Source organism: Toxotes jaculatrix, chromosome 4 (genome assembly GCF_017976425.1).
Source record: "Toxotes jaculatrix isolate fToxJac2 chromosome 4, fToxJac2.pri, whole genome shotgun sequence".
Lineage (NCBI taxonomy): Eukaryota > Metazoa > Chordata > Actinopteri > Toxotidae > Toxotes > Toxotes jaculatrix.
This window is the reverse complement of record NC_054397.1, coordinates 24,053,332-24,284,059: the sequence shown is the minus strand read 5'-3', so window position 1 is coordinate 24,284,059 and position 230,728 is coordinate 24,053,332. Positions and strand designations below refer to the sequence as shown.

General features: G+C 43.1%; 12 protein-coding genes and 1 non-coding gene across 29 annotated transcripts; 9 read left to right on the top strand and 4 right to left on the bottom strand.

Moving 5' to 3' along the window:
* Positions 1-4,309: 4,309 nt before the first annotated feature.
* maml3 (mastermind-like transcriptional coactivator 3) lies at positions 4,310-101,621 on the top strand. Its single transcript, XM_041036101.1, has 6 exons — positions 4,310-5,536; positions 52,257-52,997; positions 54,230-55,174; positions 94,477-94,749; positions 96,385-96,460; positions 98,083-101,621. Exons 1-6 carry the CDS (start codon positions 5,159-5,161, stop codon positions 99,171-99,173), a joined length of 3,504 nt encoding a protein of 1,167 aa, XP_040892035.1. The 5' UTR covers positions 4,310-5,158; the 3' UTR covers positions 99,174-101,621.
* A 7,891-nt stretch (positions 101,622-109,512) lies between these two features.
* Positions 109,513-122,828, top strand: naa15b (N-alpha-acetyltransferase 15, NatA auxiliary subunit b). The gene is made up of 20 exons (XM_041037023.1): positions 109,513-109,681; positions 114,272-114,356; positions 114,451-114,555; positions 115,457-115,614; positions 116,373-116,507; positions 117,669-117,822; positions 118,504-118,623; positions 118,744-118,839; positions 119,106-119,212; positions 119,335-119,407; positions 119,590-119,759; positions 119,860-120,012; positions 120,462-120,590; positions 120,712-120,925; positions 121,084-121,277; positions 121,366-121,474; positions 121,561-121,659; positions 121,823-121,966; positions 122,053-122,150; positions 122,331-122,828. Exons 1-20 carry the CDS (start codon positions 109,628-109,630, stop codon positions 122,526-122,528), a joined length of 2,595 nt encoding a protein of 864 aa, XP_040892957.1. The 5' UTR covers positions 109,513-109,627; the 3' UTR covers positions 122,529-122,828.
* A 2,284-nt stretch (positions 122,829-125,112) lies between these two features.
* Positions 125,113-128,802, top strand: LOC121180757 (ras-related protein Rab-33B-like). Of its 2 annotated transcripts, XR_005893961.1 has the most exons (4): positions 125,113-125,523; positions 127,293-127,471; positions 127,620-128,017; positions 128,048-128,802. XR_005893961.1 is itself a non-coding variant. In XM_041036396.1 (3 exons), exons 1-3 carry the CDS (start codon positions 125,305-125,307, stop codon positions 127,948-127,950), a joined length of 729 nt encoding a protein of 242 aa, XP_040892330.1. In that variant the 5' UTR covers positions 125,113-125,304; the 3' UTR covers positions 127,951-128,802. The 2 variants fall into 2 exon arrangements, 1 of the variants encoding a protein (XP_040892330.1); XM_041036396.1 differs by having other exon boundaries at positions 127,620-128,802.
* A 1,222-nt stretch (positions 128,803-130,024) lies between these two features.
* LOC121180119 (protein MGARP-like) lies at positions 130,025-140,932 on the top strand. Of its 2 annotated transcripts, none has more exons than XM_041035271.1 (4): positions 130,025-130,190; positions 133,829-133,926; positions 135,054-135,126; positions 138,738-140,932. In XM_041035271.1, the coding sequence occupies exons 1-4, from the start codon at positions 130,118-130,120 to the stop codon at positions 139,175-139,177; spliced, it is 684 nt and encodes a 227-aa protein (XP_040891205.1). In that variant the 5' UTR covers positions 130,025-130,117; the 3' UTR covers positions 139,178-140,932. The 2 variants fall into 2 exon arrangements, with proteins under 2 accessions (XP_040891205.1, XP_040891204.1); XM_041035270.1 differs by having other exon boundaries at positions 133,826-133,926.
* On the bottom strand, positions 137,170-137,261 carry trnar-ucu. Its single transcript is given in 2 exon segments — positions 137,170-137,205; positions 137,225-137,261. It is a non-coding gene; the product is annotated as a tRNA-Arg (tRNA).
* Positions 140,933-141,428: 496 nt separating the features above from the next.
* LOC121180323 (fibrous sheath CABYR-binding protein-like) lies at positions 141,429-144,854 on the top strand. Its single transcript, XM_041035641.1, has 4 exons — positions 141,429-141,436; positions 141,634-142,595; positions 143,635-143,697; positions 144,061-144,854. Exons 1-3 carry the CDS (start codon positions 141,429-141,431, stop codon positions 143,679-143,681), a joined length of 1,017 nt encoding a protein of 338 aa, XP_040891575.1. The 3' UTR covers positions 143,682-143,697; positions 144,061-144,854.
* Positions 144,855-145,436: 582 nt separating this feature from the next.
* elf2b (E74-like factor 2b (ets domain transcription factor)) lies at positions 145,437-161,693 on the top strand. Of its 8 annotated transcripts, none has more exons than XM_041035729.1 (10): positions 145,437-145,700; positions 151,773-151,935; positions 152,045-152,300; positions 156,644-156,757; positions 157,271-157,459; positions 157,919-158,005; positions 158,091-158,286; positions 158,391-158,795; positions 158,936-159,113; positions 159,538-161,693. In XM_041035729.1, the coding sequence occupies exons 2-10, from the start codon at positions 151,861-151,863 to the stop codon at positions 160,156-160,158; spliced, it is 2,121 nt and encodes a 706-aa protein (XP_040891663.1). In that variant the 5' UTR covers positions 145,437-145,700; positions 151,773-151,860; the 3' UTR covers positions 160,159-161,693. The 8 variants fall into 8 exon arrangements, with proteins under 8 accessions (XP_040891663.1, XP_040891667.1, XP_040891665.1 ...); XM_041035733.1 differs by lacking the exon at positions 145,437-145,700 and adding an exon at positions 148,365-148,650 and having other exon boundaries at positions 152,048-152,300; positions 158,094-158,286; XM_041035731.1 differs by lacking the exon at positions 145,437-145,700 and adding an exon at positions 148,365-148,650 and having other exon boundaries at positions 158,094-158,286.
* A 1,300-nt stretch (positions 161,694-162,993) lies between these two features.
* On the bottom strand, positions 162,994-174,912 carry LOC121180374 (nocturnin-like). 2 transcript variants are annotated; one of them, XM_041035737.1, is made up of 6 exons: positions 174,786-174,912; positions 170,877-171,174; positions 165,228-165,370; positions 164,896-165,070; positions 164,053-164,384; positions 162,994-163,979 (listed from the first exon to the last, which is right to left on the bottom strand). In XM_041035737.1, exons 3-6 carry the CDS (start codon positions 165,360-165,362, stop codon positions 163,458-163,460), a joined length of 1,164 nt encoding a protein of 387 aa, XP_040891671.1. In that variant the 5' UTR covers positions 165,363-165,370; positions 170,877-171,174; positions 174,786-174,912; the 3' UTR covers positions 162,994-163,457. The 2 variants fall into 2 exon arrangements, with proteins under 2 accessions (XP_040891671.1, XP_040891670.1); XM_041035736.1 differs by lacking the exons at positions 170,877-171,174; positions 174,786-174,912 and adding an exon at positions 167,297-167,502.
* On the bottom strand, positions 171,650-174,367 carry ccdc175 (coiled-coil domain containing 175). The gene has a single exon (XM_041035727.1). It carries the CDS (start codon positions 174,365-174,367, stop codon positions 172,151-172,153), a length of 2,217 nt encoding a protein of 738 aa, XP_040891661.1. The 3' UTR covers positions 171,650-172,150.
* Positions 174,913-176,867: 1,955 nt separating the features above from the next.
* LOC121180630 lies at positions 176,868-186,902 on the top strand. Its single transcript, XM_041036214.1, has 7 exons — positions 176,868-177,115; positions 180,244-180,575; positions 180,771-180,835; positions 180,986-181,143; positions 181,321-181,836; positions 183,038-184,530; positions 185,147-186,902. The coding sequence occupies exons 1-7, from the start codon at positions 176,875-176,877 to the stop codon at positions 185,822-185,824; spliced, it is 3,483 nt and encodes a 1,160-aa protein (XP_040892148.1). The 5' UTR covers positions 176,868-176,874; the 3' UTR covers positions 185,825-186,902.
* Positions 177,844-179,670, top strand: LOC121180633. The gene is made up of 2 exons (XM_041036217.1): positions 177,844-179,297; positions 179,388-179,670. The coding sequence occupies exons 1-2, from the start codon at positions 178,201-178,203 to the stop codon at positions 179,584-179,586; spliced, it is 1,296 nt and encodes a 431-aa protein (XP_040892151.1). The 5' UTR covers positions 177,844-178,200; the 3' UTR covers positions 179,587-179,670.
* A 148-nt stretch (positions 186,903-187,050) lies between the features above and the next one.
* On the bottom strand, positions 187,051-193,946 carry slc43a3a (solute carrier family 43 member 3a). Of its 2 annotated transcripts, none has more exons than XM_041036215.1 (13): positions 193,820-193,946; positions 192,341-192,696; positions 191,571-191,730; positions 190,768-190,814; positions 190,188-190,264; positions 189,965-190,057; positions 189,659-189,798; positions 189,405-189,553; positions 189,100-189,243; positions 188,778-188,885; positions 188,499-188,685; positions 187,722-187,845; positions 187,051-187,458 (listed from the first exon to the last, which is right to left on the bottom strand). In XM_041036215.1, exons 2-13 carry the CDS (start codon positions 192,528-192,530, stop codon positions 187,309-187,311), a joined length of 1,569 nt encoding a protein of 522 aa, XP_040892149.1. In that variant the 5' UTR covers positions 192,531-192,696; positions 193,820-193,946; the 3' UTR covers positions 187,051-187,308. The 2 variants fall into 2 exon arrangements, with proteins under 2 accessions (XP_040892149.1, XP_040892150.1); XM_041036216.1 differs by having other exon boundaries at positions 191,571-191,700.
* Positions 193,947-200,079: 6,133 nt separating this feature from the next.
* On the top strand, positions 200,080-225,828 carry ctnnd1 (catenin (cadherin-associated protein), delta 1). Of its 6 annotated transcripts, XM_041035548.1 has the most exons (23): positions 200,183-200,430; positions 207,126-207,273; positions 209,696-209,770; positions 209,885-210,010; positions 210,256-210,545; positions 210,658-210,748; positions 210,961-211,151; positions 211,370-211,625; positions 211,980-212,051; positions 212,974-213,124; positions 213,653-213,854; positions 216,009-216,126; positions 216,295-216,451; positions 217,519-217,536; positions 217,837-217,902; positions 218,127-218,254; positions 220,449-220,599; positions 220,741-220,936; positions 221,079-221,272; positions 222,007-222,054; positions 222,200-222,282; positions 223,096-223,190; positions 223,628-225,828. In XM_041035548.1, exons 2-22 carry the CDS (start codon positions 207,133-207,135, stop codon positions 223,153-223,155), a joined length of 2,814 nt encoding a protein of 937 aa, XP_040891482.1. In that variant the 5' UTR covers positions 200,183-200,430; positions 207,126-207,132; the 3' UTR covers positions 223,156-223,190; positions 223,628-225,828. The 6 variants fall into 6 exon arrangements, with proteins under 6 accessions (XP_040891485.1, XP_040891482.1, XP_040891483.1 ...); XM_041035551.1 differs by lacking the exons at positions 200,183-200,430; positions 207,126-207,273 and adding an exon at positions 200,080-200,165; XM_041035549.1 differs by lacking the exon at positions 217,519-217,536 and having other exon boundaries at positions 200,184-200,430.
* Positions 225,829-230,728: the final 4,900 nt, after the last annotated feature.

The following is a 230,728-nucleotide window of genomic DNA, read 5'->3' as shown; positions in this document are numbered from 1 at the left end:
TGCATCAATATTAACAATCTCATCATGTAATGTATCATAAAATATCAGTCAGAGGGGCCATTTTTCAGTGGAACAAGTACTTTTACTTTTGAGGTGTGGTATATTGTTTGTGTCTGACATTGGTTCCCAACCAGGGGGTTGAAACACCTACGAAGGGTCATGAATTGAATTGATCTGATTTGAAAAAGTATTATTTTTCTCCACTTTTTGCTTCTTTCCTGTCTTGTTGGGTATTCCCCCCTGAAAAATCTTGACATGATGAACTTCTGGCTTGGAAACTACAGGAGGGATGTAAAGTGGTTTTGAAAGTAGACAGAGCATCTGTAGATCATCCAAACCATTAAATGTGACAAGCTGGCCATAGATGTTCTAAAACACATGAAAGAAAAGGTGAGCAAAGTAATCTTGATCGCTGCTGCTCATGCAAGAATCACCTCCCTACTAACCTTTTAACACTGAAACAGGAAACAGAAATGAATAACACCCAATGGAGTGGAAGCAGAGACACATGCTGGTCATGTTTTAATTGCCATGCAGACTACATGAGTGTGTGTATGTGTGCGAGTGTGCAGGTCCGTGTCTCTGTTGGTGTACAGTATGTGTGGGGGTGAATGACTGCATGTGTGAGTACATGTGTCTGTGTGTGTTGGTGGGATGGCTAGAAAGAGACAAGGGAGCACATATGGCCTGAACAGTCGGGGATGGAGCTCAGAACTCCCACATGACATGGCAGATAAAAATAAAAATGGGAGAGAGACACACACACACACGCACAGAGAGAGAGAGAGAGATAGAGAGAGAGGGAGAGAGAGGGAGAGAGAGAGAGAGAGAGAGAGAGAGAGAGAGAAGAGAGAGAGAGAGAGAGAGAGAGAGAGAGAGAGAGAGAGAGAGAGAGAGAGAGTCTCTGTTGCAATGCTAACATTGAAATCAACCACTTGTATTTGTGAGGGTATGTTCACAGGTTTTGTCCATTTGTGCATGTGACTGTGGACACGTCTGTGACCGTGCAATCACCAGCCACGTTGACTGCACTGAAGGTCGTACTTCATGTTGAAGTATTATTCAAATGTTAGATCCTGGAAGTTGATGGGAAGATGTGAATCACATGGTTGTCATAATAAAAAAAAACAAGAAAAAACCTTGCGTGTTCTTATTTGACGTAAAAACAATCTTCTTGTCTCTTGTTTTCTTTTCTCTTGCACCTCTCTTTGACAAGAACATTTTTAACAGCTATTATTAAAGCACAATGATTCCGTACTTCTTCTTGTTGGGGTCTTTAAATGGAACTGAAACTTATTTTACTGCTGAACTTTTTGTCAGTCTCGCTCAAAAGAAAAATCACCTGATTGCTATAAAATGTCTCTTCACAGCCCGTTGATGCTGCTGCTGCTACATCTTTTTTTCCCTGAGATTTAGCTGCCAGCATACATGTGATGTGTGTCAATCTTTTAAACAATCATTATCTGTTCACTGTTATATTTTAAGCTGTGATTAGTCAAAAGGTACACAAGCTGTGCCACTGGAGCATGATCATTTGAAACCATATCCTGCCAGTCCAAGGACTGAACTGGCGATCTTCTGGTCGCAGTCTCACTTCTCAGACGTTTAGGCCCCAAATGCCATCAACAAAAGCTAACTGGAGTCAGAAGTTGACAAACCTGGGCTCCAATCACTGATGAAAGACTGGAGGAGCATGTGTGCACAGAGGGGACCCCACAGGATAATGTCAGGGTGGATGGTCCACCGGTAGACATTGAGGACCCTAAACATCTTTCAGAGTGGCCCAAACCTCGGACTTTAACCCAGCAGAGATGCTGTGGACTGACATCAGAGAGCCGTTCACGCTGAAGCAGCTCTGTAGGAAGAACGGTCCAAAGTTCCTGCTAAATGCAGATCTGATCAGTTACCAGGTTATAGCTTGCTTGACGTTATAGCAGAGGAGGTTCAACCAGTTATTAAATCCAAGGATCAACTTTTTCCACCAGCACAGTGAACGTTAAATGGGTGTGTTCTACAAAGACACAAAACATTGTACTTGTTTGTGTGTTATCAACTTGGGCACATGATGTTTGTTTACACTTGTGACTTAGTTGATCAGACCACATTCACTGACCAATTAATGCAGAAAACCAGGCTACTGTGTATTATTCTGTACTCCATATGTACACACAGCAGATGAGTTATGACCATGAAACTGTGTAATACAGCTAAGCAGTGCATCACATGAACAGGCCGACCAATGGCTGACATCACAGGAAGGCTGATAGTAATGACATATCGATACTTCAGTTCTGTCAGTTCCTGATAAAACTGTTTCAGCAATGATTCATCAGTCACAGAAAAATATCTCATTGTACTTATTAAAGATTTTGACATCCTTCTTTTCTTGTAAGTTATTTCACAATTTTGACAATATTATGTAAATTTGGAGAAATGATCTCAATGAATGTGGTCTTGGACAATAATTTGTGATTGTTGTCCCTGTCAAGTGCACACTGGATTATGAAGAGTTAATGTGGTGCACTTAAATAACATTACTACAGCGTTAATAACACTTAGGTTGTAGGTACTGGCAGTGAAACTAATCTCGTAAATCTTGTAAAGCCACTGAAGCATTGTAATGTTGTGCAAATTGTTCCACTAACTTCTCAGAGGTTGTACACGAGCAAAAGAAATCCTGCAAAGTTTGTGTGTGAAGGGGGCATTTGTTTGTTTGCCCATTCACGTGTGACACAGCTCTGAAAATGCCATTTTCCCAAAATGTGTGTATGTATTAAAGTATCCTGTTAATTAAAGTAATATCATAGTAATGTCAGTGCTGTGATGAATTAATAATCTAATTTGTGTTTATGGTAAATATGGTGCGTTGCTTCCAACACATTTTAATTTTTTACTGTTCTAGCAAACAGTGAGCTTATGAAATGTTTATTCTGTGTTCAGTTCATGTGCACGTGCTGCTGTGCAGAACAAATTTTATCCTGTGGTTCTGTAATAGTACTGAAAAATGTTCATCCTTGTGCTCATCATGCCCTGTTTTCTGTCCTGACCTCGCTCGTCTTGATGTAAGATGCTAGCCATTGTTACCAGCCTAGACAGTGTGGCTGGTGTTGTTTTCACCTTGTGAGTCTGAGTGTGTGTGTGTCTTTGTTGTTGTGCAGACACTTGTTTTTTGGTTCAAAACCACCATTGTGAAGACCTTTTGGCTGGTCCTCACAACTTTAAAACACTGTTTGAAGGTTCAGACGTGGTTTTAGGGTTCAGGTTAGCATCAGGTTTAGGTTAGAGCTAGGGTTAGGGTTAGGCCTTTAGTTGTGATAGTTAATGTTAGGGTAAGGGGCTAGGGAATGCATTACATCAGCAGGTGTCCTCACAACTAATGCAATACAATAATGTGTGTGTCTCATCATGGCAAAATGCGGTCCTGGAGACACCTACTGTAGAGGGGACTACCACAGAGCTGGTTTTGAGAACTTTAGCAGGTGTTTATATGCCTGTCTCTGTCTGAGGTCAGGTTTTCCCAGCACAACAGTGTCACAACCGTGCAAGACGCAGTCAGAAAACTTTCACAGCTGGTGTGATCCCATCACAAGGTGGTCTACCTTGCATTATTATTAATTTCCTATCATTGTAGTTGTGCTTATTCCTGTTATTTTTTGTTGTCCCTGCTTTAGAAAACAAAAGAAAAATAAAAAAAACTAGAGTTTATCTTGCTATGGGATCACATGAACTTTCCGACCTCACCACATCATTGAACTCGGCCTTCATTTTGATCTCAACTTCACATCTGTGCAGTTTCGTGACTGCATCTTTATGATGCTATCATGGTGACAAAATCTGTCCACACACACAGACAGACACACAGACAGATAAGCACCTGCTAAAGTACTAAAAATCACCTATGTGGTGGTTCCCGCTACTGTAGGTGTCTCCAGGAACACATTTTGCTATGAACTCACACACACACACAAAAGGAAAACACGTTCATCCTTTAATACTGATGCTCCAGTGTCAGGCGCCTGCTGGTAATGAGGTAGGCTAATGAGCTCGGTCAAATAACCCATGCTGACCCATTTTACATCAATGACAAGAACACTTTGCTTCAGCCATGGTAGCTCACTTTGAGTAAAAAGGGGTGTCAACCTTGAATACAACACAGGCGAGGTTGTAGGTGGGACCAGCCCGGCCCTCTCCGGGATACAATCCGGATTCCACCCCGGGTTTTCCGGGTGTCCATCAGCGGGCTCCTCACAGCCTCGAGCTGGTTTTTACTCAACTCCTGTCCTGATATCACTCCGCTGGCATGGTGGAGAAGCAGACCTGATTATTGTGATGGTGGCAGGCGGCAGCCAGTGACTACAGACTTCCGCCACTGCTTCCCATATCCGCGTTTTGCGCCGTCTGGGCTACTCTAGTTGCCTCACAACCGGACTACCGAGGGCGCTTGTGCGCTTTCCCCCAACTCAACAACATCTTCACCGGGATTTCTTTCAAACCAAAACCATATGAGATGCAAGTTCACTGGGAAACTCCGGAGCCCGTTCGGTTCAGGCAGCAAAACTTTTTCTCAAAGGACAACACCGTAAAACGGCGAGTGTACTGTTACTGCTGCTGCCGCTGCTGTTCCTCTGCGGGACGGTTTGTGTGTATATGACCGTTGAGTGCCTGCTAACGTTCATACTTTCACGGTATTGTTTTTTTTTTTTTTTTTTTTTAGCCTTTTTTTTCACCGGAATTGTTGTTCGCGGCGTGGCAGCGGTTTCATTGTTGAATTCAGTTTGGGGCTTGCCCGGGTCTCACTCAGGCTGGGTGTTATTTGTGTTCTCGGGAGCGGTTTGTTTGGAAACAGTACCGAGGAGAGAAGAAGAAGAAACGGCCACTCGCGAGCCCTTTACCCATATGACCGCTAGGCTCGCAGCCCTTTAAACCTCCCCGGTTGTTGCTCGCTTCAGCGGCTGTTTGTCGGTCATATCTTCCGTCCACTGCCCGGCTGCCTGGCTGCTTGGGACCCTTCACCGGGGAGGACAGAGAGGGAGAGGACACTAGGTGGTGGAGGTGGAGGAGGTGGTGGTCGGAGGAGGAGGAGGAGGTGGCGGCGGTAGTGGCGGTGAGCTTGACGGGGAGAAAAGTTCTTCCAAAATAGCAGCCACTCGGCCCAGTGATGGGGGACTTCGCCTCCCCCGCTGCCGGACCCAACGGCAGTATCTGCATCAACAACAGCATGAACCCGGCCGCCGGGAGCGTGGTGCCCGCCGGGGCGGTGGGCATACCTAAGCACAGCACCGTGGTGGAGAGACTGAGGCAGCGGATAGAGGGCTGCCGGAGACACCACGTAAACTGCGAGAGCAGGTACCAGCAAGCCCACGCCGAGCAGCTGGAGATAGAGCGGAGGGAGACGGTCAGCTTGTACCAGCGGAGTCTGGAGCAGAGGGCCAAGAAGTCCGCCGGTGGCAGCGGCAGCAGCAAGCAGCCGCAGAGCAAGCAGCCGGACCCGGACTCTGCCTCCTCCACGGAGCAGAGGAATAACACGCTAATAGCGGTAAGATCGGGCTCTCTAACACGGCCGAGACTTTCCCGAGACACCCCTCTCACACTCACACATAAACACAGCACACACTTCAACCACACACTCCCTCTCTTTCATTTCCCCTCCATCTCCGTCCCCCAAATTCTTGGACCCCCATCATGCTGCAAGCTGCACTCCTACTACTACTACTTGTTCACCACTGTGAAAACTTGTTGAAAACACGTTCACTGAGCGCTGGCAATTTGCTTTGGAAACACACACTTCACTTTTTTTTTTTCAAACCAGTGCCAACTGGTGCTTTTGTTTACAAAGAAAATCAGCCCCTTGTTGAAGAAAACAGGCTGCTAGGGCTCCAATGCTGCAAGATTTTGGAAATGACAAGCCTGACAGCTGATATTTGATCTTTTGCAAGATCAGTGCTGCTTTGTGCTCAAAGGAAGGCTGAAAGTTTGGAAGGCACTGCTAATTGTCAAGCTATGATTTTCAGCTCAGAAACTTAAAACCAACTTTGGGGGTAGCTGCTTTTTTTTCTTTTTCTTTTTTTTTTTGCATGAAAGCAACTTCTTCTTTCTTCTTCTGTGTTTTTGGGTGCAAATCATTCTGCAAGGCAGGCACACATTAGCATTGCAACATTGCTTCCTTGGTCTCAGCAGCAGCAGCAGCAGCAGTTTACACTCCAGCCTGTTCTGTAACCTTTGTAACATACTCTCAAAATCAACAGCCAGTCCTCACAGTGTTGCAAACACCTAGTAACAGCCACCTCCTCACTGAAAGTACCCTGCCATCAGATTTGAAAATAACTTCAGATGGCTGCCACAGTAGTTACTGAACATTTAGTGTTGGGTAAGTTAGGTTTGTGGATTCATTCATAATTAACCTTCTTAAAATAATGCAGTCATCACATGATAAAATCTTACAAGAAGGCTCTTCTACTTCCACAAACAAACCTGCCTACTCTTGTAAAAACAATGCAGTGGTGCTTTAGGAAATGCAAATGCTATAAGTCAAACAGAGTCCATATAAACTCACAGTAGATTTTATATGAATGCTACAGTGGTTTCCTGTTGGTAGGGGGCAGTGGTAACATATGGAGGATTGCTGAGTTTCTTATGGCTGTGCTATGAGGATCTTGGCTTGTAGTCTTTTTTTTTTTTTTCACTGATGAGCAGGTCTGCAGAATGAATCTCTTTAAATGATCAGATTTGGTCATTTTCAAAGGACAAATCACGATGGCTTACTGCTGTTGCTTTCATAAAAGAGAGGGAGATGGACACCGGCAAAGTGGGTAGCGTCCCCTGTTCACACATCTCCGGTGAGCAAGCTCCGGTTTCCTTTAGAAAAGACCAAGGGATACATGTCGGGAATGTCAACATTGTTATCCCTTTTGTTGCTGCAATGAGCCAAGTTCCTCCCCTTTTGAAATGCAAAATCAGAGCGTCTTTAATTTCGGAGGTAGCCTCAGTCATTATTTAAGAGCCACGCAAGCCTGACCAGCTACAGCTCCAGAGAGCAGCATTGATTTTAATAGTGCAGGACCTCCCAGCTGCCCGTGTGGACATTAAACCGAACCGCCCATGGCCCATGGCCGGCAACAAATGCTCCGAGAATGGAGGGATTACTGCTTAAAGACACAGTGGTATCTCTCTGCTCCGTCCCTTTCTGCTCCTCTCCTAGTCACTGATGGTGACACATTGTTTGCAAACACAGCATTCAATAGCTAAATTACAGAGATCTGGGTGTTGGTAGCCTTTTATGCTACATCGTAAGTTCTTGGCGTTATTTAGGCATGAATTGTAAAGGAGATGAAAGGAAATGAGAGAAAAAATCTGCCAACCCTCTCCCATTTTCTTCAGAAGAGCTGCAGCTAGATGGCTGTATGTAGTCACTACAGAAGCAGGCATTCTAGGAAAGCCAAGTATGCTGCTGATGTGACTATGCACGCATGCATACACAAATACCCAGAGGGCCTTAATCTGTAGGGGTTTTGTTACAGACTGTTGTTGGATGTGTACTGTGTGGAGGAGGCGTGCTTCAGTACAGTTTCACCTGCACTTATAGGATGAGTACAGCTGCAAATGTGCTCATGTCATGATTTAGCTGGATATGAAAACTTCACAACATGAGGCTGAATGCCAGAAATGACTCTTTGGCTGTGAAATGTGTGTGCTGCAGGACTGGTTGGTTTGCAATGTTGGTATAGTAATTGTCAGTTTTGAGGAATGCCTGAAATGTACAAAAAGAAAATAGACGAAATGTGAAAAAACAGTGTGACAAATTCAGCAAGACTGTGTTTGACAAAGCGGCAAGAAATGGTTAAACCAGTCATGGCAGATTATAGCTATGAATTGGAAATAATAGACTAGCAGTTCCATGGTTCGAACTGTTTAAGTGTAATATTCTTGAGTGTTTTGTATTGTCATGTGTATCCCAGTACACTGTGCTTTGGTCTAATGGTTCTCAGACACACCCACGTCGGGGCAGGGGCAAGCCTATAATTATGGAAAGTGTGTGTTTGTGTTTATTGGCTAACTATTAGTGAGAAAGGAGAAGAAGACACTGGGAGCCCATTCTGTCTTTCCCACCATTTCTTTGACAATATTCTCATGAGAGTATGTTAGGGATCTGCAAAACGTCGAAGGCAGTGTGTACAGGTAAAGAGGACCAGGGATATGATATTCTCACTATAACCACATAAAGCTTAGTTATAAGACTTTGTTTCTTTTTTCTTCTGTTGCTTCTGTTTAACTATCACATATATGTGAACTTTCTCCAGGTCAGAAAATTAAGTTGGAAGCAGGCCTTAGCAAAATTTCTTGCTAATATGCACTTTCACAGGATTGACACCTGCAGACTTGTAATTGTCTGATAATGGGAGGGTTTCTAGCTAAACACTGAGCAGCCTCTCCGCCTTCTGCCATCAGCCAGGTATCCAGTTTGCACTAACACTGGGATAGTTAGGGGTTTATTCCTATATAAACAAATCTCTGCATGATCTGTAATCTGTATATAGCATGGTTAAATTGTCCATCAAATGCTGTATGTTGGGGTGAAGGTTAAGACACGTGACACAATGGCTTAGGTGCAAACAGACAGTGTCCAACTCACAGGTGCATTCTAAAAGCCAATAATTATAGTTCCTTGATGTATACTGGAGGTGTGTTGTTAGCTTCCTGTCCACTGCACACACTGACAAACACACACACACAGAAACATTATGCTTGTGAAGTGGTCCTCACATTTAGAGTCCGCATCAGCTCAAAATTTGCCCTGCATAGGCTTGTTTACACGTGTGCAGCAAAGGCTCATAAATTCTGTGTCGCACACGGACATATGCACACAGGTCCATGCAGACTCTTGCCGACCTGGGCAAATGATGAAATTTCCATCACACAGACCTTCATGGCGACATGGACGCAGAAAATTAAAAAAAAAAAATGAGATTGAGTGTAAAGCTGGATTTATAGTTGTGCGGTTACAGCTTAGCTACAAAGCTGATGGACGGAGCTACTGTAGGGCATGCTGGAGCTGATGTACACCTCCAAAAAACCTAAAGAGCTGGGATTCGTCCACTTAGGCTGCTTCTCTTGTCTTTTCTCCCACAAGTTTATAATGCCAGTGGAGATTGTTGATAGTGAAGACAAGATGAAGCGTGTTGAAGAAGGGCACTTCTCTTTCCAGTAATATGCAATTCAGCCACTGATAGTATCGCTGGTGTCGCAGCGATACTGTTGGTGAGTGAAATCCTACGCTGTGGGAATCTATCCCAGGACTGTCGATAACCGCCTGCATCAAGCATTCATTCATTTTAACCAGTTCACGATTTTTAGGCTGAGAACATTGGTCTCATCCCTTTGGATGAGTTTTAACTTTTACCTGGGGTCCTGTTTTTGGGACGTCTGTGACTGTTTCAGACGCTGTCTCCTTGTGTGTGACTGGCTGTGTTTTGTTGTCTGTCTTATCTCTGTATTTGTTTTTTTTTCTCTGCTGCGTTTCTTTTGCAGAAGAGATCTTGATCTCAATGAGAATACCTGATTAAATAAAGGCTATATAGTGATTAGTTGGGGGAAACACAGCACTGTGGTGTTCAGATGATGATGGGGACATTAGTATGAGATGGACATGGTGTTGGATTAAGGTTTGGACTGCTCTGCTCCTCCTTCCCTTAAAGTTTGACCAGTTGTTTTCCTGTTGTGCATCAGCTCAGTGTGAGCTTGATGACCCAGCCAGTGGAACAGTAATCCTGTGCCATTAGATATCATCAGTCTGATGTCTGTGCATTACAGAGGTGATTTGGTGTTGATGGTCTGTATTTACATTGTTGGTGCGTTCATCTTTCCAGAATGACATTTGACAACCCACAGGGAGCAGGTGTGAGCTTGTTCATTACATGTGTTGGTGAGGAAACAGTTAGTGAAGGCCGCAACAGTGTCGTGCCACAAAGCACAGCACGTCCTGTGGCTCTGTTGCATTCCAGCCTATTGAGGCCACTGTTGCTGGACAAAGTAGAATATATTTCTCTTGTTTTTTTTTCCTTTCTATGATTGTTGAATGTCAGCACCACGTTGTGAGTCTAAAAATGAAAATTGCATGTTGATCCTGTGTGAGAGACACCAAACGCTTTGCTGTAAACTCACACAACTTTTGGTTAGTTATCAAAGAACAGAGACAAACAACAGCACATGTTCACCCGTGGCTGCCATGTTTCACAGTGTTTGTGTAAGCAGGCAGATTTCTTTGTGGAGATATTGATGGAAACACATGGGCTATTGCGAGGATCAAACCTGTGACCTTTCCGTCACAGGCACGTGTCTCCCAACCAGTTGGCCACGATGTTGCTTAAAAGCAGAATCGTGACCCGTGCTTTTCTTTTTTTTTTTTTTTGACAAAACATCCAGTCAGATCTGATTACCTAATCGCTAACAAGTTTACAGCTGCGAGGCCGGGGTGCACAGTGAGGGGCTCGTTAGTTCCACTAAAACACAGTAGCTCAGGACAGTCTGTCTTCGGCTCTGCTCGCTCCTTGGCATCCACCTCACCGAGGAATGTCTCACACGCACACAAACGCACACACTTCAATACACACACACACACACACTTTTGTCCCGCTCGAGTCTTGGCAGCAGAGGCCGGAGTGTGGGCGGCTGAGTTTTCATGAATCCGAGGCCTTCCCTCTTCCCTCCCTTCCTCTCCGTCCCACTCCTCCCTCCCTCTGTTCACTACTTCTCTGGTTTCAGTGTTAGTACAGCGCTAATGTAGTGTAGATGGGTCTTAGTGGCTATAGCATTGTTAATGTCAGCTGGGACTGTTGCCCAAGTGCTATATTTAAACCAGTGAGCTGGCATGGAGCTGACACTCACCAGTACGTACAAGCACACACGCAGAGCGTGACGTCGACAAACACTCGTGACATCACAGGCATGCTGTTTTCAACTCATTACACGCTAATTTCGCTGACTCCCTCTGCTATTTATTGACTGTGTCGGCTAAACGTCTCCCCTTTATCTCTCCTGCTTGTCTGTGCACTGTATTCAGATTTTTGTCACTCTGTTTTTTTGCTTCTTCTCACTCTTGTCCCTCGGTCCCTACGCACGCACACACACACACACACATGCACACACTCTGGATGTTTTTGATTTGGGGCGGCTGTGACCACATTCCCTTCCACCCACGCTTGTTCACATGTTCTACAGGAACACACACACGTTCAGCGCAGACCCTTGAATAAGTGAAGGAACAGTTTTCCCTCCGTTTAGGCTGTTGGAGCAATAAACTGCTGTACAGTTCAGAACGTTTTAGTTATTTACTTGCAGTTAAAGTGAAGATTTTTTTTTTTTAAATAAAGCAAAAGTAAATAACAGTTAGTGATACTTGTGTCCTGCACACACATGCAAGCTTACTCTGCCTGTTGAGGAGCTTGTACTTACAGCAGGGTACGGCAGAAGGCCTTGTTCAGGTTTCAGTCCTCAAATATTTGCTCAACTTGTTTCATGGGTTTTTTTAGTTGCCTCACCACTCGACAACTTTGCATTGCATTTGCCTGCTAACACTTTATTGTTAAAACTTCAGTCTGGGATTTTAGGACAGCCTGCATCCAATAGTAGTTGGCTCTTATAATCAGTCTGTTCAATTCAAATCTGTGTTTCCCTGTGGTTCACGATTATACATTTACCCATACCGTATTCACACACTGCAGCTGCTCCGGGAAGTCAGTCCTCCACTCTGTACACAAAGCAGCTCCTCTTGTTTAACTTGTTTATAGATCATTCTTTTCTTTTTTTTTTAAAGAATTTTAAGGACATTGTTGCACCAGTTTACAGTAATGTGAGACAGGATGGACGGATGAGAAAGTGAGGAGACATGTGACAAAGGGTATTCAAACCCACACCGTCGTAGTAACTTGCGCTTTAGCTAAACCACCCTCTTGCTTGTAGTTCTTGAGGAAGAGAAGTCTGCTGCAGAGTCAGTTCCCCTGTTATGAATTTTGCAGTCGGACAATTTCACTTTATCTGAATGTGTATTAATCCAGTACATACAGTAGCTGCCAGTTTGTAAATGAGCAGTCATTCCCAGTCTCAGAGGATAGCATGTTTGGGACAGCCCATTCATGTAGATTAGAATAATTTAACTTCCTAGAATCAGTGATGATGGTGAATGGTTCTGCTGTAGTTTTTAAAAGGTTAAGACTTATGGAGGCCACCTGCTGATATTATATGAATAAGCCTGTAATTTACTGCATGTATTAGTACAGCTTAAATGATTTGTCGATTAAATGATTAGTTGACAGATAGAAAGAAAAAAAAAAACAATGAAAAAAATGCCACATGAAATGGCAGGATTTCCTGCTTCTCCTTATCATATACAATAGTAAACTAAATGCTTCTGAGTTTTGGATATTTGGTCCAACATAACAACAAAGTTGTGACAGGCAGTCTTCACAGTTTTTTGACATTTCTTAGACCAAATGGTTGATTGAATAATCACAAAAGTAGATTAATCAAAATAGAAATAGTCATTAGTTGCTGCCCTACGTATAATGAAGCAAACTGATGTGCCAGCACATTGAATGAATTGAATGAAAACTGTTAATAATGTCTCAGCCAATATTTGACTTTTACTTAAAGAACTCTTAAAAGAAAACAGTTTAATAAGGATGTGGATACTAGAGAGTTGTGACCAAGATATGTATTAGGTGGGAGATTTTACATAAAAAAAAAATTAACTTGTCACTGGTCTTTTGTGGACAAGCTGAGTGAGGGAGACACTGTTGCCTGAGCATGGTGCTATGAATGGTCGATAAGACTAGAAAAACTCTGTATAAATGCAGTCCATTTCACATTTAATGGGCACACTGTTTGGTGACAATGTTTGGTGGCATTTCTTTTATGTGATGTCTTGTAACTTACCTGACATACATGCAGATACCAGTATATCTGCAATAAGTTAATACTGGCCAGTATACTGGCCCAGCCAATTTATCAGTCTAGCTCGAGAAGAGACGGTTTGAAATGAAGCTAGAATACAAAGCCACTGGTATACTGAGATATTTAAGTGCCTGAAAAATGTTCTTAAGTAAACTAAGAACCAGTGGAAGGTCTTTTGTATGTTCAGTGTGATTGTATTATCTCTGTGGCTTGTGTGCTGGTGCTTCCTTATTGTTTGGATTTTGTTAGAAGGCTGCTGGCCTGCTCTTCTGCATACAATAGGTAGCATAGCCTTGAAGAAGCATCTGAACGACAGTTTAGATTTTACATTATTGATAGTAGAAAGGAGGGAACTCATCTTTGTTCCTTTCACCCCTCAAGTACTCGCACACACACAAACCGTAAAATATGGATGAGGTTGTTATCAGAGATGCCTAGGTCCACTGTGATACACCACGATGTGTGTGTGATTGTGAGTGTGTGAGTTAATGTGCATATGTGTGCTGCATTCCTCATAAATGTGAGAGCAGAGTGAATGTGTTGTCCATGTAGGTATGTGAACGTGTGATAGCAAAGAGTTTGGGTCCTGCAGTCATGACTGATTGTTGTGAACAGTTTTCTGGTTCATCATGTAACATGCAGCATCTGCCCACGGTAAATGAGTCCTGAAGCTGACCACCCACTGTCAAGAAACCTTAATCCCAACGTAACCATTGTCTGTATCACGAGCAGGATTAATGTAAGGACAGGGAGAGAATAGTATATGTCTTAATGGATGCATACATACATTTGTGTAACATAAGGAAGAGGATGCAGAAAGACGAACTTGCCTGTTTCTAAAGGAAACATGGTGACTACACAATGTCATGAACTTGGCATGAACGTGTGTGTCTACAGTATGTGTGGTTGTATGTAAGACTGTTTGCTCAAGGTTGCAGTCCAGTGGCAACAAGTAGTAGTTAGCCAGCACTGCCTCATATCACCATCCACTGTGAGACGTCAAAAGTTGCCATCAGCCAAATGCTGGTCAGTTTTGGCGGTTTTGCTGTTCAGTCTCTTCTGGTCAACAAGCAGCCACCATTTCAGAGACTCTTTCCTATTTGAAAACTCAGTTTTGGAGTTGATACAAAATTTAAGGAACTAGTGAATTTGGGAATTTAATGACAAATGTGGGCACTGGAAAAAAAAAGCTTAAGTGTCCTTGCTTCTAAGTATTTCCTCCAACATTATTTTCTCGTAAGTGTACTGTGATGGCCTTCTGAACAAGGTCATGTTCAGTTCTTTTTTGACCAAGTCTTGCCAATTTTGGTCTTTTATCTTTTATCCTCAGTATTTCTTTATCTGCTACTCGCTCTCCATCAACTCTATTATGAATTGAGCACTTCTACCACTGCTTTTCTCACTCTCATGTGATTTGTTGTTCACCAGATAATGCTAGAAGTCAAGGTGCCTCAACTACTGTATTTAAAATCTTAATCTTCAAAGTCACATGTAGCTATAGCTGTAAAATAAATGTAGTGGAGTAGAAGTATAAAGTTGCAGAAAATAAAACTACTCATGTACAGTAGTTGAGTGTGCTCAGTTACTTTCTACTGCTGCTCATAGTGATGGTTGTGTTGTTGTGACTAAAGGCCTTCAAGAAAATTAAGAAATTAACAAAACATTTCTTGCCAGCATGACTTCATGTCTCATATTTTTATGCAGCTACAGTAAAACAGTACAGTCAGCAGTGAATACTGATGAAGTATCACCTCCTCTTTGACGGCCAGCTTTCTACTTCCTGTTGGTGCTAAGCGACCCCCCCATGATCTCCGTGCTACTGGTTTATCTGTTTAAACTCGGGTCAATCAGGATCATTTAAAAACCCGCCCCCCTGTAAAATTATTTTCTAGTAATGAATTGTAGTCTGTCCCTCCTCCATCCTTCCTCCTTTCCCCCTTTATTCTACATCCAACCATCACACAGGCACTTCTGTTCTGTCCCAGCAAGGATCTTTTCTTTCCCTTTTCTCCTTCATCTTTTCTCTCCTCCTCACCCTTCCATTCCTACCTCCATCTGACCTTTCATTTTTCCTCCTTGTGATCTGCCCTCCCTTCTTTCCTTTCAATGATTCAGACCCACCCATGCTTTTCTTTCCCTCTCCCTCCCCATCCCTTCCTCCATCGCTTTGCTCCTTGTCTCCGGTGATCCCTGGTTCAGTCTCAGCTAGCAGGCTTAGCGCTCTAAAGCTCTCTTAGCACAGGTCGGTGGCAGGGAGAAATCCCGCACTAAGAGGGAATTACCTACCACACAGACTCCTGCAGCACACAGAGACACGTATACACTGGCTGTTACTGTATACCCACAGATCTGCAAGCACAAATACTGTATACAGACACAGATAACTGCTCAGTTGCAGGGTACAGGTCTATTTGAACTTCATACACAAATCTATGTGTTTTCATATGCTTCAGTGTTTTTCTGTATCATATTCCGTGATAATGTTGAGACTTGTATCACCTACCTCTTCCCTCCTTTGTTAAATGACATTTGTTGTTCTTCCTAGGGCTGGCCAGACCCCCCGCACCTTCCTATTGAGCCAGTGTCATGAATTTTTTATGAATGTTTGTGTGTGCAAGTGTGTGTGTGGGGCCCTCAGCTGCATCAATAGCCATTAGTGCAGCAGCCGGGGTAATTGTGCCACAGTGGCTGCAGTGCAGGAGGGAAAAAAAAAACACATTATCTGATAATACTGCAGAGGGCAATAGGGAGGAAAAGATGGAGCGAGGACTCAGTGGGGCAGAGCAGGACAGCATGAGGGAGGATATTAACTGTGTGGTCAGACAGTTAGCGACATTGTTGCTATGCTACTGTCTGATAACTGATTTATACCAGGTGATTGCAGGCAGGAAGTCCAACAGTAGTGCAGCAGTGGGACCGACAAATATGACAGCAATTGTCTGATGACTGTTGTGTTGCCTGGAAATACAAGAAGCCAACACATCTGGCTGAAACAAAGGCTGTGTTGTCAGTGTCAGTTGATTTATTTTGCCTCACACTGGGCCTAGATGAATTCATTTGTGGTGGTCATTAAACTATTGCTTTCAAACCCCGCCCCCTTTGGTGGCTTTGAGAGTGTTGCACTTGCATATTCGCTCTTGGCCTTGTAAACAGTAATTTGACAAAAGGTCGGGTTATCCACGTTTTCTGTAGCTTTCAACTGAGGTGTAGAAATGAGCAAACTCCAACCAAGAACCAGTGTAGACTACCGTGATTTACTGGCTCCAGACAAATTTCTTAAACCTAGGACAAAAACCGTTGTGGTGCCACTAAAAATTGCCGTATATTTCCAGCGGTTCCAAACCTAACCATGTTGTGAGCTGTGGCGCTATGTCATTTTTCACCGTAGCCAAAAACAAGATGCAGTATCTACTCAGAGCAGCCCAGTGACACAGAGTACATACAGAACAGGTGCAGCTGGCTTCTGTCCCTCGTCAGCTCCATCACTACTTGGACATAAAGAAACCAGACATCGGCTCTGGCGAGTCTCTTCTCACGTGTTTTTCAACAGCCGTTGTTATCATTCGCCCCTGTCACAGATCTCTCTAACAAGAGTAATCTTATAATCAATACATTCATCTGTCAGTCACTGTCAGTCATGTAGTTCGTGAATTGTCATTTCTACACAGCAACTATTGATAGAGACCTGAGTTGCTGTTGAAAGCTGTGGAAGTGCAACTTGAGCTAAGATTTTTTCACGTAGATTGTGGCTTGTTTTATTGTTGAACTTCATGCATTCCTTAGTTTCCTCCGAGGCTGAGAATGGACTATCAGCTAACATGGTATAATACTTGAGGGTTTCAGCAGGTGTGGAGAACAGGGGTGCTTTCAGTAATCAGTATCCATGGGCTAAAATGTGCTGCACAGTGCTGTGAGACTAATCAAATGCAATCTTAGAGAACTTGATTCTTACAGTTATTATAATAACAGTTTTATAGTAAGCAACTACTGCGGCACTGCTTAACCAACTGCTCCAAAGTAGACAAAGAAAGAAAGAAAAAGAGATATAAAATATCCACACAGATGTACCATGTCCTCACGGTTCTTCTGTCTTTATCTCTCTCTAGGTACTGTTTCCTTCATACATTCAGTTGTACTTTTTTGGTGTGTGATGAGTTGAGCTGTGTTTGGTTGAGCTGAGTACTCCTACCCTTTCTGTAGATCACTTCCTGAATGGTTCCTAAAATAGCAACAACGATCACAACCAAGGAAACATGCCAGCTGCTCTTTTCAAAACCACATTCACTTTCTGCCATCTCCCTATGACTGGATATTAATTGAATTTTATTAATACCTATGTCAGTATTATACTTTGTCGGTCAAACCTTATTGAATACTTTATTTTAGCATTTTTTTTGTTAAGTCAAATTATTTTCCAATTATTCTTAAAATTTGAACAGATCTTGAGCACTTTTCAGACAGTGTGCTGTGCACTATACAATAAAAAGGTACCATTGCACCAAAATAATAAAAAACAGCTCCAGTCAAGACCTATGCTTTGTTAAACATGACCCTTTCATGTTACACACAAACCAGCTGTGGTCTATAAAGCTACTTGGAAAATAAAGCACCCTTTTGTTTGCTGTCAGTGGCTCATTATCTTTAGACAGGCAATGGAAAAGCAATGCCTCCAATTAATAAAAGCAGTGGAAAATTATCGGCAGTGTTTCAAAACACCAAGAGAACGCAGGAAAGTTGAATCAGTATCAGAAAAGTATTAGAAATTACAGGCGTCTTGCTCTTTCTTTAGGGAGTTAGACGAGAAGGCTGATACCACTCTGATGTCTGTATGGTAAATATGAAGCTACAGTCACCAGCCTGTTAGCCTAGCTTAGCATAAAGACTGGAACATGGTAGCCAGGCCCTTTTCAAAGTGGAAAACACACCTGAATCTTTCTCAAATAATAGACTCTGTCTTGTGTGTGTGTAAAAAGCGAAATAGGTGCTGGTAGGTGGATTCTGTTACCTTTGGACAGAGCCAGGCTAGCTGTTTCCCCTTGTTTCCTGTGTTTATGCTAAGTTAAGAAAGCAAGTAAGCTTTCCAAAATGCTGAACTGTTGCACTCAGAGATCAGGTTTGGTAGAAAGTTCACACCGAAACATGAAGCTGCAGTTGTGTGTCTTGAGACTGAAGTCTTAGGCTGAAGTTAGACCAAATGAAATAAGTTTGATCAGACCATTAAATGCTTAAACTGCTTTGTCATGATTGTGATGCAGAGAATGTAAACAGACAGAGTTGACTGTTGCCTCGCTGCATTCCTGCTAGAAATAGCAACCATGCTGGACTGTAGTGGAGACGCTTAAGACCTTATTATGTGGTTTAATAACACTTAATATGATATGTATGTACCAGTGGAAGTATGGCAAGTATCCTGAAAAGTTTTATCTCAGCTCTGACACATTAAAAATCGGTATGTGCGTCTCTCTGAGAACCTATTTTTCTGTCTTTATGTTAGCCTGTCTGTTATCTCTTACACTTTCTGTTGCCCTGACTTTACACTTCGTCTTGTTCTTTCCTCTCGACACTGAGTGCCTCTTCATTTCCTGTTTTTTTACCTTTATGCCTCACTTTTCATCCACCCTCCTCAGCTCAGTCTCCCTGCCTGTCAGCCTTGGCTTATCCCACAATGTTCTCAACCCCTGCTCTCTGTACCCCTCTTTCTCCTTTTCTGCCTCTCTCCGCCTTGCAGTCTCCTCCAGCAGAGACTATAGACTCGACTGAGGAGACAAGATCGGCAGATGTTTACCCCGCTCTCTGCTGTCACAAACTGTTCACTTCAGTTTATCATGCAATGCACTGGAAGTCACAGGACGAGTGTGGAGTAAAAATAGCCAAGAAAAACTACATTTACCTGAAGATTTTGAGCAGATTTGGGTCAGACAGGGTATGACTTTTGTCAAGCAAGCTTTGTGGAGTTAGCGGCTTAAAGCTCAGCTGAAACTCTTTAGTGATAATGTCCTAAAAGTCTTTCATCTGTGAAAAGTTGTAACACTTTTCAAATTCGACACTTCCACTGCAGGCAGGGAAGAGCAGTGATTATGCTCTTTTCAAGTATTGTAATTGTCACTTTTCCCTGTTCATGAAAACAGCAAGTCTGGGATTCTTGTTTTATTTTTGGCTTGTTGACAGTTAAGGAGCCATTGAGTTTTTTAATGGATACTCAATGACTGCTGCACAAAACATAACAAAGAGAGCCCCTCGAGGAGCTTATCTGTCAGCCAACGGAGGTCCCTGGAGAGATGGAAAAGTCCTAATCTTTGTTTTGCACATACACTAAATATTGTGGAACATTAATGGTATATTTTCCACTTCACTGCTTTTCCAGTTCATTACACCTCTGTGCTAAGCAAATGGGTATGGAAAAAACAACAATATGATCTTTGGAAGTGTAAGCTCCTTTCCATGTGCAGACATACAGACAGAAAGAGTTATTCTCTTACTTTGTTATGCTGGAATCAGGCTCTGAAAATTGACAGGCGGTTCAGACCAGATACTTGCTACTTAATTCAGACATGGTAAATAGAACGTGCCACAATGTAAAGTAGTTTTCAGATATACACTTTGTATACTCTGGATAACACCTGATGAGGAGGAGCAGGAGCGTCTAAAAGTGACTAGTGGTAATATTGTGGTACTAAAATATATCAGCGTGTTAACTTGCCCAGTCCTAACTGTGGTCAGATTTCTTTGTGAATGGGAGATGAAAGTGACGCTTGTTCCTTTTGACTCTGGTCTGCATCATGATCAGGTTTCAGTTTGCACAATACCAGAATAATACATCACTGGTTGAGGTGTTATCACAGCGTACTTATAGTTCTATGAAGGTTTTACCTATTGTCTGTGATAGCATCACTGCAAAACTACTAGATTACCTGTGTGTAATGTAATACTGTTTACATACAGTTTATGACATGGATCAACAGTGATGGAAGCGGCTTTGCAAACCAAGTACTGGAAGGGAAATGATGCATGTTTAGATCCGTTTCTGCACATACAGTAAACCACACTGTCTCCCATTATACACCAGTGGTCCTTTACTGTGCTCTAACACTTAGATAAATCAACCTTATCTCTTAAGCCTAAAGGCCAGTGAAAAGAAGCACAGTGATGACATGCACATTTCAAAACGTGTGTCAGTGGGCTTTGACTGCTTTGGACCTGGGTGGTCAAGACAGTCACAGTCTCTAGTCTTTTTACTCTGCAGCATAATCTGTACTGATTATCAGATTTGAATACCCCAAGCACCAATATGATCCAGTTGAGGCTTTTACTGTAGAAAAATATCATAGACTGTGACCTAATCCCACAGCCTCTAGTTTGTGTGACAGTGTAGAATCAGTAGGAATTCATAGCAGAGGCACTGGCAGCATTTTGTTTTTGTGATTTTTTTCCCCCCTCTGACCACCTCTGACTCTCACTAAGACAAAGTCATGGAAAAGGAAATGTTCTGGTAAATGAAACGTGACTCTCCTGTTTGTGAGACTTGTTCTTTCCTGACAGATAACCAACAGAGTTGGTTATCCAGCAAAGAAATGGCATGGAGCCCGAGTTGGTACAGCTGCACGTACATATGAGCTTACCATTAGCCCTTTCTCTCTCTCTTTGTCTGTCTGTCTGTCTCTCTCTCCCTCTCTCTCTTCCTTTGCCCCCCCCCCACTGAGTGGCTGTTTTTGTGGATTGTTCTCCCACCGTTGTCATAGCGACTGTGATGCAGACAGCCCGAACAGGCTGCCTGTCTGCTTGGATATGTCAAGTGTGTGTGTGTGTGTGTGTGTGTGTGTGTGTGTGCGTCTGATAAAACGCTAGAGTGCTCTCAGCTTAGAGAGGAAGTGTTTGGAGAATTATGTAATGTCGTCTTTTTTAAAGTGGGGAAAAGTCAAGAAGAAGAAGAAGAAATCCTATCTGTCCATCTGCATGTTTCTCTGTCTGCATATTTCACATTATATCAAGGATGTGTAGTGTTTATGAATGCCATGCACTTAGAGGCCTGGATATGTTGGAGGCTCAGTGTAGAATATTTTGTCTTTACCGTCTCTTTTTGTAAGCTGGGTGCACTGTTTAAACACATTCACTGTCAGGCTGTGGGGGGTTGACATGAGGCTCTTTCCTGTGTGTAAAGTTTCCACTGAGGCTGTGGGCTCTATGCCAGTAGCCACCCTGTATAGATGGAGGGGGAAGATGAGGGAGGGGAAAGGGGGGGTTGGCAGAAAGGAGGAGGAGAACACATGGATGGGATGGGAGGAGAAAGCAAAAGTGAGTATAGGGACAGGGTGGGATGCACTCGATGGGGGAGAGAGAGAGAGGAGAGAGGGGGTGGGAGGATGGGAGGATGGGAGGATGGGCTCAGTGCCAAGTGGGAGGTGTGTGAATCCTTGTGACGCTGCCATTCTCCCGTAGAGAGCCCTCTTATTGGACAGCATAAGGGGGGTCTATAAATAGGCCCCTAATCTGCAAAAGAGAGAGCTAAAAATAGAGGGACGCAAACACACAGAGAGAGAGAGGGATCAAGAGAGGTATTGATGAGATGTTCGATGATACAGAGTTGTAAACAGAGAGAGAAATGTTTACAATACAATATACAAAAAAATGGGAGTTTCATATTCAAGGTCTTGGAATAAGAACTGAATAAGACTTTGGAAAATTAGTTTGAAAAACAAAAAAGTTGCTCTGTCCTGAGTCACACCTAAATTTTAATCCAGCTGTCGCTTTAAGGGACATTACCAGTGGTTTTAGAAGTTTTAATCCTTTTTACCTGACTAACTGCCATGTTTGAAAACATCCCATAGGCTTTCAAAGTAAGAGAGCCACCTTGGAGCAGTCACCAGTTTCACTACAAATTATATTTAATATATTTTAATTATATTTCAGTGAACAATAATTAAACCGCCATGTTTTTTTGTTGTTGTTTTTTTACTAAATGTTCTGATACATTTCTGACTTCTCTTCAAGGGGAACTCCACCAATTTTGTGCAGCCAGGTCTGTTTACAGGTCTTGGAGAGAGGAAAAAAGTTTTATCAAACCTTTTATGGCTCTGTTATCCGTCCTCTAGTGATGTCACTGGAGTCAGTGCTGGTCGGGGCTGAAGACTACAAATCTGAAACTAAAGAAACTCTGGCAGGTGTGGAGTTAGAAAGAAGACAGCTCATCAGGCGTCTGAAGCCCGCTCTCATCTCTGTTAAAGGCCAGCAGCTCGAGGCTGCAATAGCACCTAGCATAGCACACGCAAATCACTGACTGAACCGTTGGCGGTCAAGTTGCATTGTGGGTAATGAAGGTGCCATATTTTGACAAGGAAGAAGAATGCATGCAATATAAAAAGATGATATCTCTGGTTCTGCCGCATCAATTTTGATCCCAACCTTCCATAATGAGTTCAGCAGTGTAATAGAAATCCAATACTAAGCCCAGTGACTACTTTTTAAGCTCTTCAGCCAGTCAAATGCAATAGTGTAACGTTAACAATAGTAAATAGATAGTATTTAAATAAAATGACACACAGTTCACATCAGTTTTAAATCAGTGTTATATTGATTGAGTTAGTTCCCAAACATTGAATCAATGTGTCAGTATCAAACCCAGAGGGTGAATAGTTAACGATTAGACTCATTAAAGACCTCATGGTACAGTAGTCTGCCCTGATTGATACAAATGGGGTGGACAAAATAGTAGAAACACCTATGTGATGCAGTACAATTCAGCAGTACCACAGACCTCCAGTAGGACCATGCCTTTGAATCAACACCTGCATTGCTTTTTGCTAGGTGGTCCTAATAAACGGGCTGCTGAGTGTATAGTGGATAGTTGCTTGATGTGATATTTTACAAGTAAGATGTTAATTAAAGTGGTTATTTGTCTTCAAAGTTTTGTTAAGCCTCAGTTTTCTGAACAGACTTCACAGACGTGTTCTCAGTCTGTTGACAGGTGAAGCAGCTTTCTTCCTCCTCAACATTTATCTCCATATGGTGTTAGCAGTGCTGTTTGTGCGTTGTTTTTCTTTAACCTCCATATGCTCCTTTGCACAGCTGTAGTTTACAAACCTTGGTTCATTTTTATGAGTAAAATCCAAAACTGTATAACTTGACTTTAACTTTGGTGAAGCTGGAAGTTAAATCTCTGCAGGTGCATCTTAATCATCCTCCATGTTTGTTTTTACTTTCTTTCTGTGTGTGTGTGTGTGCGTGCATGTGTGTGCTCATAAATAAAGGAAGTGAATGTGTTGTTCGAGCTCTGCACTTAAAGCTTTGTTTTACCTGCTTTCAACACAGAAAAAACAGCAATTTCATGCCTCAAAAATGTTTTGCAGTGTTGGGAATAATGATTTTCCATCCTTGATAAACAAGCACGGATGTTGTAAAACAGATCATGTCTGTGTGAAGTGACTGCTGATGTTAAAAAGGTTTCTGTCACATAGAGTTTTTAAACGGTCACCACTTGATAACATATCTCTGCCAGCAGTAGAGATAATTCAGTATTTATTGTGATGATTAACTGTCTCGAGCAAGATTCATGTTTCTGTGAGTCACGTTACGCTGACATAAACGGAAAACAGCACAAGGTGGAGAGTGGTTGTTCATGTTGAAGGAAAGCTGCAAATCTAGTGAGGAAACGCTGGTCTAGAAGCGAAAACTGTGCAAGAACTCAGTGTGAAGTTCCCTCCTGATCTTCAACTTTTAAGATAAACTTTTTCATGTCTTCTAATCTCCTCTCCTCCACCCCCCTCTTCTCCCCACTCATTCATAGCTCTCTCAAGTCTCTAATTATGTTCACTTGCTGAGTGAGTTGGGAGGGTGGGAGTGCGTGTGTATACTCACACACATACATGCCTGCATGCTTAAGCCTGTAATTAGTGCTCTTTAAGATGACAAAAATTCTGAGAAAATGTTAAAAAGAGCAGGCCTGTGAGTGTGCATGAGCGCGCACAGGGAGCCAGCAGAGAAAAGTGAAAAAAAAACAAAACTGTACTACAGTCTTCTTTAAAAATAATCTTTTTCTTTCCTCTCAGAGTTTTGGGAGAAAGGTCACTGAAATGTTGAAAAAAAAAATAAAAGATAATAATTTGTCATGGATTAAAACATGTCTGTGTGTTGGTCAGGACTTAAAAGGGAACGGCTGGTTAGTTACAGAGAGAGCGGTGGACTTCCTGTGAATTTGAGTATAATGAGTGTATAATTAAAGTTGTGTGTATGCGTGCTTGTGCCTGTGTGTTTTAGAAAGTGACTCATCATTTGTATTTGTGCATGTACAGTAACCTAACACCCAACCCAACCCAGTGTAGGACCAGAGTAACGCTCATTATTCCCTCTACCTCTCACTAGGCCTGCTGTTTTCATTTCTTGCATATGAGTGTTTGTTTCTTAACTTTATCCTTTCTTCCTTGTTTTCTGGTCTTTTTTTCCGTCTCCTTCTTTGCTGCCTTTTTTGCTAGCTTTCTGCCCCATGTTGTTCTTTCATTTGTCGCATGCTCTCTTGATTTTTCTTGTTTCCTTTAGCCTCTCTGTGTGCAGCCTCCAATGCTTTTAGCACCAGGAGGATTTTGTCTCAGTTTCGTCACTGGCAGAGTGAAACCACTTTGTCACTTCCCCCTGAGCTCCAGGTCGTGTGAGGTCACCTCAGCCTCCATTGTGGCTCCAACGTTGTGTAGTTGCACTACAGAATCTGCAACTGGGTGCCCTCTTTATTTTCTGGCTTGTGTGTGAAGTATATTACCTTGTGGTTTTGGGGTTTTTTTTGTTTTTTTTTCGTGAATACACATCTCTTATGACAAAAATTAAGAGAAAGTGGTAAAACCAGTATATATTGTGTTTGTATTGGGGCCCAAGTTGTAGCATTATCAACAGATTCAGATAGTCACTAGGTCATTGCCTCTATGCATGTAGGCACGTTTGTGAGTAATTTAGTGATACATGTGTGGGTGTGTGCGTGCGTGCAGAGCTAACTAGGCTCACCGAGGCTGTGTGTTCAGTGATAAGTGAATTTTTCCAGCAGCCATTGTTCATCATAGATGAGGGAATTGTAAATAAGTACACAGCAGCCCTTATGTATTGATCATCACTAGAGACTAAAAAGTCCCAGGATGAGGAGTCTTTAGTAAAAAATGTAAGTTGTGAACCAGCTCTGGGCCTGCTCCATAACTCATGTCTCCTGTGTACTTATGTTTGCTACTTTAATTCAGCTTACTGTGGAGTAGTGATTTCAGAACCGTTTGCAAAAGAAAACAAATACAGTAATATTTTTCTTTCACCTTTTTAACTTGAGCTCCAGCTATGTTTTTGTTTCAGAGAATAAAAGTAGAGTGAGTGGATATTGAACTGCACCAAAGTTGCCTCAAGAGCACAAACTGCAGCACCAACTTCTGTGCCCAGTCTTTACTAAACCACTGTGTGTGTGTTGGTCTGATAAGCAATGAGACGTGAGATCATTGGGCTATCCAAGTCTTTATTTCTGTATAAGGAGAGAAGGCAGAGAGGGATAACCTAAGTGTCGTGATTGATCATTGACTAAATTTCTGTTGTTTCTCCAAAACAAGCGAAGAATCAGAAGAGCAATGTTGAAACAGGAATAGAAAAAATATTTAACTACACTAAGAAGGGTTTGTTGAGTCAAAGGTCTTTTAGTTTTTATTGGCAAGAGTTTTATGTTTGAGTGACTTTTTAGCCTTTAGGCCTTTTCATGATATTTGAACAAAGATTTTGGCAGTTAGAGGTATGGCTGGGTGTCAGACTTCAGGACGTCTAAGGTCCTGACCTAAATGTGTCCGCAGATGGTCAGATTTGTTGTCTTGTTTCTTTTGATCAGATAGTTCCTGATTTAGCCATTTTTAGACTGTATTTTATTTTGGCGAGGTTCTTGTATTTAGTAACAGATAAGATCTGCAAAGCTTCTTTTGAGAAATATATATATATATATATATATTTTTTTTTTTTTGAAAAACGTTTTACATGTCTCAGATTAAGGTGTTGAAGACATTGTTTGTAGATTAGGTTGATTAGTATTAAATGGGCAAATCAGAAAGGTGATAGATAGAAATAAGGCACCGCCAAGATGGCCAGTCCTGCTTTTCATTTCATCATTTAAACAGGAGAGACGATCTGTGAGCCATTGTGTCTTGGTCAGTGTCCTCCCCCTTCCCTCTCTCCTCTTCCTCTGACTCTATCCATCTCTTTCTCTGTCTCCCTCTCTCTGCTTTCCCTCTCTGACTGTCATTCCACATTTATGACCGGCCTGTGATGTGTACCCAAGACCGAAGGGGCACGGCAAGATGGCCGCTGTTGCCCTGGCAACAGAATGGAGAGCGAGAGGAGAGAGTGAGAGATTTTTTTTTTTCTTTTTGGTTGGATGTTCAGGTTATCAGATGCAGAGAATATGTGAAGAGGGCAGCAGGGACACACAAAGAGAAACTGTCCGCCCTTCAGTTTCTCTGCAGGCTCACTGGACATCAACAGTAAATGCCCAAACAAGTGTTGATAAACAATGTCATGTGGTGTGTACTTTTTTTTTTTTTTTTTTTTTTAAATTTTGTACAGTGGATACCTCACGTCCTAGTATTCATAGTGAGAAAAGCCTATTTGTTCGTACAGTGACATTAGCTGTGTCCCAATTCAGGGTCTGCATCCTTCGAAGTGCGCAGCCTACGTGGTCTCCGAAGGATGCGGCTTCGGAGGATCCTCCGAAGGCTACGTTAACCGTTGGTAATTGGGACAGTGCTTCGGGGCACTTCCTGGTTGCGGCATAACGTCATAACCCCCCCAAGCCGGACGAACGGCAGATAAACGGCAAAACAGACAACAAACGGCAAAACAGACAACAGACAAACAACAAAAAAAGACAGTATGGATTTAGAAGTTTGGATTTTGTTTTTTGTAATATATTTATTTATTGAAGAAGAGGAGAGGCGGTGTCGTCAGCTTAACAGAAGACGGCTGATTTTGTTTCGGCTGAGAGAGCGCAGTGGGCAGGTAACATTAACTTATTTTTAACCCATACCAATGATCATTTGAATGCGTATTCTCCGCTGCTGCTGGCGGTGCTGCTGCTGCTGCTGCTTGCCATTGCCGTTAGTACAGGCGCGCAAAGCATCTTGGGATATGTGAGGCCACGAAGGATGGTAGTGATGCATCCTCCGAATTCAGGGAAAAGTGGGACGCATTAGAAGGGCGCATTTTAAGGACCCTTCGATTTTTGGCGAATTGGGACAGCCTTCGCGCAGCGTTGTGACGTAAGCGGCCTTCAAATGCGCACTTCGAAGGATGCAGACCCTGAATTGGGACACAGCTATTGTGTGTCTTTGGGACTCTGGGAGTAAGTGTGTGTGCATGTGTGTGTGAGGGAGCACGGGTTGTGGTCTTTTGCTGTCTGTCTTGATGCGGTGCTGGATTAGAGGGGTTACATAATGCGCTCTGAGCTTCAAGCAGCATACGCTAAGAGGATTACCACAAGTCTACTAAAGACACTGGTCCACAGACACACTTGCACACACACACACACAGTGCTACGGTGCGTAATTCACACACTAAAATATAGTGTCCACCTGCATTCACACGGTGTGTGTGAGTATACAAATGCACACACAAAGAGGCCTGGTTTTGTACACCACCTGAGTCATTTGTCTGGGTGCACACAGTCCTAACTATACAGATACAAACAGAGACAGACACACACATGCAGAATACCTCTGACTGGTGTTATGTAACAGTGGGCTTCTCACCTCACTCATCTGTTCTTCAGAAGGCAGCAAACTTTGCTTTGTATCCACCAACCACCGCCGACGGTTTTCAGAAAACAAGAGGAACTAGGAACCACTTCCACATCTGAGATAGTAAAATCATGGTTGGTATCCCAAAAATGAGGTTCCACCATGTAATAGACAAAGTTACCTTGTGTGGTTTTCATTAGAAACACACTTTGTTTACATGTAGCTCTTCTCACCAGAGTGCTTTGTGTGTGACCTTCAAGGTGAAATAACATCTGAATTCTCCACAGTTTGTGTGAGGAAATACCAACTATAATCTTCCTGCAGCTGAAGTGCATCGTTTTCCATTTTTAAGAATGAAATCGTTTTTGGATATGTAAGTGAAAAAACACAGTCCAAACTTCAAGCCCCCTAAGTGGGCGTTTGTCTGGCAGTGTTCAATTGACATTTTAGGGTGAGCGTTGCTAAGAAATATGCTGTCAACTTCTGTGGTGAACTACTGACCAAAGAACGTCATAACCCTATAGCCAACAAATGCTGACGTAAGGTAGTGTTCTCCCTTTTAAACAAGAAGTCACTGGTTATTAACTGTCTGTGCCAGCAGAGTGTTGAAAATTTGGGAGGAGCACCGATTTCCTCTTAACACTCTTTGATTATGTTACTTCAGCACGCTCAGTGTTGGCTGCCTCTTTAATGGGTTCAGTTATAGTGATGACAAATAGCCAGACTGTCAAAACGCACAGCTACAGGTAGTCTTGTAACCTCAGGGCTCCGTACGTTACCCACTGCTTCGGATCACAACACTGTATGAAGGCACAGAGAAATGCCCCCACCCGGTTTGCTGCCTGTACGTTACGCTGGAATTAAAGTGATATTATGGACTGTTTTTAGAGCCTGCCCATACAAATAATGCACCATGCTCTACAGAAAAATAAACAAAAGGTTTCCTCTTTTTTGCAAGTATGCAAAAACATATATTCTAATTCCTTAAAATGAATTTTAATTTAATTCTAATTTAAATACCTTGGAGCTATTACATCACATTTCCTACCTCATAAAACAATACAAATGACATTACTGCTGTGGGGGGCCGCCCTCTGCAGTTAACACAAATATGTATCATGTTGTCCTCCTGGTGTGCACATGTGTTTTGGTATTGTAGACCTGCTCGTATACACTGTCATATACAGTGTATGTGTACGTACACATGCATGTTGGCAAGTGTAAATACTGTAGTTGTCACCATTGCTGCGGTTGTTGTCCTGATGGCTACCAGGCCTCAGAACTTGTTTTACCGGAATTGTCCTTCTCCCCCCTGTCCTCTGGTATTAGGGGGGCAGTTTGAGGCCTTGAAAGGAGACAGAAAGGGTGTGCTCTGCGTCTTTGTGTCTATAAGCTGTACTGGTAGCACCTTTGCCAACAAGTCAAGTATCTAATCTTGTTGTGATTGGATGTGTGTTTGTGTCGTTTGGCCTTCACTTGCCTTTTACTGAACCATCACTGTCAATAGAAATCTAGTCAAACATGAGCTCTCCTATTTCAGATTTTTATCAAGTTTTACAGCTCTTAGAGCTATTCTTATTTTTTATGTTTTCCCACTCCAGCAGTTCAGTTTTTAGGCTTTTGTGAGGGAGGAACTGAGAGTAAGGCTGTCACAGGCTTTGAGAGAGAGAGTGAGTGTGCATGGACTACACTAAGAGGAGCTCATACATATATGAGTGTGTGTTTGCATGGTTGGGGTGGTCAGAGAAGGTAGCTTGGGGGGTGGGACAGAGAGAATGACTGAGTGGGGAGGAAAGACAGAGAAGTAACAGGGAGGGGGGCGTCGGGGCAGCTCAGGCATTTTATAGATGCGTAAAAAGGGACCCTGAAGGAAGGAAGTAATGACAGACCAAACCCTCCCCCCACCTCTTTATGTACACACACACACACACACTTGCTATCCATTTCCTGCAGTAATTGACCCATCTCTCTCTTCTCTTCTTTATCCCCTCAATTAGATCAGTGTGCACACACACATACACACAGGCAGACACACACACACAGGTATACAATTGATGACCATTCTTTGACCTGTCACCAGTTGTGAGCAGGAGAGGGAGTGAGTGGGAGAAGAGAGAGGAAAAAGAGGGATGATGAGCCTGCAGGGGAATGAGTGGAGATGAGTGGGAGGAGGACGGACGTGAGGAGGAGACATATGTTTAGGGAAGGAGCAGTGACGTGAAATCTGAGGCCTGAGTCTGTTAGGACCCTCACATGATAGGAAACAGTGACACACATGAAGTTTAGCATTGAAACAAACACCTAAACAGCTGGAACTCTACAAAATGGTACATTGCTGCCACCATCTGCTAAGGAGCTTGGTTCAGTGCCGAAACAGGGCTAATGAAAACCGTGCTTTTTCTCCTATACTGACAGATTAGGTGTTTTAATGTAGCAAGTCACACACTATTGGCTATGTACGTTGTCACTGATGTGTTTGTCAGATCCCTCTTTTAAGTTTTATTTGTTTGTATAGATGTTAAATAGGAGTCATAAATGTTATGTGCTAAAAAAAAAACCAAAGGCTTAAAGATATTTCTGGCCCATTAGCATTCAGACTGTTAATGAACCCACTGCAGTATTTACTACTTGTGTGGAGTCAGTGACGACACCTGTTGTCCATGCTTCTGATAGATAGGTTCTGATAGGTTACCTGACTGTATGACTGCCTCATCTCTCCCATCTGAACTGTATACTGTAACTATGAATTTGTTCTTGGTGACCTGAAGGCCGCTCACCGAGACAGCTGCAGTGCTGTGTGGGCTCTGACACACCAGGCTGTGTGATCAAAGCCTACAGTCACCTCACCTCACTTCACCTCTTCAAAGCACAGTTTTCCTGTGCAGTGAGGGATCATTACCTAAATTTTAGGTGTGCTCACTTTTGGACTTATCTCCAAATAAGGTTTTTTTTTTTAGATCATTTGGCTAACCTGTTAGCTTGTTTACAAGCTGTCTTGTTACCTGACTGCTTGTGATCTTCTCCTTGTTGGACTTACTGAGAACAATATCATGAATTATGGCCAAAACTATGCAAATAAAAGTTGTAATAAACTGGAAGAATCCTTTGATGGGTCTCACAATTGAGTTTGATGCCAATTCAGCATACTAAATCAGCTGATTAGCCCCTTATAAAGGACAACTAGAGCCAAAGGTGTTGGACATACTGCAAAAGTTATGGGCACCAGTCAACCACAGACACTCTTATGACAAAAAGGTTTTAGTTTGTTCAGTGCAAAGAAAACAAAGCTGTGAGTAAAGCTGAAAGAGTCGGAAAAGTTTGGACAATCTTCTGGAAAAGGAATTTGAATATTTCCGGTTTGGGAAGTTTGGAAATACCTCATCCTTACTGATATAGAAACAAAATGCAATTTGGTTCACATACAAATCTAAGTGCACATTTTGTGATTTGAAATATGCCCCCTCTGTCACTTAAAATGTTGTAAAGAGTCTACAACAGTAGAATTACATGGTCTGTTTGGCATTCTTTTGGCCAAACCACTGTTGGCACAAACATGGACCAAAAATCCAACCAACACACATGGAAAAAACAGAATAGAATTTTAAAATGCGAAACAGTGAGTAGGTTTTTTTTTTTTTTTTTTGTTACATGCATGTTAATAGGGCTGACCTGAATACCATTTTTGGGGTTCCGAAGCGTCACTGAGAATTACCTGAGAATATAATAATTCATATTTTCTGTTGAGGTAGAAACACTGAAACTGCTATTTTACAGGGGTGAAGCAACATCTCTATGATGAGATGGCCTTGCAATTAGCAAATAAAATGAGTTTTCAACAAAGGAGCCAATTAGGAGAGCACTCAATTATTGCTCTCAACTTTTCTATGGTAGAAACACTTTCCACAGATGATACATGGAACTAGAAAAGAGGAAAACAGACCTCAAATTCTTCTTCTCCTGATTGGCCTTATTAAAAGAATTCATAAATCTTTCCTCCCTGTGTTTCCATTCCTTCTCATGGAGTCCCTTTTTCAGTCTTCACTCCGTGAGCCATGAGTCTGCACAACATTGAAGTATGTTTTTCTCTCACACGTACACGCTCACATCTGCTCTCGGTTGCTTGTTGCTTATATTAGGGACTTATTTAAGGGACTTTAAACGTGACAAAATGTTTGTCTGTGCCAATGTGTGCCTCTCCTCCTTGTCCAGGATTTTGTGTTTTCTTTTTATTTCTTGGCTCCCTGAGTGTAGGACTCAGGTTTCCGGCAGTGAGAAGACAAAAAACTAAAACTGAGAGAGGGTGGGTTGGAGGGTTGAACTTTACCAGCAGGTAATGTTATGGCACTTAAGGAACTTTTGCTGCAGCCACTCTGTCTTGGATGCATTTCCTCTCTTGGTGTCTCTCTTTTTATCGCTAGTTGATCCCTTGCTTTCCTTGTCTTTTAATTTCTTCTACTCTTCTCGCAAATTACCTTCCAGCTTCTCTCTCTCTCTCTCACTATCTCTCTCTGTCTCTCTCTCTCGCTCTGCGCCCAGCCAGCCACAGGAATGTATCTCGAGGAACGCCTGGCGAGACGAACTGGATCAAACGAGTTCAGAGCAGTGCTGGAGCCCGGCTGTCTCTTGCTCTCTCTCAGTCTCCATCTCTTCGCCTGCTCTCTCCTCGTCTTCCTCTGCACTCCCCCTCCCGTTCCTCTCTCTCCTGTTCCATGTTTTCTCTCTTTCCCCCCCGCCCCAGGTCTCCCTCTTTCCTCCTTGCTTTCCTCCTTTGCTTTCCTGCAAATCCTTTCCCTTTCACTGCTCTTTTTCTTCTCTCTGCTCTCTCTTTTTTACCCCCTCTCCAGTCTTCCTCACTTTCCTTCTCCTTTTCTCTCGTCCTTCTCCTCTATTTCTCTGGCACGATAGAGAGACAAAGAGATCTTTTGAATGCCTTCGCGTGTAGGAGGTGGACCTCAAGGGAGGGGATCGTGTGGATGTTTGCCCTGTGTGCATGTGTGTGTGTGTGTTAGGCTCTGTTTATGTGCACATTAGAGCCCTTTAGCCCAAAAAAGAGGGGAATGCAATCTGATACAAAGAGACACACACACACACACACACACACACACACCTTCTCCACATCAGACAGCGAGCCGTGTCGTGCTCTCCACCCTGTCTGTCAGTCACTCAGGCGGCACTCCTAATTGGCTTATAATGCCCTTGTTACCATAGAGGAACCCTTTTGCCCCACCCCCCACTTCTGTCTGCTAGCCTGTTTGTTACTCTTCAAAACAGGCCATCTAGCATGGGGGTGGGTTAATATCTGCATGCGTGTGTTTGTGTGTGTGCGCATTCATGTGGGGGTTAAGGGGTGGGTGCAGAATCAGGTCTCCCCCAGGGGCACTTGCGCAGGGATGCACTCCCATCTTTGTCTGGGGGACAATAGAAAGCTGTGTGTGTAATGTGTTGGTGGACGTGCGGGTTCATAGACATCATGTGTGCATGGTTTTGATCTCTGTTTTGTGCGTGCGTGTGTGTATGTGTACATACAAATGATGAGTATGTGCATGTGTGCATGCAGATAATTGGTGTCTCATTTGTGTATTAGACTGGTGACTCCTAACAGATTTCAAGGTCAAAGATCTTCCTGTCTTGACTTGAGTCTTGTTGACTGCTTATTAGAGAGTAGCTTATTTTTTAGCTAAATGCTAACAGACCTCATGTAATTCTATGGACTAAACAGGGTTGTTGCGTTAGTGTGAATAAAGGTGTTCAAGTGGAAACTTGTTTTTACACTGGAGATTGAGTCAGGCCCATGCACACTACTAATGCACCAGATGTGTATTAATCCACAGCTGACAATAGTCCCTAACAAATTCTGTTTACCCCTGTTTGAGCAATGTTTGCTAAAAACTACAGAGCCGCCCTGCAGTTATAGGAAGTCCCCGAGTCTTTTCTTAAGAAATGAAATGATAAAGTTGCAAGGCGTTATTAAAGATTTAGGTTTGCAGTAGGAACTAATGGGCTTGGGGATCAGACAGAGTAGAGAAGTTCCAAAGTACTGGGAAATGGACTAAAGCATCATTGGTTTTGGACTGTGAAATTAGCTACAACAACCAATGAGAGCTAACCAGATGGTCAACCAACCAGTTAATGTAGGGTTCAGACCCATAGCCCGGAATATTTAGCTTGTTACACTACTGATCCTGACAAACGGGTAAAACGTGAGCTAGAATGAGTTTTTTTCCTGGGCATGCTCAAAACTTAACATTGACATATTATCACTTTATTAAGTTGTTATGGTAAATGGTTGCCTATTTTTACATCTAGTAGGCACAGAGCAACATTCACATTCATTTGGGGTCTTGTTTCTGCCAATTTCCTGGTAAAATTAAGTCCAATATTCACTCTCCAGTTATCTCTGTTTTTCTCTCTGTCAGCTACTAAGGGAAATATCTGACTCTTTAGCGAGTTGCTAAATTTGCCCGTTAGCTATTTGGTCCCGGACAGGTAGCTTTTTAAGGCTTTGTGCTTATAACAGCTTCCTGCTGTGACTCAAAACAGGGTTGATGAGAGTTGTGGCCCATAAAACCAAAACAATGGGCTGAAAGATGCTAAAACACTTCACATAGCTGAGAGGGCCTGCAGAGCTGGGTGATAATTATCTGAGGGTTCATCACCAAGCATGACTTCACACTGTATATACTCACTTGAGTCACTTAATATACAAAAATATAGATTAGTGCAACTTTATCAACATAAATGTAGCACTTTGTCATAATTTGTTTTGTCACAACAACAAACGCACTGTGCGGTTGTTACTTTTATGATTGAGTAATTTGTGGTAGAATGCTAGACATTAATATGGTATAAAGGTATTTAAGTGTGTGGTTATAGAATAGTATAGGTTTCCTGTGGTAACCTGTATTCACTGTTTGGGATGCAGTCATAAGCAGGGCTGCAGAGCCAGGTTTTATTAACCCATGTTGACCCATTCATAGCATCAGCAGACATTATTTTCCTGGGAGCTGCTTTGTAGTGAAAGCTGTGTGCACAAACTGGGAATTCCTTTTTCTTTGTCTCTGTCTCTCTCTGTCTGTTTTCCTCTCTCTGTGCATAACTGTCCAGTGCCTCTTTAAACCACATAGCGTTCGAATTAAGGAAGTGGCCTGCCATCTTCTCATTGGCTGCTTTAGTGGGCTGTGGGCGGGTTATAGTCATTGCGAATGTGTCGGGGATAAAAACCACTGCGATTTCTTAGCTGAGGCAGGCTGTGAGTTTCCAGATGATCTCGCAACAGCGGACACACACACACACAAGAAAAACAGTGTGACAGTTCAACAGAGATGAGTGAGCTGCGCCTGTGTGGGTGAACGGGAGGAAAGTCAACAGAGATTAAGTGAATGTGGAATAGAAATGGAGGGAGGGGTAGGAAAGCTAGCTCCGATGAAGAGCTCAAGGTAGGACGGCGTCATATCATAGGAGAAAATGAGGAGGCAGAAATGATGAGAGATGAGAACAAGACAGGAGAGGGGGAAATTGGAGATGTGAAGGAGCGCAGCCGAGATGGGAAATGAGAGTGAAAAGGTTGAGACGGAGGAAATGTGGCGCTGGAGGAAATGCAAAGAAACACTGAGAAAATGAGGGAGGTAGGAGGAGAGATGTGCATGTCACAGCCGAAATGAACAAGAGGGAGGACGGAGGGAGGAGGGAGGAGAGGAAAGGTACATGTGACAGGGAGAGAAGGATAGACGAGGGGGGAGGAGGAAAAGAGCGGCGTATGTCAGCTAGAGAACAATAAGAGGCGTTCATGACACGTCTCCAGGGGTATCGACTCGATGTGTTCCTCCTAATAGGAGCTAAAATAATTAATAACTTCCTCTGTCGCTTTCTTTCTCTGCCTCTCTTTCTCTGTGCTCACACACACACACACACACATGTTGACTCTTTCTCTCTTCACATACAGAAACCCATTCAGACACTGCACAGAAGTGCACACACACACACACACACACACACACACACACACACACACACACACACACACACACACACACACACACAAGTTAGTGAGTAAAGAGCAGCCTGGTTGTCTGGCTGATTCTGTCGATTCTTCTCTTTGAATCTAAACTGCCTAAATTCACATCACACACACTACAACATAACCTATAGCTCCTGTGTAATCATGCGCTACTAACAGACCCCCCTCCTCTGAAAACACACACACACAAGTGAGATGGAAAGACAGATACAGAGAGGGAAAGTCCTGTTCTAATGTTCACTCACATGAATAAGTGATGGTGTTAAGAAGCGACAGTCTGGGTGGGAGGGTGCTCGGGTAGTGTGGGGTTAAGGGTGTGTGTATGTCCCTGCACACACACACACACACACACACACACACACACACACACACACACACACACACACACACACACACACACACACACTTATTTTTTGCTTGAACGGTTCCCCAGAACCAGTGATAGGGAACAAAGCCTACTGCTGGTGTTCTTCAGTGTTGGTGGTGTGGTTGTGTGTGCGCGTGTGTGTCCACAGTCATGTGTGTGTGTGTGTGTTCATTGTGTTTCGTGGCATGTGTGTGACATGCGGATGTTTATGGCCCGGGGGCATGAGGGGAGAGAGCGAGTAGGAGGAGAAAAAGGCAGAACTACAAATAGGGAGGGAGCGGAGGACCAGTGAGGAGAACAGGATGAAAAAGAGAGTGAGAGAGAGAGACGAGTGTATGTAGTCATTGAGATGTTGAAAGCGAGCCGCAGGCAGTCTGTGTGCTCTCTCTCTTTATCCCCCCCCCCCACACCCCTCTCTTTCTCTCTCACTCCTCTTTGTGAGCCTGGAGAGCAGATAAAAGCTGTCCTAGTCTTGAGGACAATAACGGCCATCACAGCTTTGCTGCAGTCAGTGTCGCCTACCTGCCTCCTCTTGTCTCCAGCTCCAGCTTTATTTTATCACCTGCAACACACAGCAAGCGACCGCCTGTATAGGTGCTGCGGTGCTTCCATCTGAGCTTAGTCTCACAAACCTTTCTGCCGCTTTGTACTCTGCACGTAACCTTCTCTCACACATGCAGCTGCAACATTGCAGGGTTCAGTATCTGAGTAAGGTAGCACTTTTCTTTGTTCTCACATAATGTAGCTCTCTTGCATGGAAAGAAATTCTGCTTTGAGTCTGTTCCCACATTCACAATGCTCTTATGGACAGAAGAGGCATTTTTTCTATTTACCATGGGGGGCAGCACAGCTAGAGAACAGGAGCAACCTGGAAAAACAAGGATACCATAGAAGAAGGTGGCCATGAATCCTCACATATGGTCTGCCATGACTATACAAATGCTTAACACTGTCTTAGGTCTAACACCAGAAGTGTCCATTACAGTAATTTTTTACAAATTAGAATAATATTTCTGTTGAGCTTCGACATTCCCTTTCAGCCAAAAACCTCCAGTAATAGATTCAGACCTGGAAAATGTCAAAGAATGATATGATCTGCAAATTATAAAATCTATTTAAATACATTTTTAAGACAAAAATAAACCTTACAGATGTGGAGTGCTGGCAGGTTTCACTTCAGGTTGCAGCTGTTAGGGACTGTAAGTGTGCTGTGTTTTATTGCACAGGGATGCTTCAGGTGATGAAGTTTGTGGTATTTCCCATTTTTGTTAGCAGGAGTAGTTTACAGACTTCACGATATACAACACCCATCTGTTTCGTGTCTGATTTTTAAGATGCCCTGTGGAGTTTTTGACCACTAATAGCTCTATAGAGCAATGTTTTTGCAAGTAGGTGCCCATTTTCTTTAAACTGTGCAACTGCATTCTCATAACAGACATTCTTGCTGCTGCTTTCTGACCTTTGATACCAAAACAATGTTTAGCTAACTCAATAAACCCTGCTGTATCTATTGTGCAACGTTGGTTGTCCATTCCTAAAGGACTGCCATATGACTGGTTAGACAGTGGATTACTCTTATGTGCTGACAACAGCAACATGTATAGCATAAAAAGAAGCAATAGCCAGCTCCCAAGTCATAAAACAAAACACAGGACAGAAAAACAGAGAGGACATTTCACTTGAAGTGGTCATTATTAAAAATGTTATTCTGAGCATCTCAAAGGAGTGAATGTGTTTATAGTAAATATATGGATGTGAAGCAGGGCGGCACTGTTAAAATATATCTTCACTCAACCTTCTCCACACAAGTGAAGGTTTCTCAGCATCAGTGAGCATTAGAACAAGCAACAGTAATTCTCTGAAGTGTAACTTGATTTGAGCTTTTGATTCACCTGTCAATTCACTGCCATTGTGCTGTTGTGTTGCATTTGCTATGTGGTGTTTGTAGGCGTTATTTTCAGAGCTCAAGGTTGGCCTTCCCATCCTGCTGCATTAAACCCCATCAGAGCCTACAGTGTGTGTCTATTTTTAAATTGTACGGTGTGTGTGATGTGTGAGGTTAAGGCAGAGTTTTTTGTGTTGAGTGTGCGCACTATGTGAAAGTCTGCTGCTCTAAAAGTATGTGTAACCCATATCATATTTGTTGGTGTGTGTGTGTGTGTAGCTACATTAGCAGATGTGTTTGGCTGGAAGTCATTTATATGGTAATGATGTCATTTACCTCTGAAATGCATCTTCCTCAACACTGCCAAATAGGGCTTATCCATACTGGCAAAACTGTGTATGTGTGTGTGTGTGAATATGGATTTGCTTTGGGAAGAATGGTGTGGGGGTGCAACACCTGTATCCTGTAATATATCAAGATGAATTGTATCTGCATTCGTGTGTGTGTGTGCGTACGTGTGTGTGTGCGTGCATGCGTGCGTGCACAGCGGTTAGGTTACCTTATGTTGATAGAAATGTGAAATTGCCATGTTTTCGGGAAATGCAGAAGTCGTTTGTCCAAAGTGAGTCAAAGCCTGCAGCTACACAGCCTCACTTCCCTTTTGCTGATGGACAGCAGTGTGCACACACTTGCATACCCACCACACATGTACACACACACACACACATTTATTTTTGTCTGTATCAATGCCAGAGAAAAAGATGATGTTAACAGGCGCGATTGCAATCCCGGACTCTGAAGCCAGTGTTTAATATCTTAATAACCACAGGACTCATTGGTGCAGATGATGTCACCTTTCTCAGATATGGCAGTCACCACATATACCTGTTTGGTGTACAAATTCGCAGGAATACAAACTTACCTACAGCGGTCCTGGGGAGATAATGAAGATGTGTTCGCTCTCATTTTTATGACGGACAGACAGCGAGAAGCATTCCGCACTGCAGATTTGACCCAACGAGCCCCAGAACAGCGCTCACCCTCATTAGAACAACAGCACACCACCATCCACCCTCGTGAAGCGTTCACATATATACGTGTTTGTTTGTATGTATGTGTGTGTGTGTGTGTGTGTGTGTGTGTCCAGGCTGCCAGCTTCTCCCTGGTATCCACAGGCCTGGAATAACCACACAGAGCTTGTCGCTTTGGCGATAACTATCATTAACACGCTGATTACAGGTCTGAGCATCTTAAAATAACACATACACACTGGGGCAGTGGATCAATACTTGCATGCTGGGGTAATGATGGGTCTGCCTGCTCTGCACAGATGAGAGAGATGATGCATAACGTGGGATGGGATAGATGGAGGAAGAGAAAGAGAGCAGGGGATGAATAGTAAAAGAGGGTTGGGTGGAGGGTAAAGAAAAATGAATGAGAAGCGATAAAGATGGAGCATTAGAGTGCGGGCAAAAGTCTGTTGGATTTGGTATAAAAAAAGTACCGTTTACATGAGGGGAGCAAGAGTGACCACACACATATAAACACAGCAAAGACACACACGGAAAGTAAAAACACAGCGCGTAGTTGTTTTTGCATTAAATGAAGATCACTCTGCCATGAGATGGGATCAGTGGGATGAAAGAGAGAGAGGCAGAGATAGACAGAGAGTTCTTGATAGATTAGCCTGCCTATCTGTTGGCTCCCTCATGATTTCTGCCCTGAGGCAGAGTGGTGTACCAACACACACTCACACACATGCCAGGCGTGAACACAGAGGTCCATTCACACTATACACTGTTAGAACAATTATCCTTCTTAAGTAAAAGCAGCAATACTATGTTGAAAAAAAAAAAAAGCTGAAAATTGTGCTTCAAGTTAAAGGTTCTGTTCTGCTAACAAAATCCAATGTGTTGCATTTTATTTCTTCTCACTGGAAACCAACCAAGTGTCCATTATATATGGAGAAGTAAATGATTGAACAAGTGATTTCGGACACATCTATAGTGACTAGTTGTGGGACTAGTTGTGGGACTAGTTAGCTGGCGAGCTAACAGCTGTAGCCTGCCAAGCTGGCTGGTTTGGTAACTGCTTGTTAGCGAGCTTGCATTCTCTGTTGCCAACCAGTTCTAGGTTAACGAGTACAACTGCTAATAAATGAACAACGTTTATCCTAGAAGGTGTATTTGAACCATTGACTCGTGGACCGTACCGCTCTCTGTTATGGAGCAGTTCATTCTGTGGCAGACAGGGGTTATATGAAATGGTGGGAGACAGCTTCCCATTTTGGACTCTGAGGTTTTCTATTCACTGAAAGGTCAGCACAGTCAAGCCCGTTTTGTTATACTGATGCATCAAAGTTGAACAAGAGTGGTTGCAAAAGCTCCCTGTGGATTTACCGTGTGTGTGAACTGATCCACTATTAGTCACATTTCCACTGAATTTAATTCTAAAATTTAGCTTGCAGTAATTCTGGTATACTGAGTGTGTATGGGTTTTTAAACATGGCTGCATAAAAAGTTTGAAGTTTTACATTGTCTTGAATACTCTCTAACTACTGCTGTTTCAAATCTTACCTGACAAAAGGAACGGTAGCCATTAGACGTACAATAAAAAAAAAGCACAATGTTCCAGCTGAAAAGTAATGCAAGATTAAAATACTTGTACTTGAAAGTTTTTTATCAAATACAGTTCTGTCACAAATGTACTTTGTTGCCGTCCTCTTCATGTGAGTAAAGTGACAAACAGACGCACACAAGTGCAGCGCAAACACACGCACACTTACAGATATACTACCTCCCCCACATGATAACTCGGTATAAGGGGCATCAATTATCTGTGTGTGTGTGTTTGTGTATGCATACTCAGATCTTGCATTTGTTTCGAGAATGCACGCATACTGAGTTGGACTTTGTTCTTTCCAGGTCTAGTTGAAATGTGTGTTTAGGCTATGTAAACACACACACGTACACACACATTCAAAGAATCACACAGAGGCAAGGCAACAGCAGTCTACTACTGCATGACCTAGTTATGCAGACAGAAAAATGAGAGAGAGTGAAGACAGCCGGGAAGAGTGGACTGGAACAGTATTATTTTATTCAGACAACATCTTGCCGGAGTCTCATCAGGTCATTTATCATGGCTGAAGTGATGAGGCTAGTTTATCAACTGATTGATCAATTTTGCAGGAAAGTGAATTGACTGGAAATACAAGAGACAGAGAGAGATGAATAAGAATAAGGAGACGGGTGTTGGGACTCAAGTTAGAGGGATGTGTTCTCGTGTGGTCATCGATCTGCACGACTAAGGACATCTGGAGCACAGAGCACACACACACACACACACACACACACACACCAGCTCAATGGGTTCATTCCTCCCAGAAAGGTTCACACATATACACACACACACGCACACATTCAGCATGTCTTCTGGTCAACACGCATACTTAACACACACTCATTCACACTGATGCGTGTGTGCAGCCGGTGAGATCCTGGCATTGCTGCCAAGTAGCCATCAGGGCCCCTCCACTGGCTGCCACAGCGATCTGTTACCATAGCAGCCGCCCTCCCTCACTGTAGCTCTTGCTCTCTCGCTCCCTCTCTTCCCCCCTCAGCTCAGAGGCAACAGTGTAGAGAAGGAAAACTGGTGAAAGAGGGGAAAAAAACTGCCATTCCTGCTACTAGAGCATCCATAAATCTGTGTGTGTGTGTGTGTGTGTGTGTGTGTGCACCAGTCTGCCCTCACGACAGGCTCTGGCAGAGGCAGAAGCCGACTGGATTTCCACGCAGCCAATCGTACGCTTGCCTTCTGTGGCACATTGCCCGACTGAGCCAATCAGAGGAGCCCCTATGAAAGACACACAGATATACACATAACTCCACACTCATACTACATACTAATAATAACATTACAAGCAAACATACTTTGTTTTTTGGCTGCAGATGCCATCCTCAGCATGTGATAATGGAAACGGCTCCATATGAGGAAACAGGTGAAAATCCTCCAGCAAATTTTCCACCTGTCTCTCATTTTTCTTCTGCATCTCGCTCTCTGTTGCTGTCTCGCTTTTATTCAGTCCTTCTCTCACCTTCTATCTGTTTCTCGCTCTGTTTGATGTTGCCCGTGTTGAGTTTTTCTCTTTTGTTGTTGTGTCCAGGGAGGACAGGTGTTGGACACAATCTGTCTCTATCTCTCTCTCTCTCTCTCTCTTGCACACACACACACACACAGCTGTCAGGCCCCTCCTGGTGACCATCTGGCCATGAAGCCAGGAGTCCCCCCCCTTCGCTCTTTCTTTCCCTCTGCTCTTTTCCTCTCTTGATGTGCTAATCTTTTTTTCATATCTGCAGTCAGGACTCAAAAGCAGTAGCTCATAAAGTACGTATTTGATTGCTTTCCCATGCAGAGTGATATGGACAGTATAATAGACCTTCCAGACACTGACTGGCCACCTTCCAAAGTGACCAACAGATCAGAAGACCAGCAGCCACTGGCAAAACGTACAGTAGAAATGTCCTGACGGAGATTTTTGTCCCCCATCCCACTCTGAGTCTTTTAATATTGAATACCTGCTGATATGGAGACCCAATCTGATGTTCATATTTTTCTACATAAAACAGCTGAACTGTACACACTTCGCCTGGAGTAGTTGTAGTTGTAGTTGACTAACTACAACTATATTATTGAACTTAAGTCAGTTTATACACTTCTGCCACTGGTTTAGTTTTGAATCAATAAAATTTTGCCTGCACAGTTTTCCTTTAATGGTTTATTGCAGTATTTTCCACCGTGTCCCATAGTGGTTAGAGTAATGTAAATGGAGAGAATGGAGTCCTTCTGTGTCTCTTGTGCCAAGAACATTTGGACAGGATTTGTACAACCTTTATTCGTCCTGAGTTTGAACGAAATAGTGGGGGTCAGTCACAACTAACTGTAGGCTGAAAGTAATACCTGGTAATGGGTTAACTTCATGCTAACAGCTAACTGCTATCTGCAGTCCGTTGAGCGGAAGCTTCAAGTTTAACTACATCAACACTTCTGGCCTGATGAGAGCCGAGTGTTTCAAAATAAAAGCACCAGTGGTTCCACTTTGATTCATTTCATTATAACAGTAATTTATTCAACTTGTAAGAGTACTTATTTTAACTTTAACCTCTTAAGTGATATTCTCCTGACACATTAAATGTCAGGAGACTAAGACCATTATAGTTTAGGAGTGTTTATTGAATTATTCCAAGATGGTTACCTCTACTGCTATATTTTAACAGGAGTGCAGTGAAAACATATCATAGCAAATTGTTTGTCCCTCAAGGTTTGTTTTACATTTCAAATTTATATTACATTGGCATTTGTTGTATGACAAACTCTGATCATATGGCACTGTCTTCCTTCATGGTCAGTATAGGATGGGAAAGTCTGTACAGATTGTAAAGGTTGCCTGTCTTACAGACTGGATTTATCTTTTGTCTGTTTGTCTTGTGATTATCAGAGATCCAAACTCTTGAATCCCAGTTTGTCCTGCTGGTATCAAATCAGGAAGCACAATAGAAGGGTTTCATTCACACAGATGATCACATGATTTAATAAAGCTCATAAGTCAACAGTTGTTGCTGTTAACTCTGTGATTTCATGTCTGTCAGTTTTTTTTTAAATAATCAGTGTCTCATCTTGCAAAAGAAGTCTGTAATTTCACCATCAGATTCAACATGATCCCACCAATCATCCCTTAGCACTGTTTAGTCTTGTCTGTTTTTTTTCTTCTGTTTCTCCCTCTGCTTTTCTGCTGTGGAGTTTTGTTCGAAGCTGCTGGCTGAGCCCATGTTGTTGAGTAAGAGAGGGAGGGGGAGGAAGAAGGGATGGGGTGGGAGAGAGAGAGAGAGAGGGGGGGGGGGTGGATCTGTTGATTTACTAAAGATTCAAACACGACCAGCCTCCCCACCCACACACCCACTCACACTTCCTCCCTCTCCTCATCTCTCCGTTTTCCTCTCTCTCTCTCTCTCTCTCTCTCTCCCCCTCTCTCTCCCTCTCTCTCTCTCTCTCCCTCTCTCTCTCTCTCTCTCTCTCTCTCTCTCTCTCTCTCTCTCTGTCCCCCACCCCCTCCTGGCGTGATGGTACAGCTCCAGAAACAGGAAGGAGCCGCAGCTCTATAAATAGAGAGGAGCTGCTCAGCCAGGAACCACACACACACACACACATACACACATACACACACAGTTTCCCCTCACTTGTCCCCTCATTTTCTCTCTCTCTCTCTTTGTTGCTGCACTGCTCTCTCTGCTCTGCCCTCTTTCTTACTTACACTTTATCTCTAAAATGTAAACACTCAGACACACTCAAAGACACACACATTAGAGATGTACACACAAAGTTGCACACACTCAAGCACACACATGCGTGCAGTCCTCGACTCAGATGATAATTAGTTGTGCGTTCAGTGCTAATGGTTTATAAATGTGTCTGTTGACACACACTGCTCCTTATCCCCCTCCTTTTTTCTTTTTTCCTTCTTTCACTCTTTCTCTCTCACTCTTTAAAACACACACACACACTAAGGCCTCTGTTATTAAGTTGTGGAGTTGGGGATGGAGAGAGTAGATGGGGAGGGGAAAGTGATGGTTTTTCTGTGGCTACTAGGTTTTTATGTCAGGTCAGCAGGTTTGAAAGTGCTGATGACACACGTACATGTGCGTGCTCACACTCTTACTGTTTCTTACTGCACATCCACACTCGTAACATATATGAGAAAGAAGTGCAATAAACCTCAGCACAATAGTGTTTATTGTAAGGTCATACAGCAACAGTTACTAACAACTGTTAAAACATAATATAATTAAAAATGTTTCTCATCTTTGTTTTTTTCATGTAAATGTAATCGACTCTTTTTAAATAGCATATTTAATGAGCAATATTCCCCAGAGTTTCCCATGTATTGTTGAATTTGATGAACATGACGTGCAGCCTTAAACAACTAAATTGCTAAGCAAATACTAAATGTCCCATCTCAGAGCAGCAGCATAAGAATATTCCATGCTTTGTTTACATGTTTCAGTATGTTTTTTTTTTTTAAATATAGTTTTTATTTTTGGCTGAAGGATAAACAAGCATTACTTACATCTGCCAGTTCTTTGACTGCAAAACAAAACTGGTTTCATTTGCAGAATTGGAAAAAATTTTAGGCGTTTATTGTTTAGAAGATTAGAAGTGCGTGTGTATTCAAATCAGGGCTGTATAGGCCCCCTGTGTACAGGAGGCAGACTGGCAGGCGCTTTCTCTCTCTCCCTCACACACACACACACACACACACACACACACACATATACACACACACACACACACACACACACACATACACCCCTCTCTGGGACGACGGCCAAATGGTTCTTTTGTTTGTACCTTCCTCTTGTCACTTGGAGTTTTCTGTCCTTCACTCCCACAGACTCTCTTTTCTTCTTGTGTTCTGTCCATCTTTTGCTCAGTGTTCAGGGATCTGGTCACAAAAACTAAACATTGTGTGTCTGAAAAGTTTGACATTCAGGAAGAAAATCTTACAATCTTACAAAAATAACAACAATGGGAAGGTGTGAGTAGAGTTCTAAACAGGCTAGAAAATGTGGGCCCAGTTTCCCACTCTTTTAAGTCTTTATGCTATGCTATGCTAAACTAACTGTCTGCTGGTCGCAGCTGCAAACAGTATTTGTAGACATGAGAGCGGTATTACTTATCCAACTATACATACTTTTCCTTTAAGATCTGAACCTTAGCCAGTACCCATTCACTAGTGTGGCCCAGAACCAGGTCCAGATCTTTCTCTACCAACAAGTGCTTTCAGTCTCGGGCCAAGTTGCGGACCCTTAATCATTTACAGAACAACACTCCTGTCTGGTTTCAGTGTCTTGCTCAAAGACGCTTCAGCAGGATGGATGCTTGCTGACCTGTGCTTGAACCTGTGTCCTTGAGATGAAAGACAGACTGTCTGACTCTCACAATGAGTCAATGAGTGAATCATTAAAACTAACTTAAATTTCAAACAGATAGGTATTTTAAAACTGATGTTAGACTCTGCAAGCCAAGAGTAAAACCCTATTTTCACTTCACTTCTGGTCACATGGAGAAAATGTATAAAGGAAGTGTGAGATATCATAGCCAACACAGGCTCCTGGTTTCTTTTAAAATCAGCCAGATAGTCATTCATTGAAACCATCATACTACACTGTCACTTTCTATAGAAGAAGTGAGATTCAGCGGACGTGAAATGTGAAGTGGCGAAATGATTTTTCATAACAAATTCTGATAAAATTCCCCAAAAACAAGTCTAGACTGCTGTTTTTTGTAGACACGACTTCACTAATGCGTCACTTTGTAGGGACAATGTTATTGTCATGTGTAGGAGTCCTCACATCTAAACAGCTGCGTTTGCAGGCAGGTTATGGTTCAAAACAGGTGGATACAACTATACCCCCATCACCACTACTCTCATGCACTAACAAATAGAAACACACACACACACACACACACACACAAACGTACACACGCAAACACATTTACTTAATATAAACCTGTTTGATTTAATTGACTCATTTCACAGTCTAGTGGGCTAGACCAGGAACAAGCGCACACACACACACAAGGTCCATACCGTCCTGCTCTAGGGAAACCAAATGAAATTTGCTACATATTTTTGTGTGTATTTGTGTTTGTGAGTGTGTGTAAAATTAGAGTGGTACATTTTTGGTTTCATCTGATGTAGATCCTTCATACAGTATATCTCACCACCTGACTGTAATCAGGTAGTCAGATGTACATGACATGTAGGGCTGCTCAATCCTCGTATGTCAAAATGTCCTTGCCCCCTTTATTGGTTAGTGAGTGTGTGTGTGAATTCATCTTTTTAACTTCACTAACCAGGATCCCAAACAAACAAATGTATGTTCACGTGTTTTGTCAGAGGGTTTTGGGGCCCCATCCCCAACTAGATTAGATGTTATTTAACTGAAAACTATGAATTTTCTCATGGTTTTGGACCATTACTGTTACCATATTTATAAAAAAAAAACCAGTTCTCTCAGACATTAGCAAGAAGTAAAGCAAGACAAATAGGCTCACTGATGACATAAGCCCTGTGTCCTTAAGTAATCCTTTACATTTTCACGTGTGATTGCTCTGTGCACCATACACAATGACAGTGGTAAAACAAGGCTTATAGTGAATGGATTTGAACTGTGATTTTCTCATCTTCCATAGCCATTTTAAGTTCACTTTCTCAGTGGGTGTAGCCACTAGCCGGCCCACTGAGTTACTGTAGCGATCCGATTCTCACTCCTCTCAGAATCCCTCAGAAACCCCAATTTTCTCTGACAGTTAGCATTTTCCAGGCTGTCTTTTTGAGCTCATCGCCTGTGACAGCTGTAATTCTGGGCTGTTTGACAGATTTTCTCCCTGGTTCATTTCTGCAGTAAAGACATCAGGAGATGTTATGAACTCGTTTTCAGACATCATGAATTTATTTCTTCTGTAGCAGCAAAACACATTACACCAGCCTTCAGAAACTCCTGCAGGTTAAACCGAGCTAACCAAACACTTTTAGGGCTGAGTCACTCTGAAACACTCGCTATAGACGGACCTGAACACACTCTCCAGCCTAGCAACATTAAGTTACACTGGTACACGCTCCATTCAAAAATGAATATCTGATGTAAAGAACACGTAATGACTGTCTTGTTCACAAATAGACTCCCACTCAAATCTCAATTCCAGAAAAAAAAAATCTTATATTTGGGTCATTATGTGATCCTTTCTCTCCAGAGCGGTAAAGAGCTCACAGGAATTGTTATGATGGTAGGGAAAACCCTAAATGTAGATAATGATTAACAGAACTTTTCCCCAACATTTTCCCTTTTGGCTGTGAGATCACAGAATCATTGAGGATGAAAACAGTCAATGCCCAGTATTAGTTCACTAAACTTAGTGGATGAGTCCTACAGTAGGTTTTATTGTTAACATTACAGTAAAGCTCTGTTTGCTTGTTTGTGATGCTGAGATCAGGATTTACTGTATCTGTAAAACATTTCTGCTGCTGAGTTCTCAGCAAGAGTTTCATGGATCAGACATGCTGATATGTAGCGATCCTACTTGATACTTAACACAGCAAAAACGTTTGTTTTTTTTAGTTTTTGACCAACCACCCTGCAGAAAGACAGATTGAAGACAGACAGAAAGACTTAAGAATAATGAAAAAAGTGTATGTAGGTGCCTGCCATGTTCGTGTGTCTGCTTAACTCTATCTGGTTAATTGCTTTCTCTTGTACAGTGGTCATCACCTGTGGTGTGTGTGCTTGTGTGTGTGTGGAATGGCTGTATCCTATGCAAATGGTTGTGTGGCTTCTGATCAGATTCACTTCATGTTAGCAGGAATACAGGAATGCATGTTCTTATATCTGGGCAAGTGTAAACCTATAGACAAAAGGTTTCCATTATTGACCATTATCCTTATATTGAGAGACATGTCTGCTAGATGCCTTCACATGTCTTCACTATGTCTGTAACATATTGTGCAACTGTCTCGGCATAGACATGTTCTTTTAATGTTGAGACTTTGGTTTGAATTCGGTGTGATTCTCAACCTTTTAAAGAGAAGAAGGAGAGGAGAGGAGGCAGGGTGGTGGAGAGTGAGTAAGTGAGCGAGAGGAGAGGAGGAGGAGGAAGAAGGAGGATGCAGCGCACAAAGCACCAGAGCAGCAGGTTGCTATAACAACAGCACCTTAGTGGTTCCATCTCTGTCTCTCTTCTCTCCCTCCCTCTCCCTCTCTGATCACCCTCTCATCGTTTGCTCCCCGCTGTCATTTGGCGCGCTATGCCTTTCCATCAAGCCACCTATCTCCTCCTCCCTCCCTTCCCCTGTCCAACCCCCCACCCCCCAACACACACACACACACCTTCACCCTCTCTCCTCCTCTTCATCTTCATGTTCTGGTAGCTCCTCCACTCAAAGGAAAAAAGACCATCTGCCTGACAAATAAATCCCTTCTTCCTCCCCGTGTGTGTGTGTCTCTCTCTTACCTTTGTCTCCCTATATCTTTGTCACTCTCTCCCTCTCTCTTTCTCTCTCCCTCGCTCTCTCTCTCTCTCTCTGTCTGTTGTGGGAGCAGACAGAGGAGCAGTCAGCAGGTGTTTATGTCAAAGAGTACAGAAAGAGACGCAGGAGGGGAAACAAGCAGCGCTCCCTTCCTTTTTCTCTCACTCCTGTCTTTGCTCTTTTACATCCTCTCGTCCTTTTTACTCCGATGCTCTTTTTCCCTCTGCTCTCGAGCACTCCAGCTTGATTAAACTACTTCAATTTTTTTTTTGTCTCTGACTCTCCATATCTTATCCTGGCTTGGATTCTTTCTCTCACAGATGCAAACACTCATTCCTCTCAATTCAGTTCACTTCAAAGGTATTTTATTGCCATGATTGTCAAACGAATAAAAATATTGTCGGGTTCTGTTTGCAGTGCCTGACAGGTATATTACTGTAATTCAGAGGTGTAATTACGTTGGTAATTGTGCTGAAAGAAACAAATGATTAATAGTTAATATAAAGTATTTTGTAGCGGCTCACAGTTTTGTCATTCATCCTGTCACGTTCCCTCAGGCTGTGGCGTGCTGACTCATACAGTACCGAGCAGACAGAACATCATCAGTCCATCTTTTTTTTTTTTTTTTCCATCTGAACATATTTTTCTGCTTCTTTGTTTCTGTCTCTATGTTCAGCATTTTATCAAAAAGGTTAAACTGGTAATGATTTTTTACGGGTGGGTGTGTATGTAAAAACCTCAGTGTGCGTGTGCACATGCGTGCGTCTGTGTGGGAGGGTGCTATAGTTCACACCACCTGGATAATTATGGGAGTTTTTATAGGTGGGCTTTGAAAGGCGAGTCTGTTATTATCAACATGAGTCACTGGCGGTTAGGGAAAGCCTGTAACACACACACATGCATACACATACACACACACACTCACACACATGCATGCATGCTCACACACACAAAGACCCAAACGCACACACACACCCAAGCCTGCATACAGGAGACCTGAATTATTTAAACCCATTGATTGCAGGACCACACACACAAACACACACACAGTTGATGAAGCCATGTCGTGACAGTGGAGATGTGTGTTTTCCTGTGTTTTTCTCAGTTGTTCCTGTAATGGCTACACCAGCATGAGAGCCATACACACACACACACACACTGTAGTTTTGGCTGTCAATACTAATAATGTTTATCATGCCATAAAGATAATTAGGCTGACTGTCAGTCATACTGGACAACAGAGGGGAAAGCCAACCAGACAGCCCCCCACCCCAACACACACACACACACACACACACACACACACACACACACACACACACACACACACAGACACACACACAGACACACACCAGGAAACCAAGAAAGTCAAAAAAGGATGATTTGTGTGCTCTATGTTTTTTTGATGTGGTGTGTGTGTGTGTGTGTGTGTGCGTGTGTGTGTGTTTGTGTGTGTGTGTGTGTGTGTGTGTGTGTGTGTGTGTGTGTGTGTGTGTGTGTGTGTGTGTGTGTGCGCCAGCTTGAGTGGGTCCACCTCAGGGTCAGAATACAATCTGAATATATTTTGTCTGTTGTTCCATCTGAATAACAAAGAGCTAAGCGTGCATTTGCACACATACATGTATCAGTGGTGCTGCCTCTGCATATGTGTGTGTGTGACTCTTTCACATGTGAAAGCTTAGAGCATAGATTTCACAAAATATTTAAATATTTTAGTTTTTTTTAATACACAGTGCTGTTTGAAAATGTCGATCTGTACTGTATATGTAACTTGCAAACTGCTCCTACCAAAGTGCATTTGTGTGTCTGTGCATTTGGATGAGTTGAATGCATTTGTGCAAATGTGTGTGTGTGTAAATTGACTGAGCGGATAAGATAGAAAGGAGGTTCCAGTGTAAGGAAGGTTCAGTCAAATAGTGGTAAGAATGATACTGTATCCATAGCATCTGATCCTTGTACAGTGAGTTTAATGTGAGCCTTTGCCTCTTATTTTGACACAAAGATCATCTTTTGGTGTGAATCTTAAACGTGGGCTCAGATTTGGGTCGGAGCACAAAATTTGTACCCTGGGAACCTTTCATAAATGAGGTCCCCGCTTCCCATCCTTCATTTTAATAGCATCTACTATTTCTCTGCCAACTTCATTAAGGTTTGAAATTAACAGGAGTTAGGAGTGAAATTGAGATTGAGAGTTTATTAAATTGCACAGAAACCTCAATTTTTTTTGCACTTTCCTGCTTTTTCCATCGCAGTTTAGTTGTTGTCAGTTCCCGTTGTTAACCTGAGTCTAGATAGATGCCAATTTCCCTACTAACGTACTAACTACTTACTAACTTACTTTCATACTTTATACATTTTAAAAAGTACCATTACTGCATTGAACCATAAGCAATGCATCATCAGTTGATGCATCCACTAACCACTTTTTGGAAAGCACATATTTGGTGATGGAAATGACTTGCTTAGTGTGATTTTAAAAAAAAAAAAATTTTAGATTTCTTATGTGAGCATGGTCTCGCTTTGTTCCTTTCCCTAGGTTCTGCCCTTAACTCCTTGCGTCTTTGGTGCTGTGGCTCAGTTTCTGCTTGCTGTCGCTCCGTACCTCCTCTCCTCTCCCACCCAGGTCTATGATAGTCATTACCTTAACTGCCAGCCAGCGTTTGTTAGTACCCTGTTGTTATCTCGTCTGTTCTGTGGCGGAGGCAGTTGGGTTTAGGCTAAGAAAGGGGAGTGGATTTAGATGGTGCAGCTCAGTTGTCCATTGGCTAATGCTAATGATGGAGAAAATACTATATGAGCTGTTCTTTTGAGCTTCCCTTCCCATCTCAGAAAAACTGGAGTCCAGCCTGCAGGGATTGCTCATTGAGTGGGCTGCTGGTCTTGCCTGTCTTTTACTTCATATTAAAGAAAAAGTGTGCTTCTGCACACATGCGTGTGTATATAGTGTCCAGGATATACTCCATGTGAAAACTCAATGGTGTGATCATTATTTCAGGCAGATTGAGTCTGTGCTGAAAGAACAATTGATTTGTCTTGGTGATATTTTGATTTTCAGCACACCTCTTGCCTTCTCACGACAGTTCTTGATGTGTGTAGAGAGGAAGCAGCCTGTTGCCTATTGATCTGGTATCTCAGAAAACAGAGAAGTTATACATCATAATGTTAACGTTTCCAATCTCTGATGCCCCTCCAGGCCTAATCTATCTTCCTTTCCTTCTTCGTTCTAGCTCCAGGAGACTGTAAAGAGAAAACTGGACAGCGCACGATCGCCCCTCAATGGAGACCAGAACGGCATCTGTGATGGAGGCAGCTACTCGCCAACCACCAAACGGGTACGGAAGGAGGGCTCTGGTGGTTTGGACTCACTAACAGGTCTCCCTAACAATAACAATAATAGTGTACCACCCATCTCTCCTCTGCATCATCAAATGGACATTAAGCCTTTACTCGGTGGGCCCAACACTTCCACCGGAAACAACACTACAAACAGTAATGGCAACCATGTAGGCCGGGCATCAGATGAGCTGGGGAAGAACGGTGGCAGCCATCTCCCTGACATGAAGCTGAATGGCTCGCTGGACCTGGAGGACAGCTTTGGCCTCCTCAAAGACCTGAAACAGGAGCCGCTGGATGACGGAGGTGGCATGGAGTCCTCTGATCCCCAGTCTCTGTCCAATCAGAACAAACTGTTCTCTGACATCAACCTCAATGACCAGGAGTGGCAGGAGCTAATCGATGAGCTGGCCAACACTGTGCCAGAGGACGATATGCACGACCTCTTCAATGAGGACTTTGAGGACAAGAAAGAGGCAGAGTTTGGCAGGCCGGCAAACAATCAGACACCGGGCCCACAGGAAGCAGCTGGGAATACGACGGCATCTGGAGGGGGGGCGGCTCCAGCAGCAGCCCTGCCTCCACCTCCTCAGCCTCCGCAGGGAGGTCCACAGGTTCCCATAGGCTCACCACAGGTCAGTGTTAACCCCTTGTCCCTGTCCTAAGTTATGATCACCTTTTGTCAGGTAATTTCTCTGAAGCTAGAATTACAGTACATTTGTCAGTTTGTTGCTCACTTGCAAGCACCAGTTTGAGTGTTTGTTGGCTTTTAGTTGTAACAGACACAATAGATCTGTCAACATGTCAGAATGACAGAACAGCGGTAATTCATAAACCGTGCATAAACCTCACACACAGTACAAGTTAGAGTTTATTGTTGATGAAAGGATTACAGGTAATGCTATGAATTCCTGTTGAAATGTTTGTTAAAATTCAGTTTTGTTTTCCTTATTGTTCCTACTTTTTGATCCACTTTCTTAAAAAAAAAACATAGATAATTTGAACTGATTTTAAATAGGAACTCATTCTCATTCAGTTCATAGTAATACATTTACACCAGTGTGTCCTTCAGTTTGCAGTTTCTAAATGACTAACACATGACTAAAACTGTAAATCAGATGTGCTGCACAAGAAATAAACAAACAAAATACTTGGTGTGTTGGGGTTGTAACATAATTAAGTGTTATAAGCAGGAGGTATTTTGGTCTGACACAACATGGTTTCCAGCAAGAAAAAAGAAAAAAAATCTCTCAAGTTATGAACAGATTTTTGTGGATATTGCAAAGGGGCAGGTATCATGAACTTTTTATTCTGAATGGAAGCCAAATTAGTATCTTTGGAACAAAAATATCTCTCAGCAATTCCTAAATAGTCCAGCAAGGTAACTAAACAGGAAAAATATCTATATTTTTTTTTATATAAATAGTTTCATTTAGTAAATGAGGACTGTTCTGCAATGAGTAATATACTGAGTAAGGCTGAATTCTTGGGAAATACCTTGATCAGAGATGATCAGTTTTCATGTCTGTGCTGTAAGTATGCAGCTGAAGCCCACAGGCAATTAGCTTACTTTAGCAGAAAGATGTAAACCAGGGGCAAACAGCAAGTCTGGGTCTCTCCAAAGTTTAATAATACACCAACCACCATATTCAAAGCTATCCAACCAGTAAGTCGTGTCTCATCTTTTTAATATGTACACAAACAGAAATGTAAAAACAGCAAGTTGTAAGTGTAGGGGGAGCCGTGTGTTGTAAGTACTTCTAGACAGAAAGATTTGTACAGAATGATCTAGAGGAGCGGATTCATCCTCTAGTTGATAGTTAACAGTAGTCATGAGATTTTTTTGTGTTTGGACTCCTCTCCTCAGGTCCGACCATCATCGTCAGGCCCTCAGTTTGCCACCACTGCCAATGGAACACCTCCGCAGCAACCTTTGCAGCAGTCTCCAGCCGTTGCCATGGCATCAGGTTCTCCATTGCACAACTGCGTGGCTCGTTCCCCTCAAACCCCAACCCAGGCTCAGACACAAGCAGTCTCTAGGCCTGGGAATGGATACATGATGAACCCGGGCCCAGGGGTCAGTCAGGCGGGAACGGGACCTGGAGCGGCAGGGGTTGCCCCTGGAGGTCAGCCTGTAGGGCCAGTGACGCCTGAACTGTCTCCAGCAGAGCAGCTAAAAGCAATGGCCCAGCAACGTGCTAAACTGCTGCAGCAGAAGCAGCAGCAGCAACAAGCAGCTAACTGGTCCCCCGCAGGCGCTCCAACCAGTCCATATAACTCTGGTCCCTTTAACCAGGACAAACCCAACAGCCCCATGATGTACCCACCGCAAGCCTTTAACACACCACAGGGCCCTTTAGTGGCTGGGATGGCCCCCAACAATGGGCCCAAAGCCCCCATGAGCAACTACCTCCCTCACAACCACATGAGCATGATGGGTCAGCAGCAGCCAAACAGCATCAACCAGAATACCCTGTCTAAACAACAGCAGCAACAGCAGCAGCAAACAGCAGCCATGTTGTCCTATAACAACACCAAACCGCTGAGTCACTTCAGCGGCAGCGGGGTTGATCACATAGGCCAGAGGATGACCCCGCCCATGGGAGGGAACAGTCAGGTCAAGAACCCCATGATGCCTCCCTATATGGGTGGTGGAGGAGGTGGGGGCCAGGGGGCGGGGCCAGGGCAGACCCAGGGGCCAATCCCGGGACAGACAGCTCACCTGAGTGAGGAGCAGAAGAGGATGTTGCTGATGAAGCAGAAAGTGTTGAACCAGAACATGCCCTTCAGTGCCATGCAGCCTCATGGACAGGTAAGGGAACTGTTTAATGTAATCAGACTGGCTTGGCAGAGTTGTTGCACTGAATTGGTGCGGTTCATGTGTAGCGAATGCACGGTTGCCTAGGAGAAAGGTTTCCTTCATCTGTAGTTTGTCTGTAGCTTGAGCTCTGAATCCAGGGTCATTCTTTGGATGAAAACAGAGAGCAGGTACTGTGGACTTGAGTGCCATGTTTAAGAGTGGTGGTGCTATAGAACACTTGACCTATGACCTTGGGAGGAGAATGAAACACCCTACAGTTTTTGCTTGTCAGTCCTTGGGGAGCTATATGAAAATCAGGCTGTCCGCTGGAGGCTTTCTGTAAAATTTACAGATAACTCAGTTTTTACTCACAGAATGCCCAGTGGCAGTGGTTCAGAAATAATAATAGTCATCAGTTTATTTAAACAGTTGACTGGGAGAGATTACAGAACATGGATTGCTGTTTTATAAAATCTTCCAGAGGTGCAGCCAGGGAAGGTAAAATGGCGGTAGTTGCCCCAGCAACAAACCAGGGCTGGGAATAGGCATAGGAAAATGGCCTGTCGAGAGTGTATTGATGCCTCTGCAACACTAGCAGCACTGATAGCCCCCACCCCCTACTCCTCCTCCCCCAGACACATGAGCACATACACTCACACACCACGCCAAACACCAAAGCTAAACGGCTCCTTTGCTCATATCCCCAATCTGTCACAGCTGACTGATGGCTGAGATTGGACTGCTAAGCCAAGCTAGCTGCTGTCATTACCGAAAGCCCACCCCGGGCAGTGTGTTTCCCGAGCCCAGCGACCAGCACAGCCCGCTCTAAACGCTCCAGTGGTTCAGCCAGGTGTCAGGTGTCCTTAATAATCCACTGGACGGAGGATGTTAAGGAGGTGTGGGTGGACTATACCTTAACAAATAAACACACAAGTGAAATTCACACTTGTATGCTTCCTCTCATGGTGTTGCTCATTATCTCGGGGCCATTGTATTATCGTCAATAGAAAGTGTGTGTGTGTGTGTGCTGGTGTGTGCATGTGTGTTGATGATGCACTTGTCAGTGTTGTCTCCTTCTCTCTTTATCTTTCTGTCTCTATCACTCTGCCTCTTCTGTGTTTATGATATGGCTACAGTCAGTCACCTCCTCTTCCTCCTCCCCTCTGGTGATCTCTGCGTCTCCTGTCCTGCTCCTCCTCCTTCCTCCCCCTCTCCTCCCTCTCTCTCTCTATTTCTCTCTCTCTCTCTCCCTCTGCCAGAGACACTCAGCACCAATAAAGGAGCAGATTTATTAATATGGGGCCTTTGTGGCTCCTGCCTGGAGGGCTGTGTGTTTGTGTGCGTGAGTGAGTGCTAGTCCGTGCACATGTATGTATGTTTGTGTGTGTTTCATAGATTTAGGGGGCGGTGGGTGGAAGGGAGGGTGGAGAGATTTATATGAGTGAGCAGAGGAGAATTGGAGACCGGGAAGAGAGAGGAGAGGGATGTGCAGAGAAGAAAAAGAACGACTTAAAGGAGAAAGGCAAATGCAGAAAGAGAGAGATTTATTGTAGAGTGAGGATGGAGCATATTAAAAAGAAAGTCAAGGGCCTGGTAAGGGAGAAATAAGAGAGCAATACAGAATGGAGTGTCTGAAATGCAAAATAGTCTCTATTCCACTTGCATTTAGCACAGTTCTCATGACTGTAATCATTAGGTAAGTTTCTTTTGGTTATATAGTCACACAGGTCTCAAATAACATAAATCAACTGTAAAACATTAAAACATAACAGAAATCACTGTGCATTTTATTTAAGTACGTTGTCATAGTGATGAACTTATTGGGGTGTAAGTGGGTGCTGATGATGTTTACATCAGTATTTATGAGACGTGGACGACTTCACACATAGCGTAAAGGGGAAGTCCACTGATTGTTCACATTAAGATGGGTTTACAGATCACGTGCAGTATTACTCAGTCTGTGAAAACAGTAGTACAGTGTCTCCTGTGGCTTTGACATGTCTGAGAAAATATGATACCATCAGGGTTATCTTGGCTTGGACACCACAATTTATTTTTACAACTTACAAAACAGAAAGTGTAAAGTTCAGCATTTACTAAAATATAAAACGCATCATCACGTGGTACCATGGGAAATGCAGTACCTTGTGTTTTGGGAGCACACTAGAGATTAGAAGTCAAGATATCTCAGCTCCTGCTGCTTTAATATTGTTATTTTTAAGTTTATACAGAATCTATTTTAATGGAAAAGGATATTAACACTGAAGTAACTTAACTGCAAGCACTGCTAAAGAGGTGGGTCATATTGAATTAAATGCCAACTGGCAATCCTTGTCAGCTGGAAAAGAGGTTTTGGCAATCAGCTTTGGACAAAAAGCTGCTAAATTCTTCAGTATGTGAAGGTGAGAAATCTTGAAAATAATGAAAACATATGCCAAATGTAACAGACAAGGAGGTGGTACAGTTACAAGCTGAACTGAACCCACAAAAAAAGGAGGGAGACTTCCCCCCCACTGGATCTCAAATCGACATGCCTTCATATTACTGCACCACTGCAGAACAAGCAAATTGCTGCAGTAACCAATGGCATTATTAGCATTAGCAACACCTTCATCGCTGCACACTGTTTATGTGTCCTGTCACAGGAGCTAATGCACAGAGATCTCATGGTTCAATAACATTTCCTTTCTGCCCTGGAAAACCTGTTAGTCTGCTGGTTTCTTTGTGTCATCAGAAGGTGCACTGTGTTTACAGAACACCTTTTATCATTTCACACTTTATGTTTTCTAACACTAATTATATTACAGTTGTTGAGTTCACAGGGACTGGTTTGGACTTCACGTAAACCACTGTCTGCTCCACCTATTGATGACTGTCAAAGCTCAGCTTGAAAAGTAAAGGTTTTTATGTATTTGTATGGGTGTGTAGTTGTAGTTGGGATGGAGTGATTTGCACTGATATGTTGATATCCCCCGAGACAAGCTTGGTAATGGTGTTTGTGTTTGGGTGAAGTGATAGGAGCTATATTTAGATTCTGTTTTGTGTGTCTGCATTAGTGTATGTGTACATTAGCCTTTGACTTTGTGTGTGCGTGTTGTAGTCTCACAGGTGGTGCTTGAACATCACTGTCTCTGTGCTCTATCCTCTCTCCCTCTCTGTTTCTCTCAGTGTGTGTGTGTGTGTGTAGGCTAATCCAGTTAGCAGCTGCTCGGGGAAACTTCAGCCTCCCTCCTCAAAAGCTCGTTAGTCAAGCTTTAATTGTTGCTCCCTTGCTTTGCATATCGCCATGACGCTAATTTATGCCCGTTGTCGCGGTTACTGTCGCCAACGTGGTGGATGTCTCAGTGGAAGCAGCAAGTGGGGGAGCAACGGCGTGTGTATGAGTCTGTGGAAGATGTTTGTGTGATTGTCTGCGTGTAACAGATGATGCGGTGGCCTCTGTGTGTTTGTGTGTGTGTGTGTGTGAGACACAGAAAGATTGTGAGATGGATGTGGCTTGTTGCACAAGCGTGCGTGCAGCTGTGTGCAGCTAGCAGCGTGGGGGCGGGTCCCTGGGATTACTGGAGTGATGATTGGATAAGAATGGATTGACAGGTGTTGGCCTCAGGAGGGCCTCCGGTGCCATCCAGATAAATTGGAGCAGGAGGCTTGACTGTGTGTATGTGTGAATGAGTATGTGAGTTTGGAGGTGAGCACGTGTGTGATTGTGCATGTACTGTAGGAGATCATGGTGTCGCACACCGACTGCAGTGCACAAAGGAGCCGACACTGGTGCTAATAGCCCTGTGAGTCACGACACCAGCCCCCTCACACACACACATACACACACAACAAATAAACAGGCTTTGAAAAACACCCACAGGCATGCACACTCTCTGCTAAAGCCTTTCCTGCTGTCTAACTTCCCCACCCCTCTCTTTCCAGAGGTAAAGTCTCTCTGGCCTCTTTTTCATCCCCTTCTCCATCCTGTTAGCTACTGAGAACCCTGAGCTCCAAAAGGTCTCAGACTTAGCACACAAACATTGGTCGCTCTGTAGTTGTTTCATTGACATAATGCATTCCTTAGCCCCTTACCCTAACGCTTAAACGTCACAAATAAATGCCCAACCCTAACCTTAACCAAAACCTAATTCTAAGCTGAACCTTAAAACCAAATATATTTATAAAATTCCCCACTCGCCCCTGCAGGCGGTCTTTTTCCTTCAAGCTTGGATCCCCTACCAGAGGCCTGGGAGTTTGAGGTTCTTGCGCAGTATCTTAGCTAACTGCACTCTTCTGGACAGAGATCTCAGATGTTGTTCCTGGGATCTGCTGGAGCCATTCTCCCAGTGTGTGTATATGTATGTATATATATGTACCAATAAGTATAAGAAATTGGAATACAGTAATGCCAAACACTCAGAACTCATAGGCAACAGACCGAGAGGGTTTGATGTCCCTACACAAGGCTCGGAATGTGAATATGAGGAAGTATTTTGAATTTGACACCGCAGATGGAAAAATCATGTATAGTGGATCATTTTAAAAATGCAGCTGCATGAGCAAGCTACAGCTATAGTAATGTTTACACAGCAGTAGTTGTTATTTATACCAATTTAATTTCTAGTAAAGTGAACTGCTGTTATCCTTATATTTTTGACACATTTATTAACTGTCAGAAGTCTAAAGATTTAATGAATTTGTTAGAAATTTAAGGGAAAGGTAAAGGATTTTATGTTACGCGTTTATGTTAAATATCGGACCATGCGCAGATATTTTATACTCTTAAATATCAATACCAGTATTGGCCACAAAAATCCTGTATCTGTCAAGCTCTATTACAAACCACGTGATGAAGGATGGAGGGAAGGGACAAAAAGGCGAGTGTGAGAGGAAGAGAAGGGGAGAAGGTCTGGGGACAGCACAGCCCCAGACCACGAAGTAATTTGTCTCTTTCTCTCTCTTCCCTTCATCTATCCCCACGAGCAGAAGATATTACCTTCCCTCCCTCCCTTCTTCCCTCACGTACACACATTTTATCTCCTGCTCACTCTGTCACCCCCACTCCCCACCCCCGACCCACACACACACACACTCTCTCACTCACTCACTCACTCACACAGACTCTCTCTCTTGCTCTCTCTGAGTCGCATACATGCACATACACAAGTGACTGCTGCTCGCTCACCCATCTCTCTCTCTCTCAGGCACACGTGTCAGGGCTTGAGCTGAGCTGCTCTCAGATCCTGTAGAGAGGCTCTGAAGATGGGGAGGGTGTGAGGGGAGGCAGGTTGTGAAGGGGTGTTTGGGTGGAGCGGGGAGGTGGAGGGGGCAGGGTGGAGACTGCTGTGTTCTGTTGTGTATTTGCTCTCCCTCTCTCTGACTCTTCTGAGATGCTTCCTGCTAAGACAAACACAAGACAAACAACTCTCTCTGTGCTCCTGCTGTCCATTTTCCCCTCATATCTGCTCTTTGCTCCCTCTTTCCTTTCCTCACCCTTTCTTTCTTTCTTTCCTCCTCCTCTCCCCTTCTTTTCTCTCTCCTCTCCTGTCTCATCCATTCTCCCTCCTTCCTCCTCCCTCCCTCTACCCCCTCCCTGCCTCCTTAACCACTCTGCCTCTCCTGTGCTTAGAGGGAGTTGTTAGTGCTGAGCTGCACTTCACTACTCCTGATCAATAATGTGTGTGTGTGCTGGCATGAGTGCGTGTGTGTGTCATGGCTTGCGTATGTTCTTAACATATATTTATAAATATATATGTGTGTGTGTGTCTAATGTAATACTGTGTGCATGAGTCTAATACCACAGTTTGTATATATATATATCTGTGTGTGTGTGTGTGTGTGTGAGATTTAAGACCATAATGTCAGTGTGTGAATGGAAGTCGCAAGATTATATGTGTGTGTGTAATACACGGTACGCATGCATGATAGTGAGTTTCTTATGCAAATGGTTTGAGATAAGAGTGGGCACATGTGTGTGTTTATGTATCTATATGTGTGTGTCTGAGTAGCATTGGCAGCAGCAGGAGGGAAAACGATTCCCAGGGACCCCTCGACTCCCCCCTCATCCCACAACATAACACACACACAGACCCCACTGAAGCTGTTGGGTTCACTCTGACAGCGCCAGAGAAAACACACTGAGACAGACCATCTCCACCCATTCGACACGCCCTGGGGGTGTGAATACAGAGTTGGGGAGGAAATATCAATACTCACCTCTACCAACAGGCTGCTTTTTCTGAAGAATGTCACTGTATGGTGGAACATTTCTTATAAGTGTATGTATATGTGTGTGTGTGCGTGTCTGCGTGTGTCTGGCTGTAATCAAGCCCTCTCTAATATTAACCTCATCTGTAATACTGACCTGCAGGCCTCACTGTGTCGGAAACCAGTCATGACACAATGTGTCTGCAGGCACATGGTGTCTGAGTGTATGTGTATGTGAGTGTAAGTATGTGCATATGTAGAAGAGCAGTCACAGCCAAGTGTGTGTGTGTGTGTGTTCGTGGGGGGGGGTAGATCATTCTTAGTCTCTGTCTGTGGGCCAAAGGGAGGGAGGAAGGGAGATGTAGTCAGAAGGCTGCATACTAAACAGACTGCTGTCACCCCGCCAGCACCTCATACACACACACACACACACACACACACACACACACACACACACACACACACACACACACACACACAAACATAAACGCATGCTTGGTTGCTCTGCCTCTTATAAACACACACACACACACTCACTCTCTCCTCATGCTAGCTTAAACTTTGGCTGCCTTGCTCGGCTGCCGGTTGCCATGACAACCATTGCCCACAGCACCTTGCAGCCCAAATCAATGGCAACTCCAAGACTAGGGTAGGCAGCTTGTGTGTGTGTGTGTGTGTGTGTGCGCGCGCGCATGTGTGTGTGCATACACGCGACAGCCTGTCTCTGTCCAAATGTTCCAGGCTATAAGCAGGTACTGTATTTGTGTATAGTTTAGAGATAAATATGGCATAAAGCTCAGCTGCAGATTGTATTAAAAGCGCATTATCAATGTTGTACAAATTGGATTTAAGCCCAGAATAAACAGAACACGATTTTTTGGACATGTTGAGAGAGATGGGAGGGAAAACAGTTGGCTATTAGAAAGAGTATGAGGTCAGTCCATTAATTTAGTGTAATACTGTGTTTGTCCCCACTCGCTAATCACCTTGTTTATGTTGTTGGCTCTAAATATGGCCACCATGCCGAGTGTCACACACACACAAAGACAAACGCAAGGGACGACACAGATGTGACCCCGCCCTTGTCCCCAAAATGCACCCCATCCTCCCCATCTGCTCAGTCAGATGCTCACACACACACATACACATTGCCACTTACCATTAACACCACTCACCACTGTTTAGTGACACACTCCAGCAGGTACACACACACACACACACACACACACACACACACACACACAAAAGCAGCCTTGTAAAGTCATACGGTTCACCCACATGTTTCTGTCGGAGTCTCTGCATTCGCATGCCAGTCCTTCCTCTCAACCCCCACCTCACGCCACCTCACCCCACCCTACCCATCCCACATGTCTGTCACTCTTACACTCCTCATCACTCCTCTGTGTGGGCTGAAAGAAGGAAGGAGGGAGAGAATAGAGGAGGAAAAACCAAAACAGGAAGGAGAAGGCAGATAGAGGGGGTGCAGGACAGGGGGAGGTGCGGTAAGGCTCTTTGAGGATTAGGTTGAGAATTTTGACTCTGTCTTACAGAGGAGGAAGGAGGTGGTGTCGGCAGTGGTAGAGGGGGTAGATCGACTCCTTGGAGCAATTTACCTCAAACGGCTCCGACACAGCTAATCCGCTCTTAAAGGAGCCTAATCCAACAGTCTTGTACCTCATACTGAGGAAAGAGAGAAAGGAGAGTGGCAGAAGGAAGACCGAAAAACTGAGAGAAGAAGAAGGGAGGGTGTGGAAGAAGCATAAGTACAGGAAGAGAGAGTTATGCATGTTAGACTCCCTGTATACTCCAAACAAAATCTAATTTGCTGAGTACAGACAGGCAGAATAGTTCATTTGCAACCAAAAAAGCAAAGCCAAATTCAGAATGATTTTCACCCAGAGGACCGGCGGGTTGGTCAGACTCACTCTCCTCCCCACAGCATATACACCTAGTAGTTTTTTAAAGTGCTTTGGGCTTTTTGATTCTGATTTACTTCTTGGTTCCTTGGTTTGAGGAGCTTGCAAGTCACATCAGCTACTGAAAGTCAGTGTCTGGCATGAACATCATTAAACAGACTTCAGGTTGCAGTGAGCGTGCTGGCATTTGCTCACTGCAGTGCAAGCACGAACACTGTCAACCTTTATGATCCTTTTTTTTCCCCTTTTTTTTTTTTTTTTTAAACTATACAGTTCTGTCCTTGTGTACTGTGAACTGTCTTTACTGGGGCAAAATTCAACAGACACAGTGTTTTACTTCTTTTTTTTTTCTGCAGGTCTTGCAAATTTAAAGCAGTGGTGGTTTTGATCCAACATAATTTAACAGTAGGGCAGGTATTAGTATTCCTGCCATCGACTGCTGTCTCTTAATTGTCTAAAAACCATGGCTCTTTTGTGGAGTAGCCCCAGCAGAAAAGGTTAAATAAAGTGGTTTGTGCCAAAGTGTCACCAAAGTTGACTTGAACAACTCTGCTTACAATGACAGAGTTTAAAAGTGAAAAGGTCGTATGAATCAGGGTCTCTTTGCCTGATATCATCAGTGTTTAGAGGGCTGCCTTAGTCTAGATGCTCTTCCACTGTTCCACTGCTCTGTTCAACAGCGAGATCAAACAGTTAATACAATCCTGTCACATGATACTATACCACACAGTGAAGGTAGGTTAGGTTTAAAAACCCAGAGTGATGGTGACAGGGAAAGAGAGGAATAGAGAGAGAGCTAGCTGGATGTTAAAATGGTAAAACAGAAGGAATGAATGAGCTGAGTGGCAGCGAGGAATTGTGAGTCATATGTTAGTAGGGCAATATGGCATGGAGAAGTGGGCTGTACTGGAAAAAGAGAGCTGTATGGTGAACATAGGGGGAAGACAGGCTCACGGACTGTGTGCTTTGAAAGGGCAGAGAAGGTACGAGGTAGACAAAGACTGGAAACTGATCACAGGATGGTCATAGGAGAGAGAGGAAATAAAGTGACAAAGAGACAGAGAAAGTGAGGGTAACCTACATACAGTTGTCCAAACTGATGCGAAGAGAGGCCTCAGCACAGGGGGAGAGCAAGAGGGACGGAGCAGTGATTGAGGAGATGGAGATGGAGCGAGCTCTGGTCTCTCATTAGAGCTATGAGACAGGCTGTGGACCCAGAGGCACACACACACACACACACACTTGGAGGAACCACACCTCTATATGTGCAATAGGCTTATATCTTTTTCTTTCCCTCCTCTCTTCTCTCTCTCTCTCTCTCTTTGATCTGTTTTCTGGTGTTAGGAATGAGTAGCTGTTTCTGTACCCTTATTTCTCCATTTTTTTTTGTTCGCTCCCTACACATAACTCCTCACGTCCCTCTCTCACTGCCTCCCTTCTCATCCTCTCACTTCAAGATAGTTTCTCCCGCCATATATTGCACTCTGCCCCCCCCCCCCCCCCCCCCCCCCATGCTGTTTTCTCCCTCGGCCTTCCTCCTTTTCCCTCCATCCCCCGGCTCCTCTCTCTCTCTCTCTCCCTCTCTCTGTTCTGTGTATTTCAAAGAAAAATGAAGCCAAATAAACTTGAACCCCAAGAAGGTGATTGATGGTTGCGCAAAGCTCCCTCTCTCCATCTCTTTCCTTTTTCCCCTGTCTTTATTCCCACACTCCCTACCTCCCTCTTCCTCTCTCCCACTGGCACTGTGGCTCCTTCTCATTCACACACACAACACACACAAAAGCACAGACACACACACGCACAGTTTGTACAGTTTGATTAATTATTTGGGTCTACAGGATGCAGCAATGCTCATGTAAGTCATTTTATGTACTGGATTTTTTGCTACAACCTGCACAATGACTTCAGATACTTCTGATAATAAAAACCATGCTTAGTTGGTTAAAGTAATGATCTGCATAAGTAAATAAATGTTGTTTTTGCAGTCCTCTGTTGAGTTAATGTAATTGTCACAGCCATTGAATCCATATCCAGTTCATTAAAATGGCAATAACCAATATGGATGAAGTGAACAGGCAAGAGCGCCACCAACAGAGAGTTTATCATGAGAAAATCCCAGAAACAAAAGGCCTGACAGCGCTGTCTGGACACATTGTTTCGTTACTAAATGACCTTTGAGGTGAAAAATACCATAAAATAAAAATAATTAACATTAAAGCTTTCAGTAATAACTGCTCAGGTGTGGTGTAGGGCAGAAAAAAAAACATATTAAAAGGTCAAATTAAAAGGTTTTTCTTGCGCTAGCTTCTGCAGCTTGATACCAAAGATGTAAAATTGACTGCAGCTTCCAGCTAAATATGGATACTTTTACACTGCAACTGGAGTATTTCTCTGCAAGCCACTTTATGAGGCATTCAGACTGTGCACAGGTCTGTAGGCTGATTCTCTTCTGAGGCTGCCTGGTGAAGTTTGGGATCTGTTACTGTGGCTGGAGCCTGCAGACAGAAAGTTAGCTTTCCACTCTGTTTGTAACCGCTCTTGCTCAAACACCATCATCAGACTTTAAGATCAGACGTGTTCCCAGCATGACCTCGCTTTTCTTATCTAAGTAGTTCATTTACGATAAGATGAATGTTATGTATCTATGAGGGGACATAGATTTAAAGAAACAGCTACAAGTAGTATTCACTTATATAGTGGAAATCAATAAATGTAAATGTGACTTATAGCAGGTATGTATTTGTGAGTCATGCAGTGCTTTCAGTTATACACTGTAGTTATTGGGCTGATATTTTTATTAGACGAAATTTAATTTAATTTTACAAAAAGTATAAAGAAAAGCATCCATTTTTGACAAGCTCCAACCAAGCAACTGCGTTTATTTGAACTGTATAACACTTAGGCCTCGGGAGCATTGTGGTGGCCTGGTGGCTAAGACACAGTCACCACTGAATTCTGGAAACCTTTGTTACGTTTCACACCCTCGTTTCTCTCCACGTTTCCTGTTTGCATCTATGCTGTCAGATAAAGACACAGAAATATAAGAATATTTTTTATATTTTATTAAAGTTAAGCCATTATCCATGACTACAACTACTTCCATGACATTAGTGGTGTTCTAAGCTTTTATCAATTATTATTCTAACCAAAAAAACTGTCACGACATTCAAAATGGTTGCCTAACCACAAAGTCACACATAATATATAATATTGAAACTTGAAATTTCCAGTTAAGGCAAGTTTAACATTACTAGGTAACAAGTTTTACATAGCAACCTGACAAATCTACAGAGATTCTGACTAAGCTAACAAGCTAACAGCACATGAAGCTGAAGAGACAGTTACCAGTGATTAACAATAAGTTACATCGCTATTAGCACCTGATCATCAGGATTACATTGGAATGTGACCAGACTAATGTGTTACCATGCTCTATCCAGTGTCTGTATACCTGTCATGGTCAGGAAACACGTCCTCTGTGTGTGTGTACCATACGTGTTTGTGGGTTTGTCCGTGTGTGACTGTACCGGGTCCATCTATCAGCCGGCGTGACAGTGTTATCAGGCATGGCACAGGACACCTATCACGGGTCCTATTGTGTCATCCGCCATGATAAGACACAGGAAGAGAGAGAGAGAAAGATGAACGATTGAAAGGTGGAAGAAGGGGAGGGGGTACTGTCATGGGCAAACTATGATGTTGACGACCGCTGTTTTGACTTTCTGACACAAATGCATAGTGGAACACACGCACACACGTCAAGGGCTCAGATCCAGAGAAGAAGAATAAACAGAAAGAATTTGTTAATGTACAAAGAAAAAATAATACCTGTAAAATATAATACAGTCCAATCTTCTTGACTTTTTTGCTGATATTTCATCAAACAAGTGTTTAGCAGTGTGACTGTTGTTGTTGGGACTGTTTGGTTGTACAGTACACATAGACCCCAGTGAGAAAAGCATTAAGACGAGTTACTCCACACCAGCCGTGTGTGTGCATGTGAGTTATTTGACTCCGTGTGTGTGTGTGTGTGTATTTGTTTTAGCTCCCCCCTCTGTCTGTTGTTTCTCAGTCTTATATCATTATTTCTCAAGCTTCCCAACATCACGTCCAATTGCACAAATAAACACACACACCCATACCAGGAAAGATGCGCTGTCACGCTAATTCCAGGACACATTCATACACACCCACACATTATAACTTTAGGGGGTGACACACACACAAACGCACACACAGAGCAGTGAAGCAGCTCCAGCGAGCCAAAGATAATTCACTTTAGACACAGAGTTTCAATTTGACGGCACTGAGCATCAGTCTCACATGCTTCATGTCACTCTGTGCTGCTCTTTGCAGCAGCAAAATCCAATTGCCTGGTATGTATGTGTGTGAGTGTGTTAAATGTGTTTGCAGTTGCTATATTTGTCTTGAGTGCTGCATATTTTGATGTGCTCATTTCATGTTTGTGACTGTGTGGTGTATCTGGCTGTATATACTCTGTATTTTTAAGTTTCTCCTATAGATTTTGGGTGCAGAGTGGTGAGGTAATGGGCGTAGCCTTATCAGCAGCTCTTCTTTATTTTCTCTGGTTTTCTGGTTAGTTTCATATGCACCAGTGCACAATTACACACGGTCAGCTCTCCACCAAAGCTCTGACATTTGTGAACAACAATTTCACAACATTTGGTTTTTAGTGGCCTATGAAACCACATATGACTAAAGAAAAAAACAGACATGTCTCATGTAGAAACAGCATCATGTCTTAAGTACAGTGTTGAACAGGACTGCCAGCTTCACAGTTTAACACTGAAGTCACTGAAGTCAAGTTCTCCTGGCTGCAACAATGTCCTTTTTTTTCTTATGTACGACCTGAAAGAGATGCTCCTCTGAAACTCTCTGAGCTCCTGGTTTATTTAATTTATCTTGTAAAATGATCATATTTCATATCCAGTTGTCTGTTTGGACTTCAAAGCTTTTATATTACAGACTTTGGCTGTTTTTGTGTTCAGATATGCAAAATCAATATCACAGCTCCACTTCTTAAAGGCTTCAGGGTGTTTGTAATTAATATTTTGGAAATACAGACATGTCAGTCTGTTGAACATTTGAAGTTGTCAGAATTATTGTCTGCATTTGAATTCTTGTACCTTCTTTGTAGAGATATTTCAGACATTCTCAACCTTTTAGAATCAATTTACAATCCCAAGTCTGAACTGTGTAGTTAAGGAGTACTGAATGATACGTGGACATGTTTCCCTCTTTACTTACACTACATTACTGTAAGTAGTATTTTCTTACTTTCCTTAGTTTGTGCATCAGCATGGAGCTGAGTAGAGGCTGTATTGAGATGTGTAAACAGCTGTGACTTGAGGCAGGTATGCTGTCACATGATTAAGCTCTACCTGTGAGTATTATAAAGCAGTGTGTGTTCTGTGCTGCTTCCATCCCCAAGACAGTGAGACAGGTTGAGGAAAGAGATCTCACCTTCCTCATGTATTTTCTGACCTTCTTCCCTCGTCTACCATCTTTTTCATTGAAGGTAAGCACTAAAACACATTGTCATTCTCCTTATCCCTCCCTTTCTCCTTTTGCCCTCCCTTTCCTCCTCCCTTCCTCCTTCCCTTCTTCCCTCCTCCTCCCCTCCCCCCCTCCATTCCACTCTCCCTTATTGTAGTTTTTGCGCAAGAAGGCAGAAAATCTGCTTACCCTACACACAGGGATGTTTGCCAGTCTCACACAAAGTTCAAACTGCTTGGGAAAGCACAGCTTTACCTGCAGCATCTACAGCAAACCTTTGTGTGTACGTGTGCGTGCGTGAGTGTGTATATACTAAATGTGCGTGGATAATTTCTCCCTTGGCTCTGTGTGTCTGTGTGTGTGTCTGTGTGTGTGTGTGTGTGTGCGTGCGTGCGTGCGTGCGTGTGTGTGTTTGTACAGTAAACATTACCTGCACATGTTTGTGTGTGTTCGTGGCTCTGCCTGTGCATTTAAAAGGACAGGTTTCCTCTGCCCTGAGGGCAGACATCTTCATGTCAGAACAAGACAAAAGGCTATTAACACCTTTTACTGAAGATCAGATTTGTTAATTGACAGTTCAGCGCAGTTAATTTCCTTTTGGAACACAGCACAGAGCATGCCGTTACATAAAGTGGTGCGAAGTCATCTTGAGTACAATCGAGAACAAGTCTAGATATCATGCTGGGCTGTAATGTTAAATAATAAAGCCTCAAATATAGTTTGAAATACATTAAACTAAAAGTAGATAAGGCTCACATGGTGAGTGTCTTTTATGGGGCTCTATATCGATGTGAAAAAAAAGTTTTGAAACACTTCTGAGGCTTATTTTTGTTCGTTACATATTCTGTCATTACTGACTTTTGGTTGAACTGATGCATCAGGCAGCAAATTAGTACAAGCTGGTGACAGCACCGCAGACTCATATGAGACGACCAAGAGGAATGGAAAGTAACAGAGTGCACTGCCCACCAAAGTCACAACAGACAAACAGCAGCAGAATTTACTGCCGCGCTTCCTAAAATAATATCACTGTGTAGAACAGCAAATCCCCTCAGCAGTGGAGATTGTATTTTGTCATTGTTAGCAGTGGGAATCCTGCTCGTCAGCATATCGACAATAGCGAGCACCCCGGACAGCTCCCGCATCCCTGGTGGTCCCGGGATCAGCACCTCGGACAGCGGCTCTGACACACACAGTGTTATAAATGATCCACCTGAGCTGAACACGATACAGACCATCGGCTGGTCTGTTGATACTCCTCAACCTTCCTGAGTCACAGCTGAACATCCTGTTATATTAGACCAGTCGAGTCACATTAACAGCGAGTCCCTACCCATGACCCCGCTGGAAAATAAAATCTTCGTCTCCATATTATCTTTAAAAAATACACCTGGCTCTCTAGCAGTTTAAAATCAACTCATTAGCAGCGTTTTGTTTCCATCTTTCTCCGCTGAACAGCGTTTACTTTTGTTGGAATGATGATAATTAACTCTGTAATTCCTTGCTGTTTGACTGTGTAGTGGTGGTGTGAAAGCGGCTGGCATGTTATGCGGCATAATCATGTGGTGGATTCCTGCTCAGGTAGCAAAACAGCAATTACGATCACACCGAACGCTGTCCTGCTGAATACAAATTCTGTGTTTGTGCGTGTGTGTGTGTGTGAGGGATGCTAAGGAGGATGAGGGGAAGAATTGCACTTAAGGCAAGCTGCTACCATGGTAAATGTATTGCCTTCATGATGGGAAATGTAGCAGGACATTGTGATATTGTGCAGTCCACTTCAGCAGCTAACCAGCCATCAGTTAGAAACTACTTTCCAGGTCAATATCCAGTTTTGCTGCTTAAATAGTGAGGATGTGTGGTGAATTTTAGAATCCTGAAAAAATGTGCTCCCCCTCTGGTTGACAGCAGGGAAGCAGAGGTAGCTCTAATTCCTGAAATACTTAATACCTGCATTACACCCTTTAAGACGTGTAGCGTTGTGTAGGCTAATCCACATCAGCACAGTCCACTGTCACGGAGCGTGGGTTCTGCCAGGCTGGACGTTAATAGACTACAGATCATGCTGACAGTATCATTCAGAAGACTGTTTCTTGGCATGAGAGATTACATGTTTCTGTTCTGAGAGTGACAACACACACGCACACAGACACACATCCATAGATAGAAACACGAGTGAGCTACCATCAGTCTTCAGTAACCATGTGACACCTGGGTTCTTGGTTGACTGCTATTTAGTGTCACACACAAGGGCATTTTGGTCTCTTTTGGCCTGTTTTGGACACTGTCGCGTCACAGAAATACACACACACACACACACACACACACACACACTCTACCATGCATGTATCACACTGTCATCCATAAAGACCTGAAATAGAAATGTTGCAGTAGCAGCAGCAGTGGACACCAGATATGATCTCACATCCGGCCTCATGTCTCTTGTACTATGCATGGACCAGTAACCACAAAATATTACCGAACCTAGGAACCTTATCCACGTCTTTTACCCCAGCCCTTTAGAATAAGCCATTCCACTGTGACCATTAATCACCTCTCTAGGAGCATTAGCCTGTTTCATGTGGAGGGTTTAACAGCAGCAGGTTAGGTGACTTACCTGCCGCAGTAATTTAAATAACCTCTTTTCCACCACAGGAAATTTTCCCAGAATGAATGAATAAACGTTTTCAAGAATAAGGGAACGTTTGTTGTCTTATTCCAAAATAGGTAAGAGTCTATCTTTTTGCACTTGCTTAGGTCAGATACAATCTGCAGGCCTGCGCTCCTCTATATCCTTATTGTCCCGCTGGATGTGGATTTAGAAAAAATAATAAATCTGAAATTTGAGTGTGTGTCTCAGACAGTTATTCCAGAGTCACTGCTCACCGGACCAGTGGTTTGCCACTAGCACATCTATTTGTTTTCCTACTCCATTTCACCTTGACATGGACGGCAGGCTTGGGTTTATGACATTGTGTGTGTGTGTGTGTGTGTTTCTCCCTCTCTTGTGGAAAGCAATCTCCCAGGTTGAGCTCATAAATCAAGGTGGGGGATGGAAATGGGGATGTGTGTGAATATGTGACTCTTTCACCGAGCTCATACCTGTCGTTAGTGGGGGGTGCATCTGCTCAGATGTTGCATTTGCTTTTCTTGACGTAAGCATCATGTCAGTCTGTTTGTCCGTGACATGACCGATCTCCCTCATACTCTCCTGTATGGCCTCCTATTTCCTCCTCATGGCAGGATTAGACCACAGGCCACCCCCATTCAAAATGAATAGCAATTTAGGAAACTAATAAACTGTAATGGACAGTGTGCCCTCAGAGGTAACGGTAATACAGTCACTCATAAGGCAAACTCCTCCCCATCCCCTCCTAAGTGTGAGATGAAAGAAACCTGTGGTGTGTGTGTGTGTGTGTGTCTGTCTGTCTGTCTGTCTGTGTGTCTGTGTGTCTGTGTGTGTTTGTGTGAAGGAGAGCGAATGATGTCTGGTTTTGTTGATAACATGCTCAGTGAGGTGACCTGCCTGCTTCATCTTTCTTCTCTTTGTCTCTGCCAATCCCCCTCTTGTCCTGTTGACTTTGTATTTCAGATATTAAAAACACACCATTTGACATTTGAGGTGAGCATAACTCTGTGTGACTAGATTGATAAATGGACAATAATACCTTAAACAAAAGGGGCAAGAATTGGCTCAGAGATTATCTGAGACCATTTATTATATGGGAATCATCTGTGCACAGCCTTCAAACTTTGGCATGAAGCTAGCATAGCACTGTCCCTCATTAGCCAATAAAATCTCACTGTGATATACCCTCTGATCCTGGACTTGGGCCATTTGAATGCAACTGTTTTAAGAGTTTTAAGGCTAATTTACAGTTTCCAAGACTGCAAAATAATTTCATTATCTGCCCATGAAGCACATTAGCAAACGTTTAAACATCCCTGTATGCAGACACTGGATGTGGTATTAACAGAACATCACACACGTCTACTGTCCATGTCTGTTTTTAGTCTGGTCTTTACCCACAGCCTCGTCACAGCAAATGAATTCTACACAATGTTGGCCTATCAAAAAATGAGCTGTTTGCTTTATGGCTTTCTTTTCCAAGCAGAACATTCCTTTAACAATCATTTTAGGCTCAGATGAGCAGAAACTGGAAGTCTGCTCAATGGTAACTCTGCTCCCACTTTTTGTGTTTGGCTACACTTCAGCCTGACATCTCTAGACAGCTGGTTAACTAGTTAGCTACAAGCCTATGTGGTAGAGGCTGATCGCACAAAGCAGAAATCACAAGCTTCGCTACACAGTACACCTCCATGACTTCAGCCCTAAATTGGTTTAGGTTAGCACGGTGCTGTAGGCCTGCTGGCTAGCAGTGAGCATGTTTCTGTGTAAGGCTGGGAACTACAGCCGAGGGAATACAACAGCAGTGGCAGAAAGCAGTAAAAACTAAAGAAGAACAGCAAAGTTCAAGGTGCAACATACCTACTCAAAAATGTTAGTGAATATCAAAACATGAACCTGATGAGCTGTGGGCAAGAAGAGCGGGACTATCTGCAAAATCGCATGGTGAAAAAACGTTTTGTTTCAGCTGCGACCTAACCTGGCTTGACTTAACGAAAAACCGAGCTTGTGTTTCGCTGGTTCGTACCCCTGTTGGGTTTTCTCTCTCTGTGTTGGTGTACTCTTCAGACAGCAGGTTAGCAGCAGTGCTGCTTAGCTTGAAGGATGCTTGTGTACGGTTTGTCTGGTTTAATACAATGTAAGCTCTCCTGTCTCACCATTGTCAGAGAGTCTTAGGAGTGCTTCTTATCCAAATGCTACACCACTGAGCTGATTAGGGAGGAAGTCTCTATGTGTATGTGTGAGTGTGTGTGAGAGAGAGACTATTTGTTTGTGTGCCTTTTGTGTGAATATGTGTTTGTCTATCTGTTTTTACATCATGTTAGTTTAGCATGTGTGTGTTTTTAGTATAAAAAAGCCTCGTTCCTGTAACAACTGCAAACCCTGTGCCTCAGTGTGTGTGTGTGTGTGTCTTTTGAGGCTCCTCAAAAGCTGCCTTTTTCTCTCTCATGTGGCTTCTCTGGTATGTATGGTATTTCACAAAGCCTCAGATCCTCCTCTCCTCAAAGGCTGGGGGAGGTGTGTGTGTGTGTGTGTGTGTGTCAGTGAGAGCAAGAAAAAGATGCTGGCTAACACACACACACACGCACAGACACTCATGGATCTTAAGTGTCATTTCTCTGCCTCGTATTCTTGTGTTGAGGGGGGTGGGGTTGTAAGGGAGTGTGCATGACACTGTGATTAACACACACACACACACACACACACACACACACACATGCTGTGGCTCTGTTGCTCCAAGTTCCTTTCCTTGTTAGCGTGCATGGTAGGGATTTCTTGGTTGGCTGGAGCGGCAGCGATTGTGTATTTATGTGCACAGATGCTGGGGGTGTGTGTGTGCGTGTGTGAGGGTGCGAGTGTGTGTCTAAGGAGACCAGGATGTAATTAGACACAATGGCAGTAGCTAATGGAACAGCTGCCTCTTTGTAAATGTTGCTTGCTGCTGCCATGTGGACGCACGAACAGAATATACATACATACACACACAGTTTCTGTGACCCACCAGCCGCCTGGGGCACCTCACCGTGTCTTGCCCCTCTTCTTTCTTTCTTTCTTGCTTTCTTTCTCTCTTTCTTTTTTCTGTCTTCTCTTGTCTTTTCACCTCTCTGTCACCTCCTTGTGCACAAAGAACTCTCACTTTTCAAGCCCCCTGCCCCCCCCCCCTTCTTTCACTTTCTGCTGCTCTCTCTTTCTCTTGCCCTCTTTTTCCTCTGCCTGTCTCTCTTTCTTTGTGTCTGCTCTGTTCCTTTGTGTGGCACTATGTCTCTATCTCTGCTCTCTATGCCTCACTTTTCCTTTTCCCTCCCTCCCTCCCTCCCTGCCTTTTTCTTGGCTATCAGACCATTTTTCCAGCAATGAGACTCGTCACCCCTCCCCCTTTCTGTCCTCTCCCTCCCTCCTCCTCTTCTTCCTCCTCTTGTGGCAGAGCTCGTATCAGAAATGATAACACTACGTCACTCTGTAATCTGGCAGAGGAGGGCTGCTGCAGCATACACACACACACACACACACACACACTGAGCTCTCTGCTCTCTCCATCGCTGTCGTAGCAAAGACCAAATCTGTCTCATTTTCCATCTATCAATCTCTCCCTTTTTTCCTGCAGTCTGTCTTTCACACTCTGGGCTGGAGACCTTGATGTGTACGTCCATGTCAGATAGTCACAACAGTCGCCTTCGACGTCATGCCGCTGTAAAATCTCCATAGTAACGTGACCTTGCCCATCGCAGCCCTCCATCTCATCCATGATTCCATCTGTCATCTCTCCGTCTTTCTGTCTTGCTTTCCTCTGACAGGCAGCTGTCTGGTCCAATTGATAAGGAAGTAAATCTCTCTTTGACCTCGCTGTGGGTGGGCCCTGTCTTTACCTCTGAGAGAAAGCAAGTGAGAGAGAGGGGAGATAGTTTGGGTGGGGTTGTGTGTCTACGTGTAATAAGAGGTCACTAATAAAGACACTCTCACACATTTCCCTGTCGTACCCTCAGCAAACCTTCAATCATCTCTTTCATCTGTGCCATTTGAGAGTCACCACCAGGAACGCTCCCCAAGCGTGCTGAGAAATGACTTTAATTGAGCCGCGGCCTGATCCTGATGTTCTGGAGCTGCTGATTGTTTTGTTAATGCCTGCCACTGTCATGTCACCCCGGTCTGGAACAGCACACACAGTTCCTGCTGAAATGGCACAAACTTGCCCTCCCCTTCCTCGGTTTCTGGCTCATTCTCTCCCCCCTCTCTCTGTCACTCTCTCTTTACTCCCTTTACCTTCTCGCACACTGGTACTCTGCTCAGTAGTTGAGTCAACATTACAGTAGGCTGATTTATCATTCTGTCACCCCACCGCTCCAGCTCAGTTAAGGAGTTTTAATAGAAGAAGGGCTCTGAATGAATAATTCCACTATATTTCAACATGGCACTAATTTTCGTTGGGTCGGCCATCTTTTCTTCATCAACAATTACAGCATTGTTCTCACCAAGTGAATTGAGATGTAGGACCCATGAAAGGAGGCTGACGATCATACAGGTTTTAAAGGAAGAATATGGTATTTCTAATCTAACTTTTCCCAAAAGTTAGATTAGAAGACTGATACCACTTTCATGTCTGTGTGCTAGGTCTGTAACCAGGAGATAATTAGCTTAGCTTAGCATAAAGACTGGAAACAGGGGGAAACTGCTAGCCTTAAAGGTTAAAAAGAAAGACTTCTAAAGCCCACTTGTTAATGTGTTACATCTAGTTTATTTAATCCATGCAAAAACAGCAATGGAAAGAGCTGTTTGTGAAGAAATTGTTCTCATAACAACCTCTAAAACCATAAATGTCATTTTTACATTACTGTTAGTGAACACATTAAACAAATGAGAAGCATCTCTAAAGTGAGCATGGAGGGTGTTGATGAATGTATGTTTTAGCTTTGGACAGAGCCAGGCTAATGGTTCACACCTGTTTCCAGTCTCTATGCTGAGCTAAGCTAACAGCCTGCTGGCTATTGATGTTCTCTCTGTTAGAAGGCAAATCAGCGTGTTTCCCAAAATGTCAAACTATTTATTTAAACAAACTCCAACATCAGCCAAACCTATTTAGAGGGGCAAATAAAGATGAACCAAACATTACTAACCATACAGTCAGTTGTAAACATCAATCACAGTTTACAGACCAACTACTACTTTGACCTTGCCATAGGTGTGTGAACACACAGTTGCCCCATTTGATTCAGTTGTGTCAGTTGTTGTCGATGCTGTTCCCAAATGTCAGTAATTACTTTGCTGGGTACAATGTTATTATAAGTGATAGAAAAGGTGCCCAAAGCTGTAATAAACTGGAATTATCATTAAAACAAGTGTGTATGTAGACATCTAATTTCAGTGCAGATGTTTCAGTCCTTGGAGAGCGGAGTGTTTCGAAGCTGTTTAAGTGGTTATGTGATGTGATGATACCACACACACACACACACACACACGTACAGGAACATGCAAACTTATTCACTGGAACAGTGACAGATAAGGTCATGTGCAACCCTCCTCACCACACCTACAGCAGCTGTGTTGATATGAGTATACAGTTACCTGGTAGGTCACACACCCTAAGCTGTGTTTGTGGTCATGTGACACATGAGTCTGAAGCACACAGCCACACACTCACAGAAACACAAACACACACACACGAAAGAACAAAACTTTGGGAGCCTCACCATCAACTAATTTCTTGTGTGTGTTTGCGCCCATGTGAGCGTTCAGCACGGGGTGGGGGTGTGTTTTCATTCCTGTTACCTTGTATTTTTTTCATCCTAGTCCTCCACTCCCTCCGTCTCATCTTTCCTTCCCTGTTCCCTGTTCTCCGTGCCTCTTTACTTCCTCTACTCCCTCTCAGCATTCCTCCTCCCCTCTCCTCCTTCCTCCCCTCACTAACCTCTCCTCTCTCTTGCTCTCTCTCGCTTTCTCTCCCTCCCTCCCTCCCTCCCTCTGCAGAAGGTCAGGGATATGAGGACGAGCAGAGAATCACATGATAGTTTCCCTGAGTACTCTGGCTCTAAAAACTTCCACATTCACCAGCAATGAGTGGAAACTTTTCACACCACAGCATTGTTTCCTTTTAACCACAGAGAAATTCTTAAACCCTCATTGGTGTCCCATTGTCTTCAGTTTAACACTTTTTAGTGTGTGTTTGAGGTCCTGTAAAACGTGTGAGATCATCGTCGTCTCTCTGCGTACACCCCACCTCTGATCCCTCTCTCTCTGTCTTCCTTCAGCAGCAGCACCAGGAGGAAGCAGTATTATTCTTCTCTGGAATGTCGCATTGGGCTAAATTTAGAGCCTTAGTTTCCGTTCTTCCTTCTCCTCCCCTCCCACTCCTCCACCCCTGCTCCTCCTCTTCTCCCTCTTTGCAGATGAGACTGAAATAGCCGGCGTTGTGTCTTCAGACTCACCTGGGAATACGGGCCCTAAACGCTCCCGTCGTTCTCCACCTCCCTTCAGCCTGCCAACTTCTCTATCAGAGAACTGGGCACAGACACTGACTTTGCGGTGTTGTCAGATTCACGTGACTGTGACTTCTCTCTACCTGAGAGCGTGTTTTCCATTTTTTGAAACTTTGGATGGGGCTAGGCTAGCTGTTTCCCCATGCTTCCAGTCTTTATGCTAAGCTAGGCCAAATAGTGGAGGTTTAATGTTCATTCTTCACCTTGAAAACAGCAATTGTCAAATCAGTCTCACCTCAAGGTCAATTTAGTAGTTAGTTTGGAGCCGTCAGCTGTACCCTGTGATCTTCAGTAGATGGAGTTTGCCATTTTGTTTTGCTGTTTGTTGTCACAGAATTGTGAAACTTATCCATTTCAGTAATGAAATAACAGGTAGACTACTTTGTAACATGAGCTCTGTATTTTTGCTGTATACCTCATGACCATCAAGGGGAAAGATAAAATAATTTCTGTGCTAACTTTCCACAGTCATAGAATCAAGCTTAATGTGCATCGTTTTGGCTGTAGTTTCAACCCACGATCTTTTATTCAGACCAGCTGCTGAGTTTGGGCTCAACATTTATAAAAAGTTATTAAGATAAAAAATGTAGTACCTGCACCCTGACTGGTGCTGATCATAAATGACTTGGTGGCAGAACGTGACATGTCTTTGTTTCTTCCTCTAATGTGTTAGGTATTTGTACAACCCTTGGACACGTTCTGGGTTTTGTAGATGTTTGGCTCTAATTGTATTTTGTGTGTGTACGTGCTTAAACGTGTGTTACAATCTATCAATACAGGCCCTTTCTTGTAGCCATTACCACTGATTCATGCCTCACTCCTAATGGTCAAATCATTAACATTATTTAGACCACAGGCTGTTTGCAGATGTGAGAGTGTGCATTTCTCTCTCTCCATGTTTGCCCATAGAGGAATGTTTGTGTGCTTGTGTTATATATATGTGTGTGTGTGTGTGTGTGTGTATATGTCATTGTGTGTGTGTTTCTGACTGTCCTCGGGCCGCTCTAAGTATTGATCTCCATATGGTCAATGAGCAAGGCTAACGACGCTACAATATGCCGCTCTCGCCCACCCCCAATCAATCTCAGCAGCCACAGCACAAATGGCCCTCTCTGGTCTCTGAGAGGACCTGGCGCATTAGCCCACCTCAGCCGCCATTAGCCAACACAAATGAACACCTCCAGCTTTGAAAGACATTGTCGCTAGTGAGGAATAGAGGCTAGGTAAGAATATTTTATCTCTGTAGCAGTGAATGGCCTTGTTATCCCTCTCTGTTGCAGGGGTAAAGTGAATGTGCAAATATCCACTAACAAGCTCCCATAAACATTCAGAAACTTACACACACACACAAATGCTAACCACCCAATCATCGGTTTTCTAAGGTGGAAGGGTTGTGTTTTCATTGATTTCTCTGCAGCAGAAACTGGAGGTATAACATTAGACTCCCCGGACACACACACACACACACACACACACAAACACACGCATGCATGCACACAAAGAAATGTGGAACATATCAATACAGTGGGTCAATAATCTGGGATATCTCATCTGTTTAAAGAAGCATCCGTTTGTGCCACAGGATGGGAGGAAGGATAGAAAGTGAGAGGCAGGGATATCCCTTCTTCCTTCCACAGCGTGTTCTTCTCTTCCTCCATCTCCTGAGGCGCAGAGAGAACCAGAAAAGCAGAAACGGAGTGAAATCATAAGAAAGAGAGACGTTACGGGCGCACTGGTAGCATTACCTTCACCGCTGGTCCCTGCAGATTTCTCTATCACTTACTAACACCAGTACGGCACAGTTAAACACTTACACGCTCAGTGAGTCATTTACAGCACTCTTTTACTCCCCCCGCCCCCCTCTTCCTCTCTCTCTCTCTCTCTCTCCCCTCTTTTCCTCTAACTGTTTGAGGTCTAAATCCCTCCATACTCAGCGACTTAACCCCTCTCTTTCATTTCGCCCCCTTCACTCGTGCTTGGATCTACCAGTAACCATTAGCTGCAGCGTGTCTGTGTGTGTGTGTGTGTGAATGTGTGTGTATGTGATCAGTAAACTAATGCTTTGTCGAGTGCCACGTTCCTGGCGCGTGGCGTACCTCACTGCCGGAGTAAAACACAGGAACTACAAATGAGGTTTCAGCATTAGGAACCTTGGATACTTACATGTGCTCACATACTGGAGACTATCATATGTACTGCAACGGAGACGCTCTGTTCAAACCTGTTTAACATTTCTGTGCCGCTGTCATACCTTAATACTGTCACTACAGTAATATGACAGGACCAGCCTCTCTGCTTCGGTGGTTTTGTCTCATGCTAAAAAGGCAGCTCACAGTCCACTGTGTCGGAAATGTTCATACAAGAAGTAAAAAATGAAGCGCAGTGCAATGTCTGTAAACACATCCCAGGTTATTCAGGACGACATGGCCACCATCAGAGTGCAGAGCAGCATTCACAGGAATTCACAAGAATAGCCCCAGCCTTAAAACTAAATGTCCTAGAACAACACTTCTGTGCCTCACACCGCCAAACGACAATAAAAATTTCAGCTGGCTAAATGTACGAACACCAGCAAAAAAAAACAAGGAGCGCTTCTTTTGTCAGCTGTTTTGTCACAGTCTGATGATTTTTATGTTAAATCTGCCATCATTATCACTGTAAAGTGTGTACTCGCTGTGCTAGCATGGGCAGCTTGGTAGGAGCAGCAGCAGTGGAGGAGGCTGGGGCTTAGAGAAGGGTCAGTTGTTGTACTATTAAAGAATTACCACATTACTGGACATATGAAGGGGAGTCAGAGAATAAATGGCATGTTGTGCTTTTTACCTGCAGCTTTGTTTTTAAATCAAACGTCCCTTATGGTGAGAAATCCCAGGAAAAGAGACATATTCCATTATGACATATTCCTGGGAAGTAGTCATTTCAAAAATGGTGGAACACCTGTCATGCTTACCACATACACACCCCCTGCTTCTGTCTAGTACTAATTATTACAATACAGCCTGGGTTTAGAGATGACTTCCGCTCATTGACATGTCAGTGTGTGCATTATCTTCAATGGTAAGAGCCTAAATGAGGCTTTTTAATTGTTAGTTTATATAAAAGCTGCTCGATGCATGGGTAAACAGACGTCACAAGTCGGTCCCCTGGGGTTTTGCTCTTCTCTCTCTCTTTCTCTCTCTCTCTCTGTCACTTGATGGAGTGGTTTCAGATAACTTCAGACCCACATCACTGACACCTCCTTACCCCTCCTCCTTTTCCCTTCTCCTCTTTCAACCGTCTCCGTTCATCCGTCTTTCATCCCCGCATCTACCTCCATTGCTCTCTCTCTCTGTCTCTCTCTCTCTCTCTCTCCCTTCCCACCTCAGCCTTCCCTCCATCTTTCCCTCCCTCCTTCCCGCTCTCCTCCGGTCCCTCCCACCCGGGCCATCAGTGTAGTGTGAATCCTTTGGTAAACGTCTGGTGCCTTGCAGAGCTTGTCAGTAAAGCCAGAGCTAATTAGCGGAATCACAGAATAATTAGTTTTTCTTCTTGTCGTTTAATTCCCACCACCCCCCATCACCCCATCCCTCTCCTCCCACCTCGCCTTAGTTTTTCTGCTGTCAACAGTCAACACTGTCACCGAGCCATAGCCACAGTTTGTGCATTCTTTTACCTTCTATCACTCTAAATATCTCTCTCTCTTGATTTCTTTCTCCACATCTCTCTCTGAATCTCTTGATACGTTTCTTCTTCTCCTCTCTGCCTCTTTCCACATCTCACAGTGCCTGTTTCCCCTCTACATCTGTCTCCTCTCTCCCCGTGGAGTGTTTCCCGCCCACACCTTTTTCTCTATTGAGGTTTCTCTTGCCGTTGTTGACTTAAACACATGGTCGAGCTTGTTTTCTCACTCCGTGGCTTCCTCCCACTCTGCTTCCATCTTCCCCTCCCTCTTTTCTCTTCTCTCTCTTCTCCTCCAGCTCACTCTTGTTTGTCCCTATAGCCGGTGTTTGTTTACACGTCTGTTTCTCCCTCTAGGTTGGTCGACAGTCTACTCCTTCAAAAACGATTTCCCCTATACATCCCTCCCTCCCTCCTCCGGCCATTTCTCTTCATCTCCTCAGGGTGACTGTTTACTCCCTTCCTTTATCTACAGCTTTCCTTCAATCCCTCCCCTTGTCATTCCTCCACCCACCCATCATTCTGCTCTCTCCCTCCCTCTTAACCACTCCTCGATTGCTCTTGTTTTGTAGAAATGATAAGGCGGCAGCAGGAAGGGTCTATGGTCACAGCCGAGGTAATTGGCTCTTTACAGCCCAGTTTTGTGTGGAGTGCTCTGGTTTAGTCTGGCTTAGCAGCCTCACTACTGTAGCCCCACGACATCATGTCAGCCGAAGCACACTGCAGGTCTGCCGTTATCTACATAGGCAGACTTTTAAAGAAGTAAAATGTGCCCTTAAATGAACAGATGATGAGCAGTTCTGGGGATGCAGTCTGCACAGACATACTTACTGTACACTGTATGTGTTATATTTACATTTTGTAAAACTATTTTATGGGACTAGATATTTTTCAAAGCTGAATCTCAGTCAGTTTTTTTTTATATCAACAATAGATCAAACGTCTAAGTGTAATATAAAGAGGTCTCTCACAGTGATCAGCTCAACCAAGCAAGCAAGGCTGCAACTTTACCGTTTTGGTTTACACTCACCACTACATCAGCTTCACCTCCAACAGCTCACAGCTGTTTGCAGCAAAATAGCTCTGATATACCAGCTATGTGCTACCTGTGCAGCACCTGTTGTGTATACAGATTGTTCTGCTGCCCTCAAGCGGCCCAAAACCCAACTGATGCAGCTTTAAAATACATTTACGATGGTATGATAGCTGGCATTGTATTTGTGTTTTTTTGTAGCTTATTTCAAACCAGGATTAGGATCTGCATAGTTATTGTATATTTAAGTAACAAGCTGTTCTGGAGGCCTTTTCACCACAGGTCCTTGAAGGTCCTCAGACAGAGTTTGACATGTTAAGTCAAAGGTAAAGGATGTTTGCTGCTGCTTTTTTGACCACCTGTCATTTGTTGATGGATAATGCTGATGCCTTTGTGGGTGTTCTGTTCGCTCTATTTCAGGTTGACAGTCAGGCCAATGTTATGGTATTGATGGAGATGTTGGAAGACATAATAGAAAAAAAATCAGAATGGAAATGTTTGTATGTTATATGGATATATATTATTTTATTTGTCAAATATTGATATCTGCCTCAAAAATCCAGTATCTAATGCTCTAGATTTAGGATGTGGCCTCATTACCCTCTAGTCTATGTTAAACAGTTTCTGGCTGTCCACAGGTCTCTTTTAGTTTCTGTTCTTCAGTTCATTCACATCAGGTTTGGGATTTGGTTTAATTAGGTTTGGTTCCATGGTGTCTTTCTCAGATTGGGTCCAAAACATCATGATCCACCCTGTCTCGAATAAAATCCGGCCTTAGATAAGGAATATTAAATCCATAGGTGATTTGAACTTTCCAGTGGTGGTACAGTAACTGAAATGATTTCTGAAACTGCAGCAAATAGTTTCATGCAGCTGGGTGTAAGCCTGCTATTTATCTGAAACGGCCTTTGCAGAACTTAAAAGGTTATAGCAGGAATCTGAGTGTGATACCATAAGGCTCATGCTGTTTCTTTCAGTGCACAGAACACAGAACCAGCACTCTGGCCTGTCGACCAGGACAGGTGTGACCCAACAAGCCCATCAGTACTTTTCAGTAGCAGGGCGTGAAGAACGAATTCAGCTTCAGTAAAGGTGCTAGCGTGGTGTATGAAGATACTCCACCACAGAGATAAATACAATGGATTATTGAAACAATATATTAGCTCTTGGCAAGTTCTGTCTACACACACCTAGCTGCGTTTGTGCGCACACACACCTTTTCATCCTACCACTGTACACCTCTCTCTCTCTCTGTCTTTCTCTCTGTCCATCTGTTCTGCTGAGTCGTGCGATCAGGAGAGGGTCTATACATCACCTCTCCACCTCCCTTGGGACTATGCCGTGGAGGAGGGGAGGAGGGGAGTGTGTCGCACGAACACACACACACACTCACCAGCAGCAGCAGCAGCTGTTAGCAATGGCTGCAAATTGTTTTTTCCTTTGCTTATCTGTGGTACATTACTGATTGGAAGATCCTTTCTCTCTTGTGTGTGTGTGCAAGCACAGTCACATCCAAGCAGGTCTGTGTGTGTGTGTGTGTGTGTGTGTGTGTGTGTGTGTGTGTGTGTGTGTGTGTGTGTGTGTGTGTGTGTGTGTGTGTGTGTGTGTGTTGGATTAGCGTTTTAGCTGCATTAGGAAGAGTCTGAGACCAACACTTAGTTTAATGGAATTTCCATTTTCTACTTTTTGAGAACATGGTGTTATCTGACGACGGATCGACACACACTCATCGAGAGTCACATAGACGGAGAGAGAGCGATAAAGAGACAGAGAGAGAAAGGGAAAGACGAGGGAAGCGATAGATAGGAACAGAGTGTGTGATTGATGGAGGGAGGGGTATCACCAAACAAGCAGAGAGAAAGAGACAAACAGAGAGAAAAAGAGAGAATTTAGAGAAAGACAGAGTAATGCACCAAATGTGGGAGGGAGGGGGGGAGGCAGACAGAGAGAGAGATGAGTAGAATGCAATAATGTGATAAAGCTGAGGAATGGAGGTTTTTCTACACTCTGACGCTTTTAGTCCCATTTCTACTTTTTACGGCAGATTTCATCATATTACCGAAGGCCATTTTGGCTCTATTGTGGATAATAGGCTGCTGTGGAATTATTGGAGATGCTGGCTTAGATAATGGTCATTCTCTCTCTCTCTTTCTCTGTGTCTCCATATCCCTCTCCCCCTCTCTCTCGGTCTCCCCTGTGTTAGAGAGGGAGAGGTAAGGCAGAGGAGGTAAAGGAGGAGGAGAGAGATTAATGGCATACAAAGATGGGCAGAGTTGGGGGCGATGGAGATAGCTGAAGGTGCAGTGCACAGAAAGGCAGCTAAATGTGTAAGACAAAAGGAAGTGAGGATAGGTTGTGCTCTGTAGATAGCGTTTGTGTGTGTGTGCACAGTCTGATTTGTGAATGTTTGCTTCTAATACAATAAGTGGATAAGAAAATTGGATTTATTCATCATTATATCCCTTCTCCAGAGCAAATAAACCAGCCAGAATTCGACAGCAGATATATTCCTGAAGGCTCACAGTATGTTTAAAAATCAACCACAGGTTTTTGTGGTTCTTGTGTTGATCTTGTCCACACATTTTATTTATTTTATTTTTTTTTGGCAGCAGCTGTTTTGTTAATGAATTAATGGTTTAAATCAGTTTTCATGAGAACAATCCAAGCATTTCATGGTTCCAGGTTTGCAAATATGAGAATTTGTGGCTTTTCTGTCTAACTTCATAAGGGAGTTGTGTAGTGCTGTTACAGACTGATAAAGTCCGGACAGAGAGGAGGTCACATAGGATGGTTTGAACAACAAAACATCAGACTTTCACAAGGGACACAGTTGTTCGCTTCCCATTTCCTACAGACAGTGAGTCATGGCTGTGATCATTCCCTAACCTTAACCAAGTGGTTATTATTGTAACCATGATGACGAAGGTACCCTAACCTTAACAAACATCATGATTAACCTAAACCATGATGTTTTCCCTTAACTTAACAAAGTACTTATTTTCACCCAAACCATGATCCTTCCCTAACCAAGCTGTTTTTGTTCCTGAACCTAATGAAACATATCACAGTTTGTCCTTCACTGTGGACGACTTCTTCAGATTTGACTAATTTCTGATTTTGTGTAGACCACTGTAGCCCTGATCTGTTGTAGCTTCTGTGTTTGCATAGCTGAGTAAATGTGGGAATATGTTAAGATATATTTGTTGTGTATAAGCAGCCCTTTACTTATGTATATATATGTAAAATTGAGTGTATAAGCCCACAGATACACTAGACTTTCTCACTGGAATATGCTAGGATGGAGGGGAAAGGTGGGGGTAGTTAGAGGGGTGGAGAAATCAAGATGGAGGGAGGGCGAAGAGGATGGAAGAGGAAGGGAGTCAGATGATGTGAAGACGTGAGGAGGGGGGGAGGGAGGAGAGAGAAAAGAGTGCCTGAAGAAACACAGGAAGAGAGAGATGGAGAGACGGAGGAGGGATGGCAGAGGGAAGAAAGGTAGGGGGAGCCTATTGCCCTGAGACTACGGCAGAGAGAGAAAAAGAGAGGGAAAGAGCAAAAGAGTGATAGCCTTACAGCAGCACCAAATGGCTTCTCTGGAGAGAACGAGAGGGCGGGAGTGCAGAGGAGGAGAAGGCATAATGAGGGGGCTACGACAGAGGCAGAGATAGATTTAGAGAGGTGGATGGAGGGAGAGACAAAGAGAGGTGGAGGTTGTACGGCCATTCAGTAAAGATGGTGTCAAAGAAAACAGGAGGAGAGAGTGAAATGGTAAATGGGGAGGGGGGAGGGCGGGGAGCGGAATGATAGCTGCCGAGGCAAGGACGGATCCAGACGTTAAATGAGCAACAGCGAGAATAAAGATGGATGAGTGTGGATGTAGAAAAACCAATGTGAGACAGATAGAAAAACAAATCAATGCAGGGTTGAAGTAAAGGGGGGGAGCTGTTGGGCTAAATGAGGCAGGCGAGAAGAGGAAGGATCAGCCCTCGAGGTGAACAAAGAAGGAAGGAATGAGGGGAAGATGGATGGAGTCAAAGGGTGGACGGAGAAGGAGGGAGGAAGGGCAGCAAGAGGCGAAGGGGTGGCTGGATGGAGGGATCTTAAAACAGGGAGAGAAATAGAGATGAATGAGAGGACTGTGAAAAAGGAAGGAGACTGAATGAGGCGAGGAAGGGAGGGATGGCGCACAAAGTGAAAGACTAGAGCACGGGGTGAGCAATGAGACAGTGAATGAGAAAACCGAAGAAGAGGTAGTTCAGAGAGAGAGGTGGAGGATGACTGGATGGATAAGAAGGCAGTTTACTGTCATAACGAGAGAGAGGGAGGGAGATAAACAGAGATGGGAGGATGGACGGATGTGTGGAACATATCTTTACCTCCGTTAACAGCCGTGTAATAGCACTGATCGCAGCTGTGAATAATTCAAAGCCTCTAGTTGGGAATTCTCTCTGGGAAGAACCCGAATGTGATAACCTCACACACACACACGCACACACACACACACACACACACACACCACAGGACACACTCACCACAGCGTCTGATTTCCTCACTCCCTCTGTTTATTGCTCCTTCTAGCTACAAGCTTTGTATATTGCCCTCAATACACATATACGTGTGCACGTGCACACAGTAGTAATAAAGGCGGTTATGATATAAAGCGCACAAGAGAGGAGCGATAGAGAGACTGAGCGAAAAAAAGAAGACAGAAGACAGAGCAGTCCACCTGCTGTGGCTCTAAGTTGTGACTCCGTCGCACCATTCTCAGCCGCCATGATTACATTGTATAGAAACACATCAATCTCTTTCCCTTTCCATCATACGCACACTCATTCGCTCCCGTTTTTAAAATACGCACGTTTACATCACACGCTCCCAGACACGGCCTCTCTCCCGCGTGCGGGTGTCTGCACGTGTGTCTTTAAGGTCTCCATGGCTACCGTTTCCAGGGTGATTTACTGTAGCACCTGGTCCCTCTCAGGGTGGTACACTCGTCTGCTCACCACAATCACTCCCCGGCCACCAGTGATCTCATCCCTTTGCTCCGCTCACGCTGCCTCCCCCTCTTCCTCCTCCTGGCTTGTTGTCATGAACATGATTTACTCCTGTCTTCTGTCCTCTCACTGCTCGTCATATTCTGCTGTCTGTGACCATTTATCCTCCTCACTAACGGTATTCACAAGAGGGAACGTCTCCGGAGCTAAGAGGGAAGCAACTCTTAAGAAGAACATGTAAACTGCTGTACAGGAACATTAGTGCATCATTTTCCTGAAGCAGTCATTTAATTGTGTCTTGACATCAAATGAATGGACGACAGTTTCGATAACTTTGATAACATTTATCACTGTTAATGAAATACTTCTGGTTTTTGACAAATTAAGTAATTTGAAGATGGCACTTTGAGCTTTTTTTACTTTTTTTCTGATCATTTATGAATGAAGAATTAGGAGAATAAAAATAGTTACAAGAAATGAAATACACAACACACACACACTGCGTTTTTGGTTCTCATCCCTGTGGATCACTGATGACATGATTTCACATTTTCATGTCTACATACTTTTAGGAGCTGCAGTAAATTATGACAGCAACTCATCCGACGGTTGTTGAGAAATTTCAGTCGGGACCAAGGTCCGACCACGGACTGACCCACACTGCCATTACACAATGTGAACATCGAGTATATGAAGTAACTAAGTAAATTTCTTGATGTGTTGAAGCCTGTTTTCCACAGCCTGTCACCATGTCTGCGGAAGAATCTAAACTTTAGTAGGTGTTGGAGCCTGGGTGCAACTGTGGTGAAGTCGGGATGAAGAAATCAACACAACTGAGTGTGTAGGCCGAGAAACCAGTCCGTCGAGGCAGTCACAAGCTATAATGTCCTATTAATGAACAGTCCTGTATGCATCAGTAAAGGGACAAGCAATGCAGATTGGCTTTAGCTGTAAATAGTACAACATCAGTCTATGGTATGACAATAAAAAATAAACCTAAATCTAATTTTTGTTGGGTAAACTGTAATGTAAAGAACTGCTACAGGTCCATCTCAGGCTCTATGTTGTCTGTGGGTATGCAGAGAAATCCCTTGGTTAAGCACAGCTCCTCCAAACAGCATTCATGCTGCAGGGATTCATTTACTTAAACTGATCCACTCCTGCATGCCTACATGCATTTCACAGCAGCTCTGCATGGCATCATGTTGGCTCAGTTATGGTTATGGTGATAAGGATGATCTCAAGAAACCCTGTTAACCCCGTCCATTGTTTCTGAGTCGGTGAGGGGAATTTTGCAGTGAGGGGTTGTGTATATTTCTCTTTGACATTGCCCCTTAAATTATGTGTGTGTGTGTGTGTGTGTGTGTGTGTGTGTAGATGGAGAAGATTCAGAAATAGGCCAGTTAGGGTTTAGAGCAGAGAGATGTTAGAGATTAAACAGACCTCTGTGGGGAGCAAGACTCTTCTCCAGCAGTTTAAATATAACTCTCTTCAGGGAGAAACTGTGTAAGTGTGTGTGTGTGTGTGTGTGTGTGTGTATGTGTGTGTGTGTCTGTGTTTTGGAGGGGGAGGGGTAAAGGTAGGTGGGTGGATATGTTCTTCTACAAATGAAAACCTGGTGGCTATGAATCAAACCACTGACTTCATACTTCCACCTCTCCTTGTTACTGTGTAAGTGTGTGTGTGTGTGTGTGTGTGTGTGTGTGTGTGTGTGTGTGTGTGTGTGTGTGTGTGTGTGTGTGTGTGTGTGTGTGTGTGTGTGTGAGTGTGTGTAAGTGTGTGTGAGTGTGTGTTTAGAGTTGGGGGGGTATCAAAGTGATGTCTTCTTTACCTTTGGCGCTGTGGGGATAGTTTAATACTGTGAGGTCTGGCTCCACCATCTGCTCGGGGTTAGTGTGTATGTGTGTTTTTGTTTGTGCATGTGTCGTTATGGATCAGTCAGCAGGTGCTGCATAATACTTATGTTTTACTCATGTGCTCTAATACACAGCATGCTTGTTTTTCTTTTTTTTTTTTCAGTCCAAATACTTTATTCCTTGACTTTACAACAGCCACGTTAAGCAGTGAGAAATTGAAGACATATGCTCCAACATATACAGCAGGTTGTCCTTTTCTCCTATATGGTGGGGAACTAGTGGGAAGACAGCCTTTTTCAGGTTGTAGCTGGAAAGTTAGTTACAAAACTAAGCTTGCTCTTGTGTCTTACATGTTAGTGTAGTGACACAAATTCATGCACACAATCCAATGACCTACCAATAACCCATATTTATTTAACTAAAAGGCAAAACGAGGGAAGCAAACAAAGAGGAGCTGGTTGAAGTTGTTGAAGTTGAAGTGTGTTGCTTTAGGATACTTGACTGTGGCTCTTGATGACACACACACACATACACACACACAGTGCAGTGGAGATTAAAGTGCTTTTTTGTTTTTTGGACTTAAGGGTCGGACAAAACAAGACATTTGAAAATGTCACCTTGTGTTCTGTCAAAATAGAATCAGCATTTTTTTTATTTTTTATTTTATAGATAAAATCATTAATTGATTTGTCAAAAATGAATCATAGTGAAACTGTAGCCCTGGTACATACATGTCTGAAACTGAGATTTAAGTTGAGCACAGAGAAATTTTCCCCTTCAGCAGATGAATGTGGCTGGTTGAGTCAAAAATATCAAGCAAGATCAAATATCCAGATAGAGCTTAGACAGGCTTTTCCCTGCTGTTTGCTATTTATTCTTCCTACATGCACCCATGCTTGCTATCTGCGTGTCCATTCATTCAGGCTGGTGCCCTTGAAAATGTAGACACACCACTCCAGCAGCGAGCCTCTTTTTGTGAAGCATCTAGTCATTTGCATACTTTTCCACTTCTCAGACACCACCAGAGGGGTCAGGGTGCAAGGTCAACCGGTGTGACGCTCAAGGACATTCAGACATCGATAAGCTCTGGCTGTGAAAGGGATCAAACCTGTGACCTTCAAACTGGTCGCACTAACCAGCGACAGGGCTTTAACACGCTCGTCCGTACCATTAACTGTCAAACTGCTGCAACATCCACCTTTGTCTCCAAAATCCAAAAATACTGTGGGCAGATGCACTTCCTGTACACTTTCTGAGTTAGATTGCAGCCGTAGTCTACGTAAGAGTCTAATGAAGCATCAAGTCATCCATCCCTCCCTCCCTCCCTCCCTGACTCTGCTTCCTCTTTCCCTGTTCCTGCTCTGCTCCTCTTCACACTCCCTTCCTCCCTTCTCTTACACAAGTGGGTGACAGATGTGAGCCACTGTGGAGAGCACACAGACACACAGCGCTTTGCTGCCAGGCGCCGCTGCTCTTATAGGCTCTGTGTGTGTGTGTGTGTGTGTGTGTGTGTGCGTGTGTGTGTAAATTTGTGTGTTTACGCATGATGTGCAGTTGTGCTTCACTTAATGCTTTCGTGCAGGAGCTGTAAGGCGTCAGGTCGCGCTGTAGTAGTCTGTGTTTGTCTTTGGTTTTTCAGTGTGTGTGTGAGGGTGCACGGCAGTGTGTGTGTGTGTGTGTGTGTGTGTGTGTGTTATTTCATAGCAGCATGTGCAGCCTTACCACGGTGTGGTCACCATGGGAGCAGGTGATTTCATCCCAGTTGCAGAGTGCATGCTCATACCAGTGTATGCAGATACACACTTAAACACTGAACACACGCACACATAGATATAAACACGCAGTTAACACAGTAGACACACATTTCTGCTCCGTGAGACATAGGAATGAAATGGACAATCTCTCTCTCTCTCTCTCTCTCTCTCTCTCTCTCTCTCTCTCTCTCTCTCTCTCTCTCTCTCTCTCTCTCTCTCTCACTTACACTCATGCACACACATTTCCGTTCACTTCACGTGTAATGTAATCACCTGGACTCTCCATGCCTCCTAACCCAATAAAGCTGACAGCCTCTGCTACGTACACACACACACACACACACACACACACACACACACACGCATACACACACATCCTTCGGAACAATCTGTAATACATTTACCTCTCCTTTCACTTCCATCCTCTGCTCCCTTTTCTCTGCCGTGGCTTCCCCTCTACAGACTCAGTGGCAGCCTACAGTAGCTGTTGCAGTTTCAAACTCCGGCTCCTGGAGTTTGTGGTTGTTAGTAGCTAACCACTGAGTCTCGTTAGCCTCTGACCCACTTCTGTTGAATAGCACAGGGTTTGGAGACTGACTCGAGTCGGACCAAGGTGTCAGAATGAAGCATCAGGGGAAGGACAAGGAAACAGAGGCAGAGACAGAGGGAGTTGGATCGACAGGGCTAAAAGGAGAGAGCAGAGAGACAGGCTGTGGATGCTCTTTGTTACATTATTCAGCAACATTCATGAATTAGGACAGAGAGGACAGAGAGAATGGAAGATGGACTGATATACAGAGAAGGAAAAGGTCGAAGAAGGTAGTAAAATGGTGGGATAACTGTGTTGTGTTGTGTGTATACTGTAAGTGTGACTTGTTCGGGTCTGCCCGGCGTTGCAGAGGGTGACCAGGAGCGGCGGCCATACCCGCTCATCCAGGCGCCATCTGCTCCTCACCACAGCAACTGTTGCCAGGGTACCTGCTCTCCCCTCCTCTTCTCTCTTCCGTCCCACCTTTTTTTTTTCCTTTTTTTTTTTTTACTCCTCCTCCTCCTCTTTTGGCTTGTCACCTCCTTGCTTCCTCTTGTTTTTTCTCCCAAAAGGAGGAATGCTCTGCCTTTCTCCTCCTCTTTTCCTCATTCCTCACATCTTCTATTAATTTAATTTGCTTTTACATTCTAAAGAGGATACCTGCTTTCCATTCAATAAGCTGTATTGGTGTGACATTCAGTTCACTGTACATTAGCAACGCTTCAGCGAAGTACTAATAACGCTGAAATAATCCTGATACTCCTGCTAATGCACCTGCACCTTTCTTTTTTTGCATGTCTTTGTTTAAAAACTCACACGGTATATACCCTGCAACACACACACACACACACGCCACCTTCACCAAAATCTTTAATTCTCTGAGACTTTTCCTCTCCTCTTTCCTTTGTAATCCATCTTGCTTTCGTTCCTTCGTTCCCTGGCAATTGTGTGGACATGACTCAGGGCCCCCTGTCTGAGGGAGAGAGAGAGAGAGAGAGAGAGAGAGAGAGAGAGAACCAGAGAAGGAGAAAGGAGTTTGTTGGTGAGGTGTTTAGAGAGAAGGGAAGAAAAGAGGTAGAGCGAGCAGGGGAGAGGGAGAGATCGTAGATCAGAACCGTCATGATTGAGCCATCTGCTGAGGAGGCCAGTGAGACACACACACACACACACACACGCACACATATCCTTAAAGATCACCACTGCCACCCGTTGGTCATTTCCTGACACTACGCCTCTCCTTCCCCTCTCCGCTCCTTGTCTTGCATCGTCTGACTGCTCTGCTGCCGTCCAGCAGGAACATGCCAACCAGAGATGAGACACGTAGCTCTGAACATCGATCAGTCTGGTCTGGCTGTCTGGTGAGCCAGTCTTAAGCAGCCGATTCTGTTTGCTCCACAGGGTTTTCTTGTGCTCTAATATATGAGGTTTATCTCCACCTAACTCCTTTCTAAGAAGAGCGGAGCCTCAATACGGATTATGAGGCTTTGGCTCTTTCAAAACATATTGAGTATAGTGGTGTGTTACAGACTCTAGCCAACATTACGATTCGCTACTGTAATCCTGCTTTTGCTGTTTCATTCTTTCCCTGCAGTTAAATGTGATTTGTTGTACACTGTCTGTTCCTCTGTGTGGCTGTGGGTGGTTGTATTTTTATATGTGCAAACACTCTGTGCAGCCCGAGTCGTTCATTCTTCTCCTCTCAGGCCTTTCCCCTCTCTCATCGCCGGCGGGCCCAAACAATGTCCACTCTCGCTCAGCTGTCTAACCTTTAATATTCATAAATGCTCCTCTCCCATTGGCCATTTCATCGTATTAGAGATTAGCTTACGGCTGAGTGGAGGAGGAAGTGCTCTTTATATGCTAATGAGGAGATAATGTAAGCAGCGAGGACCCACCAATGCCCTGTTGGGAGGACTGAGGGTGGCCCAGCGTGCTGAATCTTGAGGCAGTCCTGTCTTTATCTTGCTTTTCACTCTCACTCACAGACACCTGGACTCTGTCTTTGTGAGCTTTTATCCAACATAATGCTCGACTCCAGTGTTACGCCATCAACAGACTGTCTGAAGTTGTCACTGGGAGTGTATTGAATATGCATTCCTTCTGTACCTGATGTAATTGTGCTACACTCACTTGTGATACAGAGCTGTAACAATGAGAGTGAAGAGGAGGCTTGTGTAATTTGAAATGGCTTTGTTAGATGTGTAAGAGATCATTTGGCCCTTTTTTGCCGTTTTATGTACACAGACATGATTTAAATAGACTTCATAGTTCAACATTTTGTGACAAGCAGAGTCAGATGAGAAGGTCAGTGCCACTCTCATATCCATACAGTTATAATGAAGCTGCCACTAGCATCTTGTTAGTTTAGCTTAGCACAAACACTGGAAGCCTGGCTCTCTCTGAGTATAACAAAATCTGCCTTCCAGCACCTCTAAAGCTCACTAATTAACACATTATATCTTGTTTGTTTAATCCATACAAAGACCCAAGTGTAAAAACTGCAAGTTGCCATTTTAAAATATATAACGTGTTAATTGGTTAGCTTTAGAGGTGCTGGTAAGCAGCTTTTCTTACCTTTGAACAGATCTAAGATAGCTGTTTACAGTTTTATTCTTTTTATTAACTAAGCTAACCAGATCCTGGGCCTTATGTTCAACGGACTAACAAAATGTAGAATTATTCCCTTAACTTGCTTGATTGATAGGTGATTGACGAACTGGTTGCTCAACAGTCCCTCTGACCGACTGCCCCCTCCTCTCTGTCTGTGCAGGAGCAAGGTGTGGTGGGAATGTCACGACCACCGGGCGCCATCCCTCCTCCTCACCCCGGTGGGGGTGTGGCCTCAGGTGTGGGCCCCAACCAGGGGTCAGGACCACCTCCGGGCTACGTTGGCAATCAGCAGCAGGCGGCCATGATGAAACAGATGATTTTGCAGGAGCAGGAGAAGAGGGTGCAAATGCACATGTTGGAGCAACACAAACAGCAGCAGCTCTTCAGAGAACAGAGACAACAGCAGCAGCAGCAGCAGCTACTGGCTGAGCAGGTGAGGTTTTTAAAGTCAGCGTGCTCGTACCATAAGGCTGGTGTCTGTGTGGAGATTAAAAAAGCAGGGAGGCCTGTGTGGTTCATCTGTCGTGCATTAATTATAATGTGTGTGTGAGCATTGTTTGTTCATACATCCCTGTATATTTGTATGTGTCTGCAGCTCTAATAAGAGCAGCTCATCCTCTCTTCTTCTTTGCTGTTGTCTGGTTGCATGTATAATTACCCTCAACCAGCCCCCTCTTCACTACTTCCTTTTCATCTCTGCAGTGTGTGTGTGTGTGTGTGTGTGCATGTGTGTGTGTGCATGTGTATGTGTGTGTTTTTGCCACATGCTGCCTGCTGTGATAATGTGGTGTTTTCTTTTTATTTCTCTCTCTGTGAAGGAATCAAGTATTAAAGACTTCTGAACTCTGAAGTCACCACCCACTATGTTGGTTTTAATTGGATCTGCAAATACATACACAGACACACAAAATCTAGGTGTCTGAAAGGAAACACATCCTGCTGGGGTTTAGTGTATGTTGTTAACTGGATATCGTACCTCTATTTAAATGAGCGACACCTTCTCCTGTCCAGGTACACAATCAGTAGTTGCTTTTTATGCTGCAAAGAACCAAACTGCTTATTAATGATAAAACCTTTTAAATTTTAAGTTTAATGTTCCACATCGGCAGCACAACTATGACTACGAGAGTGTCAGGGCTGCCTTTGGTTTCCTGTTTGAACACTGATCCCTCACAGTACAGTTTGTGTAGGAGAGTCATATAAATACTGCACACCAATCTAATCCTGCCAGCGCACATCTGCCTCACTTCTGCTGGACCAAAGTCTGCTCTACAGGACCAGCTGTAATCAAAGACTGGTTACAGCTACTGTTTACATTGTTGATTGACTGTTGATTCTGTCATCAAAAGGACTCTGTAATCATTCTGATTCAGCTCATATGTCCATTTTGCCTTTATGAAGCTAAAACCAGCAAGTTCGTGTATTTGTATTAAAAGAAATAATGTAAATGATTAATCAGTTATTAAAATGTATTAATTTCTCTGTCAGTTCACCCACTGATAATTTTATCACTCTAATAAAATAACCCTGTGAGCCCGTACGTATCATATATGATACCCACATTTCTGGGACTCATTGCATCACCATCAAGCATAAACTTTGCATTTAACCCTTTTAGATGAACTCTTATGCTCGTATACTGACTCCTGGTGGACCCCCCTCACTTTTCCAAATGTTTTGACATGTGTGATACAAACAAAAAATATAATTAGAATTTATTTTTTTAATTATTTTTTTTTTACATTTTGTCAAAGGGACAAATAAAGAGTTCATATTTGAAAAATTAGAATTTTCTGACCATTCTTTCATAGTTCAGGTCTCACAGGGATAATTGTGGAACAAAACCCTCTTGATCTACATGATGCTGTAGTGTTGGAGGTATCAGTGGTGTGTGAGTCCCTGCATGCAGACCATGTGATGCATGGTTTTCAATTTTGTTGAACTGTTTTTACAACATGATCCCCTTGTTGTCGTATCCTGTGATGATACCAAACCCTGTATACATGAAATACGTATGAAGGAGTTACAATCTACACTCTGAACAACTTGTATGTCTCTGTGCGTGTAGCTCCAGCAGCAGCACCTCCCCAGACAGATGGGCCAGGGCCAGAGGAATCCATACCCCCAGGTCAATCAATACCAAGGTGAGACACACAAACATGTGCATTCATTTCATCTACACATAATGTATGCCAAAACACAAGAATGGCAGCACCCCAATAGATTTTCTAATAAAGAAGGCAGGATCCAACCTAAATTCTTCAGCATTTTATTGACGACCACATTAGTAAATGGATTTTTGGTAAAACCAGTTTCCAGTTCTTTGCAGAGCATCCCTTAAACACCCTTAAACAAGCAAACAAACAAACAAACAAACAAACAAACAAACAAACAAAAAAAAGCTTACAATCACATATGCGTATGTGGTCTGCAACAAGTATGGTATACATGGTAGAGTGCCAAGACATTTAGACATTTAACAGATTTTACGGTTCACTTTCTGCCATATTCACAGACAGACAGACACACAAACACATAAAAACATGTATGCAAACAGCAGCGCTGACTGAGCATCACCCTGAAACCAAACCTCGTCCTCCCTGTCTGTCTCTGTCAGATACATCAGTTGGCGCCCAGATGCTCTTCAGCCTCTTCCTCTCTCTCCTCTCTCTCTCTCTCTCACTGTCTCCAAAAAAAAAAAAAAAACATAGAATATTCCTGCTCTGCCTGTTACCACGGCAACTTGTCTGTCCTGGATCCCCCAGAGTTCCGGTGAAGTCAGAGAGATGGATGAGAGGAAGGAAGTGGGGGGGCGGGGGGGCGGAGGCTTGCAACAAGAGGAATAGGTAGATAGTCTGGTAGGTAGAAGGGAGAGGTTGGGAAGAAAGAGAGCGAGCAAGAGAGAGAGTGGGTGAGACGAGTGGGTGAGAGTATGATGGAGAGATGAAGAAAATGCAGAGAGGGAGGAGGAGAGTCAAGTCGAAAGCCGTTTATAGCCATCAGAGAGACTGTCTGCAAGTCTGGGAGATAATGTGGAGAAGAAGAGGGGGCTTCAGCAGGAAACTCTGGCCTAGTTCTATGTACCTGTTAGTTCAGCTTTCCTGCAGTGCACCACTGATTCAAAAGCATTGATTGTGGTGGTATCACCTCTAATCAGAACATACAGCGCTCACGCTCAGTGTGTTCATTTATATTTACATGAAGCTGAATATACATGGCTGCGTTGCTGTGTTACATTACCTCCAGCTCTTCTCACTCCCTACTTACTCACGGGTCTGGAGTGTGCGATCCTCTGCGTTCTCACTCCTCCTGTTCCAGTCCGAGCTGTGAGGTGAGAGATTAGTGGAATGATGTCAGTATTGGGTTTATTAGAGGATTTAGAGCCATTTCCACGCTAGCAAACCTCTTCGGCTCCGCTACTGCCGAGTCTCTTATAGGAAAAATCCGGGAAGTGAGGTGTTGGCGCTTTAATGTGTTTAGTTTTATTTTACTGTGGTGGGATTTGAACTAAATTTGGAGAGAGCCATTCGTTTCCATGGTAAACAGGTTGTCACAGAGCATAAATCCTCATTGCCTCAGCACTGACTTATTAGATTGGTCTTATGTGCCATTTGGTGATTTAAGAGGATCTAGTATACAGGCTCCAAAGCTCTTTTACAAAAGTCCAGTTCCTTGGTGATTTCTGTCTCCATATGCTGCTCTAATTTTTTCCCAACTCCATTGTGTCTGTTCTCTTGTTTTATCTCCTCTCATTCTCCTTTCCTAGGTCCTCCTCAGGATCTGGCATCCAGGAGCCAGGCTCTCCAGAACATTCGGGCCGCCCGACTCCTACAACAGCAACAGCAGAACCAGCAGCAGATGGTCCAGATGAGTTCTGTTCAGAGCCAGGGCGGCTCTGTGGGACCCCAGACTGACATGGGCCTACCCTATGGCAACCAGGGGTCTAACCAGGGTTCCCTGTACGGGCTCAACCCCTCCATGAGCCAAATGATCCACCAGCAGCAGCACCAGAGCCAAAGCGTCCAAGCCTCCATGGGTCTTCCACCGCAGCACAACCCCGCCGGAGGACCTCCCCGGCAGGCAGGTGCAGGTCCTGGGGTCGGAGGTATGCCTGGAGGCCCTGGAGGTGGTGGAGCTGGAGGGTACGGGGGACAGGGGATGTTACTGAACTCCATGACCCAGCAACCGCTCAAAGGCCCTCCCAATGCCAAAGCCCAGGCACAGAGACTGCAAAGCATGCTGGGAGCAGGAGGAGGCAGCGGGGCAATGGGGGCGGGTGGCTGGCCGCAGCAGCAAGGACAGAGTCTGCAGGCCATGGGAGGAGGTGTCGGAAGGACTACAGGAGGAGGGGGAGGAGACATGGTGGGGTTCAGCTCGGCCCAGGGTTATGGGATGCAGCCGGGTCAACCACCTCGCATGGCCAAGCAACACTTTCAGGGCCCGGGACAGGGGATGAGCCAGGGCATAGACCCTAGGGTTGGCAACCCAGCTGCGGGTATGGGCGGCGCAATGATGGGCCCTCACATGGGCGGTCAGCCCAGGACCAACCAGCCCCGGCCCATGGTCATGAACCAGGGTGTGATGGGCCAGGGCATGTCTGGGATGGGAGGGTTCGGGCCGGGCCCCGGGGGGCCAGGAATGGGGGCAGGTGGTGGAGGAGGCGGACCCTATGGACCTGGAGGAGTTGGGGTTGGAGGTCAGCCGCAGGGCTACCAGAGGACAGCCAATCAGGACATGTCATCCTATGGATATGGGGGCGGGCCCTCAGGTGGAGGAGCCTTCGGATTGGCCGATGGCTCAGGGGCAGAGCTGGACTCAAGCGATGGTTGGATGGAGGAGTTTTTCCCGGGCCAATAGCCAACGGGGAAACTGGTGACAAGTTTTTACTGGATGAACTAAACATTAAAGTTGGACAAATATTAAAACCTGAGAAAGTAAAACAAAAAGGATGACACGACGTGGACTGGCATGTTTTTGTTTTGTAAAACATGAGCAAGGTTATAAATGAGTTCTTGTGTTTTGTGTGTGAGCGTGTGTGTGTGTGCGTGAGTGCGAGTGTGTGTGATGGAGAGAGCGATCATTATGTCTCGTGCATATTAATGAAAAACCATTATAGAGATTAAGAGGTGTGTTTTATTAGTTTCCCTTTTTTCTCCACGGAATGAATTTTTCTCATGTTCCAGTGTTTGAAAGCGAGCCCTGTTTACACAGCAGCGCTTTGAGCCCGAGCTTCAGCAGGGGCTGATTGAACACCGCAGACTGATGAAGGGGAAGGAAGACTTGTTCTCAAGACAGCAATTTATTTGTGTTTGTGTGTTTGTGCCACCCAGCTCAGTGCTTCAGATCTCTCAACTATGTGAGGAGCTGAAGGGAGTAGAAAGCACTCTCAATGCTCCCATTTCCTCTCTTAGATTTGTGCCCCCCCCCCCCGTACACACACACACACACACACACACATACACACACACCCCAACACACACGCAAATCTGTCTCCCTCACACTCTCTCATTCTCTTCTCTTCACTTGATCTCTCTCTCTCTCTCTCTCTCTCTCTCTCTCTCTCTCTCTCTCTCTCTCTCTTACTCATCCTCCTTCCCTCTCTCCTCCTGTCTTTCCCACCCTCTCTCCGGAGACTCGTTCCTCGTTCTCAACACTCCTTTCTCTGTTTAAATTGTGAACATCACAACAGAACAAATGACGTTCCTCTATTGTGCCACACAAGCACACTCTGCCCTCTTGTGCTTTTGCTAGGCAACCGACCTGGGTGGCGTTTTTCGGGGGGTTTCATTTCCTGTGCGTGGCTGTGGAAGACGGGTATGCATGTAAGAGGAAGACAAAGAAAATAGGCAGCTAAAGCAAGCATTTGGACTCACACACACACACACACAGATATAAATATAAATATACCCACCAACAAACAGATAAACGAGCATCAGCCCGGGAGGATGAGCGGATGTGTGAGAGGCAGCTAACAGAGCTAATATTACATTAAACCCTCTGCCTGTGTGACACAAACCACACACATGCATCAGGCTGACACAAAGCAAAACGATTCGCTGGGCACTGAATGTATTCAAGCACCACAAGTGACTTCTTCTTCTTCTTCTTCTTTTTAAGGAAAAAAAAACATGCTCATTGAAAACCCACCCACATTGTTTTGTTTGTTGCTGTGATTTATCTCTAACAATGATGCTGGTTGTGTCTTTGTCGATTAAAAAGAGAAAAAAAAGTTTAAATTAGCCTTCTTTTAGTTTGTGTTGTCTTTTGAATATCTGTTTGTCCTCCCGTCACACCACAGCCTTCTCTTCTATTGTGACACAAGCTGGTTGTCAATCACCGTAGCCCTGCTTTACATCGTGGCTTCTTCTGTACCGCAGCTAGAAATCGCCCTCGCTCCGAACTAGAACGTTAACTGTGCTACACTGTAACACTACTGTGAAGAAATACCCTTCCAGCGCTTTACTAGGAAAATGAACCACTGCTAAGCCTTGAGTTTGTTTTAGAGACAGCAGAGAAACTTCAGACAGCTGATCGGGCTTAAAGGGTGGCGACAGTCAGCGCCAGTTAGCATCAAAACAACCAGTGCTTCCACTGAAGTCAGTGTCTCCCCTTCTCTGAGTAAACTGTGGGCTTTACACCACGCCTTATGGCTTTCATTCATCGTCAGCAAGCTGTCCACTCTTTTGCCCTAGTGGTTGAGTGATAAATATGTGTCAGATAGGTTTTAATACAGTAGTCATTGGTAAGATAACACCTTACTTCTCTAGCTGTTTTGTAATCTTGGTTAAAAGATGAATGGGAGCGAGTCTGTACGTGCATTACTTTGTATTTAGCTCATCGGAGTGAAAGTTTGGAGGATGACGCTGTAATCAACAAACCAAAAAGCCTTCTTCTCTGTAAACTAACTCCTTGCCATCAACACATTCGTTCTCATGGTTGTTGGTGTTGTATAATCCAACCCTTTAAATACAAAGTTTAACCACCACACCCATTGTCCTGTAAGTGTTGCTACGTTTGGTAGCACCCACAACATGAGGTTCTGTACTTTGGTTTTTGTCATGTTTGGGGAGTAGAAGTCCTCCGTCTCACTGTGGAGTTTGAGGGTCAAGGGAAGACAGATGTATGGGGTTGTAGCATTCCCCAGTCTTATCAGGGGAGAATGGTAAAAAATAAATGAAACCCTGTGTCAGTGTCTGGATGAACTCTTGGATTGTTTTGAGCCTTGTCTGAAAGAAAAAAAAAAAAAAAAGCAGTGGTCTTTACTGACTCCACTGCTCGTACTTCCAAAACTCAGATACCGCTCCAGTGCTCCAGGCAGGCTCAAATATAAATTCAGAGTGTCAGACCAGTGAAATGGAGGCGGTGTGTAGGAAAACACCTGAGTCTAACCACTCACAAACTGGAGGCAAGAAGGTAGAGAAACACTTCTGGGTCAGTGTTACCGTCACAGCCTTTGTGACCCTTCTTCAGAGTGATGGTTCATGATATGGTTTGAAATCCCTTCAGGAAGAGAGGAAGCTTCCTCCAAATATCATTATGTATCGGGACCAAGTCTGTAGACAACATTTTAACAAAAAATCGTTGTTGTTGATGTTCTTTGTTTTATTTGTTTTTTTTTTACTGGTGCTGACATATATGTGATTATGAGAAAAAGTATATAAAAGATAATGGCTATTTGTAAATATGTTTTTACAGGTTTAAATACATCAGATAATACAGTCTCTACTCTGTAAAGAATTTACTGTTTGTTGGAAAAATAGAGAAGTATTTTTATTTTGAAGTTTTTTGGTTTCACTTTTAACCCATCTGAGCTATGCCATTGCACTTCAGACAATGTCTTACTACTAATTTGTATTGTAAACCTGCTCTCTTTTTGGAATTTTTTTTTTCATTTGTTTTTTTTTTTCTAGTTTGAGATTTGACTCTGTTCTCAAGCAGTGTTTATTTCTTTTTATCCTGTACAGAATTCTGAAATGTTAACAAAAGAGAGTTACAAAGGACTTTTTGTTTGTTTGTTTTTCAAAAAGATACAATAAAGAGAGAATGTTCTCGCTGATCATATTAAATTAAAGTTTCTGTTGTTCGTTCGGTTCGTTTATTAGTACAGTCAGTGCACCAGCTGTGGAGGCCCAAAACAGACAAAATTTAATGAAAGATTTTCAGTGTGAACAGACAAAAATACATTTAATTCAAAATAGAATGGACTAAATCCAAAATGTAGCTCGATACATTAGGCAAGTAAATGCTAACAAAGTTACCTAACTAACACGAACGTGTTTAGCTTAGTTTGAGCTAGTAAAACATTAAATCACACACATTTGCAAAATGTGTGGATGACACAATAAAACTTATTTCCGCTGCTGACCTTGATGACAGGTGTAGCTTTATTATTAACGTTAGCTTTAGCTGGAGAGCTGGTGCTCTCTGTGTTTAGCTACCAGTGTTTTTAATTACACTGGCTGACCACACTGTCCTCTCTACTGATGCTCAACACACACACACACACACACACACACACAATCTGGACTGATGACACACTGGACTGATAAGTAACAGGAGCTAGCAAAATATAAATAGATTAAAATGATGTTTCTGTGTATGTTATCAGGTTGGTAGGTCATTGTCTGTTTCAGGGCTCCATGCAGCACAACACTATGTTTGTGCAGACACAACACTCACCCAGTTAGCTGACAAGCAGTAATTTCATTTCATTTCAGGGTCATAAGACTGACGGAGACAAATGCACACACATTCATGTAGCGCCTAAAACCATACTGACTAACTGCTCCAGTAATGTTTTGTCTTACAGACCTGATTTGCATAATTAGACTCGCATATGCTAAAGAGCAGAGCCTTAATTCTGTCTGGCAGTAATGGCGACGATGAATCATGGGCTCCCTGTTGGTGTCAGCAGGCAGACAGACAGACAGAACACACGCAGGGCCGGGACCTTTTGGCTGTAACTCATCTTCTTCACGATCCACCCCTTTCACACTCACTCCTCCTCATCCTCTGCAGGCCACACCCCTCCTCTTCCACCTCTCCTCTTCTTCATCGTGGCCACCTTCTTCCTCTACTTCTCCTCATATTCCTGCTACATCTTTCTTTTCCCCTCTCCTTAGAGGGGCCGTGGTTCTCCTCAACTCTCTACCTCCCACCCACCATCACCACACACACACACACACAAATATCCACCACTCTCTGCTCTCCCATCTGACATTGATAAATGGAGACTTACAGAGATGACAACATCATTACTCATGTTCAGTAGCGACACCACCTAGGACAGAGAAAAACGAGAGGAAGAGGGAGGATGAAGGACAGGACAGGAGGAAGATGGGGAGCGAAGGGGTGGAGGAGGGAGGCTGCAGTTGGAGGTGTTTGCTACAATCCACCCCCAAGCACACACCTTCACACAGAACATGATCTTGAGGTGTTCATTAGTGGTGTGAAGAAGAAAAACAACTTTTGATAGTACCGGCAGCTTGGAGGATTGAAACTCAGCGGTTTCCTACGCAAATCCAGTCGGATGAGAAGAGCTGCAGGGCTGCAAGAAACAAGAGTTTTCATTATCACTCAATCTGCTGCTGCCTTCAATTAATCATTTGCTGTGTGAAATGTCAAAAATAATGGCAAATGCCTATCACACATTACCAGACTTCAAGGACTTTCTTCCAACCGATGAAAAAAAAAACACACACACACACATAATATTACATTTATGATTGTGATTTTAATCTAGACCAAAGTGCTGCACCAACCAACCAACCAACAAATGGTTCTTAGTGCAGCTGAAAAGATAAATTTAAAATTAGCAGTGCAAAAGTGACATTTCTGAGTGATTTTTGCACCAAAACACATCAATAGTTTGATTCAGCTAATTTAATTACTGCACAGGAGCGATGACCTTATGAACACACACACACACACACACACACACACACACACACACACACACACACACACACACACACACACACAAACACAAACAACTGTCTTCCTTTCTCCTTAGAGCTCAGCAGATCATCAGCAGCTCAGACAACAACCCGGCTGCAAGTCCAAGTTAATGACAGCCAGTTTCCTCCTGCAGCCAAACGCTTACAGACACACACCATCAGCCTTGCACACACTCCAGAGGCACTGTTATGGGCTCTAATCAGAACGACAAATGATGTGTCACAAAGAGTGGGAGATGAGTTAAGAGAATCATTCACTCTCTCTCCTTCTCGGAGAGTAATAAGGTGAAGAAATGTAGCTGGAGAAATGTGGAGTGGAAAGACATATGGAGGGGAGAACAGGGGGTGGGATAGTGTGGAGTGAGAGCAAGGAAAGTGTGTGTGTGTGTGTGTGTGTGTGTGTGTGTGTGTGTGTGTGTGTGTGTGTGTGTGTGTGTGTGTGTGTGTGTGTGTGTGCGCGTACTTGTGTGTGCATGTGGTGTCAAGTTGATGAATGTGGTAGCAGGAGCCATTGTGGTGGTGGAAGAGTAGGAGGCCACCAGATAACAGCAGAGCAAGGCCTAAGCTGTCTCACACTATGAATAAAACACCATGAAAATATCTCTCTGTCTCTCTCTCTCTCACACACACACACACACACACACACACACACACACACACACACACACACACACACACAAACACAAACACGCAAACACAAACACACACACACACACACACACATTTCTAATTACCTATGGATGACTTTATCTTCCTTTATCAATCATGGAATTATTTAAATGGAAAGTATCAGACTGTGGGATAAGTGCTCTGCGTGCTGTCACAGCTTGTTTAAGATAACCTGCATGTGTGTGTGTGTGTGTGTGTGTGTGTGAACTGTCCACTCTCTCACTCTTTCAACTTAGAAGTAGAGCGTAGTTTGCTTGAAGACCAGCGATTACCAACAAATTGTGTGGCTGCGAGCAGTGATGTGGTTTCACCTCTTTTCTGTCAGTTCGGCGCCCTCTAGTGGCCACTGACTGAAACAAAAACAGTCCCTGTACAACTCATTTTTCCAACTTTACTTTAAATCAGCAGCTTCAGAGTGAGACAAGTAAAATGTTAATCAAAATGTTACACCACACTACACAATTTACTGAGCCTCTAGGATTTACTGTTTTTTTAATGGTTACATTATTTGTTTTGTTTATTATTAGTAGAATTATTATTGTAGTCTACATTATACCCACAGAGAGCTGAAAGGTGATTAAAAGGAAACGTGAAACATAAACATTAATGATAGACCGGTAGTTGTTAATAATAAGTAAAGGTGAAAAGACTTAGACAGTGATACAGACAATTAGCTTATTGGCCCAACTTCTTAATTTCCTGTTCTTGTATCATGTTGTCACATGATACAAGCATGTTGTCATATCTTAGAAACACAATGAAATGTTAACTTTAGCCTTTAGTAGATACAAAAGTCTCATGGGGAATTATCTAAAGTATCTAAGGGGGGCTTCTAACTGAAGAAGCTCTGCACCAGAGCACAGTGCCACTACATGCAGCTGTCCACTGTGTTTACCTTCATCATCTACATATGACGCCAGGCTGCTACAACATAACCTCCACACAATACTACACACACACCAGACTAGTTGATTATAGTGGGAGATGTGGGATTACAGCAGAATCCCCTACAACTTTATTTTTTATCAAACGTAACATTTCAGGTTTTATGTTTGAAAAATATGCAAGAAAAAGAACAGTGTGTGTGTGTGTGTGTGTGTGTGTGTGTGTGTGGGGTTAAAAAAAAAACATTTGATAATAATTCATATGTTCTAACAATCAGACCTCTCATGTTCTTTCGCACAGTTTCCTCCTTCCTCGGCCATCTTCTCTCAACAAAAATAAAAGTCTGTGTGCACAACAGCAGCCCCATCAGGCGGTAATAATAGATACACACCAGAAAACCTGGATGGGTGAAAAATGGAGGGACAACCACACCATACGTGATACTCATCAGAAACTTGTGAGGTTTCTGATGAGTATCACAGTCTTGAGACATTTGCAGAACAGTCTTGGTCTGGAAAGTTAACAGAGTGACAATGTTAGGTCCATCCCCAACTGCTTAAACTAGTTCACATAAAGACACTTGTTATATTTTGAGCTCTCTTATACAAATGCGATTGTCAGTCTTTGAGTGGAGCTACATGAAAGGGTAAGCTGTCAGCTGAATGAGGAGGATAAGTCTTCTGGGCATCGTGATTTTGCTCAGCAGATGTGGAAATCCTTCCTGCATATTCTGGGATATTTTGGGTACAGAGTTGTCAGCCTGGCCTGGGACTGGCTTAGATTAGTGCTTGATAAAAGGCAGGTTCACTGGGAAAGAGTTTTGCATGTGCAGATCATTCTGTGAGGATATTGTGGCAGACTGCTTTTATTTATTTTTATTTATTTTCTATCCTGTCCAGTTCTCCTCCACCTAAGTAGGAAAAAACACTTTCTTGTGCATGGGGTCATGCTGAAACAGGAAATACTGTCTATAATGCCACAAAGTTGGAAGCACACTACAATATGTTGTATGCTGTAGTTTCAAGATTTCCCTCAGTTTGAACCAAAGCGAACATAGCCCAAACCATGTATGTGGTCAGTGGTGGACGTTTTTCTAGAATAGTCACCGAGTTGATTCAGAGGCTGATGTAACCGGATCATCCAGATGATGTTTGTTTTTGACCCTGATGTCAGAGCAAACTGAGCCGACCCAGTGCACTTTCAGGGCATTAGGACTAATGTGATCATCAAAGTGAGTCACAAACAGACTTGAATGAAAGACTCCCAGAGAAAACTGTGACTCTGTGTCCAGGCCTCCTAGATTCACAGTGATATGTTAACTCCTGCTGTCTACTGTAAGTCTAACAGAGGTGACATTTTTTAAAGATGGAAGGAGAACATTATCATGTCTGATCTGTTCCTCCAAAACAGATATTGCATTATATATATATTATATACAGATATTTCAGGGGGAGTGATGTTCTGCTGTAGCTAACACTTGTTCCTGTTTTCCTCCCCCTCTTCTTCTTTGGTTTCTTCTTTTTCTCATTCATCTGTTTACCTCCACTCATCTTTGTCTCCTCCACCATCTAATTGTCTTTGTTCTCCATCTTTTCTTCCTCTTTAATCTTGTTCTCCTCCTGCTGGATTTTAGTCTTCTTCTCTTTCTGTTGCTCTGTATTGGTGACAAGCTTCTGAAAAGATAAAAAACAGTGTTTATTATTCATTCAACAACACCCAGAAACAAATTCTCAAGCCTTCTGACACAAGCTGGCCATTATTGTGAGGTAAAAGGATCGGCTGAGGCTTCGTTCCTGAAGCTCTTTGTTCTTGGAGGTTGGGAGACTGATCTGATCGTCTGTCTGAGCCATTTTTCACTGTGCAGGTTCCTCTGAGTTTCCACCTCCTGCACTTTCCTTCCAGCTGTCGTCTCTCTGAGCCAGCTCCTGTTGCAGGCTTGCCTCCAGTGCGTCACACCTGGTCTTTCACTCTTCTTCACTTGACTTCAGCTTGTTGTCTTTTTGAGGGAGCAGGGCCAGGCAGTCTATGTAAGCTCATCTTTTAGTCATACATTCATACATTTCCTATGGAAACATTTTTAAAACAATTGAGTAATAAAAGTGTTTATGGCTTATATTTTATTGTATCTTTATTATTTTTCCTCAGTGCTACTAAATTATATTTAATCCACTGATTAGAGACACTGACAGCAATAATGATGTTTTGGTATTTTGAGAGAGAAAAGATGCCACATTTTTGCCCAAGAAACCCTATACTGCAATCATAAAACCATCCTTTTCTATTTGTATTTTTATCATATGTGTATATATGTGTTAGAAGGGCTGTATTTCTCGATTACTCAGAGAAATAACTGTTTGAAGTGAGTAAGTTCTTACTCACAAACAGAAAAACTGTTACTGAATAGATATTCAAGCCAGGTTCAGTCTCTACAAATTGCTTTTCAAAACGACAATCAAGACACATGGTGTGTTTTATCCACATCATGTTTGTTATTAGGCTGTAACTGCTTTAATGCCCCCCTCCACTCCACAATATGTTTTGCCTATTATTATTCCTTGTTGTTACTTCAGTGTGCAGAATGACCATCATGATTCATCTGCTGATGGTGAAAACTTCTCTGTGCTCACTTCAAACCTCAGCGTGAGGTTTATTTGAGTCACTTCTCAAGGTCTTCGTGCACAGTCGTTAATACTAGAATTTTTTGTTGCTTTGTAGATTTCCAGAAGTCTTTTGATTGTGTAAATCATGAAGCTTCAAACCACTGAAATCTGCCATTGGTGGAAAATTTCTCTATAGAGTCTCAGTGGCACGTGTGCAAATTAATGACTAAAACAGGTTGTTTGAAATTCAGCAGTAAGCGTTGAGGTCAGACTGATGCAGAGTCTGTACAAGATTCTCTGAGTAAATGTTGTGCACTGCTGGTACACTTTTGGATTTGGATTGGTGATGTAGGATGGGAGTTGTGAACTTAGGCAAAAGGGTGACGTGCTGTGACTGTCATAGATTTATCAACTTGTCTGACAATAGACCTACTAAATAAATCATTTATTGGGTTTGCTCAAATAATTATACAAGTGTAACTGAACTTGCAGAGTTACTCTCTACATATGATTTATAACATACAGTATATTAAAAAATAAGTTGCCTTGTTGTGTTAGTTCATTTAAATATTTCCTATTTGAAAAATTGTACAAGAAAAACCATAAGAAGATATATTAAGCAAACCGAGCCAGAGGACATAACTGTGTTATTAAACACACTTGCCATCCCAAGAAATATGTCACCCTAAAACTGAGCAGAACTAAAAGTCTATTTGTACTCATTTAAGATGTGGCATTCTGCCTTTGGCTGTAGAAACTGGACACTTCGAGGACAAAGAGGCTCCTGAGTGATTTGGAAGAGGTTAAGGGTGCCTGCAGGCAAGGCAGCTGCAAGTGTATGACAGAAACAAATTAATTAATTTCTAAATATTTTAAGTAATTAAGAGAATGAGACGCAAATTATTATTACAAGTAATGTATTTTTTTTAATGTATCTTGTAACATGTATGGACGGGGGTCTGTAACTTTCGCACAATCTTCCCAGCTCGGTCCTGTATAAATCTGCCGCCGCCATTTTGAATAGAACTGGAGTTTCCTTGCCCACGTGAGGAGGAAGTGAGTGCGGAGAGAAAACGGAGCAATCGAGCGGAGCGGCTGAAACAGGCGAGCCAGGGCCATCACTCAGCTCTACTCGTCTGGACTATCCGGGCTAACTTTAGCTACATGTGCTGAGGTCGAGGGGGAAACTGCAACCGCAATAATGCCGACAGTTACTTTACCGCCGAAAGAGAACGCTCTGTTCAAGAGGATTCTGGTGAGTCGGTCGTTAGAGAGCTGCTTAACCACAGCTGCCGTTAATATACACACAAGTGACGGGTTGAAAGGTCCGTCGGCGGCTCGCCGAGTGTCAGTGTAGCTCTCCGGTGTTAGCGTTAGCCCTAGGTGGTTAGCAAAATAGCATCATTGAATGGGTCAGCTAGCCCGGCCCTGATGTGCGCTGTCACTGTCACATTAAGATAAAATGGTTGTCCGTGACTTTTGTGATTCTGCCGGACATTTTCATGGCGATTAAAACACGACACTGCTGTAAATACGCCGGTGCTGATTTAAATAGCCGGACTGTGCTAGTTAGTTGAGACGGGCCTCGCCGCTTGTCAAGCACAACAACCAATACCTCAGCGTTAACGCTAGGTCCCACGATGGCTAACCTAGCCAGTGCAACAGTCGTGTATGGTGTCAAGTCAGCTTCTCGCGCTGCTTTTATAAATGTTGAGGCATTTGTTCTGTTGTTAGCTGAATGCAAAGCATGGGTCTCTGACGATTTTTATCTGCACGTTTGTTTTGTACCAGACTTGGGCCATGTTAACCTGCTATCCGAGCTCAACTGGTCATTTGACGTTAGCTAATCGGCTAACGCTAGCCAACTAGATGTCTGAGGTTGGCAGACTGTAGGTAATTGTCAGTCTTAATCTGAGAGTGTGGGACCTCGGCCTGCACACATTGCCATCACCGGTCTGGGTTAGAAAAGGTCAAACCGGTAGAGCATGTGAGAACGAGGGGAAATTAGGGAAGGACCGGTGTGACTGTGTCAGCAAATCTGTATCTGCTTCAGGCCTGCTTTGCTCTGGCAGCTAGCAACCCACCCACCATACATCCATCCCTCTCTTCCATGTTTGAGTCCTTTTGTCGCCTCGCTGTTTGTTTGCTATCTGCACACAATTTTTTGTAGGTCAGAGGAAAGGTTGAACAGGCGTGGATTAAGTGTAATTCTAATTTTCGTGGTGTATGAACCCACGAAACCCAGCGTAGTTTTAACTGCATGTTACACAGGTCTCCCCACTGTGCTGCCATGCTTTTATGGTTGTCGATGTGTGTTGTTAAACATCCCTGCATGGACTTTCAGCTACATACTTTCCAGGAACTGTGTGGATTATGTGGGCAACGAGCAGCTGATTATCATTAACATGTTCAGATTGTTTTGAATGTTGTTTTGAGAGGCAGGGGCTCTGCAGGGGGTTAGTGGGTATTTATTAGCGCACTGGCAGAGGAGTGGCATTCAGTTTCTCTACCTCTGGCAGGGTAAACAGACCTGTGACGTGCACCTGATCTTGAAAAGTTAGAGCCTGTGTTTGCTGCATACCTCAGAGCTGGTGTTGATTTTCCTTGAGCTGTTGTTGAGACTCTAAGAAACAGCTCAAGGAACTGTTTTTCAGATCTCACAGTCAAGAATCATAGAATTTACCAATAAAAACGTACATTATAGTAAATGAGAAAGTTTGTGAATAATAGTTAATGTAGTGAGTAATAGTTGAGATTAAGATCTTTTGTGTCAGGCAGGAAATATCTAACAGTATAATTTTCATACTTACTGTACTTAATACCAAATAGTTTTCATGTAAGTGTTCCACTGCTTTGTTTTGTATGGTATTACAGGTTCAGCAATCTCAGGTTCAGCATGAGCACCTTTGTGATTTGGGGGAATTTATAGTGTGTTGCAGGTATTTATCAGAGTTTAATGCTGCGAACTGTTTCACATCCTTTTAAACACTTATATTTTGAAAAAGCGAGATAAACTTCAGGTCTTGTTTCCAGTTAAGAAGAAGTCTTAAATAATTCCATGTGGTGGAGACTGGTCTTGTGTGAATGAGCAAATCTAGAATAAAAATTCTGCCATAAACCTTTCTGCAGTGGGAATGTGATATGGGGCTGGAAACGGTTTTCTCCCTGGCTGTAGTTCGGAGTCGACCACACCCCCCTTTATTTTTGCTTTCCCAAACTGGGTGCCCAAATGCATTCTTAGAAGCTGGCAGCTTTCCAGCTTCTGCATGGCAGTGGACTTGGACAAGTTTCCATTTTGTTCTTGTAGGAAAAGGGGAGACACTTGTCCTTGCTGTTAACCTAACCTAAGGTTGGACCTTGCACCGTCAATGTCATTAAAAAACATCTCTGACATTCACTTCACAGTCATGTAGAGAAAACTATTTTCTTAACTTTTCAGAACTGTAAAGTCCTGACTCAGAGGAGTGTATGTGGCTGTGTGTAGTGTCTTGGCGTGTAATAGGCCTGGATAGAGGTAATTCTTACTGATACTTCACTGATACCTGTAGCAACACGCCCCCACCAAAGGAAGGAGGCTCTTCTGTTTTTTGCTCAGTGCTTAACATGCTGTGGAACAGGATTATCAAAGTGGAACTGAGTCTAACTATTGAAGTGGTTTGTCCAGGACTGGGTAGGGTTATGGTTTCTGATAGCTTAAGTACTTCTGACAAGGTGCTACACAATAAAAGTCCAAAAAGCTTGAATGTCTCAACTTAGCTGAAACCCAACCACAGCAGTCTTCCTTCTCACTAACTCCCTTCCAACACGTCGTGAACTTGGCAGCAGTGCTTTGGAGCAAGCTTTGAAATGTTTGCCCCTACGGCTCCTTGCAGTGAGCCCTGCAGCTCCGAGCCACCGCTCTGACACACTCTCTCTGTAAGTCTGGGGGCTGAGTTATTTTGGGTGAGGTAGAGAACATGCTGGATAAGCACAGCTGGTGGTGTTAATGTTGCTAAATTTACATTAAATGCACAGCGTATGTGTAGTAGCATTAGTATTCTTGCATAATGCATGTGTATTTCTTTGTGGTAGACATTGCTGACATCGCATTGTCTATTGTTGCCTGTGTCAGACTGCGTTCAAAGTAAAGCGTGTTACAGTGACGGCTACTGTTGTCTGAACAAATGTCTGAAATGTACTTCTTTGCCAAGATACTTTAAATATACATCTTTTTTCTACATAAACATAATAATCTTTTTAAACAAAAAAAGCAGCATAACTGAAATAACTAGACATTTTTGTAAGGGTTTTAAAACATGGGGAATGGTAATTATAGGTTATGTAACAGAGTCTTTCGAATGTTATCAACTTACACAGTTCTTGATCAGTAGTTTGACTGCTAATGCTATATTAGACATATTTTACTGGTGTATGCTGCTTGATTTTAATAGGCTGGCAGGGGAGGCCTTATGCATTCTTGGCATTATTAATGTTAATGACCCAGAAGCCACAGATCAGTCACTCTAAACATTGTGCAACTCACTGGCACATATTAAATACCATCTTTTCTCTGTAGGATCTCCAGTGAAGGAAAAGCATAGCTTGCAGTGTAGTTGGTTGGTTTTTTATTTCCATTGAGGGACAAGGATTCATTGTTCAAGACTCAATGCAAAGCAGAGACCTGGTGCATACATGTCAGTGTGATGACTATAGAATAAATCAGGGTAATGATGCACTGAGCTTTGTTATAGTTCCTTCTGGTGTTGATCTAGTTTTCCTGCATGTGGAGAGAAATTTCTGTCAACAAATCAGATGCTGGCAACAAGGTTGTGATGTGAATATTGTGGCTGTGTGTGTGTCCATTAGCCTCTTTCATCACTGAGCACTAAGATGGTCTTTTCACTAATATACAGCTGATTTTCACCAGCATGCCCAATTTTGTTTCATATTGTCCTTATATGTACAGTTCAGTTGGAGTGTCGTATGCAAATAAAGCTACTGGCAGGACATAGGACATGCTTCTTCTGTCCTCTAGCCCCATATCTCAGCTAATGGTGTAATCCTTCACTTAGCTCATCAGTGAATTACTTGTAATTTCATAACCGACCTTGGCACCCATATGTGAAGTTGGCGTCATCTTTTTTTTTTTTTTTCCACCATGAGTGAAGTCAGTGGTGGGACAACGAAATGCCATCTGCCAGCTTAACTCTCTCTCTCTCTCTCTCTCTCTCACACACACGCACACGCACACACACACACGCAGTATCTCCCCTGACAGTCATCAGCTTAGATAGAGAGGTGGTGTTCAGTTTGTGCAACTGCATACCTAAATCTAACTTGAGGGCTAAATGCTGGTAATCTTTTTAAGGAGGTTTTACGCTTTTTGTGTCTTCATCAAAATGAATGTTTCATCATTGAGCTCAGCTATGTGCAAAAGTCTATTAAATGTGTATATTGTTAGTTCCTTTTGGGGTCATCATTGAAGTACATTGATCATTTTCTGCTGTTGTAACATCAAAGCTGAATTTGGTAACTGAGTGCTGAGTCACTAGAACGTTGTTTCTCATTGTTTTTACATATAATTTCATTTCCATACACAACGTATAGTTTGTAGAAGGTGTTGGTTGTAGTTGACATACTGCTTTCAGGCACTGCCCTGCATTTCTCCAGCGTGGATCACAGAAAAGTGGAATAAAGACACAAATGTCATTTTCATCATTTTTGTTCACATCATGTGGAAGAATCAAGTGGATTCTTAGAAACGGAGTTTGTCGTTATGAGTCAGAACGGGGCTGTGAGTGTTACACTTCTTTTTCACTCTTTTTCTCTTGGCCTAATGCGATTTGTTTCTCCTTCCTTTTCACAGCGATGTTACGAACACAAACAGTACAGAAACGGGCTCAAGTTCTGCAAACAAATCCTGTCCAACCCCAAGTTTGCAGAGCATGGAGGTAAGCAGCAGCAGACGTGTACATGTATGGACTGTATATCCTTTTTCTTTGAATGTATCCCTCACTGTCTCCTGTGCTCCTGTCTCCCTTTCAGAGACCCTGGCGATGAAGGGCTTGACCCTGAACTGCCTGGGGAAGAAGGAGGAGGCCTACGAGCTGGTGAGAAGAGGCCTGCGCAACGACCTCAGGAGCCACGTCTGTATCCTCACATGGTTATATCAGAGACACATAAACTGGGTGTTGGTGAAGGAGATATGCTCTGAGTTAAGTCGTGTGTGTGTGTGATGCCACAGGACCTTGAGATGCCACACATTGTGTAAAGGAGCTCTTGTCTCTGTGGAGCACAGTCAGCAAATCCTCTCTCTGTTGCTCTCTTTCTGCCTCTCTGTCTCTCTGACTCCCAGGCCAGAGAGAAATCTGTGCACATTTCCAGCAGATAAGCGCTATCTCAGCCTAAGCCCTGTCTAAAGTCAACATATCTCTGAGCAGGCGCACGGTTATCCTTTCAGCCTCACCACTCATTTGTTATCTTGAGTCTTTGGCAAACAAGCTGTCTTGTTTATGTAGTGTGTATTTTGAGGAATGAACGCTGTTATATGAAGTGCATTGTTTTAAAGAGGACAGGCTTGAAAATGAATCACTTTAAATCATTGTAGGTTATTCAGGTTTTTTTTTTTTTTAATCCAGTTATCAGAACTGGGATAACCTCACCCAGCCCTCAATTTTCTGCGATGTTGGATAAACAGAATCTAAGTTAGCAGTGGCAGGTGCCTTCAACTTGTGTGTACACACTCATTCATACTGTAGCAGTGTAGTTTAGCAGTTTATTTTACTTTTTAAAATTAAAAATTTGAGAGAATTTGGAGTCGGTAGCAGGTCCATTGAAGAACAACCATCATTGTTGGTCCCACAAGGAAATTAAATTCAGTATTAACTTCTACGTGTTCAGTGCACAACAAAAACTTTTACAATGTTGACACAACTTTAGTGAAACCAAATCACACCCCCTACATTACTTCCCCTTTTAAGATCAGTTTGATAACTTCAGATTGTATGGAGCAACTATGTGTGTATGTTCCTTAACCTCCCGTGCGTCCCAGGCTGGCACGTTTACGGCCTACTGCAGCGCTCGGATAAGAAGTATGACGAGGCCATCAAGTGTTACCGCAACGCTCTGAAGTGGGACAAGGACAACCTGCAGATCCTCCGAGACCTGTCCCTGCTTCAGATCCAGATGAGAGACCTGGAGGGCTACAGGGTGAGGACCGACAGGGGGTCTCAGGGTGGACGGGCTGTATCTGGTTGGATAATAATTCTGCGGTATGCTTTGGATCGCCACAATGAAAGAAAAAAAAAATACAAGAACATCTCTGGAGCCCAAAACCCTGCAGTGAAATGAAGGTTTTAGAAAGATAGCAACTTTTCTTTTTAATACCAGAACAAAAATGGATTGAAACTGTCTGTGGGTAAAGAGCTTTCGTGAATACATGCGCTCTCATCCATCGCTCTGCCTGGTCCAGGGTGCAGTATGACAATGATTTGGAGAGGATGCGGGGTATCAGCAGGCAGATATCAGGTTGCAGTCAGTCTTCACAATGTAGAGCAGCTCTCGTGGGACACAGCCTGGGATTTAGATGCTTATTTAGTGCGAGGTACAAAATGGCAAGATGAAAGTCTGGTTGAAAGGATTAAAAATATGGATGGGAGAGGGAAAAGCGAGGGGCTCTGAGTCAGAGTGTATGAGATGAGTTGTTTTTTTTTTTTTTTAAGTTCTCTCTGAGCCAGCTAGCAACATCCTGGTGTCAATACAATGAATCAGCAAAATTGCTCTTCTCTCCCTTGTTCTGCCAACCGTTGCCTCACTTTTTCCCTGTTATGTCCCCAGCTACACATCTCATTTTTAATCCTTTAGGCTGCATATGGCAGAGTCGTAACACAGGACATCTGTTGAATCTTTTTTCACCGTGTTGATTCTGACTTTCTGCATGGCTAAATAAACCTTTTCTTTTCCTATAGGAGACACGGTACCAGCTGCTACAGCTGCGTCCAGCCCAGCGGGCTTCCTGGATTGGCTACGCCATTGCTTATCACCTCCTGGAAGACTATGAGATGGCTGCAAAGATCATTGAAGAGTTCAGGAAAACACAACAGGTTAGACCCAGTTAAGGCTTAGCACATCCTTCATAAAATAGTTTTAGGTATCTGACTTATTGATAGATGAATCAGAGTTACAGCTCGTGCTTTGTGGCCACTCGTTCTTTCTCTTAACAGAGTCTTAAGTATGGGTGTTGTTTCTTTCGCCCGTGCATCGGTCACAGTTACAATAGAGCTTTCTCTCTCTGTGTGTTCCTGATAAGACCAGTCTGCTTCCTGCCTTTGTGCTATCTATGTAATTCAACAAGCTGGTGTGAAAGGGCACATGCACATATACCCAAAGAATGATGCTGAGTTTCCTGAACAGCAAAGATATAGGAGTCCACTCAGCAGCTCCGGTAATTTCTCACTGCTGCTTGTGTTATACATAATGTTAATGGCACTGACGCTACTTTCAGACACACACAACTTTATGTTAATCTAATGACAGCTTAACATGTCGGTGCTCGATAAGCACCCTGGTCACTTTTATGGAAAAGTCACAGCAGCGGTCTGACAAGGTCGTACGTAATAACATTTCCATAACACTTTAAACACAGCACAAGTCTGGCAGCAGCAGCCCGACATGTAGAGGGAGAGAATAAATGCACATCTTGTCACTGAAATAAAATTATCACCTCAATATTCATCTCTAATGAAAAACAACCCTCACACATCCGCAGTAATAATCTGACCAACAGTCTCTCCCCATATCGTCAGTGTTCATTCATATTAGCTGTGTTGGTGAATTATTTAATACTGAACAAATCGCTTTACATACAGCATGAGAGCTTCATTCTGTAGGATGTTGTAAAACAAGCAGCGCTAATAGCGTTAAACAGTGAAACTGCTGTGGAAAATGTATTTGTGGATTCACTGTGAGAAGCAGGGGCGAGGGTCCCTCATGCTCACAGCGGTCATTAAGCCTTCAACGGCAAAATAAAAGAATAAAATAGGGCAGTATTTTTCTTCCATCATAACATTTTAAACTTAGTGCTTAGTCCTCTGTGTCTCTGTCTCACTCTCTCACTTCTGAAGGGACATTACAGTTAAAGTCACCTGTGTCAGTATGATGTATATTCATTACTTTACCAGATAAATGAAGCCAGCAATGTTACATAATTATTCCACGTCTGTAAAGGGCTCAACATTCCTCCCTCCCTTGTGTTGTCTGTCCAGACGTCCCCAGACAAAGTGGACTACGAGTACAGCGAGCTGCTGCTGTACCAGAACCAGGTGCTGAGGGAAGCAGGCCTGTACAAGGAGGCCCTCGAGCACCTGTCCAACTATGAGAAGCAGATCTGTGACAAACTGGCAGTAGAGGAGACACGAGGTGGGTCACTGTGCTTCACACACACAGACACACACAGACACACACACACACACACTTAATGTCACACTGAAGCCAGAGTCTGTTAAACTCCTTATTATGTACTAAAGTAACTACAGTTTCTCCTGCTCTTTGTGATCACAACAACCCTTGAAGATGATTAAGTGCAAGTTGAAGACTTAGCTTTAGCTTTTTGTACACGATGTGAGATATCTTTACCCCTTACTTCATTTTTAAACCATCAACCACAAACCTCATGTACATATCTGCAAATATTAAGATGTCTTATTTTTTTCTGTTTTTATACTATTTGTATATATTGTTCTGTTTGATACTGGAGTTATTGCAATATTTTTACTTGATTTTCGTTATACTATACTTTTATTTTGTTTTCACTTCACTTATTCTAGAATTTTTTTCTCTTACTACGCACTCTATGTGCAATTTTCCTCTTTTCTTCATTTTCAACTGGGAGTTGTGAGTAACAGTAAGAATTTCCCTACGGGGATTAATAAAGTTATTCTCATTCTGATTCTGCTCTCCAGTTGCTCTGCACAAGCTGCATTGTACCTAGAGAATGCTGTTGCTCAATTTTAGGTTTGTCGGTTGAATCTTAATGGTTTCTAACAGGTTATATATTGAAGTGTTCTCTGACAGTAGATCTCTTTCCTCATGTTTCTGTAGGAGAGTTGCTGTTGAAGTTGGAGCGTCTGGAAGAAGCAACAGAAGTCTACCGTCGTCTGCAGGAGAGGAACCCAGAGAACTGGTCCTATTACCACGGTTTGGAGAAGGCGCTAAAACCAAGTATGGCATCCCGCTCTTTCAAGCATCATCTTCTCATCACTGACCATTGAAATATCCACTTTGATTACACAAGCCACGCCTGTCAGCACTGTGCTGAACTGAATTTTCATGCTTTTTCAGGCAGTGTTGAGGAGAGACACAAGATCTATGAGGAAGCCTGGGAGAAATTTCCCAAAGGACTGGTTCCCCGTCGGCTGCCCCTCAACTTCCTCTCTGGTGTGACCAATGATACGTCTGCTCTCAGCTTAGCTTCAGTTAAAATTTCACTCCATGTGGTCAGAATATATGACCAAACAGTTAGCTGTATAAGTCTTTGTTTGGGTTTCCAGCTGTGTTCATAATATTTTGGCTCTCACTTGTTTTGGTTTATGTTTTTATTCCTCCTGTCTTTTTTTTTTTAAATCATCTATTGAACACACATGAAGCCATTTAATTGTGCAGAAGGTTTATGATCCTCTCCATCTCACCTTGTTTGTCTGCAGGTGAGAAGTTTAGAGAGTGTCTGGACAGGTATCTGAGGATGAACTTCAGCAAAGGCTGTCCGCCCGTCTTCACCACGCTCAAATCGCTGTACAACGACAAAGAAAAGGTGACAGCACCGCTGATCTAAAGCACAGGGACACTTTGTCCTCACTTCACTTGAAACTAGCTTACAGATGCATACTTCCTGCTGCAGGTGAGGTGATGCACTCTGTCTTTTTCTCTTGGCAGGTGGCAATAATAGAGGAGTTGGTGGTCGGCTATGAAACCTCCTTAAAAAGCTGTAGAATGTTCAGCCAAAACGGTGAGGAGAAGATAAATCTAAATCTCAATGATGAACCAATAATACTGAGTTACTGTGCACATGTAGTGTAACATTCATCTTTTAAAGTCCTGAACCAGTGTTATTACTAGTTAAACTGTTGCAGTCTGTGTGTTTACAAACCTGAAGTCATAAAGTCATAGAATCTGCTCGCTCTGTCACAGATGATGGAAAAGAGGAGCCACCGACCACGTTGCTCTGGGTGCAGTACTTCCTGGCACAGCACTACGACATGATTGGCCAGCAGACTCTGGCTTTAGAGTACATCAACGCAGCCATTGAGAGCACGCCTACGCTCATTGAACTCTTCCTTATCAAAGCCAAGATTTACAAGGTAACATACTCGGCACTGTTGTTCACCGTTGAACTGAGGAGCGCCGTCGGCTGCTGTCTTGTGCCGTAACTGTTGCATTGACCTTTTTTCCTCCCACCAGCACGCTGGGAACATCAGAGAGGCTGCTCAGTGGATGGATGAGGCCCAGGCTCTGGACACCGCTGACAGATTCATCAACTCCAAGTGTGCCAAGTACATGCTGAAGGCTGGCATGGTCAAAGAGGCTGAGGAAATGTGCTCCAAGTTCACACGGGTGAGAAAACACATGCACAAGCTTCTGAAAACAAGAGGCATGGACGTTGTTTCCTGCTCAGTCCACTCATATAGGACTAGTACAACCTAATGTCAAGAAGAGCCAGGTAAAATAAAACAGTGTTCAGGTCCATATACAAATCACATAAGTAACATAAATAGTGTATCTGTTTACTGCGTTGGTGTTTAGTAGAGTCAGACCTGGAGGCTGTGATGACTAAGCTGAAACACAAAACCAAGTGAACAATAATAAAATGTTGTATAGTAAAAGCTGTTTTAGGCTTAACACATATCCTACGTAAGACGTAAATGTCCCCAAAACACAATGTCCTCCAGCTCAAAGTACTTCACAAAAAGTGTTTTCCAGGTGACGTAATTGACCTTGTCTTTGTTTTGTAATTTACTTTGCTCATTGATGAGTCTTGTTTTGTTTGCGCTGTCTCTGTTTAGGAGGGAGCGTCAGCGGTGGAGAATCTGAATGAGATGCAGTGCATGTGGTTCCAGACGGAGTGTGCTCTCGCCTACAAGGCAATGAACAAATTTGGGGAGGCCCTGAAGAAGTGCCACGAGATCGAAAGGGTGAGTTACATGCCATGTTGGAACAAGACTCCTGAACCCCTCACATAAAGTCTTTTCTTGTTTTATGTGTTTTATCACATCCTTTACTTTTCCCCAACTCTTCTCCCTCCCCTCTCGCCAGCATTTTGTGGAGATCACAGACGACCAGTTTGATTTCCACACCTACTGCATGAGGAAGATGACGCTACGCTCCTACGTGGACCTGCTGAAGCTGGAGGACGTGCTCCGGATGCACCCCTTCTACTACAAGGCTGCCGTCACCGCCATCCAGATCTACCTGAGCCTCCATGACAATCCCCTGACTGACGACAGCAAGGAGCTGCAGGCCGACACTGGTGAGTGGGCAGGGAGTCACATGTGACATGTGTCTTTGTGCCAATAAACTGTCCAGTCATTTTCCAGAGTGTTCTAAAAGCTCTGCTGGAGTAAAAGAAAAGGAGGAGATTAAAAGATTAATCCATCATTAACACCACTCGTCACTGCTTTTCTCTAGCGAACCTCTCGGACAAAGAGCTGAAGAAGCTTAGGAACAAGCAGCGGAGAGCCCAGAAGAAGGCCCAGCTGGAGGAGGAGAAGAAGAATGCTGAGAAGGAGAAGCAGCTAAAGAACCAGAAGAAGAAGAAGGAGGATGATGACGAGGAGATCGGAGGGCCCAAAGAGGAGCTTGTTCCTGATAAACTGGTCAAGGTTCGTATTTGAAAGCTCGAGAGCTGAATCTGTTGAGGTCCTGTTGAAAGTTTCTTTATTTAAGTTATTTTCCTCGTGACTGTTACAGGTAGAAAATCCACTGGAGGAAGCCGTCAAGTTCCTGATGCCTCTCAAACACCTGGTCAAAGACAAGATTGACACACACCTACTGGCCTTTGAGATCTACTTCAGGAAAGGTTTGCATGCGCACACTCACTTTAACGCTACTTCACTGACTTTGTTGATAATTGGTCCCTAATATGTTCACTTTGTGTTCTTTCAGAAAAATACCTGTTGATGCTCCAATCAGTGAAGAGAGCGTTGGCCATTGACCCAGACCACCCATGGCTACACCAGTGTTTAGTACGCTTCTTTAAAGGAGGTAAGGCAGGGGCTGATGGTTAATACCACAATGCCACAGATGTTGAGTGTGCAACATATGTAGTAAATCTTTTTCACTTTCTACCACCTCCTCGTTGTCTTTGTTTCCCACACTCCTCCCATCATTCTTTTCATCTCTGCCTCACTCTCCTCCCTTCTTTCAGTCTCGGAGAGCAAGGAGCTGCCGGAGGTGGTCAGGACGGTGCTGAAGCAGGAGATCACCCGGCTGTTTGGAGACAGCAATGCTAAGAGCTTCAACCAGGCCTACCTCACCAAGCACTCCAACTCCATACCACACCGACTGGCTGGTAGGCCTCGCTTCGTCTCACACGCACGCACACACACACAAACACTTTAGCTCATACTCACAGGCAGTCTTCTCTCCCTCCTGCAGCTGCTAAGATGATGGTGTATCTGGACTCATCGACAGAGACGAAGGCAGCAGAGCTGGCCACTGCACTAGATGAGTCACTCAGCAACAGAACCATACAGGTGTGTGTTCTTGGATTTGTGCAATGTGACAACTTCTCTTCTCTGAGAGTGAGATGAGAAGATTGATGCCACCCTCATATCTGTGTGTTAGGTATGTAGCTGGAGCGAGCACACTGTAATGGGCGCATTATAGTTTGATTTGTGTTTTTGTATTTCTGTCCTTTTCCTCCCCCCTTTCAGATCTGCACAGAGGTCCTGGAGTGTCTTCGTAGCGGCGTCCTGGGCGACTGTAAAGACCGCGTGGAGGCGTACCGTGCCGAGTGTCACAAGCTTTACCCCTACACGTTAGCTTTCATGCCCCCCGGATACGAGGAGAACACCAAGATCGCCAACGGAGACGTTTCCACGGAAACGGAAGAGCTAGCCAATGAGATGTGAGCGCAACAGAACAACAGCGGATGAGAAAAGGAATTGGGCCAAGCACGGAGCCTTGTGGTACGCCTGGCAGCCATTTTGTAGAGCCAGACACGGGAAGCGAAAAATGGGTGTTTCGTTCTTTGGCTCATCTTAATCGGGTCTGACCTGGCATGGCTTGGCTCTCTCCCACATGGTGAAAATCAGGACTGTGTGTGTGTGTGTGTGTGTGTGTGTGTGTGTGTGTGTGTGTGTGTGTGTGTGTGTGTGTGTGTGTGTGTGTGTGTGTGTGTGTGTGTGTGTGTGTGTGTGTGTGTGTGTGTTGAGGGCATGTGTGTTTGCGTGTGTGAGTGCATGTGTGTGGTTATGTATATTTGTGGGGAAGGGGGGGAGGGGAAGAGGGAGATAACAGAACGGCCATTTTACTTTTTTAATCGAGCTGACAACCATGCTGAATATGAAAATAAACAACAGTTAATGGCAAACTGTCGGGAAAAACTGTGACACGGACTCTCGGTTTCCTCAGATGATCAATAACGGTGACAGCAACCACTCAAGCCTGGCTCAGTGCTGCTTCGGCACACGCCTGTCGCATACTGTGTTCCCCTTATTTTAAAAAGAAAAGCTAATTTAAATGAAAATAGGACACAACTGTCACTGGGGGACGGGAGACTGAGATGAGTGGATCTGATCCCTGACAGGCCTGTAGGAAGCTGAGCAGGAAGAGTTACTGAGGACCTGATGTAGACACCGGGGACATCCAGCGACCACAGGTGTGTCTGGATCTGCTGTAACGCTCCAGTAAACCGCAGGTCTACGTGTGGCAGTGCAGTGAAGTGAGTGAGGAGGGGCCCGATCTCTGCGGGGAGGGCCACAGCACGGAGAAAGCGGCCTCATGTGTGAACAGTTTTTTTTTTTTCTCGGTCAGACTGTGCTTCCCTCACTGTTCCTGGTTCAACATGGGAATATGTTATCCTCTGTCTGTTTATGGAGCGCCTTGTAGCACAGAATAAAAACTGTAAAGTTCATGTGTTGTGCTCCATTTCAAATACACTGCTACTCTTAACCTTTTTACATAGTTCTGAGAAAGTTGGATAGATCTAAGCAATACCATAGACACCTTCCTGTCCTTAAGGGATCAATGAAGCTCTTATTATTGATGATGGTCTTTTCTAGGTCTGGTTGAAGTGGTTGCACTGAGCCTCCTGGCAGAGTCACTTGTGTTGCTGCTGTTCTCACTGATAGAAATGGTTTTATCTGCACGAGCACAGTAACTCTGACAGTCGAAGTGGAAACGAGCCTCCAGTACATCTAGCTTCAGAGGGCTCCTCTCTGCTATGACGGCTCCTCTAAAGGTCAGAGTTCAGCATCGAAGCCCGCGGCCCGGCTGTGACAGAAGTGAAAATGTTACAAGGCGAGTAAAACGTGAGCATCTGGAATTTATTTTACTTTTTCTGTTCTCCCTTTTTTTCCCCCCAATAATATCTTCTCTTCCCCTTTTCCTCTAATTTGGGATCTAATGTGAAAGATAAAATCTGAGATGGTGATGTATGATATCTCTGGAATTTTGTATTAAAACCAAATGGAAAAAAAAAAGATCACTCCTTTGTGTATGTTTTGCCACTGTTACCGTCACTGAGCTGCTGGTGTGTTCAGTCCGTCACTGTTCCAGGGTCAGAAAGGCAGAGTTGGCATCAATCAGTTCAGACTTATTTAGGCTGAGGCTCCTCAGATGTAGCCACTGTGTTTACAATACATTGTTTATTAGATCAGAAAAAGGTTTTGTAGACCTGAGTCAACTAAGTGGAACTAAGCTAAGCTGATCAACCTAAGCTGATTTTTAGTATTTTATTCCAAGTATTATTATTATATATTTTTTTGTCACTTTTCCCAGTACATCCATGGCCTGAAAAAGAAAAAAAAATTCCTTTAATATTTTGCTCTTTTTTATCTCAAAGTCATCTTCTGCCTCTAACAGGCATCATAGGAGAGCAGGATCCACAGGTACTGTAGAGTAAAGCTACCAGCAGGGGGCAGCACCATGCTGGTCCTCTGGCAGCACAGAGAGGGTGAAGGAAGACCCCGAGTCCGTGACAGAGTTGATCCAAAGAGATGATGTGTTACCATCTTTGGAAACATTAACCCTTGTGTGGTGTTCGGGTCTGTGGGACCCATTTTCATTTTATATCAAAAGTAAAATGAAACGAACGGCTTGAAATTAGGGATGAAGTAAACATCTGTTGAGTATTTTAACATAGAAGTGTTTGTGTTAAATTTAAAACCCAAAAATGCAGCGGGTCCACCAGACACACGAACACCACACAAGGGTTAAATCAGCAGTAGGTGAGAAGCCCCTGGTCTCTGATGAAAAAGGTGTTTCTGTGTCTAACAACAGCCACTAACAGGAAGAACTACATAAAACAAAGATCAGATGTGCAGCTTACACAGGCTCCACATGCGAAACTAAAAGTGAAAACACGTTCATCAGAAATAATATTTTCAGATTAACGCATCGTGTATATCTGTGTAGAAGCTGCGGTCATGTGCCGATGCCTGCTCGTCATTTGATATCTCCACCCTCAGACTCCAGCCACCACCATGCTGCCATAACAAACGCAGAGGGAGAAAGGCCAGAGGCTCGTCTCTCCTCCTCTCATTCACACTAGTCAACGCTGTGGAGAGTTTGCAGGGAGGAGCTGCACTGCGCCTCCAACAGAAAGCGTGTTTTTTCCCAAAGTCCCGCAGTGACCGCGTTTCTGCACTTTGTCTTCAACAGGTTTTACTGTGAACAGCTTGTACAATGGAGTCATCTCTTGAGTTTTCCAGCTCCCTGGGCAGCGTGTCCTCACTGCGGACCCGCTGCAGGACCTTTAAAGTGCTGGTGATTGGAGACTCCGGGGTGGGGAAGACCTGCCTCACACACCGGCTCTGCGCCGGACAGTTCCCCAGCAGAGTGGAGGCCACCATTGGGGTGGACTTCCGTGAGAGGCTGCTGGATATTGATGGAGAAAAAATTAAGGTAATTGGTAAGACTAACTGCTGATAAAAACCAGCAGCTTTTAGGTTTTATGTTGGTACTTTTAACAATAATCTCGGTGAACCTCAGCAGGTTAATTTTAACTAAGGAACCAGTCTGCACAAACCAAATACAAACCTCTAAACCACCAGGAACAACGTGTGTGAAAGAGACCACAACATTCCCATTAGAGTCCTATAGGTTTTTAAAGAGTGGTTTCTTAAACAGTGACTTTATCTTGTTTTATTCTGCATTTCATCTCCTCTGTTAGCTCTTAACACTCTTAGATTCTCCTTTAATAATGTCCCACGCCGCAGCGAGTCTCCCCTGAAATAACACAGTCATGTGTCTCAAAGCGAATGACTGAGAATTCTCTGCATGGCAGAAAATCAGCCTGTAAATCACGGTGAGCTTTACACGCTTGAGTTTAGTGGCATGTTAGCTCTCACTCAACATCAGCACTCTCATAAATACATCTGATTCATCCCTGATTTTTAACTGACCTTGTAGCTGTGTGCTAAGTTTCATTTGAGCATCATTTAAACACAACAAAGGACAAAGGTCTGTTCTATGGTTTCGTGTTAAATCCGTGGGTGTAAGTTGGTTTGTGCTGTTTCCTGAGTGTTTTGAAATGATCACATGGCAGAGGAAGTGTCTGTCAGTTGTGACTACAGATTATAACTTCAGGGTCGACGAGGTTTCAAGCTTGGTTTCCAGAACATTAAATTAACAAGGGAATTAACAAGGACACCAGTCTTATGTGTCTTTGGTACAGAGTGAGTGTATCATGGAAGTAATCCTGTCATGTAAATGGATGTTGAAAACATGTTCAAAAATTTTGTTTACTTTTATTTGGACAGTGACAATGTTGCAGGGGGTTTTTGTAAGACTTCTAGACCAAGTCCAAATCAGGTCTCAAGTCAATCAGGACAAGTCTCGGGTCAATCAAGATACGTCTTGTGTCCAGGCTTGGGTCAGTCAAGAGAAGTGTCCGGTCCAGGTCCAAGCCAGTCAAGTCGAGGCTTGAGTCAGTTAAAACACGTCTCAGGACTCTGTGGGAAAGCACAAATCAAGTCACAAGTCCTCATAAGCAAATTCAAAGTCATTTGCAGATCTTCCAGGTCTGTTCTTTACAGCACGTGTACAGTGTTTTATACAAAGCTGAGAGCAAACACTCCTTGACCCAATGATCAGGATCAAATCTGTGAGCTATGTGGGCTACGCAGGACCCCTGTTCTGTGTGAACTGCTGTGTGAAAGCTTCTGTGTTTACCAGGTCAAAAACTGAGATTTGACCGCTTCTGATTTCAAGTCTAAAGTCAAAGCTTCTCTAGTCTAAAGAAGGTCGAGTCCAAACACGAGATTGGATGTGGAACATGGATTTGTCATCATAGATTTCGTTCTTATGTGCTCAGTGTTTCAGTTGTGTATCATTGTTTTGATCTGACGTTTAGTTATTGGTTTGTGTTACTCACAGAAACGACAAAGCCTCGCAGAGAGATCTGACTTTCTAACGATCACATCAACTTGTTTATCCCTTTTCTTTGTTCCCTCTCCGTGATGACTCATCGTATGTCTCTGTGCATGTTATTGTGTGTGTGTGTGTGTCTAGTTTGGGGTATTTCATCACATGACCTCTTTTCCCCTCTGTGCCTTCTCATTCATTTCCTCTTTCTTGTATTTGTGTCTCTACCACCTCCTCCTTGGTGCCGCTCAGTGAGAACAACCTTCATCTTAATGTCTTCTTCTTTCATTTCCCCTCCTCAACATCAGCTCCAGCTGTGGGACACGGCAGGACAGGAGCGCTTTCGTAAGTCCATGGTGCAGCACTACTACCGCAACGTCCACGCCGTGCTCTTCATTTACGACGTCACCTGCCCTGCCAGCTTCAGCGGCCTGAGTGCGTGGATAGAAGAGTGCAGGCAGAACGCCATTGGACAGGAAATCCCCAGGTGACTGCATCAGCTGTCTGTGTGATCTGCTAATCATTAAAGACAGGAGACACAATTTGATTTAATACTTTCAAATGTTTTATCTTGCTGTGATCATGTTATTTAGTTTATGAAACACTCTAATGTCGTCTTCCTATTCTCCTCACAGGTTCCTGGTGGGTAATAAGAGTGACCTCCGTGACCCCAGCAGGACTGAAGGCCAGGTGAGCCAGGAGCGGGCGACGAGCTTCGCCAAGGCCCACGGCATGATGTTTTTTGAGACGTCCGCCAAGAACCCGCCAGTCAAACGTGCGAACGCACAGCGAGGTGGCAGGGAGGTTTCATATCAGCAGGATAAGGTGGAGGACATCGTCATCGCCGTTGGTGCCAAACTGAAGCGACAGAAGAAACCTTCAGCCGCAAACGCTCTGACCTACAGCGGCTCCTTCAAAGTCCTGAGCAAGAAAAGACCAGAGAAAGAGCTGTGGACCTGCTGCTGAGAGAGAGACGGGGAGAGATGAGACTGTGGGCCTTTTCAGATGGAAGAATGTGACTTTTTACTTCTTGGTGTGTGTGTGTGTGTGTGTGTGTGTGTGTGTGTGTGTGTGTGTGTGTGTGTGTGTGTGTGTGTTCATTTTTGACCAAACGCAACAACTTTAACAGACCCCAACAGGCCTTTAATATTCATAAAAATGTGAGATGTTCTACTTGGAAATTTTTGTGTATATTTGTGATCTTATTGTTTACAATAGTTACGAAATAAAAAACTGTGAATGTAAACACTGTTTGGTGGAGGCTGTGATCCAGATGACCTCTCAGTTCAGTGACGGTGTTTACTCTCAGCGTGTGTGGTCTCACTGTGGCTGTGCTTGTATCTGGAGTCAGATCTCTCTCAAGCTTTAGTTGTTGTAGTGTAATGATGCTATTTGCTACAACAGGTATCAGTGCACCACGAACCACCTGACTGGGTTTCCTCACTGAACATGAGGCGTTCAGGTTTTGTTTGGTTTTTAGGCTCTTCATGTTGCTGTGTACACAAGGAACTTAAATGCAGCGTTTTTAAGGTTCAGCTGTACAGAACATCACAGCAGTCATGCACCGACCTTGTGCATGAGCGACGTGGGCGTTGGAAAGTGCATCACGTGTGTCGCAATTCTCTGTCTAAACGATGATTCAGAGGTCGTCACATGATGAGGGAGAACCTCTTCTGCTCAGCGGCCTGCACAACATGCCAGAGATATGTGCGGCTGAGCATGTGTGAGAGTGCACATGCGAGTGTCACATTGGTGCAACATTCACCGGCCCGGTGGCAGATGTCTTTCTCTGCGCTCGGAGAGACGACAAGTGGAGGAGGAGAGACTGTTTTTTTTTTTTGGTTTTTTTTTTGTATTTCTTCAATCTGCTGTAACAAAACTTTTAAATTAAATAAAATTTACTAAACAAATGAAAAACTTTGAATTAGCATCTCCAGAGTTATTGAAGTTTATGTTTGGATATTTGACAATAGTTTCATTGTGTAATGGACGAGATTTCCAGATCGAGTTGTGTGGTTTGTTGTTGTGCAGGAGCTTTATGTCTTTATGTTTGAGCAGAAAGCCTTTACAGAGTACCAAACTGGGAGTCCACAGTTTGAAAGACATGGGAATTTACCAGCCAGGAAAATGAAAAGACATATTTTAGTTGCATTGTGGGAAACGTAGGATTCAATTTTGCTTATAGCTTCACCGACAGTAGAGACTAAAAGTCAGAATAAGTCAACATCAGCTGTTTAGACTTTAGCCAGACATACTAAAACGAGGATGTTACTTCTGAAGGAAGAAATGACACATCCTTCCTCTTACAAACTGAAAGCTGAAATCATGGGCAGTAAATTAAATTTAGCTCAGTTCAGCTCCCTCCTGTAACCTATGGTGGCTAATGTTAGCAAATTTCATTGCTCTTCAACTGACATTGCTGAGTGAGACTGATGACTTCATGAATCCTTTCAACTTGTGCTGCTCTTACACTACATTTGAACATTTACCATCATCATGTTGCTGCATGTCTTGTTAGTGTCCCGATGCCTGTTTAACCACAGGAGGGCAACAGAGGCCCTCCATGGTAACTGGTCCTGGATTTGCTTTCCACCTAGTCTTGGTTTTAGCTCTGTCGGTCAGAGTCATACACAATGCAGGCCCACGACAGCACTCTGGGGACAGTGTGCATTATGCAATCACACCTCATTGTCTCTTTCCATGCATCCAAATGGGACGGTAATCCACTTGGAACCAGCATGAGGGATGTCTGATCCTCTTCACAGTCACAGCAGAGTCAACACAATTTCATCCCATTCTGCAGACTGAGTTCCATGAATGATTAGTGGATTATACAGCACATTATAAATACATGAATATACAGTCAGACAACTTCTGCTTAAATAACCCACAGTAAATAAAGTAGCCTGAGATTTCCATAGAACAGTATCTTAATTTAATCGGTGCTGTTATTGTGCCTTGTCGCCTGTAGGTGTCGTTTTGACCTGATCCTGTCTGGAGAGAGGGGGGTGTCCTCTTTGCAAAGAGCATTGGACAGTAGCTGAGAGAGCGTCTCCTCATTCATCTCCAAGACCTGCGGGAAACACACGGACGTACACACGCTCATTAACCTGCCGCAGATAACCGAGCAAGGATGTTCTGCAGACGGGCATGGCAGAGGGTCGGGCCGCTGGCACGGGGGGCTTTCAAACCCCCGTTCAGAAATGGTGAGTCCGGTTATTATCAGACACTTTTCTTCAGTTATGCCGTGATTGGGTGAGAAGTTAATTGGCGTAATTAAACCACTGCTGCCTCGTGCGTTTTAGGAGTTGGATTCAAACTAATGGACTTAATGAAACGCTTTCCTGTTGACTATATATTACTGAACAAAAGTCTTTAAAGTGTTTTTTTTTTTAAAGGAAAAAAGGGATGAGTTGTGCAGCAGTGATTCATCCCAGTCTTGTTGAATTTTATTTTTCATGTTGAAGTGTGTGAAATTCGCATAAACACACACATTTGTGTGGGTTTTTCCGTGGGGCTGCAGCAGAGCAGCAGTCAGTCAGACACAGGGAGGTGTGTCCCGCGGCTGGAACACACAGTTCTGCACACTGGTTATGAAAGAGCGCATCACAAACCACCCAAAGTCTGTTTGATTTTAAGCCTTTATAAACACGCTGCATGAAGGACACTTACATTTCAAGGCAAATAGTCAAGTATCAATCATGCGGTCCAGTATTTGTAAAGAAATAGTCATTTTCATAGCATTCCTTGTCAGAGTAACACGTTGTCCCAGCAGTTGTTTTATGAGCAGGACCACATGGAGAACACCTATTCTCTACACAAGATTCACTCTTCCTGAGTGTGAGAACCATATGAAAAGTGCCATTATGACATAATATCTGTAGTATACAACCAATAACTCTTTACACGGATTGCATGTGAATCAAAGCAAAAGTTGATTTGAACTTTAAATCTCACTTTGGGGAGTTTGGGATGCAGTTATCTGACTTTTTCAATCCCAATACTGATCTTTAATGATAGCTGGGCTATGAGTATCAGCAGATACCGAGTATCAACCTGATCATTAATAAGCTGTATGCCTCACTGTGTGGAAGAGACTCATTCTTTTATGTATAACATCAAGTGTGACTTAAACAATGGTTTCCTAACTCTGTAAAATGTACATAAATATGAATTTACTGAATTGTTTTTTTTTTTTATTGAAACAGTGAATGATTATTCACCAGCAACATGGTGAAAAATAAAATCTCTACCTTTGAATTCAGCAAGACTGGTCAGGAATTAAAATTCCAGGAACAATACAGCTGAGTCAAATGAGAAGAAACTATAAAAATTAAACACAATTAAGTCACAAACAAGTGCAAATAAACTTGATCAATTAAATCGCAGTTCACACAAGCATTGTAAACAAGTAACTTGGTAAAAACCAAACATTCCGAAATAATGACGTTGTATGTGCATGTTGATTTAAACATAGAACAACATACAGTTGAACTGAATAGACCGGCTATTGTTGTCAACAATATCTGATGCAGCTGTTAGACTCAGTATCTGATCAATAGTTTCCATGAAAGCAGAGAGAGATTTGAGACTCGAGCGCTTGTATTTTCAGGACTCTTTCTCTTTTCACGCGTTCCTGCCCTGATCATCCTTTACTTGGAATCTGAGCATGTGGAATTCAGCCTGAGGGCGAACTGCGGCTTTAATTTCCTGTTTTAAAAACTTGGGGCAAAGTCCTCACTGATGCTGCAAAACCTGAATATAAACTGCAAAACTACAGGGTCCATGACGGAAGCTTTAGTGCATTTCTGAATAAATAAATAAATAGATAAATAGATAGATAGATAGATAGATAGATAGATAGATAGGAAGGTAGGTAGGAAGGTAGGTAGGTAGGAAGGTAGGTAGGTAGGTAGGAAGGTAGGTAGGAAGGTAGGTAGGTAGGTAGGAAGGTAGGTAGGTAGACCAAAGAAACTGCACGTGTCTTTGCAGCCTGTGTAGTTGGTATAGGAAAGAAAGCAGAGGTGGATGCTGTAGACTGCCCTGTGACTGAACAACACACAGACACACAACACATTATAACCTGTAGGCAGCACCTATATGCAGCAAGGCCACACCAGTCCTCTGTCTCACTGAGCACATGGCAGCTGTCAAAAGTCACGTTCACCCAACATGCATGTCCACATGTGTCACTGCTACCACATTAGCCATCTTTGTTTGTTGTTGCCTGACATGCGTGTCTGTTTTGCAGGCTTGAACCTCACTGCAGGGATTAACTGATTACCTGTATAAATAACCTGTACTTGGCCTTGTCCCATGCATGGTGCTGCTGTGTCATGGGTATTAGAGGAGGAGGGGCAGAAGGCTTACTGCTACATTGGCTCAGCATCCGTGACAGGACAGTGTTTGTTGTTGTTTTGCTCACACACTTTTATGAGGATATCACTTGTAATTTAGTGGCGCCGCATTAAAAATGTGCCTTTAAAATACAGCCAGCAGCTGTGCAAACAGCAAAGACGTCAGTCACGGATCCAGACCAAGACAACGTTAGACTGTTAGGCCACTGCTAAACCACAAACTGTCGTCTTTAAACTATGGGTTTTGTGGAGATTAAACAAACAGTTATGACATTTTAAATAATTATTGTTAGAGATGCTGATAGGTTGTTTGACAGGCTAACTGTTTCCACCAGATTTCAGTCTTTACGCTAAGCTAAGCTAACCAGCTGCAGGGCTAATCGGGTGATCTTTGGTCCCTGATGCAAGACTAGCTTTTTTTTTTTTTATTATTACTTTTTGTTTTGTTTTGAATGAGATGAATACCATTAAATGCTGATTCAGGTCAGACTGGATTGCTCAGTCATTAAAAAAATTGAAATGATGAAACCTCTTTAAATTTTCTAAAAATCTGTGACTGATTAAAAATATTTTGAATTCATCAGGTGATTAATCATAAAGGTCACTGGGTGAGTTGTGATTTTCCTGAGTACACGTTTGAAACATGGGAATATTGAAAAGCTTTGGGTTGTGCTGTGCATTATGTTCTTTCACAGCTTCAGTCCACATGCATGTGCAGACACACAGGGTGTGCAGATCATGCTAAAGATATCATATGTTCTGTAACTGCTTATGTGCACACACACACTCTTTGGTGTGCGTGTGTGTAAGAGAAGTCCAGGTAGGAAGAGATTAGGCCGAGGCAGTGTTTGGGATGCAGGGTGGATTTATTTATGGCCTCTTCTGCATGCACCACTGGCAATCCTCTAAACACCAGCAAATCTTTTTACAGGAAGTACAAGCTGCAGCCCGCCACACTGCCCTGTCCACCACAGCAACAATAACCTATTAAGAAGCCTTTGACAGATCCCCTATCAGATCTGACACGTGTGTTGAGGGACTAGTTCGTATCAATTCACGTCCACTAAATAATTTTGAAGCTGTTTGTTTTGATGCAAATCTTGGATTTTCAAGCAGGAAGTGTTTCAGTGTTTGTGTGTGCTGCTGGGGGATTTAATTTAAGGGACATTTTGGTGTTTAGCTTGGCTGCTGCTAAATCTTTCCATCTCCTCTGCTACAAATGACCAGAGCTTCATTGTGTAACCGGATTAAGGGATGGAGACATGTTGACACTGACAGAATGCCCCTGTCTTTGTGCTAAGTTATGCTTCTGATGGAGTGAAACAAATTTATCATAGTTTTTCTTTATGGTTCTTTCTGAGTTTTGATTTCAAACAAAGCAAATGTTATGTTTTTAATCATGGATTATTTGAAGGTTCAAATAATTAAATTCTAGTGAAAGATTGTATTTTATATGTTAAAATCTCCCCTCCTGTGTCTCTCAGCAGCTCCAGTGCGACACATGGCCGTTGGGGTTCCTGGCGGCTCCACTAACATGACATACTTTCTCCTGTGTGGAGGAGGCCTCACTGCTGCCGTCGTCTACGTAAGCATCAAAAACTTCATTCCACTTTCACATTTGTAGCTGTGACCTGTGAGTGTAAGATATTTAACACTTGTGTCCTTCTGCTGTGGTTTCCCAAAGTGATATTCCACCCAAATATGACCCAGATATAAATATCAGGGCTGAGTGTTTACTTGTGCATGAAGTATTTTCCTGCAGAATATTTCATCACTTGCTCCTCTTCTTCTTCCAGGCAAGTAAATTAAAGCATTTACTGCCATTATTAAAATTAGATTAATTGAGAATGTTGATACATCATGCACCTAAAAATGGAAAATGAAAATTGTATTTTATTTATTTATTTAACAGTTATTAAAGTTATTTAACAGTTATTAGAGGATGGAAAACATCCGATCTCAAGCATTCATAAGAACGTCACCAGGCAAGACAGCTTCCTCTTTATTAACAGAGGTCTTCAAGTGCAACATCAAAAGTAAATTCATATGCAGATAAGGACAATTTGTGAGAGGCCCTCAGCTTTGTGTTAGCATGAAAGACAAACTGTGACAAATGAAAAAAAAAAAAAACACACACTTTACACAGGTCTATTTTGGATTTTACAAAAAAAAAAAAATACACAAAAAACAGTGCGTCTCTGTTGACTTTATTGCTACTACTTTCTTCATCTATATTTCTAACGCTCATTTGTCTGTAGGTTTACATTTGTAATTCAGGGCGAGAATCGACCGCAATAATTTAAAATTTGTGAATAAAAACACAAGTACAAGTCCCACTTCTGACAGACGAGTTTACCTGCCTGATTCCAAACTACAACCACACATTTCTGGTGCGGATTAAACCAGTTGCAGCCTCAGGACAGACTGCACAGTGTGGAGCAGATATCACCACAGCTCAGACACTGAAAGGCACATAGAAAGTTCTTTGTGCTTTCAGACTAACTCTGCCACATGCAGCCATTGTCTGGACGGACTCATTCCCTGTTTATTGTCAAGCTCTTGGCAAATCACAAGTGTATAAGCTGTGCTGGTTCATGATAGCAAAAAATATCTGTGTTACATGGCGTTTTGTAACACACTCACCACTTTACACTGTTATCATTTGGTGTGTGATGGAATGTAATAAGAGTGTGTCTGCCCCCCTCCTCTCAGGCTTACAAGACAGTCAATGGTGACAGCGAGCGCTATGAGGACAGAATGGCCAACATGGCGTCCCCAGCAAAAGGTCAGTTGTGTGCACACACACACACACACACACACACACGTACTTGATATAATGCGACCCTACCACTAACCCTAATCTAAACCTGATTCTAACCTGAACCCTGAAACCAAGTCCTAACCCTTAAACAGCCCTTTGGAGGTGTGTCAGAAAGTGAGGACCAGCAAAAATGTCCCAACTTTCCCAAAATATCATCACTCCATAAGGTCTGTATTCAAACTGGGCCTTATGAGTACAAGTACACACATTCAGACACACTCAAGCCCCTAAAAATAACTTTTTTGCAATCCATGCTGCCTGCATGAGCTTTCAGTCCAAGAAACCTCAAACTGTGTGGATGTGTTTCTGAATGATGCCATAGAAAGCCCAAAAATGAATAAAAACACAAAATGCCTAATTAGAATTTCAGACTGTTGAGGCACCAGACAAGGACGTCCAATGACCTCACTCCCTTCACATGCTGCTTAAACCAAATTTCACGGCTCTAATCAATCAGTGCAAGCAGGACATGCACATGGTGTTTACTTCCTCTATCGTAAATGATGATCAACCTGATTAAAATGAATGTTCTTCCTAGATTTCTCCATCAGCAAGCTAACATGCTAATGTTGTACTAAAAGTCAGCATAAACATAAACATTTTATTTATTTATTTATTTACTTTTAGATAAAGCTAGCTGACTTCTGTTTGTTGAGAAATTTCATGAAAGATTTATAGTACTATACAGAAAAAAATGGGACTCAGTTTTTTTTTCCCAGATCACATAATAACACAATTCTTTTTCTTAATATAATATTTTTGAATCTGATAACCTCAGAGTTCAGATAGCCAGGTTTTAATCAGCTATATTTGGCTTCAGGTATAATGTGACATGTGATCCGCAGCCATGTTTTTTTGCTTAATATAGTATGAACCTCTACGGCTGTTTCATCTGAGAAAGACAAAATAGAAAAAGAGAAAGCAGAAGATGTTGCTCTTTCTCTGAGCTGGTTCTGGCTTCACCACCCCAATATCAAACATGGTAGAATGATCACTCTCAATAGCTTTATCTTGCCTGTCTGTTTAGATTTCTGTCTGCAAATTATTTGTCTATTCAGCCAGTTTGAGCCTGGAGAGATCATGGCTCTGCGCCCAGAGCAGCTAACTAGCCTGTAAAAGGGATAGGGAGCCACAGTCACTAGTTCAGTTGTGGACATGTAGCCTGGAAGTGTTGTTTTTGCTCACAAATAGAGTTTAAAGCTCTTCTTCCTATGGCGATGGAGATTGTACTGACTTGGTCTTTAAACTTGCCAGTGATCATATTATGTAATCAAGCAAAAATGTCCAGGAAACAAAGTCACAGAGACATCTTGATGTGCACGGTGATGGTGATTAAAGCGATTGTGATCATGATCATACTTCCTGACACATTCATCTGAGTACGGATCTCTGTGTGAGTGTCATTACGGTGCAATTTAGTGTTCCTGAGCTGCACAGTGAGGTGGGTCGTTGGATTTGTTTGGCTGCTTGTCAAAACGGTCACTGTGATGTTCTGATGTGGGAACTGACAACTAACCTACCATTTCCACACGAGATTAAATAAAGCAATCATAATGTTTCTAAATGGATGCTAAGTGTAATAAAGACAGCATTAAAAGCTGGAGCACACACACAAGACGGAGGTCACAACTGTTGCTATCAGGGTGAAATGTTCGTCACATCTTTAGAGATGTGCTGCCCTGTAGTGTCTTATTTTAGCCTGGTATTACGTCACATATCTGTGTTTCATCAAATATATATGAGGAACTACAGACTGATATTATCAGAATCTTTTCCATTTCTGCTTAAGCAAGTAAAGTTTTCTTTTTCCTTTTCAATACGGACTTTGTCTGAGTATTTTTTATTTATTTACTTATTTTTTCTTAATATGATTATAATCACCATAAGGATGAGATAAAACTCAGTTGATCCTGCTGTGGAAACTGGAAAAATTCCTCTCATCGAACACATGGACTTAGTCAATGCATAAGTGTTCAACGGATGTTTTGTACCATCGTTTCAAAAGCACGACTCTGGTGGGACTCGAACCCACAACCTTTGAATCACTCCTCTTGTGCTTGACTAGAAGTCCAATGCGCTATCCATTGCGCCACAGAGCCATGTGTTCAACAGCTGTGCAAGAGGAAGACACTCAGAGGGACTGACGAGCTCATTTAACTGTCAACAGTGTTTTACTATTTCACTTTAATAATCTTATAATTTTTAAAATAATTGCTCTAAATCAGTTGCTTGAACTAGTTGGAAGATCATGTAAGAGCAAGTGAAAATGTTAGATATTAGTTCTATAGGTTGCCACACGGTGTGTGTTATGTGTGTTTTCTTCTCTATGAGAAAACATAACTAATGCAGAGTGTCACTTTTTTGATTCCACGGTTTTCTTCTGATCATGACTTTATGTCTTTCTATTTTCTGCCCATTCAAACTGACACTTATCAACATTTTCAGTCGCTCCTTCAAACTCCTATCCACACTTTTCAAAGCATCATACTTGTTTGATTTTCGAAGAAGATATTCAGTCATGATACATTTTAATATTGAATAAATAAATGTATTTTTTATAATCATTGATTATAGATTGATCGATGTGATGATGAGATATTATGATGAAAACCTGTGGAGCTAAACTGTGGCTCTGATTTCATCTCAGATTTGATGCCTCAGTCATTTAAACCTTAGCACCAAAGTGCTCCTTTTTGTGCACAGCGTAGTAACTCTGCAGTCATTTCATAGAGTGCTGTGTGACTGCACTTTTTTTATTATTAATGCAAATAAATAGTGAGTACAATTTTCCATCAGTTTTTTCTTTTGAAGATCTTGTCTATCTGTATAAACCAAAACTATTTTTTTTAGCTATTGAGATCAACCAGCCAGTCACCAACAGCTTTACCGAGGTGAGCAGTTATATTTTTGTCCCTCTGATGACATGTCAGGATTAAGGATTATCCTCCTCCTTACTCATATGATGTTGACAGTTTTAACAGCAGCTGCTTTACCTTTTAGACCTTTAAGACCTAAGCTCTTGACCTTTGACAGTACGTGATCTTTTGATGGGAGTTTGAGTTCAAATAGTTCACGTGTGCCCTTTTTCCTAAAGGTTTAAAAACATTTTTATCGCCCAGGTGGACTACAGGAGGCAGCTGGGAGCCTTCGTTTCAGATCTGGCCCTTTTCCTTGGATTTCCAGAACCATGAAGTTCCCTGGTTTATCTGAGGTCGTCAGAAGTAGTGGAGGGGATTGAAAGAACAGTTTGAACTCTTAGTCACATAGAGCTCATTACGTCCGCTCCTTTCTGTGGAAAGTTAATTTAGGCCCAAATACTGTTCTCCCCAGTGCCATTGAACTTTGTATGCATAAGGAATATTTACCCTCACATCTATAAGTGTAGCTGCAAATATGGTCAGACAGTTTTTTGTCGGTTATCCACAGGAATAATTGAAATACACCTCCAGATAGCCAAAACAGACATAGAAATCAAAGCTGTTTTTTTTTTTCATTTTTCACATAACACGTAATGGATAGGTCGGTCAAAGAAGGTTGCATTCAATCATAAATGTTCATGGCTCATTTATTCGCAGCTTCTTCAGCTGAGGCAGCACCAGAGGCAGCAGTTGTAGCAGCTGAACCCGCTCCAGTGGAGGATGAAGTGCAGACCACCGAGGTTGTTGCTGTTGAGTCTGCCCCCGCTTCTGTAGAGGCTGTGGCAGAGACCTCTGCCGAACCTGTTGTCGAGGCCGTGTCCGAAGAAGCCTCTGAGGTGGTCGTCACCGAGGCCTCGGCCGAGCCAACGGTCACAGAAGAAGCTGCTCCAGTTGCAGTGGTGGAGGCAGTTCTTGAAGCTGCTCCTGTCGCTGTGGAAGTCGCTGCCACAGTGGAGACGCCAGCGGAGGCCCCCGCAGCAGAGAGCGCTGGTACGGCTGCAGTAGATGAAATCCCTCCCACCCCCCCCGCTGAGGCAGAGACTGTGCCTGCAGCCCCTGAAGCTGAGGCTGCCCCTGCTGCAGAGGTGGCTGCATAAGGCTCCAAATAGTTCGGCCAGAAAAAAAGGGCAAGGCTAGTTAGTTTGTGCTGTGTCCCACCTCTCCGGGCCCGGGAAAAAAAGGACTCATGAACCCTTATTTTTCTAAAGGTAGTATTTAGTTTTCCCTTCCAGTTGGTGGGTGAACACCAGTCACGGGTTCATGAGTCCAGTTTTCAGGTGCCTTTCTTCCCTTTAACTCAACCTTCAGAGCCAAGCCATAACATTTGGCATTAGGTTGTCTGATTAGGCTTCAGTTTGGAAAATTCAGTTTCTACAGGAATTCTGTTCAGCAGAGCAGAGCTAATCCAAATGATGGTTTGGCTGTGGTACAGTTAATAGAGGAGCATTGAAGTAGGTGATATAAGGGATTGAACAGATTTAATAACTAATGTTCTCTCTAAAATCATTTTTGAAGTGCCCTTAAAAACAGGACACGGTCCTGCATCTTGTTCCTTTACTTATCAGAAAATGTCAACATGGTGAATGAAAACTGATCGGTCTTGTTTCTTTTATATCCTTTGCACTTGGTCTTCCTCAGCTCAGCAAAGGTTTATTTCCATGTCCTATGTCCCATGAATCTTTGCTTCGGTTAGGATTACTATGCAAACAGTAGGGAAATGTAACATGAAGTCGGTCTGCTTCATTAAGATTTAATTCTGTCTCACTGGGAAGTCTGACCAAAAACCAGTCTCCAGGCTGCAGCTCTTGTCTGGTGTTCTCCTTTAACATCTTTTTTTCTCAGAGTGAGACTGAGTTAAAATGGGATTTCCTTCATTTTTTGTGCTTTCCTTCAGAATTTTACTTTGTCATTTTGTCCCATGCATTCAGATACTTTTGACTTTCATTATTACCATTATTAGTTATCTGTCTACATCTACACCAGCCTGCCCCCACCAATAAAACTCACCCATGTGTCTACATCATGACAATATCTTCTCCAGCCTTTTCTCAGAAAGCCATTTTTCTTTAGTTTTTCCTCTTTTTTTTTTTAAGCGTTTAAAAACACTTCCGCTCCATCTTGTTTCTTTAATTGTGAAACTAATCTTTCAGGGAACACTACAGAAAAGAAAATTGATTCACCTCTTTGTCTGAGCATTGAAAGTTGTCATAATGATTAATCGGATTAAGTTTTCAAAGAATAATACATAACAGGATGGCAAGGAAGTTTGAAGTGTTTCAATAAAGACGGTTACTCTTTCTTTGGTTCGATGCTGCATTTTTATTCTTGTGTGGTGAATGTATTCGTAATTGAAGTTATGATTTGTGAGGTTTGGTCTTATCTAATGTGTCCAGGCCTAATTTGTGGCCGACATACATTCAGTGCTCTTAGATGCTTTTGCTTGTTGCTTTGAACAGAGCATGTGAATAATGTGACACAGTAAATACTGTAATAATTATACTGTAGACATAGAAACACCCTTCTCTATAGAAATGTTTCCTTTCCTGAAGGATCCCTGTGCCATGTTCATGCTCCTGTGCACAATTATGCTCATAATTTCTGATTGAGTCTCATTGAGCAGAGTTTACACGAGGTAAAATATCTAGGCTAAAGACACAAATCTACCAGCCCTCACTTAAGTGTCAGTCATATATTAATCTGTGTAAATATATTAATGTTGTACAACAGGCAGAGACAGGAAGAAAAGAGCTGCAGGCAGCACTCAGAAAAGACCTGTCAGATGGATGTGTCAGGTTCTGCTCAACAAGGAAACTCAGCTTCATTTTTAAAACCTCCTCGTGCTTACAAATGTGTGCAGCTTGAACATGTGTTTTTTCTTTATCTGGAACATTCATCTCAGATTTCAGCATTAAATCACACATGCAAATGTCTCTTTGTTGACATTGTGACCGGTGCAGTTTAAAGCTGCCTCACAGACAGGTTAAGACTAATCCAAGATTACAGTGCTCATTTTTAGGGTGTCCTGGTGATTTGCCAGGGTGGGGTGGCAGACAGGAAACATCATGGGACGCTGTGGGTGGCAAAGGACACCTTTAACTCCCATTACATTGTTTACTACCTAGTGAGCAAAATCTGCAAATCCTCTGTGGAGATCACCATTTTAAAAAAAAAGGGCCATCCAGGGTTATTCCATGTGTAAAGAGTGCTCACCAGATACACCATATCTAAGACAACTTTTGTTTCAAGACACTTTTTTTTAAAGTAGAAGGAGCATGAACTGTGCAGGTATTCTCCTGTAGAGCGTTTCCTGAACCTGTGGTGAGTGTAGACCGTCCTCTGATAGACATCATGTCAAGGTAAGTGGACTTTATACAAATCTGTACAGTGTATCACACAGAAAGTAATGTACTGTTCTTCTCTTTACCTCAAGCTCATTTAGAAATTAGAATTAGATTCATAGTGGAGCACAGCAAAGTCTCCATCATACACAAGTTGCAATTTTATTGCATACTGACCATTTGAATGTTGTTTCTGTATAAGATATCTTTCTCAGCCATTACTTTCTGTCCTCCCTCCCTACTTCAGAGTCTATCCCAGATCTGCTCACAGCTGTGAAGATCTTAGCTGGCTCTACAGTTGAGATCGCAGCAGCTTCTGTCGGTGAGACCAGTCTGGTGAAAGCTGCCCGACAAATAGAGGAAGACGGAAAAGGTTCGGACTCTACACTGGAGATCGTAGAACCAGAAGTCCTAGAAGCGACCCCAGAGGTGGTAGCTAAGGAAGCAGCTGAAGAGGCAGCTGTAGCAGTGAGCGAGGAGGAGCTGAAATCTGCAGAGGCTGGTGCTGCTGAGGAAGCGGCTGATGCAGAAGCTGCAGAGGCTCCATCTGCTGAGGAGGTAATTACAGAGGAGACATCTGCTCCTGCTGCAGCAGAAGAAGAGGAAGCAGCTGCATCTCCTCCTGAGGAAGCTGCAGCTTCAGCCCCCACAGTGGAGGAGGTGGGAGAAGTTGAAGATGAGGATCAGGCTCCGGTCCCTGAAGCTGCTCCTGAGGAAGCTGTCTCTTCTACAGAGGCCTCACCTGAAGAAGTAGCTGAGGATGCCACACCTGCTGAGGAGGCCACCATCACTGCTGAAGCTGCCGTGAATGACACATCACCAGATGAGATGGCACCTGCTGCTGAGACATCAGTGGTGGAGGGAGCGGATGAAGCTCCAGCAGAGGAGGCAGCTGAAATTGTGTCAGCACACAGTGAAGCCGCAGCAGCTGTGGACACGACCCAGCTGGCAGCAGCCTCCACTGGAGAAGGTCTGGAAGTTGTTTCAGCCGCCGAACCAGAACCTACATCAGTGGCTCCAGCACATGAGGCAAAGCAATGCCACTCCTGCCACTCCGCTCCTTCAGCTGGAGAGGAGCTGGTGCCAACTGCTGCTTTGGACGAGGAGCTGGTCAGTGAGGGAGCAGTGGATATAACACAAGAGGCCAAAGAGGCGGTGTTACTGGTGGAGGGACAAAGTAAGAACATATAAGTTGCAGTTTTTGAACACCCCATGCCTATTTTAGCATTACCTTTAATTCTACATAATATATATTACATGTCTTTTGTTAAAGCGAAAGCAGGGAAATCAGTATAGTACTTTACTAATTTTTTGTGACTTTATATATAAGTGGAAATAACTTGTAGCCAAACAGAAATGGCCACATTAGTTTGAAATGTTAACCGACATTCATCAGCCCACGTTTTTGCATTTGTCCAGTTTTGATGTTTCTTTGCTCAAACAAGCCTGCGAGACTGAAATGTGGGTCATTCAAATCTAACCACAGTACAGTAATGCCAAACAAGGAATACTTAATTATGAAATTAAAAATAATGCAGATGTAATTCCATATTATGGTCTCGATCTGCATTCCACATTTATATAATGTACCTTTAACCCTGTTTATGCTTGTGTACAAACAGAAAATGAATGACAATATAGATAAACACAGCTGTAATAATAGGTAGGTAAAGGTATAATTGTTGACAGCTACTATAGATTAATACACACTTAAAATGTCCTTTTATAGCAGTGTGTAATGACATGATCATTACACGCTTGTAAAGGGAAGCTTAAAGTAAATTTTCATTATTTTGCCAGGAAGATAGAAGAGTTTGACATTACAAATCCTTTGGTATTTCAGGCACTAGATGGCAGCACAGTAAACAGCAGACACACTGATTTATTGATCACAGATGTAACAAATAACAATAATTACTTAACTGAAGTAATGACAGACATGGATTAATGTATTTTAAAAAAGGATCTTTCAGTTGGAGCTCTGTCACATCCTAAAGATTTTAATCAGACTTTTATGAAAGGGAGGTGCAAAGAACAGATCACCTCATTAAACTTAACCAGCTTGTGGCAAATAAAATAAAAATATTGAGTACACAATGTGGCTAAACTGATAACCACTTTACTGCTGTTCACTTTATCCCTTAGAGAAAAAAAAAGAAAACAGAATCTACACTGTATTTGGCTCTGACCGGATGTATTTCTGTCTATATCCACAGAGCCAAAGGTGTCTGTCTGGACTGTAAAAAGCTGCTCAGTGATGTAATAGTACAGTTAAGAAGGTAATCAGTTAAAAGCAGCACAACTACACACACAGCTGTCTGTGTAGAGCTAGAGACAGTAGAATGGACATCTTCAAGATCAATATTATTCTCAGACAGCTACATTTAAATGAGTTGGTGAGGCCACTGTGACTCATATACACTCTTACACATTTCTTACAGCTCCCCTTAAATCTATCTGCCCCTGACTGAGCAACGTCTGACAGAAAGTGATTAATAATATTTATACGGCTGCACACATATGTAACAAATGTCCATTCTACTCATTCAAACTGTAGGACAAGATAAACATCATACAGTCATGTACATTAAACTAATGAAGTTATACTATACAAAAGTGGTGTTGTGCTTTGTGTGTTGCAGCCACAGAGGCGATGGTGGTGGTGACAGCCCAGTCGTGACCTGACAGACAGTGTGCCTTCCACCACACTCGCCTATCTGTCAATCAAGCCACGATGACACATGAAAACAACACGAACAAGAACTAGTCACAGGTTTAACTAACTAATGTGTCCTTTCTGAAACGTTATCACACAGTTTCTTGTATGTTCTCTTTCTGTTTCTGTTCAATCTGTTTTAGTGTTTGTGAAATGAGTCCCATTATGTCTCACGTCCTCTAGGTGCCACTGTTGCAAAGGTTTTCATGACCGGTTGAATGGAACATAAGTTTCTGCAAAGGTCTTATCAAATACAGTGGAAGCGGTTTGTTGTTATTGTAATGATGTGTTAGCCGACCAATATCTACTAATTCTACCGTGATTTTTAAGTGGCAGTGCACTGAAATGATCACATACAGATATGCATTTTTCTCACTTTTGTCATAGTACAAATGAAGGTGCAGGTATTTAAGCACTGTCAGACCATAAAACTCCCACTATACTTCAAAGTTTTATTAAGTGATGCATTCCTCACAGAAATACCAGTGAAAAATATTGCACCAATGCTGATATTTGCTTTTTGAGGCTGAGATCAGCTGATATCATTAGTATGGCCATATTTTGGTGCATATCTAATTTCTTTTTGTGTGTGTGTGTTATTTTTGTCTCTATTTCACCTTCTGCTACAAATGATTGATAAATAGATTATAAGTTGGTTCAAACTACAGTAACATGTCTCCAGTTCTCTCAGAGTTGCAGATGGATGCTTTGTTTTGATTATATTTGTAGGTACACTGCATAATTGTGCAATTTCCCCATTGTGGGACTATTAAAGGTTTATCTTATCTTAAACTATCATACATTAACTATATATTATATCAATATATTAAGAAGTTAACATAGCCTACCAGTGTTTTTAGTTTCATTCAGTTGTGTCCCTGTTGTCATGAAAATATGTTCACAGACACTTTAAATAAAGTCAATGAATGTATAGACACTAACTCAGTTTTTCTGTGCTTGAAAACATTCTCATGATAACCTGTCCTACTAATCAACAGCTGTGCCTTATTGAATGCTAGTTTACTGACCACTTGGTGGAGACAGATAATAATTATTGGATCATTTATCCAGACATTTCGCTTGTTAGGAGCTTTTCTGAATAACTTCTGACCATTTTCATTGTTTTTATTTATTCGCTGATTAGATTGTGTAAAAGTGTAGGTTTTGTTGTTGTGTTTATTGGTATCTGGTTGTTTATTGTAGTTTAAACTGAAAACATTGGAGAAGAGCAGCCACACGGCGGCTTCTTCAGTCGTTTACTGTCCCACATGAAACACCAGGTAGACCGAGGTCCTGACTCTCCTCTGTCCGCAGCCTGCGCGGCTCCTCATCATGAACACACACAGCTAACGTCGGGTTAGCTAGCGTTACCATTAGCAGCGGGAGTCGTCCGCCCGCAGAGCCGGAGAGCCGTCCGGAGAGGAGGAGAGAGGTTACTGGATGTCACACACACAGACAAACACACATATACACAGAGCAAACTCCCATTAGCCTGTCCGCTAACGTCAGGCTGCTCCGTGTAAACTAAGTTGGTTACCAGTGAGAAGCAAGGAGAAGGATTTCACGGTAAGTGAGCTGACCTGATTAGCCATCATTAGCCACATGGTTTGTTGTGTTTCTTTTCTGACAGCTTGTCTTTTTTTTTTTTTGGTCACAATGCTAACTCAGCAAGCTAACGTTAGCTAAGTTAATGTCAATATTCAGTTTCCCTTTCTGTTCAGCTGTCGCTGGTGTGCGCCGTGCTCTCAGAAATAAATATTCTTGGATTGTGTTTTCCAGCACAACATTTTGCAGTCAGCTAGTTGTACTGTTGTTAAATAACTGCGTGCAAATTTAATAAAAAAAAAAGAGAAAGCTAATGATTCATTGATAAGGTTAGCTGCACTGAAGAGCAAAGGTACCATCGCAGCAGTGAATTCCCCTGTGACAGGCTGTACATGCCTGACATACTCTTTCTGTTCTTTCATAGCTCTGCAGTTGTAAGCAGTGCAAACAGGCGGGCAGCCAGCTGTGTGGCTGTCAGCTGGGGGTTGTAGTCGAAACCAACTTTGATCTTGGACCTGTGTTTAATGTGTCACAGTTATTACCACAAGATCAGTAAGATCAGTAACCACGATCAGTGTCAGCAGCCTGAAATGCTTTGGATGGGTAGCAACTGAGTGCCTGGTATTGTTAGCCTGCAATATGATGTAGTAACAGGTGGTGATAAGTAGGCCATTGATGCTGGTGCCATACTGTCAGCTTGGTAGGACTTGGTTAGTAGTTTCTTCTGTTTTCTCACTGCTTGTTGAAAATTTTGAATTAGTTAACAGCTGGTGTAAAGATTTACTTCCCTCCCTGTGCTACTTTTTGGCATTTGTGTGATTTGGTTTATTGGCAAGTGAATAAACTATGGTATTTTTCTATGATGATGTTTTAAATGTTAATTATTTAGTATAAAAAATGTCAAGTAGCACAGAAAGAATGACAAATGTCCATCAAAATGAAGCTCATAGTGTCTCAAATTTTATTACTTAGCCAACTGGAAAGTGAAACATCATTCAGTGGGATTTGGGGCATTTTAACTGATAAATTACTGAAATAATTAATCATGTTTTAAAATCAGAAATAAGTAATGGTCAGGTATTCATTTAAAACTCAAAAGACTTTCAGGTTGTGATAGATGAAGAACATTGAATATTTCCTCTTGTAATTATCTATATAATGTCCACCTACAGATGGATACCATCTTTGAAAACACTATAAAAAATCACCATCTAATATCCTAGTTTAGCACAATATTCTTTGTTATGTTACAGCTCTGCAGGCTGCTTTGGTTGCTTCTGGAATTTAAAGTTTTGAGTAGTAGAGTGTGTTTTTTTTTTTTTTTTACAGAGGTCAGAGACTTGGATCTGGTGTCTCCAGTATGAGCTGCAGTGTAGTGTGTCTGCTTTGTACTGGTAAATGATTGACCAGACTACCTTTTGCTCAGCCGGCATATCCTGCAGTTGAACTGTGGTCTAAATCGTGAGAGGCCTGTTGAAAAAAGGCCAGACACAGACGCTGAGTGCATGATTGGTTACAGGAGAGGAGGGTGAGTGCTCATAGATGTAAACCACCAAGGTTTGACTTGGATGTTACAAATGGAAACTTGTGTATGTTGAAGAGGGCAGTGGTGCCCATCACATCTTAAAGCTGAAACAATTAGTCAGTCAATAGAGAATTAATCTGCCATTTTTGTGATCAATTAATTGTTGTTTTGCTTTTTTAAAAGCAGAATTCACTGGTTCCAGCTTCTGAGATGTAAATTTGTTCTGGTTTTTCTTTGTGTGCTTTGATATTACACAGAATGGTAGATTAATCACTGATTACAATAATTATTTACAGTCCTGTAATACATTTTATGTGTTTTTACCCTCAAATGCACCTACTTTAAGTAATGTTAGACTGGAATAAAGTGTTTTAACAATGATCACTGGTCACACTATACCAAGCCATATCATGCCATGTGTACAGTGTTCATGCTTCATCTTTGCATGAAGCCATTTGATGGAGGCTGGAAAACATTGTTCATGTTATTTAAAGTGTCAGGGGCAAAGAATAATTTACAGTAACATAATATAGAAGGCCCATTTTACCAAACTTTAGTTTTAGATCGCTGATGCATTTTTTTTTTGTATGTCTGATCATACAGTTTGCTGCCATTGTGGGCTGTTTCCATGATGGGTTCACCCACTCCTCTTTAACATATCACCACTGAGATACTAGACAACACTATACTTAATATTGTAGAAGAAACATTTCAGACATTTCTGGCTTATTTAGACTTATTTTGAAGCCAGACCATTTTTTAACTAATATTTTAAACCCTTCAAAACACTGAAAGTGAGTCACAAGAAACTAACATCAGGATTACTGTTATATTTATTGAGTCACAAGAGAAATAACACAGCTTGAGGACAATGTAATAGTAACTGAGTTACAGTGAAATGTGTGTGTATGGGTTGGGTGGATATCAAGTAAATCCTGCCATGCATTTGCTCATTGTATCATCAGTGTGTGTGTGAGTTGGAGGAGGGCAGGGCACAAGGCAGGGCGTTGTATCTTTACCAGCAGCCCCAGTTTCTTGGAATAAAAGCTCTGTTGTTGAAAGATCATGTGACTGTGACTGTGTGCGTGTGTGTGTGTGTTCCACATTTGTCATGTGATCTGAGCTCAGGGCAGGGTCTGAGAAGTGCTGAGTCGCTCTGAGAGGTTCCTTCAGCCCAGGGAACAGGCAGACAGCGAACATGCAGACAGGGAGAGGAGCTGGACAGCTGGCTGGATGGATGGATAGATGGATGTCAGACAGAGAAGAGGCGTGGGAGAGAGTCAGTCAGACAGACAGAGAGAGACAGAAAGCCCTGTCGCTTTCTCTTACCATGGCAAGACAGCATCTCTCGTTCTTTCATTCTCCTCCTTGTCTCTTTGTGGATTTTTAAACAGCAGACAAGATGTCAGCCTGCACTATGAGTCACGTCGACTTTTCTTTGACAAGGCAAGTTTGTACCTTTTTCCTTTTAGTTTTGATGTGTTTGTTGGGTGGTCGTCGTGGGAAAGTTGGCCTGCCAGGATGACTGTGCTGTATCTTGTGAAGTCTTGAGCCCGATACTGACTCACCATGAAAGAGAGCGTTTGTTATTAAAATCAAGCTGCTTGTCAATGTTAAAATTGAACTGAACAGGTTTTTAGCTAAGACGTGTAGCTGCATCTCTTATCCACAGCTACTTTCATAGCATCAGGAATACCTACAATGCCAAGAATACCAACATGACCAGTCACGTACTGTAAGGAGTGACAGGTCACATTGATGGATGCTTTTAAACTGCAATATTATTAATTCTTTTGCTTGTAGCATGATGAGTATCCGCTGCTAGTTTCCCAGCAGATTGTTGAAATGGTAATAAAACAAGCTCCTGACTCATTTATGTTTGAGCTGAGAAGCGACACGGCAGCCACGTGTTCGCAGGATCCAGCAGGTCTTGTAATACTTGTTTGGATCAACACAACCTGCAAGTCGTGTTTAAGACTCTCAGCTCTGAACACATCTCGTGAATGTGTTTGCTTTTTTGTGTGTGTGCATGCCATTAACCCATTTCAGAACTTTCCCCGTAGTATAAATGTTGTATACTCCATGTGACACTGCACTTTCTGTTATGCAGTTGTTGGAGGATCTGCTTAGGTCCACTTAGATCAGCGTTCTGAAAATAAAGTAGGTCAAAAGTGAGAAGTTTTATCCCAGGCTGATCCTGACTGATCTGTACTGTAATTTAAATTCCAGATCATTCTGTTGACCAACGGAAAACATACAGGACTCTGCACTTTGACACTCCCTTTCACTCAGTCTCTTTGCGTCAGGCTTTAGGAGTTAGATAGACTGGATGGATTACAGAAAGCCAGTGTGTCACAATCTCCAACTCATCCATGAACTTACATAATAACTTCTGTCAGTTTAACGGTAAAATAACGACACGTAGTGCAGCACAGATACACACCTTTCCTTTGTTCGCCTGTTGTTGTGCCAGAGAGCAAAAGGCATGAAACAACAGGTGAAGCTTGAAATATTGTACTCCTTAAAACTGTTAGAGCGGAAGATGAAAAGAAATAGAAACTGGAGAGAGTTGGTTTATTCCTCTGTGGTCTTCATAATTCAGAAAACAAACTTGGTAGCACGGTGTGTCAACCTGTCCTGTTCTGATTTTCTGTGTAGATGAGTGCATGCTGTGTGCGTTTAAATAATTGAACAGAGGGTTTCCATCTGAGCAGATAGCATGCTGGTCTCAGTAGCGGAGGGAACACTGGCACAGCATGGTTCATCCATTATATAGTAGTTAGAGTAACCGAGCATGTGCTCATACACACTCTGTGAAAGGACGTAGTATGGCCAGGCTGTTTCAGTAGGTTTGTACAAAAATTTAAAAAAAATGCCCTGGATCATCCAAGGATTTTATATTGTGTTCTTGGTATTTTTCAATATGCTGCTGCTTTTGCAATGAAAAATGTTGAGAACTTGGAGTGTCAGTGAGAACGAGTCATTCCTAATCCTTGTCTTTGAGCCTACAGAGGAATTTTAAGAATTTTTCTGTAGGATTATCTTTAAGCAGAAGGCGGCCACCCTGGGCTGTACGAGTGGGGAGATGTGCTGTGGCTGAGGAGAAGGAGAAGGGTGCAGTATGCTTCAGATGAAGTAGTTTGCTCAAGTGTTGTCTGAACACATCTAAAGGCAGAAGTTTGTATAGCTGTTCTGAACAGCCACACTTGAAGCCAGAGTGAAAAGTCACAGAGGGGTTAGAGATGTGAGGATTGGACTAACAGGAATAGTGATGCACACCTTTAGACGATCTCTCCTCATTAAAGATGTTGTATTTGCTTTTCCACGTGAAAAGTGGTGGCAGTAGTTGTGTGAAGACTTTAAAAAAAAAAAGAGAGAGCTTGCAGGGAGAAATTCAGGCCCTGTCACCTCCACACACTCGACCAGACGCTGCTTGAAGCGTTCTAAACCCCGTCCCCTTTAGGTAATAAATGTTCCCTGGCCTTGGAGGTAATGCTGGTTTAGGTTACTACTGTAGTAGGTTAATTATCTGTATATACTAATATGTGTATCTTAGTGAAAGTTTGAGCAGACAATCACACATTTGCTTTTGTGTTTCTGGTTCTGTAGAGGACGAGAAAAGACACCACCCCTCATATTCTTGACAAATGGAAAATTACAAACCCACATACAATGATGTTCTAAGGGATTTAGTGAATGGTTACTTCTAATGTTTACTGTCACCTTAAGTCATATTTTATTCTTCTTCATTCCATTTTGAAACGTGCATATTCACCACTGGAAAAAATGCATCAAATTCCAGTAGGTCAGTGGCCAAGAAAGCCCTGGTAACACTGAGCAAAGAGTGGGTGGAGCATCACTTTAAACGGTGTCATGCTGTGTGTGTGCGTGTGTGTGTGTGTGTGTGTGTGTGTGTGTGTGTGTGTGTGTGTGTGTGTGTGTGTGTGTGTGTGTGTATGTGTATCTGACTCTCTCTCCATGCTCCGGACTTTCCTTTGTCTTGTATCCTATTGTCGCCACACAGAGCAGCACTGAACAGGAACTGAAAGCCCCGTGGTTCTTAGCAACTGTTACCATGGCTTCAATCCACCCTGCCTCAATATTTCACTGGACACTGTGTGCGTGTTTTTGAGGGAATGACTTGGCTTCCTGTCAGGGCATTTCTTCCTGTAATAGCAGACAGGCACTTCCTGCACGCCAAAGCCAGAAGGGAAGAGATGAAGGAGATGCAAGAGATCTCAGGCCCTTGATGAGGCCTGGGATTACAGTCGGGACATATGGAGGAGGGTGTAGTTAGCTTTTCGTCGTATTACTTATATTTTGCAAAGAATTGTTCAGGTTGTTAAGTGTGAGAAATCAGGATTTGCCACTGCTTCAGTAACCCCTTCTTTCTTTGCAGTAAAGTATCTGGACTTCATGATACTTTGAAGGAACTCTGAAACTGTCAGGCATTCGCTGTTTTGATCACAGTGAACAGGGAATTAAATCTGATCATATGTTACTGCTGTGTTACAGAGTTTGTTGTTTTCAACAGAGTTTTATTTACCGAGTGCTTCTCATCTCTCCAGGGGCTGTTGTTCGCCACGCAGGTGGAGGCCACCAGACAGAGCAGCTGTGGCGAATCGTTGGCTGTGTGATCCCCCAGGAGCATGAGTCATGACCTCAGTGGTGCTGGTCGACACTGGCGGGACAGTGGTGGAGTATGTCGCAGCTGAAGAGGACCCCCAGCAGGTGGGTGGGACACAGACACAAGCAGAAATACACTGGCCTCTTATCTTATCTCTGAACCTCCTGTTTTTGACTGTCTCACTCTCTTCCATCCCCGACTCCCTTTCCACAGCAGGAGGGAGAGTGTGACGTGGATCTGGAGCTGGAAGGAGAGGTGGAAGGCGAGTGCGAAGCTGAGGAGGCTTATGAAGAGGTTCAAGACAGAGGGGAGGCCGAGGACTACCCAGCAGTCATAGTGGAGGAGGTACCTGGTGCCAGCCTGATCGAGGGGCAAGGTTACTCAGCCCAGGTTTTGGTGTGTGATGACGAGGCGTACCTGATGCAGGAAGTGGGCGATGAGCAGGAAGTGGAGACAGAAGGGGAGGCAGGTGAGGTATTAATACACGTGCATTTATCAGAAATTAGATTTAATGCATACCTCATAACCTCCTTTTTGCAGATGACTATCACACAGTCTCTGTTACAAGATCATTGCATTTACACCCTGCTGCACAGACTGCCCAGAATCTGATTTACCCTTTTACCTGACGACCTAAGAAATTTGGCTCATGTTTCTTTTCTATATCCTGTTTCCATTGTTGATGCACGGTTCCCATTTCCACTGGGCCCCTAAGGTTTCATAATGTCAGGAAAAAGAAACTTTACCTGCTGTTGTACATTAAGGGGCTGCGTGTTTTCTTTTTTATTAACCTGTCCGACATATTTTTGATATACTGTCTTTGTAGTGTGCCTGTGCCTTTTTCTTTCCACTGTTAACAGTTTTTTGCCGCCTCCTGCATTTCTTTAGTTCATCTCTGCTTTCTCTGTCTCCGCCCCCCTGTATTCAAAGCTTCTTGGGCTGATGCATTTTTAGGTGAATTTTTTCTTGTGTATTATAGAGTTTAGGGAATGTACTGAACATTTTGTGAGTTCACATGAATTTAAATCAAAGATCCACAGGTTTGGTTTATTAAGTCAAGCCTGGCAAGTATTGCTTTTGTTTGTTGTGGCTCAAATTGGGCATATTTGTGACATGATTCAGTGACACAATGCAGACCTCTGTGTCCGCACACTGCCACCTTGTGGATGTCACTACTTCATGAACAGCAAATGTATCCAGTGTTTTCTCAGAGATCATCCATTAATCCCTTTTTAATGGTTACTATTCTGTGATTCACTGGAGTGTTCATAAGTATGAAGCAGGCTGAAAGACAGAGGCAAAATAAATTTGAACCTGTGGACACTGTACTCGTTCACTCCGTCCCCAAATTACATCTCTAAGCCCCGTTTACACGGCATCTAAATGAGCAGGATCAAGAATTTATCATTTATCATACAAATGTTTTTCATCACTACAGAGCTTTGCACATCCTGTCTGCTTGGATGAATTTGGGGGGAAAAAAGGATTTACCTATAAAATGTATTTTTAAGCCTGGTGCTAAATGGACAGTGTGTTGTCTGCAGCTCAAGGATAAAGTGATTTTATTTGTTGGAGCAAGTAACTGAAGATGTATTGGTACGGGGTACCCACCACGGATTACCTGTCACAGTTGAGAAGTGTGTGTTCAAAGTGAACATAAACATAATTGTTGTCTTTTCTTAGAATTTATTACATTGTATTTCCCATAGAGACAAAAAGACAACAACATGACACTTAAACCTGAAGAATGGAAATAATAATGACAAACACTGAAATTGATAAATGTATTAATTTGTAGGAGAGCATTTGACTTACATTAAAAACCCATTAAAAGTAATTTAAATCAGTTAAAAGGCAACAAAACACATGCTGTGAGGAAGTAATCCTAGTCCATGGTGTAAACAGAGCAACAAGCACAAGTAATCAGTTGCAAAACATTTGTGTTGTTCATTGTTTTGGAAAGAGTTGGTTTAGATGCCACTGTCTTGTTTATAGCTCCTAACAGTCATTTCGTTGTGCAGACTGTAGCTTTGTTGTGTAATAATAAGATTTATTTGTCCAGTGCGTGTATAAAAAAACAAAAAAACAAAACAGTCATCATGGTACCGCTTTATTTGACGTACTCGCTACGCAGGAGAGGGGAGGGCGAAGGAAGGATTTCCTGTGTCGGCGGCGGAGGGATACATTTCAGCCGCCGTAACGTGTCTCGTTGAAATCGAGGAGATTTCCCATTAGCGGCGGAGTGATCTGAGCTAGTAGCTTCCCATACAATTCAGTGAGAAGTCAATGTGAATCTGCAGCAAGGGGAAAACATGGCGACTTCACAGCATGAGGGGCACGCAAACCAACTCGATCTGCTCATCAGAGCCGGTAACGTAACTTTATGTAGTCATAATCCCGGCAGCGGAGATAACGTTTACGCGCGGCTTGCGTTTTAAACGTCGCCCGCTGCGCCTCAGTCCGCAGAGGAGTGTGCTGAAGTAATGGAGGGCAATCAGGAAGTGATCACCTTGGTAGCAACCTGCATGGCGTTGCTACACGGTTTATCAGACCGGGTGTAAGAGGGGAAAAACTTTCGCAGAGGCTTCCAGGCTGCACGGTCAGATGGTTATCTGCACGAAGTGTGTTTTGCATGTAGGAGCAGACTTTTCTCACCGCGGCGGGCTGTAGAATAACGGTTAGCAGATCGGCTGTGCACAACCAGGAAGTGTAAAGATGTTGTCTTTCCTACGTCTTTGCCACGCTGTCTGAGTCGGAAGGACATGTGGGTTTATTTTTACTAGCATAAACCTGGTACACGCCGTCACATATCACCTTCCTTAGTGTTGTGATTTACGTGTATCTTAGTATTTGACCGCGTCTGGCTTTAGTTTGTTCCTTTTATTGAAATAAGCTGCAGTAATAGTCTTCTTTCTGAACAACAGTCCATTAGCCCGAAAAGATAATTTTGTAATTTAGTATTTTGTAATTTTCAGCTTTTGCGAGCTCAGAGTACACATTTTCTGTGTCAGAGGCTGTGATATGTTTTTTTGGATGGTTTCCGTTATCGTGTTGTGCTCTGTGTGACTGAAGCGTGGGACGGCCTGGCTCACTCGCTTTCTTCCCCTGTACTTGTTTCAAGTGCGGCTCCGGCCATCGACCATACCGGCCCGCAGATACACAGCTTATCTGATCTGATCCGTGTGTTAACCGTTTCTGTGAATGCACGGTGTGCTGTGAAAGCACTGCTTCGTTCCCACTTCAGTTTAATCGCAATATTCAAAGTATTTTTGTCTCATTTCGATGGCGGAAGCATTGTTTATGTGAGGAGGTGGGGCGGGCCTTTGATCGACTTGCCCGTTAGTCCAATAACATGCGGCGTACTTTAAAACATCAGCAGGCGTCCAATCGGATTTCACCGGGGGCGGGCTGTTAATCGGAGAATGAGCCAATAGAAGGTGAGGCGGGTGTTGAGTGACAAGAGGATTTGTGAGCTTCTTCGAAGAGAACTGGAGGGAAAGGATGAGAAGTGTAAACACGGAAGTCATCAGAGCCAGCACTACTTTTTGTCGGACTTGCTGCTATTCTTGGCGCCTATCCATAGTAGTAAAGGTTTATAATAGACATTTTCTTAACTTTTAAAATTGTTGCACTGCTTTGTCCCACTCACAGTTCTCATTTAGTCTTTGTATTTTTTTTTTTAATTCAATAATTGAGGATAAATCACAACCCCAACAATTTAGACGTACATGAAATGGCCATAGTTTCCATATATGCTTATGTAGGTCATGCCCAGCTGCAGCTTTCTGACCTCACACCTTTTGGTGGTCTTATTACAGCACAGCTGCCTGGTTTCAAGGGCAGCTCAGCCGGCTATAGGGTCTCTGCTGTGATGGCTACCAGCATGTCCTGTTGTTTGCGAGAGAGACTGAATGAGCAGGACAAGCTAAAGATAGCCCATTTCTCTGCCCTATGCAGTGCCCGTTGCCTCGGTCAGATAGCCAAACATGGACAGGGCAGGGTGGAACAGGAGCTCGTGTTTCCCACCACTGATTGACAACAACAGCAGGTGCCCTGAGTTTCTTCTCAGGGTCCCGGTGTCCCACGTACCATTTCTTTTACAACTGGCTGAATTCCATTTTGGAGTTAAACAGCATTGTGTCTTGCCATAAGTGACAGTAAACATGTACTACATTCAGAGTTCTAACTGTGCATGCATATGTTAAAGGGCAGCTGTAAGTGTAGTTTGTTTTTGTTTGTTTCTTTTCTCCCTCTCTAAATGTTTCCTCAAATCAGTGTCCAGTATTCTTAAACAATTTTAGCAAAGGTGTAGGATGAAAAAAAAGTTAAGATAGCTAGGTCAACAACTGCAAAGAGGCAGGAAAATAAAGACATTTCACTGTGAAGGCTGCACCTGTCATCAGGTCTTACTGTGTGTGGTTCATAGTGAATGTGTTGACTTCTGAAAATGAAAATAGTGATTGGGTTTTTCCACTAGGGGGCGCCATGTAGTTGCATGTTGTTTGCAGCATTTGCATCGTTGTTTTAATGATGTGAAAGTAGGCAAATAGTTGTTAAAACATTTATTCTTTTTTGTTTGGGATTTTATTGGAAAATTATTAAGATGACCATGTAAATACAGAATTTGTGCCTTTTAATACAACTAAATATGTGGCAGCAAGGTGGACTAGTCTGAAGGGTCTTTGAATAGACTGATTTTCCTTGTGGGAATTAATGAAGTTGTGTTCTGGTGAAACAAGCTCCACTGGGCCCAACCAGTAACTTTTATTTTCCCTGAACCATTTGCCAAATGATTATGTGTGTGTGTTACAGTGGAGGCTTCTGTCCATGGCACCAGTGTCCACTGCTCTGACAAGACCATTGAGGCTGCAGAGGCTCTGCTACATATGGATTCACCTTCCAGCCTGAGAGAGGACCGGAGCCCAGGTAACACACACAAGCTAATAAAACAGTAAAACACATATTTACACAATTTAGGAATAACTTACACTTGAAGTCCATGTTTGTAATGTTTCCTAAATAAGATGGTGTGGTACAGTATAGTTAAATAATGAAATGTGGTTGGACAGTGATATTTTTGCTGTGGTTTGAACAATTTTGTGTATTTCCTCTTAAATATTTCTTAAAGCTCCTAAATATAGTTCTGAGGAGGTTTCCCAACCCCTACAGAAAATCCCAGGAATTCTTTAGTCTGTTTTCTTTACTTTTATGAATGATCCCAAACCATAAGTATTAGTTAACCAAGCAGATCCTTGTTGGTACAGAGCACCTGGTTTTTCATCCCCACAGGAAGTTTTTACTTCTTTAAGAACTAACAAAGTGTCATAGTCGACCAAACTCTTATCAAAACTTTACAATACAGCCTCAAAGCAAATTCTACTTCTTCCCTCTTTCCCCTTTCCCCTTTCTCCCCCTTTCCCCTCTCTCTCCTCCATCTAGAAGCTTTTGTCCCGCCGTGCGTAGCTACGCCAGACTTCCTCCACGCTGCCATGCGTCCGGACATGATTACAGAGACAGAGGTGGAAATATCGACAGAGGACTGCTGCGAGGAGGAAGACGAGGAGATGGTCACTCTGCTGGAGGATCCAGAACCAGAACCTGACCATGAGCCTGTCAGGAAGAGGAGAGGTAGACAAAAACATCATGAAGTCTGTGGTTTGTGTTTTTTGCCAACACAAAATTAATCTGGAAAGCGAGTTCCCAGCTCTTCAAAGCTGCGGAAAAGCCTATAAAAATGTTTAAAACCTTCATTTCATGCCGTTGTAGACCCACTATCAGCACCATATTGTGAGAATGGGGGGTGTTAAGCTTTGGGAATAGGAAAAAACTATGTTTTGATTGTTTCAGACCAAGTTTGAAATGGGAAGCATCTGTGAGTTCTGTCATTAACCTCACAAGCCAGGCCACAGAGCTCAAACCAAAACCACAAGTTGCTGTTAATTACACTGAACCACACAATCCAAGAGCACCACCTAGTGGTGGACTTTTACTGTTGGGGTCTCAACTGAGCATCATAGGTCAGTGATATCAGGATCTACTAAACTGAAACGAATAATTAAGTCCTGTTTTTAAATGTTTCTTTTGTAGCTGGACGAAAACCAAAGACACATCAGTCCGCTATTTCCAACGGCTCCCCAGACCTCGGCATTAAGAAGAAACCCAGAGAGGGCAAAGGTATTTCATTGTAGTAATGTCCAGCTGTTGTTTTTACTGTGTTGTGCTCTGGTAAAGATGGATCAGCGTTTCCTTTGATCACCAGCAGGGAGCACCACCTACCTATGGGAGTTCCTGCTGGACCTCCTCCAGGACAAGAACACCTGTCCCAGGTACATCAAGTGGACTCAGAGGGAGAAGGGCATCTTCAAGCTGGTCGACTCAAAGGCCGTGTCCAAGCTGTGGGGCAAGCACAAGAACAAGCCAGACATGAACTATGAGACCATGGGACGGGCACTCAGGTGAGGAGTGGTGTGAGTCTGTGATTTTTGTGTGTGAAACTAAGGGAGACTTCAGATTGTTTTTCAGTCAACATCATAACCTTCAATGATCCTGTCTCCCTCAGATATTACTACCAGCGCGGCATCCTTGCCAAAGTAGAGGGCCAGCGGCTGGTTTACCAGTTCAAAGAGATGCCCAAAAACATTGTCATCATCGACGACGACAAGGCAGACATGGCCGCCCCTGACGACCTGATCGGCTCAGACGCGTCCTATGAGCGTGTGCCGCCACCCCCAGACATGCTGCTCCAGGCGACCGAGATATCGTCCTCCAAGAAACCCAACATCCTGCGGGGAGGGAACAGAGCCAACGTGGTCCAGGCTCCTCTCGCTACAGGGAGTAAGACGGTGGCAGGGGGTGGCGCGGTGGCGGCAGGAGTTCCACGAATAGTGGCGGTTTCTGCAGCACCAGATGGCAGTCAGACCCAGCAGTCCCACACAGCTATCATCCCTAACGCCACCGGGCCCAGGTTAGACTCCTGCTGTTTGATGAGGACCTTCAGTTTGGACCTTAAAGGGTCATCAGTGGAGCTGATGCAAATGTTGGCATTTCTCCCCAACAGTAAGTACTAACTCTTGACTCTTATGCTGTCTAATCTGTCGTCTGCAGGACGGTGAGGGTGGCTATGCAGGTACCCGTAGTCATGACAACATCACTGGGTCAGAAGATCTCTACGGTCGCTGTTCAGCAGCCGGCAGGAACAACGGGGGCAGCCGGGCACACCACCCTCCTCACCAACACTTCTGCTATCGGTGCTGCTGCTGGTAGCACCAACTCGCAACAGAAGGTTTGTACACGTGGAAACTCAGTCACTTACATGCATGTTTGCATATTACAGCAGGGTATCTGCACCGCTGCTAGCTGCAGCAGCTAGGACACTCATTGTCATCATTTTTGAGCTAATTAATCCATCTGTCCATTTAATGCTGCTTTTCTGGGTCCAGGTCACATTCATTTCATTGATTATGTTATTGGGAGTTACTGTTATAGACTGCGGTGCAGTATTGATAAAAAAATATTTAGGACTATATTAATCATTCTGTCCGGCATCTAAAAGATCTTAAAGTCTTAATTAGAAGGTCTTAAATGTATTTAGGTGAACCCTGGGGAAACCTTGTACAGGCTTATAGATCAATTAAGAGAGTTGTTTAAACACAGCGTCCGTGGTTTGTAGTTCTTCTTGTCAACATGCTAAAAAATGTTTTGTGTAGGTTGTGATCCAAACCATCCCCACCATGGTCCCAGCCACAGCGGAGAACGGAGACAAGATCACCGTCCAGCTGGCTAAGATCATCACAATCCCAGCCCACCAGTTAGCTCAGTGTCAGCTCCAGACCCCCAGCGGCACAAACAAGCCCAGTGTCGGAGCTTCCCCGGCGGGCATCAGCCTCCTCGGGAGCCCCCTTACAGTCCGGACCCTGGCTCCAGTCAGCGTCGCCCCGGGAACGCAAGTGATGCGACTCACCGTGCCGACGCAGGCGCAACAACAGACTCTGGTAGTTTCGCAGCCGGGAAACATCGGCAGCGGGGCAGGGGTGGTAACGGTATCAACAGCCAATCAGACGATGACGGCACAACCCCGCATCATTAGTGGTGTCATTAATGGCTCGGAGCTGGTTATAGGAGCGCCAGCCAGCGGAGGAGTCGCAGTGGACAAGCTGAAGGCTACGGGAGTTCAGGTCCAAGCCGTGCAGGTACCGGTGGCAGTCCAACAGAACCAGGCGAGCCCCAAAACTGTCCAAAACATCCAGTCGGAGGCCGTGGACGCTGAGGTGGTAATCAAACTGGAAACCCCCAATGTGACGATAAAAACAGAGGAGCCGGAGTGTTGAAAGGTCTCTCTGCAGGAGAGGGTTAGCTTGTACATGTCTGAAGTCATTTTTACTCTTGTAATAACCAGCAGCAGTCTGTGAGACTTTAAAGACTCCTGATGACCCGTTTTTAGTCCTCACCCTGTCTTCACGGTCTCCCTGTTGTTGCCTAGGACTTAAACCGAACTAAGCAGGTCTCCCTCACAAGCACACTGAAACCTCTCAGTGTTGTGTTCGGAGCTCAGACTGCACCCCCCCCCCCCCCAGCATAGGAATACTCGCAGACTTCAAAGGGAGTTGTTGGGAAAGGTGACGGGACCAACCTTCATCACTACAATTTATGCCTTCTAAATGGATCGCCATCACTGACGCAAATCGGGAAAACCTTGAAAATATATATACATATATATATACACAAAAAGCTGAAACACTACAAATTGAGGCAAATAATTACAACCAACCAAAATGTGAACTGTTGAATAAAACAAACAAACAAAGCGTTGAGGTGTAAAGAAACTTTTTTAGACAGCATTTTTCCAGTTTTGCCTCGATGGTAAACCCAGCAACTTATTATTATTATTTGTTTTTGGTTTTTTTTTTACTAATATCACTGTGCAGATCAAGTGTGGGTGGTGCTATGACAGAGAGAGAGAAAGAGAGAGAGAGAGAGAGAGAGAGAGAGAGAGAGGAGTTAAAAGAAGGAACGATATCGGACAGAAAATGGTTGTGTATGTACATATTTATATATATCTCTACTATACAGTTTATGGAGCTAAAGTAAACAGAACAGCCTTAGATTTTAATTTGAATTTTTTTTTTTCATGTATTGTCTGAACAGTAAGCTGATATTTGTTTTTGTGTTTTGATACCTTGTACCAAGCACAGTATTAATGAAACTAGGGGATCTAATATTTGTTTTATCATTAGTTCCTCTGTCTCCATCAGGCTGTTAATACTCACATAGAGAAACAGTAACTGCAGTGTGTCTTCCAGCATCTAGGAAAATCCCAGAGCTTGAATTTCACATTTATTTGATAGGAGGATCTTGGCTATTTTTTTTTTTTTTTGGTTTTGTTTTTGCTCTCCTCTTCACAACCCTGCACAGTGTGGCTGCATGGAAATGCAAAGAATGTGACCCAGAGTCGGTGCATGCTGCCATGTCTCGGAAAGAAAAGAATCCAAATAGTAAAAGCAATGTCTGTAAACCCAGAGATCCCAAACGAAATCAAGCAGTTTTTTTTTTAAAGAGAGGCATTGAAAATCAGATTTATGCAAAATGGCTGCAAAAAATATCAAACCACTGTGGATCCCAGGTCACTTTACTGAACCCCTAAAAACAGTTTGCCAGAATAGTCTGTGCCATTTTGGCCCTACATTTCATTACTTTATTTTATTTTTATCTAAAAAGAGGGATGATAGAGAGAAAGATGTTTGTGTTCAGACTGAACTGTTTGTATATTCAACATTTGAAGTATATTCTATTTTGTTGTACTCTTGTTTCAAAGTGTATTAAAGTAGATTTTACTGAAATATAAAAAGACATTTGTTAAGTTTCACACTGAAGCTGATGTGAATGTGTGCTCCAGATTCACTGCATGGGATTTAACTTAATTTGGCCCGCTTCTAAAAATGATTGTTACCTTTTCATAGATAGGCTTCGTTATTTTCTCCAAACCTGCACATAACAGCAAGATAAAACAGTGGTGGCCTAGATTTATTTATAAAACCAAATCAGAATGGCACTTACTTCATATTTAATCAGAGACAACATTTACTGTTTCAACATATCAGCAGAACATTGAGTGCAGACTGGATCTGTGGTTACTTCCCACGTTTTACCATCCGGTCTCTTAAGGCCACAGATCTTATTGTTTCACTGATGCCTCGACAAAGGTAAATCATTTCTTTGTGACTAGACGGTAGTTTGATAAGATTCAGCACTGAAACAAATGTTTGAGCTTCCAGGGTGATATTCAGTCACACTGAGGCTGAAAAGAAGTTCATGCTGGTGAGCACAGAGGACATATATACAAACAGTGCATGTTATGTTCCTTACATAAGGTATTTTTTGGCTTGTGGTGTCTAACCTTTCAGATGTCCATGGCACACTCTGACTCAAGTCTTAATAACACGGTGTGTTCAGAAACCATGGGTCAGGTCAAGGTCAGGAAGTCCCAGGAAGTGGAAGAGAGGTGCAACCATCCTGATGTCATCACAAGTAACAGGACGAGAGGTAAACGGGTGAGGTCACAAGGTAAAAACACAGTAAGTACAAATTTAAAGTGTGATAATGTAATATTGTGCCTCGGTTTCCTCGCTCTGTTCCTACATGAAGTCAGAGTAATGTACTGTTCGTTCCACAGCACATGCAACATGACAGCTCCCAGACTGTAAGTGAAAACAGGAACAGCACCCACGGTGGACTGTGGTGTCCTCTGACACTGTCTAGGGGACGTTAATACTTGAGCATGTGATTGTCCTCATTTCCCCTCATAATGGCAAAAGTTCTGCCATGTGATCTGATGTCCTTCTGTCTCTGTCTCCAGTTTTAACAGACCTGTTTCCATGGACACATTCACAGTTAATACTGTAAGACGTGATTGGGTAGTCTTTGTGCCCTCTGTAAGACTCAGGCTGTTACACGTTCATCACAGCAGATGGTTATTTCACTGTTTTACTGATACTAATGTTGAGACAGGAGCATGATGGTATCCACAGTCCTGACAGCTGTGTATAGGCGTGACACTCTTAGTAGGCATTTGGGTAGCCCTGTTATCTAGAATGAACAGAGTGAGTAATGTTTAAAGAGCCAGCTCCCCTAAATAAATAAATAAACCCTTTCTTCTTTTTTATTTATTCATTTTTTTTATTATTTTTTTAGGGCACTGCAAAGAGCAAGTAACAGTAATCAAAACCCATAAAAGTGAACAGCAGATACACTTTATTCTCAGTGACTGTGTGGTACACTGGCACTGTGGAGCACATTTACTACAGTTTCAATTAAACACAGTTTGATGGTAGGAATATTATAAAGTAGTAAAAACCAAAAAGTTCACATCCTATTCATTAGTTTCACTGTGCAAATGATGTGTGAGTACAGATGAAGGTTGTAGACAACACACAAGCGCAGTGTCAGAGTTTGGGGAGGTAGTTATCTGACCTCTCCACTTCCCACTCTTGTTTCTCGGCCTCTTCTCTTCATCCTCTTCGTTTCGCTCATACGTGACATCTCATCCTCACGCCCGCCTGTGGAGTGAACCCAGCCCGGAGCCCATCTCGACTCCTTGTCCCTTCTTATGAGCTGACTCATCACCACTTTCTCATTCTTTCTCCTTAAAGCTAAAGTCACAAACCAGTGAGAGATGGTCCGATGGATAGCTAAAGGATGGAAGCCTGTTGGGTCCAATCTGTTCCTCAGTGGGCATGTCCAACACAGCGTCCACTCTCAGCATGTCCTGGCTGTACCAGATATAGTCCAGAGTGGTACAACATTCCCCTGTAGGACGTATCTTCCATGTTGTGTACTCTGGCTCCGTTAAACCGTCTTGGCTGAGTTTCTTATAGGCTGAGTCCAAACTGAGAGGTGATGTGATGAAGCGTCGGTACACCTCCTCGGTTGGGACGGCGTTAAAATCGCCACATATGAGCAGAGGAATGTCAGAGGTGGGATCACCCGCGGGGCCGCCGGAGTGTTTCTGGACCAGATTCTGGAGGTGTCGCAAGAGGTCAGAGCCCTGAGCACTGCGGAGCCACTCCCAGCCAGAGCGGGCTTTAAGGTGGGTCACAGCCACGCACACGCATCTCGCTGTGCTCCGACAACGAAGGAGCGTCACCACGGCAACCTGTGGCGAGAGAGCAGTGTGTTAGAGGCGGCTTTGAGAAGCTTTTTATGAGAGGAAGTGGGACTTTACCCACCTGATTGGTTGGAATCCTCATGGCAGAGAGCCGTATGTTCATGCTGTCCAGGAGCTCGAATCGCGACTGATCGAAGAACAGAGCGCAGCCATCGGGGCCGTTGTTGCCCTCCACATCCAAGCAGGGCGACCAGGGTTTGGGGCAGAAGCTGCTGCTGTAACCCACGCCTTCCAGAACCGGCTGGAAGGTGTCATAGTAGTGGTCAACTTCCTGAAGACACAGGATATGAGGTCGGTAGGTGAGGATCTCCTCTAAGATGAGATACTTCCTGTGGGACCAGGTGAGGGCCTCCAGGGGACACTGGACAAAACTGTCAAGTCCCTCACCCAGAGCTGAAGGACAGGAGAAAAAGGGAGATCGGTAAGTATGAAGCTTCACGTTAACATGAGCAGCTGAATGATGATTCACAGTTACATCTGCAAGTGTTTTTATCAGCAGATCTCTGGTAATGATTTTGGACAGTTCTTCATAACTGATGATACTTCTCTGCTACACCCTTCTCTGACAAATGTAAGTCCAATATTCACTGTGCTTTTAGCTCTAGCTAATTTGGTCTAACGTTTGGTGTTAGGCTGCTGTTGAGTATGAAAGTGTGTATAGCTGCTAATCCTCTGCCATGTTTGATTAGCTCACTAACTTCGTCTGTTCCGCTGTTTGGAGCTGGGTAGATAGAGTACAGTTCTGAAACTGAAAACAGGAACACAGCTTGAAAGTCACTTGTAGCATCATAACTCACCGGATCTGTCATGTTCAAAACCACATCCTTTATTTATTAAGTTAAAATCTGTTACATGATATATCAGAACCCACAGACCAGTGAGACATGATGTGAAAGTTACGTACCTTGGGCCAGAATGTTCCACTGCATCACCCTCATGGGGCTGCTGGGGGCGCTGTCTCCATCATTAAGGTGAATGAACTTCCTGTTGAAGCGAGGTGGTCTGTCTCTGAGGGCCTCCTCACACTGTCGAAGCAGCTCCACCGGATCAGGGGGACATACAGGAGACCCCCTCTGCTCCTGCCAAGACAGACAGACAGACAGACAGACACAGACAGACAGACACAGACAGACAGAGGAGACACTTCACATTTATTTCAGCTCAGGGAGGAAGATTTTAATAAACATCTCCTGTGCCTCTTTTTAAAAACTGCACTGTGAACAGAGAAGGTGCTACCTGACAGAAATCTGGATCCAGGTTTGTGTCCGCAGGCTGGTGGGCGTCCAGATGGGACGGAGGGAGGGGGAGAGGAGAGCTGCTGCTGAGGGCCTGAGTCAGAGCGCTGTACAGTCTGGTGGCTCCTCCACCCATCGGACACACTGGTGAGGAGGAAGAACACGAGGATGGTGAGGTGTGTGATATCTGCTTAATCTGTTTAGAGTCTAATGTCACATCTGTGGTGCAGTAACTGAAGCTGAGGGATGTTTCTTTTAATTTCAAGCCCACATCTGTAAATTAATTTCAAGGAATACCTCTGAATAGCAGCGGGTGCTGTTTCACAAAGCCTTAAAAATCCTCACACACTGTCAGCTCAGATCATGAGACGAGGGAGCGAGCACCTCTCAGACCGTCTCGAGCAGTAACTGTGACAAATCCCTGTTTTTACAGTTCAAACGATGACTAAAGCATTTCAGCTGTGTCTCAGTGTGATTACATGGGTGCAGATCAGGTCCCCCTTTTGTCGTCCTTCAAGGACATCTGTCCACTCACATGTGAGCTGAATCCTTAATGTGACCTATCATAGAGTATTAGCTGTTTTAACCAGTGAGTTGAAACAGTTAATTCTTTGCCACCCACCCCGATCTTTAATCCACCGCTACCACTGTTGTGATACCACCGTGGTGACACAGTTTAAACCTGTAATAGCTGGTTTCTTTGGTAACATGGGAACAAGCTTTAAACACAACACTGACATATCATCACCTTATAAACATAAACATTAAAGGTCCAGGACCTGAAAATCAAAACAATTAGCTGAAAGGCGCTAAAACACTGTGTGAAGCTGAGGGGAACTGCAGAGGTGAGTTATAATTTTCTGTGTTTCATCACTACTAGTAACCACTTTCACATTACACATCTGACCCATGGTTAATATAAAAATATGGATTACAGCAGCTTTAAATGCCATGATAAACTCTTGTGTTGATGGATAACCAGGCAGTCTTTCCATTAGAACAGCACTAAAGGGAGGCAGTTCTCAATTTTAAATTATAGGCTTGCAGTGGTCACACCGTGTTGACAATATGCATAGTCACGTGCGCATGTGTGCACACGCACACGCACAGGCACCATCTGCTCCTCTAGTTTATGCCTCCATGCGTGTTTAGCATGGAGGCTGTTTGTGGGAACACTGAACTGCAGCAGGTCAAACCGAAGTGGGTCAAATCGACTGGTTGTTTTGCCAAGAGAGATCAGGCTTGTTCAATTCAAAATGCTGGACACAATAAAAATAATACCTAAGCTATTTAAATGAAATAAACAGGATTTGATCTCCAACTGTTTTCATTTGCAGAAAGAACATTACAAAGAAAAACAGAAAGATTTGTTTTATCTGGTTAAGTGAAGTTTGTATTTTATTAGTTTGTATTATAATCAGTTTGTAATTTAATTTCCTAAAAGCAGACATTTCTCAACCAATTCAATTCCAGCTGGGGCCCTGACTGCTCTCCATACAGGGTAGCCATTTTTCAAAAAGATAAATTATTGTAATGGGTTCTTCAAATCTTTAAAGAAATGTGTGCATATCCACATACACAAAACTGAGACTGGCCTTATCTGTCATTTAAATTCTGGTGACTAACTCCTCAGCTCCTCTAAACCAGAACTATATGACTATAAAAGGAGAGATCAAATACTGTGTGACCACTGATGTTTAGGATCCATCCAGTTCAGTGTGTGTGACGGAGAGATCACAGGATGTCTGTGACAAGTCATGAATAGCTACCACTCCTTTCCACATATCAAACAAACCCCGGTGCATTTAGATAAACATTAACAGACCTTTTTACTCGTTCAGACACTTATGTTAATAATTATGTAGGTTCATGTTTATCCATATACATGCCAGCACACTCTCTGCTCCACAGCACCGTCAGATATACAAAACCCTGCTGTTATCTCCACACCTGCCACCTTTGATTCGATTTTGTACACTTAAAATTACACCTGTCGTGTGTATACAGCACACAATGTAACATCCAGACATGAGCTCATCTACAGCAGAATGCAGAATAGCTGTCTCTTACCCATAGTCTCCATCACTGTCCACAGCTATGTCCAGTCTGCACTTCAGTACAATGTCCTTAACGCCTCTCTTCAATGCTACCGTCGCCCTACTCTCGATAGTCTGTGTCGCTGTCAGCTGATTAAAGCTTCCTGTCTGAGCTGAAAGTGTTTTCACTGTAACTAGAGACAGTGACACGTGTTGCCTCTGTGAGAATGCAGAAATCTGACTTCTCATGGCTCACTGCTGCCCATAAAACCTCAGGGAGGGGGCGAGAGAGAGAGAGAGAGAGAGAGAGATTAGGAGGTATAGACGTCATCAGGCCATATGGAGTATTACAGGTCATGTGCTGGTGAGAGAGAGAGTGAGAGAGATACACTACGCTATGGAAACCGCTGCTCTGCTCTCTCACAGCCACACACTCATGCGCACTGGGTGTGTGGCTTATACATTACTGATAGACTACTTATACTGACTGATCTGGAGACTGACACACCCCTGCTTCAACACAAATGTCGAGCAAAAACACAAAAACACGAGTAACACAATGGACTCGCACTATCATACATACAAAAATGTCATGTTATGTCAAAGGACATTTCCATTTGTACATACATATGCACAACAATTGCATGAATGTACAAATCTGCTGTGTGTGTGCGTGTGCGAGTATCTTGCAATGATAACTTCCTCAGTTTCATGTTGTAACAGCACCCAGGTCACTCTGATTACTGTTTATCGTTAGTAGTGTTGCGTCAGTGCCCAGTGTTATTTTCCACATACACATTGCACATTGTACTTTTCCAAACTTTACACATTAAGTTAATAATATCTTGGGTGTAGAACCAAAGCTGCTTATCGAGACCGTATACTTACAGCATGAGGCAGCAGTTCCCAACCTGTGGTTCAAAGCCCCCGAAAGGGGTCGTTGTGTCACTGTGAGGGGTCATGAGATTTAGGAAAAAAGTGAAGAAAATACATTTCTGCAACACAGAGCTATAGTTGTTTTCTTTTCCCCACTCTAATCTTTTTGTGAAACATGGGATAGTTTTTCCTCTTCAGGTCTGTAAAACGTATTTAAATGACACATTTCTCTTTAGCCTAACTTCACACCATCTATAGATTTGCAAACTGCAGTGGCGTCTGACTTTTTAGGAATTCTGCCAGCATGTTTCCAGGCATGGCAATGTTGGTCGAGTGGGAAAGGAACATTTTAGATTTAATAATCACTGTATTGATTTGGTGATGCTTATGTGATCCTCTGTGTTTAAGTTGGGAGGGAGTCAAGAGTGAGTCAGCTGACAGTTAAAGGGCCATTGTACTCAGGAATGGTATAAAAGGCAAGACACTGTGAAAGTCCTTTCAGAGAACACCCATACTTGGGTCTTCTCTCCATGAGGCCTGAAGTAAAGAGATCTGACTCATCACATCATGCCTTTAATTATTCAGAGAATTAGAAACTCTCAATATTCAAGAAAAATTTCTTCTACATCTGTAGGTTTGCCAGTTTGAGACTTGAGACTGAGTTGTTGTCTTAATAATTACTGAAACGACTGCAATGAAATTTTGAAAAGACACTCTTGATCCCCAGAGGATGTCTCGCAAGGCGTTTAGGTTGTGAACCACTGGTATGAAGGGTTATGTGAAGCACAGTCGACCCTAACAGATCTTTAACCTCTGTTTTTGTCTACTTTGTAACAAAAACACAAAGGACGCATGTATGAGTATTATGAAGCTCAGTGAAACATCCACCTGTTCCTCTATGAATATAAACCAGACAAATTCCTGGACTTGGGTGTGCTTTGTGATCCAAATAGTCCTGAAGTTTAATGAGCGGACCTGTATTATCCCTCTCTATCAGCATCCCATAATCCAACTCAGCAGAGTCAAGGAGCGAGCTTTCATTTTCCGCTGTGTTGTTTTGACGTCAGCACACAGACGAGCAGACAGAGTCTTGAAAAAGAACTAAAAGAACTGTTTGATTTGTGAGTGGTGACTCATGTGTGCTCAGGCTGTACACAGTCTCTACACATTTACCCCAAGACACGTCACAATCCTAAAATACATGATTTCTACAGAATGGATGTCATGTTTAAACAGGAGGTGGTAGATCAAAAAAAAAAATCATCCACAAGAACTACAAGCAACTGATGTCCAAACAGGCTGACTGACCAATCACTGACAGTGCACAGTATGTTTGTATGTCTGTATGTGTGTGTACATGCTGCTTTGAGGGCAGTGTGACTCATATCTTGTGGACAACCTCTTATGTCGCCAGGTAGAATAATTTACTGTAGTGGAGTGACAGAGTGCATGAGATGAGAGCGAGAGCAAGAGAGAGGTCCTATGTATCTGTATCTGTGTGTGCATATGAGAGAGAGAGAGAGAGAGAGTGCATGAGTTGTATCACCATATCCTTTAGTGGCATATTGACATTTCCACATTGAAGAGCAGCTGCCTCAATTACATTCCAATATGTGGGTGAGCTTTTATGAGGGTGTGTGGCGTCTTTCACAGCAGCTGAAACAGTTTCATCTCTGTGAACGTAGCACCACTGTGTGAGTGAATCTGTGTGATATCTTGCAGACCCACAAGTGAACATCATGTACCTTATATATCTAGTTTGTGGTGTTAAATTGCTCCTTACTCTCTGACCTTTAGACAGGCAGCCTCCTCCACTGCACAGACTACAGCCCAAAGGACACACTCAGTCCATAGGAGTTGTTTAAGTAAAGATGGCAGTTTGCTTTGTTTGATAACAGATGGACATGTGACCCACTTTTTTACATGGACATTACAGAGCTTCACAAAGCCCTTAGCTCAGATTATTATTACAACCAGTTCACTTGACTTTATCTGGCCCATATGAAATTTGTTTACAAGGAGAACTTGTCAGACAATATGTGAGAATACGAGAATCACTGTAGCTAAACACACTCTACTTTGACACATAATGCAGAGCAGATGCCAAGGCCATTCTGGAAACTAGAGTTCTTCATATCAGAGCTGTAGACCCTAAGACTCAGTCCAATCTGTGTTCTGTATGTTCTAAATGTCCTGAAGAAAAACACCGTGCCACCTCTAAAAATCACACAGGATAGGAAACTGCTATCTCTCCTTATCTGATATCTAAACAAATCCATTCGGTGCCCTATTTACAGCCACTTCAAACATCAATGTTTGAGTATAAGATACTTTAGTAGTTGTTTTAATTAAATATGAAGAGGACCTCTGCGAAATATAAAACATTACATAAGTCACAGAGGTTGATCTATTGTTTGTTTTTTCAACTAAACAGCAGAAAGTGTCCTTCAACTGAAAATAACTTGGCAAAATTCACATAAGTTTTCACATGAGAACAGCAAAAAAAACTTGCAGTTTGGCATCAACTACTCGCAGACATAAATACTGATATTTGAGTAGCTATAGGCTGAAATATAGTCTGAAATAGAGATCACTAAGGATAATCCAAGTTACATAAACACAAAAAAACTGTTCTACATATGTGCTATGATATAGTCTGACTAAACCATAAACAGATACTGTTCCTGTCAGATCACACAAAGGAGTTCAGAGCAAAGTTTGCTTTGTGTATATCTTACCTTCTTTACTGGATAAACTGATGATTTCGCTCTAGCTCCACTCGTGCAGCTGCTGCCTTGTTTTCCAGCTGTCTGTCTTTGTCTTTATGTGGTCCTAATACTGTGTGAGGCAGAAGCAGGGAATGTTCCTCTGTGTGCATGTGTCTGGATCTTTTTGTTCAGAGGAATTTGGGTGGTCGTTTGACCCTCTAACTGCAGGCCAAGGTCACAGCGGACAGAAACCTGGTCCCTTCTGCCATCTGCTGGTAGGAGCGACACAGGAACACTGTCTTTCATCACCAAACTTCCTGCAGCAAGACTGAAAAGAAACAGATAATTCACTGGGTTCAGTCTTACTGAATCCAACAAATATTTAACAAGGCCACTGGAAAAAAAAAACTGATGGACGTAACAGGCAGCAGTTTGAAGAGAGGTCTGACCTTTTTATGTTTACAGTATGTTATACTGTGTACAGTATGAAATGAATAAGGGTATATTTGCCTTTGACAGATGGAGCATCAGAGTAACAGCAGAAGAAAGTAAAGACACAACGGTGATGGTGAGTGACAACCTTTTTCTTATGCACACTCCAAAATATCCTTATTAAAAGCAGTTGGTCCAGAAGAGACAATTTTGTTGTTACTTTGTTTTTAATGACAGCAAAGAAATGATTTAACAGTTTGAGTTTATTTCTTTTTTTAGGAGCAGACAGAGAGAAATAGTTACCAAGAAGTAGTTTCAAAGATGGCACCACACAAACAGCGAGTTACATCTGTGCCTGCACTTCATGTGTTTTATGTTAAATAAGTCCTCTGTACTCACATGTTAAAGCTCCATATAGCTATAGTTATAGCTAACAACAAGTCATAGTGGCTACATGAACTTAAAATCTTTCTAATGTTTAGCCACTGCACAGAGAGTGAACATTTAACTCTGAACGTGATGAGCGATGCTAACAGCACATATATTCTATGTAAGGCCTCCATTCAGGATGTAACTATCTGGTATCTCTTCACCAAAGCTGATGCATGATAACTGATATACAACTCAGATACAGATAGTAATTAGTAAACAATCAAACCTTTTTCACAGACATCTTAACTTGTCATAGCAGGAAAAGCACCGGTGTTTTAAGAACATTAACAACAGCTCTATTCTATTAAATAAACTTAACAAACGTGTATTCATTTGATCTTCTTGTTGCTTTGAGATTTATTTTTGGAGTTTACAGATTGTCTGAATTCATGTAAACACGTGTGGTTCTTTGTGACATAGACTTAGTCACTTTTATCAACTCAGCGTTGCTGGTTTATAGCTGTTTTATCTCCCAGTCGTTTGCTAAAATCTAACATCTGTTGGTGCAGGAGTGTGTTGACATCTCCTAACTGCTGTCTCCTATTCTTCAGATGGTTCAACAGAGCACGCATGGACACCAGCAGAACTCCATCACTGCTCTGACAGTCCTGGGTTACCAATAAATCCTCTCTCCATGCCTCCTGTAAACTCTCGAATAAGGCATTGAGGTCCTGGTTGAACTGGTGAATCTCCTGACAGTATCTGTCTTTGTTCCTCCTGGCTCTGCTAACGTCCTCTGTCATCTGTCTGATACAGAGATGCAGCCTGCTGTTCTCCATCCTGACCTGGTCCAGTTTCACACTATTGTTATAGACGCTCACTTCTACAGCTCTCAGCTCTGAGGCCTGCTTGTCGAGCACATCCACGTAACCAGCTCGCATTTCCTCCAGCTCAGCCTTCATCTCCTCTTTGGGCTGAAGCAGAGAGCTGGTTTTCTCCTTCAACCCTTGAATTGACAGCTCCAGCTCAGTCCTCCGGCACCTCAGCTCAGAGGTGAGCGTTTGCAGTCTCTGGTGCCTGCTTTGCTCCTCATTCCACTTGGCCTCCGCCTCCTTCAGCATGTCCTCCTTCTCCTTCACCTCCCTCTGCTTCTCCTCGTTGCTCCTTGTGATGCTCTCAGTCTCAGCAGTGCATTGCTGTATTTCCTGATGGTGTTTGATCTCTATTTGTCTGTTCTCAGCTTCACACTGGGTCACGTAGCTCCTTAGCAAGTCGGCATCTGTGCTCTTCGGCTGACGCTGCAGGAGTGCAGCCTCCTCTTGTTGCAGCTCCTCATATCTCATTCTGGTGTTACTGATGTCAGCGGTCATTTTCGCCATGTATTCCTCCTGCATCCTCTTCGCCTCCTCCAGGAGTCTCTTTAGCCTGCTCTTCTCCTCCTCAAGATGGCTGATGTTCTTCCTCTCTGTGTCCACGTTACCACACAGCTCCTCCTGATTCCTCTCAAACACACGCTTGTTGATCGTGTCAGCTTCCAGGAGTTCTCTGATCTGCTTGTCCATCTCTTTAATGTCCTTGCTGTGTTTGACTATGGAGGCAATGCGTTCCTCCAGCTGCAGCCTGGACCGCTCCAGCTGCTGTGAGACATGGAAATGCTCCGCCCTTACTTCGTTCTCTTCATCATGCTGCCGCTTGAATATCTCATAGATCTGAGCCAGATTGTCTTGATAGTGCAACCGTGATGCTCGACCCGCCTCTATTTTAGCCTGCACTGTGGCAATTTCCTCTTTAAGGCGCTGAATGGCAAGGCTGAACGCCTCTCCTAACTCACACAACTCCTTCTTCAGTGTTTCTCTCTGTTGCCTCAGATCGTGATGCTTTTGGGTCTCCCCTTCCAGGTGTTTCTCCAACTGGCACCGAGATGCTGTCAGTCTTTGTAAATTGTTCTCTAGCTTGGCCACATCAGTCGTGAGCTCTCCCAGATGGCTGTGGGTTTCTTGTTTTTTGTTGTTAACTCTGTCCAGCTCTTTTCTGCGCCTCCTGATCACTTGCTTCTGCTGCTTTATTTTCTCATCTATCTGATCCACTTCTCTGGACAGGTTGTCTTTTTTCCCAGTGAAAGCCTCTCTCTCCAGCGCCATGTTTTGCTCCAGTGTTGTTCTGCCCTGTTCAACAGCAGCGATGCAGGACTTCAACTCCTCTATCTGCTCCTGTGTCTGATCCAGCTGCATTTGCAAGCCATACTTTAGGGTGATTTGCTCATTCAGAGCAGCAATGATCTCTTCGTGCTCAGCTTTCACCTGTTCTCGCTGAGGATACAGCACTTCGTTTAGGCTCAAGAGGGCTTCCTGCCTCTCTACAGTGGCTTCTTGTAGCTGAGAGACTGTGTTTAGGTCTTTGTGCAGCTGCTCTATCTCCTCGGCGTTAGATGCCCGGGCTGCTGCAACGTCAGCCATTATTTCCTGGCTCATTCGTTCACGTATGTTGCTAATTTGGTGTCTTAACTTACTGTTTTCTATGGTTTCCACTTCTAAATGTTCATGGGCAGCACGTCGCTCCGACTCCAGGTCAGTAATAGCAGCGGTCATCTCTGCCAGATGGAGGCTGGCTTCAGGTGCGAATGGTACTCCCTCGTCTTTCAGCTGTTTGTCCAGTTCCTTTAAATGCTCGAGAGCAACCATGACGGCCGGGAAGTCAGGGACCAAGCAAGAAGCCATTTTTTTTCTCCTTAATCAATGTTTTGGGTCTCTGTATGCCGTGTGCTTGTGTCTGCTGCTTTAAAGTTCTCTAACTTTCCACCACCGATAAACTTGTGAGTGCGGTCGCCATAGCAACATCTGCCCCATCACGAAAAAGGAGAAGACAGCATGCTACGGCGAGTCAGAGAGGCCACAATGTTGTTAGCAGGGGCTAACCGTGAAACCTAACTGTGAAAACAATCGACCGCTGCCACTGAGGTTGTAAATAACCACGAGAAACGAAGCTAAACCGAAGTTCAGCAAAACAGACACGGCAGGGTGACATCTGTGTTTGAAGCATGAACGAACATATAGTCCAAGGAGATAGTCTTTCGTGTCTAATGCCCGTGGTAAAAAAAAAAAATGCTGAGCGCTAAACAACAGGTTTAGTGCTTACCTGAAAGTTCTCCGTTCTCGAGCAGAGGTTTAGGACCACTCTCGGTTCCCCAGCGTGTGTGTGTGTGAGCTGTAAACACAGGTCAGACATTCCTGGTGTAACAGCCACTGCCAAACTGTGGGCGGCAGTGAGGGGAGTACTCCGAGCCCCGGTGTTGCCAGATTTTAAGATTTCACGTAAGTCGGTTGTAAAAACGGGGTTTGGGATTTTTGGTGGGGGTTGCCACCTAAAAAGTTGATTGGTTTTATATGTATTTTCCCCTTAATGAACTTAATGAAAAGCCTCAGTCAGTAACATGAAAGACGTGAGGAATGCATAATACACACAATACTACAAACAAACGGACTAGGACCGGTACAGGAACATTAAAACAAGCACAAACAGACTCAGGGACAGCTTCTTCCCCAGAGCTGAAAAAGCAATAGCCCCCCTGCAGTGAAGCACTCACATCCCATCCCCCTACAGGACCCTCACACATGCACCCTCCCCCCTCCAGCTACATACACTCACCTTCTAACATACACACACACACAGCATTCCATAGGCTGGGGCTGGCATTAAGCTGCACTTTATTTACTTGACTTTGTGTTTTATAATTTTCATATATTTTCAAGTGTTTTTTTTTAAGTGTTTGTGTTATTTATATGTGTGCCTTTAAGCCAGGAATCTCTGCAAAATTTTGTTATGTTCGCATAATGACAATAAAAACTCTTTATTCTTGATTTTTGACTGGGAAATGGATGACTGGTGTTCTGTTTGTTTGAACTTCTCTCTCTATGTGTAAAATTGTTTCTTGGGGTATCCTGTTCCCCCTCAGTTGCTTTTAAAGTACATTTGTACCTCTGATTTTCAGTTCTGAAAGACTGACACATGACTGGATTAAACCATTTCGGTGTCAAGCTTCTTAAATGTGAGGGTTTGCTTCTTTTTTTTTGTCATACATGAAAGTAAATTAAATATTGAGTAAATATAGAGTTGACCAAGACAAGTAATTTAAAGACTTTTAGCTCTGAGAAACTGTGATAAGCATTTTCCAATTTGTGTCATTTAAACACTGAACAATTAATCGAGAAAAGATACAACATGTAAAGACAATATCGACTAAAATATTTGAAACTAAATTTTGACACTCCTTGCCATTACGGTTTCTTTTTTGTGGTGCATATTCCTGAACAGATGTGAATCACACAGTGAATCCTGGGTCTTTGGGGTCCATGAGGTTCTGGGGTCCTGAGGCAGCTATCTGCTTTAACTGGCAGCTTGACACAACGAGCCATGTGTATCTGATTTATCTATCTGATGCCTGTTTATGTCACTTCATAGATTCCATAGATTGTATTTGCTGCTTGACAGAGCCGGTCAACAACATGGTGTGAAGAACCGCTGCTGGCAGGGATCTGTTCAGAAGTAAAACACTCAGAATGAACTGATAAAGTATTGGGTTTTTTTTTGTTTTGTTTTTTTTTTTTTGTTTGTTTTGTTTTTTTTTGTTTTGTTTTGTTTTGTTTTTTTTGGACCAGCGTGATTTAAAACTTTTAAGTAGTCACCACACTCATATTTAGGAGATAAAACTTTTTGAGTGGTACTTAAATGATATTTGAGCTGAAGTTTGTTTTGTGCAGGTCTATAATCAACAGGACATGGCAACCCTGATCCGTCGCGTTGTGTTGTCGTTGGTCCACAAATAAAGACGTAGAAACCACAGAAATAGAGCAGGTAGAAGCTGCATCAGTAATTCACTGACTCTCATCCTATCTGTTAATGACGGCTTCTAAACATGTTTGGGTGTTTTCTGGCAGTAATGGCACATTAAATACGAAACTGAAATATTTATATTGAAATAACATAATTCTAATTAAACATGTTCATAATTATCTGCTGGCCTTGATGAGTTTGAGTCTCGTGATTTTTCCACAAGGAAAGTCTCGTCATCATGTGGATGCATGTTAATGGAGCAGACATTTGAAACACTGCATCACAGTAATTGGTGCAATTTCCCTCTGGCCGTCCTTTCTATCCGTTCCAGTTCTTGCAGCAGTACTGCAGCCAGCAGACAGCCTGCAGAAACGCAGAGGAGGACCACAGAAACATGGATCTTATCAGCAAACCAAGGAGCAAGTCTATAGTGTGGCTGTATTTTGGCTTGAAAGCAGATGAAAAGGGACAGCCTTTGAACTCTGGCGAGGCCGTTTGTCGTTTATGCCGAAAAATAGTGCTTGCAAAAGGCGGAAATACCACGAATTTAAGAAGTCATCTGAGACGAAGACATCGTGCAGATTTTTTCGAGACCACTTCCTCCGCGACCTCTGGAGCTTTGTTTGAGGCACCAGGTGATTTTCCACTAAATTCAGTGATTTCGCTGTATTTATTGGTGCAAAGTTTGCATCACATTTCAGTCTTAGCTATTACAGACATTACAGCCATTACACTTACTACATCCATCCCCTTTAAACTGACACAATACAACTTAAGTGGGGCTTTGCTATGGGTTTTTATAAAGTTGCATGTCAGTGGGGAGCAGGTAAATGTGGAAAAAAAAAATCCCTAATCTCCCTAATGCTGTTCTTGCATATGCACACTCCTTGTTCACTTGTAGCACACTTTAGATCACAGACTACGTGATACGGTATGATGCTTTGCCTTGCACAATATTTAATATTGTAACATAGAATGATGTGGGTGTATTTGATGTGTCATATCAATGAATGGAAGATTTAATTCCGACCATGCACTGCGTCTGGCAGAGTGTGTACAATCAAGGTAGTTTGTTACTCTCAAACGTAACACCGGCCAGAACTGTTCTGCGTAAACCTGTACATTCCCTTAAACAGGGGTTTATCTAATATCAGGTTCTTCCATATACAGTGTATTTTTCTATGTCTCATTTAGGGACACAGAGAAACTAAACACTATTCAACGCAGAGTTTTCGTTTGCGCCATGAAACATGTGAACCGCCAAAAAACGTTGTACGCATGCGCAAAGAGAATACGACCCAAGCTCTCGAGTTCTGTTTTACGACAGTTTCATACCCTTGCCGTTGCCGTGGTACCAGTAAAACAGCCATTCACACTGTCCGTTGTACGGAGCTCACGCTAACATCTGAAAGCGTTTTGTCATTTGTTACGGCAGGTGTTGCTTTTGTCCCGCTGGTCTGATATATCGTAAATAACAGTTCTGCGGTTGGTGCAATGATTGGCCAGCGTGAGCCGCTAGCGTTTTAAAAACCCCTTTGCTAAACAGACTGACCCCTTTCTTCAATACAAGGTGATAATAACTGTGATGTAATCGCCGTATAGCACCCGAACCCGACTATGGGTCGGTATCCATCCGCTTTGTTTACATGGCCAAAAGCTAACACCTGCTGCGTTCGCTGCATTGAATATTTCTTACTAAGCATCTACTCTGACAGCTTTGATGGAGCTAACGGCTAACATTATGAGCACAGACCGGAGGGATTCTCGTGACAATCTGGATTTGTTTGGATCTGATATGACAACTAAAGAGGAGATAATACTGAAAGAAGAGGATGAGTCACAAGAAGAGGTGAATACCAGTGATATTTATAGACATGCAATGGTATCAGACCTGCAGCTGGATGAACTTGAAGACAGCAGGACTGAGATAAGTAAGGTTACAAAAAAGCAGACGACATGGGCTGTAAACTGCTTCACTGGCTGGTTGGAGTCTCAGGGGCTCCAGGTGGACCTGACTACAGTGGAGAAGACTGAGCTGAACAAGCTGCTGAGACACTTCTATGGGTCAGTACGAAACAGCAAAGGAGAGCTGTATGGGATCGCCAGTTACATTGCACTGAGAGCTGGGCTCAACCGTTACTTTAAAGAGCCTCCTGTGGTCCGCCTTGTGTGCTTAATGAGAGATGCTGAGTTCACCTCGGCCAACAAGGTGTTCTTGGGAGTGCTGAAGAGAATCAGGAAGTCGGGCCGAGACATAACATCACACCATCAGGCACTGTCACCTGCTGACATCCGTATCCTAAGACACTCGCATGCAATGGACACCAGCACTCCAAGGGGACTTCTGAACAAAGTCTGGTTTGATATACAGGTACATTTCGGCCGCAGAGGGAAGCAGGCCAACAGGAATCTGAAGCCGGATTCATTTGTAATCAGAAAAGACGAGAGAGGACTGAGATACTGCACCTTAAATTTTGCTGATGAGACAAAAATCTATACTGAGAAGGACCGATGCTCTATGTTTGAGAAGCCAGGCAGTAAACTCTGTCCCATCACTTCTCTTTTAAAGTACCTCAGCAAACTCCCATCCAACGCAGCTGCCCTTTACTTGCAGCCTAAGAAGGAGCAAACAGATGATATGTGGTACAGCCACATCCCACTAGGAGTCAATTATCTGGGCTCAATGTTGGCTCGCATGTGTAAAGAAGCAGGGACGTCGGTGATCTACACCAATCACTGCATCAGAAGCACGCCCTTTCACCAACTGTGTGACACGGGACTGGAGGGGAGAGAGATTATCACTGCCAGTGTGCACAGGTATGCTCGGGTTATTCACCTGTTGCCGTCTTAATATACATTTGTCCCATTTTGACTGGTCGAACTATGTAAATACTATATTTCCAACAGGTCTGAAAGCTCCCCCCAAAGTCACCAGACAACTACTGTCAGGGGCCAAAAGCAGTGGAGTGAGATTTTGGCAGAGAAAGATCCAGCTGGCCCAGCAGGTTTGCCACCAAACAAGTGGGCACCCCTAACAGAAGTTCACTCAACCACACGCATTTTGCACCACTGCTGCAGTGGATTCATTATTCTACTGTCCGGGTGAAATATTCAGATAAATGTCTACAGAAGTCAGAATGAATAAACTTGTTGGAGGATACAAGACGCTAAAAAAACATAAATTTTTCTTGGTGGGGGAACAAAATAAAATGAATCGAAACAAACTCACAGCTTCTGTCTTTGCTATAAATAAATGGTTTGAATTTACATAATTCAGTATCTCAGTGTTTCTGAAATTAAAGTAGCAGCCAAACACACTCATGACGTTCTTTCTACGATGGAAATCTGATATTGCTGTTGCAGAAGTTCACACAAATGCGTTGTACTGCAGGTTGCTTTGCTTTCACCTTCTGTCCAGTTCATCCCAAACCAACCAAGCTCACTTTATTTTACCATTTGCAGTTTACTGTTGATCTTTGTACCATTTAAGGTCATTCGCTGAACTTGAACTGCCGAAATTTTCATAAAAACTGGGAAAATGGGGTGAAAATGTTGTGAAATTTTATCCCGTACTGTATCTAAGGATGTATAGTAACAATCACTTTCTAATGCAGTGAGGTCTTGTCTGAATTTTCCTGTTGCTTAATTCTGTAGTCTGTTTTTTTTGTGTGTGTGTGTGCCTGAAACTACAAAAGAAACAGTAAACATGCTCCATAAAGCCGACTGTCAGTAACAATGTCCTAATTAACCTTTTATTTTTTAGGTTTGGATCTCAACCATGATGAATTCTTTGAGGATGTTCCGTTTCTCCAGAATGCTTCAAATCAGAACTATGTCCCAGATGCCGTGCTGCCGCCTGGGGAGCCGTGGCTCCATGGCGGCCCCTCCCGAGCAGTGCTGTCCCTGCCTTCCTGCCTGTGCCTGTGTGAGGACGCTGGGTCTGGGATGCCTGGTCCTGGATCTTCTAGCGAGGAGCCTATAAAAGAGATGAAGGTGTACGCCAAATGTCACCTTCAGCAAGGCGTCATGTTTGGACCCTTTGTCGGAGAAGTGTGCAAGGGACAAATGCCAGCCAGCTTCAAATATGCCTGGGCTGTAAGTAGACTGGTTTGAGTCCACAAAAAGAAGCAGTTTAACATAAAGTTAAACTGCTTCTTTTTGTGGAGATTCCTCAAAATAATGCTGTTTTATGCTACAATCACATGTAAAAGTCCATGATATAATTTGTGACATATTCCATATAGGATTGGTCATAAATATGGTTGACATACACATTGCTCCCATCTCCAGATTAGGGATGATGCTTCTTTCATCTACGTCGATGCTTCTGATGAAAACAAATCCAACTGGATGAGGTGGGTAGTTTTGTAGTGATTCAAGTAACGTTTCTCTCTGAACTAAGTTTCCTTTCTCCCTGTGTCTTCATGTTTCTTTGTAATGCTTTAGTCATTTGTATTTTATTTATTATGTATTAACATTATGTATGCATTTACTCTGTGTTTTAGGTATGTAACATATACGAGCAGCGAGGAGGAACACAATCTGGTTGTCTTCCAGTTTTACCGTCACATCTACTACAGAGTTTCCCAGCCTGTCACGGAGGGAGCAGAGCTCAGGGTCTGGATTGGCAAGGATTATGCCTCCCTGCTGGGTCTGGGGATGGGTGAGTTCTGTCCCGCTGGTTCCTCTCATGTGATAGATATAGACTAACTGAAGTTTTTTTTCAACTAAGAGTAGAATTTAAATATAACTGTTATTCTCAAGGTCTTAAAATGGACAAATTACTGCTGTAAATACCTTGCCAATATCCTGTGCATTTGTTTTTGGTGGGACGATACAGGCGACAATGTGAAATGTGAGGTTGGAGACAAGGAGACAGCTCTGCGCCTCCTGCAGGACATCCAATTAGTCACCCTTCCAGAGCCCAGCAGCACTTCCCTTTGGTCAGATCACAGTCAATCACAGAGCCCCATGCCTGTCATCAGTGATGTGACGACAGTGTCAAACCCGGACACAGCTAATGAGCCAGGCGGGAGTTCTGGCTCTGCCTTCCCCTCCACCTCCGTGGTCCCCTTCCCGTCACCTGGCTCTCATTTGATGGAAAAGTATGATTTCATGCCTGGAACTGAGAAACTGCTGAGTAATCCGAACGCCACGCAAAACAGCCCGTGGTACTTTTTTGGGTTCGAGCCAGACCCAACCGGCCGGCCTCTGGACCGGAGCTCTGCGGTTTGTAAGCTATGTGTGGAGCATGTGGGCTGTGCTGGGGGAGCAGCAGACCTCCAAAACCACCTGACCAACAAGCACCACATCAGACCACGTGACAGTAACAAGGATCGGAGTCTTCTGATAATAGGTAACAATTACTGTCTGCTGCCTGTTTGCATTTCACAGTAGATTCAGTTTATCAAGATTTAGATTAGATGAGATTTCCGATCCATGAACCATGTCTGTGCTTCAATGTTGCCTGTTGCATTGGCTCCACAAGTGATTCCCTGCCGGCTGCTGTGCTAACTGGCTGACGGAGGCGTGTCTCATTGAGACACTCCTCCGTTCAGGAAATCCATTCCGCAGTTTGCAGCCAGCTAGCAGGCGAGCACTCAGCAGCATCGTGGCTAACCAACTTTTCAGCACAACATGTCCGCTGTGTGGAACTATTTTTCAATAGAAATACCCAAAAGCAAGACGGCAACGTGCAATGTTTGCAAAGCCGTTGTAGCGAGGGGCGGAAACTCCGCGACCTACAATACAACCAACCTAATCAAACATTTGAAAACGCACCACCGTAGAGAGTACGAGGATTTTTTAGCCAGGGGGCGGACATACAAAAGCAGGCGGCAGGAATCACCTCTGGAGTCATTCCAAAATAATGGTAAACTTCCGCCAGACAATGTGAAAGCTAAAGGGATTGCCGAAGGTAAGGCTGCTTAACTTCATCGTGCCTCGATTACCAACCGTTATCAATAGTGTTGTTATTATTATCAACAATAATGATAATAATATTAAAGCAAACAGGGCTCTGGTATCGCAACACTATCAGTATTTGTCAGATATCCAAATTCAGGTAGTAGGTAGGAAAAAGGTGAATCGGTCCATCCCTAGTTGTAATTGTTTTCACCATCATTTATGAAAACATTTTACTCATCAGAGTAATCAGAATAATGCTGAGATCTTGGAACTCAGTACAGTAAGAGTTTATCATAATATCAACCACATTATTTGGATATAAAACTAAAAATGAGCACAAGCAAAATGTTACTAATAATCTCCCAGTACTCTGGAAGACGGTGCAAACAGCAAACATTTATGCTGAGGTGGCAAGGGATCTCCAAAGTGATTAGGATTCATCATCTTAGAGCCATGTTCTTACCAAATTTGGTGCTAATTAATCTTATCTTGTAGATGCCTGTTGATAGTGCTGGAGGAAAAATCTGGAGACCACCAAAATTCTTAAGAGTCACTGTCTGTCTCCTTTTGTAGAAATGTATCGTCAAACTGTGGAAGATTATTTTCTGATTGAAGATTTGTTCTTTTTTTTTTTTTTTTTTTAACAACAGGTCAACAGCGCTGTCAGCCAATGATGGGTAACAGCGGTCTGGTCAGCGCATTCCCCCTGGTTTTGGCTTCTCAGGTGACCGATGCCATCGCCAACTTTCTTGTCATGGATCTCCAGCCTCCAGCCTTGGTAGACGGGGAAGGTTTCAGACAGCTGATCCACACCCTCCTCCCCTCCTGCAAGGAGCTCCCGTCACCTTGTCAGCTGGAGAACCTCCTGAAAGAACACCACACCAAAAGCAAGGCGAGCCTGGCTCAGCTGCTCAGGAGGAAAACAGGAAGTGGAGAAAATGAGGAGATATCTGACTACACTGCTCCCATTGAGTTTGAGCCCCGGAGACGCGGGCGACCTCCCAGCCATGGAAGGGAAGTTCCTTACTTTGTCACTTTAAGTGTGGATGTTTGGTCCCACAGCTGGCAGGGCAACATCGAGAGGTACCTCACCCTCTGGGCACACTACATAGACTCTAATTTCAGTTTTCAAAACTTGGCCCTGGCAACCCAAAGACTGACAGAGAGTGGGGTGACAGACTACACGCTTCGAGCTATGGAGACTCAAGTGAAAGCGATGGCACAGGAGTGGGGAATCTTCCAGCCCAATCTGGTCCTGCTGGGAGGGGAGGGAAGGAATAAGATGATGTTGAGGCCAATAAAAAGTGAGAAAGGTAGAGAGGCTGCGGGAAGCATCCCTCACCCAAACTCAACAACATTTCTGGAGAGGGATGACTCTGTGTCACCCGAGGAACCACATGGCTCTGAGCACAGCCATTCACGTGAGGGACTACCCTCTGTCCCATGTTTTTTCAGTGCTGTACAGGACTGCATTGAGGAAGTGATGTCACATCCTGTTATCTCCAAGACCCTCTGCCAATTCCAGGGTATTTTCTCAACCCTGTTCCTGCCACCTGCTCAGAACATAAGCTCATATCAGCATCACGTCCAGAGTCTGCTGCAGACCCTTACGAAACAAGACCAGGCGGATCTGAAGTCATGGGCTCATAGTCGGCCAGCGTGGAATAAGCTGTACCCTCTACTGAGCTTGCTCATCAAACATAAAAGCCTCGTCTGTGATATAGTAAAAGAGGTCAAAGGGGAGGGCTTGTCTAAAGATGAAACTGCTCCAGAAACCAGTTCATCTGGCAGCTGCCACGCAAACTCGACTTCCAGCACGTCCTCAGCAAACGTCACGATGCGTTCTGAGTGGAAGGCCATTGAGGACCTGTGTCTGGTCCTCAAACCTCTGGACGTGGCATGTCGAACCCTCGCCAAGGAGGTCTTCCCCCGTCTGTCCCTCATCAAACCCATTCTCATCGGCCTGCTCTCCCGCCACCTCGTGTCCCGGCCGGCAGATTCGTCATCCATCGTAAAAGAGGTGAAGAGGATGATGAGGCGGAACTTGGCCAGCTGTTACAATAACCCTGTCGTCAACAGGGCTCTGTGTGTGGCATGTTCCCTCGACCCCCAGTTCCATGGGCTCGGGTTCATGGAGGAGAAGGTGAGTCTTAACGTTTAAATGAAGGGAAGTGATAAGTGAATGGCTGGTGTCTGATTTCACTCGAGATTTTCAACCACGTTGGCGGCATGGCACCTCGCAGACGTTCATGGTCTCCACAGGATGTGAATGTTGGTTCATTCTGTTCCCCTCAGGATTGAATTGTAATAACTTTGGTGAACCCTTAACTTTCTAAGTAGAAAGAGTAGAGCCATCATCAGGCTGAAATTGTAATTTCTCCATTACTTTGGTTTATGACCAAATACCCACAAAACTAACTTTCCCATCAGATTTAAAATCAGGAACTATCTGATAAGATGACAGCTGAGGCTACTTTACATTTTTCAATCCTCTGTGCTTTGGACACATTTCGGTTCCTATGAAGAACTCACTTTCAAGCATAGCCAGAACTGAGAGATTACTGTTTCCCTGATTATGTCAATTTCTTGTGCATCTGAATGTTGTTTGCTATATGACATTAACATTTGAGGCTATTTTGATCTGTTGTTAAAAAACCTAAGTTTGACTACTCCCCACAAACAGTTAGAATACAATGTAATTAAATGATCAATACTTTGGAATAAACATACTTTTTGTTTTTGTTGTGATTATTTTCTAGGAGCAGACGGCCACTTTTGATTGGCTAAAGAAAGAAGCCATCAGGATTGTGAAGGAGGACAGGAGAAGGAGCCAAGGTAAGAAGCAGAGCCAGATTAAGAGAAGCCCTTCCCCTGGGTCACCAGAGTCCGAGAGTGACTTCCTGCGGAGGAGCAAACGCCTCAGAGAATCCCGCCCTATAAACTTTAGAGAGGTCATAGATGAAGATGAAGAGAGTGACGTAGGAGAGACCGATGAGAACGAGCCAGCAGAACCAGGCTCTCAGGGCGGGCTCTCTGGTATGGAGTTCCTGCTGGGAGACCTGTTCTGCTCTGCTCCCCAGAGCAGGCAGAGCTCTGTGGAAGAGTCTATAGACATGGAGATGTCTGTCTTCAGAGCCGACAAGGGGGCCTCTCTGGGAGTGGAGCCTCTGCAGTGGTGGAGGACGAAGGCAGTACAGTTTCCGCTCTTGGCCACAGTGGCCCGGGCCTACCTGGCTGCACCTGCCGTAGCAGGTAACGCTGCACAGGCCTTTGTGCAGGAAGGAGCAGGAGCTACGTACAGGAAAAGAGCTAATATTCCACCAGAAAGTTTGGACACCATCTTGTTCCTTCACCACAACCACATGCTCACCACTGACTCTGGGCAAACAGCAGTTAGGAATGATGACAGGAACAGTGTGTTTGAAAAGGTCTCATAAACACAGACACACACAACATTCATTCCTTTTTTCACACACTCTGAGTTTAACACTGTCGGATACTTGTGTAACACTTACCCTTATCAAAATTTCAACTTGAGTTAACATGGTGGGGAAAAAAAACACAGCACAATGTCTTCATCCAGGATGAAAACAGGATGCTGAGGTTGGATGGTCATATAAAAGTGTTACATTAGTGAGATTGGAGTTTGGGCTTTATATTAGATTTGAACATCCTTCAAATATCTAAAGTTTTATTGATACAAAAATCTTTTTTCAGTCTTAATTGTTATTAGGATCATTATGTGCGAGTAAGACTGATTTGATGTGGTCATTTTGGTTTCCTGATTTTGAGAATGACAGAAAAATCTTAAAACAGTGTTACTACTACTGATTCTACTACTGATTTACATTTAACTATGTAGTGTTGTAGTTTGTAGCACCTCGTGCCTTACCTTGTTTTAATACTCTCATGCAGTAGATTGAAAGATATTCCTATTTTTTTTATCCTTAATGCCAAATTGTAAGAAACATAAAATTGATTATGAGTGTGTAGACAGTCCTTCATGATGGTGTTGTGTAAAACTTCTGTCATGTGACTTACAACCTGTATTTTGTGTTAGGAATCAGTAGTATGTAGTAGAGTATGAATGACAACTCCAAAGACTGAATATTAACTCATTAACCTCATGCTGCTTTTTCTTCATGTTACACAAGGAATTCAGAAATTGTCAGTGAATTGACAATGGAACTTAAATCATAAATCAACTGATCGCTGAAAACAGTTTGGAGATGGAACAAAAACTCACTTTAGAACAAAATATGCCTCAGTCTCGTTTCAGTAAACACTGTTTATGCCTTGTTACTGTAGTTTCACACAGTGAAACCTAAAATGTTTTTTTTTCACACTTTTATAATGTACCTTTCAGGATTACATAATATACTGTCAACACAATGGATGAGGCATATTAGCACAATGTCTGTAATGTTTCAGACTGTGATGTTCTTCAGTCTTTTGCCTTACTGTAATGTTAATCTACCTGTCATATACTTTTTACTATTAAAGTATTACATTTGAGCAGTTTGTTTACTAATGTAATCAGGAATAATGTACTGTTTATAAACATGGTACAAAGTACATTATTTGTATAATGCATACTTTGACTTATATCAACATAAATGCAGTATAGTACTGAAATTTCAGTAAAGCACTCAGATAAAATGTATCCCAGTCAATTAAACATTTAATAACACTTCTTTTTAAAAAAAACATTTAAAAACTGATGTATCTGTCCCCACAATCCTCAAAAACATTTGAAGTAAAATCAGTGCACTTGGATAAAAGGACAAAAGTTATACAAAACACTGTAATCTCAATTTTCTAGTATGAAAAAAAAAATGAGCAGGAACAGACAGAAAAGTGTTTTACTACGTGAAAAGTAAAACTTGTAGACAAAGGCTAAAACACTTGCATTGCTATCTTTCTATAACTTGTCTTCAGCCAGTTTGGAGCCATTAGCAGCCTCAGTCTGGGTGTTGTCCTGCCTGCTCTGGGCTAGTTTCCTACAGTGGATGAAGACGTAGACAGGATGTATGAACACCAGCAGAGTCAGGACAGTTAGAGCAATGTCCACCTGGAACACACCAAAACATCACTTTATTTATCTGATGTCAGTTACACTATCACACAGTCAATTAAATTTTACATGTGGACCTATGTTTCATTTTGTTAATTCACTGACTACTACAGTGGCACAAACTGTCCCCCGAAATGTGTTCTTGCCTTTGTATGTCCTCCACAAAGTCGAAATACGAGCTTAGTGTCGCTGCCTTTGATATTCAGCCATTGTTCTTTTTTTTTTGTAAAATTACTTCATTAAATTTTTTGAGCTCTTACAACAAAGGGGTCTCCACCCAGGGCTCCTTTGACGAGGGCGAAGCAGGGGTACTGCAGCAGAGAGATGACAGCAGACATGGACATCACCAGGCCGTACAGCTTCCCAAAGTGAGAGGCTGGAAAACTGAGAGAGAGAGAGACGTGTCATTTCCACAGGTATGTCTGTAAGATAGCAAAAGAGTATAGCATCTGAACTCTGAGTCATCACCACGTTTCTGTCCAGTGTCTGCTGTCCTTCACTTGTCCTCTGAAGCTCACCATGTTAGCTTTTTTTGATGTTGTCAGAGATGTTCAATTAATTGAGGCTGTAGCTGAAAGTGTTTTCTCTCTTATGTGTCTCTCAGTCAGTGCTGGTGACAGTTAATGTCTAACCACTGATACTCTTTGCCAACACATTTGTTATGTTTGTATGTCTGTAAGCGTTTTCTGATCCCTCCCTTCCAATAGCACCCCAGCAGATATGATCTCACAACAGTGAAACACAGAGAAGTTAGTGCATCTTTGAATTCGAGTCATGTAGCTCAGCTCTTCCATCTTCACAGAGGATAGAGATGCCAGGTTAGAAAGTTATGCAAAAATTGGGATTGTTTTGGAACTTGGAACAACGTGGTGACATACTGCACGCCAAACATAAGAAAACCGCGCTAGCAAAGAGGAACAGTGTTTTACAGGCAAACACAGTGGCCTTAACCAGGTTGGTGGTTCCTGCAGGACTACTGTGTTTTAAAGAGTTTATTTTATTTTGTCCGCCCCTTGTTTGTGTATGTAGCTGCTCACGCGATGCTAATGAAGGCTGCATTTCCGCCATAGAGGAAGGAGCGATTGAGGACTTGAAGAGCAAAGGTGAGATACTGCAGAGGGAGGAGAGGAACGGAGGCGCACACAGAGAAGAACAGGCACTGCAGGGAGGTCAGGAACAGAGACAGAGCGGAGGAGCGCAGGTCCGCCTCCTGCTCCGTTTCTCCTACAGGAGGGAAAATGGTTAAGGAGGAATAAGTAAAGTTGCCCTGTTGCACACACACATATGTTTAGTTATAACACCAGTCACTGATTTACCAGGAGCCAGAGGCTTTCCCTTGTGTCTGTCCATGATGAGTCCGTTCCAGGGAGCACACAGTACTCCACACAGCTGGGTAATGGCAAAAGCGTTGGTGTACTGACTTACTGAGGGAGACAGAGTGGGAAAGAAGGAAGCAGTCACAGAGGGAAACAGAAAAAAAGATGAGTGTTGGAGTTGGATGGTGATAAGGAGAAGATTAAGAATAAAAGAAGAAGAATAAAGAATAAAAAGGCCAGTAAGAGAACAAGGAGAAAGCTTTAAATCACAGTCAGTTCATACGAGTGATAAAGAGCTTCAGTGATTTTTATAATCAGTTACCCAGGTTGGGGTCATTGTTAGCCAGGCGGTTGAGCATGGGGTTGAGTGTGCCAATGAAGAGGTAATGTCTCAGCTGCATGATGGACAACCAGAGCAGGTGCCACAGGAAGAACCAAGACAACACACAGCTCCGGAAACTCGCCACTAAATACATGAGCACACATCAGAAAAGAAAAAAAAAACAGAAGAAGATTGGTGGAAAACAGTGGACATATGATTTGTAGGCAGTTTTATCATCCAGCCATGGTCTCCACACGTGACATTGTGGATGTTGAGGAGAGGATGATAACAAAGAAGATAAGTACCTTTTCCAGAGTCTTGGGGCTCCGTCCCATCCTCAGGTGCTGGTGGCGTGTTGTCCCTCCCACTGGACTCCTGTGACACTGTCATCGCGCCCTCCCTCATCCTCTCAAACCTCTCCACATTGTAAGTGTTGGCCTTTCCACATTTCAGTCTGAGCATCAGAAAAAGTGGATGTATATGTCACATCTCATCCAAGAAGCTGATGTACACAACCTCAGAGAAAATAGCTGCTCCAAAGTTTCTGAAGTATTCTCACCCGTAGGTGTAGTATTGTGGCAGAGGGTACGGGATGTGTGTTACGGGCATCAGCAGGAAAGTCCTCACCAGGTGTATGATGCTACAGACGGACAAAACAAGGAAGGAGGAGCGGAGACAGATTCCCTGTTCATACAGTACCTGGAAAGCAGATGAAAAAAAAATTTGGTTAAACCTCATAAAACAAATAATAGCAATCTACTTTTGCTACAGTTTTTCTTTTTTAGTTAATTTTGTGTTTTTGACCACCACCAGTCTAGAGGACAATTTCAAATACAGCTAGAACATAAATGTTTCTATGTTTTACCTTGATGATGAGGAACACAGCAGAGGAGGAGTCAAAGGCACCGTTGTAGAGCGTGATGATGGTGGAGCGGTGCGTCGCAAACAGGTTGCCCACCTTTCAGACACACAGCATGGCATCAGTTAAAAACATGTAGGCTGCTGAAGTTTTCAAGTGCCGGGTGTATAATTTGTTTTATTTAGGATAAAGGTATGTTTCTGTGCTAAGATATGTAGGGAGTATTCACCTGCATGTTAGTTAGAAGGAGCAGAATTCCTCCCACAGCGATGCAGGACAAGGCAGGAAAAAGCAGCTCTGAAAATGCTACAGGACAGTGGAAGACAAATTCATCACACTTTATAATCCTTTAAAATTAAAATGTATTCCATTTCTTTTCAGTTGGTTAGATCTATGTCCACTGTGGTTGGTAGGTATAGCCGTCATGGTTTTTACAGGACAAGGAGGCATTTGGACAAACTTTGGACAAACTGGACCAAGACAAACAAACTGTAACTGGACATCTCATTTCACATTTTGTGCACTAAAATTGCTTTAAAAGAAACAGGGGAAGAATTCAGAGAGACAGGTTGTCAGAATGGAGACTTGTGAGCTATACAGCTAATTAGCTAATTAGTAAGCCAACTGCCCCACTAACTTCATTTGGCCACATTCAGTTCAATTTCCTGGATCTGAACTACAGTATTTATGACATTAAAAAGAGGCGATGTTTAAAAAAGTGAACTGCTTGAAAAGGTTACATGATGGTATTATGTGATGTGATTATGTGCATTGTATATGCTTGTGTGTGTGCTCTTGGGTGCAAGTACCTGCACTGGAAAAGGCCACAAGAAGGGTCCCAGTCGTGTACAAACTTCTGCAGAGAGACATACGACTGTATTTAGAGCAGCCATGTCCGTATGTCTCTCATTTATCCTCCAAAGCGTACGCACACTCAGATAAACACACACACTATAAAGCTTTGTAAAATTTCTTCACATAAAAACCACAGTAAAAAATAAGAACTGAAGATTTTCTTTTACTGAATTTATTTCATTTGTTTCACATGAGTAGGTAAGTTATCCTTCAAAACTACCCTGTTTAAATAGTGTTTTTTAACCAGCACACTCTCTGTCTTTGTGTATGTCTTGGGTGGGCTCTTTAACCTGATAACCTCTATCATGTGACCTAAAGATATTCATTCACATGCACTGCGAGCAGTAAATAAGTAACCCCAATTGTCAATGTATAACACAAAAAGCTCCAGAAATCAATATTCCTTGCTGTACCTTTGTGCAGAAAAACCCCCCACAACATGATTGTATGAGCAATACCACTATAAAATAGAGGACACAGTTATTGGTTTCCAACACTCACATAGCTGCAGATGTGTGCAGGTGTGTGTTCTTAGTGAAATGTACCATAGGATTTTAAGGGTTTGAGTAATTACTTGTTTCAAATTGTTAGTCTCCTGTTTTCTCTGCTGCAATAGGAGTAATGCCAAAGTAAGGCCCTAAAACTATGCTGTCTGAGGAGGTCTGCCTAAAGTCTCTTAAATTACTACTAAAGAATATATGACTTCACAGCTATAGTTTTTTTTTAACCAGGAGAAATAAAAATGACATGAACTTACATTCCCAGCAGCCTGGTCACCATGGTACCAAATCGATCAAACACGTAGCCATTGACGATATTCAAGAAGTTGTTGAGAAACGAGGCGATGGTGAAGACCAGGGAGAACTTCTCATCCTGTCTACTACAGTCTGTGAGTGCAATTTTTTGAGAAGACACCACTGGTAAGATACAAAAGTATTGCTATTTTAAATATTAAATATCAGAGACTTAGCTTAACTCTGCTATTTGAAAAAAAAATGTATCCTGCAACACAAGTACTTTATGGTATAAATTCATTTAAAGGTGCATTATCCAAAATTAAATGATCTCAATAATGAATCAAATGGGTCTGTGTGTTGGGATGTTCGTAGTAACTATTGCAAAACTCAGGCTTACTGAGCTGTTTAGGCTCTTTCAGCTCATTGTTTTGAGTTTGGCAGATAGACAAAATTAGCAACTAGCTGGTGAAGATAGTGTTAGATCATCAGGTGGCTGAAGAAAATGCTGCTCTGTTTCTGCAGAGTGTGTACTTAGAAATTATTTGCCAATACTAGCAACAACAACAACAAAGGTTACAATATGGCAGGGGTGTGCTATTGTTACCGTGTTTTGGTGTTTTTTTGTGCCCTAGTGGTCAACAACCAATATTTAAATGAGTGCAGCTTGAATTGATACTTTTCTCTGTTTTGGTGTCGGGCACCAAAAAGACTGATGTCCATCTGAGCTTCTCTCAGCAGGGAAGCTGAGCATCATCATCACCTCTGAAACCTAAACACCAGAGATGCTCACCTGTACTTGTTTGTGTGTCGTTGGCACCTGCAACACTGTCGCACAGCTGACTGAAGTACCCATCCTCCTTCAGCACAAACACCAGAGAGGCATAGCCAAACACCACACCGGCGAAGCACAGACACTCCAGCATCCCCGAGGCCAGAGTCAGCCGGTAGCGCAGCCTGGTGCCACCCTCATAGCCCTGCATGCTTCACTCCCTCACTCTCCTCGGGCCTCCAAAAGGTAAAATTTTATCCTCCAGTATGCGTCTCTACCTCTGAGAAGGCTGTAGTCACTCCTCCCCTCCTCCTAGAATTCCTGCCAAGCAGATTCAGGTCCTGAACTTTCCCCTCAGATCTGCTGGATTAATGTTTCTACAATACAGAACACAAAACGAACAGCTGTGAGGGAGACATTAACTTCTTTTTCATCTTTCAGCCCAAACAACACAGTATTATACAGCTTATTGTTCCATACATACATAATAAGTAACACAAGACTGAGCAGCACCTGTGTGGTTTAAATGGATTCTGTACAATTAACTATGTCAATCAATACACACCCTGCAATTCTCATTTTGTACAAACATCTTATTGTGTTTCTAAAGAATTATTTACAGAATGATAAGGGATACATTTTATACCGGCTTAGTTTGGTGGTGTAAAAATCTTTTATGTTTTATTGCTTTCATAGTGTGAAGATGATACCTAACAAGTCCTTGACATTGCATAGACGATAAAGACACCTTGGAGGGAGATAACCACGAAGCTTGCAGCAGTATATGATAAGCAGAGGTTTGCCTTTTTTTTTTTTCAGCAGAAACTTCTTAAACATATTAATACATTATGAATGAAAATGATCTTATAATTTAAACAACAGCAGCAACAACAATAATAATAATAATAATAATAATAATATATCAATATTAAAACTCTTAAAGGGACCATTTTAAAATAATGATTTTTTTTGGGTTATACTTTATGTACATTTTACTTTAAATATTTTGGTACTTAATACTTTTACTTCACACCTGCAGGGTGGATTTCCCCTTTTAAACTTTAGATACACTTTACAGTCAGATGCCCCTGATCATTTTCTGTCTCATGCTGAACTCACTCTATAGCACGAGGACAGCAGACATGACAGACAGTGCGGCAGTTATGGCCAGTCTGTAATCCAGATTAGACCATTAGGTCTTAATCTACACATGACACATGGCACAGCGTGGACACAAAACTACCACAAACAAGACGCTCAGAACGTGACGCTTACAGCATTTATCGCCAAAAAACGAACAACAAACAAAAACAAAGCTAAATAAACAAACACAACATTAAAATGAATAAAAAAGAGTGGATGTTTGATATCATAAGTATTTGCACAGTAACCAAACTACAGTGTGTGGATACGCTGAATGAACTCACTTTTGTTTTTGTACCAAACACGCGTCAGTCTGCCGACACCTGCTGTACCATTTACATGTGAAATGATGTTTACCTTGTCATTTCCAGGTGATCCAAATATCGTAGTCTTCCTGTGCAGGGACTCTACAGGACAGATGCACCTTGCACCGAGCCGCAGTTTGTCATGCAGAGGTGCGCCTCTCTCTCACTCTCTCTCTCTCTCTCTCTCTCTCTCTCTCTCTCTCTCTCTCTCTCTCTCTCCGTCTGTCAGAGATCCAGTTATAAACGCAACAGGTGGACACAGGGCTGGAAAGCACATCAACATATGGGTCTCTGTTATACACGCAGTAATTCTCATTAACAGTTTAATTGTGAATTATAGGCTAATCTCACGGATTCCCTATTATTTAGCCTAAGTGATTATAATAGCGTTCGTAATTCATCCATTCAGCCCCTGATACTGGAGATAAAACACACTACAGAACAATTAAACAATAAATACAATAAAATGTCATTAATGAGGTCCAAACACATGGTATTGTATGATGACCTGCAGAAAAATTGCAATGATTTTGTTTTCATGCTTCAAACTCCATGTTTTTATAATGATGATGGTGTTAGGCTAAGGTCATCGTGGTGGGATTTTGCACACTTTTGTTACTCTATTGAGTAAGTCAATATTACAACATTAATATTATAATTAATTATACAAATTAATAATAATTAATATTATAATATTAATTTGTAATTGACTTACTGGTAAAAATAAGTTTGTGTGCAAAAAAAAGTCTGAATTAAAAATACATTTATCATCTAATTAGAGTATGTCCCACACGGCTCTAATGGCTCCATCATTTAGGTTTGTCAGTAAAAATGCTGGGTTAACTGTGTGTCTGCAGGTCATCATACATCTGAATCCAGTCAAACTCTGAACTGACCTAATGCAGGAAAGGTATGGTTATCATGTGATTAACAGTATGTTCATCTCTGCCTCTACTCAGGAGAACTGGCATCATGGCATAACTACAGTCTATGGATAAAGACGACATTAGTGGAAAAAAATAAGAGACAATATGTTTGAGGGGTTTCAACTTGTAGCTTTATTTAATGGAAAACATAAGATGTTTTCTGATACACTGGAGATAGTCAAATAAAAAATCACATCATATTTATTATAAAAAATAATTTATAACTATTATTTCCCATCCTTGTTTTATGTTCATTAGTGATTTGTTGTAAATCAACTGAAGTGGTTTACACAGTGCAAAAGCACATAGACCTGACTATAACTGTTCTCTTTCACACAAAGGCAAATACAAATGATAATCTAAAGCTATATATCATTTGTATTTTTATTTTTATGTTAATGTTGAATGAACTATGAGTGTTGTAAAAGGGTTTGCATGAGACCCACCTATACACAATAATCACCCAACACCAACCTAACTCTGAAGCTGGCTTTAACCTCTTTAAAGACACTGTTCTAGTTTTCTTGTATGTTTTAAGGTCAGCCCCTCTTATTATCTCCTTACCCAGCACCAGTAGGCAGCTATTCAGTGTAAAAAACTCTGATAAACCCACAGTACTCCACCTACCAAGTACCAAATACCAGATAAAGCGAGCAGCAGATGAAGCTAGCTGGTGGATGATTGAAATTGAAAGGGAGCGCTCCAGAGTCAGTGTACATCTGGACCTCAAAACCCTGATCTGTGTGCTCACCTGGGGTGTGGAGGCCTGGACTTTGTGCCTCTCTTTTAATATGACTCCCAAGTTCAGTTGGATGGCCTCCGATTGGGGAAATACTAAAGAGATAGTGTCTTTCCACAGATTTTTTGTAGTCTGTGTGTGGACCTTCACTGACTTCTGGAGGTTCACTGCAGAACTGTGAGCTCTGTTCAGCTGCATCCTGATGCTGAGGACACTCTCCCACATGAGGACAGGTAGGTGACTGTACCAGAGGTCATCAGAGTCATTATTAAGACATGCCAGTGTTATTTTAGCAATAGTATTGTATGTTAACCTTTCAGCTCTGCTTGTTCTTCAGGAGCTTCCTCATGTTTAATGTTAACTGGTTCAAACTTGCAGTCTGCCGTCCCCAAGGTTCCCTGTGACACACAACATTTCAAAAGGTCTGAACTGTGCCACAGCACACAATGACCATCTTAGATTTACATCTGTTAAATCTTATCATAATAAGGCTGTTGTTTAAAACAAGTCACCCCTTTATTATGTTTGTGGTTTTGCATAACCTCTATCACCTCTGTAATTTCTATACACAGTTAATCTCAGGGACAGAAGGACTCACTACACACCACCAACTCTTGAGTCAGATATTTTCAGTCGGGTGGATTAAACAAAGCATTTGCAAGAAAAGTAGAAGAAATGGTCTGATAAGTTTAAGCCTTTTCCAGTATACAAGTATACAAGTTAGCCTTGTTCACTGACCAGTTACCACTGAAAAACAATCATTCATGTAGTTTGTTTGGATGATACGTGATCTCTTCAGGACGTCTTATCTTGTATCTGTGCTGTTGACTTGACTAAATAGGTTTAAATAGTCTGAACGAGCCTCACCTCCTCATGCTGTTCTGCAGTTTTTTCTTCATTCCTCCATTGTGTTTTGTTCTCCACCTGATCAGACCGCAGTTGAGGATCTCCTCCATTGTTTCCTACAATTTGGCAAACGCTCAATGAATGAAACTCATTCCACAGCAAATACTGAGATGACTTATGCTGTCAAACCAAAATCAAATTAAAAAAAAAAAAAAAAAACATCCAGCCAAGTAGAAACGCCCCTGATCAGTAGAAATCTTCTGCCATCTAATGTTCACACCTGAGATGTGCAGTTAACAGTAGGAGAGTTTATCACCGTATGTTGTGCTATAGCTTCAGTGGTTCTCTGTGATTATAGTCAGGTTATATCTGCTTATCGGAGACTGACAGCACTGGAAAAAGCTCCCTTTACCTTTTTTTTTAAACTTAGAAGAAATATGTTTCTGGCCCAGACTGTTTCTTCACCAGGCACAGGTGTACCTGTTGGTACAGCTTTTGACACCTTCTTTTTCTAAATGTAATTAAGCAAAAAATAAAATAAAAACCAGTATCCCAAAACAACACACTTGAATAGTAATAAAATCACATAATGAGAGTATTGTGCTTACAGTCTCTCTCATTGTTTTGTTAGGAATGAAATAATGGCAGTGTCAGAGTTTACAGTGGGGCAGATTCATTTCCTTTGCCTGGGACTCAAATTTTTTACCCATGACCCTAAACACACCCAGTAGCAGTCACACCTTACTTACTTGAATTTTGTTCACAACTGTCTACTGACAAGACTAAAGGTACGGCCTATAGGGAAGGCTGCACCGCTGAAGTTCAATATCAGCTATGAAGGGGCCCTCCATCTTCTAACCTTGACTTGTCAAACAACTCTCAACTGTTTTAGGTTATATTGTATTTCATATAGTTTCATATATTGTAAATGATTTTAACAATTAATCAATGAGCCAACATTTTTTTCTTTTTTTTACCATGAGAGACGAGGCCATGCAGGACGGCAGCATCATTACTGCTGTAAAGAACCTGCTGGTTTCTCGGTGTTGGGGGACATCTCTGTTCAGTGGGTGGTCAATAGGGGCCAGTCTACAGCCATGTAGGAACAGAGAAACTGACTTCAGCCTGAGCTTGTCCAAAAGTTACCCATGAGCAGGAGGAGGTGGTGGTGGAGACAGAACAAAACAGAGGCACCTCAGAATAACTCCGTGCTGTTGACATTTCTTTGGGCTGGGCTGCGGTGGGACATGGTGGCTATTATTTATAGGACTGTGTCTGCATGCTTGATAGCCTGCACACATCTTACTGTCCTGGGGCCCTTGCATGAAGTCGCTCACAGGACGCTGCAGCTTCTGCTGCTCCCTGAGGATGCACTGTTTCTCGTGGCTCAGCTCCACGCGGAGGACAGCGTAGTAATCACACACGAGCTGGTTGATCTCTGTTGCTGCGGAAGCTACCCGTTTCTGTATTATAATAATTTTCATTTGTATGTCTTTGCCAACATAAAAAACATGCAACAAGTTCTTATACTGAAACTTTAGGCAGTCAGTAATATTTAAGGACTGATTAAAAGTCCAATATGAGAATAATTACCTTGAACCATTCAATCAAACTGAACTCCAACCTCTATGATGCCAGCCACAAAGAGAAAACACAACAGCCCCAGGCACAAAGTCACTGCCCTGAAAAAAATGTCCTGCCTGGGTGTAAGATATTTTATACTGTCAGCCTTTGTTCACCAGTATCATTGTTGTAAATATACTGAGCTCTTTCAGTCTACCTGCTGTCAGAATTTGCTTTCAGTTCGCCTCTTGTTTCTTCAAACCAACACCAAACTCCAAGTGCTTGTGTTTTGCTGCTTTGCCCAGTTTCACACTTCCTTGACACGGTTTCTTCTCACGTCTGTGTTACACATTCTTCTTTACTCACCCTGTGTACTGCAGCTGACAAGAACATCCAGCAGACAGGATGTTTCATCAGCTTTCACTAAGACATAACTGACATTTCCTGAATAAATGATGATGGAGAGGATGAAGCACTTGTGACCCTACCCATGAAAATAACCTGTATGTTTAATAGAAGATTGGTGTTGGCCAATAGCAATGAACTCGTAGTAAAGTTCATAGCATTATTCAGATCTGTAACTCGGGTAAAAGTACTAATACCACAGTATAAGAATACTCCAACCAGACTCCAGTTCTTGTGGACACATTATGTTAATACAGGGGACTTTATCTGACAATACAGGTGTAAAAACCACGTGTCTACTTGGGTTTTGAAAGTTCAGTTAAACTGAAGTCTTTTAAAAAATAAAGCATTAGTACGGTATTAGTTAGGTATTATCAGCTAAATGTATTTAAAATACCAAAAGTGCTCCTTATGCAATGCCCCCTTTCAGAATATTATATATTATCATATTGTTCTTTTATTTTTAGTTGTTACCATTGGTGAAGCATTAATGTGTGAGCAGTATCTAAATGTTGAATCTAGTTATAGTTGAACACATTTTTTAGAGCTGAAATTATTAATTTTAATTTATCAATAAGACATAGGCGATTGACTCTGCAAAACTGACTCTGCTGGAGTAAAGAGTACTGTATTTTCTCTACTACTACTACAAGTATAAAACAGCATATGATGGAAATACTCAAGTAAAGTACAAGTATCTCAAGATTTTACTTAGTACAGCAAGGGAGTACATGTGTTCTGTCCATTTACTGAAGTGTCCAGTTTCCATTTTATGCTACAATAGACTGTCACACTAATACTTCATACATTTCGGATTGAAATATTGTACTTTTCATTCGACTACACTTTTTAAACAGTTACACTTACTAGCTACTTTTCAAATTAAGATTTTATTAGAAAACATGATTAGTTTGTAAAATAGGTAGAATTAAAACAAACAGTATGTACACCAGTGAGAATTAGCTCCAGCTCTGCTGGACTACAACAGAAAGGCACCTCTGACATGTCAGTGCATCAGTAGTGATAATCCAATAATATAACACTGACAGGGGCCATTCTGCTCAATGAGCACTTCCACTTTTGACAAATAAAACACATTTTGTAGTTAATACTTATGTACTTTCACTTAAGTATAAATCTAAATGCATTACTTCTACTTGTAATGAAGTATTGCCTCATAGTAACCTCATAGTATTATACTATGAGGTTAATCTGAATATTTCTTGCAACACTGGTGATTGTCCCCCAAATTACAGTAAATTCGAGTAGGACCACTGATGTTACTCTGTTCTCTAATAGTACTTCCATTTTGTGACCACATGAGGGCAATATCAGAACTTTTAAAAACATTTTTTTAAATTGTGGAATCTTTAATTTTAGAGGACATTTATATGGTATTTCCAAACAATGTGATGAATAATGTAACAATAATGTGAGGTGTTTTGGCTGAGAAAAACAAAGGATATTAGTGAATTCATATGTGTGAATGTAAGAGTAATTCTATAAACCTTCAGATAAAAAGGAAAGCTTCTCTAAAAATTAACCTCTCTTTGCTTTACAATGGAGGAAGGTAAATTAAATTATCAAATTAATATTTTTAATTAATAAAGAATGATATAATAATATTCATATTAATCTAAATCTTCAAGATTATATTATTGCTGTCTCCAATATATTTTTTCTTTGAAGTGATTAAGTCTTTCAATAATAGCTATCAGATAAATTCTTTTATGAAAAGGTAATATTGCCTGTAAGCCAATCCATATCATAAATTGCCCCCCCCCCCCCATTCTGTTCTCCTCTGCTGTTTTACTCTGCTCTTTCTCTTCCTCTCGCCTCCACCTTTTCCCCCCAGCGGAGAGGAAGAGCAGAGACAAGTGAACAACAATCCAAAGCAAGGAAGATAGGAAATTGCAGAGGTGGGTGTTTTCTCCGTCTTCATTGTGGGTGTTCTCGTCCTGCGGTGGATAGACAGTTTATTTGTTCCGTATCACGCCGTTTGTTCGACCACGCCGAGCTGTTTTTGTTGTCTCATCCCAACTCACTTCTTCTCCGAGCCTGCGGGTCGAGGTTTGGATTGTGTCAGCAGCGCAGCAGCAGCAGCGGTCGGGCTAGGCTAGGCCTGAATCCGCCTCGCAAACACTTATGGACTTTGAAAAGCAAGCCTAACAGTCTCCAGAATCGGTAATGACCCGCCTCTTGGTGTTTTGTGCTCGGTACAGCTGGCTGGGAATTGTTGTAGGTGGAAAGAGGAGTGAGTTTTAATTTGGTCAACTTGATTGTTGTAGCGCAGCGTTAGCAGGCTAGCCACCATAGCACAAGCTATTTTAGCTAGCATCGGTGTATTCCAGTCGTTAGCTTGATGAATAACTTATCTAGAGTGGGACTTGGGAAAAGTTGGACATGGCTTATACGCGCAGTTAACGGTCGTTTTCAAGATGACGGTTAAAATAGTAATTTAGCATGCTAACTGAACATTAATTAGCTAACATATCAGTTTATTACATGAATGATATGGTTTGTGGGTGACTTGGAGGTGTGCAACGTTATAAAATGACAATGACTGTTTTTCTGTCTGCTGACTTGAACTAAACATTGAAGCAGCAAAGTTTAACTAGACTTTACCGCCAGTTTTCTCCCACCTGGGGGGTATTCAGGACAGGTGAGAGTACACGGAAGTGACCGGCCAGCCCGCCGCGTCACAGACCGTAAACTGGGAGTCAAAGTCCAGCCTCGGCTCACTTATCAGTTTCCTATTATGTGTTGTACCTGAAACGCCCACTCTTTCCGGACAGTGGTGCTGCACGGTGCTTCTCAGGTGACTATGCTCGCAAGGTGTGTCATTTTTCCTTTGGAGTTTGTTCATTTTGCTGTATTTGCTGTGAAAACGCTCTGTGGTCTGCCAGGTAGAGGACAGAGGCAAGATTTGTTGTGGTGCTGTTGGAGGAGCAGCGGCACAAAAGCAGGAACCTGTTGTGTAGGTCTGGAAGCTTAGGGTGTGGTAAGGTGGCGAGCCTGTTTGTTGCTTCATTATTCAGTCCCTTGTGTGAGGACTTGAAACACAGACACCATCTCAGCTTACAGTTCCTCAGTGTGAGCGAATGCTGGATTACTCACAGGGACTTGGCTGAATCTGCTCACAGGTCATGGTATTCTGTAGTTTCAGTGAGACACACCAGCCTGAGACATGTTTGACAGCCTGTCTAAAGTAACTGTGAGTTGTTGATTTGCATTGATGCAGACAGCTGATCTGTAAGTTTCAGTACAGCATAGACATGCCTGGCATATTCCTCTAAATACCCTGAGGGCATGTCTGCTTTGACCTGTTGGATCAGAGATGGAAGAGATTGTGGGCAAGTTTGGACAAGCTATTTTCTCAGAAATGTCCCTCTGTAAGATGTAAAAAGGAGGGGCCAAAAAAAAAATTCAAAAGTTAGACATTTGTTTTGCTGCCTAGAATTTGTTCCTAGCCATTTTGTCTGTGGGGGCTGAAGTCTTGCTGCTCAGCCAGTTGTTTTAACCAGAGCTATCATTTGAGAGCCTCTGTAATGACGGGCTTTCAGAGCACACCACGGGTGTGTCCCTCTGACACACAGAAGCTGGGGTTTTCTTATATTTGCTCCTCCTCCCTGTCTGTGCTCTCTCTCATTCTCCGTTTATCTCGCTTCATGTCTCTGCCTCCAACGGTTACACCTGCAGTCTTGTTTTCATTTGAACGGTGAGCACGTCAGTACACTGTCCATGCAGGGGAGCACATGTGAGATACTACACACAGAGTGAAATCAAAGGGCACAGATTTTTCTGTGAAGCTGTGAAGCTCAGCTGTCTTACAGTACCCTCCCTCAGTGCTGGTGGTTAACTTCTTGGAAAGGTTGAGTGCCAGTTTGCATTTTTATGGTCCTCACTGCAGCAATTTAACCAACTTCCTTCTAAAGTGGCGGTCATGCTCTGTTTGAAAATCACCATTTGTAAATCTTTACCGACTGCTTAACATTAGTTTTTAGCTTGTTTGCCCATTTTTTGATAATAGTGATCTAGTGATCAAAACACTTTTACAAGTGTTTTGAAGTGAAGACTACAGTGAAAGACTTGGCTAGATGTGTAGTCAAATACAACAATATTTTACAGCTGGGTGACAGTGCAATGTTCTCGGCTGTTGACTTTCAGTGGACTTGTGATAAAAACATAATGCGTTACTGATTTACAAAATTCTGGTGTCACAATTAAATATTATGAGCAAAATGTGTTAAGAGTTTGGCTGAAAGTAATGCTTAACATCAGAGCCCAGTTCATTGAAACAATCTGAATACTCATCGGTTTGATTACTTTATATGTTGATTTTTGATGAACTTTGGCTATATTTACCATACTGTGATAGCGGTGTAATAAAATCATTATATTGATTTCAACCATATTCTCCAGCCCTACACTTTACTCAGTACCATAATTGGCCATTGTGGTAAGTCACACAGATGCTAATGGATCTCATCCTGAGATGAGTTTAGTTAGTAGATTATTATTTAATCAGTAGCCATAGACATTAAACATATGGCATTTGTTGTGTGACATAGGCTTGTGCTCTTTTTGTAAAAGTTCTTTGCAGAGTATTTAGTGACTGAGGTCAAATTCATCTCTAATGGGGTGTGATGTTCAAACAGGTTGTGTCGCTCATTGTTCATCTCACCCGGTGAAATGAGTATTAGTTTGGTCAAATGACAGAAAACTATAAATGACAGTGATTTTGATGAATAAATAACTGAAACGATTCAGCAAGTTAAAAAGCCCACAATTTGCTGCATCAGGTTTTTAAGAAATGAGGGTTTGCTTCCTTTGTGTATGTCATTGTACATTTAATATCTTGGACTGTTAGTTGGACAAAACAAGCAATTTGAGGATGCCACCTTGGCTTCTGGGAATTTGTGATGGGCATTTTTCTCTAATTTCTGTGACGCTAAACAATTACTGAAGACAGACACAGATTAATTAATAACAGAATGCATTAGTTGAAGCACTTCTTATTTAGTTAGATGTGCACATACTTTAACTCACTGGTCCATTTTTTTACTCTTTTTTTTTTTGGCCTCTGAGTTACAGCTGCCTCCACGTTTCCTTCCTCACTAAGAATAGTAAGTTGGTGTCCTGTAGATTAGGCAGCTGGCCTTGCAGAGGTCTCTGAACAGTGTGTGTGGAGCGTGAGTGTGGGTGGGCGTGTGTGCATGTGCACTCTCTCTGGTAGCTACCACTTTGTGCCCATGCTGCAGGCCGCATGGGAGAGGGGGTGGTGGTGGGACTTAGTTTTCGTGGTTTCAAGTCAGGATGGTAAAGACGGCAGTGGTTGGATATGGGCCAAGGTTAACACACAGCACACACACACACACACACACACACACACACACACACACACACACACAAGCAGGCCAAATCTCTGTGTGACCATTCAAATGAGGCTGAGTCAGCACAGCCTTTTGCCAAGCCACAACAGCATTTTACCATAGCTTCACCTCAGCTGTGTGTGTGTGTGTGTGTGTGTGTGTGTGTGTGTGTGTGTGTGTGTGTGTGTGTGTGTGTGTGTGTGTGTGTGTGTGTGTGTGTGTGTGTGTATAGGGGTGTGTGTGGACTGGAACAGAATGCATGTCAGCCTGCCACAACCACCAGTGACAAAGTCGTTGAAATAGCGATGATAGCATATGATAATAAGGGGATACACTGCAGTCACAATACTCAGTACTCAGTGGGCACAGGGTGATAGACTAACAAACTGACTGTGAGTGTGTACTTCAAAGTTTATGTAGTAGTGGATGCTGACCGTGTGTGTACATCTGTTTTGTGTGTGGGCTCAGGATGGTAAGTGGCTTAGCAGTGTAATTCCAGGGCTATCCCATTAGCAGACACGATTTAGCGTTGCTGCTAATGGTCTTACAATAGATTAATGACTAATTCCCAGGCTTTAAGTGGCTAAAGCCATTTAAAATTCTCTCACAAGCAACTGCACCCTGCCACAAGAATGTTAGCGGTGAGACTCGCATTGCTATGGATGTTGTGTGGGTCTGTCTGCCTGTTGCGCTGAGGCACAAGAGACTGTCTTCTTCTGGACTCTCAAAGTTGACAGAGCCGCAAAGAAAAGCTCTGGCTGTGGTACGTTGACTTATCTGGTGTGTGCTGTCAGTGCCTCATCGTCGTTGAAATTCATGATCCCTGTTGTAAAATTTGATGGCTGCTATAGGCAACCTTCATAACGCAGGAAACATTGTTTGGGGTCTCTTTTTTTTTAATGTACTCAGAGGTTACATATACCCACATGAAATCTTTCAGTTTGTGAGCATTATCCACTATAGAAGCACTTTGTTGGTTTGTGGTCGGTCGTCCTGATTGGGCCAGAGAACAGCTCCCACTCTCCCTTTTCCAGGACTGAAGTGTTTGGCTGAGAAGAAAAAAGTTTGGTGTGAGAGACGGATGAGAGCAGCACAATGAAAGAGTGAGGTGCTCCCTTATTAGGACAGCTTCCAACAGCTGAGACAGGATATGACATGCTAAATCTCACTGTGGAATGTATGACAATGGCTGTGTGTGTGTGTGTGTGTGTTTTTGTCGCTCAAGTGTGCGTCTCTCCGCAAATGTGTTTTATTTTCCACACAAATGGAAAGAAAGAAGAAGCAGTGTTAACTTCACCAAAACTCGCTGCAGCTCTGAGTATTCAAGGATAAAATCAACGTCAGCCACGCACACTTGCCGCCTTTATTTAGTCTGTGACCCACACACACAATCACTCGTCCTCACAGGGATGTGAACACACACTCACACCGGTGTGTGTGTGTGTGTGTGTGTGCGCACTCAGACCTAATACAGGAGTCTTTGTTCACTCTGCCAGTCTTGTGTGCGCGGATGGAGAGCAGATTTGATCTACATGAGTCAGTGAACTTTGAAGTAGAAAATGGTTTTTTCCCTGGTTTGGAGATGAGCCATGCTCATGTCATCCCGTTATTAGACAGACACTGCTGAAGTAATCTTCCCCAGATTCCTCATTCTTCCCTCACCAGTGTCCCTGCTGAGGACGTCTGGCTAAAAGCACTTTTTCACTGTCTTAATTTGGACTGGAGTGACGTTCACTTATTACCATGCCTCTGTAATTGAGGCTTAGGTCATCTGTGGCATGTGCTTAGGCCACATTTCCCTCTAAAAGACCAGTTTTGATGATTAAAATCAAACTTTTCTTCTTCTTCTCTTCTTTGCTGTAATTGCTTATTTTTTTTTCTGTATGGCTGCACAATAAATCATTGGTGTTTGTCTACCATGATTTATTGCTTCCATAATTAAAGGTTATGCAATTCAGCTGATTATTTTGAAATACACTTTTCAGTATGTTGTGATTTCTTGAAATGTCTATGTGTAGTGTAACAAGCACTGTCTTTACATTTGAATTCTGATTAAACTCTCTATGTTAGTAAAGGAGGTTAGTACAGGTTAACCCTACAGGTTAGTAAAATTAGGAGGAGAAGAATGCATTGATAAGCAGAGTGGAAAAAATGGATCAACTTTGTGGTTCATGAGAAAATCTTTCTGAATTTCTCTTCTGGATTTGTCTGATATCACCATAGTTTGATGGTAAACCAGATGGAGGTAAAGTTTCCCTAGGAGTTAAAGTTGTGCTCTCAAATTATTAAGTACTGATCATTTGTTTTTTATTAGCAAAGGTCTCCTAAACCTACCTGTTTCATTATTGTGCAGCTTCTTGTCTTTTTAACACTGATGTCAAGATGTTGTACCTTTCGACTGCGCCATGTTTTGGTCGCTTGCAATGTGTTTTTCTTATCCAGGAAATCTAATTGATTCTGCTACAGCACTCATTTACTCTGGATCTCTGAAGATTAGCCAAATGCATAATTGACCAGCTCCAGTTTTCAGTTTTCCTGCGATTTTAAAGCTTGTTTGCAGAGGTAATAGCTGCCAAGCTATAAAGAAGTTGCCCTCATTTAATCACCTGCTACAGTAAATTGTCATGGGTGGCCTGCGGATGAAAAGCCCTCCATGTTCTAATTAGTAAACTACACAAGGACTTAAATCATTTCTAGATGAACTTCAGCATTATTCGGCATTAAATACACAGGTACAAAAAAGGCCTTCTTTTTCCTCCGTGCTGTGGAGAGCACACACCCTCAGTTCAAAACACCTCTGGATTTTCAAATGTGGTGTAACCTCATGGTGCGATACTGTCTATGAATAAACCCTCCAAACGCTCTCACGTTGCTTCCCGCTCCCTTCCTCACTTTCTTTGCATCCTTGGAATGAAGAAGCGTTAACAAGCTCCACACGCTGCAGCTGAAAACATGCTGTAATTGTCTCTCGTCATGTATCTCACTTTCTTTCTATATTTAACCCTGCATAGCAGAAGGTGAAGAGATGCTCTGAAAAAAGTTAAAAAAAAAAAAAAAAAAAGTTTTCTTCCATCCCTGCTCTGCTGGTGCTCGTCTCACCTGGAATTTGAACTGAATAATCACTTTTTTTTTTGTAGATGAATTCTCAAGTAGTGAGCTCTTTCCTCATGCCTGCTGTTCGTCCTCGCTGTGTGTCTTGCTCTTGTTCTGTCTGTAGTCACGTTTTCCCTGTACCTGCTACTTTATCTCCCCGGTTCATTCGCTCTTCCCTCATTTATCTTCCCTTGCTTTGCCTCTCTGCGTCAGCTCCTGCTGCTTTTTAACCTCTAAATATCAACTTCATTAGCACTCCTTCAGTGTGCTTCATCTGCACTGTGCCAGGGGCCCTCCTTTATATCTGTGTGTACTTGGGTTTTTCAGTCTTGTTGTATGTCTGTTCTTTGACCGGTGTTGGTTGATTCTCTTCTTGCTCTGTGGTGTTGACCCTGTCCTGTCCTCTGATCTCAGCGTGTGAATGGAGCAGTGTGCGAGTACAGCCTCCCTGCTGGCCTCGGTGCGGGAGCAGGAGAGGCAGTTTGAGATGCTGAGCCGAGCTCTGGAGGAGGAGCGGAGATCGTGCGCCGGCACCCTGCCCCGCCCCCTCCCCAACATGCAGGTAACACGGAGCAAACCCCTGCCCCTCCCCCACCCACGCACATTTTCCATTGAAAAGTCCCTCGGAATCACCCTCCCTTGATCCGAGTGAGTCCATCCATTGTCATCTCCATGATCACCCCCATCCCATCAGTGTGGACTGGCAGGATGGCAGCAGAACCTAGATGAAACCGGGGGCAAAAAATACCTCCTCTGTGGATTTTAATCAGGCTGGACTTTTGATGCTTGCTTGAAATTTAGCTTGAGTTGTGCAAGTAGAAAGTTGAGTTAAATAAAGTGACTGAAGCACCTTCCAATGAAGCCTTCCTGAGGAGGTAATTTACACCCTCTTTTGCTCCTCTCAGCTTTAATAATGCATTTTTTCCATACTCCGTCGGTTTCTCAGAAACCATCCATGTCTCCTTCAGAATAAGTCTTCCCATCATCATCATCATCATCATCATTTCCCACCACCTGTCAAATGTAACAACACGGTGCACCCCATCATGTTTGTCTTGACTTGTCTATGGGCGCTTGCATGCAGAGAGATGATGTGCTCGATATTTAGTTTGTTGTGATATCCACCATCATGATAGAATTTTCCTTTGTAGCCACAGTATGCCAACCAGCTGGTATATTTATACTTATTTATTTCTGGTCTAAGAAAACCATCCCTCAACTGATTTTTTTTCAGTTGAGCAAAATCCCTTAACTAGGACCAGGGTCCAGTCAGACCTGTTCCATCAGCTGTGATTCTCAGTAAAAACCTTCGATACCTGAGTAAGTTTCATAGCTGAAATGTGCTGAGGTCTGTTTGCTTACACACCCTCTTTATCACCTGTGAGTCAGTTACCTGCTTCACAGAGCGACGAGTGACTTCACACCCTGAGTTCACCTCACAGACAGACGCGCAGGCACACACACGCGTTGCTCATTCTTCTGCTTCCGTATCGTCACGCTCGGTCATTAGTCTGCATGAATAAACCGGCATACACTTGTACACACATACACACTTTTGGCCCTGAGGCGACATTGAAACACTGTAATAACCATCTGGGGCTCTCCCACACGCTTACTTTCTCCCCTTGTTGTTTGTCGCTCTTACATGTAGACTCGCATTCATGAGGACACATCCCAGTCCCAGGTCATTCTTGTGACTGATAGGGAGCAGATATATAGGTAGAGTGTGTGTGTGTTAAAGTGAGAGCAGGAGAGAAATGTAACTTGTGCTGGTTCTTATCTCCGTTTGTGTTTACATAGCCCAAAGGCTTTGGCATGCCTCTCCCAGGCACTGCAACCCAACCGCACTTGTTAGTGACAGGTTCCCACACGTTCACATCTGCCCGGCACTTTCTACTATTCCCTTTGACTGAGTCCTTATCTGCACCAGAGGGTATTTTCATTTTCTTAATCTATGGCTTGTATACTAGTTGCTCCTCCCGAAAGTATTAGCTCCACTTATCTTCAGGCAATTTCAATTTTTAAAAAAAATTTTTTATACTTGAAAATACAACGTTTTTGTCAGTCTGAGACATCTGCATGCCATCCTTGAATCATGGATGAGCAGTTCCCCTCTGGCTGTGCCTCTTCATCCCCTTATGTTGTGGAGATAAACTTCCAGAGATGGCTGTGGGGATACTTAGAGCTCCCCCCGTGGCTGGAATGGGAAGTGCACCACACCCGCTGGCACTCCCAGGCAGGCAGGCAGGCAATGCTGGTGGTGTTGACGCTAGAGAAGGAGGTTTTATTTCTCTGCTTGTCTCTCTCTCCGTGGGTCATTATTCATTTCATTACTGACTAATTGTGCTCATCTGTTCATTCCATCATCATAGTTCATTTATGTTTGCACAAGTTTGTTGAATGAGTGTGTTCCATTCAGCTGCCTCACTGTTTGTGTTTAGGGGTGAAGAGAGCATACATGAAAGCCTCTGTGTGTTTGTGTTCATGTTTACATACATGTGGAGTTCATGTAGTGTCATTCTTACAGTCCATGCAGACGTTTAAGTGTGAAACACACAGAAAACTGCAAAGTGTTAAACTTGATGTTTAAAAAAAACACCATGCTTGTTAGACTGTCATTAGCTAGCTGTGTCACTATAACTCAACACATTAGAAAAAGATAGAGCAGGGTTCTATTTATTTTTAAGCTTCAGTGCAACATGAAGTGCCTTAGCATCACAAGATAAAGCTGGAGGTCATTAAAATTCAAATGAAAGCTGACAACAGTTGCTGCTTTCACTTCTGGTGTTTTATTTGGTCATGTCTGCACATGAGGAGCTTGTCGCCCTGGAAAACAGTGATATGATGTGATGTGTGTGTGTGTTTTTATACATGCACATTTATTCTTTTATTCTAGGCTGCGTGCGTGCGTGTGTGTGTGTGTGTGTGTGTGTGTGTGTGTGTATGTGTGTTGAGTCCACTCATGTATTTCTTTCTTTCTGCAGAACGGACGCATTCCTTGTGATGCAGACATAGAGAGGCTGACACTGAACGAGGGTTACATCAACGGGACACATCACGTAAGCGCCCGTCAGAGCGCACTCAATTTCAGGTGTTCAATTTTTGACACGGTTAATCCCAAGGATACCCCAAGTGAAACCTATGTTTGCCGTTTCTCTCAAATGTGCGTGTAGTTCAGGATGGAGCCTGGTCAGGTGGTGCAGGAGACGTACATGGTGGAGGAGGAGCCCCAGGAGTCCACACCCGTTATCTCCGTTGAGACCAGTGAAGATGGAACCACTCGGCGCACAGAAACCACGGTAATATAAGATCCAAATAGAAATACTCTTTGCAAAATGTGCAGTATACAGCCCTGCTGAAGTGTAAGACTGACATGCTGGCAGAAATGGTTGCAAATGAGTTTTGTCTCGGATCATTTTGCAGGTGTTACGATTTAGTGGAAGATTTCCCTTTGGACTATATCTCTGAAACATACAAATTTCCATGCTTGTAAATTGTCAGCATTAACACCTTGTCTCCTGCCTCCTTTCTTTTGCTCTATAAGGTAAAGAAAGTAGTAAAGACCACCACTACTCGCACAGTCATCCCCTCCGTGTCAGACACACTTTCTCTGGATGGTGGGGGTTCAGTGACAGGTGTGGGGGGCTACACTGCACCCATGGACCGAGTCTACAGGCAGGGACCCGGCGGAGGCATGCCTATGGACTACCCCACTCACACTGTGCCCAGAAACTACCACTACGGACCTCCGGGCTATGACGACTACCGCACTGGACCTCCATCTGAGACCTACGCAAGCCTTAACAGGGGCGTTCGCATGGATGATCGCTACAGGTACCATGTTTGTTGAAATCATGGCAGAGTAGACACCAACTTCACAATTTCATTATATAATCTTTTAACCAATATTTCCCCTCTTTTCGGTCTGTTTCTCTCTCCTCTCTAGACCGGTCCATCCAGATGGTTACAGAACTCTGGATCCAAGCTACAGAGCTCCCAGCAGGAACCAGCTGGACCCGTATGCTGCTCAACCACAGGTATGTTCAACGATTATTGCATCACTTGCTTTGGAGCTTTGCTGTTAGGAGGATTTCAGATTATAACTTGGTGTGCCAACACTTCAGGATTATCTTGCTAAATTTGGTGCTTTGTGTTCATGCTGTATCAAATTGGATTTCAATAGGTAGGCACCATTTTCCTTTTGGCTTGTAGTTTGTATTAGTAGACACTAATTCCTGCCACTGTGTAGGTTGGACGTATGGGAAGTGCCCTGGAGCTGTCCTCCATCCCGAGGTTTGTTCCAGAGCCTTATGGTCTCGAGGATGATCAGCGCAGCGTGGGCTATGATGAGCCTGACTATGGGATGGGACACCCAATGCACTACAGCACAGTTCCCCGCAACCACCACGCATTCCCCCATGGGCCCCCACGCAGGACTGGGTAAGTACTGTGTGTTTTTGTGGTTACTCATCTGTGTAATACGGATGACTAACATGTAGATGTATGTTCTATATCTATGCACTGTGTGGTAGAGTCTGTGAGTCATCTCTGAGTACTCAAGGACCCAGGATAATTTATCAGAACAACTTAAATGCTAGATGTCTGTGTGTTGTCAAAAAGTGTGAACATTCACAAATGTTCCTCCCCTTCGTCCTCAGGAGTTATGAGGGCACCTTGGACGGTGACATGAGCGGCCCAGGGGACATGTACTATTGGGGTGCAGGAGCACCTCTAGCCCAGGGTGAAAGAGGAAGCATGGCCTCGTTGGACAGCACTCTGAGGAAAGGTCCAGGTCCCAGTGGCTGGCGTCAGCCAGAGCTGCCAGAGGTCATCGCCATGCTCAACTACAGGCTAGACCCCGTCAAGAGCAACGCAGCTGCATACCTGCAGCATCTCACCTATAAGAATGATAAAGTAAGAGATGCACTTTTTTTCTGATTTAGGCTTTAGCATCTAACGTGACGAGACTCGGCCACAGCTGACTGCACCATTTTTGATGTCTTTAACAGCTTTCATAGCAAGATTTTACTGGTGGAAAATATGATAGAGAATGTTTTTGTTTTTCTTAATTTTGCTCATTTAATCAAAAGAACTGCAAAAAAGAGTGTGGATGGGAAGTTTCTTTCTGAAATTGCCCACCCAGGTCTTTTTCTTTAAGATTTTTCCAAAACATAAGTTTGATTTGCCGAGCTGATTGAAAACAATAATCTGGACTTTACTTGAACCCCATCCACATCCACTGCTTACGTCTATCCTTTCGCTTTCCAGGTGAAGTCTGATGTGCGTCGTCTGAAAGGCATTCCAGCTTTGGTCTCTATGCTTGACAACCCAAATAAAGAGGTCAGTTCATTCCTTACTTTGTTACAGGAGTGTTATAATTAGACTAGGTGGGGTAAAAATGAGGCTTAGGGGATGTAGTGTATGTCTTATGTAATCCTCATAAAATTAATTGGCCTGAGACCAGCTGTAAGGACAAGGTGAAAGTGAAACTCAACCTTAATACTGAATGAAAGAGAAGTAGAAATAAGCATTACGTGCTTGGCTTCTCTTGGTTAAATCCTGGAGGTCAACGTTTGTGCTAAATATGGTTTCGGCCAAAACATTCTGTGGGTTTTTTTTTTTTTTTTTTTTTTTCGGTTCCCTTTCATTTAGGCCAAGCTGTGGCAAAGTTTTGCTGATGTTTGTATGGGCATTACCAGGCAAACCACATCATGCATTCCACTCTCGAAGCAAAGAAGCATCTTAATTTCACATTTCATGCTCTATGGCCAGTGACAAGTTTTGAAGTCTGGTGTGTGTCGGATGACTTGCCGACTGGAGAAATGGGTCAGACATCAACTGCATCCTCTTAACGTTTTTTTAAGTGGTCAGAAAGACTCCACGCAATTTGTTTGTGTGCGCGTGCATAACTGTATGCGTGTGAAAAGCTAAGATTCAAAATAGGACCAAGAGAGTGGTGTTATAAAAACTTTTTCAAAATGTATGTAAAAAGTGAATCAGAAAATTGGTTGTAGGATGCTGTGAACTTGTGCTTTACTTTAACATCGCTTTATAGTGAAAATATGTAAGAATTGTGGCCAACTAATTCACCATTAATTATTGTAAATGACTTGCATGAGTTGCCCTGCTAAGGCCTTTGTAGTATGCATATTGCAATTTATCCTGTTTTCTACTACGGTGCTAAATCCATGTGTGCGCTCTCTTAAGTGGTTCTCCATCATGACTAATTGCTCAATAAACTGTTACTGGGTTTCTGTAATAGGTTCACTACGCAGCCTGTGGAGCTCTAAAGAACATCTCGTATGGAAAAGATCCAGACAACAAGATCGCCATCAAGAACTGTGATGGAGTGCCTGCTCTGGTCAGGCTGCTGAGGAAGACCCACGACCAGGACCTCACTGACACTATCACAGGTTAGAGGCACATGCGAACACACAACCTATGTAAACACGACTGTCAAATGTTGGCTTGAATTTTTTTTCACCCTTAAATCTTTATCGGCAAAAATAATGAATGTTCATTCACATGAAACTGTAAACAAGTCCACAATAAATTGAAAGTACAGCTTCAAGTTACTATTATTTTAGTTATACATTAATCTGCCAATTATTTTCTCAACATCATGTTTGTTTAAAAAATGACTTAAGCAATTAATTGATCTTAAAATAATTGCAGATTAATTTTCAGCCAATAGACTGATCAGTTGATTATCAGCTAATTGTTGCAGCTTTAATCAGAAGTTCTGTGGCGGCCATCCACGAACTCCCCCTACGCTTCATTTAAATTCACAGAGATGGCATTTCACACACATCAGGAAATGTGACTATCCATCTACCAAGCTGTTATTTTCTAGAGGGCTATTTTTAAAGTGACAGTTGGCAAGAGAGCTGCATAACTAAATTGAGCAATTTTGAATATTTTTAATCCTGCGCTTTTCCCAGGGACCCTGTGGAACCTGTCGTCTCATGACTCTGTGAAAATGGAAATTGTGGACCATGCGCTGCACGCCCTCTCCGACGAGGTGATGGTGCCCCATTCAGGCTGGGAGCGAGGGAGCAATGGAGCAGGAGGCAGGGAGGAGAACTGCAAGCCCAGACACCTTGAGTGGGAGACGGCCCTCACCAACACAGCAGGCTGCCTGAGGTAGGGAGGGAAGGATGGAAGGATATAAGAAAGGAGGGGGCAGATGAAGAGTTAACAGCAGAGGAGCAGAAAACACAGCATGGAGTGGTTTTTAATGGAGAGGAAGGAAAGTAACTGTGTTCACGTGAAGCCTTTTATGCTACTAATCATCAGAATGATGGTGCAGTCAGATCAGTTTTATTTGTGCTTTATGTAACGTGTTGGTAATAGTAATCTCCATATTATAACTGCGCTAAAATATACTGTTCTAAAACTATATTTACAGCAGAGTGGAATAAGCCAATGAGCACCGTGCACTCAATGCAAGTGCATCAAAAGTCTGTAATGGAAAGCCTTTTCTATGATCACTAGCACATATAAACAGGATATCTCATTTTTAATTTAAATAGTTCTCATTAAAATACTTTGGGGTTAAATGTCAGTTATTTATTAAAGAAGAACTTCTGGCTGAATTGAGGCTTCACAGCGACTGGGATAGATCAGGAGAGGGGGGAGAGTTTACAGGGAGGGGGTGAACAGAGGACAGTGGGGCATTGACTTAACCAGTGTAAACAGTATGTTCCAGCCTCTCGGTCTGTTATCTATGCATTCCCCTTGGCCACATGGTCAATTACAGTGCTCACTTGTGGGTGTAGAAGAGTATGTGTGAATAACTTGGGAATCTTGAAGACTTAAAAAGTTTGGTATTTGCAGAAAAGGTCTGGACAGTATCATTCGGTGTACAGTATGATCAGGCCGTGGAGTTAAAGCTGATGAAATAATGCAAAGTCATACTGATAATGCACCGGCTGTGTTGATCTTGACTCAGCAACATGCAGATATTTCATTGTATCTTTTATTAATTTGTACATTACTTTGTCGGGTGCTCGTTGGTTCATGCTTTTTTTTTTAACCTGTATTTCTCATTTTTATGCAAACTCAGCATTAGCACTGATGTCTATTCTTCATTGCACCTTATCTACAAATAGGAGAGAAACATATCTTTCACTCCTCTCCACAGTGTCAGTTCAGTGGCAGGGCAGCTGCACCTTACTCCTGTATTATTCCAGTGCTGTACTTAAAAACTCATGTTTTAATGTCTTTGGCCAATATTTAACATCAGATTTCCACATAGTCAGAGAAGGGTACGAAAGACTCAAGGAAATCCTTGCTTGACAGGTTTTGTAATAAAAGATGATGGTGACGAGTTTTAGGTAAATCCAGTAAAATCTGAAGTCTAGTGGAGCTGTAGAGGTGACATGTGATAGCTAACTTTCTTATGTCTGCATCTGTTTGCACCTGTGTGCCTCAGCACAAGGCCGATCCATGTGGGTCGATCGAATACGTTATTTGCCAGCATTTTACAATGAGATCAGCAATGAATGTCATAAGTACACAAGATGTGCGTGAGCTTCATGCTTGACACAGTGGAAAACAGGTAGTAGCTGTTCAGATAGATATGGAAACAAATGAAATCTAAATTGTGTTGTTGATCAGGTTCATGGTCAAACAGTTCTTACTTTCTCTTTAGAAAGAAAAAAATGTAGAAAATTTGGGGAACTGTGGACCTCTTCTGTCCTGCAGTCCTGATTTGATTTGGTCTGTATTTTAATATTCTGAATGTCGGCCCACTGCAACATATAAATAAACTTCCTGAACTGTGCAGTGAAGTGAAATCAGTGCCCCCTGCTACGGAGGGGAGTGAGTCCTGTTATTGTGTGAGAGGGCGTGTCTGTCACTAGTGAAAACAGGCCCTTCACAAAAGGACCGAGGCTGAACATCATTCCACAGAGTTTTCTCCTTCGTGGTCTTTTCTTTACGCCCCTTCTACATCAGTGAATGAAGAACTAGCTGGGTGTCAATTTTCCATCCATCCGTTCTGTTAGATCTTAAAGTTTGACCCAATCACAGAGTGAGAGAAGAAACTGGTCCAGATCTGTAACTTAATCTGGTCGAACTGTGCTCTCTTTGTAAAGCAGAGGAGAGGAGTTTGATTCAGACAGCTCTTGTAGGTGTGTTAGAGGATTGTGTGCTGGAATCCTTTTGTAGCGACTCTTTCCTTTCTCCTTTAACCCCTTAACTGCCTTGTTTATTTCTCCAGCCGTTCACACTGCTAATCCTTCTTTTGTTTTACATTCTTGTTTCTCATCCTCTCAACTTTCAACTCGTCTAAAGAAATGTGAGTTCGGAGCGAAGCGAGGCGAGGAGGAAGCTGAGGGAGTGCACAGGATTGGTCGATTCCCTCATGTACATTGTCCAGTCCCAGATCGACTGTAAAGACGTCGACAATAAGGTATATCAGTAGCATTTTTAAAGAATAATTGAAACAAGATATGTAATCCTCTGCAAGTGATGATACACTTATAATGAGAAACTTTGCAGGTTGAGAGTTTGAATTTTATTAATTCTTCATTTTCACCTTTCTTTTTTCCACTCCATCTTTTTCTGTCCATCTTTACAGTTGATAGAGAACAGCGTGTGTTTGCTGAGGAACTTGTCTTATCAGGTTCATCGCGAAATTCCCGGCTGTGAGCGCTACCAGGAGGCCGCGCCCATCAACCAGGGCCCCGCCCCTTCTAGCCAGAAGGCAGGCTGCTTCAGCTCCCGCAGGGGCAAAGGTGAGGGAGGGAGAGGGATACTGTATTTGTTCAGGTCTGTAGGAGGAAGTGTTTAGAGGATTACAGTGATGTCACTGTTGTCAGCTGTGTCTTACTCTCGACTAAAACTGACGCACACACATACACACTTGCACAAACAAAACCACTGGCTTGCACAGGAATGTTTGCAATTTCCCCAACTGAGAGAAGGCTCATGCTCTGTTTGTGTTTCACTGAGAGTATTGATTTGTTTTTTTTTCCCAACTGAACTCCCCCTTTCTACTGTTTTGTCGATTTGCCAACGTTATTATAAAATTATTTTGCAGCTCCAAAGACCGTCTAATTCAGATACTGTATCCTGCTGCGAGCATCCTGCTAGCTTTCTTTTTTTGAGATTTTGTTTTTACTTGGATATAATGGAAATATTTTCACATTTGAGAAGCTGAGTAAGATAATGTTTTGCATTTTTGTCTTGTAAAATGACTGAATGAAATAATCAAAATAGTTGAAACAAAAACCACATACATGTTCACTGTCATTACAGTTTCACATTGTGCCAGATTAGATATTATGTGATATAAAACACAGAATTATACCACTACTGTATCAAGGAGAGGATTGCATCAGCGTGCCTGCTGTGCCTGATAAAGATGTGATACTCATTGGGGGGAAGAAATGTCTTAGTTCACTGGAAATCAGCTTATAGGTTAAGTAAATTGCTTCTCTGTGTTATTTATTGTGTGTTTATAATTTTCAGGTGTGTTGCACAGAACTTTATCACAGTAGCAACCTTTCAAACTGATATTGTCCAGAGCAGTCAGGATGTGTGAATATGAAAACCCATGGTGTGTGCTTTGATTGGCTTTATGTGGCCTTCGTACTTGGCATGTCACATTGCTGATTCTGTGTGGTGGCAGCAGTGCTGTTGGGATGTACTCAGGTGTTGACTGGGTGGCTCAGTTGTGGCTGCTTTCCTCTTACTTAAATGCTCTCTCTTCCTCCTGTTCTGCCATTTTCCTCCCTCTTCACCCCTTTTTCCTCTCGTCCCTCCTCTCCATTTTCCCGTCTTTTATTGCGCTGGGCTACAGATGAGTGGTTTTCCAAAGGTAAGCTTTTTACCTCTGTATGACTGCACTTTGCTTCCGCTGCCTGTTGTTGTCTTAGTGCTAGCAGCAGTAGAGTAACTGTAGCTGAGCTAACAGGTCGAAGTATTGTCTTCGTACTAACATGCACGCCTCCTTCTCACTGTGAAAGTTACAGTGAAGTATTCGGTTTCTGTTTTCCCCTGACAACATAAATCTAACCAGACTAAAAAATATACTGACAGTAGATTCAGTTCTCTAAAATAAATCTGTGATATTTAGATTTTATGTGTGTGTAAGACTGTAATGTTGGTGTTCTTCAAGGAAGGAGAGATGAGGATGCAGTTGCAGATGTAATTGACATTCCAAAGAGGACCACGCCTGCTAAAGGTAATGACCGACTCAGTCAACACTTTCACTGTATGCAAAAAGAACATTTAATTTGCTCACATTTAATCTTTATGTTCCTCCTTCCCCTCTGCCCCTCTTTGTGTTTCCACATCTGTTGCGTCTTCTCGTTTCCCATCAATCACTCCTGCTGTCCTCACTCTTTCTCTACAATTCCCCTCGTTCTCCTGCTGCTCTCCTCCCCGCTCTCTCCCTCCGTCCTGTAGGCTACGAGCTGTTGTACCAGCCGGAGGTGGTCCGCATTTACACCTCTCTGCTGAAGGAGTCCAAGAACCCCACAGTGCTGGAAGCCTCGGCCGGAGCAGTTCAGAACCTGTGTGCTGGCCGCTGGACTGTAAGAACATCTATTTATTATCATGCTTCTCCATTTTACAGCACCAGCACTCCCCGTGCTGAGTAACCGTTGATCCAGATTGTGGGAATCTGAGCAAACATGAACATAGATATTAGACATTAAGTCATTCAAATCAAGGCAGTTTTGGAAGTGGATTAAGGCGTTGGTACACCCCCGCTTTCCCAGGGCCCGGGTTAAATGATGACCATGTGACTTTCATATTTGTCTTTTCTTGGACCTTGCCCATGACCTTACTTACCACAGCTCTGACCTTGCCCTGACCTTTAAAATCCACACATTACTGGAGTGGAAAAAAAAATGAATGTTAATACCTGGGTTTTTGTTAAAGGAAGCAAGTCTAGTCGTGAAAACTCTGAGGCTAAAATCTGCTGTGCATAAGATAAGTGGGAGAATGGAGTAATCTGGGAAAATTGGAGTCAGAATACTTGCTGGTACACACCTTCAGTAAGTGTCCATGATGCCAAATGCTATACTTATAAATGCCTCCAACATGAATACAGCGTACACCATGTCCCAAAAGTTTGTGCACCCCAGTGGGCAGCATTTTTGTCCTTTCGTCTCCAAAATGGGTTGCACCAGGTCAGCCAGGTGTTGTGAGGTTGTTTAATTAGTTCATCTGTTTGTGATAGACCTATAAATTTCTTGGTTGACCATGAAGCATGTCACTGAGAGAACCTTTTTGGTAGTGTTGCCACAATGGCCAAACAAAAATCTGGAAAAGCTGCACTTTCAAAGCCTCAAGCCATTGCCTTGCGCAGGGCAGGGAAAACTTGCAGGGAGGTAGCTCAGGACCTTGACAGAAGCATACGATGGGTGAAGAAGTGGTGGCAGAGATACCAGAGTTGTGACTCCCTTGAAGACATGCCTCGTGCAGGTCGCCCCTCAGTTCTGAGTTTGAGGGCCAAGGACCTCATCTGCAAGGCCAAGGGAAAGAGATACCAATCCTGCCACAGACTCAGTCGAAGACTGAAGAATCTTGGCGAAGCAGTCTCTAAGAGTGCCATCCATCGTTTTCTGACTGAGAAACTGGGTCTGAGAGCATACAGAAGACAGCGGATTCCTCGCCTTACCAAACTGCAAAAGGAGAAGCGGCTTGCTTTTGCAAAGAAGTACACTAAAATGACCCCAAGAGACTGGGAAAACTGGGTTTTCTCTGATGAGTGCCCTCTCTACTTCTTTCCAACTCCCAACAGCCAAAACGACTGCATTTACACTGACAATCGAATGGAAGTACCACCTTCTGAACAGGTCAGGTTCAGCGCCCAGTGCATGGTTTGGGGGGCGATGTCATCTTCCAGGCTGTCTGAGCTGCATGTTGTACCCCAGTGCACCACCACCAACGCTGAGTATTATGTTAAGAACATTCTCCAGTCAGTGCTACTTCCCATACTCACCAGAAGATGTTCAGCTAGGAAGATGTTCAACAGGCGTGCGGAAATGGTCTTCATGCAAGATGGTGCCCCCGCACATACTGCTCGTACAACTCAGCAGTGGTGTTCTGAGCAGCTTCCTGGCTTTCTGCACAAAGAGGAATGGCCACCCAACTCCCCTGACCTCAACCCGATTGAAAACTGCTGGGATATCCTGAACAGTCGGATCTTCCACAGCCCACCCCCTACCACCATGAAGCAGCTCAGTGCGAGTGCTGTGCGGGAGTGGGGCAACATTGAGCTTTCTGTTCTAAAGAACTTAGTGCATTCTATGCCCGACAGGCTGAGGGCAGTAATTAAGATGCCAGGGGGATATAAATGCATTCTGTTGAATATTCACAATCTGAGTTGACTTTTTCTGTGGTGCACGAACTTTTGGGACACGGTGTAATAATTTAGGTTTAATTCTGTAGGATTATCTACAAAATGCTGTACGTGTACTGTGTAACCGTGTGGCTGTGTTCATGCAAATATAACTATAAATGGAAAATTCTCTGTCAGCATTTTGATTCTCTTGACAGCCTCTCATCCAACATCAACATCAAACTTGGCGGGTGTGTTGCTGAGGACAAAAAGGAAGTGCAGTGTGGACTCCTATCCTATGTAGGACAGTAGGGGCGTGGAGCCTGTCCCAGCATGCATTATACTGGAGGCTGTGTACACCCGGGACAGGTCATCAGTCTGTCACAGACATAAGATAGTCCCTTCATTTAAAAAAAATAAAAATCTGTGTCTTTGTTTAGTATGGGCGATACATCCGTGCCTTGCTGCGCCAGGAGAAGGGTCTTCCCATGATGACTGAGCTGCTGGCCCACGGAAATGACCGCGTGGTCCGAGCCATGTCCGGAGCCCTCCGCAACCTGGCCATTGATGCACGCAATAGAGATCTACTTGGTGAGTGCTTCGTGTGTGTCTCCGCTAGTCACACTATTTAGAAGTACAGTTTTAACCGTGGAGTATCAGATGTATGGTATCAAGAGCAGCGTGCCAGTATTTAGGTGTGCTTCAGTGTTTTAACCGCTCCTGTGCCGTTAGGTAAACATGCGGTGCCTCACCTGGTGGCTGACCTGCCCGGCGGTGGTCAGAGTCAGCCGGTGCGAGCGCTGTCAGAGGAGACGGTGGTGTCGGTACTGAGCACGCTTCATGAGGTGCTGGGTTCCAGCCTGGAAGCAGCCAAGACCCTCAGGGCCTCACAGGGCATTGAGAGACTGGTGCTCATCAATAAGGACGGGTAACTGCTGACAGAAGATTTTTTTTTTTTTTTTTAAGATGCATTTCTGTTTTGCAGTTTTGAATTACTTGATCTCATTGTGGATATTTTAGAATCTTTTTAATTCCCTCTCTCTGCCTCTCCCGTCCTCTGGTATCACCAGTAATCGTTCTGAGCGGGAGGTGCGAGGCGCCGGCCTGGTTCTGCAGACAGTGTGGGGCTACAAGGAGCTGCGGCGCACTTTGGAGAAGGATGGCTGGAAGAAGACGGACTTCATGGTCAACCTAAACCCTCCCAGCAACAACACCAGGGCCAACGGAGGATATGAGGACAGTACTCTTCCGCTCATAGACAAAGGTCAGGAAGTGAAAGGGAAACCTGTGTATGTATAATGCTGCGCAACACCACACAGCGCCAAGTTTAAATAGTGAAAGCAAATCTCAACTGGATCTTCTGTTTGATTAGAGTATTGTTTGTACAGCAGCATTGAGCAGTTGTATTTTCTGTTGCTGTGAAACTGAGCTTTGTCGTGATTTCTACCTGCAAAATACTCAAAGACAACTTTTGTCTTTTCTCAGAATCTCCACTGATTTAACTGTGGTAGTGTTTCAGAGAATCGTCTCTTCGGATATTATGTCTGTGCTTGTTTCTGTTGTTCTGTTGTTCAGATAATAGGCTGTTTGCAGACTTCAGAGTTAACAAAGAGTTGCAATTAATTGTTACATGTTTGTCTCAACCTGCTTGGCATGTAAGACATTTAAGGGTTTACCACACTGGGGCATTTCAGATAATCTCAGCTGAGCTTGTCCATCACCACAATGTATATTCAGATTTCTTTTCAATATGTTCAAAAGATCTTTTGAAGTCCTTGGCACTGACTGTAAAGTTTCCTAACTCCACCCATTGCATACCAAAGTATAATATACTGTGTATTAGCAAATACTAGTCGGTTAACATCTGACACTCACACACCGGCACACTTCTGTCTTTGGCAGGAGATCCTCTAGCTGACTGTGAGGGAACAGAAACATTTAACTTTACAGAGAAACAGTGATATTCATGCTCACTGTGTTTGTGTCTTTGAAACTCAGGTGGCAAAGGGGACCGGGAAATGATTCCAATGAATGATTTTGGACCAGGTGAGCGTGGGGGGAAAAAAAATTACACCTGGCTTAATGTGTTATAAGCTTGTGCAGCATATGATACTTAGAAATGAGGCAGATTTACACACACACACACACCGATTTACCTCTGATTTAACACATTTTTTTTTTCCCTCTTCAGATGCCTACTCCACACTGGACCAGAGAGGGAGAAGGAACACTCTGGATAACACACTCGAACCTGCTGACAAAGATGCAGTACAGGTAAACACTGGCCACATTCTCACGCCCACGTAAACCCCACCCCCTCTCATGCACATCACCCTGCATGACTGAAGAATTACCTAACTCCTTTACTAACATAAACTCCACTACATACTTCCTACATCTCTTCCCTAACCCCAACGTAAGTGCTTACAACAGACGATTGTGAGAATGAAAGCACAGATAAGACCATCGTTTTTTTTTTTTTATTTTTGTTTTAAACAGTAGAGCAGTCCTTCACAGGATGCACCACCTTTTCCAGTGACTTCAGGAGACATCAGAGTAGAGTCTGTGTCTCAGAGCACACACTCATCGTCAAGATACAGTTTAATCCTGAGGAGTGTACTCACCTCCTGAGCCTTCCAGATTTCCTGATGATATACAGACAAGTGTCCTCACTTACAGCTAAAAACGTAACCGTGTGAACGGACGTGCTCTCACACACACCCACAGACAGCATGTCGACGCATGTCTCGTTTAACCACTGTGGTTGATGCGTGTCTTGCACAAAATTTCTCACCGGTGTTGTTTTCCCCTGAAATATGACCTAACATTAAACTAATCTTTTGCAACCCTTTCTTTTCTTAATGCCTTATTTCCCTCCATGTTTGTCTCTTCCCATCTTGCTGTTATTGCTGTTTCTTTTTCATGTTTTTCACACTTGACCCCGTTTCTGTACTTACCCCCTCCTCGCTGTGTGCCTCTGTCTCTCCTTATGTCTCTTTTGGTCTCTCTCTCTCTCTTTCCTTCTCTTTCTGTCTCTTTATCTATCACACACTCCTCCTCTATATTTTTTGTCTCTCTCTCTCTCAGGGAGGGATGTATGGGGAGAGGCAGGCCTCTTTGCCTCTAATGGATTCTTACGATGGTTAGGCTACACCCACTGTCACACTGCATGTCAGCGCATGGTATGTGTGTCCCCCCGGCTGCTCCTCTCAGCTCACCGTATGGCCTAATATCTTAGTTGTGTATTAAGAACTGTGACTGTGACTATTTGTGTGACCAATGTTGTCAATGAGCTTCCATTATACTATATTTGGACTGTTTTTCACTCCCCCTGCTGGTGAAAAGTGTCAGTGATTTTTAGTTCTCCTGAGGTGTGATTTTTATTTTATTTTCTTTCTGCACAGTTTGTGTAATTTTTGTCTAATGTGTGGTGACTTGGTGTTGCCTGCAGCCACCATTGTGTGTTGTATTTTGTACTGTTTTTTTCTTTTTTTTTTTGAAAGCCTCTGCTGTGAATCTGAAGTTTAAAGGTGTGATTCTTCCCGCCTAGGCTCGAACGCCTCATATTAGCCGCTACACGTGATCGATTCCCACACTTGTGCCTCTTCTTCTGTTGCAGAAAAACTGATTGTGTGCATCACAAGACGACAGCCTCCTCCAACCTACTGCCCTTGCTGAACTGACAACGGGGGACCACTACACTACCAATGGGACTAAACTCCCATCATTTTACACTCTTCTGTCCCTCCTTACTCCTTTCACAGCTTCCCTTCTCTCTCTCTCTCTCTCTGTTACACTCCTCCATTGCAGCTGACTCACTAATGAAACCACATGGAAAGCTGACGTGGATCTGCGCCCCCTGTGGACAACCAGATGTGACACTATGACCACTTTAAGCTCTGCGAGGTCCTAAACTCCAAAAAACCCAAACAAACAAAACAAGCTAACCACTCAACCAGATACAGCAACACTACATCTCCACACTACGACACTACGACTTGCCTGGACAACACTAACGCTGTCTCTTTGACTGTGGCTTCATCTGAGGACTTTTGTAATTCTTGGAGGTCGGAGCGTAGACTTATTAAACTATTATTAAACTAATTAAAAGAACTGTTGGGATCAGACCAGGACACTTTCTGGTGAAATTTTACATGAATGGCCATTACAATCTTGTTTTGAAGAAACTGAGGAAATGTGTCATTTTCTCTGCCTCTCTCTCTCTCTCTCTCTCTCTCTCTCTGCGATGGTTAAATACTACAAAAAATAATTTCCTACCACTGAGAACCAATGTTTATGGATTAATCAGATATGTGTAAATCTTCTGCTTCTGTTTTGGTCGTGATTGTTCCTCTTCTTGCTTTGCTCTGTACACACAGTAATGTACATGTGCCAAATGACACTGCTACTGCTGCGACTGCCAATGCTGAATGCAAGAACTTCACACACTTTTCAACTGCAGCTATACTGAAAACTGTCATCTGATTTGTTTTGTACTCAGACTGTCCGTGGCCGACCGTCTCGCCAAGATGCATGGGGACGCTGCATTTTCTGTCTTTGATTGTGATCCATAGATATAAAGGGGACAGAAATAGAACAGTGAAATTCTCAACCTCATTGAAATAGTATAGTCTGTGCTATGTTTCTATCCTGTTAAATGTACGTCCCTTGACTTTGTAATTTCTTGGGAGATGTCACAGGTTGGTGCATTTCCTTTTCTCCACAGGTCTATAATCTTATGAATGTGTACATACAAGACGGTCTCTACGGTGGGCTAACTGGAGTGCCTCACTCATTCTGGATAAGTCTGATGAGTGTGTCCAACATGACATTAGTAACCAATCAAGGTGTGTTTTTCTCAGCAGGTTTCTAGTTGAGAGTACTGTATATGGAACTCAGCAGTTTTCTATTCTGCAAGTTAATGGAATATGTGAACTTGTATGTATGTAAGAGTTGATTCTTGTTATTGGGATTGATTTTTTTTTTTTTTTTTTTTATACGAGGTGTAAAACTCTTGAGTTCTGTATATTTTACTGCTTCACAAACCCATAGCCTTCGTTGGCTTTAAGACTACAGGACACTACATGGGAGAAGACACAGTATTGTCTGTTTTTGCCTGCATTTCTTTAGTACAGTGCTTGTTCTGTAGAAGAATGCATATTCTTAGTGCTGAGTGAGATGTAGATACTTACTGAGTGGACCATTAAAAGAAGCACTGGGGGGGTATAATGTGTGTGTGCTGCACCCCTAACCCCCCCACTCCTCTTTTTCCAGCTTTTCCTTTGTTTTCCATGCCAATTGAAACACGACAGGATGCCTCATTTTCTCAAAGCAACAAGTTGCCTTCAAGAGCGGACTGACTTAAAGAGGAGAGCAAGGGTTTGTGGTAGAAAATCTGTGGAAGGAGGCATAGACCAGAATTTGGTATTAGATAAAGTGGAGGAAAAAATAAAAGCACATTAAAAACTATATATACAAGAGAATATTTGTTAATTTTAATGATTTATGTATTTCTTTTTTTTTTATATTCTGATTTGGGTTTAATTGTTTTGGGTGCTCTGGGTGAACGCATATGCAATCAGTTTTTTTATGTTTTGATTGAAAACATTCAGTTTATGTCTTAATTAAATTTAAAACGAGTTAGCTAAACAAAATCCTCCAACACAGTCAGCAGATACTGGAATACTAATGGAAAAAATCTGATTCTGGACTACACCTTAATCTCTTTGCCTTGGCTCTTAAAGTTGCACATTCTCATTTATGAGTGAATTATGTAACTAGCAATACTGTTTTTAATAAAAAAGAAAATAATTTCTCAAAGCCTTTGTTTTCTTTGGCCTCTGGTTGACCCCAGTCATTCCTGATGAATCAGTGAGGAGCAGTTCATTATGGAAATGGGCTCAGTCTCAGGTGAACATGTGCTTGTCCTCTCAGTGCTGCTGTCCTCATTGGTGTGAGCGGCCGGTGGGTGTTTCTGTCTGTCAGGGACTCAGCGTTTCACGTTAGACCGTAGTGATGGAGACATGCTCAGCATTTAATACTAATGCCACTTTGATTCAGAGGTTTAACGCCAGTGCAACTGCTTGAATTAAAAATTAATTCTGCATGTGCAACAGAAAAATATCGGTAAGTGTAACTTTGAAGCTACGAGGCTTTAGCTGCGGAGTGAACTGTGCTGCAGTGTTGGCTAACATCCTTCACTACTTTGAGTTCAAACAGGATCTGTTGAACCTTTATTGTAATGAGCTATATTAACAAACTACTGTTTGCAAATGAGGTGGACATGGCTTATTTATTTAATTTGTAAAATACTTTTTCCCGTCATTGTGTTAATAATGTAGGTAGTTGTTAGCCGCATTGGCCTATGATGTTAAATTATGCAGCACTTAGCTTCTCAAAATCACATAAGTATTTTGGTCAAATTGTACCCTGTGGCTATAAGAAAAGCTTTAACAGGAAACAGAACAATTAAAAGTAAATATCTAACTTTACCATCAAAGGTCAAATGTCAGAGGGTTCATGCAAAATGTCACGTGACAACTCAGATGAGTATCCAGCGCTAAACTTTTATAAGAAGCATATTTTCCTTTACAGCTGCTGTGCAGAGTTTAGTTGGTGAAGACTGCTGAACTTGGATCGCAAAAAAAAAAAACCTCTAAATATGTCAGACATTTAAAATCAGGCTCTGCACCGTTAACGTTGCACGAGCACAGCTCTGCTCCCCGGAGTACAGCGTAGCTGCCACGTGCTGTCCGGAACAAAATAAAGGCTGATGTGTGAATCGAGCTGTGCCGTTTTATTCTGTGCTATGCTATGCTATGCTAGAGTGAGTTCACATTTAAATCAGTTATATTAATAAGTTTCAAAGTGCTTGACAGGTTGACCGATGATGTAGATAGGACAAGATAAAAAATATTAAACACATTAAAACGAGATGATTGATAAACAGTAAATAGTAAAACCAAATCTGGAACTAAAATTCAGTTATAGGCAACAGTGAACAGGTAGGCTTTAAGTGGATATACCTCTGGTGCCAATAATTAACTGTGACTTTTACTTTTTTTTTTTTTTAACCATAATTGTTCATCCATGCCTGTCCCCTCTTCTGTCCTCCCTTTCTCCAGGTGCTCATGTGGACATGCAGAGGTACTGGTGGCCAGGCTATGAAATGCAGCTTCTTGGAGGGCTGCAGAAACAACAAAACAGCACCCAATTCTGTGATACCCTGTTACAAACTGAGGGTGAGTGTGAGCTTTATAGCTGATAACCCGAAGGTTTCAATTCAAGGGAAATCAAAAATAAACATTTTTTGTTCATGGTTTGCTCCTTTTTGTGAAGGTATCTCGGTGCCAATCCACAGTTGCGTCCTTGCCGCTCTCAGCCCCTACCTGTCTCAGAGGCTGTCAGCCTCCCTGTCTCCTCCATCCGGCCAGAAGCATCAGCTCCAGCTCCAGGCTGTGAAGGCCCAGACCCTGCTGAAGCTGGTTGGTCTGTTGTATTCTGGGGAGCTGGAGGTAAAAGGAAGCGCAGAGCAGAATGACGTGCTCGCTGCAGCCCGCCAGTTTGGGATTGCAGACCTTGTCGAGGGACAGAAAAATGGGGGGATGAAGGAGCTGGAGCTCCAGGAGAAGAGGAAGAGTCGGAGGTGCTGCAGAGAGAATGGCTTTCAATCAGGAGAAAGCAGAACAATGCAGGACGCACAAGTTCAGGCTGAGATGGCAGGAGAGAGGGATACTGATTCTCTGTCTGAAAAGAGAAGTTGTGTATCTACAGGATCACAGACGGTTAATGCTGGTGAAAAGTCAGTGGACGGTTCTGTTATTCTTTCCAGTCAAGCCACACCTCAAACCCAAGAGTCTGCTCCCTCTGTAGCTCAGATTTTGGATTGTTCTGTCCTGCTGCAACCCCAAGGCATCACACTTGATAAAGAGTTTTGCTCCACCTCTTGCCCAGTCATTCCCAGCTTGTCTAATGGAGCACCAAGTGATGGAGAGTCTCAATTAAACCAATCCTATGGCAGTGTAAGAAACCCCACCTCAACTCCAGCTTGGTCCAGTGACATTTTGACATTCCCTATTTCTCTTAACAATGGCTCAAAGTCCTCAAGGCCTGAGGAGGACAGCACCTATCAGCAGCCAGTGGAGTTTGGGGACAGCACACAGGCTTTGGCTGAGGAAAGGACGGTGTTGGAGAATGGAAAAAGAAATGGCAAGACAGCTGACAACAGAAGAGATACAGAGGAGTCGAGGCACGCTAACAGAGATAAGATGCCAGGAGAGGAGAGAGGGAAGTCTTCAGAGGAGAGGGACGCACATGCCAATGTAGGGATGAAGAACCTGGCCAAGGTGCAGCAGATGATGGAGACCACACAGATTTCTATCAAAGTGAGAGGAAGCAGTGAATTTTTTCACATATAAAATAACCTGGAATGAATTCTCTTTCATAGTTTGGTATGTACATAAACCCTAATGCTATATTACATTATTCTGGTTATTTAAAAATACAGCTGTGTGTCAGGCAAAATGGTAAATTACACTGCAATAGACGAGAGAGTCCCAAGTCAGGTTATGTAATTTTTCATCCCAGCTCAGTGGGAATGACATTTACTGTAACCAGTGTGTGACATTGCCTCGTTTTTTTTCAGAACGTGAGGCCGTTTATCAATTAGAGATCATATAGTTTGTTTGAGACCACCTGTGGAAGTGATTTATTTTCCGACAAGCACATTTTTCAGGGTGTCTTAGTCACCCAGCTGCTGTTCCTAAAATTTTGTCATGTCTCCATTTTCCCTGGAGCGCAGTCTTGTTATTTTTTGCGTTTCATGAACAAAAGAAAAACAAGAAAATGAAAGTTTAGTTTCTCGCCCATGATGTGTTTGTGATGTCTTCAGACTCTCGTAGCAAATGTGTAGGCAGCCTCCTCTTTATCTCTGTGTTCTTATTATCACTGTATTTTCTGCCCTCCGTGCAGGTGAAGCTGAGGAGGAGGACTAAAGGAGAAGTGTGGGAGGTGGTGAACATGCAAGACACAGATGAGACCTCGTCGATTCTTTCCTCCCTGAAACAGGTAGATGAATGTGACAGTGAATTTAGACATGAAGAAACACTTGTTACCCAGGCCACTATTTGATTTGCTGAAGTAGTGTTTAAAAAATTAATATATTATTTTTAAAATCACTTCATTTGTCAAGTGCAGTAAATATGATGTGGAGAATTTGTCTTGTGTGGTGCATGACAGTGCAGGGACAGAATAACAAGAGGAGCTAATTGGAAATGATACATCAACAGGAAGATGACACACAGGTCACAATGGACAGCAGCCCTCTCATACCATACATGCATTGTGTATATAAGGAATTGGCCTTTTATGATAAACACAACCTTAAAAGTAAATCACGTTTCCAAATGCAGACAAATCATATTAGCTTCCATGCTAATTAGAAGTACAGGATTGTCTTCCCTAATGATTTTGGCAGGAACTGATACACCTGCAGTTTGGGTCCAATTAATGTGCTGTGGAGAGTTCTGTTAGTTTGTCTCATGTTGCTTTGAAAACTCGCACCTCAAAGTGCTGATTGCCGCAGATTGTAATAATAAATTCTGGAAGCACATCATCGCAGCATAAATACAAGCTGAAAAATATTGTAAGTGTCTTCATATGTAGCTGTCATGTAGCATGGAGAAAGAATGAGAGACAGGTAAAGTATACAATGTAAAAACATGTCATAGGCAGATTTATTATGCAACATACTCTGTGATCCAAAACCACCAGACGTTACTTTGAGGAAGTCCTGATGGAGATGATCAGAGGAGGGAGTGTTGTGGAGAGTGATTTGGATGGACACACAGAAGTTTTGGTGATTTGTTTTAATCTGGGGACAGGTGAAAGGAAGTGTGGTACATGTTTGTGTCATCATTTGCTCGCAGACTCCACCTGAGATCATTTTATTATTAAGTTTATGAAGTAGAACACAGTTCTACAGAAGTTTTGGTGATTTGTTCTAATCTGGGGACAGGTGAAAGGAAGTGTGGTACATGTTTGTGTCATCATTTGCTCGCAGACTCCACCTGAGATCATTTTATTATTAAGTTTATGAAGTAGAACACAGTGAGAAAGCTGAAAACATTGAACCTGGAGTGATTTCTTTTCATTTTTATGATTGTTCTGATCTGAAAGGAGCCTTATTTTCAGACTGAACTTAATTAAAGACATGCCTCTTGCTCACCTCTTGTTCATCTTTCTGTAGAACGGCTCCAACCACAAAAGGCCAGAGACAGACCTTTCAGATGTCCCACCTCCTCCCTCCACTATCCAGCCAATCACGGCACAAAAACCAGACTCCCGTATTCTCCAGCCTGCTACCGCTAACTCCCCCAAATTACCGCCACACCTCAACACTCCCTCTGACTCCCAACCACCTTATAGTGACTGCTTCACCCCAAACCAACATGATGGACTTGAGGCAGCTCCACTCCTCCAGCATCAGGGCTCTGCAGAGGAGTCTGATGAGCACATAGAGAAGCTGCTGGAGGACATCATGATGGGCCTCAACATCCTGCCCAACCTGGAGAGGGACTGCATGAAGTCGAAACACCTTCAACCGAGCCACGGCAGAGTACCGACCATTTGCCAGGTCCCTGTTACACAGAAGGACGTGGGGCAGAGTCAGGTGGACGCTCCTGTTAGTGCAGCAGGGTGTGTGTTTCACCAGGATTTGGGG

Excerpts from the sequence above, each read along its gene's own strand:
- maml3 (XM_041036101.1), top strand. The coding sequence starts at position 5,159 with ATGGGGGACTTCGCCTCCCCCGCTGCCGGACCCAACGGCAGTATCTGC. Across the intron at positions 5,537-52,256 it reads GGAATAACACGCTAATAGCG|CTCCAGGAGACTGTAAAGAG; the intron begins GTAAGATCGGGC and ends TCTTCGTTCTAG. Across the intron at positions 55,175-94,476 it reads CCATGCAGCCTCATGGACAG|GAGCAAGGTGTGGTGGGAAT; the intron begins GTAAGGGAACTG and ends CTGTCTGTGCAG.
- naa15b (XM_041037023.1), top strand. The coding sequence starts at position 109,628 with ATGCCGACAGTTACTTTACCGCCGAAAGAGAACGCTCTGTTCAAGAGG. Across the intron at positions 116,508-117,668 it reads AGTTCAGGAAAACACAACAG|ACGTCCCCAGACAAAGTGGA; the intron begins GTTAGACCCAGT and ends TTGTCTGTCCAG. Across the intron at positions 122,151-122,330 it reads TCAGCAACAGAACCATACAG|ATCTGCACAGAGGTCCTGGA; the intron begins GTGTGTGTTCTT and ends CCCCCCTTTCAG.
- LOC121180757 (XM_041036396.1), top strand. The coding sequence starts at position 125,305 with ATGGAGTCATCTCTTGAGTTTTCCAGCTCCCTGGGCAGCGTGTCCTCA. Across the intron at positions 125,524-127,292 it reads TTGATGGAGAAAAAATTAAG|CTCCAGCTGTGGGACACGGC; the intron begins GTAATTGGTAAG and ends CCTCAACATCAG. Across the intron at positions 127,472-127,619 it reads ATTGGACAGGAAATCCCCAG|GTTCCTGGTGGGTAATAAGA; the intron begins GTGACTGCATCA and ends TTCTCCTCACAG.
- LOC121180119 (XM_041035270.1), top strand. The coding sequence starts at position 130,118 with ATGTTCTGCAGACGGGCATGGCAGAGGGTCGGGCCGCTGGCACGGGGG. Across the intron at positions 130,191-133,825 it reads CAAACCCCCGTTCAGAAATG|CAGCTCCAGTGCGACACATG; the intron begins GTGAGTCCGGTT and ends TGTGTCTCTCAG. Across the intron at positions 135,127-138,737 it reads CATGGCGTCCCCAGCAAAAG|CTTCTTCAGCTGAGGCAGCA; the intron begins GTCAGTTGTGTG and ends ATTTATTCGCAG.
- LOC121180323 (XM_041035641.1), top strand. Across the intron at positions 142,596-143,634 it reads GTTACTGGTGGAGGGACAAA|AGCCAAAGGTGTCTGTCTGG; the intron begins GTAAGAACATAT and ends CTATATCCACAG.
- elf2b (XM_041035729.1), top strand. The coding sequence starts at position 151,861 with ATGACCTCAGTGGTGCTGGTCGACACTGGCGGGACAGTGGTGGAGTAT. Across the intron at positions 158,006-158,090 it reads GAAACCCAGAGAGGGCAAAG|CAGGGAGCACCACCTACCTA; the intron begins GTATTTCATTGT and ends TTTGATCACCAG. Across the intron at positions 159,114-159,537 it reads GCACCAACTCGCAACAGAAG|GTTGTGATCCAAACCATCCC; the intron begins GTTTGTACACGT and ends TGTTTTGTGTAG.
- LOC121180374 (XM_041035736.1), bottom strand. Across the intron at positions 165,071-165,227 it reads TGGATCCAGATTTCTGTCAG|GAGCAGAGGGGGTCTCCTGT; the intron begins GTAGCACCTTCT and ends CTGTCTTGGCAG. Across the intron at positions 164,385-164,895 it reads GTGGAACATTCTGGCCCAAG|CTCTGGGTGAGGGACTTGAC; the intron begins GTACGTAACTTT and ends CCTGTCCTTCAG.
- ccdc175 (XM_041035727.1), bottom strand. The coding sequence starts at position 174,367 with ATGGCTTCTTGCTTGGTCCCTGACTTCCCGGCCGTCATGGTTGCTCTC.
- LOC121180630 (XM_041036214.1), top strand. The coding sequence starts at position 176,875 with ATGGATCTTATCAGCAAACCAAGGAGCAAGTCTATAGTGTGGCTGTAT. Across the intron at positions 177,116-180,243 it reads AGCTTTGTTTGAGGCACCAG|GTTTGGATCTCAACCATGAT; the intron begins GTGATTTTCCAC and ends TTTATTTTTTAG. Across the intron at positions 181,837-183,037 it reads TCGGAGTCTTCTGATAATAG|GTCAACAGCGCTGTCAGCCA; the intron begins GTAACAATTACT and ends TTTTAACAACAG.
- LOC121180633 (XM_041036217.1), top strand. The coding sequence starts at position 178,201 with ATGGAGCTAACGGCTAACATTATGAGCACAGACCGGAGGGATTCTCGT. Across the intron at positions 179,298-179,387 it reads ATCACTGCCAGTGTGCACAG|GTCTGAAAGCTCCCCCCAAA; the intron begins GTATGCTCGGGT and ends TATTTCCAACAG.
- slc43a3a (XM_041036215.1), bottom strand. The coding sequence starts at position 192,530 with ATGCAGGGCTATGAGGGTGGCACCAGGCTGCGCTACCGGCTGACTCTG. Across the intron at positions 190,058-190,187 it reads TCCTTCTAACTAACATGCAG|GTGGGCAACCTGTTTGCGAC; the intron begins GTGAATACTCCC and ends TGTGTCTGAAAG. Across the intron at positions 189,244-189,404 it reads GCCCCAAGACTCTGGAAAAG|TGGCGAGTTTCCGGAGCTGT; the intron begins GTACTTATCTTC and ends TCATGTATTTAG.
- ctnnd1 (XM_041035548.1), top strand. The coding sequence starts at position 207,133 with ATGGAGCAGTGTGCGAGTACAGCCTCCCTGCTGGCCTCGGTGCGGGAG. Across the intron at positions 210,546-210,657 it reads CGCATGGATGATCGCTACAG|ACCGGTCCATCCAGATGGTT; the intron begins GTACCATGTTTG and ends TCTCCTCTCTAG. Across the intron at positions 218,255-220,448 it reads TGTGTGCTGGCCGCTGGACT|TATGGGCGATACATCCGTGC; the intron begins GTAAGAACATCT and ends GTCTTTGTTTAG.